Source organism: Pleurodeles waltl, chromosome 10 (genome assembly GCF_031143425.1).
Source record: "Pleurodeles waltl isolate 20211129_DDA chromosome 10, aPleWal1.hap1.20221129, whole genome shotgun sequence".
Lineage (NCBI taxonomy): Eukaryota > Metazoa > Chordata > Amphibia > Caudata > Salamandridae > Pleurodeles > Pleurodeles waltl.
The window spans coordinates 588,700,679-588,989,036 of NC_090449.1; positions in this window are offsets into that span (position 1 = coordinate 588,700,679).

Consider the following 288,358-nt stretch of genomic DNA (forward strand, 5'->3'; position numbering starts at 1 on the left):
ACTCTGACAAATGCTTCCAAGAGAAACAGCTTTCTATTCATAAGGTTGAGAACCTACTGCAGATTTTTTTGGTTAATCCAATATCTTCTTATGAGGCTGAGAGAAGCTTCAGTGGTCTCCACCAACAGTAAATTTGGCTAAGATCAACTGTGTCCTAGAAAAGACTGAATCATGTTGCAATGTGCAAAATATATAAAGAGATGGTGGACTCAGTTGACCTACAGACAATAGAGAAATAATTTGTCCTCCGCATTGAATGGAGCAAGACATTATTTAGCTTTCAAATTAAAGTTCATGATTGGATTAAAGCTGCCTGCAGCAACAGAAAAATCATTTCAATTGCATTTTGAGGGTTAGGAACGTCGCTTACAGTATTTAGTTTATTTTTCCTTTTTTTCCTCCTACCTTTGCTTGGTGAACGAAGATGCAAAATTCATAAACATGTTTTTTTCACATTTGGTCTAATTACTTTGGGAATGTAAATAACAATAAAGCATACTTGCATATTATGACTACCTGCCTGCCTTTCTCAATATTTCACTTTCAGCTATGCGATTGTATTCATTTAACAAAGTGTGCAGTTCTCACACAACAGGTGATTTGTATAGGGTCACTGGAAAGTCCACAAAGTTGTCCCTGTCCCCCCCAGAAATGTATAGTCTCCTACGCCCCTGGACACGTTCCCTGTGCTTTGGACACTCTTTAGTAAATGCCACACTGGCCAAGGCCCTGTCCAGTTTGGCACTACTTTTGCAGAAACCGGTGTAAGACGTGAAAGTGTGGCATCAACTCTCCTTTTCCAAGGTCCTAGAAGCCTCAAAATCTAGATCCACCAAGAAGCATGACATTGCGCTAGGCACGATTCTCAAGGAAATCACGTGGCTTGGTTTCAAACCCTCAGACATTGATGTCTCAATGACTTGCCTGTTTACTGAAATCAAATAACTCTCAGTGCAGGATTAAAGCCTGTAGAAGCCCCTAGGCAGTCAAAAATGTGGGCCTCCCTAAAAAATCATCTCCTAATATGTTTTTAATTTTACCAACCAACAATTCTAATAAACCATTGTTATTACACAAAATTAAACATTACACTTATGTAGTTTGCGTCAATTTTCTTTTTACAAACTGACAGCTGACAGAAGATGAGCTTTTAAGAGACAAACTGTTATGTGAATTTGATGTCTATGGTTTATGTACTTTAGGCCCAGATTTATACTTTTTAACGCAAACCTGCTTTAGTGCAGGTTTGCGTCAAAAAGTATAGCGCCGGCTAGTGCCATTCCAGGACGCCTTCTGGGCACCATATTTAAAGAATGGTGCAAGCCGGCTCTAAGGCCTGGTTACCGTCAAAATAAATGACACTAACTGGGTAGGGAAGGCATAGGGATAACTGGAGGTTGTGCATGAAAGAATGGTGCTAGTAAGGTTAGAGTAAAAAAAAATTGACTCTAACCTGACTAGCTTCATTTCCTTGATGCACAACCCCCATGGACATGACTCCTGTCTTAGCAAAGACAGGAGCCATGCTACCCAGCCCATTGGCCGTGCCCAGTGGACTTATGTCCCCTGGGCATGGCCTTTGGGCACAATGCCATATAGGGGGCCCAAGTTTGGCACCCCCATGGCACTTTAGAAAAAAAACAAAAATACTTACCTGGACTTACCTGGGATGGGTACCCCCTCCTTAGGTGTCCTCCAGGTGTGGGTGGGGGTGTCCCTGGGTGCAGGGAAGGGCACCTGTGGGCTCCTTCCATGGTTGCTGACCATGGAAAATGGCCCACAGGTCCCCTTACACCTGCCCTGACCCAGGCGTTAAATAATGATACTAAGCACCATTATTTAAGGCCCAAGGAGCAAGGGCCTTAGAGTCATTTTGTGCCCGGGAACGCCTACCTTGCATCTCATGGACACAAGGTAGTTTTCTGCAGGCAAAAAATTACATTAACTCAAGTATTTCAGATTTGCCTAAAAGAATTATGCGAATCCGGCGCAAGCAGAGTATAAATATGCCCCTAAGTTGTTAATGGGTACATTGCATTAATACTGTATTTTCTCTATTAAACCTTTAAATTAAAGTTTTCATTTCTTTGACTTGGTTCATTTTTTTCCATCTTCTGGAAACAATTAAAGAAAGCTTGATTGCAATTTTCTTTCAAGATCAAATCAATTTATTTTGATTCTTTGTCACAGGGCCCGTAAACGGTGTGAGGCCTATAGGCCGGTGCCTACTTGCCTGTTTGGTAATCTACACTGATCACTCTGAAGACACTTTTTGACTGTGTACAAATGCCTCGTTGCAGTGGACTGGCAAGTGACCCAACAGTCCGACTGAGGCACAGAACTCTGGTGCCTTCAACAGATTGTCACAGACTTGGAGGACTGCTCACAGCAGAATACCATACATGTACTTGGGGTTTGGGAGTAGGCAGAAAGTAACATGCTAGGTTTCCTACAAACATTGCATCTCCATTTACTAGACATAAAATTCACTATCCTGCTAGAGGTCAAACATGCTCGCAGAATCCGCTCCTGAGGTCCCTGAACCCCTACCCATCCTACGCCACTAATCGCATGCCTCCGTTATCATACTCAGTTGATTCTGCAGGGGGCTAAGAGAAATGAGGGCCTATTCCTCTTGAATTGCCAGTGGATTGATATCACAGCGGACTTTGTTCATGAGACAGTGATAAATCGCAAAAAGTTCATAAGCCTTCTTCCCTACCTTCGTCACCAATGCATCAAATATGTCTTAACCCGGCTGTGATGCCCAATACTTACAAAAATTGCACAGTGGAATTTGCTGAACCAGATACCATGGAAGATTTATTTGATGTGGAAGGCTTCACCCCAATGAAGATGGATTCCTAAAGGCCACAAAGGGACAAGGGGCCCCTGACCTGGGTGGCCAAGAACACTGATCTACATCGTTGAGACACCGAGACAGGCCAGAGCGACACCCTGAAGGGACTCAGACATGGAAGGACTTAGAGTGATTGAGGTGCTAACCATGGACCGTGGCAAATCACGTTCATCACTGAAGGACCGGCCCTCTGAAAGAAGGGGCACCGCAGCTGTATACCCTTAAGCCCCCTCTCACCCATTGGCTGGTGAACCATCAGAATCTTCAGGGTGTGGCCCATTGTCCTACTCTCTGTCACCAACAGGAGTACCAGGCTCCCTCCAATTGTGCAGCAACCTAGCTGACAGGCGCTTGAACACTGCAACATAGAGATCCATTTTGATTGAGAAACCTGTGTGTTGCTGCATCATGCCATAACAAGGAGACTGCCTCCCCCTCTTTTTGCTCTCTCTTAACCCCTTGGACTTCACTCTTCCTATTTATTTTCCTTCTGGTGGTGGAGGTGGGGTTTCCAGAAGTGCCTCAGATGAGACACTCTGCACAGAGAGACATGTGTGTGGCTGGGTGGGGGATGTGCCAAACAGCCCCCCTCCCCATCTTCTGGTACGTCTCTGGCCTGTGGGCCAAGCAGGGCCCTTGGATTGCAGCACCCTGGGTGATGAGCTTGTGCTCTAGTTGGGGATTCCTGAAGGCGATGGGTGGTGGCTAGACTTGCAGACTAAGGAAAAGGTTAAAGGTCTGAGCTTTCCACTTTCCCATCCCTGTTTACAGTCCCCTGACCTGTGGCACTCTTTTGCCTGGGACAGTGCTTCCACATGATCCATCCATCTTCACACACTACTTGCTCCGGGCCATCGGCCTCCTTTCACTGCATACCTCCCAGACTCCTGCATTCGGACTGTCCATGCAGAGTCCTACCCTCTCACAAGTCCCAGTAAACTTGTTATCCCATAATGTCAATGAGCTGTAGAGCTATATCAAACACCAGAGGATCCTGACTTACCTAAACATCAGTGCATAGATATTGCATTACTGAAAGAAACCCACCTCTCCCCAGTGGGGGCAGACACACTGAAAAAGGATTGGGTACAAAGGGTGGTATATAGTTGTCAGATTGGCCTGAGGGACTCCGATGACGCCCTAGCTGTCAACACCACAAATAAATGCAGGGTTCTTATTCTCATCCATAAAACATTTCCTCACACCATACTCTAAGTTGGCTGGACCTGGAGGGCAGATATGTCTTTGCCAAACTCAAACCATTAGGTTACATCTACATAGTGGGCTCATTCTACACACCCACAGCAAGTAAAACCCACTCCTTGATGCACATTTCAAAGCTTCTAACAAAATTTGGGGACACCAGAGTGGTACTTGGGGGAAGATTGGAACAAAACTATTGATCCAGTTCTGGACCACATGGGGCCCCTAGAAATTGACCATGCTGTGGACAGGGCAGTACTGAAAGACTTCCTTGCCAAACACAATCTTACTAATTTGTGGTGTCTCCCCCATTTAACAGAGAAAGATAACTTACTGCTCCAAGATTCATGACGCTTCTTTCATAATAGGCTATTTCCTCATACAGGGGGCCCTGCTACATTATGGGTACTAAGCTGCTATTCTACCCAGGGGGATATCAGACCACTGTCAAGTTCAACTTGCCTTGTCTCTGGGCCACAAACTGCCTCCAGTAACGGGCTGGCAGATGAATGTGGCCAACTATAAGACCCCAGATGACAAACGGCTTCTGGCCTCACAAGTCCAGGTGTACCATTTCGACAATGCCTATTTGGTAGGCTCCTCTCACACTATTTAGGTGGTTGGCAAGGTCACTTTGTGGGGTTGCTACTGCGAAACTCACTCTCAAGCGCAACAAGGCCTGAGTAGAGAGGAGGCAATTGGATGACGCTTGCACCTGATCCACTTCTGCCTATAATGAATCCGCATCTGTTGAGAATTGCCACTGAATGGAAGCAGCAAAGTTGGCTCATAACCAAGACTATACATTGGCTGCTGAAAAAGCATTTCAAAAGCCCAATTGTTGACATTATGAGTGGGGCAGAAAGCTGGATGCCTATTGCTTTCCAGCTTTGACAGTGGGAAGCCCAGCTTGTAATACTGACCATCCGTGAGTTGCAGGGGACCCTTCAGATGAACTCAGAAAAAAATGTGGAGGACTACTTTCTTAGAGAACGTTTGGGAGCAGCGTTCAAGTTTCTCCATTCTCCCATTAGACATGAGCTCGAAACATGGGGCATCCACAGGGGGGGTTTCAGGTCTATATAACTTACTTATAGACCATCAATTCTCCTCACCAACCAAGAGACAGGCGAGGCATAAATGGCAGCTTATGCTAGCCAGGGACTATACTGACGATGATGGGTATACTCTCCTTCACACTCATGACACTCTCCTACGAGGTGCTAAGCTGAAATTTCACTACTGCAAGTACTGTATGGTTGGTATTGAACTCCCCAGCAGCTGCACAGATTTGGCCTCCTCCTGCACGCCTCCTGCTGGTGGTGCGGAGCTGGGGACTGCCAACTTCCACACATTCTCTTTGACTGCCCAGCGCTTCAGCCATCCTGGTCTGTTGTGTGGTCGGCCGTTGCCACTTGGTGACAGGTCGTAAGCTCCTCAATCCACCTGGCCCTTCTCTACGACATGGCAGACTGTGTGAAACCCTCAAAACACTCACAACGTTGGCTAGCAATGACCCTCAAATCAGCAGAGGTGTGCATTTTGTGGGCATTGGAGGCAGACCTCTTGCCCTACCACCTCGGAGTGGCTAGTGGAATGGACAAGGGTGGTGGACTGCAAATGCTTAATTTATAAACTTAATGATCAAATGGGAGAGTAAAAAGCTGACTGGGAACCCTTTTCTATCCTTCCCCAGTGCCTAGTGAAAGCTCTGTCTGATCTCTAGGGGGATATAAGTGCCCAACTCCTCCATCCCCAGCCCCCCTCCTTGGCCCCAACCCACTCCTTCCTCAGTCCTGTGAGCTTAATTTGACAGAGCACATATAGGGGGTCATTCTGACCCTGGAGGCCGGTGACCGCCAGGGTCACCGACCACGGGAGCACCGCCAACAGGCTGGCGGTGCTCCTGAGGGCATTCTGACCGCAGCGGTTCAGCCGCGGTCAGAAAGGGTAAACCGGCGGTCTTCCGCCGGTTTAGCGCTGCCCCATTGAATCCTCCATGGCGGCGGAGCACGCTCCGCCGCCATGGGGATTCAGACACCCCCTACCGCCATCCTGTTCATGGCGGGAAACCCGCCATGAACAGGATGGCGGTAGGGGGTGCCGCGGGGCCCCTGGGGGCCCCTGCAGTGCCCATGCCAATGGCATGGGCACTGCAGGGGCCCCCATAAGAGGCCCCGCAAAGTATTTCAGTGTCTGCTTTGCAGAAACTGAAATACGCGACGGGTGCAACTGCACCCGTCGCACCCCTGCAACTACGCCGGCTCAATTCTGAGCCGGCGTCCTCGTTGCAGGGGCATTTCTGCTGGGCCGGCGGGCGCTCATTCGGAGAGCGCCCGCCCGCCCAGCGGAAATGTTTAAATGGCCGCCGCGGTCATTTCACGGCGGTACCTTGGCGGACGGCCTCCGCCGTCCGCCAAGGTTAAAATCACCCCCATAATCTGGGCAAATGAGCAGCTTGTTCCGGAGTCTACCTGCCCATTTCTGGACACCTGCTTGAGAGAATGGGAGGCTGACACCCCTCCTGGTGCTAATACATAGAGGGATATGTGTGAGACCTTGCGCTTGATGACTGAAGATGAATGAGCCACCAGAGCAATCTCTTTTTCGTGCACAAACGCCTGGACCACTTATGCTGCTGGTCAAGGGCACGATTACTATTATGATTAGTAATATCCAGCTCTGATATCCTTTGCTATTTGATTGTGCTTTATTATGCTGAATATTTCTATTTCTATTGTTTATTTTCTATTGTTTATTATATATTGACTTGATAGGGTTAAAGGCAGACTTCTGAGTCCTTTGTATGCTTGCAATTTTCAGGCCATAACAAAAATGTCAATTTAACTCTGGTGATTAATGTATCTTTTGGAGAGATCTGAGTTTTGCCTAATCCCAGTTTTGACTCATCACAAAGTAGCGCAGAGGGATAATGCACATCTTACAAAGCACAAAGTGTAACATGCAGATCAAAGAATTAATTTGGGAAATAGTAAAAGTTTATTAGTAAGGACAACCCCAACCACTCTGTTTTAAATCCTGAGTTTGTATTTACCCAGGGCAAGCACTCTTAACATATTGTCAGAGCCACTGGAATTACGCAATAGTGCTGTTGTGGCATTTTATACCTAATTATGGATTTGCCACATTTGCCACATAATCGTTCATCTGCTGCACTAATTAAAACTAGTTTCTAGCTCAAATGGCTCAGAAGCATATTGCAACGTGTTGCAAAGACTCTTTGCAAAGGTTTACTGGCCACCTTTCTTTTATATATAGCTATATTTGGCTATTAAACTTGTACAAGTGAGGTGCAACCTATGCCCGGAAACAGTTAACAAATGTAAAAATGAGAAAATAATGTAAAATACCACTACAACATTTGCCGCATTATGCAGCATAATTTCCCCTGTCTTGGTCAACCCTACAGCATAATTTTGCCCTCCCCTGCTGCATAAATCCAGTGGCCCTGTATACAGTGCCTACCAGTATGAATGCATGTGACTTCCACACCTTGCAGCCCTCATTGTCTTAAGTAACATTTCTTATACATTGAATTACACTCTAATATGAGTCATTGTCTCTGAATAATATGTGTGTGAGGTAAAGTGCTCTTGACACATGACACTGGGATGAGCAGCACTATAAAAGAAATGAAAAACACAGAAGAGAGGGTCTATATAGAGATGAGGGGTACCAATGGATGTTAATAGAGATGGACACCACTGGAGGTTGATAGTGAGGGAATCTGTGCAGAAGGTGGTCTTTGGTGCAGTGACATAACGAAAGCCCATGCAGTGCAGGGGAGAATCCTTCAAAGGAACCCCAAACCTTCAGGATACCCCCTTACAGCCCAGGCTAATGTACATTGGTAAGTTATGGGAGACTCAGGACCCCCTCATCCCAATCTGCAGGTGGCCCCTATCATTTTGCGTTACACCACTGCTTTTGTGGGAGGATGCACCAACAAAGCTTATCACACTTAATGCATCACTAAAGCCGCCCTTGCCAGCTATCAATTCTGCAGCCTGTGATGTGCCCCATGCCCTGAGGTAAAATCACTTCAGGAGTTGATTAAAGCACAGACTAGTAGGAAGACATTGCCTATCAATGGAGGGACCTATGAATGGAGGGAATTTATTTTGTTGTAACCTCTGTTCTGTACAGTTTTTATTTCAACATTTCCAGTTAATGGAGAATGAAGAGCACAATTATAAAACATAACCCTTGACAAAACCTCCTGTAGTATCCTGTGCGACCTAAGAAGGCTCTCATTTCAGTCTGGGTCTCAACCATGGAATCTTGTACCCATACTCACACCCGACGCAATCCTCTATGGTATCCTTGTTCAGGGCCATGGATTCACTGCCCCAATCTGACATCCACAATAACAACGGGGCAAATTTCACTAGGTCCTCCACATAATCTAAGCCCACCTCTTCATGAACAAAAAAAGTTGAACTGGAGGGTCCCTCCCCCATTCATTTTCTGCAAAAGGGATTCTCCTCGCATTAGATTGGTCCACAACTGCTAGCCCCCCCCACCTCCCAGATGGCAGCTCTTGCCACGGAGAGGTAACATCTGCTCCATAAGCCCTTTGCGTTCTTTCCTGAGAGTCGGTCACACCTTTCCCCAGGACAGCAGGAGGCTGTCTTGTTGCCAGCAATAGTTACCTGCCACTAGAAAAATTTAGGCAATAGAGTGGAAAATTTCTAAAGTTGCCATTTACTTACAAGTTACATTAAATTTGACATGGGCATCAAGTCGGGTTTAATGCAACAGTTATTTTGATATCCTAAGTACCAACTATAGTAGACCCATTCAGAAGTTAGCACAGCTGGGTGGTCCGGCTGTAGCCCTGTACTCACCAATGGGGCTAATAGCCTTTCTACAGCAAACTCAACAACTTGGAGATTTTATTGTTAGAAAATGTAACAGAACATGTTCCACTTTTTGGGCTCAATAGACCTGCCTTAAGGGTGACATATATATTAAAAAAGAAGGTTTGGACTTTGTCTTTATTCGAAATGGCAATGTCAAGTTAGTAGTTTGGAAACTGCTCTGTCAGCCAGCAATGTCAGACTGGGATTCTTGCTTTGCTCTGTTACACTTGTGGCAAAATAAGTGCTGCAGTTCATGGGGGACACTTTAACTTACAGGCCCTGGGTAACTCTGGTACCATAAACTAGAAATTTGCAAGTAAGTTAACTTATGCCAATTGAAGGTAAGCCTGTCAGACATACGTGTTTTAAAGGTCAGAGCACAGCCACTAAGGACTGGTTGGCAGGACTCAGAGCACTCTCAGAGTCGAAAAACCAGTAGCCTGCCCAGAGCGTTCATGGATCATTCGCCAGTCCCATTGATGATGACCTTGCGCACATGACCGGTTCCCCCATTCACGTGGAGGTTCCCCCCCTACTCGCTGCTGGACTCAGTCTTTCTGGAAGAGTTAACCACTGCCTTTAGGGACTTATTTCAGATTAACAAGGGTTCTGTTGCCAGTGTGTGCACGGTGTGGAAGACATTTAAGGTGTATATAAGAGGTGTCACCATTGCCAAACATGCTGGGGTTCTGCAATCGATTAGGGGTCACTTATGCTCTCTGGAAAGGGAACTCACACAACTAGAGCAGGAACACTTACATAAGGCTGATAGTCGGATCCTGGGTAATATGCACACTAAACTGATTGAATTTCAGGACACAGCACTCACTGAAATTCAGCATCCGGGTAAATATGCCACACCTCGTGTGTATGCGGAAGGTGAGAGTCCGAGGTCAGTATTGGCAAATCTGATTCGTCCTAATAGAGAGAAAATCATGATTGTAGCAGTGCAGGCTGAAGATGGCAGTGAGATCAAGGAGCCATAACTTATAGTGGGCAGATTCCGTGACTACTTCCAGTCCCTCTACACATCCAGGATTGCCCCGGACCCGGAGACACTGACAGATTACCTAGTGCATATCGATATGCTGCGGTTGACGGACACGGACAGGGAGTCTCTTATGGCTCCTGTGACCCTTGAGGAGATTGGCAGGGCGCTGGGGGGCATGGCAAAGGGCAAGGCCCTGGGCCCTGATGGGTTCACTGTGTGGTCCTATAAGGCCTTCAAGGACCTGCTGTTCCCACACCTGAGAGAGGTCTATGAGAGGTCTATGAGGAGATGGTAGAGGGTGGGCTTATGCCTCCGCCGATGCGTGAAGCGATGTTGATCAAGCTGATTAAACCTGGTAAGCCACCGGCGCAATGATCGCCTTACAGACCATTGTCATTACTAAATGTGGATGCTAAAATCTATGCTAAGAAGCTGGCTGATTGCTTGGCTAACCTGTTGCTGAAGATGGTCTAACTGGAGCAATTGGGGTTTGTTCCTAGCCGCAGCCTTACTGTGAACCTCTGTGCGCTGTTTCTGAACAATGCAGAACATAAACCTGGAGCTGAGAGCGGTGGCATTTTGTTTGGACGCCGAAAAGTATTTTGAATCGGTGGAATGGTGCTTTATGAAGGTGATACTACAGCGATTGGGAGTGAGGGATATTTTTCTGCGCTTAGTGTCGACATTGTATGGGGAACCATCAGCTAGGCTCAGCGTTAACGGGATGGTAACTGATGCTTTTCGTATCACTAGAGGCACCAGGCAGGGGTGTCCGTTGTCACCTCTTTTGTATGCACTTGTGGCGGAACCCTTGGCGTGTGAGTTGCGAGAGTACCATGGTCATACTGGCCTTCGATTTCAGAATTACCCCCTTGTGCTCTCGGCTTATGCAGATGACACGTTATTATATATCAAGGACCTGCAGCACAATGTAACACCAGTCACCCCGGGAGATCATAAGGTATGGCTCTTTCTCTGGCTTAAGGGTCAACTAGAGTAAGTCTATTGTGTTCCCCCTGACGGCGGTGACCACACCAGTGGATGTAGGGTTCCCTCTCAGGTGGGAGGTAGGTTTAGTTCGGTACCTGGGTGTCAGGGTCTACACAGATCCTAAGGTAGTGGTGGCAGATAATTATGATGCTGCACTTAAGATGCTGGCAGGTGACGTGGAGAGGTGGATCAGGCTACCGCTGTCTCTGATGGGCTGTATATCCCTCATGAAAATGGTGGTGCTCCCAGGTTTCTGATCCTATTTCAGAATATCCCTCTGTGCAAATCATTAAGTTAGCATGGGGAGACTTAATGCCCCCGATTTGGAGTCATATTGTATGGTCGCCCATGCTGCAATCGCCCATACCTGGATCCACGGGTCACACGAAACTCCTTTCTTAAAAATAGAACGTGAGCTGGTGTCCCTGGTTCCGTTACCGAGTAAAATGTTTCACGTCTCGAATAGGCGCTATGGAGAGTTTGCATCTCTGAACTCTACCACACGGGCCGGGATTGGACTGCTATATAGACAGGGGCTGGCCCTGCTGTACTCCCCCCCAGGTGCCCTTGGCATGGTGTGGGTGGTATGTGTTGTGGTGAGATAAAAGCTTGATACAGGCACTGCGAACTTTGAATATCACCACCATGGGAGATTTGTTTGGTAAGGGTGTTATGAAGACATGAGAAATGATAAAGGAGCGGGCGGATGAGCCGACCCCATTGCTTCAGTACCAGTTTTACAGAGCATGGCATGCTATGGTTTTGCTTTTGGAGGAAGATATGCGGGAGCCCCCAGATATGCAGGCCCTATCCCTGGTAGTTACGGATGACCAGCCCCGGCGATTAGTGTCCCGTCTCTATGCACACTTACAGAGACATATATAAATGAGTTGACAAGGGCTAGACTTGAGTGGCAAGGGGATTTGGGGTTGCAGCTAACAGATGATGAGTGGCGCTATTGCTGTTCTTTGACCCATACAATATCTTTGAATAGCCAGCATCACTTGATACACTTTAAATACATAAACAGGTATATTACACCCCCCTCAAACTCTACAGATATGGACTGCACACTGATGCCAATTGTCCTAGAAGTGGGAGGGCCAAGCAGGCTTCTTTCATATGTCCTGGGCCTGTGCTGGGGTACAGCGCTTCTGGGGGTTAGTGTTCGAGGAACTGGAGGGAATAGGTGGGCATCAGTTAAGTTGCAAGCCGGTATTGGCGCTACCTGGCTGGGATAGAGACTTACCAAAATCAATTCGGTGGTTGGTGGCTATTGGGCTGCTACAAGCTAAACGTCGTATAGCCATCCGCTGGGTTTGGGGTCTGGTGCCAACTGTGGAAGGATGGCTTAGGGATATGGTGTATTGTAACACGCAAACAAATGCTTATAGTGAACTGCTCCCCCCAGCTAGTAGGCCTGCGAATCACTGGGACATTTATAAACAATATTTGATCGGTAAAGAAACTGGTGAACTGGAGGGTATGTCAGCCCATACTTGTGTGGGTGGGAATGATCAGATGTGTGTTGAAATAGACCTGGGATACTAGAAACTGCAGAGCTGTGGAGACCCCTATCGGGGATATCTGGATAACTGATGGAACTGCATAATTATGTAATATGTCAATATTCACTGTATGTTGGTGCAATTGCTTTTTGCATTTGGAAGTGTTGAAAAGCATAAATAAAAAAATAATAAAAAAAAAAAAACAGCAGCATCAGTTCAAACCTTTAGGGTGATTACATTAAAAGAGGCATTTCATTATAGCTCCTCTTTTTTGAGGTGTCTGCAATTGATCAATGGTTTTCATCTACAATTGTCATTGCTATTGATACTTGTCATACTGAATCACAATTAGCAGGGAATGCCACTGTCATGGCCATTTCTAATTTCGATTCTGTATGCTTTGTAAACCCATTTTGTGATCTTGCCATTTTTTGGTTCAACTCTGAAAGGAGTTTACTACTCACAAAAAACTTTTTCTGATACAAAGTGTTTTTTTACATCTTTACTTAGTATGTACCATGCCTCACTTGTGAAGACATTTCTTGCAACACTACTCTAATAACTCAGTGAATCTTTCACTCACAAAGAGCAATTAGCCCATCCATGGAGATGTACTTGGAAATGTACATGGCGTTGAACTTGCAGACATCCTTGCAGGGGTAATCTTCCATCAGTGCCACTGAAATGTGATCCTCATGGTTTACCTGTACTCCTGTGAGTAAAGGGCCCAGCTCTCAAACATAGTGCTCCACTCTATTAAATTTGTAACACTGAAAGGGGTCATATTATCTTGAGTGTCTAGCCTCCCACAGGATAAGCCTATAGAGAGGAACCGATTAATGCTTTAAAATTAATGGCTATTCTTGGGGGTACATTTCTGAACAATCTTTCTAAGAAACCTGGTGACAAGCAGGCCTTCCCCACTGGCTCCTTTGGCTTGGTACATAACCAGACCTAAGTGAAACCAATGGCAGTGTTTTAGGGTTATGCACAGCAACAATTTCCACGATGTTCAACATAACATGATACAATGAAACATTAAATAGACAGTCGTACTGACAGTTTTGCATAAACAAGGATTTAGCAAATTTGATGCTAATTTTATTCATACATTTTTTGTCACTATCTTTTCAGATGTGAAGTATTTGACTAAGCTTGAGGCGAGAACAGGTATCTGCATTTTATAGTATAAGTAGCAAAGTTAGTGCAAATTTGTTGTGGTCTGTTTTTGTTTTTAAAAAAACGGTTTATCCTGACCTATGATGTGTGTAATATAGTTACTAATGGTCCCACGTTAAACTTTCTATATTTTTGCACTATTGCAAACCCTTTCTGTAATTTGGTTTTGGACAAAATGTGTTTGATCTTTTATTTATTACCCAACCTGAAAAAATAGTGCAATGAGTATTTTCCCAGTTTTTGTACCAGTGCAAATGTTCTGTAATATAGCTCTAGATCAATGGCCCTTTTGATGGTGGAAGGCACCCACTTGCGTTTTTTTATCACTTAGCCATATATATTTGACTTTTCTGAGAATATCCTTCCTTCAACTGGCTATAATTCCTCATCAGGTTCCTCTGCTATGCATGTGATTACTACCGACTTGATATGCAATTTGTTTCTAACTGAAAACCCTCCAGTGTTTTGGAGAAAATGCTGAATGTAAAGGAAAAGCTGTTGGCAGAGTTTCCTTCACCGTGGGGATAGTGTTGCGGAAGAACCTTAGTTGCTATATTCTGCTCATACTTATTTTTCCTTCAGATATCAAACAGTTTTCATTTACTAACACGTGATAAATCAGGCCCCATCCTGGAGTTATAATTAGGGTGACCAAAGATAGGGATTTTTCAGACTTTTGTCTTTTTATCACTTTGCATCTTTTTGACAAATGTGCATGAAACCTGACAGAGCTGCTGAAAAAGGTGGTCCCAGAAAGGAGCTTCAAAACAAACGCATTTTCCATAGTCTTTTGTATTTCGCATAGCTCAAAAAATGTCAGCTTGATTTTATGAAATTTGGCAATATTACGTAGTAGGGGGCGCAGATGATTTTGGGCCAGATGTAGCAAAATGCAAAATTGCGACTTGCAATTTGCGAGTCCATCCGACTCGCAAATTGCAAGTCGCAATTTGCTATGCAGTACGGTGTCTCAGACACCGACTGCGACTCGCAATGGGGTCGCAATGACCCACCTCATGAATATTCATGAGGTGGGTCGCAAATTGCGGCCCCATTGCGAGTATAGGCACTCGCTAACATGGAGGCCTGCTGACGTCAGCAGACCTCCATGTTCGCGACCTGCTTTTAAATAAAGCAGTTTTTTTTTTTGAAGTGTAGCCCGTTTTCCTGACAGGAAAACGAGCTGCACTGCAAAAAAAAACGAAACCTTTTGTTTCGGTATTTTTTCAGGGCAGGGAGTGGTCTCTTGGACCACTCCCTGCCCTGAAAAAATATTTTGGGGTCCAGTCACAAACTGGAAGGGGTCCCATGGGGACCCCTTCCAATTTGCGAGTGGGTTACCATCCACTTGAAGTGGATGGTAACTGCGATGCCATTTGTGACCGCGTACGCGGTCGCAAATGGTATTGCATCCCACAGCGACTCGCAAATAGGAAGGGAACACCCCTTCCTAATTGCGAGTCGCAAATGCATATTGCGAGTCGGTAACGACTCGCAATATGCATTTCTGCATGCCAAACCCACGTTTGCGACTCGCAAACGGCGAATTTCGCCGTTTGCGACTCGCAAACGGGTTGCTACATCTGGCCCTTTGTGAGGTACTGCAGATACGTAGCCTAAGAAAATGTTAAGTGCTAAGGTTTTTCCGCTTTACTGCATCAACAACTGAAAGACCCATTTATGATCGCATGCTAATTGTATACAAATACATAATGAATAGAAAACATCTTAATCTACATATGTTTTCTTTGCATGCTCTCTGGCTCACAATAAAACTGGCCAAGCAAGCCAAATAAAAACTATCTTTCTTTTACAACCCAGTGCAACAAAATGAAAAATGTATCTTGCAGTAAGCAACACAAACTACTATTTAGAGGGCATTCTAATTAGCCACTGTAGGAAAGTCCTCCTTTTTTGCCTGATCACCCCCACTCTTTTTGGATAGGAATTGGTGGTTACTGACTCTTGGCTGTGCCCTGGGTACTGCTAACCAGTCCCAGGGCCTGTGCTCTGTGTAAAATGGATATGCAAATTAGGCTAATTATAATTGGCTAAGTTAACCTACCTATAAGTCCCTAGTATATGGTAGGGCATGTAGGTTTAGGGACCACAGCATAGGTGGTGCACACCTAGGTGCACTGCTGAGGTGCCCAGTGTCATTTTAAAAGCAAGCCTGCCTTGCTGGCTGCTTTTAAATTAAAGTTATATGCAAATTCGACTTTGGAATTAAAGGTACTTCCAAAGTCTTAAACTACCTTATTTTTACATATAAGTCACCCCTAAGGTGTGCCCTATGTGCCCCTAGGGCTGGGTGCCATGTAACTATAAGCAGGGACTTTATAAAAATAGATTTATAAGCCCTGGTGAGGTAAAAACAGCCAAATTCGTTTTTCCCTCATTGAAGTAAATGGCCTTCATAGGCTAAAATGGGCAGACTTTATTTTAAATTTTAAAGTCTCCTTAAATGTTACATACCAAGAATTTGGTATCAAATTAATTGTTGTAATAAATCCCACAACTTCCAGTTGTTGGATTTAATATAACTTGTTCAGGTAAAAAGTTTAGACTTTACCTAAAAAGTTGCCAATTTCAGCTCTGCATTGTTTTTGCTGCTGTGCTCTGATTGGCCAGCCTGCAGCAGCTTCTGCCAGGCTGCCTTGATGAGGTGTGAAGTGGCCTGGCTTCACACAAAGGAATGTGCTTGGGGGAGAGAATCTCCCCTCAGCAGATGGTGAGGCAGGAAGGGGGAGGGCTGCCAAACTGGTCTTCAAAGGCAGAGAAGGACATCTGGAGCACCCAGCAACACCCCACATCCTGCAACCCCAGACAATTAGGTGCCCCCTTGATTAGATTAGGAGAGGGCAGGAGAGGGGTGTGTTTATGATTTTTAGCCACACCAGTGGGTGGGCTCAGCCAGATGTAACCTCCAAAAATCAGATTCATCCATGTTGGATTTTTAGAGACTGTTGCCTTCTGGGATGGATTTTTGCCACACTTCCCAGGAAGTGGTCATCACAGGGGGACGACCCTGTCCCTGATTGGAGAACCAGGGCCCCCATGCTTTTCACCCAGGAGCAAGGATAAAACTGGCAGACCTGCCCCCACACCTCAGATCCCCGCCAGATTTCAGGAAGAAAAGAACTAAAGGAGAAGAAGGACTGCCCTGCTGGACCCCTGGCCTGCACCTGGAACCTGCACTCAGAAGGACTGCACCAGCTGCACACTTGGGCTTCACCACAAGATGGACTTTGCCTGGCTTCAACTGGTTCAAGGAGGGACTCCCTGTTTTCTACAGGTGAAAAATTGCTATCCAGAGTCCCCCTGCACCAACTCCTGAAAAGTGACCAGCTGACCACTGTCCAGTGGCCAAAAAGGAGGTTGCGCCAGGTGCATTCTGGGAGTTGAAGTCCGCACCCCCCAAGGACCATCACAGAACTTCTGGACCCTTGGGGTGAGCTGTGGACCCCAAAAGAACCTTAAAAGAACATCTGGGTGAAGCCCCAGAAGTTTGGAAAAGATTTGAGAATTTTTGAAAAAAAGCTCCAGAGAGGGACCGACCCGCCGCGGAAATTCTAGCCGGCTTGCCTCAACCGCGACCCGGCCTGACTTGGTGGTTCGTCCCGGTAAAGAAAAACCTCCAAAAAAGAGACTAAGTCCGAAGGTAAAAAGTTGACCGGGACCTCCCAGCCATCGTATCCGAGAAGGGCTCCACGGACGTCGGATCAAGATCCAGGTTTACCCCGGTCGAAGGATTTTCATCTCGAAAAAATGACTAAGTGCAAAGGTAAAAATCTCCACCGAGGAAACCCACATCGCGTATCCGGACAAGGGCTCCAGGAGGTCGGATTCAACTGGCAGGTTCGTCCCGGTGAAGAAAAACTTCAAAATAAAGACTAAGTCAGAAGGTAACTTTTTAACCGAGGCCTCCCGCGACTTGTAGCCGAGCAGGGCTCCATCGCGGTCGGCCTGAAACTTTGACTTTGCCCCGGTCCTGGTGCAACCAGATGACCCGATTGGCGCTTTTTGTTTCTAAGCGCTAGAAAAGTAATAATTCTTTAAAAATTCATATCTCCGGTTCCCCTGAACCGATTTTAATCGTTTTTGTGTCATTTTAAAGATAAAAATATAAACTATTTTTATAAATTGGTTTTGGATTTTTAAACTGTTTCCTGTGTTTTATTTGATTACTGTTTTGTGATATTTGAATGCTTTACACACTGTCTCCTAAGTTAAGCCTTGACGCTCGTTGCCAAGCTACCAAGGGTTGAGCTGGGATTAATTTACTGAGACCTAACTGTACCTAGGTGGAGGTTAGTGGCTTGTTGCTAGGTGTAGGTACCTACCTGCCCTTACCAATAACCCATTTTCCAACAGCCACAAGTTAAAAATAATAATCTCAATTTTTATAACACTAAAATGATTGCCTTTCATTCACTTTGGCCTTCACATGTAGCACAATCCCACTAAAAGTAGCAAGAAAGCCCATAAAGTAAACTAGACTGCATAGGTAAAATTTCAGATTTACTACATGAACTGAATGACCTACTTATGAACCTATGTTGATGGAAAACCATAAACAAATTTATAACGGATAGAATACATTTTAATCTACAAGTGTTGTGTGCATGCTCTCTGGCTCACAAAATAAAAGTGGTCCAAGAAACCAAACAATACTATGGTGGTCATTACAAACCTGGCGGTTGGTGTTAAAGCGCCGGTAAAACCGGCAACAGGCTGGCGGAAAAAAAATTGAATCACGACCATGGCGTAAACCGCCAACAAAGACAGCCACTTTAACACGCCGACCACCAAGGCAGTACAAACAAACACCACAGCGGTAACCGCCAACAGACAGGCGGAGGACAATGTACCGCCCACAGAATTACAACAGTCCAATCTTCCACCTTTTCTGGGGCGGATTCACCGTGAACAAAAACACGTCGGAAACAGGATTTGGAAGGGAAAACGCTCACCCCTACATACCCCACGAGGAACCAGGACGCCATGGAACCCGAGCTCCAGATTCTTCCACCCTTTATCTTCCTGCTCCTCTACTAGGAGCACGAACGCCGGCGGCGAAGACCACGGTGAGTACTGCACCTGCGACACAGGGGAGGGGGGATGGAAAAGAGAGTGACACTCACATGTAACGCGCAACACCCCCACCCACTAGAACACACACACTAATACATCATGATACATGACAGTTACACCCACCTACCCCCCTGGAAGAATGCAAGGACAAAAGGAAATGAGTCGAATGATTGTAATATATTCAAAGACATGAATAAAAAATGTGTACATCTATAAAGATATTCACACTATAAATAAATATATACACCAAGAATACAAGTCCAACGGATTCCACCATCATAGTCCGTGGACCACTGGTCCCAAAATGCATGGGCGAGGCCCACACAAGATAGCCGAACAAGATGGAGAGAACACTGCTGGGGCATCAGATAGAAATAAAACAGGCACCTCTGGGGGAAGGGAAGGGGGGCCGGATGAGTGCACTACGCCAGATCCACGAGGGGGCTCCATGCCCACTGCTGTATCCTGGGGAGTGCAAAGTCACAGTCTCTCAAGTCTCTCCAGTGGGTGGTTTCCCACTGCTTTATCCTGGGGAGTGCAAAGCCACAGTCTCTCAAGTCTCTCCAGTGGGTGGTTTCCCCACTGTTGCATCCTGGGGAGTGCAAAACCAAAGTCTCTCAACTCTCTCCAGTGGGTGGTTTGCCCACTGCTTTATCCTGGGGAGTGCAAAGCCACAGTCTCTTAAGTCTCTCCAGTGGGTGGTTTGCCCACTGCTGCATCCTGGTAGGTGGATGCCTTTCTCCACTGGTTCTGGAGGGGGCTTTGTGCCCAGAGTGCTTCATCCTGCCAAGGACTGAGGTAGTGGATTTATCTCTCCACTGGTTCTGGAGGGGGCATTGTGCCCAGAGTGCTTCATCCTGCCAAGGAATGAGGTAGTGGATGCCTTTCTCCACTGGTTCTGGAGGGGGCATTGTGCCCAGAGTGCTTCATCCTGCCAAGGACTGAGGTAGTGGATGCCTTTCTCCACTGGTTCTAGAGGGGGCTTTGTGCCCAGAGTGCTTCATCCTGCTCTTGGCGGACTCAGTAGCATCGGAATCTTTGGCGCTCACTGGCCTGCGGTGCTGGTGGCGGCGGTTTCCTGTTCAGCGGTGCTGGTGGCGGCGGTGTCCTGTTCAGCGGTGCTGGCGGTGGCGGTGTCCTGTTCAGTGGTGCTGGTGGTGGCGGTGTCCTTGGCAGCGGTGCTGGTGGTGGCGGTGTCCAACCAGCGGTGCTGGTTGCGGCGGAGTCCTGTTCAGCGGTGCTAGTGGCGGTGGTGTCCTTGGCAGTGGTGCTGGTGGCGGCGGTGTCCTTGGAAGCGGTGCTGGTGGTAGCGGTGTCCTTGGCAGCGGTGCTGGTGGCGGCAGTATCCTTGGTTGCGGTGCTGGTGGTGGCGGTGTCCTTGGCAGCAGTGCTTGTGGCGGTCTTGTCCGCCGTGCAGGTTTTCCCAGACTTGCCAGTTTTAGTGTGCCCTTTCCCCACCTTGGATGGTGGCGCAGCTGGATCCACACTCCCACCTGTACCCCTGGGAGCGGCTTTGTTTGAAGATTTTTTTCCTCTCTCCCTCCGGGCACTGGCCAACTTTTAGTGTTTTTGAGGTGGGGTACTGTCTATGCTCTGGCTCCTTGGCACACTGGCTGCCCTGCAGCCTGGCGCACTCCAGAAGCCGGTCACTACTGGCACCACTGCTCCCGCTGATGTTGTGGCTGAGGCGCTGGGTTGGGACCTGGAGAGGCGGGCCCTAGGAGACTGAAGGGGTGGGGGAGGTGAGGGGACGAGGGCAAGGTTGGACAGGAAAAGTTTTTGGGACACACTGGGACGGGTAGATGGAGGAGGTTTGGGAGTGGAGGAAGAAGTAGTGGTTGTAGGAGGTGTACGTTTGGTGACTTGGAGTGAAGGTGCATGGGCTGGAGGCTGTCGTGAGGTGGATGGCTGTTGTGGGTGTGTGGCTGCGTTTGTGTACCTTGGGAGGTGGGCTCACAGACACACTGGTAGAGGAAACAGGGGATGTGTGAATGTTAGTGGGGGTGGTGACTGCACGTGAGCGGGGTGTGGTGGTGGGTGTGCTGGTGATGGAGTCAGTGGCTGAGGATGTAGTGCATGCAGGTGTGAGTGGAGATGAGACAGGGTGGGAGGAGGGAGACGAGGAGGAGGGGGACACAGTGGAGTCAGTGGCTGTTGGTATATCTGCATGGGTATGATGCTTATGTGAGTGCCTGTGGGATGTGTGGTGCTTATGAATGCCTGAGCTTCCCTTGTGTGTTGATGTGTGTGCATGCTGGTCTGATGGTGTGCTTGGTACAGGCTGAGGTACAGGGGTTTGGGTCTGGGTGGAGGAAGTTGGAGTGGGGAGGCTGGACACAGGGATAATGGCTGCCATCAGTGCTGAGGCCAGAGACTGAAAAGCTCGCTGTTGGGCTGCCTGGCCAGAATGAATGCCCTCCAGGTATGCATTTGTCTGTTGCAACTGCCTCTCTACACTCTGGATGGCATTCAGAATGGTACAATGCCCAACAGTGAAGGATCTGAGGAGGTCAATGGCCTCCTCACTGAGGGCAGCAGGGGTTACAGGGGCAGGGATCTGAGGTGCCTGGGGCGAAGGAGATGCCCACCCTCCTGGGTGAGAGGCCACGGGGCAAACACTAAGGGGCTGCTGGGAGGGCGGTGCTGGTAGGTGGGGTGGCGGCTGTACCTGTAGATGAGTGGGGCACAGAGGAGCTCCCATCAGAGGAGGAGTCTGTGTCGCTGGTCTCATCTCCTGTCCCTGCCATGGAGCTCCCCTCACCCTCTGTCCCACTGGTGGCTTCTGACTTCATTGTCTCACCCGCCAGGGCCATGTGGGATACAGCTCCCTCATGCACCAGTGCCACTGCTCCGCCGCCTGATGATGCTAATGCACAGAAGCATAGGGAGACCAACAAAAGGGGGGGGGAAACAGAAGAAAGACATGTTGAATGCATGCAATACCTCTACCGTTGGCAGACACGACAGACACGGAAGCCCCCTGCACTACGCCGTGCACTTGAAGTTCCTTAATCAATCCCAGGGACAAGGGTTACAAGGCTATGCCCGATTGCTGCCCACATGGATGTCACAGGAGCCTGAGTAGGTGTAGTTGGCTCTGTATACAGGTGGGGTGTGGTGGGGTGCCACAGGACCTGCCTTAAGAAGGTGCCCTGCCTACTAAACTCACCCTGGCCTGGGGGAACCCACAGCCCATCTCCCCCACCCAGACACCTCCACTACATGCTGAATCAGCTGAATGAGAGTGTACTCACCCCCTTGTGGCTGCAGTGATGCCCTCAAGCGCCCATCCAACTCCAGGTACGCCACCGCCAGGATCCAGAACATCAGGGGGGTCATGGTGCGACGGGCACCCCTCCCACGTTGGGAGGCCATCCCCAGTTGGGCCTCCGCTGTCTTCTTGCTCCAGCGGCGAATGTCCTCCCATCTTTTCCGGCAGTGGGTGCTCCGTCTGTGGTAGACCCCCAGGGTCCGGACTTCCTTGGCGATGGCACGCCAAATATCCTTCTTCTGGTGGGCGCTGACCTACACAAATAGTACAGGGGAAAAGGAGAAGATATAAGCGCCCGCACCATCACAGTCATTGGCCCGCATCCTTACCCTAGCCATGTTGCACATGCACTCACCATCGTTTCAAGCATGCCTCATTCCCCCACCCCATATTTTTCATCCACACCACTCCAAACAGCCATTGCCCATACAACATGCTCAGAGTGTACTTACCTGTTTGTCTGGAGGACCGTAGAGTAGCGTGTACTGGGGGAGGACCCCATCCACTAGTTTCTCCAACTCCTCCGTGCTGAAGGCAGGGGCCCTTTCCCCAGACACACGAGCTATTGTCGCTTCCAGACTGAGGTCACAGCAGCACTTGCAGTGTAGGTCCTCTCCTGTCGAAGATCAGGTATCAAGTGATTGAACAGAGAGAAAATGGCGGTCACGTCCGCGGCGGTACATACCGTCACCGCCGGCGTACATCGTCATTGGTTCCTCAGACCCATAGGGTCCAATGTTAACCAATGCAGGTTTGCGCTGTGGTCTTCGACCACCTACCGCGACGGTGTACAACGCCAGCACAATTACCTCACATCCCCTTGTCCCACCTTACAGGTCAGGCAGCCGCCATTTCAGGGGGCCACATGGCATTAATTTTAAATGCGTCACACATATCTAGGCCTTGATTATACACTAAGACAGCCATATGTCGATTTAAAAAAATGCTCATATAAAGTTGTGTTTACGTACCTCAGTGTTGGTTGACTCTCTGCATGATGTTCTCCTCCATAGAGCACGTCCGCTGGGGCAGGTGAGGAGATGGTGGCATCCTCCGGTGTACAGACCGCTGGTGGACCTGTCGACAATGGAGGAGCGACATGTGATCATCACCCACAGACTTGATCGTGCCAAAATCCAGGAACTGTGTGCCCATTTGGAGCCAGACCTGATGTCAGCTATCCACCATCCCACAGGAATCCCCCCTCTAGTGCAGGTGCTGTCAGTACTCAATTTCCTAGCAAGTGGGTCTTTTCAAACAACAGTGGCCATTGCATCAGGGATGTCCCAGCCTATTTTTTCCAACGTGTTGTCCAGAGTGTTGTCTGCCCTGCTGAAACACATGCGGAGCTACATCGTTTTCCCTCAGGTGGAGGATTTGCCTACAGTGAAAGGTAACTTCTATGCCCTGGGACATATCCCCAACATCATAGGTGCCATTGATGGGACACATGTGGCCTTGGTCCCCCCACGCAGGAGTGAACAGGTGTACAGATACCGGAAGAGTTACCATTCTATGAATGTGCGGATGGTGTGTTTGGCCGACCAGTACATCTCACATGTGAATGCCAAATTTCCTGGCTCAGTGCATGACGCTTACATTCTGAGGAATAGCAGCATCCCTTATGTGATGGGACAACTCCAGAGGCACCGAGTGTGGCTATTAGGTGAGGACATAGACCCAATACAGTGTGACTAGGTGTCTGGGTCGGGGGATGTCCCTAAGAGTTAGTGTGTGTCTAACAGTTGTCCCTCAATATTTGCAGGTGACTCTGGTTACCCCAACCTGTCATGGCTACTGACCCCAGTGAGGAATCCCAGGACAAGGGCAGAGGAATGCTACAATGAGGCCCATGGGTGAACTAGGAGGATTATAGAGAGGACCTCCGGCCTCCTGAAGACCAGGTCCCGGTGCCTTCATCAAAGAAGGTGTGCCAGATCATCGTGGCCTGCTGTATGCTTCACAACTTGGCTTTGCGACGACAGGTGCCTTTTCTGCAGGAGGAGAGGACATAGACAACAGGAACAAGGTGATCCAACAATACTTCCAGTGAGACACAACACTGCCTGCTACATCTGTTTAATTCTTCAACCTCTCATCTGTCTGTCATTTTTGCACAGTATATGGGCCCTGAGTTGTCACTTTCCCTTTCGATTTCACAGATGTGGGTCCCACTGTGTGACATCTGCTTTGTTTCCTCATGGACTAGAGCTGTGTGACATAGGTATGTTGACAATACAATGGATATAGCATTTTTCCACAGTTATTGCAAATACACATTTTCGACTGACTCCAGATAGTTGTGTGATTTAAGGGTGTTTATTTAAGTACTAAATAGTGGAGGGGGTTGTAAAATGGTCAGGGGAGATGGTGGAGGAATGTCCATGGCAGAGTCTAGTCTATTAGTCTCACAGGTACATTGTCCAAAGGGGCATAGGAAGTGGAACCGGGGCAGTTTAAGTATGGACAGGGTGACAAAGTGGGACAGAAGGATGACAATCAGGGTGGTCTCATTTCTTGGCGGGGGTCTTGGCATTGTTCTCTGTTTTTGTCCTGGATCTCAGGGACCGCTTGCAGGTGGTTCTCCATCTTCAGGGGGTGGGGTGCTGGTGTCGTAGTCCTGTGGCAGTGCCTCCTGTCCACTAGCACCGGCAGAGGCGGTGGACAGTTCATCATCCAGGCTAGTGTCAGGGGCTCCTTGTTGTCCCACAGTGTCCCTCCTGGTGTTGATGAGTTCCTTCAGCACCCCTATAATGGTGCCCAGGGTGGAATTGATGGATTTTATTTCCTCCCTGAACCCCAAATACTGTTCCTCTTGCAGCAGCTTGGTCTCCTGAAACTTGGCCAGTACCGTTGCCATCGTCTCCTGGGAATGGTGGTAGGCTCCCATGATGTTGGAGAGGGCCTCATGGAGCGTGGGTTCCCTGGGCCTGTCCTCCCCCTGTTGAACAGCAGTCCTCCCAGTTCCCCTATTTTCCTGTTCCTCTGTCCCCTGAACTGTGTGCCCACTGCCCCCAGGTCTCTGATGTTCTTGGGTTTTTGTGTTTGCCTGGGTTCCCTGTAGTGGTGGACAACCTGCTGCTTGACGTGTCCTGGGGACAGAGGTATGGGCCCGCTGGGTGGGTGCTATGCTGGTGTTTCCTGAGGGGGGAGGCTCTGTGGTGGCATGTGCCAGTGTGTGGGGAACCGACTGTGCCGAGGTCCCAGATGGGCAGGGCTAGTCATCTAGATCCAGTTGGACAGAGCTCCTGTCATCACTGTGGGCCTCTTCTGTGGGGGAGGGGTGCACTTGTCTGGAACCTCCTGTCCGGTGACGTTGGGTAGGGGTCCTGCAGGGGTGTAAAGGCATGATTATTGCATCTGTGTGTGCCATCCTGTGCAATTGGTGGGTTACCCTGTACCCCAGTGCTTGCATTCTTGTCTAGGACCTTGTGTGATATTTGGTTTGGGGATCTGTGTGGGTATCTGTAGAGGGCATTTTTTGGTGATGGGTGTCCATGCTTTGGTGTTGTATGCAGGGCTTGGTGTTGGGATGGGTGGTTTGTGATAGTGGGACGTATGTGAGGTGTTGGAGTGATGGTGGTGAGGGTGGGGGTATGTGATAGCATGCAGGTAGGGTGGGGGATACAATAGTTAAGATTTGACTTACCAGAGTCCATTCCTCCTGCTACACCTGTGAGGCCCTCAGGATGCAGTATAGCCAAGACCTGCTCCTCCCATGTTGTTAGTTGTGGGGGAGGAGGTGGGGGTCCGCCGCCAGTCCTCTGTACCACGATGTGGTGTCTTGAGACCACGGAACGCACCTTCCCCCATAGGTTGTTCCACCTCCTTCTGATGTCATCCCGTGTTCTTGGGTGCTGTCCCACTGCGTTGACCCTGTCCACGATTCTTCGCCATAGCTCCATCTTCCTAGCTATGGTGGTGTGGGTGATATGTGGGGTGGTGTGTGTTGTGATGTGTGGGGTGATATTTTGAGGTGTGTTGTGTGAGGTGCTTGGATGTTGTGTGAGTGATGGTGTAGGGTGCCTGTGGATGCTATTGTTCTTTCAGGTGGTGTCTGTCTCTCTGGCCTTCTGTCGCAATTGTTGACGTAAGGGTTTGTGGGTGATGTGGGTGTGTGTTTTATATTGTATTGGGTGTGTGGGAGTGGTGTGTGTATGTGTATCAGGTGTGTGTGTTTCGATTTGTCTAATGTGGCAGTGTTTTGTAAGAGTGTGTGTATTTTGAGCGCAGCAGTGTGTACCGCCAATGGAATACCGCAGTTGAAAGAACGCCGCGTGGATTCGTGGGTCGTGATAGTGTGGGCGTATTCCTGTTGGCGTGACGGTGTCGGTTTTGTTATCGCCAGTATATCACTGACCTTTGGTGTGGCGGACTTGTGTGGGTGTCTGGATTTTGGCGGATTCCGAGCTGTGGGTTACAATGACCGTGGTGGAATTCCGCGGCGGTGTGTTGGTGGTCTTCTGCACAGCGGTAAGCAGCTTTTACCGCCAATGTTGTAATGACCCCACTATGTTTTTTATGTACCCCTGTACAACAAAATGGAAATGTGACTAGTTGTGAGCCACACAAACTATAATATGGAGGACGTGATAATTGGCCATTAGGAAAACCAAGTAATGTTACTTTTTACTTACTGGCTTTCATTCACTGCACAAGTCTACCAAATGTAGCAAATACACCTAAAAAATAAACTAGTTTACATATGGAAAGTTTCAGAATTACTGCATGAAAAACTGAGACATTTATGGTCACACAGTTATGTAAACCAATAAACAAATACATAACAAATACAATAGTTAAAGAGAGAGAACTCACATTAAATCTGATTGCCACTCTGTAGTTATACTTAGTATTCCGAAAGATAGGAATTTCTCTGATATTACCCTCCTAATACCTTTCCACCCATTTGACGAATCACCACAATACCTTCCAGACCTATTATTTTCTACATTTTGTGATAATTAATTTTTTTGTGGTGAATCGTTAAGGGGGTGCAAAGATGAAAGGGGGTCCCAAAAAGTGTTTTGCCACCATCGCATTATCCATAGACTATTGTATTTGATGTATCACGGAAACGACTCAGTGCCATGTACCACGGTATACTGCAAAGTTGTCACAATATACCATGGCCCAAAATATTGCTAAGGCCTAGCTGTATTACATGGTCAATCCAATACATAAGTCAGATTTGCAAGGCTGCCATGCCTGACCCTGCATTGATTGGTAAACCTGGAGAAATGCAAGGCAGCGCAATTCACTGTTTTCCACTACTCTGCACACCATAATCTAACTTTGTGCTAAATTTCACATCCATCCATATTTCACACCATTGTAGCCTCTCTTCTATACACTATTCTACTCTACACCACTCCACTCTATTCTACCCTGCACCACTCTACTGCACTCTATGGTATTCCACCGTACGCCACTCCATTCCACGCTATTACACTGTACGCAACTTCAGTCTTTATCTCTCTACTGTATATGATTCCACTCTGCACCACTCCACTGTACATCACTCCACTGTATGATATTACACTCTACTCCACCCCACAATACATCACTCCAGTGTAAACCACTTCACTGTACACCACTTCATTGTACATTACTACAGTATATGCTATTACACTTCATTTCACACCACTATACACTACTGCACTATATGCTATTACATTCTATGCCACTCCACTGTGTGCCATACCAGTCTATGCTACTCCACTCTGTGCTATTCCACTTTATGTTACTTTACTGGGAACTACTCCACTCTGCATCACTCATGTGTACACTCCTTCATTCTATTTAACTAAACTCTACAACACTCTACTACATTCTATGCCACTCTAATAGTCACTCTTCTTCATTCTATATAATTCCACTCTTTAAAAATCTTCCCACACTTCATGGCACTCCACTACAGTCTACTCCACTCTCTTCTTGTTCACTCCACTGTCCAACGTTATACTCCACTCTGTGCCCGTACATTTCAATGTACAACACTCTACTCCACTAAATGGCATTTTTCTATATGACACAGCATGCCACTATACTGTACGAGATCCAACGCCAATTTATAACATTTTACTACCTATGCTATACCAGTACACTCCACTTTATGCACTCTACTCTACAATACACCAATACACTTTAGTACTTTACTCCACACTACGTTATACCAACCTACTTAACTCTACTCCACTCCGTGAGACTACCTCACTCCATGCTACTATATAATAATCTACTCTATGGAACTCCACTATTTGAAACTCTACTGTACTCTATGCAACTCCACTCAACAGCACTCTACTACATTGTATGTCACTCTAACACTTGGCTCTTGTCTATACCTCTTCACTTAACTGTACAACACTGTACTATACTGAATGCCACTGTACATCACTCTTCTCCACTCTATTATACTTCAGTCCACTATACAACACTGTATGCAATTCTTTATATCCCGCTGCACCCCACTTAACTCCACTCTACTCTGACATAGTACTCCACTCTACTCCACTACTCCACTGTATACCACTGCACTATACCCCACTCTGTGCCATTGTACTCTACAGCACTATATGCCAATTCACTTTACCACACTCTACAACACTGTACTATATTGTACACCTCTTCACTCCACTCAAATCAAGTAGACTTTATATCACTTTACTCTACTGTAGTCTACGTAACGTTCCCCACTACACTCTACTGTACAACCCAGTACTCTTATTTATGACACTTTACTCAACTCTATGTTACGCCACTCCACACCACTATAATCTACGACATGCCAATCCACTGTATGACACTTTATTTTACTCTACACTACTAGTACAGTGTTATCCGCTCTACTATATTCCACTGTACTACACTTTGTCCCACTCTACACTACTGTGCTGTACTCTGCTACAAGCTGCTCCACTATCTAAACCTCCACTTCACTGTATGAAACACCACTCTACAATACTGTAGTATACTCTATGCCACGCTATGACACTCTACTCCAATCTATGCCCATCCACTCGATGCCGCTATACTACACTGTATGATGCTCCACGACATGCCGATCAACGTCTCTTGACTCTATGGCACTCTATTCCACTGTACTCCACGACACTCCACTTGATCATATTCCATTCTATAACACTCTACTTCACCTTCCTCCACTCTAAAACACTCTACTCCAGTCTATGACAGTCTACAACACCCTACACTACTGTCTGATGTGCCAATCCAGTGTTCATCTTGCTGTTCCAGTCTATGATGCTTGCTTCCACTATATAAGACACCATGCACTACACTATATAACACATTTTATTACACTGGATGATAAGCTACTATACTCTACTCTAGTCCACTCGATTCCAATATACCATACTCCAGTCTATGACAGTAGACTTTACAACACTCTTCTCCAATGTACAGTATGACAATCCACAAAACACCTTTCCATTTGTGACACTGGAGTCTACAATTTTAAACATATTCCCATTAAAATGTTTGAAAAAAAACAATTACATTCAATAAAAAAGAAATAAAGGTTAAAGCTTAGATATAGTTAGATAAACATATTTTCCCTCTACAAGCCAAGTTTAAATTACACAAACATTAGAGTTGCCTAATGTATAGTTATAACTTTCATTACAGTTTATTCAGCACATTCTAATTATTATAAGTAGTAGACCTTGTTACACACTCTTTTCAACTCGCTAACCAGAAAACACCAACTAGAAATCGCCATTCTACCATGCACTGTGTTCTCAGAAATAATGATACTCTGCCGTACAAAACTACTCGATACGAGACTCACTGCCACTCTACATCACAACACTATACTTCACAATACTGAAAAATATTCCAGGCCACATGAATTATGCAATTGTGCTGTTGCAGTGACTTTCACATAATTATAGATTTGCTACATAATCCCTCACCTGCCATAAAATCTGCAAATTAAAAAAACAAACATAATTTGTTTCTAGCTCAAACGGTTCAAAGGTTACTAAAATGGTGACATGTGTTGCCACGTAGTGGAATGCCCTTTGTAAAGCTGTACTGCTCACCTTTCTGTTGCTTATTGATATGTGTTGGTGGTAAACTTATACTAAGGAGGTGCAACCAATGCCCAGCGAGTATTACCAAGTTTAACAATGCCAAAAAAATTAAGTAACTCTATTACAAAATGTGCCACATTACGTTGCATAATTTGACTTTCTTTCTGCATAATTTACTCAACCTTGCATTATAATTTGGCCCTCTCCCACTGCATAATTTCAGTGGCCCTGACTATACAACATTCTACTCCACTGAACTCCACTCTATGCCAGTACACTCCACAACACACTGATACACTGTATGCCACTCCACCAAACTCTACTCGATGACGCTCCACTCCACCACACTCCATTTCATAACACTCCAGTCGCCAAAACTCCATTGTACAGCACTCACTTCTACTGTTTGACATGCTGGTACACTGCACACGCTGTCATGCACTCCTACCAGGTAGGAGTGCATGACAGAGCTCTAAATATCTAAAAAAGTATGTGCGGTGCAGTTCAAATACTGTCTATAGGTCGTGAAAGGATTTCAGTGTTCCATCATGCAGGACACCCTATGATACTCCATTCTATGTTAAGAAACATTACACCAATCCACTGCATCCCCTTTACTCCAGTGTGTTCAACACCACTCCACTCTACCAACCTCCACTATAATCCACTCTACATTATTATACTCTATAACACTAGACTCTATGGCACTCTTCTTCACTGTTCTGTACTACACTCCACTTTATGACACGCCAATCAATGAAATAAAAAACATTAATATACAATGAAAATAGCAAAGCTTATTTTATAGTTAGAAATACCTTATGTATACTTTCTATACAAACATATCTTAAAATACACAAATATTAAAAATTGTAAAGTTATAATTATTATTTCAGTTTATAATTTACACACCATCTTCAAAGTACTATAAGTTGCCTACCTCCTATCAGTTGTGTAGCTTACTTACCACACTACATTAACTATAACTCATGCCCTTTCCCCTGCATTCTTTATATCCTTGCATGCTACATCACTTATAGAATGTGAAATTGTAGCATTCATATCTACAATTTGTCACAAAACGGTGCACGGTACAGTGGCGAGTTATAGTTTGTGTTGTCTGGTTAGCAAGCTGAAAAGAGTGTGTAACAAAATCTGCTACTTATAATAATTTGAAGGTAGTAGATACATTGTAAAGGAAAGTTATAACTATAACTTTAAATTTTTTAAATTTTGTGTAGTTAAAAAAAAAAAAAACATGTTATTGACATTGCCAAATCAACAATAGGGTTCAGGCATCACACCCCGCTGTCAGGCACCAGCTCCAACAGTTACGTTGTTATAAAGTCAAGTAATAATGTTAGAATGCAATGAGAAATGGAATACCCATATTCATAGATACAGCTATCCTCCTACCCCTCATACCATGGATGTGTCCCCCGACATCTGGCCTATGAGTGTGTGTGCCCGGGGAGAGCAACCAAGGCCTGTCCAGACATTAAGCCAAGTGCATACCCTGAAGTCCCGCTAAGTCGTTCAATATTTTAGGATGCTGCTGAGGGCTGCCCTTTGCAATATAGACAGGACGCTCCAGACTCATACAATAGTCCATTCCTGTTGACCATGTTTCTACAGGCAGGGCCATCACGTCTTTCTACCTCCTCACAATATCACGCTTCGTCATTATCAATCCCAAACAAAGTAGAGCTTCCAGACACCTATTGCCCCCAGGTCATTAGTAATGTGTAAGGGAATGAGCTTGGAGTCCCTGGGGAAGGGCCAAACATACACCCTTTTCAATCTGCCCAGCACCTCCACAGAAATGAGAGAGAGTAGGACAGCTCCAAAACGTATGGGACAAGTCCCCTTGTGGATCTCCACATCTCATGCAATCCCCTTTGTCTATCAGACCCAGATGGTGCAATTTTGTCCTAGTGAGATAAATGCAGTGGACCAGCTTCAACATTATCATTCTACACTGGGAGGCTATTACCGCCTCTCTGGGCTCCTCCAATGCCTCCTGCCAGACCTCATCCTACATATGGCCCAACGCCTCCTTCCACACCTGTCTCACCGACCACCATGGGATTAGGCAAATTGCACTGTAGTATTTTTTAAACCTCTGACAGTTTGTGTTTTTATATTTGTGAGATGGAGCTTTGCCTCATAGGGGAAAATTCAGGGATAATATCTTCTAGCTGTATACCAGGTAGGAGTGCATGACAGAGCTCTAAATATCTGAAAAAGTATGTGCGGTGCAATTCAAATACTGTCTATAGGTCCTGAAAGGATTTCAGTGTTCCATCATGCACCACATCTCCCAAAGCGAATATTGCTGTAAGATCTCAGGCAGCAAATCCGCATAGGGCTCACACCTGCGGAAATCAAGTTCCCCTCCATAATGAAGTATCCTGTTTCAGCCTATTTATCCACCCAATGGTCTTCAGACTGTCTGACCACACCCCAAACACCACTTGTGTGGCCAGCGGAAGAGTCTCCATCACGGTCCCACCATATATTAGATGTGAGAGATTGTGACAGCCCATCAGCCACCCTTACACCAAGCATGCTGGATCTCCAAACCCCTCAAACAACTAATCGTTTATTATGAGCAGATGTGCCACCCAGGAAGATAGAAGTATATCAGGGGTGGCTATCCCACCCCTATACACGGCTAGCAACATTGCCCTAGGGCAGGGTTCTTCAATGTCGGTCCTGGAGAGCCGGATCCCTGCCAGATTTTAAGATAACTACATTCATCTCAATGTGGATATGCTAAAACCTAACATGGATTTGGCTCTCCAGGATTGACAATGAAGAACCCTGCCCTAGGGCAGTTCAAAGTATAAACCCTCTCCATAGCAGTGATCTAAGTTGTTCATTTACTTTTTCAAAGAATGATTTGTCAACCAGAAATGGATGATTTTGCAGTAGATAAAGAAGACGCAGTGGGGAGACCATTTTGAAAACAGCTGAGCTTTCCAGCAGGGGAAGTGGGAGGGTGGACCAAAACTTGACCTCACGCGCAAGGCCCTATAGCTGAGGCACCAGATTCCTTTCATAGGACCTCCTAGTCCGCACTGTAACGAAAACCCCCAGATAGTCAAATCTTGAGGATACTATAGTTATTCCTGCCGCCCATGGCATATCTGTGGGGCAGGGCACTATGGGGGTGTAAGGAAGATTTGTTGGTATTCATTTGGTGGCCTAAGTATGTTCTGAAAGTCTAGAGAATCTGAAGATCTCTGGGACCTGTCATCTCCGGGTTTCCTAAGAACAATAGGACATCATCCTCAGTGAGCGAGATCATATCGCTCACTTCAGTTGACCATTGAAATCCCTGAAACTATGCGTCCACTCGCACACACGCCACCAATGGTTCAATCACTAGGGCAAAGAGCAGAGATGACAAGGGGCAGGCCTGTTGCCTGCTCTTGCCCGGTGAGAACCAGTGTGAGGTTTCTCCCAACTCGCTCTCTAGCTGTAATATTTGTGTATAGTAGACATACTCTATTTATTAATTTGGGTCCAAAACCCAACCGAGCAATGAGTTCAATCAGGTACTTCCAATCCATGGAGTCGAAAGCTTTCTGTATATCAGTGGACAAGAGGGCTCTGTGGCCTCGGAAGGTCCCAGTCATTGCTATCAAGTTGTGTACATGAGGCAAATTATGGTGAGTGTGTCAGGGAGGCATAATCCCGGACTGATCCAGATGAATTAAATGACTAATGACTCCCGCTAATTTAGTGACCAGCATCTTAGCCCATATTTTTACTTCCACATATAGCAGGGATATCGGTTAAAAGTCCCTGCAATACTTTCCGTCTGTGCTTGGTTTGGGAATCATCAATATCACTGTGGTTCTAAGATATGCTTGTGATTCTCCCTTCTTATGCATTTCTTTGAAGTTTACCTTCTGTGGCCACACCATCCACCAGAACTCTGCCAGGAGCCCATTGGTTCCCGTGCCTGGCCTACCTGCAATAATGCCAATGCTGCTTGTAACTCCTTCCTGGTGACCTCCACCTCCGAGGAGTTGCATTCTTCTGGAGACAGTCGGGCATCAGCAGTTCCTGTAGAAAGGACTGTAAATCCTCCTGAGGGCTTGTGGGGTCTGCTCTGTACAGCTCTTGGTAGTATTTTGCAATGGCTTGCAGAGACGACACATAACGACACTACAAATCAAGACTGTGCTCCTCCAGGTCTATGATCTTCTGTTGGGCTCTTTTCCCCTGACCTTTAGAGTAGCTGATGATATCCCCCCATATAGTAGCCTCCAGACCCTACCAAAAGGTACTCTGGGACCACATTGATCCCTTATTGTGAGTAAAGAATCATTGCCATGCCCATTGGCATATATCCATAAAATCTTTGTTCTTAATGTGCCAATGATCTAAGCACCAGCTCGACCTAGCCTTTCTTGGGCACCAAGTTAAACTTGCTTGCACTCGTGAATGGAAAGAAAGGCCCTGAGCCAGTAGCCTAGTATCAATAACCCTGTGTCTCTTGTACATAAGTACATAGTTAAGTCTAGAAAAGGCTCAATGAGACCGAGAGTAGAAGGTGTATCCACTCTCTTCCAGAGGGTGAGCCCTCCAGACATCGACCAGATTCATATTTTGTATGAAAGTGTAAAGGAGTAACCCACCATGGTTGGAAACACTGGTGGGTGCGGATCGATCAAGAACAGCCTCGCATATTTCATTGAGGTCCCCCCGCCAAGAATTCATGTGGCTCCCGGCAACTCCCAGATTAGGTCCCCCAGCCTCATCAAGAAGTCTTTTGTTAAGGATGGGGATGCATTTGCACAGACTAAAGAGAGCGGAGTCTTGTTCAATGCTCCTGTAATTGCCAAATGTTGACCTTGCTCATCGCGCCATGCCTTGGTCACCACAAAAGGCTTATTCTCCTGATCAGCATGGCCATACCTCTGGAGCTCACATAGAACCCTGAGAGACACTCCTGGTAAAACATCTATAGGCCAAGAATGGGCATTTCTTCCCCCAAAATTGTGTCTCCTGGAACATGACTATATCGGCCTCAGTCTGTGAGGCTGTCTTCCGTACTGCTTCCCGACTGATTTTGTCTAACAACCCATTCACATTCCATGAGAGGATCATGCCTTGGTCTATGTTGTCCCAATAGCGAGCCCTGCAGTGTGATGTGTCAGCCATTTCTGTTCTTCTCCTGTATAGAAAATATAAGGATCCAATGTGGTTTCTCGATGGTCCCACCTGCCTCCACCCTCAAAAAGAATCCCAATAGCAAACTCCCAAAACTCTCCCCCACCACCACCTTACACCCCCCCATACTTTGTGAAATGGAAGTACCTGTTGTGGTGCGAGTAGGGCTGATAGCTAACTTGGCTATCATGTGATAAACATGTTTATCACCCATATCCTTCCAACCTCCCTCCCCAAAATAACCTATCTCCAACAAAGGATAATGTGTAAAACCTGGTTACAGCCAAACTAAATGTCCATGCAGATCTAGAATACATTGATGAGCGTTCACCACCAGGAAAAATCAGCTCTGGTGATGACTGGAAAAACACCTGTCTGGTTTTACGTGCCACCCTGAGGACTGCATCCCTGTCTGTGTAATTAAGCACCTTAACAATAAAGGGACCTGGTGGGGCTCCCACCGAGGGCCTAGCCATCAAAGTTCTGTGGACTGTTTCAACAATGAAGCAGTTAGAGAGTTCCCCCATGGGGACCCAGCTGCTCAACCAGTCATATATGAATTTGGTGGGAGTAGCTCCATCTGACCCTTTGGGGATGCCCACCATGCAAAGAGTATTGCACCTGGATCCTCCACTCTATTCTCCAATTGACCCACTTGGTATTTCAATTGTTCTTCATGAGTTGTCACTGTATCTTCAGTTTCTAACAACCAGCCCTCTCCCTCAGTAACACTATGAGGGGTATTGCAGAGGTCCTGGCAAATGAGTGCCAAAACCACATTGAGTTCCCTCATCTTGCCTTCCATTATTGCTTTGAGGTCTTGAATTGCAAGCAGTATGGGTGAGGTCTGGGCAGTGTCCTCTGGTGATGGGCCTCCCCCACCACCCCAGTCTTTCCAGTGGATGTGGTGTGCTTTGTAAATTAGTTGATTTTCTGCTTTGAGTCTGCTGTAATCGATTATCAGATGTAACTGAGGACCTCTCCCTCTGGTCAGGCTCACAGGAGAACCCCTACAGGCCTCTCTGTGGTCACCCTCCTCCGAGTCCAGATGTAGATTCACCTTGCACACTGCTGAAAGGAGTCACAAATGTCTATGGTCAATCTATAAGGGAGTCCCCTCATGTCAGAACCCCCCATTATCAGGCAGACACTGAAAATATCAGAGGCAATGTGACCACCACCCCTACAATGCATTTCATGGCTTAGATGCTGCTCTCATCTGCCGCATTTCACGTAACAGCACTGCCCAAGTCTGCCTCTGCCTTGAGCACTCACTGGGTGGACAGCCCATGCGTCACCATCCCAGGCAGAGTTGTTTTGCTGAGTCTGTTGGCCATGTCTCACTCCAGTCTCCCCAGTACAGTCTTCTGACAGGAATGGACATTTTCTCCCCATTTGTGGTGTACAGGGTGTGCATGCGGGTAATGTTTGCTACTGTAGGCTATACCTGGGACGGATGAACCCAGGGACTGGTGGTTTCACGCCGATTGCCTGCTTGGTGGAGCAGAGCTCATTACAAAGCGACTGTCATGTTCGCCGGCCAAACCACGCCACAACATGTTTGTGTAGTTCAAACTTGTTTTTTATAGGGAAAATAAGTTCCCCTAACTAGAAACAAGATTTAACCTTTAGCCTTTGGTTTTTTCATTTCATAAAAAATATATATATATATATATATATATACACATATACATACATATATATACAGTATATATATATAGAGAGAGAGAGTGAGAGAGAGAGAGAGAGAGCGAGAGAGAGTGATATATACTGTATATAGATATATATATTTAGATGCTGGTTCTTGTGGTCCATATCCGTTGCCTGTTTTCTAAGTAGTTTCAAAACTAATTTGCCAGTCACTTTAGCTGCTGTCTGAGAAGTTTCAGGGTGATTTGCCAAGCTTGGGCCAAGACAAAATATGGTCCTAAAATTTGTTTTCCCCATGAAATTTCGCAAAGGGAATTTAGACACGACTACTGCGCTGAACCTCTCAGCTGAATTACATCAAAAATCCAAAAAGCTGGATCTTGGTCCAGAAAGAGTGCTTTTTGTAATTTGGTGTAAATCTGCCCTTTTTTGGTTTTGCATATTTTTTAGTCTTTCTAAATTGCACCAGAAAAGCATATGGAGCAAGAAAATCATTCAAATCTGCTAGTATAGGGAAAAGTCTCCTTGCAAAGGGATGAAGAAAAGTGTTATTTATAGAGGGTGTTTCCACCCTGGAAGAGTTTCACACTTCTGAATGGCCATCTCAAAACTGTCATTCAGGCCTGTTAGAAATGGGTGTTCTCCCTGGTCCCCCAAGGCCCCAGTTGAAATAGGAGAAGTGGGGATAGTAGTGGAGGACAGTTTGGCATCACCACACTCTGTTTCATTGCCCCTGAACCACATGGCTACTCCATTGGCAGATCCAGGCTTGAAGAAGGGCTGGTCAGAGTGGCTGAACCTAGATGGAAAGAAGAAGGGGCAGTGTAATGAGGACACTGTCATTTTAAACTTTATTCCTCTCTTTGATGTGGATTTAATTTTGAACAGACACTTACTACTAAAATGGTTTTCTGAGATAGAATCCCTGCAGTAAATCCTAGGCAGTGTTATAAATCTGGTATCTCTTGTGAACCAGGGGTATGGTACTTACGACCCATGAATCAACGCGGCGGTCTTTCAACTGTGGTAACCCATTGGCGGTACACACCGCTGCGCTCAAAATACACACACATTTACAATACACAACTACATTGGACAATTCAAACTACACACACCTGATACACATACACACACCACACCCACACACCCACAACACTATAAAACACGCATCCACATTACCCACAAACCCTTACAACCACAAATTTCGAAGAAGACCAGAGAGAGACATTAGCTAACACAACACCAGCATCCACAGACACACAACACCATCACTTATACAACATCCACGCACCTCAAACAACACACACCAACACTTCCCCCCACACATCACAACAGACAGCACCTCACCCATCACCCACACTATATCATGGCACCTCAAAGACACCCTAGGTTTTCAGAGGAGGAGCTCAGGGTCATGGTGGAGGAAATCATCCGGGTAGAGCCACAGCTATTCAGATTACAGGTGCAGCAGACATCCATTGCAAGGAAGATGGAGCTATGGCAGAGAATCGTCGACAGGGTCAACGCAGTGGGACAGCATCCAAGAACACGGGATGACATCAGGAAGAGGTGGAACGACATACGGGGGAAGGTACGTTCCGTGGTATCAAGACACCAGATTGCTGTACAGAGGACTGGCGGTGGACCCCCGCCTCCTCCCCCGCAACTAACAACATAGGAGGAACAAGTCTTGGCAATAATGCATCCTGAGGGCCTCGCAGGAGTAGCAGGAGGACTGCACTCCGGTAAGTCATATCTTAACTACTTCATCCCCCACCACACCTGCATGCCATCATATACTCCCACTTTTACCCTCACCCCATCACACCATCATCTCCATATGTCCCACTATCACAACCCACACATCTCAATATCAAGGCCCTGCATGCAACACCTATGCATTGACCACCGTCACCAAAGCATGTCCAGTACAGAAAGCCACACAGACCCCAAACCAACTATCACAAAAGGGCTAACACAATGACGCAAGCACAGGAGTAGAGGGTACCTCACCCAATGCACAAGATGGCACACACAGATATTATAACTATGCATTTACACCCCAACAGGACCCATTCCCAACGTCATCGGACAGGAGCTGCCAGACATATCGAGTCCCCCCACAGAAGAGGCCCACAGTGATGACAGCAGCTCTGCACACCTGAATCAAGATGACCAGCCCGGCCCATCAGGAACCTCGGGACAGTCGGTTCCCCTGACACAGTCCCAAACCACCAAAGAGCCTCCCCCCTCAGGAAACACCGCCACAGCACTCACCCAGCGGGCTCATCCCTCTGTCCCCAGGACACGTCAATCAGCAGTGTGTCCACCACTACAGGGACCCCAGGCAAACTCACTAACCCAAGATAATCAGGGACCTGGGGTCAGTGGCAGTGGGCACACTGTTCAGGGGACAGAGGCACAGAGTAACAGGGAAACTGGGAGGACTGCTGTATGACAGGGGAGTATAGGCCCAGGGAACCCACTCTCCACGAGGCCCAACATCATGGGAGCCTACCACCATTCCCAGAAGACGATGGCAACGGTACTGGCCAAGTTTCAGGAGACCCAGCGGCTGTAGGAGGAACACTACCTGGGGATCAGGGAGGACTTGAAGTCCATTAACACCACCCTGGTCACCATTGCAGAGATTCTGGCAGACCTTGTTCACACCATGAGGGACACAGTGGCACACAAATGGGCCCCTGACACTGGCCTGGACGATGAACAGCCCTCCACCTCCGCCGGCACTAGTGGACAGGAGGCACCGCCACAGGACCAACAGGCCACCAGAACCCTACCCCCTGCAGAAGGAGAACCAGCCGGAAAATGGTAACTGAGATCCAGGAACAAGACAGAGAACATTGCCAACAACCCCGCCAGGAAATAAGACCCTCCTGAATGTCACCCTTCTGTCCCACTTTGTCACCCTGTCCACCATAAACTGCCATAGCTCAACTTCCTATGCCCCATTGGACAATGCACCTATGAGACCAAGAGACTGGACTCTTCCATGGACATTCCTCCACCATCACCCCAGCCCATTTCACACACCCCTCCACTTATTTGCAGAAATAAACACCCTTGAAACATAAATCAATCTGGAGTCAGTCTGTGCTTTCACAAATGTGTAATTGCAAAATCTCTGGAATATAGCAATATAGCAATGTCAATGTACTTGTTCACATACCAATGTTACACAGCTGCAGGCCAGGAGTAGACATAGCAGAGGGCACAAATTGGGACCCAGATCTGTGAAATGGAAAGCCAAAGTGACAAGTCAGAGTCCATACACAGAGGCAGACTGAAGCTAGGTCCTACAATAGTATGAGATGTGGGAAGCAGTTCCATCTTCTTACCTGTATCTCACTGGAAGTATTGCATGATGATGTTGTTTCGGTTGTCTACATCTTCTTCTTCTGCCTCCCCATCTTTGCTGTCCACAGGCTCCACAGCTGCCACAAGACCAACATCAGGCCCATCCTCCTGCAGAAAGGCACCTGTCGTCGCAAAGCCAGGTTGTGCAACATACAGCAGGCCAGGATGATCTGGCACACCTTCTTCGGTGAGTAGTATAGGGAGCCACCTGTCAGATGGATGCACCGGAATCAGGCCTTGAGGAGGCCGAAGGTGCGCTCTATTATCCTCCTAGTTCGCCCATGTGCCTCATTGTAGCGTTCCTCTGCCCTTGTCCTGGGATTCCTCACTGGGGTCAGTAGCCATGACAGGTTGGGGTAACCAGAGTCACCTGCAAATATTGAGGGACAACTGTTAGATATCCTCCAAACATTAGGGAATCTCCCATACCCAGACAGCAAATATAACTGTGTGGGGACTTCAGGCTCACCTATTAGCCACACACGGTGCCTCTGGAGTTGGCCCATCACATAAGGGATGCTGCTATTGCTTAAAATGTAAGCGTCATGCACTGAGTCTGGATACTTGGCATTCACATGGGGGATGTACTGGTCTGCCAAACACACCATCTGCACATTCACAGAATGGTAGCTTTTCCGGTTTCTCTACACCTGTTCATTCCTGTGGGGGGGGGGGGGCGACAAATGGCACAATGATGTTGGGGATATGTCCCAGGGCATAAAAGTCAGCATTCACTGTAGGCAAATCCTCCACTTGAGGGAAAACAATGTAGCTGCGCATGTGTTTCAGCATGGCAGACAACACTCTGGACAACACGTTAGGGAACATTGTCTGGGACATCCCTGATGCCATGGCCACTGTTGTTTGAAAAGACCACTGGCCAGAAAATGGGGTACAGACAGGACCTGCACTAGAGGGGGTATTCCTGTGGGATGGCGGATAGCTGAAATCAGGTCTGGCTCCAACTGGGCACACAGTTCCTGGATTGTCACACAATCAAGTCTGTAAGTGATAATTATGTGTCTCTCTTCCATTGTCGACAGGTCCACCAGGGGCAGTTATTTTTCCTGCCATGTTGCCCCCTGAAATGGCGGCTGCCTGACCTGTAAGGTGAGACAATGAGGTAACTGCGCTGGCGTTGGAAAGCGTCGCTGAAGGCGGTCAAAGACCGGGGTGCAATTCAGCATTGGTTAACATTGGGCCCTATGGGTTCCAGGAGCCAATGACGATGTATGCCGGCAGTGACGGTACGCACCGCTGCGGACGTGGCCACCATTTTCTATCTGTTCATTCACTTGATACCTGACCTTCAACAGGAGAGGACCTACACTGCAAGTGCTGCTGTGACCTGTGTCTGGAAGTAACAATGGCTGCAGTGTCTGGGGAAAGGGCCCCTGCCTTCACTTCGGAGGAGTTGGAGAAACTAGTGGATGGGGTCCTCCCCTAGTACACACAACTGTACGGTCCTCCAGACAAACAGGTGAGTACACTGTGAGCATGGTGAATGGCACATGATTGTGTGGAGTGTCGTGGATGGATGAGGGAGGGGAAGGGGACAGGCCAGCATGTGGGGATTGTGTGTGTGTATGTATGTCTGGGCCAGGGTGAGAGGTATTTAGGCAATGCGTGAGAAGAACAGTACGGGATAGTAACATCCATTATACGGAGCACCCACTGCCGGAAAAGATGAGAGGACTTGTGCCACTGGAGCAAGAAGACGGCGGAGGCCCAGCTGTGGATGGCCTCCCAATGTGGAATGGGTGCCCTGCCTTCACTTCGGAGGAGTTGGAGAAACTAGTGGATGGGGTCCTCCCCCAGTAAACGCAACTGTACGGTCCTCCAGACAAACAGGTGAGTACACTGTGAGCATGGTGGATTGCACATGATTGTATGGAGTGTTGTGGATGGATGAGGGAGGGGGACAGGCCAGCATGTGAGGATAGTGAAGAAGGGAATTCGGCGTGCCATCGCCAAGGAAGTGCCGACCCTGGGGGTCTACCATAGACGGAGCACCCACTGCTGGAAAAGATGAGAGGACCTGTGGCGCTGGAGCAAGAATATGGCGGAAGCCCAGCTGTGGATGGCCTCCCAACGTGGAACGGGTGCCCGTCGCACCATGACCCCCCTGATGTACCGGATCCTGGCGGTGGCATATCCGGAGTTGGATGGGCGCTTGAGGGCATCACAGCAGCCACAAGGGGGTGAGTAAACTCTCATTCAGCTGACTCTGCGTGCTTGACGAGGTGTCTGGGTGGGGGTGGTGGCCTGTGGGTTCCCCTAGGCAAGGGCATACGCTCAAAGGTAGATCTATTGTTTTGCAGTCTCAATCCCAGTCCAACCCCAAAGATGGTATTTGTCCTCTACACCTAGTCAGGCTCCCATGGGTGCCAGCTGTGCATGAAATGGGTCTTGACAGAGTCCCCCTTGGGCATGTGCTTTTCCCCTGTACTGTTAGTGCTTGGCTTAGTGCATAGGGCTGCTCCCTGTGTGCTGTGTCCGCCAACGGTAGTGGTGTTGCATGCACTGACCATGTGTACCTTCTGTCTTCCCCCCCTTTTTTATTTTGTCACCCTGTTCTTGCGTGCATTACCATCATCTGGCGGAGGAGCAGTGGCACCGGAGCAGGAGGGAGCTGCATCCCACAAGGCCCTGGAGGGTGAACTAACAGAGTCTGAAGGCCCCAGTGGGACGGAGGGTGAGGGGAGTTCCACGACGGGAACAGGCGCATATATCAGCGACAGCGATTCCTCCTCTGATGGGAGCTCCTTTGCTGTGGCGGGCACCTCTGTGCTCACCGAATGAACAGGTACAGCTGCCACCCCCCCTACCAGCACCACCCTCCCAGCAGCCCCTCAGCATGTGTCCTGTGCTCGCTCACCCAGGAGGGTGGGCATCTCCTTCACCCCAGGCACCTCAGGCCCTGCCCCAGTCAGCCCTGCTGCCCTCAGTGAGGAGGCTATTGACCTCCTGAGATCCCTCACTGTTGGGCTATCTACCATTTTGAATGCCATCCAGGGTGTTGAGAGGCATTTGCAGCAAACAAATGCATACCTGGAGGGCATTCATTCTGAGCAGGCGGCCCAACAGAGAGCATTTCAGGCTCTGGCCTCAGCACTGATGGCAGCCATTGTCCCTGTGTCCAGCCTCCCCCCTCCATCTTCCTCCACCCAGACCCACTCCCCTGTACCTCAGCCTATCCCAAGCACACCATCAGACCAGCATGCACACTCATCAACACACAACAGTGGACATGGCAAACATAAGCACCACACATCCCACAGGCACTCACACAAGCACCATCCCCATGCAGACACAGCAACATCCACTGCCTCCACCGTGGCCCCCTTCTCCACCTCCTCCACGTCCTCCTCCGCCCTCACTGTCTCGTCTCCACTCACACAACTACATCCTCAGCCACTACCTCCATCACCAGCACGTCCATCACAACACACCGCTCACGTGTACTCACCACCCCCACTACCATTCACACATCCCATGTGTCCTCTCCCAGTGTGTCTGTGAGCCCTCCTCCCAAAGTAAACAAACGCAGGCACACACACACCAACAGCCATCCACCTCACAACAGCCTCCGGCACATGCACCTTCACCCAAATTCAGCAAAAGTACACCTCCTACAACCACTACCTCTTCCTCCACTCCCAACCCCCCTCCATCTTCCCGTCCCAGTGTGTCTAACAACCTTTTCGTAGCTAACATTGCCCTCTTCCCTACACCTCCCCCCGTCCTTCCCCTAGGGCCAGGCTGTCCAGGTCCCAGCCCAGCACCTCAGCCACCATATCCCCAAGCACAGTGGTCACAGTAACTCCGGTCTCATCGAGGCCGCAACTCATCAGGGCTGCCAGTGTGCCACCTAGTGAGGCCAAGGAGCAGGCCATTCCACCACCTGCCAAGGTGAAGAAAGTGCACCTACCACCAAGCAAGGGCTCCTCCAAACCAAAAGGGGACAGTGGCAAGACACCAGCAGCAACATCAAACCAGTACACCAACCTGTATGGCGGTGGACACCGCCACCTGCATCGCCACCAGCACCACCACCAGCTCTGCCCCAGTGGGAAGCCATCAGAGGCTGCAGGAGACGTCCTGCTGTGTCCCTCAACAGGTGCAGACACATCCACCACCGCCAGCACCTCCGCCACAGACACCGCCGCAACCACCGCCACCAGCCCCGGATGTGCTCAGACAGGGCAACCACAGCTGACATGGCAATCATCCCCAGTGGGCAGCCGTCCAAGGCTGCAGGAATCGTCCTGGACCCTGCCTAGCGTCCATGAGGCATGACTCTCAGCACTGTTTGTACCTGTAGTTGGCAGGCAAAGTCGCAGCAGGGTGGAATGTGTCTCTGCCTCCATGGCGTATCATGCTACCTGTTGCCAGGCAATCTTGTGGCATACACACCCAGGTGAGGGAATGGGACCTGCCACACTGCATGTGAAGCACTCTGGGAACAAAGCCCCCTCCAGAACCAGTGGAGAGATACATCCACTTCCTCAGTCATTAGCAGGATGAGGCACTCTGGGCACAAAGCTGCCTCCAGAACCAGGGGAGAGATACATCCACTTCCTCACTCCTTGGCAGGATGAAGCACTGTGGGCACAAAGCCCCCTCCAGAACCAGTGGAGAATAGCATCCACTTGAGAAACTGTGGCTTTGTACTACCCAGGATAGAGCAGTGGGCAAACCACCCACTGGAAAGACTTGAGAGACTGTGGCTTTGCACTTCCCAGAATAGAGCAGTGGGCAAACCACCCACTGAAAATACTTGAGATACTGTGGCTTTGCACTCCCCAGGATAGAGCAGTGGGCAAACCACCCACTGGAAAGACTTGAGAGACTGTGGTTTTGCACTCCCCAGGGTACAGCAGTGGGCAAACCACCCACTGAAAAGACTTGAGAGACTGTGGCTTTGCACTCCTCAGGATACAGCAGTGGAAAAACCACCCACTGGAAAGACTTGAGAGACTAAGGCTTTGCACTCCCCAGGACAGAGCAGTGGGCAAACCACCCCCTGGAAAGACTTGAGAGACTGTGGCTTTGCACTCCCCAGGATACAGCATTGGGCATGGAGTCCCCGCCTGTTCATTTTCGATCTGATGCCCCAGCAGTGTTCTCTCCGTTTCAAGTCAGGTATCATGTGTGGGCTTCGCCCATGCATTTTGGGACCACTGTTCCACTGACAATGATTGGTACACTATCCGGACTTGTGTAGTTGCTGTACATATTTGTATATACTGATTTTTTAAATTGCACTATCTGATTTTTATTGATTACAATCGTTACAATAATTTCCTTTTGACCTTGCGTTCTTCTAGGGATGAGGGGGTGTATATTTAATATCACTGCATGTATTTGTGTGTATGGTGTTGTGGGTGAGGGTGGAGGTGGGGGTATTGCGTGTTGCGTGTGTGGGTCAGTCTCTTTTCCCTCCCACCCTCCCTTGTGTTGTAGGTGAAGTACTCACCATGGTCGTCGATGGCGTCTTTGCTGCTCCTGATACAAGAAGAGGAAGACCAGCATGAGCAGGACCTGTAGTTCGGGCTCCATGGCATCCTGGTTCCTCGTTGGGTGTTGAGAGGTGAGTGGTTTCCGTTCCAAGTCCTGTTTCCACTGTGCTTTTGATAGCATTGGTACCACCCCCGAAAAGGTGGTAGATAGGCCTCTTGTAATAGTGTGAGCGGTACTTTGTCCTCCGCAGGTTTGTTGGCGGTTACCACTGCGGTGTTTGTTTTTACCGCCGTGGCGGTCGGAGTATTAAAGTGGCTGTCTATGTTGGGGGTTTCCGCCATGGTCGTGATTCCATTTTTTTTTCCGCCGGGCTATTGGTGGTATTACCGCTGCTTTAACACCGACCGCCAGGGTTGCAAGCCACTAGCAATGAGCTTAAGATAATTTCCTGGAATGTAGCAGGGATAAAGAACAGTAGGGAGAAAACGGACCTCTGGAATTCCTTAAATGTAGATGTGATTGGCCTATAGCAAATATGGTGTGAGGAGGCTCTTTCGATAATTACGATTCTCTATATTACAAAGTGACGCCCTCTAGGAGGGGTCATGCAGAGTTGGAGGTGATCTCCTTGTTGACCAAAAGGCTTAAATGGAAGTATAAATGCTTCAGAGATCATAGTCATTTGTTTATGGCTGTAACCTTTTAAGGTTAACCCCTTTTACTGATAAATGCTTACATACCTCCTGATGTTTCCTATGATGCCCTCCTACTAAAGATATTCTCTTTCATTAATAAATTCTCTGAGCGGGAGCTGGCCCCCAACATAATTCTTGTAGGGGATCTATATTATAAAATTTCCATTTACTCCCTCTATCAATATTGGGATGAGGAAAAAGAGGAAGCTCTGCAAAGTCCCCCGTGTGTCTTTTCCCCCAAAATAAGAGTTGACAAGAGAGGGAAGCTCGTACTGGAGCAATTTAAAATCAGTAACTACATTATAGCTAATAGGAGATTTCCATTGGACTCTCCGGCCCAGTATAGAAACAAATCGCCAATGGAAGCGTCAATATTCGACTATGTGGTGATAGGCTGCAAGGCATTATTTTTGCTGTCTGACCTAAGGGTTTTAGAGACTCCCCTTACTCATCATAGCCTGCTGTTCTTCTCTCTTGATTTGAAAGTGTCTCCCTCCAGTTCCTGGGGTTTCGAAGGGTCTAAATCTAAATTTAATTAAAAAACAGAAAGGACACAGTGGGGCCATAGGATGATTGTGGGGCTGAAAAGTAAATTAGAAGCCACTCTTGGTAACCTTGAAGGCTGGTTGGGAGATGGATTGGGAACATTTACCATGTTTATGCAGCAGTTGCTTGTGGGTTCCAGCTAGCAATTAATTGAGGGCAAGTTTAAAGCAATTGCCCACCCACTACTCCTACAAAATAGGGAGATGAATGCCCTTGTTCAGACTCAATATAAGGTATACTCCCCGAAAAAAAATACTAGGGTGTCCCTACTGAAAAGGAGAAATCTGAAGGCCTGTATAAAGAAAGAAGCTGGTGATAGATTCTGGGTTAGTATAAGAAAAGCTGCAGTAGAGGGTCAGTCAAGGCAATTCGGTTACTAGACGCTGAAGGATGTGGCTCAAGAGTTAGATGCCTGCCAACAGTCATAGCTGAAGTGAGCTGGAATGCCCTTTTTTGAGCCTTTATGCCACTAACGGGGTAGAGGGTGAGCGGCCTGTAGTAGGAGGGGATATATGTCCAGACGAGTCCCCATCTGAGAAGGAGATTGAGGTGGTCATTAGAGGAGTTCGTAGCTCGGCCACAATGGGGCCAGGCGAAGTTCCCATTCCGGTACTAAAGCAAGATGCACTCAACTGGAGTAAAATATTATTCCACGTTTTCAGATGTTGTTACGAAACCAGGAAAGTTCCCCCATACTGGAAGGAGTGCATTATTGTTTATTTCAGCATTTTAGAAGAGAGATCAAAATTGTCCTGGGAATTATCATCAGATTACCCTTTTAGATGCAATGGGCAAACTATTTGCAAAATGGCTATTGTTCCAGATCAGTGAATGGGTACAGGAAAATAAAATGATTACATTGGAGCAAACTGTATTTAGGAAGAAGAGCAGGTGATTAATGAAAAATATTTCTCCGTGAGAAAAGGGGCGACCTATGCGGCTTACATAGATTTGCCACTGCATTTGATAAAGTGGATGGAGTGCTGTTGTGGAGAAAGCTTGACAGATTGGGCATTCCAGGTATTTTATTAGATTTGATCATCTCCCTCCACTCTTGCATCTGGTGCAAGGTGCTTATAGAGGGCGACAGGGGCCTTTCCCAGGTTAAAACAAGGGTGATTGTTAGCTCTTTTAATGTTTTCTATATTAATGGCTGATCTTCCTAGACATGTAGTTCAGAGTGAAAGCTTTACCTCAATAGGTAAGGGGGGGAGACCAATAGTCTGACTTCTTTATGCAGACAACATAATAGTTTTGGCTTTCACCCGAAAGGGTTAAATAGCCATCTCTAAACCTTACAACAGTTCGCAGAGGCCCAATATTTAAAGATAAATATTTCTAAAAGTAAGATCATGTGCTTCCATGGGCAGAAGAAACCTAAATATGGCAATTTCTCATGGTCCCTGGGAACAGAAAAGTTAGACATTGTGAAAACATATGCCTTTTGAGGGAAGATAGTATGTGGGAACCTGAGGGGGAAGGTGTGTTCCCTGGCCGCAGGCAAAACATGGAAGCAAATAAGACTGGCACTGGTGGTGGTCCTCGCAGTGTCCCATTGCAGCTCTTTCCCTTGGAGGAGATGGTCTTGGCCATCTTGCATCCTGAGGGCTTGACAGGACTAGCTAGTTAAGTGGGGTCTGGTAAGTTACAACAAAAAGCTGTCAGAAATCTTCAATGTCCGATATGATCACATCTAACCTTTTGCCATGTGTTGTTCATCTACTTTCCCAATATACAATACCCAGAGCTGCAGAGACGCAAGCTTGTCAATGTGCATTATCATACATAACATCCCATGTATCAATCCGCTTTATATCCCATAAGTTGGAATGCTGTTTGTACGTGTTTCAACATCAAAAGATCACCCCAGGACCCATGATATGTGCCAACATGTGAATGTATGGGTAAACCTAACTGCAGTGTGGCAACATATATGTAAGACTATACATTTTAGCAAGTACAGAGAGTGACATGACTACAACTACCAGGAGGCCCTGTTTCTGTACCTCTAACCAACAGGCCGCCCTGCACTTGTCCAAATACATCTGTGTGCCATCTGTCAAATGATATACCCTCCCTTGAGAGTTTAACATTTTTGTAGTGTGGGGAGTCAGCAAGTGACATGACTACAACTACCAGGGGGTCCGTTTTTGTACCTCTAACCAACAGGCCTACCAGCACTTGCCCAAGTACACCTGTGTGCCATCTATCAAATCATGTATCCTCCTCCGGGAGTTTAGCATTTGTGTAGTGTGGAGAGTCAGCTAGTGAAATTACTACAACTACCAGGAGGCCCTGTTTCTGTACCTCTCACTAACAGGTCTTCCTGCTGAGGTTTAACACCTGTGTGCCATCTCTCAAATGATGTCACTCACATGAGAGTTAGCAATCTACATATTATGCTCAATTCAGAGATGGGTCTGTCTACCTAGCTTTTTCATGTCCTGGTATCTCAAAATGAAACTACTGAGGACGGGAATGACACATTACCAAGTATGTATATCAAGTATTCCTAAGGCATTAAGCTGCTTCATTAGATTGATAGTGATAGTTAACACATTGACTCAGCATATGCTGGCTACAGCTACATATACACAATATTTTGTGTCTTTACCTGATTCTTACACAACTAGGCCTTTGAATGGTTAAATACATGTCTCCTTTCCGCTGTCATGGCTTAGCTGTTTCTAAGTTGTCATGTTCATTCCCTCGTCTAAAGTGCAACTGATCACCACATCTAATGAGCTTCTTGAGTCTAATAGGTTCTGCAAGCTTCACATATATCATGTCAACAACTTCAATACTATGGTAGCATAGCACAGTCAGCAAACCTAAAACTTAAGAGTGTCCAAGATCACTACTTATAGTCACACAAAACCTTTGGATGTACACTTCAGATAATAACATTGTAATCTATTTCTCTACAGGTATAGCTGGCACAGCACCTGGATGAACATCGTCCACCAACCAGACACCCAACCCACCTCTGAAACCCTCAGTGATAACAACACTCCTGGACATGTCAATGTGGATAATGTTCCAGGTCCATCTGGGCAGCCTGGTCAGATGGCATCAGTGAGACTCATTTTGCCCACAACAACACCTCTCACTCACGTTGCTTCAACATTACATAGTTGCTACCATCTTGTGCCTCCCCCGTCCTGGATCCTGAGATGCAAATTAACAATCCTGACACTGAGGATCCAGGACCTAGTTGGAGAGGGTACCCTGTACCAAGGGCAGAGGCTCATAGGGGTAGGGTTCGTGGGAGGGATGCTGTGGGCCGCTAGAGTGAGGCGACTGGGGCCACTCACGACTAGGATACCCTCAGCCAAGTCTTGGGGGTCTATCATGAGTTCAAAGGCATGATGGGACAAGTGCTAATCAAACTGCTGGAAATCAAGCAGCTGCAGAGGGACATGAACCGAGATATGGAAGATCATAACTCCAACATGGTCACCCTAACAGGGGTGCTGAGGGATATCGATGCAACCCGAGCAGGGCTTTCCCCCAACATCTACTCCTTCCTGTGGGCCAGCTAAATCAAGCCCAAGTACATATGTGGCAGACACACGAAGGGTGGCCCTGCCAGAGGACCAACCACCCTCCGACACCCCTGCTTCTGCAGCAACTGAATCCCCCATCCTTGGAAGTGGGGATGTCCATGTAAAAATCCAGGAGGTGCGGATGGTAAGGCACCCACCACTGCCAGTAAGAAACCTCATACTTAATGTTCTCCTTCGTGCATTACACATTCACTCTGTGGACTGACCCTGAACCCCATTCCATTTCTGATAGGAGGAGTACTCTGGACTTTGAACTTCTGATGGTGTGGCATCTACTCCTATGATTCCATTCACCATGGCCTACCCTTTCACTTTTCATTTATGTTACTTTTTGCCACAAGTTTGTTTTCATCCTTAGCACTGTAATAGATTCACAAGTCACAAACTCATTGTCTGCTGTCTTAAATTTCACATTTAGCAATGTAAAAATGTAAGAACATATGACCCATACAATGGAAAAACAAGCTACTTGTGGATGCAGGGATATGCTGCATATACACATTGTCCAGCCCAGGATTAGAACCATTCCACACAAACACATACACACATGTGCGTTGTAAAAGAAGAAAATGTATTACATTGCTCAGGTTATAGGCTGTCAATATGTCTGAAACACAACACATCATACATGATTGCATCATACTGGGTAAATGATCAAATGTGCACGTACATACCTCAATATCATGGAAGGAAGCAATATATCAGACATTGTCCTGTAAAATAGGCAAATATGAAATTGGTTGATGTTATTAGCTGGAGCCACATGGCCTTCCTCACAAAAGGAATCCAACGTCATAGAATGCAAGACTCAGACAGATGGCAGTACAACAGTTTCTGATCACAGGGTCATTACAATCCAGTGTTTCTGCATCTGGCGGTATGACACAAACAAATGTCAGTGATGTGCCACAGGCACTTTGGTCTCCAATGATGAAACGCATCAACAGCTACATACAGTTCGTAAAAAGAGTATATAACCAAAGTGAAGGAACACTAACATGAATTTGGCCTAGGATTACATATTTTCTGACCACCTTATGACACACATGATGCATCGGGCCACCACATGACAAGGAACAAGTCCAATGCAGTCTTCCAAACTTCCACTCTATCACTGGGCAAGCTGTCTTTCCACAGGTATTTTATACCCAAAGTCTGTGACATACATTCCCAGGAACAATCCATGTCCACTTCGTATGTTTGAAAACCATCACATGCCTGACAGTGTCATAACTCGAAAATGTCCCAATGAGGATGTCATGGTGAAGGTACCTGAGTTAATGCAAAAACACGAAGCATAGTTATGAAATCATACATATGACACAATTCACATAGCAAACGTCTGGGGAACGCAGTCTATGTTATAAATCTCACAAAACAGAGCAACTTCCCCTAAATGTTATTGTGTCAAAAGCTTCCTTATAAGAAACACTTTGCCCTTATTGGCCAGAGATTCATCTTCAGAACTGTTTAAAAAAATATACTCATCACATCATCACAAGATTCATTGTATAGTCAAAGTCATGACATCTCATGACATACTCACAGTCATGAGAAGAAGCTGTTGAAGAGATTTTGTCACAAGTCAGCTTCTTCCTCTTGACTACTATCATCTTCATTTGGTATTTCTGGATTTTCACCCGGGGGCAATGCAAGCTCCCCGTCCTCTGGGATGTCAGGGATTTGACACATCTTCCCCGGTGAGTAGAATAGGGCTCCCCCAGGATTGTCTATGCTGTGAAATCTGACTTTCAGGAGTCCAAAAGTCCGCTCAATTGACCACAGTGTTCTTCCATGAGCCTCATTGAAGCAGACTTCTCCTGGCGAAGTTGGATTTGTCAGCTGTGTTAACAACCAAAGACGGTTGGGATGTGCTAAGTCTCCTGTTTTGCAATGAGACATGTGTCACAATGAGTCACACACTTCCACATTGTAACATTTGACATTGCACACATTAGATCATGGCAAATGTAAATTACCAATAAGCCAGGCCCTGGTTTCAGTTGTGACATCAGCTGGGGTATGGTTCTGTTCTGTTGGAAGAATCATAGGCTGAACCTGGAAACCAGACACAGACATTTGGAAATGTATAGGTCTGACAAGAAGATAATTTGCACTCTGATTGAATGGAAGTGTTTTATATTGCAATAGACTTGTTTACTGGCGTGCATTGGCACCAGTGCAAAATGGATGCCATCAAAGCCCCCCTCAACATGTGAAATGTGACCAAATCCATAGAAGTCAACCTTCACATTTGCTAAATCCTCACGTCTGGGGAACTTGATATAGCTGTCAATGTGTTTCATTACTGTTGATAGCACGTCTCTTAAAACACCACTGGACATGCGTTGTGACATACCACCATATATAGCCACTATATATTGAAATTATCCTGTGGCCGGAAAGTGTTATATTGCCATGAGTCTCACAATGGGTGGTATACTTGTTAGATTAGTTTTGAGACATGATATCTGGCTCCAACTGATAATATAGATCTTGGATTGTTTGCCTATTCAGATGGAGGTGCTTTTTTATGTCACGTTCTTCCATGGTATGGAGGTCTGGAAATGGACGGTAGACTGGAAGTTGTCGAATCCTCCCTCTCCCAGGGCACCTATTAGTTGAATGAAATGAGTTGGAGCATTAGTCACTTTGTCCAGACATACATATCTAATTATTTAGGCCAAAGTCAGGTGATAAAACATTACTGACTGGAAATACATTACACCCATCATACATCAAAACTGACTACTATTCATAGTCCAGCTATGATCCCCATTGTTATCTAGACATGTGTCTACCACATATATGTGCACATAACACACCAATCTGCTACTCTTGTGCCCCTTGATATTGTGAATTATGTTCTGACTGCCAAAAATACAGTCACCAGTGGGATACAGTGCACCAGAGTTCCATTGAATCTGTGACCAACAATGCACTACACTGATGACTGTGCAGGAGAATCTACATATCAAGGCAGCTTTAGATCTGTTGAGATGTGACTACACATTAATAGATGCTGAGATGCATTTGAAAGTCAACAAAACTGTAGTTTCAACTGCCAAAATTATGGATGTCTGATCTCAGTCAATGGAGTTAAGGAACCTCCTGCTACTGGCAGAAGCCTTCCACGTGGTAGGTGGTTCCAACCCTGGCAGACACAGCCATTGGCTAACTTTATTGACTGTGATGGTCTCTACCCAATGGTTGTGCCTGTCGATGGTGATGACCACATACGTGGTGTACATGTACGCTGTGGTTTGGAAAATAACTCACTTGCCTACTGACACTGATGCTATCAGCACGTCCACCACATCAGCTGATGTGTGCCACCTCTGGGAGCAATCATGTCAGGCTAAGCAGGTGAAAGGGCACCAGCTTTTTCTCCAGAGGTACTGGAGAAACTTGTTGAAGAGGTCCTTCCACTGAATGGTCAGCTCTATGGCTTACCAGAGAAACAGGTAACTATCTCAAATATATATTTGACTATGTTCAAAACCATCCTTACCATCCTCACAGGCTAAAATGTGCCTCTGAGTCCCAGTGAGTCATTTGGGTGCCTGTTGTCACAATCTGTGGTCCATAAAAGGATGTACACGTTGTGGATTGTAGACCCCTGTACTCTGAGTATTTCAAATGACCATTGTGTTTTGTGATGTGTGATAAGCCCTAGATCCTCCTTCTGTTGCATTCAAACATCAGCTCAGCCCAGATCAGACATTTACTTTCCGGCACTCATCCAGCTAGTAGCATTATTTGTCCACAAAGTACATTATACTTTGTCTCTCTTTGTTGTACAACATATCATGGTTCAAACCTCTTTAACAGTGTATATTATTAAATCACTATTTGCACATTAATTTATCAAAAATTCGTTTCAAATACATTTTATTTGCAGTTTCCTATAGTCCATACACATATCCATATGACAAACACCTTAGTCCTTGTAGTAAATATTTTACAGTCCAATACCAGTTCTTTGGGTGTCCATTAAGATATAGGCCCTCATTATAACCCTGGCGGTCGATGTTAAAGCGGCGGTAATTCCGCCAACAGGCCGGCGGTAAAAGAAATGGGATCATGACCATGGCGGAAACCCGCCAACACAAACAGCCACTTTAACACTCTGACCGCCACAGCGGTAGAAATAAACACCGCAGCGGTAACCGTCAACAGACAGATGAAAGACAATGTACCTCCCACTGTATTACAAGGCACCAATCCTCCAGCTTTTCCGGGGCGGTACCCACTCCATCAAAAGCACAGTGGAAACAGTCTGTGGACCGGAAACCACTCACCTCTCGACACCCAACAAGGAACCAGGATGCCATGGAGTCCGAACTACAGGTGTTACCAATGTTGGTTTACCTACTCTTCTGCAAGGAACATCAAAGACGGTGGCAACGACCACGGTGAGTACTGCACATAGCACACAGGGGAGGGGGGAGGAAAAAGAGAATGACACACACATGCAACACGCAACACCCCCACCCCTACCATCACCCTCAACACCATACACACAAATACATGCATCAACATTACATTTACACCCCGTAACCCCCTGGAAGAAGGCAAGGACCAAATAAAATGATTGTAACAAGTGTAATCATCGAAAATGTAGATCGGGAAACAGGTCTGTTAAAGATCAATATATACAAATATTTACAGCAACTACACAAGTCCGGATCATGTTCCATTCATGGTCCATGGACCAGTGGTCCCAAAATGCATGGCCGAAGCCCACACATGATACCTGCCTCAAAACAGAGAGAACACTGCAGGGGCATCAGGTCGAAAATAAACAGACACCTCAGGGGGAAGCGGAGGGGTGGCACCTCAGCTGGATGATGGGACAACGCCACTGCTCCACAAGGGTGCTCCATTCTCACAGATTGGTCCTGGGGAGTGCAAAGCCACAGTCTCACAAGTATCTCAAGTGGGGGGTTTGCCCACTGCTTTATCCTGGGCAGTGCAAAGCCACAGTCTCACAAGTCTCTCAAGTAGGTGGTTTGCCCACTGATTGGTCCTGGGGAGTGCAAAGCCACAGTCTCACAAGTCTCTCAAGTGGATGGTTTGCCAGCTGATTTATCTTGGGGAGTGCAAAGCCACAGTCTTACAAGTCTCTCAAGTGGGTGGTTTGCCCACTGCTTTATCCTGGGGAGTGCAAAACCACAGTCTTACAAGTCTCTCAAGTGGGTGGTTTGCCCACTGATTGGTCCTGGGGAGTGCAAAGCCACAGTCTCACAAGTCTCTCAAGTGGGTGGTTTGCCGACTGATTGGTCCTGGGGTGTGCAAAGCCACAGTCTCTCTAGTGGATGCTTTTCTCCACTGGTTCCGGAGGGGGCATGATGCCCAGAGTGCTTCATCCTGCCAAGGAATGGCGTAGTGGATGCTTTTCTCCAATGGTTCTGGAGGGGGTATGGTGCCCAGAGTGCTTCATCCTGTCAAGGACTGGGGTAGTAGATGCTTTACTCCACTGTCTTCTGGAGGGGGCTTGGTGCCCAGAATGCTTCATCCTGCCAAAGACTGGGGTAGAGGATGCTTTTCTCCACTGGTTCTGGAGGGGGCTTGGTGCCCAGAGTGCTTCATCCTGCCAAGGACTGGGGATAATGGATGCTTTTCTCCACTGGTTCTGGAGCGGGCTTTGTGTGTGCCAGTTCCCATTCCCTCACCTGGGTGTGTGAGCCACAAGATTTTCTGGGAACAGGTAGCATGATGCTCCATGGAGGCAGAGACACACGCCACCCTGCGGCGACTTTGCCTGCCAACTGCTGGTACTGCCATTGCTGGTTGTGGTGCCTCATGTAGTTTGTGCAGGGTCCAGGAAGTCTCCTGTAGCCTCAGATGGCTGCCTACGAATGATGTTCATGTCGGCTGTGGTGGCACTGTCTGAGCACATCACAGGGCAGGTGGTGATGGTTGCAGCAGTGTCTGTGGCGGAGATGCTGCAGGTGATGCAGGTGCCAGCGCCTGTGGAGGGAGACAGCAGGATGTCTCCTGCAGCCTCGGATGGCTACCCACTGGGGATTATGCTGGGGACTGTTGCAGAGGCAGCAGATGTGCAGATGACGGTGCAGGTGGTGGTGCAGATGGTGCTGCGGCTGGCGGTGTAGTTGGCGGTGGTTGCGGCGTTGGCCACAGCCGTACAGGCAGCTGTTTTGTTTTGCAGAAGGGGTGACACCAGTCACTCACCTGAAGGCTCCGTGTCCTGAGCTGGCTTCCCCTTAGCCTTGTGTCCCTTCCCCACCTCGAAAGCCGCTGCTGGGACCTTGGCACTGTCCTCTTTTGTCTTGGATGAGGCCTTGCTGGGTGGTTGGTGCGGCTTTTCCCTTCGGCATGTGGGCCCCTTCATCATCTTGGCAGGTGGAGGAATAGGGTGATCTTTGGCCTCACTAGGTGGCATACTGGAAGCCCTGATGGCTGCCACTGCAATGTTACTGGACTTCCTGGGACCACAGTGCTTCAGGATTTCGTGGCTGAGGTGCTGGGTTGGGATCTGGACATCCTGGCCCTAGGGGAAGGACGGGGGTGTGTGTAGGGAAGAGGTCAATGTTAGCCAGGAAAAGTTTTTTAGACACACTGGAACAGGAAGATTGAGGTGGTTTGGGAGTGGAGGAAGAGGTAGTGGTTGTAGGAGATGTACGTCTGCTGAGTTTGGGTGAGGTTACATGGGCTTGAGGCTGCTGTGAGGTGGATGGCTGTTGAGTGGGTGTGTGCCTGAATTTGTGTAGTTTGGGAGGAGGGCTCACAGACACACTGGGAGAGGACACAGTGGACGTGTGCATGGTAGTGGGGGTGGTGATTGCACGTGTGTGGTGATGGGCATGCTGGTGATGGAGGTAGTGGCTGAGGATGTAGTACATGCAGGTGTGAGTGGAGACGAGACTGGGAGGGAGGTGGAGGACAAGGAGGTGGGGGACACAGTGGAGACAGTGGATGTTGATGTGTCTGCATGGGGATGGTGCTTGTGAGAGTGCCTGTGGGATGGGTGGAGCTTATGTTTGCCATGTCCACTCTTGTGTGTTGATAAGTGTGCATGCTGGTCTGATGGTGTGCTTGGGATAGGCTGAGGTAGAGGGGATTGGGTTTCGGTAGTGGAAGTTGGAGGGGGGAGGCTGGACACAGGGAGAATGGCTGCCATCAGTGCTGAGGCCAGAGCCTGAAATGCTCTCTGTTGGGCTGCCACGCCAGAATGAATGTCCTCCAGGTATGCATTTGTTTGCTGAAAATGCCTCTCGACACCCTGGATGGCATTCAGAATGGTTGATTGCCCAACAGCGGGGGATCTCAGGAGGTGAATAGCCTCCTCACTGAGGGCAGCAGGGTGACTGGGGCAGGGCCTGAGGTGCCTGGGGCGAAGGAGATGCCCACCCTCCTGGGTGAGCGGGCACGGGAAACACGCTGAGGGGCTGCTGTGAGGGTGGTGCTCGGAGGGGGGTGGCGGCTGTACCTGTTGATGTGGTGGGCACAGAGGTGCCCGCCACTGCAAGGGAGCTCCCATCAGAGGAGGAGTCTCTGTCTCTGGTGTCTCTTCCTGTCCCAGTCGTGGAGCTCCCCTTGCTCTCCGTCTCACTGGTGCCTTCAGGCTCCGCAAATTCACCCTCCTGGGCCATGTGGGTTGCAGCTCCCTCCTGCTCCGGTGCCAATGCTCCTCTGCCAGATGATGCTAATGCACACAATGCAGGGTGACAAAACAAAAAGGGGAGGAAAGACAGAAGAGACACGTTGTCAATGCCTGCAACAACACCACCGTTGGCGGACACAACACACAGGGAGCAGCCCTATGCATTAGCTCATGCGTTAACAGTTCAGGGGAAAATCACATGCCCATGGGGGACTGTGCCTAGACCCATTTGATGCCCACCTGGAACCCACAGGAGCCTGACTAGGTTTAGAGGGCCACTAGCACTTTTGGGTTGGACTGCCACTGAGCCTGCCTCACAATGGATCTACCATGGCGCATTTGCCCTGGCCTTGGGGAACCCACAGCCCACTTCCCGCACCCAGAAACCTCATAAAGGGCGCAGAGTCCATTGAATGAGACTGTACTCACCCCCTTGTGGCTGCTGTGATGCTGTCAAGAGCCCATCCTACTCAGGATATGCCACCGCCAGGATCCGGTACATCAGGGGGGTCATGGTGCGACGGGCACCCAATCCACGTTGGGAGGCCATCCCCAGCTGGGCCTCCGCATTCTTCTTGCTCCAGCGGCGCAGGTCCTCCCATCTTTTGCGGCAGTGGGTGCTCCGTCTATAATAGAACTGCAGGGTCCGCACTTCTTTGGCGACAGCACGCCAAATACCCCTCTTCTGGTGGAAAAGTGAAGTAATAATGGATTTTACTCCCCGCACAGTTCTTCTTACTCATTGGCCACAACCTCCCACCCTGGCCCAGAAACACATACACTGACCGTCCTCGCATGCTGACCACTGCCCCCGTGGCTTCCATCCACACCACTCCATACATTCAGGTCCCATCCATCATGCTCACACTGCACTCACCTGTTTGTCTGGAGGACCGTAGAGTAGTATTTACTGGGGGAGGACCCCAGCCACCAGGTTATCCAACTCCTCCGCAGTGAAGGGAGGGGCCCTTTCCCCAGACACTGTAGCCATTGTCGCTTCCAGACTCAGGTCACAGCAGCACTTACAGTGTAGGTCCTCTCCTGTTGAAGTGTACATGGTCATTGGCTCCTGGAACCTGTAGGGCCCAATGATAACCAATGCTGATTTTCGCTGCGGTCTTTGTCCGCCTACCGTGACTCTGCACAACGCCAGCACAGTTACCTCATTTCCCCTTGTCCCTACTTACAGGTCAGGCAGCCACCATTTCAGGAGGGCACACAGCAGGGCAACTAACTGCGTCAGTACTTTTGGGCAGGACTACAGACAGACAGCGCAACACACCGATTACATCATGATTGTTCTATACACCCTTGTGAAAGCTTTATGGTGTATTACCCTCTGCTCACCCTTCTCCTCCATAGGGCACGTCCGCTGGGGCAGATGATGAGATGATGTCATCCTCTGGTATACAGACCCCTGGTGGACCTGTCGACAATGGAAGACAGACACATCATTATCACCTACAGATTTGATCGTGCCATAATCCATGAACTGTGTGCTCAGTTGGAGCCAGGCCTGATGTCAGCTCTCGGCCATCCCACAGGAATCCCCCCTATAGTGCAGGTCCTGTCAGTACTCCATTTCCTGGCCAGTGGGTCCTTTCAGACAACAGTGGCCATGGCATCAGGGATGTCACAGCCAATGTTCTCTAACATGTTGTCCAGAGTGTTGTCTGCCCTGCTGAAACACATGCGCACCTACATCGTTTTCCCCCAGGTGGAGGATTTGCTCATAGTGAAAGGTGTCTTCTATGTCCTGGGACATATCCCCAACATCACTGGTGCCATTGATGGTACACATGTGGCATTTGTCCCCCCCCCCACAGGAATGAACAGGGTATAGAAACTGCAAAAGCTACCATTCCATGAATGTGCAGATGGCATGTATGGCAGACCAGTACATCTCCCAAGTAAATGTCAAGCATCCTGGCTCAGTGCATGACGCTTACATTTTGAGGAATAGCAGCATCCTTTATGTAATGGGGCAACTCCAGAGGCACCGTGTAAGCCTAAGGTCCTTACACAGTTGACATAGGTGTCTGGGTATGGGAGAGTCACTAAGGGTTGGTGTGTGTCTAACAGTTGTCCCTCGATATTTGCAGGTGACTGTCAAGGCTACTGACCCCAGTGAGGAATCCCAGGACAAGGGCAGAGGAACGCTACAATGAGGCACATGGGTGAACTAGGAGGAGCGGACTTTCGGCCTCCTGAAGGCCAGGTTCCGGTGCCTCCATCTGACAGGTAGCTCCCTGTACTACTCACCCAAGAAAGTGTATCATATCATTGTGGCATGCTATATTTTGCACAACTTGGCTTTGCGACGCCAGGTGCCTTTTCTGTAGGAGGATGGGCCTCATGTTGGTCTTGTGGCAGCTGTGGAGCCCGTGGACAATGAAGAAGAGGAGGCAGAAGAAGAAGATATAGACAGCCGAAACAACATAATCATGCAATACTTCCAGTGAGACACAGGTAAGAGACTGGCACTGCTCCTCTCATATCGTACTACTGCAGGACATTGCATGATTCTGCCTTTTTACCTCTGTGTATGGACCCTGACATTTCACTTTCGCGTTCCATTTCACAGATCTGGGTACCACTTTCTGCCTTCTGCTATGTTTACTGATGCCCAACAACTATTGAACATTGGTATGTGAAAATAAACATTGACTTTACTATTTTTCTGAGAGGTTGCAATTACACATTTGTGAAACTACAGACTGACTCCAGATTGATTTGTGATTCAAGGGTGTTTATGTCTGCGCTAATAAGTGGAGGGGGCTGTGCAATGGGCTTAGGTGATGGTGGAGGAAGGTCCATGGTAGAGTCCAGTCTATTGGTATCACAGGTACATTGTCCAAGGGGGCATAGGAAGTGGAGTTATGGCAGTTCAAGGTTGTCAGGGTGACATAGTAGGACAGAAGGGTGACAACCAGGAGAGTCTTATTTCCTGGCGGGGGTCTTGGCAATGTTCTGTGTCTTGTGCCTGGATCTCAGGGACCATTTGCTTGGCTGGTTCTCCTTCTTCAGGGGGTGGGGTGCTGGTGGCCTGTTGGTCCTGTGGTGTGACCTCCTGTCCACTAGCACCGGCGGAGGTGGAGGGCTGTTCATCGTTCAGGCTAGTGTCAGGGGCCCGTTGGTGTGCCGCTGTGTCCCTCATGGTGTTGGCCATGTCTGCCAGCACCCCTGCAATGGTGACCATAATGGTGTTAATGGACTTCAAGTCCTCCCTGATCCCCAGGCACTGTTCCTCCTGCAGCCGCTGGGTCTCCTGAAACTTGGCCAGTACCGTGCCCATGGTCTCCTGGGAATGATGGTATGCTCCCATGATGTTGGAGAGTGCCTTGTGGAGAGTGGGTTCCCTGGGCCTATACTCTCCCTGTCGCACAGCAGTCCTCCCAGTTTCCCTATTATCCTGTGACTCCCTCCCCTTAACCGTGTGCCAACTGACCCCCAGGTCCCTGATTGTCTTGGGTTGGTGGGTTTGCCTGGGGTCCCTATAGTGGTGGACACACTGCTGATTGACGTGTCCTGGGGACAGAGGTATGGGCCCGCTGGGTGGGTGCTGTGCTGGTGTTTCTTGAGGGGGGAGGTTCAGTGGTGGTTTGTGACTGTGGCAGGGGAACCGCCTGTCCAGAGGTCCCTGATGGGCCAGGCTGGTCATCTTGATCAGGCCTGCAGAGCTGCTGTCATCACTGTGGGCCTCTTCTGTGGGGGGACTGGATATGTCTGGCACCTCCTGTCCGGTGACGTTGGGTATGGGTCCTATTGGAGTGTAAATGCATAGTTATTGTATCTGTGTGTGACATCTTGTGCAATGGATGAGTTACCCTCTTCTCCTGTGATTGGCTGATTGTCTTTGCCCTTGTGTGATTAGTGATTTTGGGGCCTTGGTGAGTACCTGTACTGGACATGCTTTGGTGATGGGTGTCCATGCAATGATGTGATATGCAGGCCTTGGTTTTGGGATGTGTGGATTTTGATAGTGGGGTATCTGTGGGGTGTTGGGGTGATGGGTGTGAGGGTTGGGCTAGGAGTTTGTGATAGCATGCAGGTAGGGTGGGGGGATATAGTAGTAAAGATATGACTTACCAGAGTCCAGTCCTCCTGCTACTCCTGCGAGGCCCTCAGGATGCATGATCGCCAAGACTTGCTCATCCTATAATGTTAGTTGTGGGGGAGGAGGTGGGGGTCCACCGCCAGTCCTCTGTACTTCTACCTGGTATCTGGATAACACGGAACGTACCTTCCCCCTAGGTCGTTTCACCTCTTCCTGATGTCATCCCGTGTTCTTGGATGCTGTCCCACTTTGATGACCCTGTTGACAATTCTCCGCCATAGTGTGTACCGCCAATGGATTACTGTGGTTGAATGACCGCCGCGTTGATTCGTGGGTCGTGATAGTGTGGGCGTAGTTCTGTTGGCGTGACAGTGTAGGTTTTGCTTTCACCAGTTTATCACTGACCTTTGGTGTGGCGGACTTGTGTGGGTGTCTGTATTGTGGCGGATTATGAAATGTGGGTCGTAATACCTGTAGTGGATTTCCACCGCGGCCACAGTATCTTGACGGCCGTCAGCACGGTAGTAAGCGGGATTTACCGCCAGGGTTGCAATGAAGGCCATAATCTCCACGTTACATCAGCCTCTTATTCCTCAAAACAGCCAACACGTGTTTCGTCAGGGAAATCTCCAACTAGACTTCATCAGGGCTTCAATGTTTATAAGATCCGTTGTTTCCAAAATTAAATTTGTATGTGTTCATAATTCTTGTTACATGATTAATTGGCCCCCATATCTAGCCAAAAGTTCTGCTCACTTTATCAGATTACAACCATTATCACACAATTCTCTTATCTGTCAACACCCGATGCGAGTACGCTCTTTTTCAGGCCTTGACCAGACCTCAGCAAACTGTGGTATTAGACCCATGGAAAACTCACTGAGCCCTTCAGAGTGCCAGACAACCTAGAACTCACATATAGGGTGGCTACAGGATATACAGTCATGCATAGCAGTGATGGTAATGTGCTGTTCATGTAGATTCTGCATGCTCGGCCTCCAAAGAGCAAGGCTGGTCAAAGCCTTTTCACAGTATGGGACATATCCCAGACTAGTACACATTAACTGTGGCTATGTAACTGTGGCACTGGTCCCAATCCCTGTAGACCTTCTAATGCTTGGATGTGACCAAAATCAGTCTTGTAAAGCAAGATTTGGCCTGCATGCCTGACTACATTAGGTATGGGGACTGATTAAACCACCTCGCCTGGTACTTATTTCTACCGACCTTTATTGTCAATGTGTGTCATTGCCTAATGACAGGCCCTTTACTGCCACACGTCTGTTGTCACATTTCCAGAAGTCATGTTTGTACAGTACAGGCCTATTGCACAAGTGAAAATCCCACAGCGCAGATAGTTGGTTGATGCAGGGAGATCATGACATGTTAATCACTAGCTTTGTTACATGCAACCAATCAGACCAAGCATACCTTGGTATGTTGAATGTCATCTCTGTAGGAATGTCACATATGGTAATATGTGTTTCCTGTGATACCAGTACATACCACACAAACTTACTCAGGGGGTGAGATTCTATTATGTAGGCCACATTTTCAAGCATCCACATAGAAGAAGCTTCCAGTGACACCCCTGCCTGCCCTTTCGTTGTCACCTAAGTCTTACGATGTTGTCTGCACCATTGTAGTTGCCTGTATGGACCATATGCGGTGAGTCAATGTGCCTGGATGTAAAGGTGTCTGAACAGTCAGTCACAAGTAGATTACCCTTTAGACGGTCACAATGGTGTGTTGTGTTCCTAGTGGTGCATGTCACAATACATGTTGCTTGGCACTGGGCTTCAATATGTCAGTGCGCTTGCTCAGTCAGTGTAGGTCGTGACCAGGTTTGTAGATGGTCAGTAGATGACTTCAAAAGTATGTATTTATGTCCCTGTACTTATCACCATGTGTGCATTACACATCTTGTGTGCTGACAATTACAAAATGATTGTACTAGGTGTTTCAGAAATATGTTAGAAATTAGGTCTTTGGTTGGCAGTCAGGTTACTCCCTGTCCAAGCAAGGACCCTCACTCTAGTCAGGGTAAGTCACACATTATCCAGATTATCTTGTTCCCACCCTCTGGTAGCTTGGCACTGATCAGTCAGGGTTCACTTAGAAGGAAATGTGTAAAGTATTAGTGCAATAAATCATGCAATAACACAGTAGAACACCACAAAATTACACCACACAGTGTTTAGAAAAATATATATTTATCTGATAAAATGAATGTCAAAACAATTCAAATGCAGTAAGTATATGTTGAGATATTACTATAAAAGTGATATAAAGTGTCTGTACCTGGTTTGCATTCAAAATCTCAGCAAAGAACCGCAGAGGAGATGCGTTGAAAACAAGGAGGTGTGCGTCGATTTCTCGGGCCGCATGTGTTGCTTCTATTTTCACACAGGGACGGCTGTGCGTTGATTTCCAGTGCTCAGTCATGGATACTCTTCTGGTTGCGGGGTTTTCGGACTCCCTGGGGACGTTGCGTTGAAGTCACAGGGGCTACTTTGATCCGGTGGGCTTTGCATTGAAATTTCTACCGCACAGCAGGTGCTGCATCGATTCCTCTCTGGAATCCGGGCTGTGTCGTTCTGGCTCGGCTGTGCGTCGATCCAGTGGGTCGTGCGTCGAATTTCCTGTTGCTACGCTGGCGCTGCGTCGATCTCCTCGTTGCAAAGTCAGGCTGCATCGTTACGGTTCGGCATGCAGTGAATTTTTCACCCCGGTGCAGGCTGTGCGTCAATTTTCGTCACACAAGGAGTCCTTCTTGTAGAGAGGAAGTATTTGTATTTTTGGTCTTGAGACTTCAGGGAATAGGAGGCAAGCTCTATCCAAGCCCTTGGAGAGCACTTCTCACCACAGACAGAGAGCAGCAAGGCAGCAGTTCTTCACAGAAAGCAGACAGGTGAGTCTTTTGGGCAGCCAGCCAGTTCTTGGCAGGATGTGGGTTCTGGTTCAGTTTCTCTTCTCCAGGAAGTGTCTGAGTTGGTAGGGGCAGAGGTCCTGTTTAAATACCCAAATGTGCCTTTGAAGTTGGGGAGACTTCAAAGAGTGGCTTAGAAGTGCACAAGGTCCCCTTTCAGTTCAATTCTGTCTGCCCGGGTCCCAGTAGGGGGTGTGGCAGTCCTTTGTGTGAGGGCAGGCTACTGTCCTTTGACATGTAAGTGTCTGGCTCTCCACTATATCAGCCCAGGAAGACCATTTCAAAATGCAGATGTATGCAAGTGAGGATGAGTAGCCTGTGTTTGGGGTGTGTCTGAGTGAATGCACAACGGAGCTGTCGACTGAACCCAGCCAGACGTGGATTGTAAGGCACAGAAGGATTTAAGTGCAAAGAAATGCTCAATTTCTAAAAGTGGCATTTCTAAAATAGTATTATTAAATCCAACTTTACCAGTCAGCAGGCCATACTAAATATCACCTTCCTAATCCTTTCAGATCAGCAGCTACCACTCAAACAGTATATGAGGGTATCCCCAATGTTAGTCTATGAAGGGAGTTGGCCTCACAGCAGTGTAAAAATGGGTTTAGGAGTTTTACACTACCAGGACATGTAAACTACACATGTCCTGCCTTTTCCCTACCCAGCACCCTTCCCTATGGGTTACCTAGGGCATACCCTAGGGGTGACATATGTAGAAAAAGGGGAGTTTTAGGCTTGGCAAGTACTTTTGAATGCCAAGTCGAATTGGCAGTGAAACTGCACACACAGGCCTTGCAATGGCAGGCCTGGGACAAGGAAAAGGAACTACCTAAGTGGGTGGCACAATCAGTGCTGCAGGCCCACTAGTATCATTTAATCTACAGGCCCTGGGCACATATAGTGCACTTTACTAGGGACTTCTAAGTAAATTAAATAATCCTATAGGGCATGATCTAATGTTATCATGTTTAAAAGGAGAGAGCATATGCACTTTAGCACTGGTTAGCAGTGGTAAAACGCGCAGAGTCTTAAAACCAGCAAAAACAGTATATAAAAAGTAGATGGAGGCAGGCAAAAAGTTAGGGGTGACCACCCTAAGGCTGTCAGGTCTGACAGTGTGCTACTAAACCAGTTACCCTAGAAAAGTACAACTGTGACCACTTTATTTGTCTAATACATCCATACAGGTCAATGCCCAAAAGAAGCAAGTGATTTGGAGAGCCATCACCTGGGAGGTGCGGACCCTCGGGCTCTATCGATGGAAGAGCAACCACTATTGAAAAAGGTGGGAGGACCTGAGATGATGGGCCAGGAAAATCTCAGAGGTCCAGCTAGTGCGGTTCCCCCTACGTGGGTGGGGCGCACAATGGACCATGAGCCCCCTGATGGCCCGCATACTGGTGGTGGCCTACCCCAAGCTAGATGGGTGTTTGGGCGGAGCACAGCAGCAGCATGGGGTGAGTCCTGGCAGATAAATACCTTTTACATTTCCAAGTTTGTGTGTTAGATGCAGTCATCTCCCCATGAATATTAGAGATGGCCAATGTGCGATACATAAAATAAGTTATTGTTTGTGTAGGTATGGTCGTTAGTGCCTGGTGATGTCCCTTGACTCTTGCCATAGGGACCAGGTAAACAACAGAGTACAGTTGAATAACAGTACACTCTCTTGAGCAGGAACATGGCTGGGTGCAGTGGTCAATCATCTCATGTTCTTTCATGTTGTGAGTGTCATTTGTACCCAACAGTCCACTGCCTTCAGTGTGTCAGCCCGAACAACAAACAACATGAGGTAATAGATCACTATACTCAGCCATGTGTCTGGTCAAGAGAATATATTGGCATCTATACCCAACAGGCCACTTTTATTCAGTGTGTCAACAGTGCTGGTACCTCACAACTGTCTCTCATTGAGTGGTGGCCATCATACATGTAACATAGCAGACAATGGCCCTCCTTACAACATTAAAAGTAAATCCTGCTTACCGCCGTGCAGAAGACCGCCAACACACCGCTGCGGCCGCGGAATTCCGCCACAACTATTACGACCCACAGCTCGGAATCCGCCAAAATCTAGACACCCACACAAGTCTGACACACCAAAGGTCAGTGATAAACTGGCGATAACCAAACCTCCACCGTCACACCAACAGGAATACGGCCACACTATCACGACCCACGAATCCACGGGGCGGTCTTTCAACTGCGGTATTCCATTGGCGGTACACACCGCCGCGCTCAAAATACACACACATTTACAAAACACAACCACATTGGACATTTCGAAATACACACACCTGATACACATACACACACCACTCCCACACACCCAATACAATATAAAACACACACCCACATTACCCACAAACCCTTCCAACCAAAAATGTTTGAGAAACAGACAGACAGCAAAGCAAAGACCACACCAGCATACAGAGGCACACAACACCATCACTCAAACACCTTCCACGCACAAAACACCTCACACCCCTAAACATCACCCCACACATCACAACACACACCACCTCACACATCACCCACACCACCCCATGGCACTGCAAAGACAGCCCAGGTTTTCTGAGGAAGAGCTCAGGGTCATGGAGGAGGAAATCATCCAGGTAGAGCCACAGCTATTCGGATCACAGGTGCCGCACACCTCCATAGCTAGGAATATGGAGCTATGGCGCAGAATCGTGGACCGGGTCAATGCAGTGGGATAGCACCCAAGAACATGTGATGACATCAGGAAGAGGTAGAACGACCTACGGGGGAAGGTGCGCTCAGAGGACTGGTGGCGGACCCCCACCTCCTCCCCCACAACTGACAACATGGGAGGAGAAGGTCTTGGCTATACTGCATCCTGAGGGCCTTGCAGGAGTAGCTGGAGGAATGGACTCTGGTAAGTCAAAGTTTTAAATACTACATCCCCCACCCTACCTGCATGCTATCACATACCCCCACCCTCGCCCTCACCCCATCACTCCAACTCCTCACATATGTCCCACTATCACAAACCACACATCCCAACACCAAGCCCTGCATACAACAACAAAGCATGGACACCCATCACCAATGCATGTCCACTACACATACCCAAACAGACTCCTAAACAATTATCACACAAGGTCCTACACAATAATGTTAGCACTGGGGTACAGGGTCACCCACCCATTTCACACCATGGCACACACAGATGCGATAATCCTGCTTTTTCACCCCTGCAGGACTCCTACCCAACGTCACCGGACAGGAGGTTCCAGACATGTCCACTCCCCCTACAGAAGAGGCCCACAGTGATGACCACAGCTCTGTCCAACTGGATCTAGATGACCAGCCCGGCCCATCTGGGACCTCAGGACAGTCGGTTCCCCACACACAGTCACAGGCCACCACAGAGCCTCCCCCCTCAGGAAACACCAGCACAGCACCCACCCAGCGGGCCCATACCTCTGTCCCCAGGACACATCAAACAGCAGTGTGTCCACCACTACAGGGAACCCAGGCTAACCCACCACCCCAAGAACAGCTGGGACATGGGGGCAGTGGCAGTGGGCACACGTTTCAGGGGACAGAGGCCCAGGAAAACTGGGTAACTGGGATGTCTGCTGTGCGACAGGGGGAGGACAGGCCCAGGGAACCCACTCTCCATGAGGCCCTTTCCAACATAATGGGAGTGTAACATCATTCCCAGTACTGGCAACGGTACTAGACAAGTTTCAGGATATCCAGCGGCTGCAGGAGGAACAGTATTTGGGGTTCAGGGTGGAACTCAAATCCATCAGCACCACCCTGGGCACCATTGTAGGGGTGCTGAAGGACCTCGTGAACACCAGGAAGGACACTGTGGCACAACAAGGGGCCCCTGACACTAGCCTGGATGATGAACAGCCCACCACCTACGCCGGCGCTAGTGGACAGGAGGCACCACCACAGGACCACAACACCAGCACCCCACCCCTGCAGATGGAGAACCACCCCACAAACGGTCCCTGAGATCCAGGACAAAGACAGAGAACAATGCCAAGACCCCAGCCAAGAAATGAGACCACCCTGAATGAAATCCTACTGTCCCACTTTGTCACCCGGTCCATCCTTGAACTGCCATTGCTCCACTTCCTATGCCCCTTTGGACAATGCACCTGTGAGACAAATAGACTGGACTCTGCCATAGACATTCCTCCACCATCACCCTTGACCATTTTACAAACCAGTCCACTGTTTTGCACTTAAATAAACACCCTTGAATCACAAAACAATCTGGAGTCAGTCTGTGCTTTCACTAAAGTGTGTTTGCAATAACTGAGGGAAATAGCAACGTCCATAGTATTGTCAAAATACCTATGTCACACAGCTCTAGTCCATGAGGTAACATAGCAGAGGTCACACAGTGGGACCCACATCTGTGAAATTGAAAGGGAAAGTGACAAATCAGGGTCCATACACTGGGTGAAAGTGACAGGCAGATGAGAGGTAGAACAATTATATCAGATGTATGAGGCAGTGATGTCTTCTTATCTGTGTCTCACTGGAAGTATTGCTGGATCACAGTGTTTCTGCTGTCTATGTCCTCTTCTTCTGCCTCCTCTTCTTCACTGTCCATAGGCTCCACAGCTGCCACAAGACCTCCTTCTGGACCATCCTCCTGTAGAAGAGGCACCCGTTGTCGCAAAGCCAAGTTGTGCAGCATACAGCAGGCCACGATGATTTGGCACACCTTCTTTGGTGAGTAGTATAGGGAACCACCTGTCATATGGAGGCACCGGAACCTGGCCTTCAGGAGGCCGAAGGTTCTCTCTATAACCCTCCTAGTTCACCCATGTGCCTCATTGTAGCGTTCCTCTGCCCTTGTCCTGAGATTCCTCACTGGGGTCAGTAGCCGTGACAGGTTGGAGTAATCAGAGTCACCTGCAAATGTCGAGGGACAACTGTTAGACACACACTAACCCTTAGGGACAACCCCATACCCAGACAACTATTCACACTGTATAGGGTCCATGTCCTCACCTAATAGCCACACACGGTGCCTCTGGAGTTTCCCCATCACAGAAGGGATGCTGCTATTCCTCAGAATGTAAGCGTCATGCACTGAGCCAGTAAACTTGGCATTCACATGGGAGATGTACTGGTCTGCCAAACACATCATCTGCACGTTCATAGAATGGTAGCTCTTCCGGTTTCTGTATACCTGTTCACTCCTGCGGGGGGTACCAATGCCACATGTGTTCCATCAATGGCACCTATGATGTTGGGGATATGTCCCAGGGCATAGAAGTCACCTTTCACTGTGGCTAATCCTCCACCTGAGGGAAAACGATGTAGCTGCACATGTGTTTCAGCATGGCAGACAACACTCTGGACAACACGTTAGAGAACATAGGCTGGGACATCCCTGATGCTATGGCCACTGTAGTTTGAAAAAACCCACTTGCCAGAAAATGGAGTACTGACAGGACCTGCACTAGAGAGGGGATTCCTGTGGGATGGCGGATTTCTGACATCAGGTCTAGCTCCAACTGGGAACACAGTTCCTGGATTGTGGCACGATCAAGCCTGTGGGTGACTATTACATGTCGCTCTTCCATTGTCGACAGGTCCACCAGCGGTCTGTACACCGGAGGATGCCGCCATCTCCTCACCTGCCCCAGCAGACGTGCACTATGGATGAGAACAGCGATCAGAGGGTCAGTCAACACTGAGGTACGAAAATTACAACTTTCTTGCGCACATTAGTCAATCCGTTATGTGCCTGTCTTAGTGTGTATGCAAGGCCTAGATATGTGTGACGCAGTTAAAATTAATGCCATGTGGCACCCTGAAATGGCGGCTGCCTGACCTGTAATGTGGGACAAGGGGATGTGAGGTAACTGCGCTGGCGTTGTAAACCGTCGCAGTAGGCGGTCGAAGACCGTGGCGCAATCCTGCATTGGTTAACATTGGACCCTATGGGTCGCAGGAGCCAATGGGGATGTACGCCGGCAGTGACGGTACACACCGCCGCGGACGTGACTATCTGTTCACTCACCTGATACCTGATCTTTGACCGGAGAGGACTACACTGCAACTGCTGCTGTGACCTCAGTCTGGAAGCGACAATGGCTCAAGTATCTTGGGAAAGGGCCCCTGCCTTCACTTCGGAGGAGTTGGAGAAACTTGTGGATGGGTCCTCCCCCAGTACACGCTACTCCACGGTCCTCCATACAAACAGGTGAGTACACTGACATCATGCTGTTTGGAGTGGTGTGGAATGGAGATGGGGGATGAGGCGTCCATGATACGACGGTGAGTGTATGTGCGTCAGGGCAAGGGTGGGAAGGTGGGCCAATGACTGTGATGGGCCAGACGGTTAATGTTTGACCTTTTCCCCTGTACTATTGTAGGTCAGCACCCACCAGAAGAAGGATATTTGGCGTGCCATCGCCAAGGACGTCCGGGCCCTGGGGGTCCACCATAGACGGAACACCCACTGCCGTAAAAGATGGGAGGACGTTCGCCACTGCAGCAAGAAGACGGCGGAGGCCCAGCTGGGGATCGCCTCCCAACGTGGGAGGGTTGCCCGTCGCACAATGACCCCCCTGATGTTCCGGATCCTGGCGGTGGCATATACGGAGTTGGATAGGCGCTTGAGGGCATCACAGCAGCCACAAGGGGGTGAGTACAGTCACATACATCTGACTCTGCGTTCATTGGAGGTTTCTGGGTGGGGGAGGGTGGCTGTGGGTTCCCCTATGCTAGGGCGAATCTTGTAGGCAAGGACCCTTTGTGAGGCAGGCCAAGTGGCACCTCAACCCCACCAGTAGCAAGAGCCATCTACACCCAGTCAGGCTCCTGTGACTTCCGTGTGTGCAGCAATAGGGCATAGGCCATGTACCCCATGTCCCTGTGATTAATTAGGGAACTCTAAGTGCATGGCGTAGTGCAGAGGGCTGCTGTGTCTGTAGTGTCCTCCAACGGTAGCGGTAATGCATGCACTCAACATGTCTTTCTACTTTCTTTCCTCCCCTTTTTGTGGTCTCCCTGTTCTTGTGTGCATTAGCATCATCAGGCGGAGGAGCTGTGCCACCGGAGCAGGAGGGAGCTGCATCCCACATGGCCCTGGACGGCGAGACTACAGACTCAGAATTCACCAGTGGGACGGATGGTGAGGGGAGCCCACGGCGGGGACTGGAGCAGAGACCAGCGACACCGACTCCTCCTCTGATGGGAGCTCCCTTGCGGTGGCGTGCCCCTCTGTGCCCCCCGCATCTACAGGTACAGCCACCACCCCCCTACCAGCACTGCCCTCCCAGCAGCCCCTCAGCGTGTGCCCCGAGGCCACTCACCCAGGAGGGTGGGCATCTCCTTCGCCCCAGGCACCTCAGGCCCTGCCCCAGTCAGCCCTGCTGCCCTCAGTGAGGAGGCCATTGACCTCCTCAGATCCCTCACTGTTGGGCAGTCTACCATTCTGAATGCCATCCAGGGTGTAGAGAGGCAGTTGCAACAGACAAATGCATACCTGGAGGGCATTCATTCTGGCCAGGCAGCCCAACAGCGAGCTTCTCAGTCTCTGGCCTCAGCACTGATGGCAGCCATTGTCCCTGTGTCCAGCCTCCCCCCTCCAACTTCCTCCACTCAGACCCAATCCCCTGTACCTCACCCTATCCCAAGCACACCATCAGACCAGCATGCACACACCTCAACACACAATTGGTAGCTCTGGCAATCATAAGCACCACACATCCCACAGGCACTCACACAAGCATAATACCCATGCACACATACCAACATCCACTGCCTTCACTGTGTCCCCCTCCTCCACGTCTCCCTCCTCCCTCCCTGTCATGTCTCCATTCACACCTGCATGCAGTACATCCTCAGACACTACCTCCATCACTAGCACGCCCATCACCACACACCGCTCACGTGCAATCACCACCCAACTACCATTCACACATCCCCTGTGTCCTCTACCAGTGTGTCTGGGAGCCCTCCTCCCAAAGTACACAAACGCAGTCAGACACCCACCCAACATCCATCCACCTCACGACAGCCTCCAGCCCATGCACCTTCATCCAAAGTCAGCAAACGAACACCTCCTACAACCACTACCATTTCCTCCACTCCCAAATCCCCTCCATCTACCCGTCCCAGTGTGTCTAAAAAACTTTTCCTGTCAAACCTTGACCTCTTCCCTTCACCTCCCCCACCCCTTCCGTCCCCTAGGGCCCGCCTTTCCAGGACCCAACCCAGCACGTCAGCCACCACATCACAGGGCACAGTGGTGCCAGCAGTAACCGGCTTCTGGAGTGCACCAAGCAGCAGGGCTGCCAGTGTCCCAAAGGTGAACGCCAAGGACATTCCCTCACCTCCAAAACAGAAGAAGTTGCCCACATCCCAGAGGGAGAATACCAAAACACCTGCCACCAAGGCCTCAGCCAAGACAACTGTTGGGAGTGGCAAGACAGCTGCGCCACCATCCAAGGTGGGGAAGGGCCTGACAAAGAAAGGCAAGTCGCTGCCAACGTGCACGGCGGACAAGACCGCCATCGACCCCGCCACATGCACCGCCGCCACGGGCACCGCTGCCAGCACCCAGGATACTGGGCCCTTGACCTGCACCGAAGACACTGTGCCCTTCAGCAGCAGCAAGCTCAGTGAGGCTGCCACCAGCAGCGCCGCTCAGGACACCACCGCCAGAAGCAAGGTCAGTTGGGCCGCCACCAGAACCGCCGCTCAGGACACCGCCGCCAGCAGCAAGGTCACTAAGCCCCCCACCAGCACCGCCACTCAGGACACCGCTGCCAGCAGCAAGGTCAGTGAGCCCCCCACCAGCACTGCCGCTCAGGACACCGCCACCAGCAGCAAGGTCAGTGAGCCCCCCACCAGTACTGCTACCCAATGAGCGCTGCAAGCATCGCCGCTACTGAGCTCACCGCCAGTGGCCACGCCACTTCCTGAGCCAGTGGCACCACCGCAGACATGGCTGCCATCCCCATTGGTCATTTGTACAAGGCGGGTGGTCAGTGCCAGGGGTCTGGCCAGCTTGCTTGTAGCACCACTGTCAGTGGAGTGTCACATCCACTACCTCTGTCCTTGTCAGGATAAAGCACTCTGGGCACAAAGCCCCCTCCAGAACCAGTGGAGAATCACATCCACTACCTCTGTCCTTGTCAGGATGAAGCACTCTGGACATAAAGCCCCCTCCAGAACCAGTGGAGAATCACATCCACTACCTCTGTCCCTGGCAGGATGAAGCACTCTGGGCACAAAGCCCCCTCCAGAACCATTGGAGACTGTTATCCACTTGAGAGGCTGTGGCTTTGCACTCCCCAGGATGAAGCAGTGGGCAACCACCCACTGGAAAGACTTGTGAGACTGTGGCTTTGCACTCCCCAGGATGCAGCAGTGGGCAAACCACCCACTGAAAAGACTTGTGAGACTATGGCTTTGCACTTCCCAGGATGAAGCAGTAGGCAAACCGCCCACTGGAAAGACTTGTGAGACTGTGGCTTTGCCCTCCCCAGGATGCAGCAGTGGGCAAACCACCCACTGGAAAGACTTGTGAGACTGTGGCTTTGCACTCCCCAGGATAAAGCAGTGGGCAAACCACCCATTGAAAGACTTGTGAGTCTGTGGCTTTGCACTCCCCAGGATGCAGCAGTGGGCAAACCACCCACTGGAAAGACTTGTGAGACTGTGGCTTTGTACTCCCCAGGATACATCAATGGGCATGGAGCCCTCTCATGGAGCTGGTGCCGTGCATGCATCCGGCTGAGGTGCCCCCCCTTCCCTCCCCCCTGAGGTGCCTGTTTTATTTCGATCTGATGCCCCTGCTGTGTTCTCTCCGTTTGGATCGGGTATCTTGTGTGGGCCTCGCCCATGCATTTTGGGCCCAGTGGTCCACAGACTACATGGTGCAGTACATGGACTTGAAATTTTGGTGTACATATTTGCTAATAGTGTATATATATTTTTGAGTAATGAATTTTTCTGGATTACATTCGTTCAAATCATTTCCTTTTGTCCTTGCGCTCTTCCAGGTGGGGCTTGGGGGGGGAAATGTTATGTTTCTGGATATATTGATGTGTGTGTCATTGTGGGTGGGGGTGGGGGTGTTGCGTGTTGCATGTGTGTGTCACTCTCTTTTCCCTCCCCACTCCCCTGTGTTGTAGGTGCAGTACTCACTGTGGTCATCGCCGCCGTTGGTCGTGCTCCTAGTAGAGGAGCAGGAAGACAATCGCAGGGAGTATTTGGAGTTCCGGCTCCATGGCGTCCTGGTTCCTCGTGGGGTGTGTAGAGGTGAGCGTTTTCCCTACCAAGTCCTGTTTCCGCCGTGTTTTTGTACGTGTTGAGTCCACCCCGGAAAAGGTGGCGGATTGGTGTGTCGTAATGGTGTGGGCGGTACATTGTGTTCCGCCTGTCTGTTGGCGGTGACCGCCATGCTGTTTGTTTGTACAGCTGTGGCGGTCGGAGTGTTAAAGTGGCTGTCTATGTTGGCGGTTTCCGCCACGGTCGTGATTCAATTTTTTTTCCCGCCGGCCTGTTGCCGGTCTTACTGTCGCTTTAACACCGACCGCCAGGGTTGTAATGAGGGCCATTATCCTTTGTGTGCAGTCACTGAGCAATACTTTCCCCTGGTAAGTAGGGAATGGAAAGTTAAATGATTTTTGCAGCATCACTGTTGGCCTCAGTGTTTGTGCCTGCGTTTTAGCATGTGTACCTTGCACTTTTGTAGCATCATTTCCACTACTGTTTCATACGTGATCTACCTGTTTTCATGGGATGATGTCTAATTCCATCACATATGTGTGCATGCCAAAATCTTGTGTTAAATAGTTTTATGTTGTACCACATACAGGATTGTGCCAACTTTGTTTGTTGGGTCACACACACCTAACCCAGTACTCCATGTCATTTATCATGAACAATTGGAGAAGCAATGAAGGATATGACAGGTCGAACCACATTACTTACTTACTCATAATGTGCATTTACATGCCATTTTTGTTGAGTCATTTGGCTGAGTGCTTTGCACATGTCAGCTGTTGAAGGTTCATTACCTGACTTTTGACATGCATCAGAGAGTTACATGCAGAAATGTTGGAATCGTGTGTGTGTGTACACTCAGTAAACCAATGGAATCTGTGTTTGAATGGCATAAAAGTACAGAGATTTACCTTCCCATTGAGAAACATGTTAAATGCCCTCTTGGATATTCCCTGAGCCACAACACCATTTAATTCAATGGACTATTGACGTTTAATAATGAAATGTTAAACAGGTGTTCTCAGGAGTACCAATTGAAACAGGTGATTTCCCTAGGCCTAGCTGACTCATTGTGCTCTGGACATTTGTCGACAAATCTCCCAGACATTTTGACCAAATTGACTCAGTGTGTACGTTTCTGTGCAAGATGTGTTATCTATTAAAGCAACATTAGTATAACTCCCATCCCGCTATTTTGACAATGTATAGATTGTCAAATTACCATTGGTGTCTTTTTACAGTGTGACATGGGTGTTTCCATGTCACCTTCTTCGGGCTGCAGTATTGTGTATATGAACATTTGCTGATTGCAGGACCTTGTGTGAAATCTGTGAGAAAATTCTTGGCATTGTCATTATATTTGATACCAACAGGTTAGTGAGGGGTGCTGTAGAGCAAAACCATTCAAGGTGGCAATATCTCCTACTTGATCCATGGGCATAGTGATTGGACAACTTCACTCATGCAACTGATGTTGTCTGTGGTTATGATTTTCCTGTTTGAAAATGTTTATAGTTTGTGAAGCAGTAATGCATGTGGTGTTGCAAATGTTGGAGGCACTTTGGAGGACCTACTGTGTATTATGGTAATGGTTTGTAATCAAAACTGTTTTCAAGTGTGTTCCAGCACATGGACTGACTCTATTTGTCTTTGTCATTTCAGCATCATCACATGCAAGCGGAGGAGACAGTGCCAACATCAGTGGGGAAGCAACTGACTACGGTAAGTCTGGTCACAAGACATCTGACATGGAGGGACCCAGTGGCCTGGTGGATGAGGGTAGTACCATGGAGGACACAGCATCTTTTTCTGAGTAGACCTCCAGTGGACACTCCCTAGTGGTGGTGGAACACTCAGGGCCTGCACCTGCTCCATTCTTGTCCGCCACCACCAGTTCCATCTCCACCCTCCCTGTTACTCCCCACCATGTTAGCCGGGCCCACTTACCCAAGAGGGTAGCCATCTCTTTTGTGCCTGGCACCTCACCCCCTGCCCCTGTTACCCCTGCTGTCCTGAGTGGAGAGGCTATTGACCTCGAGCATCTCTGTGGGTAAGGCTGCCATCCAGGTGCAGGGAACCCAGCTCCAAGAGATAGTTGCATACCTGTAAGGCATTCACTGTGCTGTATCTAGCCTACAGAGATATTTTCAGGCTCTGACCTCCTCCCTCATGCCAGCCTTCCATCCCCCACATTCCTGCCCCACCACCTTCTCCTTCCCCATTCCATTTCCCTATTCCCATACCTGTCCAGAGCACAATCACACATAAGCATGCATACATCTCAGCAGCCACAAGCAGCACACATAAACACAGACACCACAAGACATACTAGCATGCAAGGACTCAACAGTCACTCATCCCACTCACAACCATCCTCACATCCACTATAGCCCCAGACACCACCGCAACACCCATATACAGAACCACAGTATCCAAGATACAGTCAGACACCACCCCAACACCCACAGACTCAGACACCACATCCACCATACCCCCCGGGTACCACCCCAACACCAGCAGACACAGTCACCACATCCAGCATGCACCCAGATGTCACCCCAACACCCACAGACACCACGTCCACCATCCCTCCAGCCACCACTCCAAACCCCACAAACACAATCACCATATTCACCATACCTTCAGATACAACCCCAACATCCACAGGCACCACATCAACCATACCTCCAGACACCACCCCCACCTACATAGACACATCCACCACTCCCACCATACCCATCACCTCCATACCCAGAGTTGCAGTGATGTAAGCTTGCCAATGTGCATTATTGTACATAACATCACATGTATCAATCCCCTTTAAATGCCATATTTTGGAATGGGGTCTGCACGTGTTTCAACATCACAAAATCACCCAGAACCCATGGTATGTATCAACATGTAAATGTAAGGGTCAACCTAACTGCAGTGTGGCAACAGATATGTAAGACTAAACATTTGTCAAGTGTTGGGAAGTACAGACAGTGACATAACTACAACTACTAGGAGGCCCTTTTTCTGTACCACTAACCAACATGCCATCCTGAAGTTGTCCAAATACAACTGTGTGCCATCTCTCAAATGATGTACCCTCCCCTGAGAGTTTAACTTTTTTTAGTGTGGGGAGTCAGCAGGTGACATGACTACAGGTACCAGGAGGCCTGTTTCTGTACCTCTAACCAACGGGCCTACCTGCACATGTCCAAATACACCTGTGTGCCATCTATCAAATGATGTACCCTCCCCTGGGAGTTTAGCATGTGTGTAGTGTGGCGAGTCAGCAAATGACATGACTACAATTACCAGCAGGTCCTGTTTCTGTACCTCTAACCAAAAGGCATCCGTGCCCAGGTCTAAATACACCTGTGTGCCATCTCTCAAATGATGCACCCTCCCCTGGGAATTTAGCATTTGTGTAGTGTGGAGAGTCAGCAAGTGACATGACTACAAATACCAGGCGGTGCTTTTTCTGTATCTCTAACCAACAGGCTTTCTTGACGGGTTCAAATACACCTGTGTGCCATCTCTCAAATGATGCACCCTCCCCTGGTAATTTAGCATTTGTGTAGTGCAGAGAGTCAGAAAGTGACATGACTACAACTAACAGGAGGCCCTGTTTCTGTACCTCTAACCAAAAGGGCTTTCTGCACCTGTCCAAATATGCCTGTGTGCCATCTCTCAAATGATGTTCACTCACATTGGAGTTAGCAATCTACATACCATGCTCAAATCAGAGATGGGTCTGTCTACCTAGCTTTTTCTTGTCCTGGTATCTCAAAATGAAACTATTGAGGACAGGAATGACATCAAGTACGTACATCAAGTATTCCTAAGGCATTAAGCTGCTTCATCAGATTGATAGTGGCAGTTAACACATTGAACCCACTGCTCATATGATGGCTACAGCTACATATACCACAATATTTTGTGTTTTCTCCTGATTCTTACACAACTAGGCCTTGGAATGGGTAAATACACATCTCCTTTCCGCTGTCATGGCTTAGCTGTTTCTAAGTTGTCATGTTCATTACCTCAACTAAAGTGCATCTGATCACCACATCTAATCAGCTGCTTGAGTCTGATAGGTTCTGCGAGCTTCACACGTGTCATGTCAACAACATAAATACCATGGTAACATAGCACAGTCAGCAAACCTACCACTTAAGAGTGTCCAAGGTCTCTACTTACAGTCACACAAAACCTTTGGATGTAGATTCCACACTTCATCCAATAACATTGTACACTATTTCTCAACAGGTATTGCTGGCACACCACCTGGACAGACATCGCCCACCAACCAGACTTCCAACTCACCTCTGCAGCCCTGAGTGATAACAACACTCCTGGACATGTTGATGTGGATAATGGTCCAGGTCCATCTGGGCAGCCTGGTCAGATGACAACAGTGAGACTCATTGTACCCACAACAACACCTCTCACCCAAGTTGCTTCAGCATCATAGACAATGTGCCCCCCAACCTGTGTACCCAGCAGAGGTGCTACCATCTTGTGCCCCCCAGTCGTGGATCCTGAGGTAGAAATTAACAATCCTGACACTGAGGGTCCAAGACCCAGTTGGAGAGAGCACCCTGTGCAAAGGGCAGAGTTTCATAGGGGTAGGGTCTGTGGGCGGGATTCAGTGGGCCTCTAGAGTGAGCCCACTGGGGCCACTCACAACCAGGATACCATCAGCCAAGTCTTGGGGGTCTATCAGGCGTTCCAAGGTGTGATAGGACAAGTGCTAATCAAACTGCTGGAAATCAAGCAGCTGCAGAGTGTAGGAATCTGGCCTGGTTTGTAGTGGGTACCACAGGTACTTACACCTTATACCAGGTCCAGTTATCCTTTGTCAGTGAAATGTAGTCAGTGTCTAGAAGCCAGCTGTCTAGAGATAGCTGTAGGCAGAGCAGCCAAGGCTGAACTAGGAGACATGCAAAGCGCTTGCAATACAACTGCAGTCACACAGTACTCACACACAAGAAAGACAATACTCAGTGTTACCAAAAATAAAGGTACTTTATTTTAGTGACACAAGGCCAAAAACATCTTAGATGATATATTCCCTTGGGAGGTAAGTAACACACATAAAATATACACTAGTAACCAATATCAGGTAAAGGCACAGTCACAAAATAGTGCAAATAGTGAAAATCACCATAGACTAGAATGGGCCTAGGGGCAACACAAACCATATACTAAAATAGTGGAATCTGAAAGTCGGTTCCCCACCAAGGCAAAAGTAGAGTGTAGAGGGGTGCTGGGAGTGTGAGAAAACACCAAAGGTAAGTAAAGTACTCCACCCCGTGCCCAGGAAAACATGAGTAAAGTACAGCAAGTTTCCTCAGAACACACTAGGAATCGTGGTAAAGGATTATGCAAAAACTAAGCAAGACTGTAAGACACCAATGATGGATTCCTGGACCTGAAGACCTGTGGAGAGAGGAGACCAAGCCCAAGAACAGATGATGAGTCCAGGAAGAACAGGAGCCCCTGCTAACCCAGATGAAGGTACAAAAGTGGATTCTCTGGTTGGAAGAAAATGTCAGAAATGCACCAAAGAAGACAGCTGCAGGTTCCTGCTTGAGCCCCCCCCAGTCCTGGATGTAAGAGATGTTCCATGTCAAGTCATTGGATGCAGGCTGGTTTTCATCGTTCGATTCTGCCGACAAGCCTTGGCTCATGCAAATTTTGCGGTTGGTGGGAAAAGGCGCTACCTGGTCCATGAGGAGACATAGGGGGCTCTCAGCACTTTAGAGGGCCCTCAGAAGACCAGGCAGTACCCACACGAGTCCCAGGACATGGGGACAAAGGAGATGCAGAATGCAGTTGTTGAAGCACTATATAAAGGGGTCCCAGGCTGCTGGAGAACAACTCAGGGATCTGAGCATCACAGGATAGAGTGCCGGAGACCTGGGCTACGCTGTGCATGAAAGAGTTCTGGAAGAAGCACACAGAAGCCATAGGAGCTACAAAACACGCAGTGCACAGGAGTACTGTCTGGCTCGGCGAGACAAGCCCTTACCTCCACCAAATTTGGACAGCTGGACCTTTGGACAGTCAGTGTCACTTCAGTCCACCACCTGTGTTTCAGGTATCACACTCGTCGACAGGAGAGGAGTCCCAGAGTACCAGCTGTTGCTGCAGAAAGGTGCCTGCTGAAGCAGAGAAGTGACTCCATCACTCCACAGGAGATTCCTTCGGTCCTTCTGGTGTAGAATGAAGACAGGCAGTCCTCAGAGCGTGCACAACCTGGAAACTGTTGCAGTTGCTGGCAGGAGCTGAAGTTACAGAGTTGCAGTAGCCTTCTTGGATACTTTGTTGCCATTTTAGAGTTCCTGGTGTTGTATTTTAATAGCGATTAGATTAAGCATTAGCAGAAGACATCATGTATTTAGCAACTATTGTGAACATTTGGCGGAATCCATTTTGTATTCATGGCAGTCATTTTCTCTGCCATGTGCTCACCATGTGCTCTGTCCTACTTTTCTGTTAACTACTCTTGAAAATCTGTCTAGTGACAAGTTATATTTAGCATCTCCCACTTTCGCACATGCCCAGTAAGATCTGCAGCTGTTAGTAATCAGTAACAGACAGTAATGTGTCAACTAGTCCTTGAAACTGTTAGTCCCTCCTACCTGTTGACTGTGCATTTCCATATGACCTCACATGTATGTAAGTCTTGATCTATAATTGTACCACCTTCTTTTAGCCCCTGCTTGGGTATAAAAGGACCATGCTCTCTTAGTTCAGTGTGCTACTTCAAACATTACCGAAGGGTGCTGTTTGAACTGTAGTACCACCTCATGAGGTTTAATAAACTTTGTCTTTTATTTCAGTTTCTGTGCCAACTTCTTCCTATATGGTCTGAGGACTTTGTGCAGAGAAGAGCGAACCCCTTGCACTAGTAGGCCTTGCTGAGGCTTACTTCAACAAATTGGCGCCGAACAGGGACTCGTCGGCGACTCGGACGCCCCAACGGATTGGTCGCGACGAAGGATTGGGATCTCGCTGCGGACGATCAATGCATGAGGGGACCCGAGTCTTGGCAACCACGGCGTTTTTCCCTTCTTTCTGATTTGACCATCCATGTGGCGCCGGTCCTCGACTGAGACCCTTTTTGTTAATTCGTCACGCAGTGACCATTTGGTCGATTTTAGAATTTGGCAGTTGGAACCTGGACACCCTGTGATTGGTAAGAGCTGTTTTAGGGCACTTGCTGTGGGTTTTGATGCCTTTGTTTGGTAATGAAGTTTAGCACTACTTACTGTGGCTCTCGTGTTTTGGGTGACTAGTCAATTTGTGTTCTTTGAATTGATATATAAATTGCAATTTATATAGGCAGGTAATGAGGAGAATTTTCTCCAATTTAATTTTGATTTAAACGGCACCTTAAGTGCTACTTTGATTATAATATTGCATATTCTGCACTATTTTTGGCATGCCTGTTTTTAGCGTACTTTGTAGGATGTGTTGCTTTTGTAATGGTACCAATTTGAGACTGGAAGAATCGCAACCGGCACCCCCAAAGGGGACGCCCACTAGAGATATGTATGTTAAACATGGTCTTTCTTTTATAATGTACAGCACATTATGGAATAAATACACTCTTGCGGATCCCGAGTTACGTTGGCCTATGCATGGGTCATTTGATTTCCGAAAGATTGTGTATGTGGAACAATGTATGTGTAAGCGAAGTTCTAGGCAAGATATGTTTGATTGTGTACGAATGTGGGAGAAAGAAGTGCATGGACGAGTGAAGTGTGAGCAAGCCTTGCTTGAGAAAGAGCAGCGGAAGAATGTATATGTGAAAGCATTGGAAATAAGAAATAAATAAATAAATTACTTTAAGGAGCTAGAAGAGAAAGAACGTAAATTACAGGTAACTGGCCAATACACCATTAGGCAACCTCTCTATCCTATCCTTAATAAACCACACAATGATTTTTTGTTACTAGATCGCCCTCCACCTCCATATGTCGTTCCTTCTGCCCCTCATGAGTTAGCTAAGGTCTCCTGTTCGGAGCAACAGAAGATACGAGACAGTCGCTCTATGTTGCCTGCTGACCGTGTGTCTGAGCTTAGATCTATTGCTCGTAAAACAATTCATAGCGTTGTCTCTGCTTCTGAACTTTTAGACAACATGAAAGGGTGGACAGAAAAGGAGCAGCTATATTTTACTGAGGCATTTGGCAGAGAAGTTATTGAACTATATCGGAAATATTCTGATGAGTTAGAGCCCGATGATGTAGGAGCTGATCATAAGCAAATGCGTGATGGTCTTTTTGTTTTCTCCCAGGTGGCTGATGCATTCAGGCGTTTGGTGAAATTATGTGTTGTGGCAGTCCGTTTGCAAGAGGAGAAAAGGGCTGTGGACGTAGTTGTACGGACATCTCAGACCAGCGGGGTGCAAGCTTCCATCTTCGGAATAGATAAGATTATGATTGTTCACGCGAAACCAATGCGGGAGGCTGCACCTTTGTATGTTCCTCCTAAAGGATTGGGTACAAGTGATGATAAAACTTCTGTTGATGCTAAGGGTTATTTTATTTATAATTGGGTGTATACTCCTTGGAATAGGGCAGATGTAATGGCACTTAAAACAGCATTACCAGACCCGCGGAAAAATCCAGCCGCCTTTTATGAGGAAGTTGAGGGAGCAATTAGTTCTTGTACTATGACTTTGGCTGACATTGATTTATTTTTCGGATTGACATTACCGCAAGATATGTGGAGAACTGTTCGTAAAGTTGATGATCGTGTAGTTTTTGGGGCATCATGGAAAGAATTAGAACAGATGGACGGGGATAGGGAACCTTCAAAAAAGCCATATCAGTTGATTCTAGATCTTCCCGCAGCCATATTAGTTAAGTTAAAAATGATTATTCCCCCTAAAAAGATAAATTGGACTGTTTTAGCGTCTTGTACGCAAAAGGCAGATCAATCGGTCTCTCATTTCTTTACACGCTTTGAAGAAGCATTTCATGATTTTAGCGGCCAGTTATTGTCAGATGATACGGGCAGACATTAGTTTGTCGATAAATATGTTGCAAATCTGTTACCAGGAATAGGTAGTCGTCTAAAAGCTAGTGAAAGTTCATGGACTACCTCTACTCCGGTTTCTCTTTTGACTATGGCTCAGTATTATGAACGTCAGGAATTAGAAGCACAAGGTAGCGAGGATAAAAAGATTAAAGAATTAGAGACGAAGGTTATGTTGGCTCAAGCTAATGGTCCGCCTTTTAGAGGTAGTGATAGAGGTGGACGTGGATCTTATGGTTATTCTTACACTCATTCGAATTTGTCTGTTGATCAGTGTGCGTATTGTAAGAAATTTGGGCATTGGGCTGCCGATTGTCCAGCACTACGTGTTCAGCAGTGTTCACGTGGTCGGGGACAAATGAGAAATCACTCAGGATATTTAGGGCCTAGAAGAAGCACGAATGATCATGCTAGGGTTGATGCTAATGTACGAGGGCAGGATGGGTTTAACACTTTTGATAGACAGAACCAATACCAGATGTCTAACTATGTGCAGCCTGATTTCAAAGATTCTGCTTATGCATAGGATTGTCTAGGATGGGTAAGGAATCAGTTGAAGTTCCAGTAGATCAGTGGGGTCCCTATGTTACAGCACATGTTTTGGGTTCTACTGATCAGTTTCTGGTTGATACAGGAGCTACTCGTAGCGCCTTGTCTAAACAATTGATTCCAAGGGCTCCCCTGTCTGGCTTAACCATTACATCAATAGGTTTTGATGGAACACCTTCCCCTAGCCTATTGTCACAACCACTTGCATTCCATGTTGATAAATTTACTGCTCCATGTCCTTTTTTGCTTTCTCCAAATACACCAGACAATATTGTGGGTCTTGATATGCTCAAGTATTTCAGGGCTACAATACGATGCTCTCCTGAAGGGGTGCGTGTTATTTTAAATGATAATCATCCTGTGATGGAAAGAGTTTGTCTTGTTAAAGAGGATATTGCATTAGTTTCACTCCCTAGTACTTTGTGGGCTACTTCAGATACTGATGTGGGACAAATGATTATTCCACTGGTGCATATTAGTGTCAAGGAGGGAGCTGTATTGCCACGTTTGCCTCAATACAAAATTTCACAGGAGGGCGAAGAAGCACTCACACGAATTGTGCATGATCTTATTGCAGTTGGAGTTGTTGAGGAAGTTTCGTATAATGTTTGTAACAGTCCGATTCTTCCTATTCTGGAAAAGGATACTGATACTAGGATTTACCGATTCATTATTGATTTACGAGAAGTCAATAAGATTGTTATACCACAATATCCTGTGGTATCTGACATCACAACACTTCTTACTTTGGTTCCCCCGACAGCAACTACATTCTCTGTGATAGACTTGAAGAATACTTTCTTTTCGATCCCTATTCATTCTGACAGCTGATATTAGTTTGGTTTTACTTTGAATAAACGATCATTTAGATTTTGCAGAGTTCCTCAAGGCTATACTGAGAGTCCTAGTATTTATAGTCAAGCGTTAAAACGACAACTTGATTCTTTTGTTTTGCCTGAAGGTGTGGCTCTCATACAATATGTCGATGATATTTTGTTGGCAGCTGATACCCCTGAGCAATGTGAAAAGTGCACTTTGTCCTTACTTTCTTTTTGCTTCACACCATCATAAAGTGTCATTAAAAAGAAATTGCAATATTGTAGACCAAAGGTAACCTATTTAGGTCACCTTTTGTCTAAGGAGGGCCGTGCACTTACATCAGATCGAAAGATGTTCGTGCATTCCTTGGACTTACTTCTTTTTGTAGGCAATGGATATCAGGGTTTTCACACATTGTCAAACCTTTGCTAGCACTTTTGACTAAAGATACTCCAGTGCCCCTCCCATGGACAGATGAATGTGAGACTGCTTTCCGGCAGCTACGACAAGCCCTTTGTTCAGCACCAGTGTTAGGTACTCCAGATTACATGAAGCCTTTTGCACTTTACGTACATGAGAAAGATGGATGTGCATTGTCAGTTTTAGTACAGACACATGGAGATAAGCAGCGTCCCTCTGCATATTTTTCAGCAGTACTTGATCCTGTCGCTCGAGCGTTGCCTTGGTGTTTTCGTTCAGTTGCCGCAACAGCTGTGTCAATACATCAGAGTGAAGGGATAGTTTTGTCACATAAGCTGTTGGTGTTAGTACCCCATGCGGTTTATGCTCTTTTAAATCAAACAAACACACAACATTTAACTGGCGCTCGCCTGACAGGATATGAATTGCCATTGCTGGCTCCTCACATTACACTGAAGAGATGTGCAACACTAAATCCAGCCACTTTGTTGCCATATCCGGTGACTCAGCCTCAGTCACAAGAAACACATGATTGTATATTCCTTACCGAAGAACAGACAAAGGGTTGTATTGATTTAGAAGATACGCCCCTTCCAAATGTAGACAGGGAATTGTGGGTTGATGGGTCTTGTTTGAAGTTGCCAGACGGTACGACCTCAGCTGCATTTGCAATCACCACAATACACACGGTAGTGAAGACAGCTCGTATACCACAGAAGTCAGCTCAAGCAGCTGAACTAATAGCTTTGACACGAGCATGTGAGCTTAGTACTGACTTATGTGTGAACATTTATACAGACAGCCGCTATGCTTTTGGAGTGGCTCATGATTTTGGTTTGCTTTGGAAGGAGAGAGGTTTCCTCACATCCCACGGGATGCAGATAATGCCCGGAGAATTAGCGCATAACCTCTTGACTGCATTGACATATCCAAAGAAACTAGCTATTGTGAAATGTAGTGCACACAAGAAAGTGACCGATAAGATAGGGCAAGGTAATGCCCTTGCGGACGGCGTGAGACTGCGATGCAGCAAAATACTACTTCTATGTATGTAGTGAAGTCACAAGCTGAACGTTGGCATAATGCTAGACAAGACGTATTAGATATACAGAAATCTGCTTCTGTGAAAGAACGTGAGCAATGGTCTGAAGAAGGAGAATTGGATAATGAGGGCTGTTGGCGGAATAAGCAGATGGATAAATGGAAATTGCCTATAGCTTTTGTACAACCTATGGTTCAGATGGCACATGGGCTGGCACATGTTGGAGCTTCAACCATAACAAAGTTGCTTACGCAAGTTTGGGAGCATCCAGAAATTTCCAGTACAGCTAAGAGAGAAGTACAGTCTTGTTTGATCTGTTTACAATACAATCCTGGAAAAGGGACACGTACTCCTGCAGGAGGGTTTGCTACACCAACTGCACCTTTTGAAGTTCTTCAAATGGATTATATTCAGCTTGAAAGCTGCAACAATTTAAAGTATGTCTTGGTGGTGGTATGTGCCTTCAGTAAATGGATAGAGGCGTACCCCACAAAGGATAATACTGCCATTACCACAGCGAAGGTGCTTTTGAAATAATTTTTCCCTAGGTTGGGTGTTTGCAGACTTTTATGGAATGATAACGGACCTCATTTTGTTGGGGAAGTTATTAAGTATGTCCTGAAAGGATTAGGGATCAAGCAGAAGTTCCATGCGGTTTTCCACCCACAATCAGCAGGGTTGGTGGAAAGGTATAATGCTACTTTGAAGCTGAAGTTAGTGAAGGTACAGGCTTCCACATCCTTAACTTGGCCGGATGCATTACCATTGGCATTATTGTCTATTTGGTCAGTGCCACACTCTCGAATCGGCCTTAATCCTTACGAAATAGTGTTTGGAAGGCCAATGAACATGTGGGGAGTTCCTAAGCCAAATTCTGTATATGATGTACCTTGTGTCCTGATGAATGATTATTTGGCACAGTTAACCGACAATTTGGTTTCTATTCATCAACAGGTTTGAGAAGCCCTTCCTGACAGATCTACAGGTGAAGGCCATGAACTCCGACCTGGTGACCAGGTGATGATTAAGTCCTTTGAAAGACCAAGCAGCTTGGAGCCAAGGTGGTGAAGCCCAGAACAGGTGCTCCTTGCGACAAGGACACAGCAGTTCGGGTGACGAACCGAAAGAATTGGGTCCATAGTACTCACTGCAAGAGAGTGCTACCTACCTTGGTGGAACCTGCTGTGCTGACCGATCATCGAGAGATTTTGACTACAGAGAAAGGCCGTGCTATATCACCTGACGAATCTGCGGAGTTCTTCCCGGACCATACGATTTCTGGAGTGTCGCAATATAATTTGAGACCGAGGAAAGACCTCGTAGTGCTGGAGAAAACTGGTTGAGCTACCGCCCTGGGTTAGTGATACGGAGAGCCAATTTGGCAAGGGGGGAGGATCAGCCATGCATTAAAGTAGTGACACCCGTCTTGGCCCGTGGTGAAGAAATCAGCGGCTGCCCAGGGATAAGAGCTCCAACGATTGTTTTTAATTAATTTCTGAAAGGGTCGATTATCACTGTTGCTAAAATGAATAACAAACTGATCATTAGTACTATGGGGTTTGTTGTTGTTTTGGTGGTTATAGCAATAATCACCTTGTTTGTTGAAAAGAAGGCTCCTGCTCGTGAGTTTTTTGTTGCCACTACTCTAGTGCCAGAGGATCACTATTACTTTACGCTTCCCTATCAGGAGCAGAAGCACCGTCAATCGTACTTCAATAATACTTTCATTCAGATGTTGCATCATACTCATAATGCTACAAATACTACTAACTGTTGGGTATGTGGAATGATGCACATCAAAATTGCACACACGATTCCAAAAAGAAAGGTTCTTCATAGACCAATAGGTTCTACATACCACAGAAAAGAAAAAGTTATTTCTTTTAACACTTCCAGGGAGTGTTGATACCATTAGGTCTTCCCACACGATTCTATCCATATTCAAGGATAGCTTCAAGTTATTACTTTCCCTGATGAGGCCCTACATATAAATTATGAGGGGATAGCTTCAAGTTATTACTTTCCCTGATGAGGCCCTACATATAAATTATGAGGGCTCTGTTCTCCCTAAATAAGGGTTTTCCAAATATCTAAAGGATTAGGTACGTTTATTAAGGTCCTGACGAATCGCACTAAGATCATTTTTGACTACCATTTAGCGAGAAACATGTTGACCTGTGATGTAGAGTAGCACAGGGGACCCTGTGTCTACTTGCTTCATTTATACTACTCCCCAATGTGAGAGTCAGTAATTGCTATTAATAATAATTTCTCTTTTTATGGGGATCGTAGACATTATTTTACCATTTCCCTATTTATTGTTTTTAACCTTGTCAGAGGTATCTACACCTAATTAAAGACGTATTTATTTTCTACCTCTAGACAATTTTAACCACTACTATACCAATCCTCTACACTTCTTTTTGACCGGTTGTGCATTTCTCCTTAAACAAGATCTCCGGCAAAGAGCCCCCTCGTGGGGCCCGTCAGGCATTGCAGCGCCAGCCTGACGAGGAGCACAGCCCTATGATGAAGCATGTCACCGTAAGGTGAGTGAGGGCTTGTGCTTTAAAAGAAATAACTTTTTCTTTTCTGTGGTATGTAGAACCTATTGGTCTATGAAGAACCTTTCTTTTTGGAATCGTGTGTGCAATTTTGATGTGCATTATATTGGGAACTTCACACACGGGACCTGGAGTCTTTTCTCCGAATATCCCTTTCTTTTGCCCCTCCTTTGTTGGTTTTTGATATGTGGAATGATACCTGCGCATCAAAAGAAAGGAGGAACACCTTTCATTCCTCTTCCTTTTTCACACAATGGTTCAGATTTATGTATACGTAGCATTGGGCGAATTCCAGTAGGGATAAGTGATTGTACCTTGATTTTAACTATTGAGGGTGTAAATAACAGTAGTTTTACAGCTTCACATAATACATATTTTGTTTGTGGTAACTATGGATATTACAAACTACCTGTTGGGAGGTCAGGTGTGTGTTATGTATCTTTTCTATTACCCCCTGTGTTTTTGGCCCCTGCATCATATCACCGAGATTTTAAACTGTTCACTGACATCATTAAAAATAGATATAAAAGGACAATAAGTACAAATGAGGTAGACCAAACATATACTAGCCTGCAACAATATGTTGATTTTAATTTAGGGTTGTTCTCCTTTGTGGGTGCTGCGTTAAACAGTAGGAAAGTGAGACGATTGACTAGGGTTGTGGAAGCTGATATCAATCAGGCAGCTCTGGCACTTGGGAATATTACTGAGGAGCTCCAAATTGTGAGGATTGTAGCGCTCCAAAATGGTATGGTACTAGATGTGATATTAGCTGATCGAGGTGGTGCATGTCGCATCATCGGTAGTAGTTGCTGTGTTTTTATTCCAGATCACTCACCTTCAGTATATGATGCAATATCTAAATTGCATAAAATTGCTGCAGAAATCCACACAGAGACTGGTACTTGGACTTTTTCTGGATGGTTTTGGGCTCTTGTTTCCACTTGGGGCTGGAAACTACTGACTATCCTGTGTGTAATTATTGCAATATTTTTCACATGCTGTATAAGTATTCAGTGTGGTCCAGTGATCTGCTCCATGTGTATTACTGCTTGTATGCCTACCAAAAGAAATATTACAGAAATGAAAGCACAACACATGTTAGATAAGGAAATAGCTGAAATGATGAGGATAAATATACAAGATGAATATTTAGATTATCCCAGAAAGACGAATGTCTTCAGCTAATGCTGAAAGGGTCGTCTCGTCTGTTGTATTTTAATAGCGATTAGATTAAGCATTAGCAGAAGACATCTTGTATTTAGCAACTATTGTGAACATTTGGCGGAATCCATTTTGTATTCATGGCAGCCATTTTCTCTGCCATGTGCTCGCCATGTGCTATGTCCTACCTTTCTGTTAACAACTCTTGAAAATCTGTCTAGTGACAAGTTATATTTAGCATCTCCCACTTTCGCACTTCCCAGTAAGATCTGCAGCTGTTAGTAATCAGTAACAGACAGTAATGTGTCAACTAGTCCTTGAAACTGTTAGCCCCTCCTACCTGTCGACTGTGCATTTCCATATGACCTTACATGTATGTAAGTCTTGATCTGTAATTGTACCACCTTCTTTTAGCCCCTGTGTGGGAATAAAAGGACCATACTCTCTTAGTTCAGTGTGCTACTTCAAACATTACCGAAGGGTGCTGTTTGAACTGTAGTACCACCTCATGAGGTTTAATAAACTTTGTCTTTTATTTCAGTTTCTGTGCCCACTTCTTCCTATATGGTCTGAGGACTTTGTGCAGAGAAGGGCGAACCCCTTGCACTAGTAGGCCTTGCTGAGGCTTACTTCAACACTGGAGCAGTTCTGCGGTTGATCCAACTGTAGGAGGAGAAGCAGAGGTTGCAGAGGAGTCCTGCTGGAATCTTGCAATACTGAATCTGAGGAAACACCCAAAGGAGAAACCCTAAATAGCCCTCAGAGGAGGATTGGTCACCTAACCAGGTATGGACCTATCAGGAGGGGTCTCTGATGTCACCTACTGGCACTGGCCACTCAGATGATCCCAGAGTTCCCTGACCATCCTGAAAACAAGATGGAAGAACCCGGGGACACTCTGGAGGAGCTCTGGGCACCACCCCTGGAGTGGTGATGGACAGAGGAGTGGTCACTACCCCTTCCTTTGTCCAGTTTCATGCCAGAGCAGGGTCTGGGGGTCCCTGAACCGGTGTAGACTGGATTGTGTAAGGAGGGCACCATCTCTGCCCTTCAAAGCACTTCCAGAGGCTCTGGGAGGAAACACCGCCCATGCCTGTAACACCTATTTCCAAAGGGAGAGGGTGGAACACCCCTCTTCTAAAGGAAATGCATTGTTTTGACTTCCTGGGATTGAGCTGCTCAAGCCCCAGGAGGGCAGAAGCCTGTCTGTGAGGTGGCAGCAGCTGGGGCTGCAGTGCAAACCTCAGAAGGTTGGTATGGCAGTACTGGGAGTTCATGGTGGAGCCCCCAGGGTGCCTGGAATTGCCCGCCCCAATACCAGAATCAGACTGGGGGTACAATTTCTCAATCCTAGACACCTCACATTGCCATATTTGGAGTTACCATTGTGAAGCTAAATATATGTATTGACCTATATGTAGTGGACACATATAATGGCATCCCCGTACTCACGAAGTCCGGGAAATTGGTCCTGGACAATGTGGGGGCACCTCTGCTAGTGCAGGGGTGCCCTCACAAACAGTACCTTTGCACCTAGCCTTCAGGAACTGAAGGTTAGACATATAGGTGACTTATAAGTTATCTGGTGCAGTGTAAATGGCTATGAAATAGTTCTTGCACTATTTCACTCAGGCTGCAATGGCAGTCCTGAAGAAGTGTTTGTATGAGCTCCTTATCTCCTTATGGGTGACAAAAGAAATGCTGCAGCCCATAAGGATATCCTGGAACCCCAATGCTGGGTACCTATGTACCATATAGTAGGAAATTATAAGGGGGGGTCCAATATGCCAATTTGGAGTGGAATACTGGGTTACCAGTATGCAAGTACAAATTTGGAATCAGAGAGAGCATAAGCACTGGAGTTCTGGTTAGTAGGACTCCAGTGACACAGTCAAGCATGCTGATAAAACAGTAAAACATACTGATATGTAGGCCACAAACTATGAGCACTGGGGTCCAGACTAGCTGGATCCCAGTGAGACAGTAAAAACACACTGACAAACACTGACAAGCAGTCCAATAATGGTGGTAACCATGCTAGAATGAGGCTACTTTCTCACTCAGAGGGATATGAACCAACATATGGAAGCTCATAACTCTAACATGGGCACCCTAACAGGGGTGCTGAAGGACATCCATACAACACGAGCAAGGCTTTCCCCAATATCTACTCCTTTCTGTGGGCCAGCTACACCAAGCCCAAGTACATCTGTGGCAGACACAGGAAGGGAGGCCCTGCCAGAGGACCAACCACCCTCAGGACCCCTGCTTCTGCCGCAACTGAGTCCACCATCCTTGCAAGTGGGGATGTCCATGTAAAAATCCAGGAGGTGCTGATGATAAGACACCCACCACTACCAGTAACAAACCTTATACTTAATGTTCTCCTTTGTGTGTCACACATTCACTCTGTGGACTGACCCTGAACCCCATTCCATTTCTGATGGGAGAAGAACTCTGGACTTTGAACTTCTGTTGGTGTGGCATCCTTTCCTATGATTTCATTCACCATGGCCTACCCTTTCACTTTTCATTTATGTTACTTTTTGCCACAAGTTTGCTTTCATCCTTAGCACTGTAATAAATTCACAAGTCACAAACTCATTGTCTGCTGTCTTAAATTTCATATTTAGCAATGTACCATTGTAAGAACATGTGACCCATACAATGGACCAACAAGATACTTGTGGAACCAGGGATATGTTGCATGTACACATTGTCCAGGATTACAACCATTCCACACAAACATATACACACACATGTCTTGTCAAAGAAGAGCATGTATTACATTTTTCAGGTTATAAGCTGTCAATATGTCTGAAACATACCACATCATACATGATTGCATCATACTGGGCAGATGATCATATGGGCAGGTACAAACCTCAAGATCATGGAAGGAAGGGATATATCAGACATTGTGCTGTAGAATAGGCAAATATGAAATTGTTTGATGTTATTAGCTGGAACCACATGGCCTATCTCACAAAAGGAATCCAATGTCATAGAATGCAAGACTCAGACAGATGGAATTACAACAGTTTCTGATCACAGGGTCATTACAATCCAGTGCTTCTTCATCTGGTGGTATGACACAAACAATTGTCAGTGATGTGCACAGGTACTTTGGCCTCCATTGATGAAACGCATCAGCAGCTACATACAGTACATGAAAAAGAGAGTTTAGCCAAAGCGAAGGGAAACTAACATGAATCCTGCCTAAGGCTACATAGTTTCTGACCACATGAAGACATCCATGATGCATCAGGGCCACCACATGACAAGGAACAAGTCTAATCGAGTATTCCAAACTTCAAGCCTATCACTGTGCAAGCTGTCTTTCCTCAGGTATTTAACACCTAAACTCTGTGACCTACATTCCCAGGACCAATCCATGCCCACATCATATGTTTGAACACCATCATATGCCTGACACCGTCACAACTCGGAAATGTCCCAGTGAGGATGTCATGGTGAGGGTACCTGAGTTCATGCAAAAACATGATGTATAGTTATGAAATCATACATATGACACAATTCATATAGCAAACATAGAGAATGTCTATGTTATAAATCTCTCACAAACAACGCAACTTCCCCTAAATGTTATTGTGTCAAAAGCTTCCTTATCAGATACACTTTGGACATATTGGCAAGAGATTCAGCTTCAGAACTGCTTAAAAAAATATGCTCCTCACATCATCACAAGAGTTCATTTTAAGGTCAGTCATGACATCTCATGACATACTTGCACTCATGAGAAGAAGCAGTTGATGAGATCTTGTCACAAGTCAGCTTCTTCCTCTTTACCACTATCATCTTCATTTGGCACATCTGGATTTTCACCCGGTGGGAATGCAGGCTCCCCCACCTCTGGGATGTAAGTGATGTTCCTTCTCAGGGTGATGTTATGGAGCATGCACACACCACAGTGATTTGACACATCTTCCGCGGTGAGTAGAATAGGGCTCCCCCGAGTCTTGTCTATACTGTGAAATCTGGCCTTCAGGAGCCCAACAGTCCGCTCAACTGACCGCAGTGTTCTTCCATAAGCCTCATTGAAGCGGACTTCTCCTGGTGAAGTTGGATTTGTCAGCTGTGTTAACAATCAAAGACAGTTGGAATATGCTAAGCCTCCTGTTTTGCATTGAGAGATGTGTCACAATGAGTCACACACTTCCTCATTGTAACACATGACATTGCACACATTAGATCATGACAAATGCAACTTACCAACAAGCCAGGCCCTGTCTGGTTGAAGTTGTGACATCAGCTGGGGTATGGTTATTTGGAAATGTACAGATCTGACAAGCAGACAACATGCACGCTGGTTGAATAGAAGTGTTTTATATTGCAATAGACTGGTTTACTGGCATTTACAAAGTGTAAAATTGATGCCATCAAAGCCCCCCATAACATGTGAAATGTGACCAAATACACAGAAGTCAACCTTCACATTTCCTAAATCCTCACATCTAGGGAACCTGATATAGCTGACAATGTGTTTCATCATTGCTTATAGCACGTCTCTTAAAACACCACTGAACATACGTTGTGACATGCCACCAGATATAACCACTGTATATTGAAATTATCCTGTGGCCAGAAAGTGTAATACAGCCATGAGTCTCACAATGAGTGGTATACTTGTTAGGTTGGTTTTGAGACATGAAAACTGGCTCCTATCTACGACATAGATCTTGGATTGTTTGCGTATTCAGATGGAGGTGCTTTTTTATATCACGTTCTTTCATGGTTTGGTGGAGATGGATGGTAGACTGGAAGTTGTCAAATCCTCCCTCTCCCAGGGTACCTATTTGTTGAATTAAATGAGTTGGAGCATTAGTCACTGTGTCCAGACTAACATATCTAATTACTAAGATCAAAGTCATGTGACAAAACATTACTGACTGGAAATACATTACACCCATCATACATCAAAACTGACTCCTACTCAAGGTCCAGCTATGATCCCCATTGTGGTCTAGATATGTGTCTACCACATATATGTGCACATAACCCACCTATCTGCTCCTCTTGTGCCCTTTGATATTGTGAATTATGTTCTGCCTGTCAAAAATACAGTCACCGCTGGGATACAGTGCACCATGGTTCTATGGCATCTGTGACCAACAATGCACTACACTGATGACTGTGCAGTAGAATCTACATATCAAGGGAGCTTTAGATCTGTTGAAATGTTACTACACATTAATAGATGCTGTGATGCATTTGAAAGTCAACAAAACTGTAGTTTCAACTGCCATCTCAGTCAATGGAGTTAAGGGACCTCCTGGCACTGGCGAAAGCCTTCCGCGCAGTGGGTGGTTGCAACCCTGGCAGACACAGCCATAGGCTAACTTTATTGACTGTGATGGTTGCGGCCCAATGACTGTGTCTGTTGATGGTGATGACCACATACGTGGTGTACATGTATGCTGTGGTTTGGAAAATAATTCATTTGTCTCCTAACGCTGATGCCATCAACACATCCACCACATCAGCTGTGTGCCACCTGTGGGAGCAATCATGTCAGGTTAAGCAGGTGAAAAGGCCCCTGCCTTCTCTCCAGAGGTGCTGGAGAAACCTGTTGAAGAAATCCTTCCCCTCTATGGTAAGCTCTATGGCTCACCAGAGGAACGGGTAACTAGCTCACAAACCTATTTGACTATGTTCAAACCCATCCTTACCTTCCTCACAGGCTAAAATGTGCCTCTGAGTCCCATTGAGTCACTTGGGTGTCTGTTGTCACAATCTGTGGTCCATACATAGGATGTACAAGTTGTGGATTGTAGACCCCTGTTCTCTGAGTATTTCAAATGACCATTGAGTTTTGTGATGTGTGATAAGCTCTAGATCCTCCTTCTATTGCATTCAAATATTAACTCAGCACAGATCAGGCCTTGGCGAACTGTGGTATTAGACCCATGGAAAACTCCCTGAGCCCTTCAGAGTGCCATACAACCCTGAACTCAAATATAGGGTGGCTACAGGATGCACAGTCATGCATGGAAGTGAGGGTAATCTGCTGTTCATGTAGGTTCTATATGCTCAGCCTGCAGAGAGCATGGCTGGTCAAAGTCGTTTTACAGTATGGGACATAGCACAGTCTAGTACACAGTAACTGTGGATATCCAACTGTGGCACTGGTTTCAATCCCTGTAGACCTTCTGATCTTTGAAAGCAACCAAACTCAGTCTTATGAAGCAAGATTTGACCTACATCATTTTACATTGACTACATTAGGTATGGGGACTGAGGTAACCACCTGGCCTAGTACTTATTTCTACTGACCCTCATTGTCAATGTGTGTCATTGCCTAATGACAGGCCCCTTACTGCCACACGTCTGTTGTCACCTTTCCAGGAGTCATGTTTGTACAGTACAGTCCTATTGCACAAGTGAAAAACCCACAGTGCAAAGAGTTGGTTGATGCAGGGAGATCATGACATGTTAATCACTAGCTTTGTTACATGCAACCAATCAGACCAAGCATACCTTGGTATGTTGAATGTCATCTCTGTAGGAGTGGCACATATGGTAATTTGTGTTTCCTGTGATACCAGTACATAACACACAAACCTACTCAGAATTGGGATGAGATTCCTTTATGTAGACCACATTTTCACACATCCACAGAGAAGAAGCTTCCAGTGACATCCATGGCAGGCCTTTCATTGTTACCTAAGTCTTGTGGTGTAGTCTGCACCATTGTAGCTGCCTGTATGGACCATATCCAGTGAGTCAATGTACCTGGATGTAAAGGTGTCTGAACAGTCAGTCACAAGTAGTTTACTCTTCAGAAAGTCACAATGGTGTATTGTGTTCCTAGTTGCTCACATCACAAAACATGTTGCTTGGCCCCGGGCTACAGTGGTCCTCATTATGACCTTCCGCACTCCAAGATCGGACTGCCGGGCTGCCGCCAATGCAGCCGCTACCCCGCCGTGGCCATTTGGAGATCCCCGCTGGGCCGGCAGGCGGAAACCTAATTTCCGCCCGCCGGCCCAGCGGGGATCTCGGCCCCAACACAGGAGCCGGCTCCAAATGGAGCCGGCGGTGTTGCGGCCATGCGACGGGTGCAGTTGCACCCGTCGCGCTTTTCACTGTCTGCATAGCAGACAGTGAAAAGCTGCACGGTGTCCTGTCAGGGGGCCCCTGCACTGCCCATGCTGGGAGCCCTGCGACTCCCCGTACCGCCATCCTTTTCCTGGCGGTTCAAACCACCAGGAAAAGGCTGGCGGTAGGGGACTCGTAATCCCCTGGGCAGCGCTGCCCTGGCAGATTAACACCACCGGGGCAATTGTGGCGGGAAACCGCCGGCCCCGGCGGTGCGACCACAGCTCTTTCGCCACGGTCGTAATGCCATGGGAAGCACCGCCAGCCTGTTGGCGGTGCTTCCTCCGAAACAGCCCTGATGGTCTTGGACTGCCAGGGTTGTAATGAGGGCCAATATGTCAGTGCGCTTGCTCAGTCAGTGTAGGTCATGACCAGGTTTGTAGATGGTCAACAGATGACTCTGAAAGTATGTAGTTATGTCCCTATACTTATCACCATGTGTGCATTACACATCTTGTGCGCTGACAATTACAAAATGCTTGTGCTAGGTGTTTCAAAAATTGTGCTACTCAACCACTTACCCTAGAAAAGTGCAATTGTGACCTCTTCAGTTGCCTAATGCATCCACACAGATCAATGCCCATAAGAAGCAAGGGATTTGGAGAGCCATCACCTGGGAGGTGCGGACCCTAGGGGTCTATTGCCAGCGCAGTATCCACTATTGAAAAAGGTGGGAGGACATGAGACGCTGGGCCCAGAAAATCACAGAGGTCCAGCTAGTGCCGTCCCCCCTACGTGGGCAGAGCACATACTGGACTGTGACCCCCCCTGATGGCCCTCATACTGGTGGTGGGCTACTCTATGCTTGATGGGTGTTTGAGGTGAGCACAGCAGCAACACGAGGGAGAGGCCTGGACAGATAAATACCTTTAACATTTCCACGTTTGTGTGTTAGATGCAGCCATCTCCCCATGAATACTCGAGATAGCCAATGTGCGATACATAAGATGAGTTATTGTTTGTGAAGGTATGGTAATCAGTGCATGGTGATGTCCCTTGACTGTTGCCCTAGGGTCCAGGGAAACAACAGAGTACAGTTGAATAACAATATACTCTTTTGAGCAGAACAATGGCTGAGTGCAGTGGTCAATCATCTCATGTTGTTACATGTTGTGCGTGGCATTTGTACCCCACAGTCCACTGTCGTCAGTGCGTCAGCCCCAACAATAAACAACATAAGGTAATTGATCACTGTACTCAGCCATGTGTCTGGTCAAGAGAGTGTATTGGCATCTATGTCCAACAAGCCACTTGCATTCAGTGTGTCAGCAGTGCTGGTGCCTCACTACTGTCTCTCATGTAGTGGTGGCCATCATACATGTAACATAGAAGACATTATCCTTTGTGTACAGTCACTGAGCAATACATTCCCCTGGTAAGTAGGGAATGTAAAGTTAAATGATTTGTGTAACATCACTGTTAGAGTCAGTGTATGTGCCTACTTTTTAGCATGTGTACCTTGCACTTTTGTAGTATCATTTCCACTACTGTTTCCTATGTGATCTACCTGTTTTTATGGGAAAATGTCTAATCCCATCACATGTTTGCGCATGCCAAAATCTTGTGTTAAATAGTTTCATATGATGGGTGTACAGTTCATGTGGTACCACAGACAGGAGTGTGTCAACTTTGTTTGTAGGGTCACATATACCTAACCCATTACCATTACTCCATGTCATTTGTCATGAACAATTGCAGAAGCAATGAAGGACATGACTGGTTTACCCACATTACTTACTTACTCACTTTGTGCATTTCATTGCTATTGATGTTGAGTCATTTGGCTAAGTGTTTTGCACGTGTCAGCTGTTGAAGGTTCATTACCTGACTGTTGACATGCATCAGGGAGTTAGGTGCAGAAATGTCGGAATCATATTTGAGCATGTACACTCAGTAAACCAATGGAATCTGTGTTTGGATGACATAAAAGTACAGAGATGTGCCTTCCCATTAAGAGACATGTTAAATGCCCTCTTCAGATTTTGGATATTCTCTCAGCCACAGCACCATTTAATGCAATGGACTATCGACTTTTAATAATGGAATGTTAAAAGATGTTCTCAGCAGTACCAATTGAAACAGATGATTTCCCTAGGCCTAGCTGACTCATTATGCTGTGGAAATTTGTCGACAAATCTCCCAGACATTTTGACCAGATTATCTCAGTGTGTACTTTTCTGTGCAAGATATGTTACCTAACAAAGCAACATTAGTATAACTCCCATTACACTATTTTGACAATTTACATATTGTCAAATTACCAGTGATGACATTTTACAGTGTGACATTGGTGTTTCTATGTCACCTTCTTCAGGCTATTGTGCTTCTTACTGCAACATGGCTGGAATATTTGGCCATCATGTCAGCATAATGTAGTATTGTGTATATGAACATTTGCTGATTACAGGAGGTTGTGTGGAATCTGTGAGAAACTCCTTAACATTGCCATTATATTTGATGGTAACGGGCTACTGAGGGGCTGTATTGCTACATGCACTACGTGCATGTGGCAGCACTACGTGCAAGGTAAACAGTGGTGCAGGGTGTGGACCATTGGCCTCTGCTTTCATTGGCCTTCGCTTCCATTTTGGTTCACGACTCCATTTTGTCGAGTCTGGTTCGGTGCGTAAGGCACTGTTCTGTGTTTTTCCACAAGCTTCGGCAAGCTGAAGGGTGGGGTGTTTTTCTGCTCAACTTCGCTCCATCTGCCTGGTACGAAGGGCGCTATTTACATTCCACGAGCTATCAGTTAGAACAACAGGGGGATGCGCCTGTACACAAGGAGGAATGCAAGCTTCACCTTGGAGTCCTCTCCTGGGAACTTGGCCCGTTCTGAGGAGACGTCTCGAAGGGTGAACAAGGTACCGCCGATTGCACAATTTGTAAAGGAGGGGGTCTTTTTCTAGAAAAGACTCCTGGGCGTTAGTAAATACTATAAAAGTTGGGGGCCTGGATGGGCTGGTTTAGGAACTCTCTTCTGGGTTGGACGCAACGCCAGGAGGACTGATTGTCCCGAACAGAGGCTCCCTGTGCTAGCTGATTTGGGTTCCCCAGCTTTGTGTACGGCGGAGGGATGCAGACGCTCTTTTCGGTGAAGCTTTTCAATTTATTAAGTGTATTGTGTGTGCGCGCGTAATGTGTACTTATTCTTGCAATCATTTTCATGCTATTGAGCATTGAAGTATATTGTGTGTGCGCGCGTAATATGCACTTATTCTTGCAGTCATTTTCATGCTATTGAGCATTGAGGTATATTGTGTGTGCTTGTATTATATGCACTTACTCTTGCAATTATTCACAGAGTGCTTATATCTTTATCATTATTCTCATGTTATTCTCCTGATGTATATATATATATATATTAGTGTGGTTTAGTTTTGCTAGCTGAGAACTTGCCCCTTAAATAAACTTGATTATTCTACTTACGAAGGTGTTTGAGAGTGATTGCTTTACATTGTGCCTTAAAATATCCTGAAGTGCATAGTTTTGATATTCTGAAGAGTAAAGCAGCACAAATTGGCATAGTCGTTTGCAGGATTCGAAAAAAAAAAAAAAAGGGAAAATGCTTAATAAGATCAAAGCGAGCTCAAAAGCAGGTTCTCATGTAGCAAATCCAGACATAGAAATACCGGGGTGGGAAACTGCCCCGTATAAACGTTTAGCTCAGGAATGGTCACGTTGTGCTGGTTTGTGTGAAAATTGGAATGCGTGTATGTTGAATGTGGAACCTGAAGATCTTCTTATATGCTTACAGAAAGTTTCAATTGACAAGGGAAGGGAGATTTGTGCGTTGGGGAGGCGAGGCTGGATCTTGCTTTCTGCGTACCGAAAGTTGTATGAAAAATGTTTACAGTTACAAAAAGACCACGAGCAGCTGGGGAAGGAGTTAGTAGAAGCCCGAAATTCCTCTACCATGCTAGCTTGTCAAAATAAATTATTAAGTGATAAGTTGGAAATGTACCAACTGGTTGCAGAGAGAACGGCCGTTAGCGTAGCTAAATATAAACACAAGAAACGAAGAGGGAAAGTTAATAAAAAGAAGGTGCATTTAGCTATCTCTCAGGCAGGATTAGCCTTTGACCCTGAATTTTGGGATGGAAACATCTGGGATACATCTGATTTTTCAGATGGGTCCGGGGGCGATGACTGCCAAGATGTTAGACAGGAGAAGACAGAGCGCAGGAATGTTGTCCGTGCGCAGCCCATATATCGGCGAAAGTTACAGCATAGCCCAGCTAATCCTGGAGGGGTGATGTTGGATGCCCTGGAGGATTATACACAGCAAGAACTAAGTGATGTGATAGACAGATTTCGACAGAGGTCTGGGGAAACATTGCTTACGTGGTTGGTGCGGGTGCACGATATGGGGGGCCAGGGGGTCCAATTGGATCACGGCGACGCCCCGAGGCTTTGTATGTTAAGTACAGACCCGGTTATTCAAAATGAGTTTAGAACCTATCCAGGGAATGGTCCCATGACCAATTTGTTAGAGCTAGCTGCGCAAGGGTGTGCTCAGAAGTATCCGACAGAGTCAGACTGGCCGCCTAATGATAAACCTTGGTATACTTTGAGAGATGCAGTACAGAGATTGAAGGAAGAAGGGATGAAAACAGCTATCTTTATGGGTAATGCCCATGATTTGATGAATGGAATTTTAAGTGTGTCTGTGCGAAACCGGCTGATTAGGGCCGCTCCTCCTGCATATAAGCATGTCATCATGACTTTGTTAATTAATCAGACGGGTAACCCATTGTCTCAGGTGGTAGAAGCGGTGCGTGAGTTAAGTGATTTAGGAGAATGGGCTAAGCCAGAGAGGAATTCACGGTCTGAGAATCGTACTGATAACAACAGGGTGACAAGGCGAGACATGTTTCAGGCCTTGCTGCGAGATGGGGTGACCAGGAATGAAATTGATGGGATAAGCACCAAGGACATGTGGGAAATGTACCGCAAACGCGGTTTGGATAAAAGGGAGGGGAGCAGGAAAGGGAACAAGAAGGATAACAAAGTGGTGAACCAGAGAAAGGCAGGAGGGGAGGAGCGTGAGGGTGAAAAGGGAGAGAGAGGGAGAGAACCCCACCGTAGAGAGAGATCCCCAGAGGACGGAAATTGGGAGGAAGAGCACCGAAGCGCAGAGGGAACCCGGAGCAGGGAGAGAGACCGGGAACTGACAGGTTCTGGGAAAACTCGAGGAAGAGAGTGGGAGAGGGAGCTGGTAAGCTCAGAGAGGTTGCGAAGCAGAGACAGGGAGGAGGAGTTCCCTGAGAATTACCGCAAACTGTATCCAGATTTGACTTGGGCAGACTCTGATGTACGCAGAGTGAAAATAGATTAGGAAACAGGCCAAACTCCGGTGCAGGGATGGGCTCGCAAAGATAACAGACCTCATGTCAAAGTAGAAATTTATTGGAAACGTGGAAATGTTCAAAAAGTTCGAGCCCTCGTTGACACCGGAGCGGAGGCCACTTTGATTCATGGCAATCCAAGAAAATTCAGGGGACAGTACTTCACCATTACGGGATTGGGCGGAAAAGAAACCCCGGCAGTGCAGATAGTGGTTCCCATGAAAATAGGGGCACTTCCAAAGAGAGAATACACTGTCCTGATTGTGCCCATTCCGAATACATTATTGGAATTGACATTTTGAAAGGGATGACCCTACATTTGGAAGATGGATGTTATCAATTTGGTTCCAAAAGATTTATATCAATAGCCGCCGCAAGGGTGGGGCTGTTGAAGATTCCTCCGGTAACACTTCCCCAAGCTACTAAGGTGATTCAAATGAAACAGTACAGAATACCGGGAGGACATGAGGAGATTAGCCAGACTATACATGATTTACTAGAGGCCGGGGTAATAGTTCCCATCACCACTGCGTGGAATAATGCCCTCTGGCCTGTTCGTAAAAGTGATAACAGTTGGAGGATTTGCATTGATTATCGCCAATTGAATAAACATACACCTCCTCTGACTGCAGCAGTCCCAGACACCATTACCTTGATTGAGAACATACAGAAACACAGTGGGACTTGGTATGCAACCATTGACATTGCCAATGCCTTCTTTACGATACCAATAGCTACTGAGAGCCAGCCTCAGCTGGCATTCCAGTGGGCGGGGCGTCAGTACACCTTCTGTAGATTACCCATGGGGTATTTACATAGCCCCACTATCTGCCACCGGCTGGTGGCAGAGCATTTGGATGAAGTACCAGTGGTTCCTGGAGTGCAAATTTCTCACTATATAGATAACGTGATGATGCAGGGAGAGACGCAAGAACAGGTGCAAATTCAGCTAGACAGGGTGGTGGAACATTTGCAGAATCAAGGGTGGGAGATTAACCCCGAGAAAGTGCAGGGACCGTCTCAGAGCGTGAAATTTTTGGGCATTCAGTGGAATCAGGGACACAGAGAAGTGTTGCCAAAAGTGAAACAAAAGATTAAGGAATTCGCAGTACCGCGAAATCGGAAGGAAGCCCAGAGTTTTATTGGACTATTCGGGTATTGGAGACAACATATACCCCATTTGTCTCAGATTTTGGCCCCATTGTACAAAGTTACACGAAAGAAAAATGCGTTTGAATGGGGAGAGCAGGAGCAGCGCGCGTTTGAATTGGCGAAAGTCGCCATTCAGCATGCTTTGGATTTGTGGCCGATTCGAGAGGGAGACATTGAGTTGAATGTGACAGTCCAGGGGCAGTATGCCAATTGGAGTTTATGGCAAAAACAAGGAAGAAAGAGGGTGCCCCTGGGATTTTGGACAAAGAAGTTACCTGAGGCAGGAGAGCGGTATACTCCCTTTGAGAAGCAGCTGCTGGCCTGCTCTTGGGCCCTGGTTGATACTGAGCAAATTACACTGGGACACAATGTGATTTTAAGGCCTGAAATTCCCATCATGCAGTGGGTGATGAGTTCCCCAAAAACTCATAGAATTGGACATGCGCAAGAAGCCAGCATTATAAAATGGAAATGGTATGTCCAGGACAGGGCACGAGCGGGTCCAAAAGGGACCGCCGTTTTGCATGAGCAGGTAGCGCAGGCTCCAGTGGAGAATTCCGAAATGTTGCATGATGTACCTTCAGTGTGTGAATCCCCAGTAGGGTGGGGCCAGCCGTTCGCAGACTTGTCTGCAGATGACAAAAAACATGTGTGGTTCACAGATGGTTCAGCAAAATATGTTGGAGCGAAAAGGCACTGGAAGGCAGTGTCCTATAATCCTGTTACCAAGAAGCTTTTGACAACTACAGGACAGGGAAAAAGTAGCCAGTATGCAGAGCTTTATGCCATGTATCAGGCTTTAAAACAGGAGCTACCCGGAAAATGTCACATTTATACAGATTCCTGGTCTACCGCCAATGGGTTAGCTACTTGGCTTCCCACGTGGCATGCACATCAGTACAAAATCCATAACAAAGAGGTATGGGGGAAGGAGTTATGGCAGGAGATCTGGGAAATGTTACCTCAAAGCACCGTGACTGTCTATCATGTGGACGCTCACTGTCCAACTGATTCATTAGACCGATGGTTCAATTGTCTTGCAGACGTTCGAGCCAAGATTCAAGAGGCTGAAGTGGAGGCGCAGAATTCTGATTTGGTGGGAATGGCTAAATGGGCACACCAGAAATGCGGACATCTTGGAGAAAAGGCTACTCACAGGTGGGCTGAGATTAGAGGGATGCATCTTACCCTAGATTTGATTAAAACAGCGATCATTGAATGTCCCATTTGTCAGCATGCACAGCACAGACCGGTCCCACAGGTGGTGAGAGGCCAGCTAGGTAGAGGTAAATTGCCAGGACAGATTTGGCAGATTGATTACATTGGACCAATGCCAGTGAGCAGAGGGTGTCAGTATGCCTGCACTGTGGTAGACACTTACTCTGGTTATCTCATAGCCTTTCCCTGCAAGCGCGCAACTCAGCAGAGCACCCTGAAAACACTAGATCTGTTGATTCTGTACTATGGGGTGCCACTCCAGATTCAAAGTGATAACGCCAGCCACTTCAAGGACAGACTAGTGCAGGACTATTGTGCACAACGCAATATTGAGTGGATTTTTCACATACCTTACTACCCACAAGCAGCGGGACTGATTGAGAGAATGAATGGGTTGCTAAAAGAACAATTGCGTAAACTGAATGATGGGACACTGAAGGGGTGGAGGGATAATTTGTATGATGCTTTGCAAATTTTGAACAACCGACCCCTAACAAATGCCGAGACACCTCTCATGAGAATGCTGACACCTGCTTTACAGATTAATCCGTTTACAACGAGCAATACCATTGTGTATTGGGAAACAGCTCCAGGAGCTTTGGCCCCATATCGAGCTACACCAGAATCTGCAGGACTTGACTTACATGCTTTACACATGCATCGATTGAAACCTAGAGACATCACTCTGATTGAAACTGGGGTGGGAATTCAGATTCCCCCTGAGCATTACGGTCTGATCGCCCCTCGATCTGGGCTTGCCTTGAGGGGCATCCAAGTTTTAGGAGGCGTGATAGATGCAGACTACCAAGGCGAGTTGAAAGTCATTCTTTTGAACAGTGGTGACACAGACCTAGTGGTGCAGCCTGGTGATCGCGTTGCCCAAATTGTCATTATGCCGGTTTATGGAGGTGTTGTTAAGAAGGGGAGCGCCCCAGCTCTTCTCACTGTGAGAGGCAAAGGAGGGTTCGGATCTACTGACAAGAACCCAGGGGCCAAAGTGTGGATTGAATCACCAAATAACCCTCTTCAACCCGCTGATGTCATCACCACTGGACCAGACAATGTCCTGGTAGTTATGCGACCTGGTGAAGACAAATGGGAACATGTTCCCGCTGACAAATGCTATCTGCGAGAATGATAATACGTGTTTTGTCCTTTGTTCTTTTCAGATCATCCTGTGGAGTGCCTGTGCCATGAGTGTGGTGTATGGAGCCTGTTCGGGAGACTCCACCGGGGAGCGGGAGGGGCTCATAGCCCAAAAATTCAACCGTCAGCCGCAGATGCCAACGCTGCTGCATCAACCGAACAATGTTTGGATTCATCTAGCGCAGGAAGTGCTGAATATATCTCACTTCTGTATGAGTAACATGCAAAGCGTTCAAGATTTGATTACCACTTGTCTAGTGGCAGTGCCCACTCCTGCTGCTGTATTATTACACATCTTTAACAATACAAACCAGGATGGAATGGTGGATGTGAGTGACGTTCGCTCCCATCTGTCACTCTATGAGTACTGCCGTCATTGCCCGGAGATGGGCCGGCGGTTGTGGAGGAACATGACATCTATACTCACGTTTAACATCTCAAATCGGGATGTGTGCTATTCATTGACCTGTGATCCTATGAAAATAGGTAAATGTGCTCAGCTCAAATTGGAGAAAAGAGACAAAAACTTAACTGCTGCACAACGGACGTTGTGCCACTCACGGAATGACCTAACCTGTTTGAATGTAAATAATTCAATGTTTTGCCAACATGTGGTGCCTGCTGCCAGCCACATTCAAAATGTTAAGTTGCCTAAAGGTTGGCTCTTTTCTTGTGGTAATCTTTCTTTTACTTATATTCCAGCCAATCTAACCGGAGGGCCTTGTGCCTGGTCACGCTTAGGCTTTCTCATGTTTCCTATGGATACTGCTCTACACCCTCGCTATACCAGAGACACTATTCAATTACCTACGGACTGTGATTCTGAAATTTCATTGCTGTCCAAAACAGAATATGTTAGTTTAGCTGGTTCTATCGTAGGGGTGCCAGGACTTGCAGTATATAATACCAGAGTTATTAATAAACTTGCATGTTTAGTAGTCAAGAATATTAACTATACATCAGCTGCCTTAGCTGAGCTGTTATTAGATGTACAGGGAATTAGAAGAGCTGCTTTGCAGAATCGCGCTGCTATTGATTATTTACTGCTTAAACACAACCATGGCTGCAGTGATTTTGAAGGATTATGTTGCTTCAATTTATCCGACCACTCCATATCAATCAACTCCCACATAGAGGCCCTGCATAAGTTGGTGAAGGGGGTGCAGCAGGATGTTGACAAGGGGTGGTGGGATTGGGCTTTTGGATGGCTGCCTAATTTAGGCCAACTGCGTTATATCTTTGGTGTAATCATTATCATAACAGTTATTTTAATTTCATTATGTTGTTGTATTCAGTGTGTGCCTAACCTTCTATCTCAGTTTCGCCCAAGAGCATTGCCATTTCAGCTTATAGGATATACTTAGTTATAAGTTGGCCAAATGGTCCAAGGGTGGAAATGTATTGCTACATGCACTACGTGCATGTGGCAGCACTACGTGCAAGGTAAACAGTGGTGCAGGGTGTGGACCATTGGCCTCTGCTTTCATTGGCCTTCGCTTCCATTTTGGTTCACGACTCCATTTTGTCGAGTCTGGTTCGGTGCGTAAGGCACTGTTCTGTGTTTTTCCACAAGCTTCGGCAAGCTGAAGGGTGGGGTGTTTTTCTGCTCAACTTCGCTCCATCTGCCTGGTACGAAGGGCGCTATTTACATTCCACGAGCTATCAGTTAGAACAACAGGGGGATGCGCCTGTACACAAGGAGGAATGCAAGCTTCACCTTGGAGTCCTCTCCTGGGAACTTGGCCCGTTCTGAGGAGACGTCTCGAAGGGTGAACAAGGTACCGCCGATTGCACAATTTGTAAAGGAGGGGGTCTTTTTCTAGAAAAGACTCCTGGGCGTTAGTAAATACTATAAAAGTTGGGGGCCTGGATGGGCTGGTTTAGGAACTCTCTTCTGGGTTGGACGCAACGCCAGGAGGACTGATTGTCCCGAACAGAGGCTCCCTGTGCTAGCTGATTTGGGTTCCCCAGCTTTGTGTACGGCGGAGGGATGCAGACGCTCTTTTCGGTGAAGCTTTTCAATTTATTAAGTGTATTGTGTGTGCGCGCGTAATGTGTACTTATTCTTGCAGTCATTTTCATGCTATTGAGCATTGAAGTATATTGTGTGTGCGCGCGTAATATGCACTTATTCTTGCAGTCATTTTCATGCTATTGAGCATTGAGGTATATTGTGTGTGCTTGTATTATATGCACTTACTCTTGCAATTATTCACAGAGTGCTTATAACTTTATCATTATTCTCATGTTATTCTCCTGATGTATATATATATATATTAGTGTGGTTTAGTTTTGCTAGCTGAGAACTTGCCCCTTAAATAAACTTGATTATTCTACTTACGAAGGTGTTTGAGAGTGATTGCTTTACATTGTGCCTTAAAATATCCTGAAGTGCATAGTTTTGATATTCTGAAGAGTAAAGCAGCACAGGGGCGCTATAGAGCCAAACCATTCAAGGTGACAATATCTCCTACTTGATCCATGGGTATAGTGATTGAACAACTTCACTCATGCATCTGAAGTTGTCTGTGATTCTGATTTTCCTTTGTGCAAATGTTTACAGTTTGTGGAGAAGTCATGCATGTGGTGTTGCAAATGTTAAAGGCACTTTGGAGGACCTTGTAGCTGTGGACAACTGTGTATTATGGAAGTGGTTTGTAATCAAAACTGTTGTTCAAGTGTGTTCCAGCATATGGACTGACTCTATTTGTCTTTGTCATTTCCGCATCATCACATGCAAGCAGAGGCGACAATGCCAACATCAGTGGGGAAGCAGCTGACCACAGTAACTCTGGTCACGAGAAATCTGACATGGAGGAACCCAGTGGCCCAGAGGTAATAGGGGAGTGCTATGGAGGAGAAATCATCTTTTTCTGATTTGACCTCCAGTGGACACCCCCTAGTGGTGGTGGAACATTCAGGACCTGCACCTGCCCCATCCTTGTCCGCCACCCCCCAGTTCCATCTCCACCTCCCTGTTACTTCCCACTATGTTAGCTGGTCCCACTTCCCCAAGAAGGTAGCCATCTCTTTCGCGCCTGGCACCTCACCCTCTGCGCATGTTACCCCTGCTCTTCCTGAGTGGAGAGGCTATTGACCTCGAGCATCTCTGTGGGTCAGACTGCCATTCTGGTTGCCATCCAGGTTTAGGGCACCTTGCTCCAACAGATAGATGCGTACCAGTAAGGCATTGTGCTATGTCTGGCCTATAGAGATATTTTCAGGCTCCGACCTCCTCCCTCAGTCAGCCTTTCATCTCCCACATTCCTGCCCCATGACCTTCGCCTTCCCTATCCCGTTTCCCTATTCCCATACCTGTCCAAAGCACAACTACACATATGCATGAATACACCTCAACAGCCACAAAGAGCACACATAAACACAAACACCCCAAGACACACTAGCATGCAAGCACTCAACAGTCACTCACCCCACTCAAAACCATCCCCACATCCACCATAGCCTCAGACACCACCGCAACACCTGCAGACAGAACCACAACATCCACCATACCCCCAGACACCACCCCAACACCCATAGACACAGCCACCACATCCACCGTACCCCCAGATACCACCCTTACATCCACAGACATAGTCAACACATCCCCCATGCCCCTAGATAGCACCCCAACAGCCACAGACATCACGTCCACCATACCTCCAGCCACCATTCCAAAACCCACAAACACAACCACCACTTCCACCATACCCTCAGATACCACCCCACCACCCACAGACACCACATCACCATACCTCCAGACACCACCCCCACCTTCACATAAACATCCACCATACCCATCATTGCGCCACTTTGTAACCCCTTGCACTACATTATTCCTGCGTTAAGAATAATGTTTGCAAGGGAGGCGTTTTCCCATTAGGTGGTCCACAAAATGTTGCAAAGAAACCTACAAGATTTCTTTGCACTGTTTTTTGCAGCACTTTAACACCTACACAGAGGAGGAGTTAAAAGGAGGCACACCATTATTTATAATGGTCCTGAGAGTGCTTTGCAGGACTAGTGTAAAAAGTTTTTACGCTAATCCTGCAAAGCTGCAAATTAGGATAAAACATTTTTGACACTAGTTCCCTAATAACCGCCATGGCGCGCCATATCCTAGATACGGCGCACAAATGGTAGCATTAGGGGGCACTAAGGGGCAAAAGAAAACTGGCACTGATTGGGATGCACCAACACTTTTCTTAAGTCTGCCCCTAAATGTTTCTAATGGGCCTGCAGCACTGATTGTGCCACCCAACCAAGTAGGCCTTTAAACAGGTCTCAGGCTTGCTACGGCAGAGTCTGTGTGTACAGTTTTACACTGACACGTCAAACTGGCAAAATAGACCTTTTGCCATGCCCAAATCTTCCTTTTTAAAACACATCACACTTTAAAACATGTAAGTCACCCCTAAGGTAGGGCCTAGACAGCCCCAGGGGCAGGGTGCAGTGTATATAAACAGCTGGACATGTATGTTTAAGTTTTACATGACCCAGTAGTAAAAAACTCTTACATTTGTTTTTCACTATTTCAAGACCTATCTCTTTCATATGTTAACATTGGGATTATCTTATTACATCTTATAAGTGTAATTCACAATCTGGAAGAGATAACATTTTGGAGTTTGGTGTTTTTGGAATCACAATTTAAACTCACAACTTATGGTGAACTGGATTTTAAATTGTAATTCTGAAAATGCCACTTTTAGAAAGTTGGCATTTTCTTACTTAGCCATTTGTTGCCTGCTGCCTGTCTCTGATCACTTGTCTATGGTGGGTGACAGTTGGATTTTATTCCCCCTAGACAGGCACACACAGTAGGAGCTTAGGTGTGACTTGATGACCCATGATGAGCCATACTGACAGGATGGGAAAGAGGAGCTGACCACTGCCTCACACTTACACCTGAATAGGCTGTGTCCTGTCTCCACACAAAGGGCTGCATACCCCCCTGTTGTGGGTCTTGAGCCAAGGCAGGAAGGGAGGACCTCTGTGCGCTTCAAAGACCTCTTTGAAATCTCCCCCACTTCAAAGCCACCACTGGGTATAAGAACTGGACCTCAGACCCTGCCACTTCAGTACCCTTCTGGACCTATGGATACCCTGCCAGGAAAAAGGACTGCTGTGCTGCTACTAGGTTTGCTACTCTGCTGAACTGTTGCTCTGGAAGACCTGCTGCCTGGCTGTGCTGACCTGCTACCTGCTATCCTCCTTGCCCAAGTGAGAAGAACTGGACCTGCAACTCTCCAATCCAGAACCCAGAGTGACTCCAAGGGCCGGCTGACTGGTACCTTGACCTGAATCACAAGGAGGTAAAAGACTTCTAACCAACCCAACTTTGCAACAGGACTCTACCAGCTATAAGCCTGACCTGCCAAGTGGTGCCACCCCATCTTGGACCCTTGGAAGTTGATCTTCAGGTGTTGCTCCAGCAGAACCATCTCATCTCCATTGGTGCGTGAACAGAAGAGGCGCATCTCTACCATTGCATGGATAAAACTGGTGCCTCTCATTTGGAACAAGCACTAAGGTGTTTCCCTCTGTGCAAGGGCCCTGCATCTCCATCGACAACAAAGTCTACGATGACTTCACTTTGCAGTCACTTCACTCGTCGGAATCAGTGCATCGCCTTGACGTTGTTCGAGCTGGCACCCGCACCTGCAACCGCACCCAAAATCCATCGCATCTCAGCTCTGACGCATCACCACCACGGTGTGGGAAACTTCAACACATTTTTGTCAACAGCATGAACAGATAGTCCCGGTTGGCACTTTTTGTTTCTAAGACGTTTTCTACAGTTTATTCTTTAAAAATTCATAACTTTAGTTCTATCCTATGGATGTTTTTCATTTTGGTCTTGATTCATTTATTAAATTAAGTTCTATTTTTTAAGCAGGTGTGGTATCTTTTTGTGTGTTGTTTTCACTGTTTTAGTGTGTGAAGTGTCACAAAATACTTTACACATTGCCTCTAAGTTAAGCCTGATTGCTCTGTGCCAAGCTACCAGAGGGTGAGCACATGTTAATTTAGGGTTGCCTGAAACTTACCTTGACTGGGAAAGTGGTTCCCGCTTGGACAGGGTTTATGCCTCTGCCAACCAAAACCTAATTTCTAATAGCTCATTAGTCAACAACTTCAATTTGAATGGAGGGCAATTAATTGCTGTACTGAAATTCTGGCAACTAAATGTAGCACAATAATGGCAAAAAACAAAATTTACAAAAGAAAATATGCTAGTCCTCAGTATGCGAAACACCCATTTCTGGTCACATGACAATGACTACTGATAGAAAAAAAACTAAAGAATAACAAGAAGTAAAGCACTGCATAATTGATTAATAACATAAGATGGGCTATAAACAGAACCCAGCACTACTAAGTAACACCAACAACCATGCACAATGTGCTAACTGTTGGAAAGCAATACAGCTGCATTTCTTCTTCAAAGACATCTATAAATTAGAAATTATACATCATCATCACCATCTATATACTTCAACATCAAACAGGTAATTTTTTTTTTTAAATAATGTTACAAAAAATAATACAGGTGAATACATAAAAAATGTAACAGGTCTATTCAAACAAATATTACTCTAAGAGTTACTTTTTTATGTCTTTTCTAAAATAGATTTGGCCACGTTGAACACAAGACCTAAAATTATTACATGGACAAGGAAAAAAGAGACTGTGCAATAGAGAGAGTAGAAAAACATAAGGGAACAAACATAAGGAGGATGACTACAGACTACAGGGAGACTACAGGCCTGCTTAGATTGCAAAAAGGTTCTTCTAATATTTCTACATACTATAATGTTAGTACAAAACATTTCGATAAGAAGCATTCGATTAAAAGAGCACTATTAACAGTTACCAAGCCCAACAAACAAAATGGTGTCTCTTCAAGGAAAATATACACTTTCACAAGTAGAGACAGGATAAGGAATATAACTACAAAGCATTTTAAAAAACTTGTGTCCTCGAAAATCGGGTTCAAACAATTCCCATAGGGAAGAAGATGAAAAATAAAAAAACAATATGGTGAACAAAACTTTCATGAAGATAATTACCATCAACAGAATAATTTCCTACTTTCAGTAACACATGAAGGCCGGTGTTATGAAGTCTGACATGGAAATGTAGTAGAGAAAGACATCAAACGTGAAAGAAAAAGTAATATCTAGTGAAGATTTGCAGGAAAAAACAGAACCCAGTATAAGGAAGGAATTGTACTTCTGTTTGTACTATCAGAGACACATCCATTTTAAAGACATTTCTAAAGACATATAATAGGTCATCACTACATGCTAAAATCACACTTTTCCAAAATGTTGACACGTTCCTATTTCAGTTCAGTACTAACCTCTAAGGACATTCTTTAGGGTGCTTGAAAAATCACATATGACACCACATTCCATGATATCAAATGTTTTCCATACATCATTGAACAATAAGAAAACTTGTGTGGCCATAATAGGTGGTGAAAACTCCATTATTGCAATTAGGGCAACTAAATTATACTCTACTTCACTCTAATCTAGCACACACCAACAATATTACAGACAATATCCAGTCTAAGGCCCTCATTATGACATTGCCGGCAAATCCCACTTACCGCCACGCTGACCGCCGCCAACGTACTGCTTCCATGGCAGATATCCACTAACCATATTATGACACACACATGCCAATCCGTCACTATACAGCCACACACACAAATCTACCAGACCAAAGGTTTGTGATAAACTGGCGGTATCAAAACCCACACCATTACACCAACAGAACAACGCCCACAACATTATGACCCACGAATCACTATGGCGGACATTCAATGGCAGTAAACCATTGGCGGTACATACCGTCGTGCTCAAAATACACACACACATACAAAACAACACCATATTGGACAATTCAAACTACACACACCTGACACCCATACACATACCACACCCACACCACTATAAAACACACACCCACAACCCTTTATGAATACCAATAATTGCCAGCACGGAGAGCCAGCAAGAGCACCCACACATCCAGAGCCACATACCACCATCACCTATATGCCACCCATGCACCTTACATTACACATCCTCACCCACACCACTCACACTACACCCATGGCACCACAACAACACCCCAGATTCTCTGAGGGGAAGCTAAGGGTCATGGTGGAGGAAATCATCCAGGTAGAGACACAGCTATTTGGATCACAGGTGCAGCAGATATCCATTGCTAGGAAGATGGAGCTATGGTGGAGAATCATGGACAGAGTTCAAGCCGTGGCACAGCACCCCAGAACAAGGGATGACATCAGGAAGTGGTGGACCGACCTATGGGGGAAGGTGCGTTCCATTGCAGCAAGACACCAGCTCGCAGTACAGACGACTGGCGGTGGACCCCCACCTTCTCCCCCACAACTAACAACATGGGAGGAGCAAGTCTTGGCAATCATGCATCCTGAGGGCCTGGCAGGAGTAACAGGAGGACTGGATTCTGGTAAGTCAACCTTTTACTACTTTCACCCCCCTACCTGCATGCAATCACATACCCCCACCCTTACCCTCACTCCTATCACTCCACCCCTTCCCACACAACCCACCATCACAACCCACTCATCCCCATGCCAAGCCCTGCATGTTATACCAATACATGGGCCCCACTCACAGCCCTGCATGGACACCTATCACTACAGCATGCACACTAGAGACAGTCAGCTAGCCCACCAAATAACTCACACAAGGCAAAGCTGCCAGGGCAATAACAACCATAGAGGGCAACCCACCCATGCACAATATGTCATACACAGAAACAATAACACTGCATTTACATCCCCATAGGTATCCCAGCCAATGTCACAGGAGAAGAGGTGCCAGCAACATCCAGGCCCCCCACAGAAGAGACCCTCAGTGATGACAGAAGCTCTGGTCGCCTGGATCTGGAGTACCAACCTGGTCCATCAGGGACCTCAGAACAGTCGGTTACCTAGACACAGTCTCACACCACCACAGATTCTCCCCCTCAGGAAACACCAACACAGCACCCACCCAGCGGGCCCATACCTCTGTCCCCAGGACACGTCAATTAGCAGTGTGTCCACCACTACAGGGACCGCAGGGCACCACACAAACCCAGGACGATCAGGGTCCTGGGGTCAGTGGCATTGGGCATACTCTTCAGGGGACAGAGGCACAGGACAACAGGGAAACTGGGAGGACTGCTGTGCGGAGGGGGGAGGACAGGCCCAGGAAACCGACTCTCCAGGAGGCACTCACCACGATCCTGGGAGCATACCAACATTCCCAGGATACACTGGGCCAGATCCTGGACAAAATGCAGGAGAACATTCGGCTTCAGGACGGACATTAACACCACCCTGGTCTCCATTGCAGGGGTGCTGGCAGACATGGCCAACAGTATGAGGGAGGCAGTGGCACACTAGCGGGACTCTGACACTGGCCAGACTACTGAATAGCCCTCCACCTCCGCTGCCGCTAGTGGACAGGAGGCCCCGCCACAGGACCAACAGGCCAACAGGCCACCAGCACCCCTCCCCTGCAGAAGGAGAACCACCCCGCAAATGTTCACTGCGATCCATGCAGAAGCCAGAGACCATTGCCAAGATCCCCATCAGGAAATAAGACTCTCCTGATTGTCACACTTGTGCCCACTCTGTCACCCTGTCCACTTTGAACTGCCATTGCTCCCCTTCCTATGCCCCCTTGGACAATGCACCTGTTCTACAAATAGACTGGACTCTAATCTGGACTTCTCTCCATCATCACCCCAGCCCATAGCACTTCCCCCTTTTCGTCAGAGCACTGCAATAAACACACTTTGAAAAAATACAAGTATGGAGTATGTCAAATGATTTAAGTGTGTGTTCATTTAACAAGCTTTAAACATTGCAATTCAACTGTACAGTAATGTTAACACAGGAAAGACCTGTAGTTGGCTGCAGTGAACACAACAGGAGCAATAGTGGGGCACCAACATCTGCAAAAAGAGATGCCAATGGGTACAGTGAGTGGCCATAGAAGTAGGAATTCACAGCCTGCCAGTGACAATGTCACACATAAAACTGTCAATGAAATGTTAAATAACACTGTCTTACCTGTGTGTCATTGGAAGTATTGACGAATGACTGCACTTCTGTGGTCCTCATCCTCTGCCTCCTCATCTTCACTGTCCACAGGGTCCACTGCTGTCACACGGCCATCTCCAACCTCCTCCTCATGCAGAAAAGGCACATGGCGTCTCTTGGCAAGGTTGTGCAACATGCAGCATGACACGATTATCTGGCAGACCTTCTAGGGTGAGTAGCACAGGGATCCACCTGTTAGATGGAGGCACAGAAACCTGGCCTTTAGGAGGCCAAAGGTACGTTCTATTCTCCTTCTTGTTCACCCATGTGCCTCACTGTAACGTTCCACAGCCCTTGTCCTGGGATTCCTCACAGAGGTCAGTAGCCATGATAGGTTTGGGTAACCTGAGTCACCTGCAAATATCGAGGGACAACAGTTAGCCACACACTAACCCTTATGGCCCACATCATACTCATACACCAACATCCACTGGGTGGGAACCAGGGCTCACCTATTAGCCACACCCTGTGCCTCTGTAGTTGGGCCATCACATTTGGGATGCTGCTATTCCTCAGGATAAAAGCATCATGCACCGAGCGTGGATACTTAGCACTGTCATGGGAGATGTACTGGTCCGCCAAACACACCATCTGCACATTCATTGAGTGATAACTTTTTTGATTTCTGAAGACCTGTTCATTTTGCCTGGGGGACAAATACAATATGTGTCCCATCAGTCGCACCAATGATGTTGGGAATATGTCCCATTGCATAGAAGTCAGCCTTCAATGTGGCCAAATCCTCCACCTGGAGGAAAAAGATGGAGCTGCACATGTGTTTAATCAGGGCAGACAACACTTTGGTCAGCACTATTGAGAACATTGGCTGTGACATTCCTGCTGCCAAGCCAACTGTCACTTGGAAAGAACCTGTTGCCAAAAAATGCACCACTGATAGTACTTGCACAAGAGGGGGGATCCCAGTGGGGTGACGGATATCAGATATCAGGTCAGGCTCCAATTGGGCACACAGCTCTGTGATTGTGGCCCTGTCAAGTCTGTAGGTGAAGATAATGTGCCTGTCCTCCATTGTTGCCAAGCCACAAACGGTCTGTACACGGGGGTATGTCTCCATCTCCTATTCATCCGCAGCGGTTGCAATCTATGGGATAAAAGAGTGAGCAGCTGGTCATTATCTGTACATTGTAACTACTACAGTTTAATGCATATTGTGATTGTCACAATATTTTGGTGGCATATGTCCAGAATGTGAAATCAGTGAACTGTGACGCAGTTAGCAACCTTGGCCTGCACCCCCCCTGAAATGGCGTCCGCCTGTCCAGTATGGAGGGACAGGTGGAAATGAGGTCATTCCACTGACGTTGTACGCCATTGCGGAAGCCGGTCGGGAACTGCCGTGCAAATCCTCATTGGTTATCATTGGACCCTATGGGGTACAGTGGCCAATGGTGATGCACGCTGGCGTTGATGGTATGCACTGCCGCAGACGTCACCGCCATTTTGTATCTGTTCACTCACTTGCTACCTGACCTTCAACAGGAGAGGACCTACACTGCATGTGCTGCTCTGACCTGTGTCTAGAACCTACCATGGCTCGTGTTACTGGGGAAAGGGCCCCCTGCCTTCGCCTCAGTGGATGTGGAGAGACTGGTGGATGGGGTCCTACCCCTGTACCGACTGCTGTATGGGCCTCCAGACCAACAGATGAGCACACTGTGAGTACGATGCATGGGGCATGAATGCATGGAGTGCTGTGTGTGAAGGCCTCGTGTGGGGGGGTTGGTGGATGAGCCCTGGGCAGTGTATAACATGTATGCTGGGGCATGTCTGTGATAATGGGGATGGGAAAGGGCATGGTGGGCCATGAGTGTAACAGGCAGGATGGTCTGACTAATACCTTTCCCTTTGCCTATCATCTTCAGGTCAGCACCCATCAAAAAGAGGGTATATGGCGTGCCATTGCCAAGGACGTGCAGACCCTGGGGCAGGCATGGCACCCACTGTTGCAAATGGTGGGATGTCCTGAGACGCTGGGCACGGAAGATGGTGGAGGCCCAGCTGGGGATTGCCTCCCAACCAGGAAGGGGTGCCCGTCGATCTCTGACCCCCCGGTGGCCTATCCAGTGCTGGATGGGCACTTGGCAGCATCACAGCAGCAACAAAGGGGTGAGTACAGTGCCCTTCATTCCTACTTAGGCCTGGTGGGGTGGTATCCGGGTGGGGGATGTGGGCCTGTGGGTGCCCCTAGGCCAGTCCTGACATTGCAGAGTAGGTCCCATCTTAGGCAGGGTTCTGATGTGAAATTCCCCCAACCTTGCTAGTAGCCATCCACTCCTGGGCAGGGGTGTGTGAGTCCCAGGTATGCTGCAGTTGGTGGTATCTGTCCCTACCCATGGCGTGGTGACTAGAATTGTAGCTGGTAGTGCATTGCATAGTGCGTAGGGCTGTTCCCTGTGTGTGAGTGTTTTGTGTACGCAAATGGTGGTGTTGGTGCCGCCATTGACCAAGTGTATCCTTTGTCTCCCCCCCTTTTTGTTTTGTCTTCCGGTCCTTATGAGCATCAGCATCATCTGGCGGAGTAGCAGAGGCACCGGCGATGGAGGGAGCTTCATCCCACAGAACCCAGGAGGCCGAGTCAACTGACAGTGAGGGCACCAGTGAGACGGAGGGTGAGGGGAGCACCATGGCAGAGACTGGAGGGGACAGTTCAGACACGGATACCTCCTACGTTGGAAGCTGCCTGGTGGTGGTGGACACCTCTGTGCCCACCCCAGCTATAGGTACAGCCGCCACCCCGCACCAGCACCACCTTCCCAGCAGCCCCTCAGCGAGTTTCCTGTGCCCACTCACCCAGGAGGGTGGGCATTTCCTTTGCCCCAGGCACCTCAGGCCCTGCCCCAGTTAGCCCTGCTGCCCTGAGTGAGGAGGCTATTGAGCTCTTGCGATCCATCTCTGTTGGACAGTCAACCATTGTGAATGCCATCCAGGGTCTGGCAGCCCAAATGCAACAGTCCAATGCATTTTTGGAGGGCATTCGAACTGGCTTAGTGGCCCAACAGAGATCAATCCAGGCTCTGGGCTCCTCTCTGATGGCAGCTATCGTCCCGGTTTCCACCCTCCCCCCTCCAACTTCCTCTTCCCAGTCCCATTCCCCTCAACCCCAACCTATCCCAAGCACACAGGCAGACGAACATGCACATGGGACAACACACAAGAGTGGACATGGCAAACACAAGCACCACACTTTATCCCACAGGCACTCACACAAACACCATCCGGATACAGACATACCAACATCCACTGCCTCCACTGTGTCCCCATCCTCCTCGGTCTCCTCCTCCCTCCCAGTTGTGTCTCCACTCACACCTGCGTGCACTACATCCTCATCAACTACCACCATCACCAGTACACTTATCAGAACACACACCTCACTGGCAGTCACCACCCCAACATCCATGCACACATCCCCTGTGTCCTTTGCCACTGTGTCTCTGCCCCCTCCTCCAAAAGTACACAAACTCAAGCACTCAGACACCCAACAGCCATCCACCTCACAACAGCATCCAGCCCATGCACCTGCACCCAAACACAGCAGACTGACACCTCCTACAACCACTCCCTCTTCCTACACTCCCAAACCGTCTCCCTCATCCCACCCCAATGTCCCTAAGAAGCTTTTCCTCTCCACCATTGACCTCTTCCATACCCCTCCTCCCCCGTCCTTCACGTCAGGCCAGGGTGGTCAAAAACAAGGCTGCAGGGGATGGGCTTAAGCCTCCCCCCACAACTAGCATCAGCACATCAGCACCAGTGGGCCATCTGAGGCTGTAGGGGATGAGCTGGAGCCTCCCCCACCACTACCAGCAGCAGGAGCAGCAGCACCACTCCCACTACTGAACAGCCGTCACCACCGGTGGACATTCTGTAGACCTGCCTCCATGGGCTGGTGTGCATCCTGCTCCTTGCAAATCCTGTGGGTATGATGCCCACCAGAGAGACTGTGACCTTGCACTCCCCAAGATCTGAATCACTGGGCACAATGCCCCTCCAGAACCAGTGGAGATGCCATCCACTCACCCCATCCTCCCCAGTATGAAGCTCACAGGACACATTGCAACCACTTGAGAGACTGTGGCCTTGCACTCCCCAGGACCAAGCACAGGGCATGTTGCCCCCTCCAGAGCCTTTGCGCAAGTCACCCACTTGAGAGACTGTGCCCTTGCACTCCCCAGGACAAAGCAATGGTCATTTTGCCCACTACAGGACCAGTGGCATTGTACCATCTGCTGGCTCAGGTGTCCCCCCGTTCCCCGTCCTCCTGAGGTGCCTTCCTGTTTTCGACCTGATGCCCTTGCAGTGTTCTCTCCGTGTTGTTGCAGGAGTGAGGTGGGGCCTTGGACTTTGTAATGTGGCCCTGTGGCCCACAAACATTAAAGACTGGGCAGTGTCCCTTAATTTCCAAATATGTATATACTTTTTGATTTGGGTGCATGTATTGCTACTATTTTATCTTATTACACTCACTTTGATCTATTAGAGCTGTCCTTGCATTATTACTGAGGGGTATGGGGTAAAGATGTTGTGTTACTGCATCTGCTTGTGTGTATGGTGTTGGGGGTGGAGGTGTGTGTGTTGCATGTGTGTGTCATTCTCTTTTTCCTCCTCCCCTCCCCTGTGTGCTAGGCAGCTGTACTCACCGTGGTCGTCTTCGCCATCGTTGGTGTTCATAGTGGAGCAGGGCGTAAATCAACATTGGAAATATGTGCAGCTTGGGCTCCATGGCGTTGTGGATCTTCCCTGAGTCTCCACAGGTGAGTCCTTTGATTTCTGTGCATTGTTTCAGACAGGCTTTTGATGTTGTTGGTATTGCCCCGGAAAAGGTGGGAGTTTCCGATGTCTTAATAAAGTGGGTGGAACATTGGCTTCCGTCTGGCTGTAGGTGGTTACTGCTGTGGTGCTTGTTGATTCCGCCCTGGCGGTCGGTGTGTTAAAGTGGCTGTCTGTCTGAGCTGTTTCACCCATGGTCAAAATTTACTGCCAGCCTGTTGGCAGTATTACTGCCACTTTATCACCAACCGCCAGGGTTGTAATGATTGCCTAAATACTTTAATGCACTCTCTGACAACAATAGCTGTCCACACACACCATTTACTTTAAATGAATCTGAAAATCCATTAATGCACTTGGTCAATCACATATTGGATATTCTAGATTTTCAGGCAACAGTTTTTGAAATCCTAAATCAGATTTGCATTTGTTACAGAAGAAAACGTTATAAAAAGCAGTTACAAATAATTGATCTCTTTGAAAGAAAATGAAAATCCGGATATATTGGCATGGACAAATCTAACTCTATTACTCTTTGCAGAAGAAAGATATGATCTCTGCAAATAACATCTAATCTGCAGTTAATGTCGTGGAAAACTACATGACAAATTTGTGCCTTTACATGGAATTCAAAACAATGTGGACAGGTATGCAATTCCTTCAGAACTAACGCAGCTGCATTTATATGAAAAGCATGTTAATTCAAACAGTGCATCCTTTTAAACCCATATTTCGAATACAAACCAAATCTGAAAAATTTCAGCTGTATGAATTAGTACCTGAAAGGAAAATTTGTTTTTCTCACAGTAGATTTGAACAAAAAACATATTCACTCTTGGAATCGAACACAAACTAGAGGACCCTTTAGTGGTTTTAGCAGTGGCAATTTCTTGATTAGGGCCTCTATCTAATTTGCAACACTGTTGTTAAATAAATGTAACTGTTTGACAGCAAGCATTTGAAACGTATTGATAAAAGCATGGCTGTCTGAGCCTAGTTTGTAGTAAAGGCCTGGCAACCAGGCACTTGTTAAAGTTCAAATGCAGTGCCCCTAGCCTAGAACTATGTAATGACGTCAGGCTTACCGTAGTACAGCCCTTCATTTTCACATCAGTGATTGGTGTGGGCGAGCAAGCTGCAGCACAGCAGAGAGAGGTGTCATTGGACATTTGCAGAGAGAAGCCCTGAGTAAGGCTTCACGTCACTCACAACAACATTTATCTCTCATCACAAGATGGGGTGGGATCAGGAAGCTCAACTATCCCCACCGAACTCTGTGATGACATGGAGAAAGGCAGAGGTCCCAAAGGAGTCCTTACGCCATCATATTTTGCATTGCCAGGCTCCACCTCTGTGGAGAGGAAAATATTAGTGTACTTGAAACACCTGGAATGAAATAAAATGAAAAACAAGTGTTGTGGAGCTGGCATAAAACTCTTGCTGCCTGCTTGGGTAGAGAGAGAACCAAATCAGAGTTGTGTGCAGACTGACTTGACACATCTGCAGCTGCCAGCCTGTGCTAAGGTGTGAAAATAAAATAGCAAAGTTGACTGCTTTAACACTAGAGAGAGGTAACAGTGTTTGCAGCAGTTATCTGCAGCTGTCAGAATTAATCTCAATTGAAAGTGTCTGTTCGGTGTCAGGAATTAATGCTTCTGCGCTCTGATACTTATCTTACATACTTGTACTACTTCTTTTCTATCTTTTTGTCACCAGGTTTTTCAATCTTTACATATTCTGTGAGGTAAGAAATTGAATTTTTCTTTTTTATTCAGGCCTTTGTGCAAGACATTCTGAAAACGAGCAGAACATGTTGAGCAGTGATCCTTGTGTTAGATACTAAAGTGCGAGAAGGGACTGCCTAGTTAACACCTCTCACCAACATAAGAGCACTGACTTTTGCTATAGCTGGAAGTTAATTCTGCCTTTCATTTCAATGTGATAATGGGCTTAACCAAGGCTGTAAAAAGTGAAATGTTTTGAAAAGCCATGTGCCTTCCCATATGCAGAATGAGATACACGAGAATCTGTCTTCAATCAGCGCAGCCTTTCCAAAACATTGTTTTGCAAAAAATTATTTAAACACTGCTAACATGTCTTAGGTAGAACTGGAAGGGTTGTTTCTCAGGCCGTAGGCCTTTTCTACCATGTCCATGATTATTCCATGGACATTTCATTGGGGTGAGTCCAGTGAAGCCTACTGTTTTGTATTAAACCCCTATATGGCCATACCCATTGTACCCCTGATGACAGCTTTTATCACATGTCTTCATTTAAGCATCATTTCTTGCTGTGAAATATCACAGTTCTTAAAATGTCCATGTTAAGTGACCCCCCTGAATTTATCAGCTGCTTTTTATGTCATTACTGAACACCTTTTTTTAATAAATCAACTAATGATACTTTAAAAGTAATCAGTTCAGGGGTGGGCCACAGCCTTATCCAATAGATTAAAGGTCTCAAGGTAATTAAGTCGACTACTCGTTTTAACCCTAAATCTAAAAAAAGAGGAATCAGGGGTGTGCTGCGCAGGCACGCTATCAGAGCCCTGGCAAATGTATTCTCTCCCACTGTTATTTTATTGCAAGTGTTGGATCCCCATATTTATGCACCATATAGAGCTGCTCCCTGTGCCTTAGCTATATAAATTTTAATTGCTGGGAGTACTGCTTTGGTCGTAGAACTTTGGTAGAAGCGAAGTATAGAAGCAGCTCTATGTTGTAGGAGCCCAGAACTCTTCAGAATCTGATCCTCCCAGGATAGTTTACTGGATAGTCTAACAACCAAGTAGACTATGGAGTTAACCTTATTTAACTGGACTCCATTGATATTGATAGAGCAGCTTTTACTAGGGCCAGTATGGAGCACCATTAGTTTAGTTTTGCTTACATTAACCTCCAGTCCATGTTCTCTGCAGAAAAGATTGAATCTATCTACAAGAGTTTGTAGCCCCATTGGGGTTTTTGAGATAAGCAACGAATCGTCTGCAAGGAGAAGAATGGGGATTTTTTGTGCATCCAGAGGGGGGCATCATTTTGGCAAAAGGTCATGTACTTCACTACCTCGTTTATAAATAAGGTAAAAAGTAAAGGAGCTAGCACACAACCTTGGCGAACTCCCCTCTCAGTTGGAATTTGTTCAGTCAGTTCGCCTTGGTTCCCCCATCTCACTTGCGCATAAGTATTTTCATGAAGTCTCTTTATCAAATGCAATAATTCAGCTGGGACCCACAATTTTCCCAACAGTTCCCACAGCTTGGCTCTAGGAACCAAGTCGAAAGCAGATCTCAAATCGATAAATACTACATACAAACGCAGTTTGGCGAGGACTACATATTTCCAGTGCAATACTGCCAACCTAAAGACCTGGTCCACTGTACTGGTTTTTTGTCGAAAGCCTGCCTGAAGTGGGGAAAGAATCTGGTGGTCTTCAACCCAACTAGTTAACCTCTGCAGAAGTTGTTTTGCAAAGATCTTTTGCAAATTATCTATAAGGCTAAGAGGCCTGTAGTTAATCGGAAGATTTACATTGCCCTTTTTGTAGATTGGTATGGTTTCTGCCCCTTCCAAGTTTCAGGAATTGGTCCCCCTGCAGCTATACTGTTTGAAATTGTGTTTATGTACCATGACCATAAGTTTCTTTCTGATCTATAGAGGTCTCCTGGGAGCTTATCCGACCAGGTGCTTTACCTGGTTTTAAAGAATTCACAGCTTCTAGGGTCTCTTCCAAAGAAAAGAAAATATGATTGTTTGTGTCGCAGTCACCCCCACGGAATAAGGGCAGACTTGAACTAGGATCTGACCCCGTCCAGCGGAGATATGGCCCAGCAGCTACCATGGAGTCTGCTGGCAAGGCATAAAGGATTGTAAAATGCTCCACCCAACTTTCTGGTTGGATGTAATTGGCAAGGGAGGTCCTGCCTCCTGTTTGTCTTTTAGTCAGGAGTTTCCAAAAGAGTTTGTTGTTGTTTGCTCTTGAGGATTCTAAAAGTTGCTACCACACATGATCTTCCCATTGTTTTTATGCTTGGATTGTGATTTCTTTGTATTTACGTCTAGCTTGTTGGGAACCACTAATGAGTGCATCTTTTAACCTTGTCTTGGCCCTAGAGCACGATTCACCGAACCACTCACAGCATCCCTTATCCCTTCCAAACGGCCCAGATCTTCTTTTTTTATAAAAAAACTTCTGTTGTTGTTTGATCAGATTAACATGAATGTCAAGAATCGGAATGTTATCTACAGCCTGATCCTCATATGCTGCCAAATTGTCTATGAAAGCTAGATAGATCCCTCTCATCAGATGGGGATTAGTCATCACTTTGGGCCAAGTGACCTTAGTGAAGTTACTGGTCCAACACGGTGAAGGGACCTCAGTGCGTATAATGTTAGATGTTCTCCTAAACATCTCCCCCGACAATGTAAGTAGCAGGGGAAAATGGTCACACTCAATTCTAGCTTCCACTTTCATATCCCTTAGGTGTGGCCACAACCTAAGATCCACCAGGAAATAGTCAATAGTAGTTATAGACATGCCCGAATACTGAATACCTAAAATAGTAGTCAGAGACACCCCGCGTTACGTGAGGAATATGAATGATGAAAGTCACTAGTATAGCATAAACCCCTAAGCGGGTATATCATAAGCACACACCCTCTATGATATGGCAGGATTACATACCTTGCACAAAGTACATAAAGATTAGGCATTCCCATTATCATGTATTAAAATGTCATTCTGTACATGCTGATGTATGGCCCACCACTTCCAAAGTTTACACGCCACCACTGGGTTTTAGTTGATGGAGTACCTACAAAAGACAAATAAAGTTGGCAGCAAAGAATTAGCACTGAAATTGTTCATAAAGCACCACATTACCTTCAGAAAAGCCATATATTTAATATCGATTTTGACGTCGCAAAATACATCATGTCTACACAATTATCATTTAGAAAAATATCATACAGGATGATTTGAATTGATTACCGAAGAACACGCTGAACAAAGATATGAACATTATAATATACACCCACTACACTCAAAATACATGATGAGTGATGCTTTAGAACAATTTCAGATGAAGGAAGTTAAAGGAGAGCCTATTAGGGTTTGGGATAAACTCTAGAAGCAAGATGTTAACCACATTTATTCTACACTAGAAAAAGTGGGTGATATGATGATTGCCCAGTTCAAATTTCTGTCTGTGATTACCAAGCTACAATATTATATTCAGAGGATCCACACTTTCGAAAATGTATTCCTTATATTTTCATACGACTATATGAAAGTTAACTTTCTGTCACTTCTTATGTTGTTGCACATGTTATGTGAACTGGAACATGCATTACTAATATACTAGCACAAAATATATTTAAAAAAGTGCCTGTGAAAGATTAAAATTTAGAATATAACCTATTCGACATTATAGCATGTCAACAAGGGACTTGTGAACAATGATTTCAAAGACACAGATAGTTGAAATATATGCTAAGAAATGTATGTCCACCTACTTTATTTACTATTTTAACTTTTATTTTAAGATATGCTGAGTACAAGTGGGACATATTACAGCAATTCCTTCTCAAAGCTAATGGTAACATTCCACAAATTAATTACAAAACACCCACCTAAATATGTTCTTTGGACCCTGCAAATATTTGTAGCTATTTCAGCCACAAACTTCAAACTATGCTTTACTACTTAACTGACAATAAGGAAATTCCCATTGGAGAAGTACTTGATTACTTTTGGCCAAAAATGTGTCAAGCAAGAGGTGTACCACACATTCATATGTTTCTCAAAGATGAAGCCAAGTTTGGAGACAACTCTAATGAATCAGTTCTAAATTTTATTGAATGGAATATAACTTGTGACATCCCTAAATAAGATCACAACAGCAAATGTTGTGAATAGTTTTCATGCTTATAATCACATAGGTGTTTTAAATACTGTTTAAGAAAATATTTAAGCGGATCTAATTAGTACTACAAATGTTGCATTGGATTCCAAAGACCAATTGTACAGAAAAGAGGAGTCAACAAATTAATGTCATCTGTAAGACATGCGGTTACTGGCAAATCACTGGAAACAATTACAATCTTTGATGACCACAAGCATCACATCAGATCAATGAATACAACTCTTTAATTCTACATATGTGAGATACTAAAAGGGATATACAATTTCTTGAGGATAACTCATCAGCAGTTGCGTGTTATGTTACTCCATACATTACAAAGACAGGGAAACCAGATATGAAGGAAGTATTGTAAGAAATATCTGTTGAGAAATCCATAAGTAAAAGATTACACAGATTTAGACTATAAACAGTATCTCACTGTTAGGTCAGTAGCTATGAAGCATGTGACCACTCAAGATCCTCAAGCTTGATGTTTAAACAGAACATCGGAAACAAAAATATTGTGGGGCAAAATATTGTGTCAATAATATTCAGTGCACAAAATTTGTGAAGGTAAGTTTCTATATGGAAGCAAAGTTTGACCATAGATAACTCCATATATGTGTGCCTTGACGATATATATATCTTCAAAGTACATACTTTCTCTATATTTTGGTCCTCCATATTTTTCACATCATGTTCTGTCCAAAGAATATTTTTATTTCCAATATTCTGCCAGTGATTCTTATGCTTATATGGTAAATCAAAGACAATCATGTGGCTTAGTTTAGGCTTTGTTCTGCCTTCCTGGGCTTGAGCTTTTCAAGCCACAGGAGGGCAGAAACCTGTCTGGGAGATGGCAGCAGCTTGGGCTGCCTGGAAACCCTCAGAAGGCTGTAATGGCAATATGGGGGGTCCTCTAAGGAGCCCCCAGAGTGCATGGAATCATGCAACCAATGGTTGCAAAAGCCTTGGGGTATGATTCCAACATGTTTGATACCAAACATGCCTATGTTCAGAATTACCATTATGTAGCTGGACATAGGAAGTGACCTATGTCCAGTACACTTGTAAAATGGCGTTGCAGTACTCACGAAGTCCAGGAAAATAGGTCTGGAGTTTTTTAGGGCACCTCTACTAGTGCAGGGGTGCCCTCACACACAGGCACTTTTCACGCTGCCCTCTGGGCTGGAAGGCCTGCCATAGGGGTGACATATAAGTGACCTGGTGTAGTGAAAAGTGGCAGGGAAAGGGTGCTTGCACTTTTTTCACACAGGCTGCAATGGCAGTCCTACAGAACCCTTTACTTGAGCTCCCTATGGGTGGCTAAATATATGCTGCAGCCCATAGGGATCCCGTGAAACCCCAATGCCCTGGGTACCGAGGTACCATATACTAGGGCCTTATAATGGGACACCAATGTGCCAATTGTGGGTGAACTACAGTGATAACAGTTACCAACAACTAAATTTAGGGGAGCAAGCATAACTACTGGGGTCCTGGTTAGCAGGATCCCAGTAGACACAGTCAAACAGACTGACAAACAGGCCAAAAGTGGGAGTAACCAAGCTAGAAAGAGGCTACTTTCCTACAGTTTGAATTAGTGATTCTTAGGCCCATATTTATACTTTTTTAGAGTCTCATTTGTGTAATTTTTTGACGCAAAAGCGGCGCAAACTTACAAAATACAATTATATTTTGTATGTTTGTGCCGCTTTTGCATTAAAAAATGCCGCAAATGCGGTGCTAAAAAAGTATAAATATGGGCCTTTGGGGGTTGCAAATTGATCTACCCCATGAATATTAATAAGGTAGGTTGCACCTGGGGATCCACTGGGAATCACAACCATCAGAGGGATGGTGGTCTGCTGAGGTCAGCCGACTACCATGTCCGTGATTGCTTGTTCATAAACCAGTGTTTTTTAAACGCAGCCTATTTTTCTTAAGATAAAATGGGATGTATTTAAAAAGAAAAAAATGGAACATTGAAGATACATTTTTTACACCCCATTCAGATTTGGTATTTAGAAGCAAGGCCCTAAACACAACCCTTCCAAACACGGACTCGCAAACAGTAATTAGGATTTGATCATGTGTTAATGAATCGCAATTTGTGTTTTGTACATACGTAGCAGCATTTTTGTGGTCAGTAACGACTCAATCATGCTGTTTCGAATCTCAAAAAAGGTTTATACATATGGCCCAAACATTTTAAAAACAAATATCTTGGACACATGCTACCCAAAGAGATGTCCATTGTTAGAAAAAATGAAAAGTTGTTCAGTTCTACACATATTGAAACAAGGTGGCTTACATATCAACAATTGAACATTTTGAGTTAAAGGTAACAATGGCTGTGTGTTACACCACAGTAACCTACTCTTATTAATCATGGTAAACTAAATTGTAATATAGGGCCAAATGAAGGATCCTAAAAATTAGCACTTCTACAACTAACTAATTAAAACATGGGCCAAAGAAGAAGAACTTATAGGTTGCTTTCAGTGCTATGAAGTTGCATTTGATGTTGATAAAAATGACATTGTATTGCCTAAATTTCACACATACTTAAAAATGTTGGATAAAAAAATAGAAGAGAACAATATTAATGCAGAATGTTTTGTAATAATGCATCTACTAATACTACTTTCACTTCTAGGACTGGTGATCCACTGGGACAACTAGCTATTGATACTGAAGCTGTGGTTACCATGGACAAGGTTCAACATGCAATGCACTGAGTGAAAAAAGACATAGATGATTTAGATTACTTAGGGGGTCATTTTGACACTGGCGGTACGGGACCGCCAGAGCTAAAACGACGTAAGCAGCGCCAACAGGCTGGCGGTGCTTCCAGGCATATTACGACTGCAGCGGAAGCGGAAGCGCCGCGGTCGCACCGCCGGGGCCGGCGGTATCCCGCCACTTTTGCCCCGGCGGTGATAATCCGCCTGGGCAGCGCTGCTTGCAGCGCTGCCCAGGGGATTACGACTCCCCGACCGCTGGCGGAACGGGGAGTCGTGGGACCCCTGACAGGACCCCATGCAGCTTTTCACTGTCTGCTTTGCAGACAGTGAAAGGTGCGACGGGTGCACCTGCACCCATCGCACGCCCGCAACACCGCCGGCTCCATTTGGAGCTGGCTCCTATGTTGCAGCCGTGATCCCCGCAGGGCTGGAGGGCGGAAACCAGGTTTCCGCCAGCCGGCCCAGCTAGGATCTCGAAATGGCCGCGGCCGCATTGGCAGCCGCATGGCGGTCAGATCTTGGCGGGTGGCTCATGCCACCCGCCAAGGTCGTAATGACACCCTTAGTGTCTTATTTACATTGAATAAAATACTGAGTACTACCATTACAATGTATGAGCAGCCAAGAAGGAACTGGGAAAATCTTTCTTATTAAAGTGATTACTACTTATGTGCATGAAGTTACTAACTCTAATTTATATTGTTAGTTATTGCTCCTACTGACTTAGCAGTACATAAAATCGAAGGAATTACCATACTTCATTTACTGCTTCTACCTGTGAAACATGATAACAAACTGGAATACTTAAACTGAAATATTAATACATGCCCAGAACGTGATGGAGTCCCTAAAAAATGAAAAGTCTTACTCATATACGAAGTGAGTGTGATTTCAAACTTAATGTTGCTGTTTGTTAATTTGCTTATGCAGGAGGTACTCAGAACGTCTCATGCTGCGCTGCTTGGAGGCTTACTACAATTAACACATGTAAAAGGTCAACCGATTTCTACTATTGTTTATGGGACAAAGCTCAGAATTGTTTAGGAAGTACAGGCAATGTCAACATTTGTTTGCATTTCAGATATAAAGAATTGACACTAACTATGAGGCTAGCTAACAGAAAAGAAAATGCCAAGATATTGAAAGAAATTTACAAAGGAAACAAAATACAAGTAGATTACTTCCTAACCCTCATTCACTTGCAGATGTTACGTGCTACACTTGGCATCATTGGCATGGTCTCCCCTAACTTTTTGCCTCTACTTCCCAGGTTGATTCTGTGTGCTGGAGTCTGTTTTTGCTGTTTTGTTTGCTCTGTACACTTTGGCACTGCTGACCAGTGCTGAAGTGGAAGTGTTCCCTTTATAAATTGTATGTGGACAATGGCTTATAAATGATTGGCATATTTGGTTTACTAGTAAGTCCCTAGTAAAGTGCAGCAGAGGTGCCCTGGGCCTGTAAATCAAATACTACTAGTGAGCCTGTAGCACTGGTTGTGCCACCCACATTAGTAGCCTGGTAAACATGGCTTAGACCTGCCACTGCAGTTTCTGTGTGTGCAGTTTTAAACTGCCAATGCGACTTGGTAAGTGTACCCACTTGCAAGGCCTAAATCTTCCCTTTTAATACTTGTAAGGCACCCCTAAGGTAAGTATATGTTAAAGGTAGGACATATACGTATGTGTTTTACATGTCCTGACAGTGAACTACTGCCAAACTCAGTTTTCAAGGCTGCAAGGCCTATCTCTCTAATAGGTTAACATGGGAGCTGCCTTTAAATATTATTAAATTGCAGATTTTCTTTGAGAGCAGATAGAAATATGCAGTTTAGGGTCACTGAACTCACAATTTAAAAATACATCTTTTAGTAAAGTGTGTTTTTGATTGTGTGTTTGAAAATGGCACTTTTAGAAAGTAGGCATTTTCTTGCTCAAACAATTCTGTGATTATGCTTGTTTGTTGATTCCCTGTCTGGTTCAGTTTGACAGTTGGGCTGAAGGGAGGGGAGGAGTGGTCCCTTAAACCAGAAAGGGCTGTGCCTGCCCTCACAAAATGCAGTCTCCAACCCCCTGGTGTGTGTCTGGGGCCTGGCCTGGGCAAGGCAGATCTTGAAAACAACAGAGACTTCTCTTTGAAGTAGGCCGAAAGGGGTAGAAGAAGAGCACCTGAAAACCCTGAAAATCAGATCACTACTGGAATCAAGAGGAACCTCTGCCAAGGAGAAGAGCTGAAGAGCTGAGGAGAAGTGCTGCCCCGCCTGTGACTGTGCTCTTTTGGGCTACCCTGCAGTTGCTGCTTCTGCCTGTGAAAGGGGACAAAGACTTGATTTTGTTGTGCATTCATGCTTGAGAAGAATCTCCAAGGGCTTGAACTGAGCTTGCCTCCTGTTGTTAAAGTCTCAGGGCCATCAAAGACTTCCCCTGCCAGCACCTGGACTCTCTGCTGAGACCCCCACCCTGCCAAGTGGTGCCCTATCCAGTTCCTGGACCCTTGAAAGGTGAAGTTGGCAGACAAGAACTGAAAATCCATGCACAGACCGCCGTGCGGGGAAATTGTTGATGCAACTTCTGTGACACGGCTGATGATGCGCTGCCTGCTTCGCGGCTGCAATCAATGTTCCACCTGCATTGCGGCTGGAAGATTAATGCAACGCGGCTGGGGAAATGATGCAAAACACCTGCTAAAGAAGGCTGATAATGATGCAAACCCAATGCAGTATGGTTTTCTGATACCGTGCAACTGGATTTTCCAAGCATCGTCCCTGGGTGTCCAAGTCAACCCGACTCTGCTCAGATCCGAGGTGTCACATCCAGAAATCAATGCATCGCTCTCAGGCAGAAAAATTACTCATCCTGGACCAGACCGGAGAAGGAAACAATGCACGGCCTCACTTGGAAGTAAGGAATCAATGCATCACTGACTTTTCCGATGCACGCTTGACCATGCAGCTTTATTTTTTAAGCTAACCAGGTACCTTGTGTAACATCAACATCCTCACTGTTTTCTAAGGATTGAGACTTTTATTCTTTTGAAAATTCATAACTTGACTTGTGTATGTTGGAATTTTGTTGTTTGGTCTTGTTTTGTTTAGATAAATATTCCCTAGCTTACTAAACCTGTGCTGTGTATTTTTGTAGTGTTTTCTCTGAGTTACTGTGTGTGTTGGTACAAATACTTTACACATTGCTTCTGAAGTTAAGCCTGCCTGCTTGTGCCAAGCTTCCAAGGGAGATAGCGGGGGTTAACTGAGGGTGATTGTCCTTTACCCTGACTAGAGTGAGGGTCCTTGCTTGAACAGGGGTAACCTGACTGCCAACCAAAGACCCCATTTCTAACATTATGCATTATCTGTCAAAGAATGTGCTCAATTAAACTATAAAATGCTGAATCTGTAAACAAACACAATAGTACATCTTTCTTGTAAGGATAAAGTGTAGACTCGAGGACTAAACATACCTATAAGCAAACCTTTAGCTACTAAATTACAAATGAAGTAAAAGTTAGCTTTATTTACAGTGGGTTTGGAGAAAGATTTATAGCTATGTAAAACGTGATTTCACATCAAAATAGAGATATGGGATTTGTAGACTAGTAAAAAGAGGCATTTGAAGTGTAGTAAACATTGGGACACCTGGAAAAAAATAAACACTTAGAATTCATGGTGGTCAAAGGTGACCACATTAAACAGCAAAAACAGATCTCTTAGTGTTAAGCAAGATTCTAACTTCTGAAAAATGTATATGTTTGTAGAGGACAGTCTTTCCTTTACTTGTTTCATGCAGGGACAATACACAAAGCGCAAGATTAAACTTAGATTGCGCTCTGATAAACATTGGCTCTATAGAATTTAAAGAGGAAATGACATACATTGCTCTATCCCACATTACAAAACTTACAGGACTATATATTACCAATTTCGATGAGACAAGAATTAATGCAGACAGTAGCTGCGTCACATAATAAAATCCATGTGCTCCTCATCATGGTCAAAGTCCCATTTTGTTAAAACCTATGATGTCTTTTAAAAGAAAAATGTAAATAACCTACAATGACAAAGGAGAATTGGCAATACCTAAAAACACAGAAAAACAAACACATAGAATTCACAGAACACCAGTTTCAAAATCAGAATGGCATAAATTGCTACAGCAATGTAATTGTTAATCTTCTGGTGTATCCTGTTTCAGTGAAATAAATGATCTACCAGCATACACACCATGTAGTTCAATGCCTTAATACATGTTCAAGAAAATATTCGTTCACACAACCACATATGCCACTCCACAAGTGTCTTAGTAGATATGGTAGATATGTGTAGAAGTGCTATACACTTTTCTATCAATAAACAGCAGGATGCTTAAGAATTCTATATGGCCTTTCTAGCAATAATAGCTACAAAAACTCATCCAAGTTATGGCCTCTTTGGTATGAACTATTCTTGGGAATTTGAATGCTTACATTGCAGACATTCAAGCCCCAATATTTCACATTTTAAAATATTTGTATATCTACCAATATCTGATTGCAAATTAATTCCATTTAAGAATGTGATATGTAAAGCTGTGCAGACTGTAAATCAGAACTTGTCTTTGCACTTAATTTAATACTGGTAACCAAATATGGCATTTTTAATCAAAGATGTACTCTCAATATCAGAAAAATAAATATGTGTTCTTCTAACTTTACTGCTGCTCAGATTTCTATTTCAGGACACACTTATACTACTAGTGCCATATTTTTTCATCATGGAGTGACTGCAGCATTGTGACACTACACAATCTACTTAAAGAACAACACAGATTGGACAAAATGTAATGATACTACTCTTACTTTTAAGCACTGACTGCCTACAAATTACAAGACAGTTACCTTAGTTTAAATTAAATATTCGAAGTTACAATGTTACCATTGTTAGAAAGCTAAAACAGTACTTGTGAGTTGTACTTATGTAATTCAGTAGATATGTCATTGTGTGGTCAGGCATGGTTGTTGACATTTGTAAACATCTGCTGTTAGTATGTCTGTCGTCTTTGCCTTCACATATATATCATTTTGATTAGTTAGATAGCTCAACATATGGACATGCCTGGTATCTGTGAGGTTTTCACAATCAAACAGATTTTTCGCCATTGTTTCACGATGACTACTACCAGATGATGTTCTTGAACTATAAAAGTTCTAAATGATGACATAGTAATCTAACAGAAATGTTATTTATGCCTGAAGAATACATAACAGGGAAAAAAATTATGGATTGCCTCTGTTTTATGTTTAATAAATACAACCAGATATAGTCCAATATAAGCTTACAATCTTCAGCCTTTGCAGGAGTGGAACCGTTGTAAGTTGTTCTGAGAAATAAAATGAAGTTCCACTCTATACAAACCTTTACTGTTTCCTACAACTGGGAGGGTTGTACGCCAATAAAATGCTGTTTTAAATAATCAAACTACAATTAAATTCAGTTTTCCCAAAACAAAAGTACCTATGCCCATCTACTCCACACCACTGTATTCTACTTTACAACATGTATGACACGCCACTCTAATCCACTGTATGACATCCCACTCAACTGTATAACATGTCACTCCACTCTACCAAATGCCACTTTACTCTACAACCTCCCACTTCACTCTACACCACTCCACTGTATATCCCTCCACCTCAACACAATGTACAATATCCCACTCTAAAACATGCTACTCCACTGCACACTACCCTGCTCTACAACACTCTATTCACTCTATTGCAGTGTGTAACACAAGACTTAATGAATTTTCACACAGCTACACACCACTCGACGACATGTCATTCGACCACACTCCACTCAATGACACTCTAGTTCTTAGGCCAACTCTATGGCAGGTGTTGGCATACATGGGTTTCCCCATTGAAGGTTTGGTCATCATAATAAAGCTTCACAGCAATTAATTTTGCCCAAGTCCACTGTCGACAAATGGGTGAGTTTACAGATCATTTTACTGTGAATAGAGGGGTACTTGGCCCATCTCTTTTCATGCTGTAAGTCAATGATTTGATTCCATTTCTGAATTATTGTGATGGAGATGCCCCTTGTCTGGCTAACATTAAGGCTCCTGCCTTAATGTTTTCCAATTATACTTTTTTAATATTGAAGTCACCTATGGGGCTACAGAAAATCTTATACTGCCTTGAGAATTTTTTCAGCCAGACAGGACTTGAAATAAACGTTGCTAAAACTAAATATGTGTTCTTAAAAACCCTGCCATTCCACAGAACTTAACCCAGAGCTCATAGGTGTCCCCTTGGAATCTGTAGACACTTTTGATTATCTTGGGTTGACACAGAACAGGTAGACTGGTGTTGTCACATAGAAAAGTGTATGCTCAAACTAATGCACTATATTGGTGTTTGACTTAAACACAGCAAAGATTCTACTTCCTCCCAATTACACCAGAGATCCAAATTTACAAACAGTAAGCCCTAGGAGCAGCCCTAAATGGTGCAAAGCTCTTGTGTCACAAGGACATGGCACAATTGCTAGTTGTGGAGAACCATTTCCCACGCCAATTGTTGGGACTTCAAAGGAGTACACGACTTCCTCCGTTATGGCTGTATCTTGGACTTAGGCCAATTTCTGAGGGGTTGTTAGTCAGACCAATCCTTTACTGGAGACGTATTTGGGTCACACCCAAGCTTGGTTCTTATTGTGAGTGGTTGAAGGAAATCTTTTGTATCAGGTGCTCAGAAAACCTACCCTGGGTATAATGGAACATCTGGAAGCCATTTGCTTTGTAAAAACTGATGTTAGACAGTGCTTGGTCTTTGCTGTTTCCTGCTACTTGTTATACATGTGGAGGACTAGACAAAAGGTGTGCCTGTAACAAATGGTTCCATGCATTTTGATGCAATGGCCTCTGGTGTTATGTGCCCTGGAAGCAGCAGTGTTAGATCTGATGAACAAGGTACTTGTGCATCATTCCTGCAATATGGTAGACATTGTTTTATGCACTTTAAATGAACTTTTTCTGTTTTAACTGTTTAAACTTACTATTTATTATTTTTAATGTAAACTGATTTTAGCTTTTTAATGAGATCTGTATTTCATTTTCTTTTTATGCCATGTTGCCGAAATAAATATTAAAGTAAAGTAAAAAAACATTTTTGATCCAATCAGGATTAACAAGTAAAAAGAATGTTATTGCTGGGATTTGAAATTGCTATTTGTAAATGCTGTCTGTGGTATTTAAAATGAAATTGTGCAGTGCCTAATATTAGTGCAATATTTCATGGTACAGGTAATTAAATTGTATTTGGTGCTACTGCAGTAAATAACTGTTGGGAACGACGCTGTCCCCTGCATGGTGAACAGTTAGGTTTCCCTAACCTAAGTGTTCAACAGCGATTATCTGGTATCATGATTTTGAGGATGAGCGTACCAGACAGCACAAGCTGTCTGTTTGTGAAAAGCCTTTTGTGAACTTACAGGGGGCTTACCTCACCCCCTACATACCATTGATCTTCTTTACTGTCACTTTAGTTTGCTTGCTTTTTATTCAGTGGTTTACCTTGATCTTTTTGTGTTTGTTCTTCACCCAGAGAATAGCCTCTTTATTATCTTTTTGACTGGCTGATTGCATCCTTCCACTGCATGTAGTTTCTAGCTCTCTCCTTTGTGTACTGCCTTCCAAACCATCCTCAGTACCCTTGAACCCAGAGTTGCTCCATTCCCCTCCCAGTTTTTCTGAAGTGGGGCACAAAGCGTGCCCTCATTTCTTAAAAAGTGGGGTACCATCCTTGTCATAGTTTAAACAAGTAGAACGGTGGTGACAGCATAGTATTCTACGTGAATTTTGTGTTATTAGCTGCGTGCACAAAGCTCACAACTTTTTGTGCTTCTATTGTGCTATTGAGGGTGCTCAAAACTGAAGATGGCCCTGTGAGGAGTGTCACGCTACACAAAGGCTGTGTCCGCAAGACAACCTTGAAAGGACGCATGACAGAATAATCAATGCAAACCGTTCTGTGATTGCCGACAAAGAATCCACATACACTGTCTGCTTCATTTCTATAACACTGAGAGCTGCTAACTCACTTGTTTTACAAGTTCCAAGTTCTCTTTGACTAAAAAAGGGGGTTGCTCCACATGGAGCATAACCAGAGGACTGCTGTGCCATGAAAGGGAATGTCTGCCTGACGGCCAGCTTCCCAGACATGAGGGGACATCACCTGGAGACTAACCTGGAAAGAAGAGCTGCCTATTGTAATAAAGTGATTGGACACTAACCTGCCTGAGAAGAAGAGAGAAGGAGAGTACCAACCCTGCAGGAAGTGCTGACTGTCAGGGTGATCAGAAGCAGCTGACCCTAGAGCTAAGGATCCATCCAGCAAGAGACACTCGAGAAAGAGCCACTTATGTGCTCCCGGATCACAGCATTGACTGTCTTGCCTGAAGTGACTGCACCATGGCACTGCAAAAGTGGGTGTGAATGGATTGCAGTGCCATGTCACTGAAAATGACCTGCAACGTGGCAGTGTCATCAAGTGTACTTGAAGAAAACTATGTTGCTGTGACTCTGAAACAGCTGCACCATAGAACTAATGAGTTGTACTCAAATTGATTGTGCCACTGTGACCCTGTAAGTTGCCTGTACCAAAACACTGTCCTGAAGTGTGCCTGAGTGGACTGCACTGCTGCGACCCTGAACATCTGTGGCCAAAACAGACCGTACCAGTTCATGTCAGGAAGTGTGGAAGACATAGACTGCAGCACTGTGAAATAGACCAGACATGTTCATACTATGCCACTGTCCTATCGCATTGAGTGGTGTTGAAACTGCACTACTTCTCTGAGAGTGTCTTCAATAGTCCAGTGGCCTCTGACCCTTCCTGAATCACCCAGTGCCCAGAAGACAGCCTGTGAATCATTACAGACTGCATGTGATGCCAGAACCAACATATTAGCCAGACTGAGTGTCGCTGCCTCTGAAACTGCTACTCTCACGGACAGGCCAGAGAACCACCACCCTTCCAGTTGGCATGTCTTCTTCATGGACGAGGGAACCTGACATTTTATTCAGGCTCTGACCATGACCGGTTGGTGAAAATTCCTTGGTTTGGTGATATTTACATACTGCGACTTTAGAGTTTGGTGGACGAGTTAATCTGTCACAAAAATGACAGATATCCCGTCTGCTGTATTACGATTCCCATAGGATATAATGGTTTCATAATGCGGCAGATGGGATATCCGTCACATTTGTGATGTAGTTACCCATCTGCCAAACTCTAAATCAGGCCCTAACACGGTAAAACTGAGAGCATAAACTCTGAACAAGTTTGGTAGAACTTCATCGATACCTCAAACCTGTGATTCCATAGCTCACACATAGTTCAGTAATGGTGAAATGAAGGAGTCCTTCAATCCTGGCTATAGTGTCCTGCACAAATGTATATTCATACCTGCAACCGTAGTGTGCAGAATTTCATTTTTGAGTGTATTAAAGTACTTTCTTTTTCTGTAAAGGACAGGCTCTGGATTAGAGATTCTACTATTGTGGTCCTGGATGATTGTTGAGTTCTGAGCTTGAGGAACCCCACTCAACCTCCCTGGGAAGCCTGTGACTATTTGCCATCACTTCCACTGAGAGACAAATTCAGAAGTGTTTGAACTTGGCCCAGCTTGCCAATGGCAGCTTGTGATCTTTGAAAGTGGTGGGGCATAATATTGTTCAGATGTTCACTCCGTTTTTTCTGAAATGTGTTTCACTCTAACATTTGTCTCCAGATTAACACATATTGTGCACTGGGTTTCCACCACAAAAGTCACACAAACCTGTGCTAAATATTTTTTTTTTACATTCCTGTGCAAAACATGTTTTATGCTGGAAGGTTCTCTGAAAGTTTATGCAAAGCATCACATAGTGCTGCTTTGTGTTACTTTGCATCAAGGGGTCATTTCATCGGCGGTACATGGGCATTCCCATGCAACCACACAGAGTTTTTGATGCAAAACCCTATCAACTAACAATAGTAAACATGGTTTTGTGCTAAAAAAAATGATGGCACTTGAAAGCAAGCATTAAAAAGGAGAAATGCTTTTATTTCTCCTATCTTTTCCCACTTTTCATTTGTGCTGCCCTTTACATCCAACAAAGAACCCTCCGCTCACGACTGGCACCCCGCCTTAGAACACCACCATACAAGAAAAAGACTGTAGGTGGTACATCCTTCTCCATCCAAGCAGCCAAACTATGGAATTCATTACCCCCAACTATAAGAGCCACAGATAACTTTCTTGTTTTCAGAAAACTACTCAAGAGTTGGCTCTTTCCTTCATAACCACCTTTTTCAAACAACTATGAACTGCATATGCCTATGTGGATAAATATTTTTTCAGATTATATGTATATTTCTATTTATTTATAGTTTCTTTGGAAAATATGTATTGCTACTGTCATAACAATAAAATACACACACACTCTTTTAAACCTGTCTGACTAAGTATTTTTTACCCATGATTCTAATTATGTATTGTATGTGCCTATGTGTGTGTATTCATGTGTGTGTGTATAAATATATATATATATATAGATGTGTATGTATGTGTATATGTTGTTTCTGTGCTTGGCATGTTTGTGGATCATTGCATGGCTCCTGGTTTTTTGGGTTGTTATACTAGATATCTATGAAATTCTGCTCTAATTTTTCATCACTCTTATGTCATGTCTCTATCAAACTATCCTCCATTCTCACTCTGACTCATCCCAAATCCCTTCGACCACTTTCATCTCCTAAATATCTCTGCCTAAACTCTTCCCTCCACCTCCACATCTAACTCACCAAACCTCACTCTACCTCTGTGACCTCCCACACAACCCTACTAAATTCTCCTGCATTCATCTCACCCTGCTACTATGCTCTCCCTAACTCTTCCAAATACTCTTCCCCCTCCACCCCCCTTTATTCATCCCAAGCCTTTGGATTGAGTAAATGAAGGATATACTCCCAATTAACACTTCTGGATTTCTTTCCTCCTCCACCCCTCCATTACTCCAGTCAATCTAACTAACAAACTCTCATATCCGCGGCTCAAATTAACTCATAATAATACTAAAACTGTACTCATTATTAAATGATACTAATCCATCACTAATTCTTGTTGGGTTCCGGAGTAGCGTGCTACTCATCGAAAAGCGCTTCGACGCCTCGTCAGGGGTAGTAAGCGCTATATAAATACGATTACAATACAATACAATACAATACAATACAATACATATCCAAAGTAGGAAACATTTTAAAGCTATTTGAACGATTGTACCTTGTACTCGAATGGCAGCCTTCCAGTACAAAACCTATGCTAGACTCAATCAGACTCCTTTGCACTTTTGGACAAAGGTAAGTGTGTGGCTCATGGAAGCCTAATTATGTGCCACAACTTTGGGTACTGCGCTGCATTGTGTGAAAGTTCTGATAAGCTAGGTCTTAGTAGCTCTCCCCTCACTCACTCTAACTCACATTGTCTCACTTGCTTATACTCACTTATATGCACTTCCACTCACTGTTACTCACACACAAGAGTGCTCATGCCCACTGATTCTCATTCTCACTTTATAAGAAAACGCTCTAGTGCACACTCTGCCTAAAGCACTTTTGGCCTGCAAATCCAATGCAAGAGACACATGATACTTAAACATTATCACCCATAATGCAGAAGTTACCCCTTATCTTTGTGGAGAGAATAAACTTGAGGAGTCAACAGACACTTTGGCCCTGATCTCACCACTTATTGCATCCCCTGAGCTATCTGAGGACTCTGTATTAACCACTCTGTTCCCAGCACTCAATGATGTGGCCTCAAATCAGATGTTTCAGAATAACCAGAAAAAAATAGGAAATTACATTTAAAAAAATGGAAAGATTAGAAAGGCATTTAAATTAAAAGAAAATGCTGCACAATTATTTCCAGTTTTAAACTCATGTACAACTGAGCTGGGCTACTCAAAGCTATCTGTCAATGGCCCAGAGTCACTGGCATTGTCACTGTGAGGTCGAACTCTATTAGCTCCAAATTAAAGGTACAAAGAATTCTAAATTAGCCGAGGGCATTCAGTAGAAGAGGTCGACACCTCAGCAACCACGTTTAAGCCACATTCCACACACAAAATAATGTATCCCAGCTTAGGCGATAGAGCAAGCACGGTCAAAAATTAACAACAGGGAGCTCTCATGACTTTATGCTCAATGAGTTGCTTTTAGCATTAAATACTCAACCTATATCACCACCCTGTAGCACAAAAGTCATCCAGCTCTCTCAGAGAATATCCCCTTAGTATGTTTTCCAGAGGCACCACCTCTACCAACCAAATACCAATGAACAAAATGATTTTTTTTTACCCAGACTACTAATCTAGAGGCAATGGGATATACTGAATAGGGGGAACATTCTAAGACCTTTGGCTGCTAATAAATACTTCAACCAACTGACTTTGAACACTTTAGTAGCTGTTTGGTTCAGTCAACTTTTCAGCAGTAAACAGAATAAAGCCATGATTGTGACTTGGTGATTACCTGAGATAGCAGTCCTTGTGCTCTCAAAACGCCAAGTCTTTGTGTACTGGGGCATTGCGGTATCCCAGCCAGAAGAGGATAGATATCCATAAGTGATGTCTGCAAAAGGAAACAGCTCAAGTAACTTGAAGAATAGCACCTTGGGGAACACAGTTTCCCTCAAGAACCCCGCCTCAATTCTTAAATATGAAATGAGAGCAAAACATGAGTTCACCTAAGGAACCAATTTCTATTTCCTAAATCAGGTTGGAAGGGCACCATTGCAAACTGATAATAATGCCAAATAGTCATCCATTTGACTAGGGGTAGGCCTCAACTGTACTTAATTACAATACATTTTCTTGCCTACTCATTGAGGAAGAAAGTTGTGCACCCTTCCCACCAACAGTCAATGGTAAAAGTGCCTCTATCATCTCTTTGAACATGCAGGCATAAAGAAACTACACACTGACCCATAACTACAAATTATTTTAACTTCCTATGAGTTTCTCTGATTCAAGAAACATGAAAGGAGCAGAAACAACCTTTGAATGGCAATGTGGGGTTTTTCACACTGTGAAAAGGTGGTTCTGACCATCTAATGCACCCGGATTTTACACTTTTGTATCACCTAGTTTTAGACCTTTTACTGTGGTGGAGCCTCATAACCTGGGACTCACTCACAGTAAACTCATAGTAAAATAGACTGCACATGTTTACCACCAGTGTCTACCTTTTCAGAGATGGCCACTGCGATGCAGCCAAGGGTAAGAGTCACTTGTCTGGTTACATATGAACATTTGTGCATCCGTGTAAGGGATGTGCATGGAATACTCCTGTTGTGCACAGTCTGGGAACTACGCACAGGTAACCTGGCGCAGAAGGGAATATTCAGGGCTGGGAATTGACCTGGGATAGCCTTATAACATGGGGGTAAACAGACAGGGAATGTCAGTATGGTTTACTGTTTTGACTGCAGTGACACTCTAGTTATGCACTTATGGGGAAGGCTGCCCTAGGGCACAGTTCCGCTCCCTTTTGGTCTACAGACTCCAGAGTCGTACCAATGTACATTTAACCTATCTGGAAAGAACAATTCTGTAAAATCCAAAGGCATAGCTGTACAACATATGGGTCATCCAGGAATGTCATATTTCTCAGGATCAGAGCACAGGCCTTTTGTCCCCTTGCTGGGCTGGGTTAATTACTTTTCTCTCCAGCTGAAAGAATGGAGGCCGCCCCCCACAAAAGGAGCAAATAATAGTGCTTAAGTCAGCTCTGTACAAGGAAAGGATTGGGAGGAACTGCTCTGCATCAACCAGCCAGCTGTCATCCTCTGCCAGGAAAAAGGCCTGCCCCGTGCCAGTAAACAAAGGAGGAAGTCTAAACCTCAGGAGCCAAAGCACGAGTAGGGCTCATTTGAAGATTTTCTGGGGTAGGCCCTGGCAGTGATGTCAGTGAGAGTTGGAGATGAGACCCCCAGGAGCACATCTGGCAATTGAGTCCTGGGTGATGCCTTTTTAAGCTATCCAAGAAGACTGTGCATGGAGTTTGGGACAGAGAGGTGATGTGGCATCTCAGGATAGGTTCGGGGATGTAACCCTGCTGGACACTCCCAACCACACTCAAAAGGTCCTGCACAAGGGAGAGAGCTCTCTCTTGGTTCTGTTGGTTCTGCTATTCAGTGGAACATTGAGACTGGATGCTGACGTCATGGAAAATTGGAAGGAAGAACCCCCTGACTGCCATCTGGACTAAGGACCCCAGAACTAGTGGGGCACTCCTCCGGACTATGAAAGCTGGTCCCCTTACGCTCCCTGAGCACTGGTATGTGGAAAGTCGGGGCTTCAGTGCAAAATGGGAGTGAAGCCAAGAGAGAAAACAAAGTGAAAGGCTGGCACAGGGAACCAGTGAAACAACTCCCTGCAAAGTGAATTCCCTTTGAGGCCAGGAGACCTCAAGACAGTGCTCCAGGTGGCTAGGGCTCACTACCAGGAGCAAAACGAGACCAGAATATTTTAAATTGGCCCAACCGCACCTGAGGTATGTCTGCTTGAAGATGGGTGACCTTTGAATAAACTGCATGAGACTATGCAGCTGTACTCAAGTTTGCATACACGGTGGGCCAGAGCCCTGAGGCTGTCCCAGAGCAGGAAAAATGTGGGGAAGTGGTGGCACGCTTTCTCCATGAGGAAGAGGAGGACAGGGAAGTTTTGTTGCACCAATGGGATACAATGAGAGGCCCAGGGCCCTATACCTGGGCCCCGTGATGAAGAAGAGTGTGGGAAGGTGATGTTGTGCCCTTTGTGATGCAAAGAAGGAGGCACTGGACACCATCCCTGGGCCCCACGATGAGATGCTGGTGAGGGAGCACCATCGCTCCCCCCCAGATGCGTGAAATGGCCTTCGACCCCATCCCTGGGCCCCCGTGCCAAAAAAGAGGAGGGGAGAGTACCACTGCAGTCCCCCACATGACCAGCCTTCTCTGCATCTGTATCTGGGGAAGCAGGAAGGCCAGCCACACTGTGCACATCTGCCTGTAGGATCGGGCAGACAAGAAAAGACTGTCAGCTCCCTCAGCTGCACGTGGAAGAGCAGTCTGCATTGGCAGCCAGCTCGAGGCAGCCCAGGGAGGGCTACCGAGGCTGCTCCCCAATGTGGGATCCAGTGAGAAAAAGGCTGGTGGCATGATGTTGGGCAGCCCCAATGACGAGGAAAGCAAAAGTAAAGTCATATTGTGAAGCAGGATAGCCGTTCCTCAAAAAGTTAATGAAAGTGTGAGCGGAGCTTCCCAGAATGCCCGCAAGGCCTGACAACATCTTTTAAACAAAAAGCGTACATTCTGGCTCTGTGGTGACCCCGAGAGGACAGGGCCACCACCAATGGATAAACAAAGTGTGGAGGGAGCTTCAGGAGCAGCACAGTCTTGCGATCACCAGCATCCTACCGTAAGTTAGGTGGGACTCTGAAATGATAACCACTCAAGGTTTCAGTGGGCTATCCAAGCTCTTCCAAGGCTGGACCTTTTTCTCTACAGCTGAAAGTGCTGTGACCTCTAGGGGTGAAGAATATGGCTGCAGTCTTTGTGACCTGAAGTGGTTCAATGTGAAGTTTCATGTTGTGCTAACACCCTCTAGAGGTGAAAAGTTGTAATTACACTGATGTTGTGAATATAAATGTGATGCTCTTTAGGGACTATGTTTAATTTGTGTTTTTCACTCTAAAATTCATGCTGAGTACACAAGTCACCCAGACAAGGGTATATTTTGGCATGTGATTTGTTGATCTGGCCCCCGGTGGGAGTAGTAAGAGTGATTATGCAATGTCATGAATAGCATTCCTATCAGCTTGTGTATATTTGCAAATTGCTGCATAGTATTGAGCAGTGTGTGTGTAATAAAATGGACGTTTTCCTTTTTCAAAAGAAGAAGCCCAAACTGGACAATCGTTATTTGAGTATTAATAATGCATAGCTGTGAATGGGGATTGCTGGCCCACACCACCACCCTTGTGTACGCCTTGGATTGCTCTTTGCTCTTCTTCACTTCCCTGTGAGAACCTATCGCTACAATGCGGTGTTTGGTTCCAGTGGAGGACAAGTGTGGACCCATTACTTGTGCAAGCCACACAACTGATGATGATCCATTTTCTAACACAATAGCAGAAAATTCAAAGAAAAAGGGTCAACAACAGAAGGCCTGTCCATATAAGTGATCCCCAAGAAGGCACTTGAAATAGAAAAATGGATCTGAAAATCCCTAATGTACTGGGAATAATAATAGAAACTGGTATTTCAGAAACTATGTTGGTGCAGTGTTAGTAATTAATCTCTGCATAATTCCAGGATCCTGTCAGAAAAAACACAGCATCGGTATTTTGGAAGGTAATCTGATAGAGTTAAGCACTAAATCTAATAATATTCCCTGGATAATAACAGGAGATTTCAATTCAAGCTGTACCAACCTCCACAGAAGATATAGCATTATATTGAACATGGTTGCTAAGTGGGGGATTCCAATTAATGCTTCTAAATATACCAACCGTGACAAATTGGACCATCTGATCCTCAGTAGTAGAAGCTTTAGAATTGCGATTGTTGAGCGGGCGTATCACCCCAGATAAACTAATGCATATATACAAATATCACTAAGAAGTCTCAAATGAGGCTGGATACACCTTTGTCTCTCTTTCATTATTTCATGAATTTGAAAGCTTCACGGCGATACCGAGGTGTGAAAGTGGTCGTTATCCTTAGCAAATTTGCACAAGAAATAACAAAAGTCTGTCGATACCAACACAAGCAGTTGGGCGCAAAGCTCCGTGGTACTGCTGGAAAAGAGCCAATTGGAACACGCACTCTTTGCCAAGCTAAAGTAAACGGAAAACCACGAGAACGTATGAAAAATGGAAGGCTGAAAACCCAGTAACTGCTTTGGACAAGTGTTAAGACGACTTTAAGGTTTCCTTCTTGTGAAATAAGTATTCCCCATGCTCAACTCAAAGGAAACTTAACTGGAACTCGAGTTCCCTAAGAGCTCAGTGGCTTACCCTTGACAAAAAATCAAGGAACTTCAATGCCCTCAAGACCAGGCCGCCGTGACTTGCAGGATTAATGTTTAAAGAAAAGCCTATAACAAGTCATTTGGGGAGCAAAACAGGCTCAGGAAGGTCAGGATTGAATCGAGATTCTACAGGTGTGCAGAAGCGAAAATACAATGGCTTTTTTTAGCAATTCATTAACCGTTGGAAAAGAGGCGCTGGCATGGAAAAAAAGCAACAAAATCATCCAAAAGGCAATGAAGGAAAATATAGGTTCCCTATATCGGAGCTCAGGCGTGCAACCTCTCTTGACTTTTCAGCACCTCTATTTTCCTCTCCTGGAGTACCATCGCAAAAAATAGAGGAGGAAATAGGAAAAGTAGAGGATAGGGTGACTTGGTCTGAATGGGCTGCCAGTGGCCACTTTCCATCAAGAGCCAGAGATCTGGAAAGAGCGTTTTTAAAAAAAAACCTTATGTAATAATGGTCTAATCACATAAAACATCCAGCCTCGTGTTCAAGCCCGGACAGCTACCGCTTGATCGCTTTGCTGAATACAGACTATTTTGCCAGTCTACTGCTAAAGGAACTGAGAGAATGTGCTGACAAAATGAAATTATTACCATTCAATCAAAGTGGATTCAAGCTGCGGCAAATACCATGGATAATCTTTAGTTAGAACACAGGAGGGTGGCTGGGAGATATGGCACACACACTCTGAGCAGACAACAATACACTTAGATACAATTAAACAGATGCAGTTTGTAATGGGTACTCGAATGGGAGAAGACCCACCACTGCTACTTCTGTAGGAACAAGTCCAAAGCAAAACCAGAAATGTCAAGCATTCCAAACTCAATCTACAGCAGAGTTCCGTTGTAAATATTTAACCAATATATTATTTGTATATTTGGCACAATGGAACACTATCCAGTGCATATTACAGATATTACTTATATCAATGGGAGGAAGGGCTGTTACGAGTAATATTGTTCTATACTATATTTTTCAGAGATTGGACCAATAGTTTCTTCAGATTGTGGGACACCACATACATATTGCTTGCTGGACTTTAGGTGAGCATATAATATATTTCTTTATTTTGAACGAAGAATGAAAAGAAGGGTTTTCTACTTTAAGTAATACCAGCCCATGTATATTTCAGATTCCAGGTGACTATAGTTGATTTGTTTGGAACAGTGAGGATTGAGTTCTAGGCGAGCAGATGTTTTATTAATTCACTTTTTCTTTGGTGGCATTATTTGGGATACTCTCTTTCATATTTCCTGATCATCTAGGTATTTCTTTTACTTGTTATCTCCTTTTCAGTAGGTAAATAATTGGTGAGTGACAATAGTGGCATCAAAATCTTTATCAGGTATAGGTAAGTTTTGATCCTCCTGGAACCCACCCTGTACATATTTCTTTCACATGAGGTGATCTGGTCGGTGTCACCTTGGTGATGGTTTCAGTCCTTCCCCGAATGAGGTGTAAAATGTAAAGTGTGTATATGTGTATTGTAAGCCTGATTAAATCTGCTGGTGTACTGACTGCGTAGACCAAACACGAGTTGGCCAAGACTTCTAAGATTCTGTATGGAAATAAAGACTATTCATGGAAGATTTACAATGGAACACTGCTGTGGATTAAATTTGGAGTGCTTGAAATTTCTGGTTTTATCATGGATAATCTGCTGGCACATTATATGATAACTGGAAAAACCTTGCATGAAAAACAATAGTTATAACCTGCTTTATTGATTTTGCAAAGGTCTTTGACCACGTTAATAGGAATAATCTTTGGCAAAAACTGGCTGCCTGGAATATCCTGCTAAACTTGTTGCGCACAATTCAATTTTTATATACAGATACATGGGCACAAAATAAAGTAGGAGCAAACCATGCACTCTCTCTGAAGGTTTCAACACAGAGGGGCCCCTAACAAGGGTGCACGCTCACATCAACACATTTGAATCTTTTTATTTCAGACCCAGGGGTGGCTCATTCGCAGTTAAGAAGGAGCGTCACCACCCTGGCAAAGCCAGGAGATGAAAAATAGAATTATATTTAATTATTGTTTTATTTTTCATCTGCTGGCTCAGCCAGCAGTGTCTTCCGGGTGGGGCACAATAAAATAAAATAATTGCTGAATATCACACAATTTGATCAAGTGGTGTGGCAAGGATTGATCCTGGGTTTCCTGGTTGTACATTGTGTAATTCCGCCACTAAAATGATATCTCTTTTTTTGCTCCTGTTTCACATCAATGCTTAACGGTTTCTCCTTCATTCTTGGTGCATGAGGTTAGGACATTCGGTAGCAGGTTCAAGATACAAGAAAGCTCAGCTCATTTTGGACTTGAAGGCTCAAGAGGACATTGAGCTGAACCAGAGTCTAGCATCTGGCTTGAGCCTTCAGTGACTCACCCACCTCTTTACTTTATTTTGGTATTTTGTGCCTGAAATAATCCTAAATGATGCTGCCAGTGTGATACCTGTTTTCTATGTGAGTATATTGTAGCTTGCACTGCTGATGAACATCTTCTGCATGTGTAGGGAACTTGCACTGCTGCCAAATGCTGCACATTGTGTGTGTGTGTTTGCACTCAGACATGGTCTGCTACTGAAGATGCTGTTCATGTTCTGTGCATGCAAGGGAAGCTTGCATTGTTTCTGACGTGATCAGTAGGTGTTCTATGAGCTGAGTGTGAGGTTAACGTATACTCATGCCTGGTGCTGTACCTGTTTTGTGTGTGGAAATGTTGGTATGCCTGTGAGTCAAGCTTGCATTCCCACACCCCAGCGCTGTTCCTTACACTTGTACCAAATCTGATATGCTGGTTGCTTCTTGTATCTAAGGGAGGCATTAAGGGCCATATTTATACTTTTTGACGCAAAACTGCGCTATCGCAGTTTTGCGCCAAAAAGATTAGCGCCGGCTAACGCCATTCTGAAGCGCCATGCGGGCGCCATATTTATTGAATGGCGTTAGCCGGCGCTAGCAGACCGGCGCTGCCTGGTGTGCGTGGAAAAAAAACACGTACACCAGGCAGCGCCGGCGTAGGGAAAAATGGCGTTAGGGCGTCTTAAAATGGGGCAAGTCAGGTTGAGGCAAATAAATCGCCTCCACCCGATTTGCGCCATTTTTAACGACGCCCAGACGCCATTTACATGACTCCTGTCTTAGTAAAGACAGGAGTCATGCCCCCTTGCCCAATGGCCATGCCCAGGGGACTTATGTCCCCTGGGCATGGTCATTGGGCATTGTGGCATGCCAAAAAAAAATATAAAAAAAAAATAAAATGATACTTACCTGAACTTACCTGAATGTCCCTGGGATGGGTCCCTCCATCCTCGGGTGTCCTCCTGGGGTGGGCAAGGGTGGCAGGGGGGGTCCCTGGGGGCATGGGAGGGCAGCTGTGGGCTCATTTTGAGCCCACAGGTCCCTTAACGCCTGCCCTGACCCAGGCGTTAAAAAGAGGCGCAAATGCAGGGTTTTTTGCCCCGCCCACTCCCGGGCGTGATTTTTGCCCGGGAGTATAAATACGACGCATTTGCGTCGCAGTCATTTTTGTAGACGGGAACGCCTACCTTGCATCTCATTAACGCAAGGAAGGCGTTCACGCAAAAAAATGACGCTCATTCCTCAAACGTTGGCGCTAGACGCGTCTAACGCCAAAGTATAAATAAGGTGTTAGTTTTGCGCCGAATTTGCGTCGAAAAAAATGACGCAAATTTGGCGCAAACGGAGTATAAATATGCCCCTAAATGGTGCTGCCCAATGCCACACTTGTTCCATGTCTTCGAACAAAGTTTGCAGTGGCCCTGCAATAGCACACTTTTTATATGTTTTAGAAGCAACCTTACACTGGCTCTGAGTGCCACAGAAGTTTCATGTCTTTGAAGGAAGCTTGCACTGACCCTGCAGTACCACATTAGTTTCATCTCTTTGAAGGATGCTTGACCCGACTGGCCCTGCAGTAGCAAAATTGTTCCATGTCTTTTTGGGAAGCTTGCACTGGTCCTTCAATACCAAACACGTTCCATGTTTTTCAGAGATGCTTTTCACCAATGCTGTATGATTATGCAAGTGAGCCTAGGAGCCTCTGTGATCTCTGTGCTCCATGTGCTCTATCTATTTCTATGTATTTTTGGTCAGACCAGCAACATTTTTTCTAAAAACAAAATACATAATGTTCCTCAGAGAAAATTGCTTTAAGTAAGCACACTTCAGTTATTCTTTAATTCTGCAGCAGAATGGGGACATTTTGTAATTCTGCATTACTCAGAATGGCTGATAAATCCCACCTCTCCACCAGTGGAATTAATTTGCAGTTGTTTTTTTTTAAAATAGGGCTGAAAGAAATAGCAGCCCTTCTATTATTAAAAATCACTGCAGATTAAAGCAGGGACATCTTAAGGATTTTGGGTGCCCTGGCTCTGCTCAGAACAACTCTGAATTTATTATCCATTTTTTGTTCATTCACGCTCTCTGCAACTATGGTTGGATCATTGAAAACCCTGTTCACTGGCCAGTCCATATCAAGCTTGGAACAAACAGTCTCACTCTGTCTCACTGGTACCTGAGAAGCAAATAAACGAGTAGCCTGAACAAGTCTGCTGCATGTGCAGTAGACTGGTGCCTAACATTTAAAATCTGTGCATTCAGAGTTTTTTGTTTGTTTCTTGGACTCCAGGCCTGCTCAGTAGGATCAGGGATTCCCAGTCAGATGTCACAAGACTGTGATCGCACTGGCTTCACATGGACAGTACAATCTTGGAAGGAGCATATAATGCCACTATGCACTGCACATTGACACGTGCTCTATCACTGGCCTCTACCTCAGTGCAAGTTGTCTCCAGTTGGAATGTGCCAAAAAAGCACAAAGACTAGTGATCTGACAAAGTGAGCCTTCTACCTACAATGTCTGGTGTTGCTAGTCTGTCAGCACCATTCGGTGTATGATGCTGATGGGTGCTTTCATTTATTGTACTGCCTGTTCTGCATAGGACTGGTAGTCTGAGTCAGGTGGAAGAAGGTTATTATTGCACCGGTCTGTTTGGAGCTCCACAGGTGAAAATGCAGTCACAGAGGGAGCACACAATTCCAATGCCTACTGCACAGTAGTTTCACATGCAGCATAAAGGCAAAGGCCTGTGTAGGTGGGCAAGTTAAAGTGCTTGTTGGATCTCACCAGAATCTAATGGATAGTGTTCTTTATACCTCAATGTCTCTCAGGTGGAGGGCTTGCTTACTGGGCAGCCTGATCTGGCTAAAAAAATAATAATAAAGTAAGTACACAAATGGATTATTTTAAACCTCTTCATACCTTCTCCCCTGAAAACGTAATGATGGGGTCTCCTGAAAGCTCATTGATGGACTGCTCCCTTTAGCAGCCCTGTTTAGAAACAAAACCACTGTAGTGCAACTGCACACCCCTTGGCACCCTTACATACTCTGCAGTAATCACTGCAGAGTATGAAAGGGCACAGACGGATATGCACTACAGTGCATACCCCTCTGTACCCTTATATTGTCTGCACACAGCACCTCTTCATACCACTACACTCTGCATTGCAGTGTTTTTTTAAGCACAGAGGGACTGCTCCCTCTTTCTGCCTTGTTTAGAGATCACTGCAGTGCATACCCCTCAGTGTCCTTATATACTCTGCAGTTAACATAGGCATTAATAATAGGGCAACAGAACAAACTTATTGAAGGTAAGAAAAATACAACGCAAAATAAAATCTTGTGTTTAAAATGAAATGGTATATAAAGTTTCCTTCCACAAAGAAATATAAAGAAAACAGTGACAGCCCAATGAGGTATTGGTAAAAATGGGACAAAGTGGGAAGAGGCCTTCTATCGATTTTATTTACCCCTACTTAAGTCTGGTTGTTGGTACCAGACTTTATTATGACACAAGCTAAACAACCCAATGGACTACCTAGGAGCCTTCCTTTCTTTAAGATGTTCAAAGTGGGTTATAGGGATTTCGCTATCGTTTCTGCCCTCCTTCTGAGTTGGTTATTTCGAGAGGCTGTGGTTTTTAGAGTGAAAATTTCCAAAAATTGAACCAGCCTAATGTTCAATATTGTATTTCGAGGGTTAAAGGCTTCAATTAATGCTTGTCTGCATGATCTAATTGTTAAACCGTTAAATTCTTTTTTTAGTAGGAGTCTCCTTTCGGCCGCTAGGGCTGGGCAAATGCAGACCACATGCATCAAGTTTTCATCTGCTAGATGACAGAGACGGCACTCCCGGGAGCCTACTTGCCGCTCCTTCTTCCATTTTGGCATGAGGTCTAAAGTAGGGACTTCACCCACCCTAAGTTTGAGAAAGGATTGCTTTATTTTCCGTGAAAGTCCAAAGCCCTCCACAACAAGGGACCGGAATACCTCAACCGACGCCTCAGCTTCTACGTCCCCACCCGCCTCCTCCGTTCCTCTGGTCTCGCACTCGCTGCCGTCCCTCGCATCCGCCGCTCCACGGCGGGTGGGAGATCTTTCTCCTTCCTGGCGGCCAAGACCTGGAACTCCCTCCCCACCAGCCTCAGGACCACCCAGGACCACTCCGCTTTCCAGAGACTCCTAAAAACCTGGCTATTCGAGCAGCAGTAACCCCCCCTTTCCCCTAGCGCCTTGAGACCCGCACGGGTGAGTAGCGCGCTTTATAAATGTTAATGATTTGATTTGAAAGATGAGTAGGAGCCAGCCATCAGTGGTGATTCTTTAAATGTTTTGTAGGAGTTAAGGATCAACCAACTATGCTCCCTTTTGGCCAATGAGATCTTATCTTCTAACAAGCTCTGTACTTTACTTACTTTATTCACTGCTTTATTGAAAGCGGAGATGGGTAGAGACCGGTTCCATACCTCATCTAAGCTCAAAAGATTCTTACTTTTTTCTAGATACCTTATCTAGTTGGGGTTCCCTCTTTCTAGGATGATTTCCTGCCAGACTAGATTGGCTAAAGACCCTTTTGAAGCGCGGCTCAGTTTGTAGCAGCATTTAATGTATGCTGCCGGTCGGGCTAACGACTGTTTGACCAGCATAAATTCCAGTCTGACCTGGGCTGGCGATGCACGTCCGGGCAGCCGAAAAACGCGCTTATATGTTTTTATCAGAAGCTTATCCAGAAGACCTACTTCCATCCCCCTCATTATTTCGGTCCCATAGGTGATAATTGGAAGTAGCTTCGCTCTCATTACTGCTGTTAATGGGTTCAGAGCATGACCACAGATTGAATTTGCTAGCTTGCAAAAGACGTAAGTAAGGGCCTGCGTCTTGTTTTTTATAGCCTCTTTTTGTGGCATGTAATTACCTCTAGCATCCACCACCAATCCTAGGTATCTGTATGATGTTACTTCCTCTAGGGTTTTCCCATTCATATGCCATTTACCTTGGGTGGTTGGCCTGCGGTTTAAGGTAATCATTTTAGATTTGTTATGATTAATTTCTAAATCATTAGAACCTGAGTATTCTTCTAATGCCTTTAACAATTTCTGCATGCCTATTCTGGTATTACTGATCAGTAGTAGGTCATCTGCATATAGTAGGTTGGATACTTGTTGACCGCCCAGTGATGGAGAGTGGGATGAGTGACCATTTAACTTGGCGGGGAGATCTACTATGTACAGGTTGAAGAGTGTTGGAGCCAATACACAGCCTTGCTTCACCCCCACTGTTGTTTTGACTGCCCTGGATAGGTGAGAGCCTTCCCCCAATTTAACCTTTACCCAAGTATCAGAGTATATCATTTTTATGGCATTTAAAATAGAGTGTGGCAGCCCCCACTGTAGTAATTTGGCCCACATTTTGCCGCGGGAGACACAGTCAAAAGCAGCTTTAAAGTCAACAAAACATAAATAAGTTGGAGTCCCCTTTGCTTTTGCTCTGTTTATGATCAAGCCTAGCCCCATAAGATTTGTTAATGTTCCTTGGTGCTTGGTGAACCCGGTTTGATTAAAGGGTAGAATATTGTTCTCTGTAATCCAGGCTTCTAGATGTTTTAGCACACAGCAGGAAAAGTACTTGAGGTCAACGTCTAAAAGAGCGATTAGTCTGTAGTTGCTTGGGGAGAGCGCGCTCCCACCCTTATATATGGGGTGGATTATTGAGCCTTTCCAGGATGCCGGGGCAATGCCTGTTGTGATCACGTCATTAAACATTGCTGCCAGGAAATTGGCCCATCTTTCTGTGTCTTGTTTAAATAGTGCTTGCGGTAAGCCATTGGGGCCAGGGGCACAGTCCATTCGTGACTTTCCAATGATTTTTAATAGTTCTGGTGCCGTAAATTTCAAAGGTTCAGGGATGTTGGGATCCCCACCAATCATATGTGACTGCATTTGGGGGCCTTCTTCGATGGTCAATTCTTTTAGATGTGACTTTAAATGGGATACCCATACTTCCTCTGTTATGTTTGCGTTATTGCCTGCATTTGCACCATTGTCTATTGTATTGATGATTTTCCAGAATCTTTTGGAGTCAGATGTTTTGGTTGCAAAATGTAGTTTGGCCCACAGGGCCTCCTGTTGGCCTTTTTTAAAGGTCCATAGATCCCTTTTATACAATTTCGTTTGCTCTCTAAGGGCGGTCAATATTGATCCATTATCTGGGCATTTACGCAGTGACCTTAATAATTTACCTACTGCTGCTTTCCTTTTGCGCACTGGCAGCAGTAAAAGTGAACTTTGGTGGTGATTCAATTGTGCTCCTTTTCTCGTGTTACTTAAGGAATCTTTTTTTATGAGGTTGAGGGCAAAGTTCTCCCAGACTGTTGTCAACTTTGCCCCACTTGTGATAGTTGATTCTAGCTACCGTAGGGCCTCTTCTGCCTGCCTTTCAATGGTGTCAGAGGACCATTTGAGTCGCTTTAGATTTTCGGTGCCTAGTGTCCTGTTTAGGGCTGCCACTTTCTCCGGTTTTTGTGGTGATGCACAGATCCCAAATACCTGTGGTTTGTGGTCGCTTTCCGTGCGGTCCATGATGGTAAAGGTGTTTACTAATTTATATAGAGCAGGGGACACCAAAGTGTAGTCTAGATAGGAGACCGACTTCCCGGAGAATCTTGTCCATGCCGGTGGAATATCCGGGCACTTCCGTCCGTTTAGTGCGAAGAGGCCCACTAATTCACAGGTGCGTATGAAACTCTCCCCAATTTTGTCTTTCCTAAGTTTTTTTGGGAGGGTTTGGCTGGGCATTCTTACAACTGTTTGGATGTGATCCTCACTGGGGTTGTGGAATAAGCCGAGATTGAAATCGCCGGACATTAACCAGAATGCTGATTTTATTGTACCTTTTATCCTTAATAGTTGAGTTAAAAGTTTGTTTGCTTCAATTTTTTTATTTTTAGGATTGATGTATGTGTTGACCAGAATCAATGGCTCCTGAGGGTTTTTCCCCCAATCGTCTAGCTGGAGAAATTGGAAAGGTTGGTCTTCCTCCTTATACTCAGATATTTTTACCAAAAGGCTGGTGCTAACATAAATGGCAAGGCCTCCCTTTGGCCTTCCAAGCCTATTTATTTTCGTTGCTGGGCTAAGATATTCCATGAATCCGATTATCGGTATTGATTCCATTGCCCAAGATTCCTGTATGAGTAAAATGTCGAAGGAGCTGAAAAAATGTATTACTGCAGGATCCTCCAGTTTTGACCGTAGGCCACCGACGTTCCAGGAGCAAATGGATAAAATGCCGTGTGCGGGTTGATCCTTATCAATTCAATTGTTGCCCATCGGTCTTGGGGGTAAAACCGTCGCTACCCGTTCCCTTTCTGGATACTTTTGTTGCCCCAAGACCACTCTTTCCCTCCCTTCTTCTCTCCATACTTGGACTGTCAGCGGGTGCTTAGGTGGATTCTCCTCACTACACCTTTCTTCAATGGGTCTGCCGGCCTCATGTACTCCTTTCAGAACCGACCATGTGCCTTTGGGAGTTCCCAGGTATTGTGAGGCTAGTAACGGAGTTGGGTAGCGGTCTCCTTTGTAGGTGGTTACCTCAATGCCCCAGGCTTTCAATAGGTCCTTTCTTTTCAAGATCCGCTTTGGGATATCTGGTGCCGAGAAGATGGTGAGTGTTGGATCCGTGTGTTGGTTGCCTCTTGCTTGGATAAATTTTATAGCTGCCAGGTCCTCCGAGGCTACAAACTGAAGATCCGGTAAGGCTTTTATGATTCTTAAGATCGAAGAGCGATTAAGAACATCTGTGGGGGACCTGGAGGTGAATTCTGGAATCCAGAGTAACTGGAGGGTATTCATGTCTGTTATACGTGACTGATTTTGCTCTATGCGCGGGTCTTGCTCCATATAGCCGTCTTCCCTTTGACTAATGGCAGACTTGCTGCCCCTATTGACCAGTGTTAGTTGGGGAGGCAGCGCAGGCGTAATGGGTTTTGGTTTTGTGCTCTGCTGGTCCCTTGTGGGGCTTGGTCTTAAGTTCGTTATAGTGCCAATCGCTTCGGGAGGTCTCAGGGGGGACCTTGTTGAGGGGGTGATGTCTGCTGTGGCGGGGAGTGTTGTCACATCTATTATTGTGTTAGAGCTTGTACTTGTGTGGGTAGTAATGTCTCTATTACACCCTCCATTTGACGTCGCCTGGTCTTTAGATGGATCCTTTGATGAGTTGAGTTGATGGGGTTGGGCGGACTTCCTTCCCTTCCTTGCCCGCTTTCGTTCTCTTTTAGAGAGGGTCCGGGTTCTGGGAAACTCAGGGTTCCCAGGCTTATTGATGGACTGTAGCAGAGGATGATTCATCATGGGTTCCCTATGGGCACTTGCTAGTTGGCGGCTGTCAGCCAATATTCTCTCCTCACTAAAAATCGATGCGGCGGGCGCTAGGGAGGAAAGGGGCTGCTGCTCTTTTTGTTTCTGCTCCCTCAGAGTAGATTTTAGCATGGTGGCGAGTGGTTTAGGCCATGTATGTTCATCCTTCCGGGTGGAGCGGATTTCTTGAAGTATTCCCTCTAAGATTTGCGGCAGTTGAGATATCTTTTCTACTACCTCTTTACAGGAACAAATTGTAAAGTCATTAGAGTGAGTGACTTGTGCCCTTGTTATAAGTGCGTTTAATTTTTCCAACTTACTGTCAATCCCGGAGACAAATACTGCCAGGGTGTTTAGCAAGTCAACTTGAATGTCCATTTTATTTGAATGAAATTGCAACGCCATGACCGTTGCTTGCATTGAATTTAGGATTGCAGCCCACATTTCTTCTGACCTGACTGCCACAGGGGCTTGTGACTTTAAGTCGGGCTCTTGGTTACCACTTGATAGTACTTTGTTTATTGTTGTTTTATGGGGGACTTTATGTGCGGCTGTCACTATTTCTGCTTCTACTGACCCATTTGTGATGACCTGTTCTATACCCCAGAGGTCCTGTTCTTCTTTTTCACAGTTATACATTGGGAATGAGTGAAGTTTCGGACTTTGACAGAATGGGCTACCTTCCTGAGATTCTTGTTCTAAATGTTCTGCGATTGCTACCAGTTCTGAGTCCAGGATGGGTAGTTTCGCTGGACTAGATGTCCATTGGTACTTAGTGGCGTCTAGGGGTTTATTACATAGAGTTAAGTCTTGCCTAGAATTGTATAGGGATCCTGGTGAAGGGGTAGCTGGCATCGCATTGTCCTGAACTATACTTGATGCGTCTACTTTCGTAGGGTGATTTTTCCTGATCACTACTGTTGGCGATAGGGGGGGGAGGAGGAGAATTCATTCTGAGTTTCTTTTCGCTGCTTCCTTGCTGTTGCCGGTCTTGGCTGGGTGAGGTTATTTCCCCAAAACTTGTTTGGGTTGGAGCCAGGGAGTCGATCCTTTTTCTGGTGGCGATGGTACCAGCAGTAGGGAAATAATCAGTTATCCTGTGATGCTTGGGAGAGGCTACGGTCTCTGGAACCCCCTCCGGCGGGGTTGCCGGTTTCCAAAAGCCGGGCTCTCCCCAGATCGTTTCTTCAATGCTGGAATTCTATTGAATCCCGTGGAGTTTTAGTGTAATTCTGTGGAATTCTATGGAGTCAATCTCTGCCAACTCCACCCAACACTAATATTTAGTCTCATTCACATATGAGTGCAGCTCTTCAGAACAGCACACATGCAATTGAACAATGGATATGCCCTCTGCAGCCATTGGCAATCGCTGGCTTTAAGATGTCAGGTAGCCTGAGTAACAGTATTTTGTCTATTGACATTGTGTTACTCTCCACCCAGAGGAGTCCTTCCAAAGGAGCTATTTCCTTGAGTTCGTCATCAGAAGCTCACCTGCAAATGCAGACTAGTGCTAATTGGGTAATGAAAGTACCAGCAGCTGTACTGCCATTGCTACTGGATCGCAACTTTCTTATGCAAGCACCAGCCATCCTTGATAAAAGCTTTGAAACCATGTCACCATCTTCAACCTGCATTCTGCATACTCTGCATACATGTCTTTACTGTTCCAAGATGACAGACCAGTGTAAAGCTTTACCTTTTAATTTTTTTATTGAGGCACATGCCCTCCACATTTACTTACACATTTTTTTCTTGTGTTTTTCTATATTTATTTTATCATATACTTGTATTAGAAAGGAAAGTATCACCTTGCTTTTTAGAAAGCAGGTAGAAGATTTTTTGGATACCATGACTTTTCCAAGCAAAACACCACAAAGATCAGACTTGCATAGTCTGCAGTGCTGGTCCAAGTATAGCTAATGAGAGATTAGATAACCTCAGAGGCCATTTAGGCTTCGGTGTAGCTAACTTCAACTGTTTTGAACTGCATTAGTGGTCCAGTGCACCAAATACTCAAACTGTGCCTCCAATGCTACCATGTGTTCAAACTCTGATCTTTCCTAGTAAGTTGTGTAACTATGTGTGTGTTGCACTTAAGTGAGAGCAGGATAGCCACTATGTTTTGTGAGTGCAATGTGATCATTTCATCAGGGTAAATGCATGATTAACTTGTCTTTTGTGAGTGTGGGGTAAGTAGTCTACAGGTTGAAAAGTTGTACCTGGCTGAATACAGAGTGAGGCATATGCCTCCATGAGTGCAGCATGAGGGGTGTGCCTATGGGAGGGTAGAACTGTGAATGTGAGGACCCTGCATGTTAAGTATTTGTGTGCATGCCCTTTACTAGAGCCAAACATACTGACTTTGTTGATGCTTTTTAGTGTTCAGTCTTTCACTTGCAGTGCACTTGCAGTGCATGGAGTGGAAATACAATAATGTGTAAATGAGAACAGTAGTGAGGAATGATATAGCAGATACAGACTCCTTCAAAGAAGGTAGAGTAGTGTTGAGGCTGCTGACAGACTGAGACATCACTTGAGTGAGGGGGCCAAGTTACTTTGCTTGCACTAGGGCCCATTGCAATCTAGCAACGCTACCGAAAGGTAACTTAGGCCCATATTTATACTTTTTTTTGTGCCACATTTGCGTCATTTATTGGCGCAAAAGCGGCACAAACTTACAAAATATAATTGTATTTTGTAAGTTTGCCCTGTTTTTGCCTCAAAAAGTGACGCAAATACGGCACAAAAAAAGTATTAATATGGGCCTTAATCTTCTCTATTTTGCCAATTGACAATCATACTTAAGTGGTGTTTTAGTCGCAATATTTGCTTTTTAATCATATCCAAAGGTATGCTTTTATGTCGAAGTTTTTAAACGTGAACTTGTTTTAAGTATATAGAAGTGTTTATAGTCATTTTTAACTGAACTACATTCTCCTGCTACTATTGCTAACTCAGGTAGGATGTCCAATCACTGTGTAAAGTTCATTTCACTCAAGTAGCAGAGCTTTCTCTTAATTTGTAATAAAGGCCTGTATATTAAACTGTGGTATTTGTGGATTATCCATCACATTTTTCCAGCTGACTGTTTTGTGTTCTGGTCCTAAAGCCTGGATTAGGAGTCCTTCATAATTGGATTATTATTTATCACTCCTGATAAACAACACTACACTGCAGATTACTATTTATCGTATGCGATAAAAATAGCAATTAAGAGATTGCCATGAAAATGGGGTATACCATGCTGATATTAGTTCTGACTACATTAAAATCCACGTCTCCATGTTTATTGAGTATTTTGAAGCTGATAAATTTCGGCGGGTTCGACCTGTTGAAATTTGTCAGGTGAAAAATCCGACTGTCGTATTTTACCCAAAACATTATTCAAACACCTGTACAAACTGTGGTTTGCGTAGGTGATGGAAGGTTATGATGCACTCGTAATCGAGGCCTGAGTGTGTAAATGTATATTTAGTTTACACGTGGGCGCATACAGAGCCAATGCTGACCAAAACAAGAGTGGGTGTGCTAGGATTATAGAAAGAGGGGACCTCCATTATTTAGTGCATAGATGGTCCTAAACAGGCCTACTTGCTATGCAAAACTAAGGTAGATTGTGCGCAGTAACCTCACATTTCTTTCAGTTGAGAGTGCCTGGTCTACTTTTTCTTTAATAGACACTTTAAACCTCAGAACAATTTTATAGCATGCAATTAACACTAAGGACAAGAATGTGCATTCCGAAGTTAAATCTTTGAACAGCCCTATTTAAAAGCTTTTAAAAGCAGTCCAGCTGCTACTATAACAGACAATAATCACAGGGAGAACTAGAAGGTATAACTTCTTCAAATATTCTAAATGATGCAACAAAAGTCTTGCCCTCTCCATGTATACATACAGTTATTTCTAACACTGGTTTTATTTATTTCCGTTAGGTCTGCATATGGCGCCTTTCTGTTTTGTCTCATGAGAACATTTGAAGCCCAGTCTTAAAAACTTCTTCTACTGTCCTTTTTACGTGCTGCTCAGTGAACATTATCTATCTATCTATCTATCTATCTATCTATCTATCTATCGAGCTATCCTCTTCATATTGTACCTATCTTTCTAAATACACGAGTACAATAAATGAAACAAAATATACGATGACACAATTTATTTTGTTTACATTAAAATTTGAAGGGAAGCCAAACAGCATTATGTGCCTGATGTGCGATGCGATTTTGCGCTAGCAGAAGGCAAATTTCACTTTTTGTTACTACAAAATGGCCTTTTCTTATGTACCATCCCTATTTTGCGAGTCAGCATGCAAATACCGACTCACAAAATAGGGATTGCTACTTGCAATTAGGAAGGGCCATTCCAAGGGCATCATTCCCTAATTGTGAGTTGCAGTGGCATGTATGATTGTTTTGTAACCACAACTGTGGTTACAAAACAGTTGCAGGAACCACCAATTTCAAATGAATGGTAACCCATCCGCAAACAGGAAGGGGTCCCCACGTGACCCCTTCAAATTTGTGAATGGAAGAGAAAATATTTTTTCAGGGCAGGTAGCGTTAGCATGGACCACTGCCTAGTCTGAAAAAATGAAAAGAAAACATTTCATGTTTTTGTTTGAAAGGCATTCTGTTTTACTTTAAGGAAAGGAGTTTTACTGACTCCAGCAGGCCACCATCCTTGTAGGTGTGACCATTTCCAGTGGGGTCTCAAATTGCGGCCTACCTCATGAATATCGATGAGGTAGGTCATTTGCGACCCCATTGGGAATCGCAAACAGTGTGTTTGACACAGTTGTACATTTGGTTTTGCAACTTGCAATTTGCGACTCATTAATGAATTGCAAATTGCGAGTCACAAAACATATTGTCATACATCTGGCCCTGTGTCACTTACATCAATATTCAATAGATGGATTCTACTGATCATTTTGTTCTGCAAAGCATTATTATTTGCTAGGAATGATTCACCCTTACCTCTTTGTTGCAGGGGCTGCATTAAGAACTAAAATGTACTGCACTTGCCATAGGACATATGATGATTAATGTAGCGAACATCACAAAGATAATACTATTTATAATTCAGTTTTATGCTTCTATTTTTTTAATTGCGCCCACTTAAGACCATGAATTGAACGCTTAAAATGATTAACTACCGTACTATTTCTGTTTTATTGTTCCTTTTTAAAGCTTTGTCAGCAGAATATGGCTTACTGTGGAAAGAAACTGTATTCATTTTGTCCCATCAACTGAAACAGAGGAGACTTGGTGGGTACTAAAACTTAAGAGATAAACTTAGATATAAACTGCGGGTAAATACATGTGCCCTCCCAGGCAGAGATGGATGCACACACAATGTAACCAGGGTCAGAATGGGGCAAAAAACAGACCTGGAAACAAAATAAAAATGGCATCCACATTTATGAACCGGATAGGAGGACATTATGGTCCACATTTGTAAATCTGGACTTTTTAAGACAGGTGGTTTAGGTGGCCGCTGTGTGGTGGGAAACCACAGGTAGTTTGTGTTTGCTGGGGCACAGTGAGCGGTAATATTAGAGAAAGGCAGCATTAAAATTTAGAATGTTCTTCCCTGGCAAAAGAAAAAAATGACAGATCAATGCTCCTCTATACACAAAAGGTGACTGGTCCATGCACGCTGCTTGCAATAACTTTATAAATAGTCTGCTGTGTGCTGCTTGCTACTGTAGCATAGTCTTTATTTAAAAATATTTACAACACCAGCTCACACACAACTACAAAACTGAATGACCAAACTACAAGCCGGTGTAATGACGAGGAGGCGACGTAATATTGAACGCTTCTTTATTGTTCTGTGTTCCTCACAGAACGCCCTAACGGCCGAACCCTTGCACTTCCTCCCACAATTCTAAAGTAGCACGTGGCATTCGCCAAGTGCGCACACACACACACACACGGGTGGACGTGAGTGTAAAGGGAAGGTGGAATGCAAGGGCTAATGACACAACAGGGCAAAAACTAGTTTATACAATTAGACATTACGCCAGCCCACACACTGCCAAAAAAACGGTCTATACATTCACCTGTCAGGCTGGTATTGGGCACTTCCAGATTGTCCTATAGGTCAGTCAAAACTGAATGCAACACGTAGTCCCACTAGCCAGAAAATCAAAAAGCAAAAGAACCGAAGTGAAGCTATTCTGCTGCCATTTCTAGGAGCCCTTTTTCATGTTTTTAATAACAGACCAGTTCTCTCGCATAGTCAATTTAGAAGTTTCCTCTTGATAATGGCTAACTAGGCCTTGTAGATCTGAGGGTCTTTTCGATGCTCAGCCTATGTTTGAATTTGGTAATACTTTATCCAGTTGATAGCTTTCGTATGTCGCAAATAATTCATACATTCATATAGATAGATCTTTGTTAGTATTTCACATGACCTTTGTTTGAAAGTTCTAATGGTGGTTTCATGTTTTCCCTTGAGTGTCCAACACATACTTCTATTGCGTTTCTTATCCCACAAGGAAAGAAAATAAAAATCATCACCTTATCACCGTGTACATTTTTCTTCTCACACGAAGCAGACATTTCTACCTATCCAGTAAACATTTGTTTGATGGAAAATGCCACACATTCAATTTACATTCATAACATAGAAGAGGGAATCTCATGTAGTCTACCATGTGTAGTATGGCTCACAAAAATGAGATACTGTGATCTTTTCTGAGTTTCCTTCTTTATCTATGAAAGTCTCTTAAAAAAGCTAATTCCATGTTGCATCCTTCTGAAGAGTTTACATCAAACAAATTATTGGTACAAATAGGCTACCTTTAGCAGTTAACATAGCAATACGTTTGAATCCGGTGAGTTTTTTTTTTTAAATAGCAGCTAACACCAGGTAATCTGTTCTTTAAATATGTTGGGGGCTATTACAAAGCAACATTTCTAAGTGTAGATTTACTAATGTGTAAACCTATTACTGCATCTAGTTGTAACTCCACATTTTTTTGCTATTCACTATACCCAAATGTAAATTTACTGATAGGTGCACACTTACATGTCTCTATCACCTCAAAGCTGGGGTGTAGTCTGCTAGAACAGGATTTATGTGTGTGAAGTTAGTACTAGTAAATTGTCACTCATAGATGGATGTCTCTTCCACAGGGCGGGGATCTCCCTAAGGTAAGGTACAGGGAGAAAAAAACATAAAAAGCAACATGTATAAAAGAAAATGAAAGTTAAAATTGTAAATGAACTTGAAATATCTATTATTAACCAAAACTAACAAATATGATATATTAGAGCACAGTAATGGAGCAAATTATCTGTTTAACTAATATTCAAATAGATGAAATATATTCAATTAATTTCTAATTATTATTTTAATTATTTTGTAAAAAATAAAAATCCCAGCTTCACTATGATTTTTAAATTCAATTATTATTTCATACATTTTATTCAAATGAATTTCGTATTTCCTTAATTAATTGTAATTTATTATTAAATAGTTTCACATTTTGAGCTATAGTGAAACAAAAAGATAAATATTAAACATTATTGATTTAATTTAAAAAAAATAAAAAGTTTAAATTTAATATAACACATACACCCATACAAACATATATATATATATATAAAATTATGTAGAGCACTCTGGTGCCTATTCTGTAGGTTCACGCTGTACAAATGCCATACACATACATTATATAACATATAATATAGTTGATCTAGGTGGTGGGGGCGTGGCTGGGCTGGCCAAGATGGCGGCCGCACAATCAATCGGCTCCGGAGGGGCCTTCAATTATCCGCTAAACTGAGCCCCACCCCCGGGACTATCACTGTGTGTGCCGCGCACGGGACTTGTCGGGGGCTGGAGTCAAGCGGCCGTGCAGTTTTCCGGACCCCGAGGTCGATCCTGGACGCGAACAGCAGGGTGGCTCTGGCGAGGCCCGGTGGTGAGTGGAAGCCGGGGGCTCGAGTGTTGGGCCTGCCCGGTGGCGGCGGGATCGTCCCACGGGACGTTTCGAGGGTGAGGAGCGGCAGCTCCGGCCCTGAGGCCCCCTCTGTTTGGAGCGAGGACAGCCTGCCCGGACCACAGACGAGACGGGCCTGGCCAGCCTCAGTGGAGCCGGAGGGGATCGCGTGGTGCCCTAAGCGGCGGCCTGGCTGAGGCAGAGCTCCTGGCCGGGGCCCGAGTGCATGGACGGCACTGGGCACTGGGGCCCCGGATTCGGCCCTGGCAATGGGGTGGGGGGACCCTGGAACATACTGGTCCCCTCTGGCAGAACCGGGACACTGAGAAAGAGCGGGCGCGACGCTGGAGACACCGCCACAGGATCTAATCTATCACGGGACCCGAGGTGAGGACCCGGCCGCTGCTGGCCGCTGCTGGCCGCACTGGTCGGTGGAGACATTGGGATCGTCGGCGAGGCGCCGGGGAGGGCCTGGGATCTCCGGTGGATGGACCCTGGGGCCCCCGGGGGCAGTGTGGTGCCAACCAAACCTGTGGGAGTTGTGCTCTACGGCGCTGAGTGGGGCCCAGCGTTGATCTTGGAACTGGCCCTGGGGAACTGACATGATATGTCTCAGTGGGCCCCGCAAAGGAATACGCCACTACACAATGACCAGAGGAACGGGCCGTAGGGGGCCAGGACGCTGCTGCTCCAGTAAAATAGTTTGAGCTGGGTGCATCTGGGCCTGGAGTGGCAGGAGCTGACAGAGTCACAACAAAGGGCTCCAGGCCATACTGAGATCCCAGGTACCAAGCCATCCTGCTTCGATGACCTCCAGGAACTGACGTGGGGGTAAAGCAATGGAACACACAACACCCACCAAGCGCAGTGGAGGGGACCTGTGAGACCTCACGCAGACTAAAGTCCAAGACACTCTGGGCAGAATACTGGGTGCAATAGAGGACACAAAGACAACTATACAGCACAATATTAACCAGGTTGCAGTGGAAGTGGGCCTCATATGGGCAGACCACCAAAAGCTGACAGACAGAGTTAAGGAGACGGAGACCACGCTAGCGGACCTCACACCGAGACAAAAGGACCTAGTTGCCACAGTGATGAGTCTCACAGATAGAGTGACACGGCTGGAGCGCAGGGCTGAAGACACAGAGGGAAGAAATCAAAGGAACAATGTAGGGGTGGTAGGTCTCCCGGAAGGTGTGGAAGGCACGAATATGATGGAATTCTTTGATGATTGGCTGCGCACAGTTGTAGCACCGGGACAATTGACACCATTCTTTGCACTGGAGCGAGGGCATCCAGTCCCCTCAAGGCCCCTAACGCCTGGGAGGCCGCCCCGGGCAGTGGTTGCCAGGTTACTCCACTACAAAGACAGAGACACCTTGCTCCAGAGAGCCAGAGAGGTGGGTCCATTTAGAGTGGCGAATGGAGAAGTAACTCTCTTTCCAGACTTTACTATAGACGTCCAAACCAAAAGAGCCTCGTTTCTGGCAATGAAGAGGGCCCTTAGGAACGAAGGGATCCAATACTCACTCCTCTTCCCGGCAAGACTGAGAGTGATAGTGGGGGACAAGACCACATTCTTCCAGAACCCGGAGGAGGTATGGGAGTGGCTGGAGGCCCACGGAGGACAAAGAGGACAACACACGAGATCGGGCGATGCTGAACGTGGATCACGGGGGCACCGGGCGGCGGCGCCGCCGGGCCCACCTCCGGGCCGAGCCATCACGATCCCAGAAGGAGTCGGGGAGGAAAGAGGCCCTGAGGGCGGTGGCCTCCATGAGCAGAGAAGTATCCCCTCCGGAGAGTAATGAGAGAGACTCGGATGGCACAACTGTCTCATCAGTGGATGGTTCCCGCTGCTCCGCGCGGCCCCGAGGGTGACCCACGCAGACGGCGGACGAACTGGGGTAACTGTACACATAAGCTGGTCCTGAGCTGAGGTGCACTGTGTAATCAACAGGCCCCGACGGGTACGGACCCACCCCTCTATCGGCTTCTCGTCCACTCAGTCAGACTTGCGAGAACTATAGTTACTTGGTTGCCAAAGTTGTACTGTTGCACAGTTTGCTTGGGCAGCCTACATTTTGAGAGGTGCCCTGGGGAGGGGGAGTTGGGTTTTTCAATTTTGAGTTTTGATGGCACCTGGGGACTGCGGATTGCTTGTATGCAGCATATGAAAACGGATACAGGGGGGTGGGATGCTGAGGCAGCCGGGAACGCAATCCTTTTGATAGTGCTACATGACAGACTATAGTTTCCTAACGTGGAATATACGGGGGATGGGGTCGCCAGCTAAAAGACACAGAATATTGTCCCATCTAAAGAGGCGAGGCATACATATAGCAATGCTGCAGGAGACCCATTTGATAGCAAGTGAGGTGGAGAAGTTAAGGCGCAGATGGAGAGGGCAGGTGTTTGCCACTAAATATTCCGCTTACGCCAGAGGAGCGTTGGTCTGGGTTCGTGCGGATGTCCCCTTCGAAGTAGTATCGACTGACGTAGATCAGGAAGGTAGGTTAGTGTTAGTGGAGGGGAAACTTCATGGTGTCCCAATAGTGCTAGGAACTATTTATGCTCTTAATCAGGACCAGATCCCCTTCCTACAGCACTTGTCGAGCCGCCTTACTTGCCAGCAACATGGAGAGTTATTACTGGGGGGGGGGGACTTCAATAGAATACTGGACATACATGGACAGCTGTACCCCGCCGTTTCCAGGAGCAGAAGCGCATAAAGTAGCAAAAAAACAGAGAGAATGGGTGCACGCCTGGGGACTAATTGATGCCTGGCGCGAACAGCACCCTGGCGACAAGGAGTACTCATATTACTCAGGACTACACAGAGTATATACTAGGATAGACAGGATGGTATGCTCAGCCAACCTAGCGCGGGGTATGACCGACTCAGAATACTTGGGGCGCACATTATCCTATCACATTCCCCTGTTGCTCACTTGGAGGGTAGCCGAGGACAGACCCCCCATACCACTGTGGAGATTATCTCCAGCTGCACTGGAGAACCAGGCATACAGAGAGGTGCTCCGCACATTCTTGACAGATCACATTAACACTAATAAGGGATCTGCCTCCTCCAGACATATAGAGTGGGAAACGCTTAAAGTAACAACAAGAGGTTACAGTATAGGGCAAACGGTAGGGTTAAAGCGCACTCTGGAATGGGAATTATTCAGTCTAGAGAAAACCATACATGAGGGCGAAAAGAAAGGGAACAATGACACATCGGACCAAGAGGAATATATGCAAGCAAGAAGGTCCCGCTCTCAGGTAGAGGAACAGCTCAGATGCCACTGCACGCAGAGATACTTAGCATCGGTACAAGCTGAGGAGGGTAGGTCTGGTAAGATGTTAGCCTGGTTGGTGAGGTCGGGAGGGGTGGGGTCACCCATTGTGAGTGTACATGATATGAAAGGCGAGCGCAGATTCAGGCCAGGCCCCATAAACAATGCTTTTAGGGATTACTACACCTACCTGTATCGGAGTCCCGATAATGTTGAGGCAGGACGCCTAGATAGTTTTTTACGATTGCTCCCACTGACTACTCTGGCACACGAGGGAAGGGATGAACTGGGGGGGCCGGTTACGGTGGAGGAGGTGCGGGAAGCACTTACGCAGCTAGCCCCAGGGAAGATGCCCGGCACAGACGGTCTCCCAATGGACTTTTACAAGAAGTACATGGTGCTGTTGGCGCCCCAGTTGGTGGACTTGTACGCAGAAGCGTTACACCGTGGCCAATTACCAGACTCGCTTAGAGAGGCCCTGGTGGTACCTCTGCCCAAATTGAAATCGGGTGAAGCATCCGTCACTGATTTCCGCCCGCTATCCATGCTGAACAGCGATTTTAAAATTCTTAGCAAGATCCTAGCCAATCGCTTGCTTCAACATATACCCAATTTGGTCCACACGGACCAGAATGGGTTTGTCCCGAACCGTAGCACATCGCTGAATCTCAGACGCCTCTTTGCCATATTACAGATGCCTAGAACAGAGAAACCCCCAGCTGGAACGCTGCTTGCAATTGATTTCGAGAAAGCCTTTGACTCAGTCCGGTGGGACTACTTGAGGACAGTGATGCTCAGGATGGGACTGGGGGAAGGGTGGGTAAGATGGGTGGACCTATTATGTGCGATCCCACTAGCAGGACTGAGAACATGTAAGACGATTTCAGAGCCCTACCCCATATACAGGGGTACCAGGCAGGGATGCCCGCTTTCACCACTACTATTCGCCCTGGCTATTGAGCCTCTGGCAGCCTAACTACGGATGGAGGGTGTGGGTAGGGGAGAGGAATGGGGACAGACTGATCGCATAATTTCTCTCTATGCTGACGATGTTCTAATCTATCTCAGAGATGGGGAGTCTGGACTGCCTTGGGCCCTACAAACACTGGACTGCTTCGGGGGTCTCTAGGGACTACGCCTCAATAGGAGTAAGACATTCGTCTTCCCAGTGACAGCGGGATATGACCGCCCCTTCTCGTGCCCTGGGGATGTGGTATGGGCACCACATACTTTTAAGTATCTGGGCATACAGGTGTTCCACGACATAAAAGACCTCCGTGATGGGAACATAGACAGGGCACTCTCCTCCCTTCAGACTTCTGTTGGGTTCTGGCGGTCACTGAAGTTATCGATAATGGCCAGAATATCATTATCTAAAATGATTATGTTACCCCGCCTCCTTTATTATTTTGCTAACCTTCCAGTGCTGATCCCCTCGTCGTAGTTTCAGGAGTTAATTACACTGCTCAGAGACCTTGTGTGGGATGGAGGCCGAAGGCGTACAGCGCTTTCGATTCTCTGTAGGCCAATACTCGAGGGAGGATTAGGTGCCCCAGACTTTGAATTCTATTACCTAGCGTGCCAGTTACAGTGGGCCTCAAGGTGGTTTGCGGGAAGAGATCGCCTAGACAGATGCACCACCAGCGGCGAGATGAGTTGCGATGGGATTATAGCACAAATAATAAGCCGGAGGGTGGAACTCCAACAAAAAAGTGCAATGACGAAGGTGGCCTTAGCCTGTTGGAAGAGATGCACGCAGCGGGTGGGTGTAGGACCGGCATACTCTCCTGCATTGCCATTGTTGTTACTAACGTTAGACACAGTGGACGGGAGCTGAACGGGCGCTGGGTTGGGAGCATGGATGAAGGTGGGGTTGGAGACAATTGGAGGCCTCTTCCGCGACGGGGTGCTGATGCTATTCACTGACCTGATGGATGGCGGCGGGGTCCCGCGTGGACAGTTCTTCCTATATCAGAGGCTGATACACAATTTAAAGGAGCATTGGGACACAGTTAATGTAGAGCCCGCCACACGCAAGGTTTTACACCTCCTGTTAACATCGGGGGATGATACTCACCTAATAACTAAACTGTATAGAGCGCAAGTCGAAAGTATATTAGACCCACTACAATCCCAGAGGGAAAGATGGGAAAGGGCACTGGGCAGGGATCTCTCAGACATGGAGGGGCGGGAGGTATTGGCATACCCACGGGGGGTCTCGAGGAACACGCGCTTAAGATATATCCAATACAATTACATACATAGGACGTACCTCACTCCACATCGTTTGACTCTAATATACGGAGGAGTCCCTTAGGTGTGCGCCAAATGTGACGAATTGGATGCTGACTTCGATCACATGGTATGGCACTGTCCCGATATACAGGGGGGCCGTGATGATCAAATTGAAAGATCTGCTTGGGGTGGAAATTACTCCGATTCCGACTGTGTGCCTGCTGGACATGAAAACGGGTTTAACAATTGGGAAGATAAATTACGCTTCCTGGACCTAACACTGGTTCTATTCAGGAGATTAATCATACGGGGATGGAAGTCACCTAGGGGCCCCTCTTTGACTGAATGGAGACGAGACGTGATGAGATGGGCCAGGGCTGAACTACAAGTCCTGAAGAGCGAAGAGGCACGGAGCCTGCGCCAGACACCCATTGCTCCGGTGTGGGAGGAGGTACTGATGAAATGGGAACGTATAGTGAGGGGCGAAATAGACGCTGAGGACGGGACGGTTTGACACACAAGATGAGAAGTGGAGATATCGGGGATTCAGAGCCGTATTGTAGGTCACAAAGAACTGCGAGGAAGGGAACAGGACCGACAATGGACGTGGGGAGGGGTAACTGGAGGCCAGTATGAGACATGGGCCTTCATAGACCTTGAACAGAACGGGACGAGAAAGTACTTAAGCATCAAATGGAGTGGCCCCTGGCACACACAAACAAATCGATGGAGACGGAGCAAGGGACCGGGCCCCTTCTCTGGTGTGGGTACACTGAAGTATTCCCCCAGCAACTAGACCTTGCACGTTCCCAAGCGCGCCATCATGTTATTATGTTGTTCAGAGTTTGATAAAGACTGTTGAGTGGGGAAGTGAATGATAACATGGTATATGACAGACGTGAACACGAAGGTCTGCACCCAGAAGTACATCTCTGAGGACTTACAAAACGAGGCAATGATATAGTAACAATATGTTGAAATATTAGACCCTGAATTGTGTACAGGAGAAGCAAACAATGCTGTCCATTGATGTGATAAGAACCAGTAAATGCCATACCTTTATTTGTATGTACAGAAGAGCAAAATGTTAATAAAAACATTTATAAAAAAATATATATATGTAGTTGATCTAGAAATGGTGCTCTCCTCCCCTCTGCCTAGCCCTGGCACTGATTTCAGCTGCTGTGCACCACACACACACACCTTAGTGCCATAGTGCTAAGTTGTGGGTGTGAGTCTTGCTTAGCTTTTGTACAGGAAGGGTACTCTTCCTGTACACAATACTATGCCTAGACAAGTAGAAATGCTTTTCTTACTTTGTATGTGTGCTGTACATTGCAGCACACATGCAAAGTCAGAAAAGCAGGAAGAAGTAAAAACATTTCTCCTTTTAGCAGCTGCTTTTCAAAGACATTAATTTATGGAGCTAAACCCTTTTTTCTGATGTTTCAGAACAGTGTTCAGCACCACAAAGGGCGGGTGGTATCACGGATACACCCATGTACCACACACACGTAATGCTCTCTTGAAGCAAAGTAATGCAAAGGAGTGTTTTGTGCTACTGTTTGTTACTTTGCAACACAAACCAACGCAAATACCTATTTGTGTTGGTTTTAGAGTGCCAAAAAAAGTTTAGCGATGGTTTAGTGTTATAAAAGCAATGCTAAACTGATACTAAACCGTTGAAATCTGGGCCAGAGTTCATTAAATCCTGGTTTTTAGAGAGTTGCATGGATCTGTACCGATCATGCATCTTGCAGCCAAAGCAATTAGTTAGTTCTGAGATGTGGTGAGACTGTGGTGTGAGATTCTGTTGCAGCAACATTGAGCACACCCTAGCTACAAAGATACAGACCTATCTAGAGAGATAGATAGATAGATAGATAGATAGATAGATAGATAGATAGATAGATAGATAGGTAGATAGATAGATAGATAGATACCTAGTGGCAGTTGGGACATAGGGGGTCATTCTGACCTTGGCGGTCTTTTCGCAAGACCGCCGAGTTACCGCCGCGGTGAAGACCGCCGACCGCGGCGGTATGCCGCTGTGCGCATTCCGACCGCTGGGAGCGTTCCGCCGGAAAACCGCCAGCAGCCACACTGGCGGTCGGCGGGAAAGTGGAGACTGGTCAACCTCCACCGCCACGCCAGCAGAACACCGCCCACAGAATTACGACCCACATTTCTGTGTGGCGGTCTTCTGTTGGCGGTCTTCTTTTGGCGGTCACCTCCCCATGGCTCCTGTCGCCTCCCGGAGGACCAACGCACAAGGTAAGTTGATCGTCCGTGAGGGGAGGGGGTGGGGGGGTGTTGTGTGATGTGTGCGTGCATGGGGGTGTGCGTGTGAGTGTGTAGAGGGGGTGTGTGAGTGCGTGCATGCGGGCGGGGAGTGCTGCTGTGCCTATGGGCAATGTGTGTAGTTTGGCGGGTGCGCATGTCGGCATGTATGTGTGCGGGTATGTGTCCCCGTTGTGTATGTGTGTGTGTAGGGGGTGTGTATATGTGCATGTTGGGGGTGTGTGTATGTCGGGGTGCGTGTATGTGCATGTCGGGGGGGGGTGGGGAGGGGGTTCGTACCACCTCTGGGGGGTGGCAGGGGGGTGGAGGGTGTGGGGGGAGGACTCGGGGGGGCAGTGGGGGGTGGGGGAGACCCCTATCAGTGCCAGGGAAGGAATTCCCTGGCCCCGATAGTGCCTACCGCCATGGTTCGCATGGCGGTTCCCGACCGCCAGAAACCGCGGCGGTAAGCAGGGTCATGATACCGTTGCCGGTCTTGGGTCGACCGCCGGACCGGAGTGCGCAGACTGTGGCTCCGCCGTGGCTGTCGGAGTGGGGAAGTGGCGGTCGATCGCGGCGGTGACCGCCGCGGTCAGAATGCCATTTTTTTGACCGCCGGTCTGTTCGCGGTCCGACCGCCGCCTCTCCGCCGACCGCCAAGGTCAGAATGAGGGCCATAGTTTCTATAGAAAAAGCATTTTTTGTTTTGCTAATAACTTTGGCACCACTTAAATTTTCCAAAACAATTTCATGCTCACATCAGCTGCTGTCTGGAAAGTTTTAGGGTGATCCGTTTGGGGGAGGCGGGAAAAAGGGGGGAACCCAAAACACGTTTTATATATAGTATAGGTATTCTGACCCCATGAGGTTCATCAATGAGTGTCTGAGGGGCTCCATATGAGTTTGAAATGATACATGTTAGAAATGGGGTCTCTGGTTGGCAGTCAGTTTGCACTCTGTCCAAGCAGGAGCCCTCACTCTAATCAGGGTAAGGGAGATGCTAACCTAGGATAACCCCTGCTCACCCCAGTGGTAGCTTGGCACAAGCAGTTAGGCTTATCTCAGAGGCAATGTGTAAAGTATTTGCACAAACACACACAGCAACACAGTCGAAAGAGCACAAAACCACTCAACACCGGTTTAGAAAAATAGCCAATATTTATCGGAGTAAAACAAAACCAAAATTACAAAAACCACCATATACAAGCAAAGTTATGAATTTTCGAAGATTAAACTATATAGTGCTTAGAAAAACACAAATGCTTTAATTTGGTGTCATCTTGGCATCGTGGCAGAGTCGTTCCCAACAATCCGATACCAATAGCGCCGGTCACAGAGGCACAGCACAGTACCGTTGGCAACGAAGAAACAAGCCGGCGCACAGGGTTGGGGAGGTGAGGTGTCGCTGAATCTGGTGTGGCGTCGGTTCCTTACTGCAGACTGGGGAAGGTGATGCTGCGACAGAATGAAGTGTTGGTTCCTCACGCTCTGGCGGATTTGATGAATCCGGTGTGTCAAGACGCAGTGGGCAACCTCTCGGGCCTGCAGTTACTCCACTGGCCTGCAGGTGCCGTGGCGGTACTCAGGACTCACAAAGTCACGCAACATCAGCAGGGCTGCAGTGGTGTCAGGCCTGTGGAGTCAGTCACAGTCGCTACAATCCAGTGGGGACCACTGGTGTCGCAAAATCAGGCAGCTGCATCTGTCCTGAATCTTCCAGAGTCGTTGCAACAGTTTTTTCTTGTTTTTCAACCAGCTTTCACTCCCAGGGGCCAAGAGACTGGAATAGACACCACCTGGCGAGTTAGGGTCCACAGCAAGTAAACCCAGGGGCTGGTAGGCGAAGTCTTTGCGGTCCCTGAGACTTCTTAACAAAAAGCAAGCTCATTTCAAATTCCTAGGACACACCTTACAAGCAGGATTTCAGAAAGCAAAGTCCAGTTCTTTCCCTCTTAGGCAGAAGAAGCAACAGCAGGACAGCACAGCAAAGCAACAGGGAGAGTGGCGGGTCCTCCTCAAACACCAAGCTCGTCTTCTTGACAGAGGCTCCCCTTGATCCAAAAGTAATCTAAAATTCTGGGGTTTTGGCTCCACTACTTCTACTAATTTCTGCCTTTGAAGTAGGCAAACATCAAAGGTAAGTCCCTCTTGTTGACAAGATCCTGCCTTGCCCAGGCCTGACCCCAGACACATGTAGACTGCATTGTGTGAGGATAGGTTTCAGATGCATGTATCAGCTCCTCCCTCCCCACTCTACCCAGGAGACTCATCAGGATATGGAGGAAACTCCCCAGCTCCCTTTGCCACTGTCTAGGGGGAATTTACAAACAGCCCAACTATCAGTGTGACCCAGACGTGGATTCTACAAGCAAGCAGTAGCACAGAGTGGTTAAGCAAGAAAATGCCCTCTTTCTAAAAACCAACTTTACCAAAAGATATATTTTTACATTGCGAGATCAGAGACCCTAAAATCAATTTCTCTATCTGCTACCAATGGGAGACTGCATTTAAAAGATACGTAAAGGTAATCAACATGTTAACCTATGGGAGAGATGGGCTTTGCATTATTGGGCTACTCATGTGGGTGGCACAATCAGTTCTGCAGGTTCACTAGTAGCCTTTGATTTACTGGCCCTGGGCACCTCTAGTGCACATTACTAGGGACTAAATAGTAAATCATATATGCCAATCAGAGATACCCAATCACCAACACAATTTTAGACAGGGAGCACTTGCACTTTAGTACTGGTTAGCAGTGGTAAAGAGCCTAGAGTATCAAAACCAAACAAACCAAGTTACAGCACAGGGTCCAAACACTGGAGGCCAGAAGCAAAACGTACAAGGAAACCATGCCAAGAGCTGCCAGTTCTAACACGTGTCTCCTCCAGCTGAAAGTGGGGAGAACTACTCAACCCCTTGGGGGATCCCTTCACTAAGGCAGAAAAATCTGGAAAAAACGTTGGCGTGGTCTGTTCCAGGGCCGTGTTACACCGTAAAGTCCATTCCTTGAAGGGAAATGGACCACCTCAAGAGTTTAGGATTCTCACCCCTCAACTGCATTAGCCATCTGAGGGGCCTGTGGTCCGTCTGAACCCCAAAGTGAGTCCCAAACAGGTAGGGTCTTAGCTTCTTCAGTGCCCAGACCACAGCAAAAGCTTCCCTTTCTATTGTGCTCCACTTCTGTTCCCAGGGAAGTAACCTCCTCCTGATGAAGGTTACAGGTTGGCCCAGGCCTTCCTCATTCAGCTGTGAGAGCACAGCTCCCACACCGTGCTCTGAAGCATCTGTATGCACCACAAGCTTTTTGGAAAAGTCAGGAGACTTGAGCACAGGTGCTGTGCACATGGCCTCCTTCAGGGTGTCAAAAGCAGTAATTCAGGGTGTCAGAACACCTCTGTCCAGATCACCTGAAATGGCTGCTTCTTGGAAGTCAACTCTGTCAAGGGAGCAACAAAGATGCCATACCCCTTGACAAATCTCCTGTAACATCCGGTGTTAGACTTTTCATCCTTGGCGTGGTCTCCCTTAACTTTTTGCCTCTGTTCCCCAAGTTGTTGATGTGTGCTGGACTCTGATTTTACTGTTTTTGTTACACTGGGCACTTTACCACTGCTAACCAGTGCTTAAGTGAATGTGCTCTTTTACAAAATGTGTATGTAATTGGTTCATCCATGATTGGCATATTTGATTTACTAGGAAGTCCTTAGTAAAGTGCACTAGAGTGGCCTGTAAATCAAATGCTACTAGTGGGCCTGCAGCACTGGTTGTGCCACCCACATGAGTAGCTCTGTAATCATGTCTCAGAGCTGCCACTGCAGTGTCTGTGTGTGCAGTTTTAAATGTAAATTTGAATTGGCAAGTGTACCAACTTGCCAGGCCTAACCCTTCCCTTTTCTTACATGTCAGACACCCCTAAGGTAGGCCCCAGGTAGCCCCAAGGGCAGGGTGCAGTGTATGTTTAAGGTAGGACATATAGGGGGTCATTACAACCCTGGCGGATGGTGTTAAAGGTGCGGCAATACCGCAAACAGGCCGGCGGACAAAAAAAGGGAATTATGACCCTGGCAGAAACCGCCAACAAAGACAGCCACTTTAACACACCGCCCGCCACGGCAGTACAGACAAGCAGCGCGGAGGTCACCGCCAACAGACAGGCGGACGACAATGTACCGCCCATAGTATCACAAACCGCCAATCCGCCACCTTTTCCGGGGCGGAATCACCGTGGATAAAAACACGGCGGAAACAGTTACTGCAATGGGAAAACACTCATCTCAACACATCCCACAAGGAACGATGACTCCATGGAGCCCGAATTACACATTCTTCCGGCCCTTGTATTCCTACTCATCTACGAAGACCAACAGCGGCGCGGCCGAAGACAACGGTGAGTACAGCACCTACGACATGGGGGGGAGGGGAGGCAAAAGTTAGGGGGACACCCACGAAACACTCCCACCCCCACCCTCACATATTACAACATACACACCAATGCATCCCAAAAAATCACAGTAACAACCCACAATCCCCGCGGAAGAATGCAAAGACAAAGCAAAATCTGTTCAAACATTGTAATGTATCAATATACATGTCTGTCAAAAATATACAGATATATAAGAAAATCAGCCAGAAATATATACATTACGAGAAGTAGTGCAGATATGCACATAGCAATGTCCGTGCACCACTAGTCCAAAAATGCATGGGCGAGGCCCACAAAAGATACCTGTCCTCAATCGGAGAGAACACTGCCGGGGCATCATATAGAAATACTACAGGCACCTCAGGGGGAAGGGAAGGGGGGGCACCTCAGCCGGATGACTGCAAAGCCAGATCCACGACGGGGCTCCATGCCCATTGATGTATCCTGGGGAGTGCAAAGCCACAGTCTCTCAAGTCTCTACAGTGGGTGGCTTGCCCACTGATCAATCCTGGGGAGTGCAAAGCCACAGTCTCTCAAGTCTCTACAGTGGGTGGCTTGCCCACTGTACCATCCTGGGGAGTGCAAAGCCACAGTCTCACAAGTCTCTACAGTGGGTGGCTTGCCCACTGTACCATCCTGGGGAGTGCAAAGCCACAGTCTCTCAAGTCTCTACAGTGGGTGGTTTGCCCACTGCCATATCCTGGGGAGTGCAAAGCCACAGTCTCTCAAGTAGATAACATCCGCCAGTGGCTCTGGAGGGGGACTGGTGGCCAGACTGGATCAGTCTCCCCGTGAATGTTCCTGTCCCGTCACTGTCCCAGATGCACATGGGATAAGGATGCTTGATGTGGCGGTCTTTACATTCTTACCCGGTGCATGCCCTGTTCAGCGGTGCTTTGCCATGGCGGTGCTTGCCCTGTTCAGCGGTGCTTTGCCATGGCGGTGCTTGCCCTGTTCAGCGGTGCTTTGCCATGGCGGTGCTTGCCCCTTTCAGCGGTGCTTTGCCATGGCGGTTCAGGACTGTTCAGCGGTGCTTTGCCATGGCGGTTCAGGACTGTTCAGCGGTGCTTTGCCATGGTGGTCTTTGGACTGTTCAGCTGTGCTTTGCCATGGCGGTCTCTGGACTGTTCAGCGGTGCTTTGCCATGGCGGTTCTGGACTGTTCAGCGGTGCTTTGCCATGGCGGTCTCTGGAACGGGCATTGGTGTGTGGCATGACGATCCCTAGACTGGGCATTGGTGTGTGGCATGACGTTCCATGGACTGGGCATTGGTGTGTGGCATGACGATACCCAGAGTGGGCATTGGTGTGTGGCATAACGTTCCCTCATAGCGCACCGTGGCTGTGGCAGACGGGTCCCTCCTGGGCACTGACTCCGGCGGTTGTCTCCTGACCAGAGGCGACACTTGGGCCCTCCTGGGCACTGACTCCGGCGGTGGCGGTGGTCTCCTGACCAGTGACAATACTTGGGCCCTCCTGGGCACTGACTCCGGCGGTGGTCTCCTGACCAGTGACGATACTTGGGCCCTCCTGGGCAATGACTACGGCGGTGGTCTCCTGACCAGTGACGATACTTGGGCCCTCCTGGGCACTGACTCCGGCAGTGGTCTCCTGACCAGTGACGATACTTGGGCCCTCCTGGGCACTGACTCCGGCGGTGGCGGTGGTCTCCTGACCAGTGACGATACTGGGCCCTCCTGGGCACTGACTCCGGCGGTGGTCTCCTGACCAGTAATGATACTTGGGCCCTCCTGGGCACTGACTCTGGCGGTGGCAGTGGTCTCCTGACCAGTGACGATACTTGGGCCCTCCTGGGCACTGACTCCGGCGGTGGTCTCCTGACCAGTGACGATACTTGGGCCCTCCTGGGCAATGACTCCGGCGGTGGCGGTGGTCTCCTGATCAGTGACGATACTTGGGCCCTCCTGGGCAATGACTCCGGCGGTGGCGGTGGTCTCTTAACCAGTGACGATACTTGGGCCCTCCTGGGCACTGACTCCAGCGGTGGCGGTGGTCTCCTGACCAGTGACGACGGTGTTGGCGGTGGCGTCTCGACAGCCGGGAATGATGCCATCCTTCTCCACCGTGAGACTCACAACAGGCAGGGCAGACTTCCTCCGGCCCTTCCCCACCTTTTGTTGAGTCACAGATGACTCTCCAATCCCCTTGGGACCCCTGTGAGTTGTTTTCCCACCAGGAGTCTTCACACGGTCCCGTCGTCCACTTTCCAATTTCAGAGCCTTTACAGGGGGTGGGCTGCAAGTGCCTTGGCTCCGGGTCATACTGCCTGCCCTGGTGGCCGGTGCACTCCACATACCTTGAACAGGCACCACTGGTATTGGAGGCTTTTTGGCTGAGGCGCTATGACAGGACTGATGAATTGGAGGGGGCGTGGGGGCAAAAAGGTCAACTTTACACAGGGACAGTTTCTGACGAACACTGGGATGGGTAGTTGGAGGGGGTCTGGGAGTGGAGGAAGAGGAGGTGGTTGTAGGAGGTGTCACTTTAGGTGTTTTGGGTGCAGGTGCAGGTACTGGAGGCTGTCGTGAGGTGGATGGATGTTGGGTGTGTGGTTGCCGGTGTTTGTGTACTTTGGGAGGGGGCGTCACAGACACACTGGGAGAGGACACAGGGGATGTGTAAATGGCAGTGGAGGTGGTGAGTGCAGGTGAGCGGCTTGTGGTGCTGGGTGTCCTGGTGCGATTCCTGGTGCCTGTAGATGTGGTGCATGCAGGTGTGTGTGTAGACGAGACTGGGAGGGAGGAGGGAGAAGAGGAGGAGGGGGACATAGTGGAGGCAGTGGATGTTGCTGTGTCTGCATGTGGGTGAGGCTTGCGTGAGTACCTGTGGGTTGTGTGGTGCCTATGTTTGCTTGAGCTACTTCTGTGTGCTGACTTGTGTGCATGCAGGTCTGTAGGTGTGCTTGGGATGGGCTGGGGTACAGGGGATTGGGTCTGGGTGGAGGAGGTTGGAGGGGGGAGGCTAGACACAGGGACAATGGCTGCCATCAGTGCTGAGGCCAGAAATTGCAGGGTTCGCTGAAGGACAGCCTGACCAGAATGAATGCCCTCCAGGAATGCATTACCGTGTTGCACCCTGGATGGCATTCACAATGGTAGACTGCCCAACAGTGAGTGACCTGAGGAGGTCAATGGCCTCCTCACTGAGGGCAGCAGGGGTGACTGGGCCAGGGCCTGAGGTGCCTGGGGCGAAGGTGATGCCCACCCTCCTGGGTGAGCGGGCACGGGCGAACGCTGAGGGGCTGCTAGGAGGTCGTGCTGGTAGGGGAGGTGGCAGCTGTACCTGTAGAAGTGGGGCGCACAGATGGTGCCGCCACCACAAGGGAGCCCCCATCGGCGGACGAGTCCGTGTCGCTGGTTGGTGATCCAGTGGCCGACGTGAAGCTCCCCTCGCCCTCCGTCCCACTGGTGCATTCTGAGTCCGTGGTGTGGCCCTCCTTGGCCATGTGGGATGCAGCTCCCTCGTGCTCCGGTGCCACTGTACCTCCGCCTGATGATGCTGATGCACAAAAGAACAGGGAGAGCACAAAAAGGGGGGGAAGACAGAAGAAGAACAGGTTGAGTGCATGGCATACCGCTACCGTTGGCGGACAAGACAGACACAGCAGCCCCCTGCATTACGCCGTGCTCCTGGCCTCTGCATATGCAATTTCTGGGATATGGCCTACATCGCTATGGTGGACATCTGCACACATGGATGACACAGGGGCAACTATACCTGTACTTGGCACTGTACTGAGGTGGGGTAGAGTGCCACATGGGCTGCATTACAGAGGGGCCTAGTCTACGCATTTCTGGCTGGCCTAGGTACACCCACAGCCCTCCTCCCCCACCCAGACCCCTCTACTGCTCGCAAAGTCAGCAGAATGAGGTTGTACTCACCCTCTTGTGTCTGCTGTGATGCCCTCAAACGCCCATCCAACTCCGGGTAGGCCGCCACCAGGATCCGGAACATCAGGGGGGTCATAGTGCGACGGGCACCCCTCCCACACAGCGGCGAATATCCTCCCATCTTTTACGGCAGTGGGTGCCCCGTCTCTGGTGGGCCCCCAGGGTCCGGACGTCCTTGGCGATGGCACGCCAAATGTCCCTCTTCTGGTGGGCGCTGACCTACATGACATGCACAAGGGAAGAAGAGAAGTCATTACCAACTGCACCGTCGATGTGAGTGGCCCCCCTCCCTACTCTAGCCATGTGGCCCATTCATTGACGTACATTAATGTTCCCTGAACTCTGCCCCCTTCCCTCTTCCACCCAGCCCTCTCCACCCAGGCCTAGCCCATACAATGTGCTCCCTGTGTACTAACCTGTTGGTCTGGAGGACCGTAAAGTAGCGTGTACTGGGGAGGACCCCGTCTACCAGTTTCTCCAACTCCTGAGCAGTGAAGGCAGGGGCCCTTTCCCAAGACGCAGCAGCCATCGTCGCTTCCAGACCGAGGTCACAGCAGCACTTGCAGTGTAGGTCCTCTCCTGTCGAAGGTTAGGTATCTAGTGATTGAACAGATAGAAAATGGCGGTGACGTCCGCGGTGGTGCGTATCATCACCGCCGGCGCACCTGTTCATTGGGTCCTATGTGAACCAATGCAGCTTTGCGCCGCTGTCTACGACCGCCTACCGCGACGGTGTGCAACGCCAGCGCAGTTACCCCACAATCCCATTGTCCCAGTGTAGAGGTCAGGCAGCCGACATTTCAGGGGCCCACATGGCTTCATTTAATTCTGCGTCACACATAGCTAGGCCTACACTCAACACACATACAGGAAGGGTTTTGTGAGTGGTGTCGTGTTCTGTGTAACTGTGGGTACATACCTGGATGAAAATTGACTTTATCGTCGCTCTTGTCCTTCGTAGGCGCCGTCAGCTGGGACATGTGAGAAGATGGCGGAATCCTCCGGTGTACCGACCGCTGGTGGACCTGTTGACAATGGAAGAGCGACATGTCATCGTCACCTACAGGTTTGACCGTGCCACAATCCAGGAACTATGTACCCAGTTGGAGCCAGACCTGATGTCACCAATCCGCCATCCCACTGGAATCCCCCCTGACGTGCAGGTGCTGTCAGTGCTCCATTTCCTTGCAAGTGGCTCTTTTCAGACAACAGTGGTCATGGCATCAGGGATGTCTCAGCCTATGTTTTCCAACGTCTTGTCCAGAGTGTTGTCTGCCCTGCTGAAACACGTAAGGAGATACATCATTTTCCCTGAGGTGGAAGATTTGCCTACAGTTAAAGGTGACTTCTATGCCCTTGGACATATCCCCAACGTCATAGGTGCCATTGATGGGACCCATGTAGCTCTGGTCCCCCCCCCACAGGAGTGAACAGGTGTACAGAAACAGGAAGAGTTATCATTCTATGAATGTACAGATGGTTTGTTTGGCAGACCAGTACATCTCCCAGGTTAATGCTATGTTCCCTGGCTCTGTGCATGACGCCTACATCCTGCGGAATAGCAGCATCCCTGATATGATGGGTCAACTCCAGAGGCACTGTGTACGGCTATTAGGGGACTCTGGTTACCCCAACCTTTCCTGGCTACTGACCCCAGTGATGAATCCCAGGACCAGGGCAGAGGAATGCTACAATGAGGCCCATGGGCAGACTAGGAGGGCGATCGAACCCACCTTCGGCCTCCTTAAGGCCAGGTTCAGGTGCCTCCATATGACAGGTGGTTCCCTATTCTACTCACCGAAGGTGGTGTGCCAGATCATCATCGCCTGCTTGATGCTTCATAATTTGGCTTTGCAACACCAGGTGCCTTTTCTGCAGGAGGATGGTCTAGATGACGGTGTTGCGGCAGCTGTGGAGCCTGTGGAGCCTGGGGACAGTGATAGGAGGAAGCTGAAGAAGAAGACAACGACAACAGGGAGTCAGTCATACAGCAATATTTCCAGTGACACACAGGTGAGAACATTTTCAGATTTTACATTACATTCACTGTCACTTGTCTTCCTCTATCCTGTGTGTAATTACTTGGGATTATTTGGTAATTGAGTTGTTTCTTTCCATTACGGTTTCACAGGTGTGGTTACCAACGTGTGTCATCTACTTGCATCCTTCAAGGACTTTTGATGTGTGACATTGGTATATTGCTTTTACATCTCACAACACATTTTCACACTGTCATTGATATTACATTTTAACAAATCATAGACTGACTTCAGATTGTTTTGTGTTTCAAGGGTGTTTATTGCAGTGCTCAGAATTGGGAGGGGGTTGTTAAATGGTGATGGGTGATGGCGGAGGAATGTCCATGGCAGAGTCCAGTCTATTAGTCTCACAGGTGCACTGCCCATCTGGGCATAGGAAGAGGAGCTGGGGCAGTTCAAGTATGGACAGGGTAACAAAGTGGGGCAGTGGGGGGACAATCAGGGTGGTCTCATTTCCTGGCAGGGGTATTGCCATCTTGCTCTGTCCTGTTCCTGGATCTCAGGGACCGCTTGTGGGGTGGTTGTCCATCTGCAGGGGGTGGGGTGCTGGTGTGGTGGTCCTGTGGTGGGGCATCCTGTCCACTAGCGCCGGCGGAGGTGGTGGGCAGCTCATCGTCCTGGCTAGTGTCAGGGGGCCCTTGGAGTGCCACAGTGTCCCTCAAGGTCTGCTGTATGTTCTTCAGCACCCCTACGATGGTGCCCAGGGTGGACCTGATGATCCTGAGCTCCTCCCTGAACCCCAAAACTGGTCCTCCTGCAGGCGCTGGGGCTCCTGAAACTTGACCAGGACAGTGGCCATCATCTCCTGGGAGTGGTGGTATCCTCCCATGATGGAGGTGAGGGCCTCGTGGAGAGTGGGTTGCCTTGGCCTGTCCGCCCCCTGCCGCACAGCAGCCCTCCCAGTTCCCCTGTGTTCCTGTGCCTCCGTCCCCTGGACCGTGTGCCCACTACCACTGCCCCCAGGTCCCTGTTGTTGTTGGGGTGGTGAGTTATCCTGGGTTCCCTGTAGTGGTGGACACACCGCTGATTGACCTGTCCTGGGTAGGGAGGTTTGGGCCCGCTGGGTGGGTGCTGTGCTGGTGTTACCAGAGGGTGGAAGGTCAGTGTTGGGCTGTGCCTGTACGAGGGGAACCGACTGTCCTGATGCCCACGATGGTTCGGGCTGGTCATCAGGCTCCAGTAGGGCAGAGCTGCTATCAACACTGTGGGCCTCTTCTGGGGGTGGAGTGGTGTTGTCTGGACGCTCTGGTGTGGTGATGGTCCTTCGTGTTCCTGCAGGGGCATAAGAGCATGATTATTGCGTGTGTGTGTGTCATGGTGTGCAATGGATGGGTGACCGTGTACTCCAGTGCTAGCATTCCTGTGTGGGGGCTTGTGTGATGATGGTTAGGGGGTTGTTCTGGGTATGTGCAGTGGGCATGCTTAGGTGATAGGTGTCCATGCTTCGTTGTGTCATGCAGGGCTTGGTGTTGGGATGTGTAGTTTGTGGTATTAGTACATGTAGGGAGTTGGCTCTGTATGTGCTATTTCAAAGTAAGGAATAGCATGCACAGAGTCCAAGGGTTCCCCTTAGAGGTAAAATAGTGGTAAAAATAGATAATACTAATGCTCTATTTTGTGGTAGTGTGGTCGAGCAGTAGGCTTATCCAAGGAGTAGTGTTAAGCATTTGTTGTACATACACATAGACAATAAATGAGGTACACACACTCAGAGACAAATCCAGCCAATAGGTTTTGTATAGGAAAATATATTTTCTTAGTTTATTTTAAGAACCACAGGTTCAAATTCTACATGTAATATCTCATTCGAAAGGTATTGCAGGTAAGTACTTTAGGAACTTTAAATCATAAAAATTGCATGTATACTTTTCAAGTTATTGACAAATAGCTGTTTTAAAAGTGGACACAGTGCAATTTTCACAGTTCCTAGGGGAGGTAAGTTTTTGTTAGTTTTACCAGGTAAGTAAGACACTTACAGGGTTCAGTTCTTGGTCCAAGGTAGCCCACCGTTGGGGGTTCAGAGCAACCCCAAAGTTACCACACCAGCAGCTCAGGGCCGGTCAGGTGCAGAGTTCAAAGTGGTGCCCAAAACACATAGGCTAGAATGGAGAGAAGGGGGTGCCCCGGTTCCGGTCTGCTTGCAGGTAAGTACCCACGTCTTCGGAGGGCAGACCAGGGGGGTTTTGTAGGGCACCGGGGGGGACACAAGCCCACACAGAAATTTCACCCTCAGCAGCGCGGGGGCGGCCGGGTGCAGTGTAGAAACAGGCGTCGGGTTCGCAATGTTAGTCTATGAGAGATCTCGGGATCTCTTCAGCGCTGCAGGCAGGCAAGGGGGGGATTCCTCGGGGAAACCTCCACTTGGGCAAGGGAGAGGGACTCCTGGGGGTCACCTCTCCAGTAAAAGTCCGGTCCTTCAGGTCCTGGGGGCTGCGGGTGCAGGGTCTCTCCCAGGCGTCGGGACTTTGGATTCAAAGAGTCGCGGTCAGGGGAAGCCTCGGGATTCCCTCTGCAGGCGGCGCTGTGGGGGCTCAGGGGGGACAGGTTTTGGTACTCACAGTATCAGAGTAGTCCTGGGGTCCCTCCTGAGGTGTTGGATCTCCACCAGCCGATTCGGGGTCGCCGGGTGCAGTGTTGCAAGTCTCACGCTTCTTGCGGGGAGCTTGCAGGGTTCTTTCAAGGCTGCTGGAAACAAAGTTGCAGCCTTTCTTGGAGCAGGTCCGCTGTCCTCGGGAGTTTCTTGTCTTCTCGAAGCAGGGGCAGTCCTCAGAGGATGTCGAGGTCGCTGGTCCCTTTGGAAGGCGTCGCTGGAGCAGGATCTTTGGAAGGCAGGAGACAGGCCGGTGAGTTTCTGGAGCCAAGGCAGTTGTCGTCTTCTGGTCTTCCTCTGCAGGGGTTTTCAGCTAGGCAGTCCTTCTTCTTGTAGTTGCAGGAATCTAATTTTCTAGGGTTCAGGGTAGCCCTTAAATACTAAATTTAAGGGCGTGTTTAGGTCTGGGGGGTTAGTAGCCAATGGCTACTAGCCCTGAGGGTGGGTACACCCTCTTTGTGCCTCCTCCCAAGGGGAGGGGGACACAATCCTAACCCTATTGGGGGAATCCTCCATCTGCAAGATGGAGGATTTCTAAAAGTCAGAGTCACCTTAGCTCAGGACACCTTAGGGGCTGTCCTGACTGGCCAGTGACTCCTCCTTGTGGCTTTCTTTGTTCCCTCCAGCCTTGCCGCCAAAAGTGGGGGCCGTGGCCGGAGGGGGCGGGCAACTCCACTAAGCTGGAGTGCCCTGCTGGGCTGTGACAAAGGGGTGAGCCTTTGAGGCTCACCGCCAGGTGTCACAGCTCCTGCCTGGGGGAGGTGTTAGCATCTCCACCCAGTGCAGGCTTTGTTACTGGCCTCAGAGTGACAAAGGCACTCTCCCCATGGGGCCAGCAACATGTCTCTCGTGTGGCAGGCTGCTGGAACTAGTCAGCCTACACAGACAGTCGGTTAAGTTTCAGGGGGCACCTCTAAGGTGCCCTCTGGGGTGTATTTTGCAATCAAATGTACACTGGCATCAGTGTGCATTTATTGTGCTGAGAAGTTTGATACCAAACTTCCCAGTTTTCAGTGTAGCCATTATGGTGCTGTGGAGTTCGTGTTTGACAGACTCCCAGACCATATACTCTTATGGCTACCCTGCACTTACAATGTCTAAGGTTTTGTTTAGACACTGTAGGGGTATCATGCTCATGCACTGGTACCCTCACCTATGGTATAGTGCACCCTGCCTTAGGGCTGTAAGGCCTGCTAGAGGGGTGTCTTACCTATACTGCATAGGCAGTGAGAGGCTGGCATGGCACCCTGAGGGGAGTGCCATGTCGACTTACTCGTTTTGTCCTCACTAGCACACACAAGCTGGCAAGCAGTGTGTCTGTGCTGAGTGAGAGGTCTCCAGGGTGGCATAAGACATGCTGCAGCCCTTAGAGACCTTCCTTGGCATCAGGGCCCTTGGTACCAGAAGTACCAGTTACAAGGGACTTATCTGGATGCCAGGGTCTGCCAATTGTGGATACAAAAGTACAGGTTAGGGAAAGAACACTGGTGCTGGGGCCTGGTTAGCAGGCCTCAGCACACTTTCAATTGTAAACATAGCATCAGCAAAGGCAAAAAGTCAGGGGGCAACCATGCCAAGGAGGCATTTCCTTACACAACCCCCCCCCAAACGAAAGAGGATGAGACTAACCTTTCCCAAGAGAGTCTTCATTTTCTAAGTGGAAGAACCTGGAAAGGCCATCTGCATTGGCATGGGCAGTCCCAGGTCTGTGTTCCACTATAAAGTCCATTCCCTGTAGGGAGATGGACCACCTCAACAGTTTAGGATTTTCACCTTTCATTTGCATCAGCCATTTGAGAGGTCTGTGGTCAGTTTGAACTAGGAAGTGAGTCCCAAAGAGGTATGGTCTCAGCTTCTTCAGGGACCAAACCACAGCAAAGGCCTCCCTCTCAATGGCACTCCAACGCTGCTCCCTGGGGAGTAACCTCCTGCTAATGAAAGCAACAGGCTGGTCAAGGCCATCATCATTTGTTTGGGACAAAACTGCCCCTATCCCATGTTCAGAGGCATCAGTCTGCACAATGAACTGCTTAGAATAATCTGGAGCTTTTAGAACTGGTGCTGAGCACATTGCTTGTTTCAGGGTGTCAAATGCCTGTTGGCATTCCACAGTCCAGTTCACTTTCTTGGGCATTTTCTTGGAGGTGAGTTCAGTGAGGGCTGTCACAATGGATCCATATCCCTTCACAAACCTCCTGTAATACCCAGTCAAGCCAAGGAATGCCCTGACTTGAGTCTGGGTTTTTGGAGCTACCCAGTCCAGAATAGTCTGGATCTTGGGTTGGAGTGGCTGAACTTGGCCTCCACCTACAAGGTGGCCCAAGTAAACCACAGTTCCCTGCCCTATCTGGCATTTGGATGCCTTGATAGAGAGGCCTGCAGATTGCAGAGCCTTCAAAACCTTCTTCAGGTGGACCAGGTGATCCTGCCAGGTGGAGCTAAAGACAGCAATATCATCAAGATAAGCTGTGCTAAAGGACTCCAAGCCAGCAAGGACTTGATTCACCAACCTTTGGAAGGTGGCAGGGGCATTCTTTAAACCAAAGGGCATAACAGTAAACTGATAATGCCCATCAGGTGTGGAGAATGCTGTTTTCTCTTTTGCTCCAGGTGCCATTTTTATTTGCCAGTACCCTGCTGTCAAGTCAAAGGTACTTAAGAATTTGGCAGCACCTAATTTGTCTATGAGCTCATCAGCTCTTGGAATTGGATGAGCATCTGTCTTGGTGACAGAATTGAGCCCTCTGTAGTCCACACAAAACCTCATCTCTTTCTTTCCATCTTTGGTGTGAGGTTTGGGGACTAAGACCACTGGGCTAGCCCAGGGGCTGTCAGAGCGCTCAATTACTCCCAATTCCAGCATCTTGTGGACTTCCACCTTGATGCTTTCCTTAACATGGTCAGACTGTCTAAAGATTTTGTTTTTGACAGGCATGCTGTCTCCTGTGTCCACATCATGGGTACACAGGTGTGTCTGACCAGGGGTTAAGGAGAAGAGTTCAGGAAACTGTTGTAGGACTCTCCTACAATCAGCTTGCTGTTGGCCAGAGAGGGTGTCTGAGTAGATCACTCCATCTATTGTGCCATCTTTTGGGTCTGATGACAGAAGATCAGGGAGAGGTTCACTCTCTGCCTCCTGATCCTCATCTGTTACCATCAACAGATTCACATCAGCCCTGTCATGGAAGAGCTTAAGGCGGTTCACATGGATCACCCTCTTGGGGCTCCTGCTTGTGCCCAGGTCCACCAGGTAGGTGACCTGACTCTTCCTTTCTAGCACTGGGTAAGGGCCACTCCATTTGTCCTGGAGTGCCCTGGGAGCCACAGGCTCCAGAACCCAGACTTTCTGCCCTGGTTGGAACTCAACCAGTGCAGCCTTTTGGTCATACCAAAACTTCTGGAGCTGTTGGCTGGCCTCAAGGTTTTTGGTTGCCTTTTCCATGTACTCTGCCATTCTAGAGCGAAGGCCAAGTACATAGTCCACTATGTCCTGTTTAGGCTCATGGAGAGGTCTCTCCCAGCCTTCTTTAACAAGAGCAAGTGGTCCCCTTACAGGGTGGCCAAACAGAAGTTCAAAGGGTGAGAATCCTACTCCCTTCTGTGGCACCTCTCTGTAAGCGAAAAGCAGACATGGCAAGAGGACATCCCATCTCCTTTTGAGCTTTTCTGGGAGCCCCATGATCATGCCCTTTAATGTCTTGTTGAATCTCTCAACCAAGCCATTAGTTTGTGGATGGTAAGGTGTAGTGAATTTATAAGTCACTCCACACTCATTCCACATATGTTTCAGGTATGCTGACATGAAGTTGGTACCTCTGTCAGACACCACCTCCTTAGGAAAACCCACTCTGGTAAAGATACCAATGAGGGCCTTGGCTACTGCAGGGGCAGTAGTCGACCTAAGGGGAATAGCTTCAGGATACCTGGTAGCATGATCCACTACTACCAGGATATACATATTTCCTGAGGCTGTGGGAGGTTCTAGTGGACCAACTATGTCCACACCCACTCTTTCAAAGGGAACCCCCACCACTGGAAGTGGAATGAGGGGGGCCTTTGGATGCCCACCTGTCTTACCACTGGCTTGACAGGTGGGGCAGGAGAGGCAAAACTCCTTAACCATGTTGGACATATTGGGCCAGTAGAAGTGGTTGACTAGCCTCTCCCACGTCTTGGTTTGTCCCAAATGTCCAGCAAGGGGAATGTCATGGGCCAATGTTAGGATGAACTCTCTGAACAGCTGAGGCACTACCACTCTCCTAGTGGCACCAGGTTTGGGGTCTCTGTCCTCAGTGTACAGGAGTCCATCTTCCCAATAGACCCTATGTGTTCCATTTTTCTTGCCCTTGGACTCTTCAGCAGCTTGCTGCCTAAGGCCTTCAAGAGAGGGACAGGTTTCTTGTCCCTTACACAGCTCCTCCCTTGAGGGTCCCCCTGGGCCTAAGAGCTCAACCTGATAAGGTTCAAGCTCCAAAGGCTCAGTTCCCTCAGAGGGCAGAACTTCTTCCTGAGAAGAGAGGTTCCCTTTCTTTTGCTGTGTTGCAGTTGGTTTCCCAACTGACTTTCCTTTCCTCTTGGTAGGCTGGGCCATTCTTCCAGACTCCAGCTCTACTTGTTCACCCTGTGCCTTGCACTGTGCTCTTGTTTTCACACACACCAGTTCAGGGATACCCAGCATTGCTGCATGGGTTTTTAGTTCTACCCCAGCCCATGCTGAGGACTCCAGGTCATTTCCAAGCAGACAGTCCACTGGGATATTTGAGGAGACCACCACCTGTTTCAGGCCATTGACCCCTCCCCATTCTAAAGTAACCATTGCCATGGGATGTACTTTTCTCTGATTGTCAGCGTTGGTGACTGTGTAAGTTTTTCCAGTCAGGTATTGGCCAGGGGAAACCAGTTTCTCTGTCACCATGGTGACACTGGCACCTGTATCCCTCAGGCCCTCTATTCTAGTCCCATTAATTAAGAGTTGCTGTCTGTATTTTTGCATGTTAGGCGGCCAGACAGCTAGTGTGGCTAAATCCACCCCACCCTCAGAAACTAGAGTAGCTTCAGTGTGGACCCTGATTTGCTCTGGGCACACTGTTGATCCCACTTGGAGACTAGCCATACCAGTGTTACCTGGATGGGAGTTTGGAGTGGAACCTTTCTTGGGACAGGCCTTGTCTCCAGTTTGGTGTCCATGCTGTTTACAGCTATGACACCAGGCCTTTTTGGGATCAAAGTTTTTACCCTTGTACCCATTGTTTTGTGAAGAGGCTCTGGGCCCACCCTCCTGTGCAGGTTTTTGGGGGCCTGTAGAAGACTCTTTACTATTTTTAGTTTTGGTTGTCTCATCACCCTTCCCCTGGGGAGTCTTTGTGACCCCTTTCTTTTGGTCACCCCCTGTTGAAGTCTTGGACACCCTTGTCTTGACCCAATGGTCCGCCTTCTTTCCCAAATCTTGGGGAGAAATTGGTCCTAGGTCGACCAGATGCTGATGCAGTTTATCATTGAAACAATTACTTAACAGGTGTTCTTTCACAAATAAATTGTACAGCCCATCATAATTACTTACACCACTGCCTTGAATCCAACCATCTAGTGTTTTCACTGAGTAGTCTACAAAGTCAACCCAGGTCTGGCTCGAGGATTTTTGAGCCCCCCTGAATCTAATCCTATACTCCTCAGTGGAGAATCCAAAGCCCTCAATCAGGGTACCCTTCATGAGGTCATAAGATTCTGCATCTTGTCCAGAGAGTGTGAGGAGTCTATCCCTACACTTTCCTGTGAACATTTCCCAAAGGAGAGCACCCCAGTGAGATCTGTTCACTTTTCTGGTTACACAAGCCCTCTCAAAAGCTGTGAACCATTTGGTGATGTCATCACCATCTTCATATTTAGTTACAATCCCTTTAGGGATTTTCAACATGTCAGGAGAATCTCTGACCCTATTTATGTTGCTGCCACCATTGATGGGTCCTAGGCCCATCTCTTGTCTTTCCCTCTCTATGGCTAGGATCTGTCTTTCCAAAGCCAATCTTTTGGCCATCCTGGCTAACTGGATGTCCTCTTCACTGGGGTTATCCTCAGTGATTTCAGAGGTGTTGGTCTCTCCTGTGAGGGAACCAGCATCTCTGACTATTATTTTTGGAGTCAGGGTTTGAGGGACCCTGTTCTCCCTAGATAGGACTGGTAGGGGGGAATTTTCCTCCAAGTCACTATCCTCTTCCTCTGAGTTGCCACCCTCAGAGGGGTTGGCCTTTTCAAACTCTGCCAAAAGCTCCTGGAGCTGTATTTTGGTAGGTTTGGGGCCCATTGTTATTTTCTTTATTTTACAGAGTGACCTTAGCTCCCTCATCTTAAGATGGAGGTAAGGTGTGGTGTCGAGTTCCACCACAGTCACATCTGTGCTAGACATTTTGCTTCTAAAAGTTGGAATACTTTTTAAGAATCTACAACTGGTTCTAGAATCTAATTCAAACTTTTACAAACTTTTAAACTCTAAAAGAAATGCTAAACAGGATCTAACACAAGGCCCTAGCAGGTCTTTTAAGAATTTAGAAAACTTTTCAAATTGCAAAAATCAATTTCTAATGACAATTTTGGAATTTGTCGTGTGATCAGGTATTGGCTGAGTAGTCCAGCAAATGCAAAGTCTTGTACCCCACCGCTGATCCACCAATGTAGGAAGTTGGCTCTGTATGTGCTATTTCAAAGTAAGGAATAGCATGCACAGAGTCCAAGGGTTCCCCTTAGAGGTAAAATAGTGGTAAAAATAGATAATACTAATGCTCTATTTTGTGGTAGTGTGGTCGAGCAGTAGGCTTATCCAAGGAGTAGTGTTAAGCATTTGTTGTACATACACATAGACAATAAATGAGGTACACACACTCAGAGACAAATCCAGCCAATAGGTTTTGTATAGGAAAATATCTTTTCTTAGTTTATTTTAAGAACCACAGGTTCAAATTCTACATGTAATATCTCATTCGAAAGGTATTGCAGGTAAGTACTTTAGGAACTTTAAATCATAAAAATTGCATGTATACTTTTCAAGTTATTGACAAATAGCTGTTTTAAAAGTGGACACTTAGTGCAATTTTCACAGTTCCTAGGGGAGGTAAGTTTTTGTTAGTTTTACCAGGTAAGTAAGACACTTACAGGGTTCAGTTCTTGGTCCAAGGTAGCCCACCGTTGGGGGTTCAGAGCAACCCCAAAGTTACCACACCAGCAGCTCAGGGCCGGTCAGGTGCAGAGTTCAAAGTGGTGTCCAAATGGCTCAGACCAACGGTCTTGGAGAGCATTGGCTCTACTGGGACCATCAGCCACACTTTCCGGCCAGGCTTAAACTCAACCACAGTGGTATTCTGGTCATACCAGCGTTTCATGTCTTCCTGGCTAGCTTCCAGATTATCTTGGGTGAGTTTCTAGAAGCAGACTGTCTTGTTCCTGAAGGCCAGCATGTACCTGAATACATCCTGGCGGGGCTTCATGGGAGCTTGCTCCGGGCCCTCCTTCATCAAACTGAGAGGACCTCTCTCAGGGTGCCCATACAGAAGTTCAAAGGGGCTGAAGCCAAACCCCTTCTCTGGTACGTCCTGTAGGCAAACAATAAGCATGGTAACAGGACATCCCACTCACGCCTCAGGGGTTCAGAGAGAACCATAATCATGCCCTTTAGGATACAGTTGAATTTCTCAACCAACCCATTGCTTTGGGGGTGGTAAGGTTTGGTGAACTTATACGATACCCCACACACCTTCCACATAGCCTTCATGTACAGCAACATGAAATTGGTACCCCTGTCAGATACCACCTCTGTGGGCAAACCCACATGGGTAAAGATCCCCATCAGTGCTTTGGCCACTGGGGACACAGTCACAGTCCACAGGGGGATAGCTTCCGTGTACCGGGTGGCATGGTCCACCAAGACCAGGATAAACCTGTTGCTCATGGCTGTCTTGGGATACAGCACACCCACAATGTCAATGCCCACCCACTCAAAAGGGGTGCTCATGACAGGAAAGGGTTGAAGATGAGCCTTGCACCTCTTCCCAGATTTGCCACATGCCTGGCAGACCTCACAAGTCCTGCAGAACGCATCTGAGTGCTTTTGCATTTGAGGCCAATTAAAGTGGGTGACAAGCCTGTCAAAGGTCTTGCCCTGCCCTAAATGACCTGCCAGTGGCACATCATGAGCCAGACCCAGTAGGAAGGCTCTGAAACACTGGGGTACCACCAGTTCAAGGGCTGCCTCAGGCACAGCAACCTTAGCCTCACTATACTGTAGAGGCTAGTGAAAGTAGATGAGATCCAGAGGTGCTATCAGCTGCCTTGGCCTGTTTCTGAAGATCCTCAAGGGTGGGGCATGTTTTCTGTGCAGCACAGAACTCTTCCCTGATGTGTCCTCCTTCCTGCTGCCAATGGGTCCACTCAGGCAGGTCCCCCAGTTCAGCCATCTCTTCTTCTGTAGGTTCCGTAGCGTCCTCCTTAGGTTCAGCCTCCTCCCGGATAGTGGGAATTTCAGGAGTGGGTTTCCTGCGCCCCTTGCCCCTTCCTTCCTTAGCAGGCACCTGGGCCACTGTTTCAAGGTCCAGGCCCTCCTGTCTACTCTCTCTGGCTGCCATGGACCATGCAGTGAAGGCCCATTCTGGCAATCCAAACATTTCCAAATGGGACCTGAGCTCGAGCTCCTTCCAGGTGGTATACTCTAGGTCATTCCCTAGCAGACAGTCAACAGGCATAGAAGGACTCACAGCTACCCTCAAGGAACCTGAGACCCCCCCCATTCAAAGGCAACCTGAGCTACCAAGCATTGGCCCTCACTGATGTCTACTGCTACAATTTGGTGGACCACATTAGGGACTACCTGCTCTTGGGACACCAGATGACAACAGACTGTTGTCATACTGGCTCCTGTGTCTCTAAGAGCCTCCACCTGCCTCCCATTGATGGTCACCCACTGTAATTCTTTGTATTATCAGGCATGAGTGTTCTCTGGACCACCTCACCCTCACCCAGGGAGTGTAGGGTTAACTCAGCTGACTCCCCACCACTAACTGGGGCCAACTCTATTCTCCAAGTGCCACACTGGCCACCACATGTGTCTGCCTACCGGTGAGGAGCTGTGCCCGCTTAGGACACTTGGGACTCCTCCTGACACACCCTTCCTGACTACAGGCAAAGCATTTGATGGGCCACTTCCCTGCAGGCTTAACAGAAGGGAACCAACTCTTCTTCTCAACAGGAGGGCTAGGAATATTTACCCTGGGAACTAGTTTGGGGCACTTTAAGGAACCTACTTGTATCCTTGTCCCCCCCTCCTTCTTTTGTTGGGTACCCTGAGTCTCCCCCATACAACTTCTTGTGGACCATGGTACTCACCCAATGGTCCGTCACTCAAGTACTGGTGCATTTCCAGAAAACACAAACTAGACAAGTGCTCCCATACAAACAAATTGTGAAGCCCCTGGTAATCTGTTACATCACTACCCTTCACCCAACCATCCAGTGCTCTACAAAATTAATCCACACACTCAAGCTAGGTCTGGGAATCACGTTTCCTACTTTCCCTGAACCTCTTTCTGTCTATTTCTGGTGTTAGACCATACCTAGTGATGAGTGCATCCTTCATGTTAGAATAGGAGAGCTCCCTAACTACCCCTAGTGCCAACAAGGTGTCCCTCCCCTCTGCAGTGAAGTAGTTCCATAGGCCCTTCCCCCATTCTCTCTCAGAGAAGCTGTGCATGTGGAGAGCTGCCTCACAACTGCCTCATAGCCCTGAAACCACCTGTGGACGTCATCGTCCTTAGTGTACTCCTTCCCTACACTCTTGGGAAGGTGCCCTCTCCTCTCAGATTGCACTGAAGAAACACTGCCACCATCTGTGCTGGACCTGTTCCTGCAATCCAGCTCCTTCAAGCTCAGCTCCTGAGCTAAGTGCATTTTCTCCTTCTCCATGGCAATTCTCTCTCTTTTTCCATAGAAACTCATTCTTCTCCTCCCTTCTCATCCTAACCAGCTCTAGCGCCCTTTCATTCTGCAGCTTGAGCTTTTCCATTTCCAATTGATACCTCCTGGTTTCCCGCCTGTCCTCCAGCTCCTCCTAGGTCAGTCCTTTGACAGAAACAGAGCCGCTTGCCCTGGAGGCCTTCTCTCCAGGCAGGCCTTGGTTGTCCAACAAAATATCATGGATACACTGCACCTCCACATACACAGTGTCATTCTCCTTCTCCTATGCCAGCCAGGCCCTCAACACCTTTTGCAGCTCCTCCTTTTCAATAAGGCTTTTAATAGGACACTTAAACTCTCTGCAGAACTTTTTTAGCTGATGCCCCGTATAGGTCTCCAGCCTCTCCTGCTCAAACACTACTTCTACAGCACCAACTGATGGCTCGCCAGACTGAGACACAGTACAAATTTCAGAAGGCAGGGGAAATCCAAAAAAAGGAAAAATCCAAAAAATGTAAAGGAAAAAAAAAGTATGTGATTGTGTAATGGTCTGCAATAAAACAGTAGCGTACACCAATCACTGTATGTCAAAGCACAAATACAACTCCTATCCTCACCCCGGATCACCAAATGTTTGAAATGGGGTCTCTGGTTGGCAGTCAGTTTGCACACTGTACAAGCAGGGACCCTGATTTCAGTCAGGGTAAGGGAGATATACACCTAGGATAACCCCTGCTCACCCCTTTGGCTTATCTCAGAGGCAATGTATAAAGTATTTGTACAAATAAACACAGCAACACAGTAAAAACACCACAAAATCACACAACACTAGTTTAGAAAAATAGCCACTATTTATCTGAGTGAAATAAGACCCAAAAGCAAAAATCCAACATACACAAGCAAAGTTATGAATTTTCGGAGATTAAACCTCAATATAGCGCTTAGAAACCCAAATGTCTCAATTTGGTGTTATCCCGGCCTCATGATAGAGTTGTTCCCACAAATTATGGCACTCATAACATCTTTGTTAGTATCTTTGATATTATCAATGTAATATTTGCAGTAAAGTTTTTGATGAAAAAATGTGCATGGCGAGGGCTCGAGTTATAGTTACCTTAGGGCACGGGTTATAGTTAATTAAGGTAACTCTAACAGGTGAATTTCTATGGTTTTGTACGTTTAAAATGTGAGCCTTACTGTAACGTCCCTGTAACCTTTGTTTTTTTCAGTGAATTTCTATGTGTTTTTAAATTCTATTTCCTAACTATAACATCCCTGTAACATTTGTTTTTTTCAGTGAATTTCTTATATATATATATATATATATATATATATACAAATATATATATAAATATATATATAAAATATATATATATATATATAGAGAGAGAGAGAGAGAAAGAGAATACAATGCACAATTAATTTCATGTGTACTGTGCACATACTACATTTTTATATAAATGTCATATAGATGGGTTCAAATATGATTTCATGTTACAGTTAGAACACATGGACACTTTTACTATTACATGAGCTGATACGATGTTGGAAAATGCATTTCAACATTAAACTATCATACATTAATCCACACATCACCTGCCTGTTGGCGGTCTTACCGCTGGTTCTCCGCCTTCCGCCAGGGTCGTAATGACCCCCTTAATTATTACATTTAATTTAGTAAGGTTAATGCACACTTAATGCAGTTTTCCTAACACTACAGTGAATGCACTTCATTTCTGAATTCCAGTGCTCCATTTTTCATTAGCATAACATTAAAACACACATTATTGATGTGTTATGAATACCTATGGATCATAATTATGGCCTCAGGGGTTGCAGCAAAAACTACCTGCTGAACTGCACATTGCTCAAAAACTTCAACATTAGTACTTCAGTTTGAACAATGACGAGTTTGTGCAAATCACTCCTGCTCTGATTGGAAATATTGATGTTTTCAGCTTTATCTGAGAGAGCTCTTAAGGTATGTCGCAAACAATTTTTTGGATAACAAAATCAAATGTGGTACTTTTCTTCTCACAAAGTAAAACTCGTTATTTTGTGGGAAAGGGATTCTCTGAAAGCTGTGGAGATATAGAACGAGATGGGAACGGCAACCTATTGTAGAACTCACTGCAGACTATTTTCATTTTCTTGCTATGAATTTTGTTCTGTCTCAGGTGCAAGATCGTGATGGCAATCTCAATTTTGCCACACAGAAACCACGTCAGTGAAAATAGGTCAGCTGTAAAACGAAAATTATGTAATGCCTCTTTGGAACACAATGCAAAATCGCGGGAAGTATTGGACAGACACAGTAACAGAATCGTCGTGAACTAGATTTCTCCTTTTCGCCTTTGCAACTGGCTTTGTCAGGGCACAGAACTCAGACTGTGTAGACAATAAGCAGGAGGTAAATAGTGCCTGGTTCCCCAAAATGACTTGTGACTCATTTGTTTTGTTACCCTAGAAGGACTAACATATTTGTGTTATCCAACCGCAATTCAACAAACCATTTTGTCATTGTGACAGTTTCTATGACACATTTTCTTTTCAGAGCAAAAATATTTCAAGTGAACGTTTTTTAATATCGAGAGGTGAATAAAGACTCTGAGGCCATCATTAAATCTGGCCCGTTACACTTTCTTCTTCCGGGAGTTATCAATACCAGAGGTACAAGGGGAGAGTGTGTGTGTGTGGGAGGGGGGTTGGGGGGGGTGCAGAGCTAATAGGGATTACAGGTGGAAGACTCGATTCTGCTGAGAAATGAGAGCCACTGACTGATAATTCGAATTGGAAATGGATTCCCCCGGTACTGTCTCCTCTTCGCCTAGAGTTTACCAGGTATATTTAGCTGCTTTCAGCAGCCAAAATCCACAGGTGAAACTAAACAGACCTGTGGTTCTTATAATTGCGATTGGAACCCAATCAGTATTAAAAACAAGGACTAATTTACAGAAAGTGGTCAATTTGAATATTTTACATTTTTAATCAGAATTAGTTATTTATGCTACTTTTTATCAGATGTGTTTGTATTTCAGCAGATTTGTACGAACCTGTTATAAGCTTCAATGGAGTTGGTGCACTGGCTAGGCCATGTGACAGAATGAGCATCATGAATACCAGCAACACAAATTGGTGGTTGCTGCTTAGGCCAAATACTGCCCATTATAAAAGGATAAAATATGAGAATTGATGGACTGGAGATTGCCTAGCATGTCTTGAACTCTTATTGGCATTCAAGGCTTTCTGTAATGCTCCACTAGTGGTACATTCCCATGCTACATATGAGCCCGTTTCTTGTATGCCTTCTATGAGGAGCCACAACCTCAGAGTAGAAAGCAGAGATGAATGCTTGGCAGGGTCACTGGGAACCATTAATGCAATAGAACTGAATATTCCAGAATGAATCAACACCATTTATCTTTTTCACATCGCAGGGTTGTAATTCAGGGTCAGGTAGAAACAGCCTAAGCAGTCTGTAGGCAATAGCTATTGCTTGCACTACGCAGGCATATACTTCACGAGGGCTTGGCTGCAGCCCTTTGCTCATCATTGGATGTCTTTATTGTCTATTTTGCATTTCTTCTTTTGAATCAGTGACTTTCTTCTTTATTCTTGTTTTGTGACTCCCAAGAACACCTTGGTCTCATAATGTTCTGATTGAATGAGTTGTACAGGTCCACTGCTGACTTAATGATACTCTTTTTTTATTCAGCATTTATCACTTCAGTGGAGTGCACGCAGTGGCGTAGCGTGGGTTGTCAGCACCCGGGGCAAGGCAAGTAATTTGCGCCCCCTAACCCGTGGATTTTAGCACTCGCGAGCGCGCCCCCCCCCAGATGTTGCGCCCGGTGCGGCCGGCCCCCCCTGCACCCCCCACGCTACGCCACTGAGTGCACGTGCATCTTTGCTCATTCACCCGCATACTCGTGTATTCACACATACTCAATATTTTTACTCCCCTCTCCATTCAACTCTGTCAAATGCAACCTGCCGAGCTCCTCATCTCACTTCTTGCACATTTATGGTTTATTTTTTATGAGGATCTGCTGGCTGGAAACTGCTGACAGGCAGCTCACTTCCTCTTTATGTGCTTACACACATTGTTTTTTACTTTTAATTGACAATTTGAAGTAGGCTGCCTACCGCATTTGATCAGTAAATTAAAAATGCCCACCGTGTGTCACTTCATATGCGCCTGTGTGCATCATCACACATTCATGTACATATGTCACGATTCAGGCATGCACCTAAATCAGCAGATATGTGCATGCAATATGGGCCACTTTGAAAAAAGTAATTTCCAGTCATGAATGTGCATGCTTCAAGGCACTTTGGCTAATATAGAAGAATTAGTAAAGCCAGTGGTAAAGCCTTTTATAAACAATATTTTCTGGCATATCAAATGCTTATTTTTGTGTTCTTCTTTAAGTATCCTAGAGACTGAGGTGTCTGTGACTATTGTTTCTTATGGTGATAATGACAATGCAGCAATAACGGTATAATTACAGCCCACTGCAGTATTCGAAATCTAACACAAAGAATATTATTCTCTATGTAGCATTCCTTTCTCTCCTGAATAAAAGACTGGGCTTTTCAAACACAATGAAAAAACAAAAAAGTATTATTCTCGCCACATTCATCTATTAATCTGTTGAAGGGCATTTCCCGAATGAAGACAGACTGTAAATGTTATCTGTCATAGGCATTTTTAGCTTTAGTAAAGAAACTGTAATTGCAAGCGGAATAATTGACAAATTTACACATGGAAAATGTATGTCCGTTTCTAAGTCTCCCTCTGTCTAGTGAAGAGGTTTTAAAGAGCAGTAAAAGTAATGTGAAAAGCTGCAATCATAAAGAAGGGTATACGTCATGAGTCAGGACAGCACTATGGCAAAGAGCTTTCAGAATGTACATGTGTTTTGTAATGTTAATATAACAAACTGCAACGCCTCAAAGTGCATGACAGAGTGGCTCAACAAACTATGCAGCCCTAGTTGTTGCATCGTGGCACCTCCCCTCATTAAAGGGAGTCAGGACTACAACGAAAAACTTGTTTTTTGCAAAGTCAGCATGAAAACTCTAGAGTAACTATATCTTACCTTTACACATTTTGTTGGAGGATTTCTTAAAGAAAATGTAAATGTATACATATCAGAGTGTTTAACTTTGTTGAAAATATGTATAAAGAGTATTTTTAGAAATGCTTTTCTCTTTTTAGTCATGGTTTTATTGCTTGTACACAAGACGGGAATATTGAGAGTCAATGTGAAATGTTACTATTTTAAAAAGGGGAATGCTACTATTTCATGTATTATGCATCTGCAAAGTGTTAACATTGAGATAGTATAACGTTGATGCAAAGATTTTGGTAATAGTGCTAGTGTTGATTTGTGAAATAAAACAGAATGTTGTCTAGTTTCCTGGATTCCCATTTGCAATTGGGTTGACAATCATCAAGCGAAATATCTGGACATCTTTGCAACCTCAACCAGATCTTTGCCCTCAAACCTGAGTTTCCGATAGAGAAAACACTATTTTAATGTAGGTAAATGTTCTTGTATTGAATAGTGAAAGTGAAAGAGAGTACGCAGATTCAAAGAAGCTCACATATTGATGAAAAGTCAACAAACCTGGCACCCAAGAGATGAGGAGTGTTAGCTCCGGTTAATTAAAGGCCACAGGAAAGCAGTTAAACAATCGACTTTTGCATCTATAATATTGTATTGTAATGTGCTGTAGTATATTGTATTGTTTTATATTGTACTATATTGCACCATATTGCACTGCGCTGTATTGTTTATTACTTGTAAAGTGCAAATAAATCTCAGGAGCCCAGTTTATATTTTAAACAAACAATATTATAAATCATGCACTTAACATCACAGTAACAATAGAAGGAAATATAAAGTAAAATCAATAAGCAGTACAATATGGATACAAGACTAAAAAGCAATAGCAAAGTTGTGCACACCATGCTGTATTCCTGGGGTGACACAACCGTGATGGAAATTTCTGTAATAGAAGTCTTTTGTTTTAGCCTCATTACCAATGTTGTGGTTTTGCAATACATTTGTTTGATGTGGTTGTCACATGATATTGTTGTATGGACGTGTGACCTTGATACTTGATACATGTTTGCTGTTGGGTTTGTTGGGTTGTTGGGTTTGTAGGTTTGGAAGTTAATTCTGTAATATTTGTTCAACAATTAATTTTTAATTAATTAATAATTATTGAATTGATTATTCATTATGCAATACATTTTTTTAGCTTACATTTAGGTGCAGGATGCTGGGTATTAAGGGGTATAGTGTGGGAAGTTAAGTAGGTAATAATAAATTAACAAACAATTTTAATTTATTAATCATTTTTAATTAATTACTATTTATGTAAATTATTTAATGATTTTTTTTGTTATATTTTAGGTGCAGGTTATTGCCCTGGTAGAGGCATCAGGTAGAAAGTTAAGTAAGTCATATTTAATCAATAATAATTATATCTGTATGAATAAATATTTAATTGATTAATAATTATGTCACAGTTGTAATAATTATATATTAGTTATACTTTAGGGGCTGCTAGTTTGTGGGGGTAGTTGGGTGGGAACTCAAGTAAGTAATTATTAATTAATAATTAATTAACAATTGTTAATTAGCAATGAATTGTGTAATACCTATTTACTTTAGTTATAGGTTGCAAGGCTTGCAGAGCGACCTCTGACCCTGCATCCTTGCAGGCAGGTCGCTTCCTCCTCACCACTGCTCCGGTAAGTGCTGCCAATGTTTTGGGCTTGTCTGTGCTTGTTTGGGCTTGTTTGGGCTTCTTGGCTTCTCCTCTCCCAGAAGGCTCGTGCCGCTACTTCCCCGCGGCCCCGCCGCCCTCCTTCCTCCTCGGAGCTCTTCCTGCTCCTGACTCCTGCTGCCCCTGCCCCCGCACTCCCATTGGAGGTTTCCCTCCCTCCTCCCAGCTGCCACTCCCTCCCACCTCCCCTCTTATGCCGGCCGCAGCATGAGGTCAGAAGCGACCTCTGACCCTGCATCCTTGCAGGCAGGTCGCTTCCTCCTCACCACTGCTCCGGTAAGTGCTGCCATTGTTTTGGGCTTGTCTGGGCTTGTTTGGGCTTGTTTGGGCTTCTTGGCTCCTCCTCTCTCAGAAAACTTGCGCCGCTGCTTCCCTGAGCCCGCCCCCTCAGAGCTCTTCCCGCTCCTGACTCCTGCTACCCCCCGCCCCACTGCACTCCCATTGGAGGTTTCCGTCCCTCCTCCCAGCTGCCACTCCCTCCCACCTCCCCTCTTATGCCGGCTGCAGCGCAGATGCACGCAGCTGGCGCGCCCTGGCGCACCAAAGGCAAGCCCGTCTGTGCCCATCTGCACCCGTCCGCCCCAAGACCGCGCCCAGCGCCAGACCGCCTGACCAACACGCCTCCCACGCCACCGAACACCTTTACACTGCCAACAAACTCCACGCCCTTAATCCAGGGCGCTCCTCCATCTGCTTCAAGTCCACACCGACACGCACCAAAAGACCCTTCTCCTGCAAAGCCTGCAATTTCACCTGCAACCTAACCTAATCAACATCCTCGCCAACTTTGGCCTCAAGCAACTCGTCACTTCACCCACCCACTCCGCAGGCCACACACTCGACCTCATCTTCTCAGCCAGCAACCACGTCCCTTTCAGCCACACCACCAAACTCAGCTGGACAGACCACCGCTGCATCCACTTCTCCTACCAGAAACCAGTCACTCACCACCACCGCACACAACCCCCACGCAACTGGAGCAAAATATCAATGAATCAACTGATCTCCACTCTCGCCCAGGCCACACCCCCTGGGACCTCAGACCCCAACACAGCCACCACCAACCTGCATCGCTGGATAGAAGATTGCACCAACGCCCTTGCTCTGCTCAAAAAAAACCCAAGCACCTATTGCAGAATCAAGGCCAGCTGGTTCACCACAGAACTACAGGAATCCAAACGGCTATGTCGCAGAATTGAAAAAACCTGGCACCTTGACCCTACCAACTCCAACCACATCGCTTTCAAGGATGCCCTACGCAAATATCACCAAATGATCTGCACCACCAAAAGGACCCACTTCAAAAACCGCATCGACGCCAACGCTCACAACAGTAAAGAGCTCTTCGGCATCATCAATGAGCTCTCCACCCCCAGGACCTACTCCAATGAACCCCCACCATCACAGGAGTTCTGCAACTCACTGGCAACCCACTTCCGTCGAAAGATAGAAGAAATCCACAATAGCTTCAAACCCCAGATCCACCAGCTGACTACAAACACCCAAGAACCCAATGCTCCAAGCAACACCCACCTCCTTCACACCTGGACCCCCGTCAACATAGAGGACACTGCCACCACCATGGCCTCCATCCACTCCGGATCACCATCGGACCCCTGCCCACACCATATCTTCAATAAGGCAAACATCATCATCGCCCCCCACCTCTGCAAAACCATATACAGCTCCTTCGAGTCAGCCACCTTCCCAGAAAGATGGAAGCATGCAGAAATCAATGCCCTGCTGAAGAAACCAAAGGCAGACCCAGAAGACCCCAAGAACTACCGGCCGATCTCCCTCCTCCGCTTCCCAGCCAAGGTCATCGAAAAAATCGTAAATAGCCAACTATCCCGGTTCCTGGAAGACAGCAAGGTACTCGACACCTCCCAATCCGGATTCCGCAGAAACCACAGCACCGAGACTGCACTCATTGCTGCCACAGATGACATTAGGACCATGCTCGACGAAGGAGAAACAGCAGCACTCATCCTCCTGGAGCTCTCCGCAGCTTTCGACAATGTATGTCATCACACTCTCCGCACACGCCTTCACAACGCTGGAATCCGCGACAAAGCACTCGACTGGATCTCGTCATTTCTCTCAGGCAGAACCTAGAGAGTCCGCCTCCCACCGTTCCTGTCAGAAGCCTCCAGAATCATCTGTGGCATTCCCCAAGGATCCTCGCTCAGCCCCACACTCTTCAACGTTTATATGGCCCCCCTTGCCAACATCGCACAAACCCACCACATCAACATAGTTTCCTACGCAGATGACACTCAGCTCATCCTCTCCCTCACGAAAGACCCTACAACTGCCAAGAACACCCTCCACAACAGACTTCACGCCATCGCCAACTGGATGGAATCAAGCCACCTCAAGTTAAACACAGACAAGACAGAAATCCTCATCTTTGGCACCAACCCCTCATCTTGGAATGACTCCTGGTGGCCCACCTCCCTAGGAACCGCGCCCTCACCCACCATCCACGTGCACAACCTAGGCTTTATCTTGGACTCCACACTCAGCATGACTCAGCAGGTCAATGCCATCTCCTCTTTCTGCTACAACACTCTCTGCATGCTCTGCAAAATCTTCAAGTGGATTCCCGTCGAAACCAGGAAAACTGTCACCCACGCCCTGGTCTGCAGTCGATTGGACTACGGAAACGCCTTATATGCAGGAATAACAACCAAACTCCTAACAAAGCTGCAAAGAATCCAGAACGCATCCGTCTCGCCTCATTCTGGACATCCCACGCCGCGACCACATTTCCTCCCACCTCAGAGACCTTCACTGGCTACCAGTATCAAAGAGGAGCACCTGCAAACTCCTCATCCACGCACACAAGGCCCTCCACGACACAGGCCCAGCCTACCTCAATGACAGACTCACCTTCCACACCCCCACCCACAATCTTCGCTCCACCAGCCTCACCCTCGCCTCCATCCCCGGCATCCGCCACACCGACGCCAGAGGAAGATCCTTCTCTCACCTAGCCGCCAAGACCTGGAACTCCCTACCGCTCCACCTTCGCCAGACCCAAGACCTCTTGACATTCAGGAAACGCCCCAAGACATGGCTCTACGACCAATAGCTCTCCCCCCAGAGTGCCTTGAGACCCTAACGGGTGATTAGTGCGCTCTATAAATCCTTGATTGATTGATTGTATAGGTATAGGGGCAAGTTCATTAAGTAATAATTAAATAACCATTATTTTTAAATTAAAAATGAATTATTACATTGTTTATTAATTCTGTAGCTCAGGTATTTGTATATAAATATATCTCAATACCACAATTTAGTCTGGAGTTCCGGGGCTTGCTTTGAGGTGGTCTGTGGTGGGTTCTGGGTTCCCAATATATAAATGATAAAAATTCTTCACCGTACAGGGAAAACCCAGACTCTCCTGGAGTTAAAGAGTACAAACACAGTTTAATCCAACACGCACCTCCTCGCCCAATGCATTTGGGCTGTACCCTTGAATACGGTAGGGGTCGAAAACTGACAAAGGCTCTATAAAAAATCTCTCAATGAAAACATAAACAAAGGACAAGAAAAAGAATCTCCAAACAATACTAAGGTCCGACATGACCGCCATATTGTAAAAGCACAGAGTATCATGAAAATACAAGTATTAAATGGACTGCAAATTCCATTTTACACATTTCTATCTACATGTGCCTGAAAGAAAAATCATAAATATTAATTATTTGAGTAGAAATCATTACAGCACATCCAGAATATGGAAATAAACAAAGTTACAGTCCTTAATCGGTGGAGTGTGTGCTTTGGTTGAAAACTGTAATTGAGATATTAACAAAACAACACCCCAGAAATGAAAAAATAATGAATAATATGCCAAAGGGCACATGCAGTATCCAATGAAAGAGGGGACAAAATTAAAGTTAACATGTCAGGGCACTAGCCAGACAATAACATGGGGACACCCATGTGTACAAATTCATATCACATGCTTCTGCATACTGTAATCGGCTAGGTGAGTAATTAGACACTGAATCCAAAAGAGAAAAATCCATATCAATATATCATTATCCCAGAACGCTAATACCACATATTGTCCCAATGGGCCAAGACCATAACATTGCCATGGCGATGCCTCATAAAAGATGTAACCATAAAAATTGAAAATAAATTGGGTGCTTAAAAGAACTCAGGCACAGAGTGAAGCGAAAACATCATGCAGTGCTTGATAGGTGGCCATCAACCCGACTCAACCAGTGTCTTCAGTTGTGAGAGTTTTTCTTGTTTTTATGTTATTCATTATCTATCTATCTATCTATCTATCTATCTATCTATCTATCTATCTATCTATCTATCTATCTATGTGTCCTTTTATAGTGGTAAATACAAATAATTAAACAAACAAAATAATATAAAATATATATTTTTAGTAATGGAGTTTTATTATTATATATATAAATATATATATATGTCTATGCATAAACATATATAGTCCATACTGCAAACTCCGTTAAAGAGGGCCTCCAACTCTGCAGGGCGGCTCCACAACACGGGAACGGAGAATCCCGTGAAATTGATCCAAAAAACAAACAAAGTGCAGGAGCCCCGATTCCATGTAAGCCACACGTTTATTTCTCAATAATACTGGCAGCAGAGATCACTTTCCTGACGCGTTTCGGCATTGTTGCCTTGTTCACAGGTGATTGCAAGTTACCATAGGTGCTTAAATATCATTCAGTCACGTGCCAATTAGCGTATAATACTTCAATGTCCATAATGCATCCTTATAGTCTTTAAAACAATGGTGTAGTCTTCAGTATTGCTACATGGAATCGGGGCTCCTGCACTTTGTTTGTTTTTTGGATCAATTTCACGGGATTCTCCGTTCCCGTGTTGTGGAGCCGCCCTGCAGAGTTGGAGGCCCTCTTTAACGGAGTTTGCAGTATGGACTATTTACTTAGGGGGCATGACTCGCTCGCCTCTGTTAAAGAAAGAAAAGGATTTAACCTATTATAATGTTTACAGAGGTGAGAAAGGGCGAAGTAAGAGGGATTCACCTCGTTTTCACGTTCCTGTTCTCCACTTGTTAAAGAGACTATTCATGGCAGTGAGTATAAAGAAATGCGAGTTGCTAAAAATCATATATAATGGAGTGCACGTGGCCACTTTATGAACAGGAATATTTGGCACCTTTCAATATGCAATTAGAAACTGTGGTGAAATAACGCTATTAAGCAATACTGAAGACTACACCATTGTTTTAAAGACTATAAGGATGCATTATGGACATTGAAGTATTATACGCTAATTGGCACGTGACTGAATGATATTTAAGCACCTATGGTAACTTGCAATCACCTGTGAACAAGGCAACAATGCCGAAACGCGTCAGGAAAGTGATCTCTGCTGCCAGTATTATTGAGAAATAAACGTGTGGCTTACATGGAATCGGGGCTCCTGCACTTTGTTTGTTTTTTGGATCAATTTCACGGGATTCTCCGTTCCCGTGTTGTGGAGCCGCCCTGCAGAGTTGGAGGCCCTCTTTAACGGAGTTTGCAGTATGGACTATTTACTTAGGGGGCATGACTCGCTCGCCTCTGTTAAAGAAAGAAAAGGATTTAACCTATTATAATGTTTACAGAGGTGAGAAAGGGCGAAGTAAGAGGGATTCACCTCGTTTTCACGTTCCTGTTCTCCACTTGTTAAAGAGACTATTCATGGCAGTGAGTATAAAGAAATGCGAGTTGCTAAAAATCATATATAATGGAGTGCACGTGGCCACTTTATGAACAGGAATATTTGGCACCTTTCAATATGCAATTAGAAACTGTGGTGAAATAACGCTATTTAGCAATACTGAAGACTACACCATTGTTTTAAAGACTATAAGGATGCATTATGGACATTGAAGTATTATACGCTAATTGGCACGTGACTGAATGATATTTAAGCACCTATGGTAACTTGCAATCACCTGTGAACAAGGCAACAATGCCGAAACGCGTCAGGAAAGTGATCTCTGCTGCCAGTATTATTGAGAAATAAACGTGTGGCTTACATGGAATCGGGGCTCCTGCACTTTGTTTGTTTTTTGGATCAATTTCACGGGATTCTCCGTTCCCGTGTTGTGGAGCCGCCCTGCAGAGTTGGAGGCCCTCTTTAACGGAGTTTGCAGTATGGACTATTTACTTAGAGGGCATGACTCGCTCGCCTCTGTTAAAGAAAGAAAAGGATTTAACCTATTATAATGTTTACAGAGGTGAGAAAGGGCGAAGTAAGAGGGATTCACCTCGTTTTCACGTTCCTGTTCTCCACTTGTTAAAGAGACTATTCATGGCAGTGAGTATAAAGAAATGCGAGTTGCTAAAAATCATATATAATGGAGTGCACGTGGCCACTTTATGAACAGGAATATTTGGCACCTTTCAATATGCAATTAGAAACTGTGGTGAAATAACGCTATTAAGCAATACTGAAGACTACACCATTGTTTTAAAGACTATAAGGATGCATTATGGACATTGAAGTATTATACGCTAATTGGCACGTGACTGAATGATATTTAAGCACCTATGGTAACTTGCAATCACCTGTGAACAAGGCAACAATGCCGAAACGCGTCAGGAAAGTGATCTCTGCTGCCAGTATTATTGAGAAATAAACGTGTGGCTTACATGGAATCGGGGCTCCTGCACTTTGTTTGTTTTTTGCATAAACATATATATACATGTGTGTGCGTGTTCATATAAGTATATCTTTTTTATATAGTATTACATTTTAATGAGATTTATTTATCTGACATTATATTTATGGTGTATATTAAAATATTTATGATTTACTACTGTAAACTAAATATATGAAGTAGCAATATTTCTGTATGCTTTAATTATATTAGTATGAATTATATTTTTTGATATTTTTGTACTTAGCATTAGATGAATAGGAAAACTATATTTTTATCAATGCTTTTGTTGCACATTATTGTTGGTTCAGATAATATGTCAGTGATCCGATGGCATGACTTCAGTGGGTGATAGTGCCCAAGGGGTACCTCTGAGGGTTATAGGCTAAACTCTCTAAAGGCCATATCATATACACAAAAAAGTTTAAGTCCTGTAACAAACTATGGGCAACACGTATTACGTATTTGCTCCAACGTGAGGGTAACGATGAATAAAATGTTTTTTTTCTACAAACTAATACCACTTTTTGAATCTGACATGTTTCTCCAACTTCGAAGTTGTGTTCCTGGAAAGTTACCAATTCGATATCTAGAAGGGGTATGTTGTAGGCATCCTTTCAAATACAGAATCAGTGTTGTTAGATCCAATTTCTAACAAGTGTTGAATGTATCAGTGTTTTGAGAGTAAAATCTGATCACACAACATCCGCATTTTACCAACAACTCAAATGAGGTGGGAATGCATGCACAAAAGGGGAAGGGCATCCCCAGAGACCCCTTCCCCCTTTGTGAGTATAAATAAAAACATTTGTTGAAAAGTAGGCAGTGGTCCAAGAAATGTTTTTTTATGTGCAGTCCTGCTTTTTTCATAAGAACAATGGGCTGTGTTTAAAAACATTTGCTTTGTTGAAAAGCAATCACAGACAGAGTGGACCAAACATTGTGAAACTGAATTTGTGACCTATGTCATTATTATTATTATGGAGTAGGTCAGATTGAACACACAACTTTTCGGACTTTTAATAACCCTCCTTTTAGTACTGTTCTTAAAATTATTTTCTGGTCACAAAAGTAGTGGTCACAAATTTCAATCAGTATTTTGTGACCAGTAAATAGTACAGATGGCACTATATGATGGAATAACAAGAATTGTGCCCTTTATGATGAAATTAATATTGTCCTGCTGTTCTTGGTATAGGTATATAAAGAACACAAACCCTCAGTCTTATAAGGTGACATGTTTCACCTTTGGATTGACCCTCACCTAGAGCACAAACATTTCAGGTTCCAAATCAAGTAGATCAGTTCAATTATGTTGATCATTCCAGTAATGATGACAATAGGAGCAATACACTTTGTACTAATATTGTGATAGAGATACGCTCAAGCAATCACAGTATGCCATATCTTTGATACCTCCAAATTATTTATTCTAATGGTAGTTGCATTTAGTGATGGGCTTTCAAAAAAATAACCTGCAAATTAGTGTAATAAAATACACCATACTCTTTAGTCACTTATGCTTAGATCAGTAACCTTTTCTTGTTATGCCATATCAACTAGTTTACACTAGGATGTTATGCACACTTCATCACATGGATGTGAACATACAACCAGATTAGGAGCCTCATTTTGAGTCTGATGGACTGGCTAATCCATACAGTCATGATGGATATCCAGTCTGCTGTATTACAATTGTGATACTCGATAATGCACTTGTAAAATGTCGGACTGGGTATCTGCTACATTTATGATGGAGTATCCCATCCGCCTGACTCTAACTAAGACACTAAGGGCCTCATTAGGAGTTTGGTGGTCAGACCTCCAGACCTCCATAGTGGCAGCTGCCAAAAGACCATCTTGTTGGCAGTCTTACAGACCACCGTATTACAAGTTAGACACACAGACCTGCCAAAAGCCAGACAAAAAACCCGACCCTGCCAGGGCTCTGGAGGGCAGGAAATATGGGTCCGACCAATGGCACCGCCAGCCCGTCAACCAACTACCATACCTATTACAAGTCAAAAATCGCAATGGCGGTCTTCCAATGGCAATTAGAACACCGGCGGTCGGTGGTCACCACAGTAATACACTACACCACATTGGATGCATCTGAAAACGACACAGCTGACACACATATCCTACACTCGACACACCTGCAAAGTATACTAAAAAACACCCACCTGCACACACTACAGTCCTTTGCAACTCCCACGCAAAATTCACCATCCAGAGCGCTCACCAGTGCAAATGTTCCAATTAAATAGTCACCCCCATCTGTCACACAGCACACATCCCACACCCTCAACACACCTACATCACACACATTTGCATAACTCCACTGTGCATATTCCCCGTCCCCTGTTTAGCACCCAGCACCCAGCTTTTTTCTTCATGTCACCCCAAAAAATCCATGTCACCCCAAAAAATCCTCCTATTCACAGATGACGAGTTAAGAGTCATGCTGGATGAAATAATCAGAGCAGAGGCACAACTATTTGGAGCCCAAGCCCAGCAAACTAATATCGCGAGGAAAATGGAAATGTTGCAAAGGAAGTCAACAGAGTGAAGTCTGTAGGCACCTCCCCGTGCACATGGGGTGACATCAGGAAGAGGTGGAATGACATCAGAGGAAGGCCTGTTCCATGGCATCCAGGCACCAGCTTGCAGTCATGAAGACTGGGGATGGTCCTCCACCTCTTCCCCTACAACTCACATCATGGGATTAAAAGGTTTTGGCCATCCTGCATCCTGCGGGATTGACAGGAATACCTGGGGGAGTGAAGTTGGGTAAGTCACAACCACAAAAAGGGCATAAAAATGCATTGTCATGCATGCTCACTAATCATTTTTGGCCATCTTTACTGTCATCCCACCCACCATGCACAGTCACCACCTGCCCAAAGACCACTTTCTGCCACCTCACATGGGAACTAGACCCACCTACATTTACCAGGGAACACACACATGACGTGCACACACCTGGAAGAGTCAAACCGAAAAATCTGAATGTAGTACTGCTGAGGCTAGGAGGCTCTGTCTACCCAATGCAATTACCCAGTCCACTCTGCATATGTTCACATATCCCTGTTGGTATGCTTGTTATGAAAGGCCACTCACCTCAGAGGATGGACAATGAGAACTGTGGGTTGTGGTATGAGTAATGTCTGAATAAATTCAAGGAGGACCAGGCCATAGAACCCCAAACGCCGGGCCACTGTCCATATGACATTGTGCCACAGTCTCTGAACCCACTAATGAACATGACATACCTGGGAGAGAGAGGGATCCAGGTCATGGTACACCCTACGATGTGGCTAAACATCCAGATCCAGCTAGAGCTGATATGCCAGATGAAAATAGTGTAGACAGGGAGGACAACTCAAACTGTCTGGAAAGAACTTCCTACACAGTTCAAAGGCCCCAAATTGTGTCTGCTGTATGGCATTGGCAGCAATCACATCCACAATGCACTGACCACAGGACGACAACTAACACGTATCATCCAAAGTTCTGAAAATGCCTGCATGACAAACAAATAGCTTTCAAGATGACTCAACCAACATTCTGCCCAGCCAATGTCCTACATGCACTGCTGGCAAGATATGAGTCTATTACCATCCCTCCAAAATCTAATGATTCCAGACAGTCTGAGGTTAGGTCACTGAACAGGAATTGGTATATGGCCATAATGTCAGCTCATTACAAATGACAAAATGTGTACCGGTCACATGAGGGAAATCTGCCAAAACAATGTGATCATGGCCCTAACCCAATGTTACTGTTCACTCTTGGAGGTAGACGTCACAATACAACCAATAACATTGTCTCTCAACATCAACAGGTTGTGCTGCCACTGCAACTGGTACTACCGACACCAAAAAGGAGACTGCTACTACCCCCATGGATGAAGCCCTCAGTGAGGAGAACACCCCTGGACTGCTGGACTTTGAAGATGGTTCTGGATCATTCGGGAAACCTGGCCAGACGACACAGGTCAGCCTCAGACTGACCACATTGACTCCTCCCAGCGCCTGTGACGGTACTCAGGACTTCAAGTAGCTACAGATTGATTTCCATTGCAAGATGCAGGAACAGTGGGAGGCCCACAATTCCAACAGGATTTTCCTAACAGGGGTGCTGAGGGACCTTAACAGTACCCTGAGCAGGGATGGGCAACACCACACCACCTCTTCCTTTTGCACATCCACACCAGGCCCTTTATTAGTGCCCTCCACTGGAGGTGAGGCCCTGACAAGGGAAGGACCCTCCACAGGCACCCCTGCCTCTGTAGTTTCTGACCGCCCCCATAGTGGGGATTTCCAGCCAAGTAACCCAGGAGGTGTGAAAGGCAAGACACCAACCACTGCCAGGAAGTGACTATTTTCTGATGTCACTTCTTTGTGTGCCACAGACTCACTCTATTGACTGTTCCTAAACCACTTTCATTCTCCATGGTAGTAGGACACTGGAGTCAGAACCTCAAATGTTGTGGCTTCTACTCTATTGATTCCATCTACCAGGACTGATCCCCTCACCTTATCAGTTTTTGTTTATTTCCACTATCACTATTGAGTTCTGTAGTAATGTAAATAAACACACCCAGCATTAAAACAATACCTACCACCTCTCTTTTTTAACTGTCTGGAATGCTGAATGTTAATCACATGTAATGTACTTGATTAAGACATAAGAAGGCAATGGATGGAGGGAGATGTCTCAGGTAGTGTCATGCTCAGGATGACTAGCAACACAAAGGGGGTCATTCTGACCCTGGCGGTAAAAACCGCCAGGGCCAACGACCGCGGGAGCACCGCCAACAGGCTGGCGGTGCTCCCATGGGCATTCTGACCGCGGCGGTACAGCCGCGGTCAGAAACGGAAAACCAGCGGTGTACCGCCAGTTTCCCGCTGCCCTGGGGAATCCTCCATGGCGGCGCAGCTTGCTGCGCCGCCATGGGGATTCCGAGCCCCATACCGCCATCCTGTTCCTGGCGGTTTTGGCCGCCAGGAAGAGAATGGCAGTATGGGGTGTCGTGGGGCCCCTGGGGGCCACTGCAGTGCCCATGCCAACGGAGACATGCCCATGCAGACACTGAAAATCGCGACGGGTGCAACTGCACCCGTCGCACCCCTTTCACTCCGCCGGCTCCATTCGGAGCCGGCATCCTCATGGAAGGGTGTTTCCCGCTGGGCTGGCGGGCGGCCTTCTGGCGGTCGCCCGCCAGCCCAGCGGGAAACGCAGAATACCAGCGGCGGTCTTTTGACCGCGCAGCGGTATTCTGGCGGGCCCCGCCGCCGGCCAGGGTCGGAATGAGGCCCAAAGTCACAAGTGTCTGGTCACAGCAACTGTTTTTTTGTACTGTATTGCACATAAGGTGGTAAGAATGTCTACACAGTCATAGCCAAGGACATCCTAGCCATATGGAGTCAGGCCAGATATCCTATTACTACCGTGCCCCAGACCACACCAGAAAGGTCTTGTAAGACATTTTCCCGTAGATTAGGCTAATAGTGTATTGGGTATTGTCCCCAGTTTGACCCTTATCACAAACCAAAATCAAGCCTGCCAACTTAACGTACTCCGTGGCAAAGAGAGAGTGCAGCACAACAGAGCCTGAGCCCAAGTCCTTCCCATAACAATGAGATGGGCATCAGGTGGAATATCATGAACCTTGTCAGTGTTGTAGCACAGGCACGAGGGCCTGCAATGAAGAAACACATTGACAGCCACACACAGGTCATAAAGGATCAATGTCAACACAATGTGAAGGTAGAAGGAATGGATTGCACAGGATGACATGTTACAAGGCCATATGATCACACACCTGAGACCATTGGACCAACACACCTCAGCAAACAGGTCTATTGTGTAGCTCAGATTCCTGCCCTCCCACTGTCCAGGCAGCCAGGACATTGAACTCATACACCTCAAATCTGCAACCAACATTACCTGAATCACTCCGTGTCCACTTCACATGCCAGAGCAGCAACAGCCACCTGCCAATGCCACAACTTTGAAATACCCACATGAGGTTGGCATGGTGAATGCACCTGGAAGGAAAAAGTCACATACAAGGTGTTTAGGAGGGTAAAGACATACAGAAGACAGAAACCTCATTTTGAACTTCAGTTGTTTCACTGACAGTTCATTGTGACTGCCCAAACCAAAGAAGATCATCAAGAGAGTCACATCTTCAAGTCTGATGTAGCCAATAAACCTTGGCTGTATGATGCATTGCATGAGTTGCCCTGTCTCATGGTGACAGAGATACCCTTCTCAACAAATCCTGACCCCTGCAGTACCCACTGCAGTCAAAGTAATCACAGAACATCACATATTTATACTCAAGTGAAGTAGTGATGGATGAGATCTGCCCGCATGTCTCCACCTTCATCCTCATCACTTGTCATCCTCACTTGTCATTTCCAGATGCTCCCCCTCATCAGGGATGTATGGGATGTTTCTCCTAAGGGCAAGGTTATGTCACCAGGCCACAATGATCTTACACACTTTTTCTGGTGAGTAGAGGAGGGCTCCACTCCAAGACAAGCTGTGTCCTCATTGAAGTGGACTTGCCCTGGTGTAGTTCCTCACCAGTTTCAACAACCATGTACAGTTTGGGTATGCAGAGTCCCCTTAAGGGAATGTGACGTGTGCAACCATGAGTCCCAAGTATCATCTTGTAAAGAAATGGCTCCCTGTTGCAGTTACCCCCCACTTTTTGCCTGATACTGATGCTGACTTGACTGAGAAGAGTGCTGGGACCCTGCTAACCAGGCCCCAGCACCAGTGTTCCTTCACCTAAAATGTACCATTGTATCCACAATTGGCACACCCTGGCATTCAGATAAGTCCCTTGTAACTGGTACTTCTAGTACCAAGGGCCCTGATGCCAAGGAAGGTCTCTAAGGGCTGCAGCATGTCTTATGCCACCCTAGAGACCCCTCACTCAGCACAGACACACTGCTTACAAGCCTGTGTGTGCTAGTGAGAACAAAATGAGTAAGTCGACATGGCACTCCCCTCAGGGTGCCATGCCAGCCTCTCACTGCCTATGCAGTATAGGTAAGACACCCCTCTAGCAGGCCTTACAGCCCTAAGGCAGGGTGCACTATACCATAGGTGAGGGTACCAGTGCATGAGCATGGTACCCCTACAGTGTCTAAACAAAACCTTAGACATTGTAAGTGCAGGGTAGCCATAAGAGTATATGGTCTGGGAGTCTGTCAAACACGAACTCCACAGCACCATAATGGCTACACTGAAAACTGGGAAGTTTGGTATCAAACTTCTCAGCACAATAAATGCACACTGATGCCAGTGTACATTTTATCGTAAAATACACCCCAAAGGGCACCTTAGAGGTGCCCCCTGAAACTTAACCGACTGTCTGTGTAGGCTGACTAGTTCCAGCAGCCTGCCACACCAGAGACATGTTGCTGGCCCCATGGGGAGAGTGCCTTTGTCACTCTGAGGCCAGTAACAAAGCCTGCACTGGGTGGAGATGCTAACACCTCCCCCAGGCAGGAACTGTGACACCTGGCGGTGAGCCTCAAAGGCTCCCCCCTTTGTCACAGCCCAGCAGGGCACTCCAGCTTAGTGGAGTTGCCCGCCCCCTCCGGCCACGGCCCCCACTTTTGGCGGCAAGGCTGGAGGGAACAAAGAAAGCAACAAGGAGGAGTCACTGGCCAGTCAGGACAGCCCCTAAGGTGTCCTGAGCTGAAGTGACTCTAACTTTTAGAAATCCTCCATCTTGCAGATGGAGGATTCCCCCAATAGGGTTAGGATTGTGTCCCCCTCCCCTTGGGAGGAGGCACAAAGAGGGTGTACCCACCCTCAGGGCTAGTAGCCATTGGCTACTAATCCCCCAGACCTAAACACGCCCTTAAATTTAGTATTTAAGGGCTACCCTGAACCCTAGAAAATTAGATTCCTGCAACTACAAGAAGAAGGACTGCCTAGCTGAAAACCCCTGCAGAGGAAGACCAGAAGACGACAACTGCCTTGGCTCCAGAAACTCACCGGCCTGCCTCCTGCCTTCCAAAGATCCTGCTCCAGCGACGCCTTCCAAAGGGACCAGCGACCTCGACATCCTCTGAGGACTGCCCCTGCTTCGAAAAGACAAGAAACTCCCGAGGACAGCGGACCTGCTCCAAGAAAAGCTGCAACTTTGTTTCCAGCAGCTTTAAAGAACCCTGCAAGCTCCCCGCAAGAAGCGTGAGACTTGCAACACTGCACCCGGCGACCCCGACTCGACTGGTGGCGATCCAACACCTCAGGAGGGACCCCAGGACTACTCTAAGACTGTGAGTACAAAAACCTGTCCCCCCTGAGCCCCCACAGCGCCGCCTGCAGAGGGAATCCCGAGGCTTCCCCTGACCGCGACTCTTTGAATCCTAAGTCCCGACACCTGGGAGAGACCCTGCACCCGCAGCCCCCAGGACCTGAAGGACCGGACTTTCACTGGAGGAGTGACCCCCAGGAGTCCCTCTCCCTTGACCAAGTGGAGGTTTCCCCGAGGACCCCCCCCCCTTTGCCTGCCTGCAGCGCTGAAGAGATCCCTAGATCTCCCATTGACTTCCATTACAAACCCGACGCTTGTTTCTACACTGCACCCGGCCGCCCCCGCGCTGCTGAGGGAGAAATTTCTGTGTGGGCTTGTGTCCCCCCCGGTGCCCTACAAAACCCCCCTGGTCTGCCCTCCGAAGACGCGGGTACTTACCTGCAAGCAGACCGGAACCGGGGCACCCCCTTCTCTCCATTCTAGCCTATGTGTTTTGGGCACCACTTTGAACTCTGCACCTGACCGGCCCTGAGCTGCTGGTGTGGTGACTTTGGGGTTGCTCTGAACCCCCAACGGCGGGCTACCTTGGACCAAGAACTAAGCCCTGTAAGTGTCTTACTTACCTGGTTAACCTAACAAATACTTACCTCCCCTAGGAACTGTGAAAATTGCACTGTGTCCACTTTTAAAACAGCTATTTGTGAATAACTTGAAAAGTATACATGCAATTTTGATGATTTGAAGTTCCTAAAGTACTTACCTGCAATACCTTTCGAATGAGATATTACATGTAGAATTTGAACCTGTGGTTCTTAAAATAAACTAAGAAAAGATATTTTTCTATATAAAAACCTATTGGCTGGATTTGTCTCTGAGTGTGTGTACCTCATTTATTGTCTATGTGTATGTACAACAAATGCTTAACACTACTCCTTGGATAAGCCTACTGCTCGACCACACTACCACAAAATAGAGCATTAGTATTATCTATTTTTACCACTATTTTACCTCTAAGGGGAACCCTTGGACTCTGTGCATGCTATTCCTTACTTTGAAATAGCACATACAGAGCCAACTTCCTACATTGGTGGATCAGCGGTGGGGTACAAGACTTTGCATTTGCTGGACTACTCAGCCAATACCTGATCACACGACAAATTCCAAAATTGTCATTAGAAATTGATTTTTGCAATTTGAAAAGTTTTCTAAATTCTTAAAAGACCTGCTAGGGCCTTGTGTTAGATCCTGTTTAGCATTTCTTTTAGAGTTTAAAAGTTTGTAAAAGTTTGAATTAGATTCTAGAACCAGTTGTAGATTCTTAAAAAGTATTCCAACTTTTAGAAGCAAAATGTCTAGCACAGATGTGACTGTGGTGGAACTCGACACCACACCTTACCTCCATCTTAAGATGAGGGAGCTAAGGTCACTCTGTAAAATAAAGAAAATAACAATGGGCCCCAAACATACCAAAATACAGCTCCAGGAGCTTTTGGCAGAGTTTGAAAAGGCCAACCCCTCTGAGGGTGGCAACTCAGAGGAAGAGGATAGTGACTTGGAGGAAAATTCCCCCCTACCAGTCCTATCTAGGGAGAACAGGGTCCCTCAAACCCTGACTCCAAAAATAATAGTCAGAGATGCTGGTTCCCTCACAGGAGAGACCAACACCTCTGAAATCACTGAGGATAACTCCAGTGAAGATGACCCCCTGTTAGCCAGGATGGTCAAAAGATTGGCTTTGGAAAAGCAGCTCCTAGCCATAGAAAGGGAAAGAAAAGAGATGGGCCTAGGTCCCATCGATGGTGGCAGCAACTTAAATAGGGTCAGAGATTCTCCTGACATCCTAAAAATCCCCAAAGGGATTGTAACAAAATATGAAGATGGTGATGACATCACCAAATGGTTCACAGCTTTTGAGAGGGCTTGTGTAACCAGAAAAGTAAACAGATCTCACTGGGGTGCTCTCCTTTGGGAAATGTTCACTGGAAAGTGTAGGGATAGACTCCTCACACTCTCTGGAAAAGATGCAGAATCTTATGACCTCATGAAGGGTACCCTGATTGAGGGCTTTGGATTCTCCACTGAGGAGTATAGAATTAGATTCAGGGGGGCTCAAAAATCCTCGAGCCAGACCTGGGTTGATTTTGTAGACTACTCAGTAAAAACACTAGATGGTTGGTTAACTGGAAATGAAGTGTGTGACTATGTTGGGCTTTATAATTTGTTTATGAAAGAACACATTTTAAGTAACTGCTTCAATGAAAAGTTGCATCAGTATCTGGTAGACCTAGGTCCAATTTCTCCCCAAGAATTGGGAAAGAAGGCAGACCACTGGGTCAAGACTAGGGTAACCAAAACTTCCACTGGGGGTGACCAAAAGAAAGGGGTTACAAAAACTCCCCAGGAGAAAGTGGGTGACACTAGAAACAAAGAAAAAGAGTCCTCTGTAGGCCCCCAAAAACCAGAACAGGTGGGTGGGCCCCAAGACACAACCCAAAACAAAGGTGGGTACCAGGGTAAGAACTGGGATGCCACTAAGGCATGGTGCCACAACTGTAAACAGTCTGGGCACCACACCAAGGACACTTCTTGTCCCAAAAACAAACCCCAGAACAAAATTCCAGGGGTAACCAGTGTAGCCATGGGAGATGACTCCTCAGATGAGGAGGTCTTCATAGCCTTCAACTGGAAACAGGGCCCAACAGGTGAGTTGGAGATTCCAGAGGGAAGTAGACACTTCCACCACCTACTGGTGAATGGAATCCCAACCACTGCCCTGAGAGACACTTGTGCCAGTCACACTATTGTGCATGACAGGCTGGTGCTCTCAAACCAGTACATCCCAGGTGAGACTGCCAGGGTAAGAGTTAGCCTAGACAGGGTCACTAAGAGGCCTGTGGCTTTAGTACCCATAGAAGTGGGTGGCACTCTTAGCTGGAGAAGGGTAGTAGTCAGTACAGACCTCCCCCTTGATTGTCTCCTTGGAAATGACTACCCAGAGGTTAGTCAGAGCTCAAGAGAGGAACTGGTCCAGTGCCAGTCCTCTCCCAAGGATTCTGGAAGTCCTGCCTCTGCAGTAAATGCAAGCAGGCCCCAGAAGAAGAAGAAAAGAAAACAGAGTAGGAAGGGTGGACAACCTTTAGCCAAGGTTACAGCAAGCCAAGGAGATTCTGCTCCAGTAGGGGAGAACTCCAAAAATGGCCCTGATAAAGTCCAACCTGACCCACAAGAAGTCCTGGCTAGTCAGGCAACTGTTAAACCTGAGTGGGTGGCTCCTCAGCTAACAGAAGAAAGAGTGGAAGAAGGGTGTTTACTACAAGATGTGGTAACCCCCCACTCCAATACAGCAGACAGGCAACCTGAACCCAAAGAAGCCTGTAACTTAGCCCCTTCCCTTTTAGGTGAAGAGCTAAAGGTGTGGTTCTGGGCACTGACAGCTGTCAGTGGCCTCTGCTGGGTGTTAGCCTTTATGGCTGCACTATCCTTAGCATGGTGGTCTGACCCCATGCCAAATAGCAAGTTAGGCCCCCTGACCCTATTGGTCATGGTGGGGTTACTCCAGCTCTGGGTAACCTCTCTGGGTAAGCTAGGGGTAACCCTGGCCAAGATAAGGTTAGCAGAGGTGGATACCTCTAAGACCAAAATAGAAAGAATGGGTGGAGACATTGAAGAGGCAGACAAGAGGCAATTCAGACTAGGTCCTATCACTGTGGAAGTAGGTCAGTTCCCCAAAGGGAATGACCTGAACAGAAGGATGTAAGGCAGAGTAGGCCCTGCAACTAACCAGCCTATTTCTCCTACTCTTCCTCGCCTGACAGACTAGGAAGACTCTCCCAGCTTGGGCTGAGTCTCCTGGCCTGTGGGCTGGGGGGGGCTTGTGTAAAGAAATGGCTCCCTGTTGCAGTTACCCCCCACTTTTTGCCTGATACTGATGCTGACTTGACTGAGAAGAGTGCTGGGACCCTGCTAACCAGGCCCCAGCACCAGTGTTCCTTCACCTAAAATGTACCATTGTATCCACAATTGGCACACCCTGGCATTCAGATAAGTCCCTTGTAACTGGTACTTCTAGTACCAAGGGCCCTGATGCCAAGGAAGGTCTCTAAGGGCTGCAGCATGTCTTATGCCACCCTAGAGACCCCTCACTCAGCACAGACACACTGCTTACAAGCCTGTGTGTGCTAGTGAGAACAAAATGAGTAAGTCGACATGGCACTCCCCTCAGGGTGCCATGCCAGCCTCTCACTGCCTATGCAGTATAGGTAAGACACCCCTCTAGCAGGCCTTACAGCCCTAAGGCAGGGTGCACTATACCATAGGTGAGGGTACCAGTGCATGAGCATGGTACCCCTACAGTGTCTAAACAAAACCTTAGACATTGTAAGTGCAGGGTAGCCATAAGAGTATATGGTCTGGGAGTCTGTCAAACACGAACTCCACAGCACCATAATGGCTACACTGAAAACTGGGAAGTTTGGTATCAAACTTCTCAGCACAATAAATGCACACTGATGCCAGTGTACATTTTATCGTAAAATACACCCCAGAGGGCACCTTAGAGGTGCCCCCTGAAACTTAACCGACTGTCTGTGTAGGCTGACTAGTTCCAGCAGCCTGCCACACCAGAGACATGTTGCTGGCCCCATGGGGAGAGTGCCTTTGTCACTCTGAGGCCAGTAACAAAGCCTGCACTGGGTGGAGATGCTAACACCTCCCCCAGGCAGGAACTGTGACACCTGGCGGTGAGCCTCAAAGGCTCCCCCCTTTGTCACAGCCCAGCAGGGCACTCCAGCTTAGTGGAGTTGCCCGCCCCCTCCGGCCACGGCCCCCACTTTTGGCGGCAAGGCTGGAGGGAACAAAGAAAGCAACAAGGAGGAGTCACTGGCCAGTCAGGACAGCCCCTAAGGTGTCCTGAGCTGAAGTGACTCTAACTTTTAGAAATCCTCCATCTTGCAGATGGAGGATTCCCCCAATAGGGTTAGGATTGTGTCCCCCTCCCCTTGGGAGGAGGCACAAAGAGGGTGTACCCACCCTCAGGGCTAGTAGCCATTGGCTACTAACCCCCCAGACCTAAACACGCCCTTAAATTTAGTATTTAAGGGCTACCCTGAACCCTAGAAAATTAGATTCCTGCAACTACAAGAAGAAGGACTGCCTAGCTGAAAACCCCTGCAGAGGAAGACCAGAAGACGACAACTGCCTTGGCTCCAGAAACTCACCGGCCTGCCTCCTGCCTTCCAAAGATCCTGCTCCAGCGACGCCTTCCAAAGGGACCAGCGACCTCGACATCCTCTGAGGACTGCCCCTGCTTCGAAAAGACAAGAAACTCCCGAGGACAGCGGACCTGCTCCAAGAAAAGCTGCAACTTTGTTTCCAGCAGCTTTAAAGAACCCTGCAAGCTCCCCGCAAGAAGCGTGAGACTTGCAACACTGCACCCGGCGACCCCGACTCGACTGGTGGCGATCCAACACCTCAGGAGGGACCCCAGGACTACTCTAAGACTGTGAGTACAAAAACCTGTCCCCCCTGAGCCCCCACAGCGCCGCCTGCAGAGGGAATCCCGAGGCTTCCCCTGACCGCGACTCTTTGAATCCTAAGTCCCGACACCTGGGAGAGACCCTGCACCCGCAGCCCCCAGGACCTGAAGGACCGGACTTTCACTAGAGGAGTGACCCCCAGGAGTCCCTCTCCCTTGACCAAGTGGAGGTTTCCCCGAGGAACCCCCCCCTTTGCCTGCCTGCAGCGCTGAAGAGATCCCTAGATCTCACATTGACTTCCATTACAAACCCGACGCTTGTTTCTACACTGCACCCGGCCGCCCCCGCGCTGCTGAGGGTGAAATTTCTGTGTGGGCTTGTGTCCCCCCCGGTGCCCTACAAAACCCCCCTGGTCTGCCCTCCGAAGACGCGGGTACTTACCTGCAAGCAGACCGGAACCGGGGCACCCCCTTCTCTCCATTCTAGCCTATGTGTTTTGGGCACCACTTTGAACTCTGCACCTGACCGGCCCTGAGCTGCTGGTGTGGTGACTTTGGGGTTGCTCTGAACCCCCAACGGCGGGCTACCTTGGACCAAGAACTAAGCCCTGTAAGTGTCTTACTTACCTGGTTAACCTAACAAATACTTACCTCCCCTAGGAACTGTGAAAATTGCACTGTGTCCACTTTTAAAACAGCTATTTGTGAATAACTTGAAAAGTATACATGCAATTTTGATGATTTGAAGTTCCTAAAGTACTTACCTGCAATACCTTTCGAATGAGATATTACATGTAGAATTTGAACCTGTGGTTCTTAAAATAAACTAAGAAAAGATATTTTTCTATATAAAAACCTATTGGCTGGATTTGTCTCTGAGTGTGTGTACCTCATTTATTGTCTATGTGTATGTACAACAAATGCTTAACACTACTCCTTGGATAAGCCTACTGCTCGACCACACTACCACAAAATAGAGCATTAGTATTATCTATTTTTACCACTATTTTACCTCTAAGGGGAACCCTTGGACTCTGTGCATGCTATTCCTTACTTTGAAATAGCACATACAGAGCCAACTTCCTACACATCTCATTAGCAGCAGACATAGCATACAAACACACATGACATATGTTACTTAACAACTAACCAGGTGATATCTGGATAGAGATGTGATATCAGCTGTGGAATGGCACTGTTTCTCATGATAAAGGCAACATGGACTGAACCCAGGTAACTGGCACATATTTGGGAAATGTAGAGGTCTTCCAAACAAACTACTTGGATATTGATAGAATAGAAGTTTTTCCCATTCTGATAGACCTATTTATTGCTATGGAGTAGAACCAAGGCTACATGGTTACCATCAATGACTCCGATCCCCATGTGGGAAGTGTGCAAACCACAGGACTCAGCATTCACATGGGCCAACTCTACATGTTGAGGAAACCGGATGTAGCTGTCCAGATGTTTCAACATTGCTCAGAGGACATTCTTCAAGATCAGACTGAACATAGGCTGTGACATCCCAGCAGTTAGAGCCACTCTATTTTGAAAGGACCCTGTAGCCAGGAAGTGCAACACTGACATGTCATGTTCAATGGGTGGTATGCTATTTGGATGACTGATGGCTGGCATCAGATCTGGATCAAACTAACTGCAAAGATCCATGATTGTCTGCTTATCTAGTTGGTATATCTGGATTACATGTCTGTCCCCCATGGCCTACAGATCTGCCAGTGGAAGGTACACAGGAGGTTGTCTGATCTTTCTCCTTCCAGGGTAACTATGTGGCCAAAAGGAGAATATGGCCGTCATTCATTATGCCCCTTGAAAATTACATAATACATGTCATATACGAATTGTGACATATTATGTGATTCACTGAGGACATGATACACAGCATACATCACCACGAACAATTCCACATTAGTAATACGCTACCCTCTTGCTTTTCCACATGTGTACACATCATCTATCTGGCCAGCATCAATATGTGCATTTAGTTGCCACTCGGGGTGTGATTCAGTGCCCCTAATCCTGAAGTACCCGTGGGGAAGGGGGGGGTGGTTGTTCCCCCAATTATGTTGTCATATGTGCTGGATCGCATACCAAGATGATTACTAAAACAATTGACCTACATGACAGGACAAGGTCAGCACTCAAGAATTGCCAGGACAATATTTTCCAAATTGTGATGCATTAAAAATTGTGTTTAATTGGTTTGAATGCCTCTAAAATGGAGGTTGCCTGACCTACTCCACTGCACATTAGGAACCACCTATGACCGCCGGCGGAAGTCATCATGGCCGTAGCAGATGCTGCCACTGAGGATACTGCCATAGGATAACATTGCTGCCTGTGACTGTCTTGGGCCAGTGGCAGTGTACAACAGTGGTGACAGTCACGTATGTGGTGGGGGTGACCTCCATCTTCTGATGAATCCCTCACTTGACTTCTGACACTGTTGCCGGCAAAACCTTCGCTACCTGAGCTGCTCTGTACAACCTCTGGGAGCAATTATGCCACATCCTACAGGTGAAAGGGCCACTGCCTTCTTGCCAGAAGAGCTGGAGAAGCTGGTGGAGGAGGTCTTACTGCTGTACGAACAGCTCTATGTTGCACCAGAGGAGTAGGTAAGTCCCCCATGTGCACAATTTTCTCAGTATTTCTATTTATTTTTGCCTTAGTTAGCCGAGGTTTAGGCCGAGTTTGTCAGATTGTGGATTCAAAGCCCTGTAGGTGCTATCAGTGTGCATTAATGGGTAAGTCAATGGGCATGTTTCTGTGTCAAGTGACAGATTTGGAGTCCTGAGACAATGTGGTGAGTGTGTATTAAGTGTTCCCTGACCCAACTTGTGTTGGATACACAGGTGAGGTGTCATGACAACCATCCACAGGCAACTCTTGCCAGAAAATGTTATCAATGTGTTGTCACATGTGAATGATGACAGCAGGAGCGGTGACTGCATGTTGTATGTGTCAGTTGATCGCTATTTGAGCTCTGTCTAACTTGGCACAATAATCTCAGGCCACATCTGGCCTTGTTGGACTGTTGTTCAGAAGTCAGGTAATGACTCACTATGCCTCTCAGCTATGGACATAGACACCCAATGGCAATTGTCTGTAGGCTACATGATGTACTGTGAGGCATGTGATTGTAGGATATGGTGTTTTGTGTAGATCTGTCTGCTGAGAGACTAGGGCCTGTCTATTGTTACTCACAGTATCAATCAGAAATTGGCCTGGTATTGATTTCCTTTTGCAATGCAAGTGTGACACTGGTTCCACACCCTGTATCCCTGCACAGCATGTGATGGTGCCAAATCATGCCTCAATGCCAATATGCAGCTTCTTGAGCCTCTATCAACTGATTAGTATGGGAATTGTATTGGGGCACAGTGGTGATCTGTGACTGATGGGCTCTTATTATTTTGACAATGTGTGATAAATAGCCCTGAAAGGTTCCTTAATCCCACAGCCCTGTTGCCTCTTTTATCCAGCTCTAATGTGTCCTGTGCAGGGTCCTTGCATTTTGCTCACTGGGCATCTGCAGACAGTGTGCTGTTTGGGCACATAGCAGGACATGTACAATGCATGGCCAGGTGTCTCTTAAGGTACTCTAGGTTTAGGGAACACACATGTGTGGAGGTATGTGTTGCAATGTTGATGTGACACACACACACCCACGCCCTGAAGTAGCAGGTGCCTGCATCTGTATCTGCACATGTCCACACATGGGCTGGCTTGACTCTTTTTGTCCCCAACATGTCACTCGCCTCATCGCGGTCCTAGTACGATGGGTCAGTCTGTAGGCTGGCTGTGACCTGTGGGGACTGTATGCAGCAGGTGACATTCAGAGGTAGTGGATGTTTGTGTGCATTTTTTGCTGGGTGGTTTACCTGTCACTTGCCACTTTGTGTGATGTGTTCCGTAGTGTTCCTGGTCAATGTCATTTTACTAGCTCATGTCCCACAAAAGTCACAGTTGGCCTACCTAGTCAGTGCAGGCCTGAGAGTGGGGGTCCAGGGCACCCTATTGGTGAGTGTTTGTAGTCATGTCCCTGTGTCCAATGACTGCTATGTGCCACAGGTGGAAAGGATGGTCAAGACAGGATATTATGAGGTTAGGTGCACTGACATGTATGTGACTCAGCCATTTTTTATAGGACTTGTGGACATGATATCCTGTCTTTTCTTTTGCATCCATACATGTCAACATCAGTCAGAAGAAGGGGATCTGGAAAGCCATCACCCAGAAAGGGCAGACCCTGGAGGTCCACAACTGGAAGCGTGTCCACTGTCAGAAGAGGTGGGAGGACCTGAGAAGCTGGGCACAGAAGATTGCAGAGGCCCAGCTGGGGCTGACTTGCAATGAGGACGGGGTGCCTGTCAGACAATGAAACCCCCACCCCCCACGGCCTGTATTTTGGCAGTGGCCTACCCGGACTTGGATGGCCATTTGAGGGAAGCATAGAAGTCACAAGGGAGTGAATACAAGGCAAATTCAAGCTTGATCCTTTGCCAGGTGATTGAGTGAGGGACTGCCTGCTTCCCCTGACAATGTTGGATGTGTTGTGTGTCACAGATCATTTGGGATCAAACTGGTGTAGACTGGCCATGTGTTTCCAAGTGGTGTGCTCATCCTTTTGGAGCTGGGACCTAGGACTAAAGTGTGGGGAACCCTCAGTCCATTTGCACAGCAGGGAGCACATATGGCTGTGTTTAGTGTACAAATATTCTGCTTTACCTACTCTGGTGGGTGTTAGTTTTCACCAACAGATCACTCCTTCCAAATGACACAGTAGAAAGGTAGGTAGGATGTGGCTCACTGTCCTCTGCTATGTGTCTGGATATATGTGTAGGCAAACATCTGCCACCCAGAGAGCACATTTTCTCCATTGAAGGTTGAGTGCTGGTGCCTCACAGCAGTCTGTGTTGCATGGGTATCCATCATACATGTGACATGACCTACATGGCTAAATCTTGGCAGCTGTAGCAAATTACTTTCCCTTGGTAAGAGGGAAATTTGCATTGTGATGGGTGACATGTCATCACTGTAGCCAACATTCCTTATGCCTACTTGTCTGCATGTGCTCCATTCCCACTAGGATACATATCTATGCATTAGACGTAGGCATGTGGAAGGGATGATATAAGGAATCTCTCACATATATGTGCATGGGGTCGTGTTGTTGTAATGGTACATCTGCAATGGTTGTCCATTTACTGTGATACCCCAGACAGGACGGTGTCACCATCATATGTTGTCTGGCAGTTACATTCATGTCTCATAGTATGTCATTAGTGATGTGAAACTGCAGTAGTTATGAGGGACATGACAGGTAGGGCCAGGGTGTGGATCCACTTCATGATTATTTATACATTGATGTAGAATGATGGTTGTAGGTTCACAGCACCTGTGTGATGATTGGGGATTGTGCCCTGGCTGTTGGGATGCATTGTGGATTGACTTGCAGTGATGTTTGCATCACATGCATTTGGGATCAGTGATTCATGCATAGACAGATTCCATGCTTGCCTTGTCTGAGATGGAGGTAGTGATGTTGCTTCTCATTGGAGAAGAAGATGGAGTCCTTCTGTTAATGATTGCAAGGTCAATGTCACTCCTTCTAACACAGTACAGTTGTCTACTACAAACACACTGAGATGTAAAATGGAAATTGGTGAGTGACGTTGGTGGGGGCTATCCTGGGCCTTACAGGATGATTCTTGTGTGTATTCTGGAGAAATCTCTCCATGAGGTTTAGGACCTGACTTCATTGCTGCTCCTTGCAGCACCACATGTGGGGCACATCTGAGTGACCTTGCTACTTCCTCCTTGACTCATTTTGGGCAGGTGTCACTTGTGGAGCTGTACATTGTTGGTATGTGTCCATAGTGACATGGATGGTTCTATGTCACCTAATCCAGGTATGGCACATTTGTGCCAGTGTTGTCAGCATTTCCTTAGTAACATCTGTTTTTGTTGATACATTACATCAGTGCATTTCACATGCGTGCATAGGCTTGTGTCTGTGTAATTGGTAGGGTACCTTTCAATCGGATCCATTTGTTGGCTTTTGGTTCACTGGGGTGTGCTGCATGTGGCACAGGTTTGGGGTGGAGTGGTCACCTAGTTGTGGTATGGTTAGTGTGGTAGCTAGACTTCATCTTTGCTATTGTAGCTGTCTGAGACCAAGATTTGCTCATTTTTAGGTCGAGTCTAGGCAGCGCACATACGCTGTCTCTTGGACTGTTGTATTTGCTCTGTGGGCTCTATGTCCACCTACTGGCTTCCTATTGGCTGTGTTCTTGTTATAATTGTATTCTTTGTTTGCTATTGGTTTCTGGCATGAATTTGTCATGCCTCCTTTCGAGTTTACCCCTCCCAAAGCACAGCAACCAAGTACAATCTTCTTACACAGGTTTCCTTTCCTTTATTACATGTTTGTGTAACTTTTTTTTTAGTATTTGTAGTTGCTCTGTAGCGATCAGTATGTTTAGCACCGGTTTAAAGTTGTTTTTTTTTGTGCTCTGTGCGTTTTGCCTTTAACTTTTGTTTGCACAGCTTTGGTTAGTAATTTTTTTAATGTGTTTAATGATAGCAGTGCGCACGTCGCTTTATTGTTATTTAATGTTTGCACAGTTTCGGTTATTAATTATTTTTATTTAAAGTTTGCACAGTTTTGGTTATTAATTACTTTGCAGCAATATCATGCAACGTTTCTGTGCTGTTACAGTGGCCCTCGTAACACATACATGCTTTATCACACATACACGCCCTCATGCACATACACACATCTTTTCTCCTGCACACAAGTGCTCTGTCTTACACAAACGCACTCTGTCTCACACACATGACTGACAGAGACATTTCGATCGATTTTATTTTAAGTTTACACCATGTCAGGTCAACATCGCAGTGCGCACTTTGATTTTCATCTTGTGTTTGCAGTTTTTTCATTTAGTAATTTAAAAAACTTACTTAAATATAGCACTGCAGGCATTTGTTTTGATCTGGTGTTTGTATTGTTACTTTGGTTAGTAATTTTCAAAACATGCTTAAATGTAGCAGAGCGCACATTTGTTTTCATCATGTTTGCACAGTTTTTATTATTAATTAGCTCAGAGTTATAGTATTCAAAGTTTCAGTGCAGTTACATTGGTTCTCATAACACACACACGCTCTCTCTTTTTCACACATATGGTCTTTCTCTCTCTCTTACTAACACACTCTCTTTCTTTCTTTCTCTCTGTCTCTCTTCAACTCTCTCATTCACACAGCACTCTCTCTCTTTCTTTCTCTCGCTCTCGCCCTCCCTCCCTTACTCACACAACTATTTCTCTCACACAAACACTGTCTCTTTTTTCATCTTATCCTCACTCTTACTTTAAATGATACACACACACTCTCTCACACATACAAGCTTTCATGCACATACACAAGCGCTCTCTTTTACACACACGTACGTCTCACAAACATCACTCACAGAGACATTCAGATAGTTTTTATTCTAAATTTACACCATGTGAAGTCAACATTGCAGTGCACGCTTTGCTTTTCATCTCATGCTTGCAGTTTTTTCTTTTAGTAAATTTTAAAACGTACTTAAATATAGCACTGGGCGTATTAGCTTTCATTTGGTGTTTGCAGTGTTACTTCGGTTAGTAATTTTCAAAACGTGCTTAAATATAGCAGTGCGCACATTTGTTTTCATCGAGTTTGCACAGTTTTGATTATTAATTAGCTTGCAGATATATTATTCAAAGTTTTTGTTGCCGTTACATTGGTTCTCATAACACACACACTCTTTCACATATACACGCTCTCACGGACATACACTCATCCTCTCTCCCACACAATAATTTCTTCTCTCTCTCACACACACAAACTCTTTTTTCTTTTTTTGTCTCTTTCCCGCTTTCTCATTCACACAGCACTCTCTCTCTTTCTTTCTCTCTCTTTCCTTTTCTCACACACTGCAATGACTTTTTCACATACAGTCTCTCTCTCTCTCTCTCTCACTTTATCCTCCCTCTTCCTTTCACACACACACTTACGGTCTCTTACCTATACAGGCTCTCACGCGCACACATACATCCTTTCTCCCACACCCACACACTCTGTCTTACACACACGTACTCTGTCTCACCCATATCACTTACAGAGACATTCATATGGATTTTATTCTAAGTTTTGACCATGTCAGGTTAATACCACAGCGCGCGCTTTGTCTTTCATCTTGTGTTTGCACAGTTTTGGTTATTAATTACCTCGCTGCCATATTATGCAGATTTCTGTGCTGTTAATTGACAAATCTCTACAGTGTCAGTACAGTTTTAATTATACACTGCCACAATTTTAAACCCTACCAGTACAGGCTTAGTTGTGCTTGCTTAATATTTTAGTATGTATTGGCATTTTTAAAAGCCCACAAGTACTATCGTAAACTTTTACTTTACTTCCGCACAGCTTAAAATAACACCAGTTATGGTTTATCTGTGCCTGTTTAAACTTTATTATTTATTAACATCAATTTAAAGCCCATCAGAGACAACTTTGTATTTTGTTTAGCGTTTGCACAGCTTAAAATACTCCTATGTACAACTCAGCCTTCCATTATACAGAGGCATATTTTTTACTAAGTATTATTAATGCTGGCTCAGTTATTTCTAAGGCACTAGTATTGCACAGTTTTTGTTAAACTTTTATCATTACCAAAAAAAGTGTAAAAGCAAGTCTATTGACGTGCATGAAGATAGTCTGAAGCCTTTGAAGGTTACTTTTGATCCCTAAAGGCATCTGCCACTACTTTTTTCAAAGGAACAAAAGCAATTTAGCCACAAAGAGTCTGCAGTGGCCAGATAGGGTTCAGTAGTTTGTTGGTGTGTTGAGAAAGATATTGCCTGGCTTCATTAGGAAGAGAATTAGCATAGCTTTAAAGATCGTTATAATGAACCTAACCAGCATATGTGGATGTTGATGGTGATGCTTACAAGTATGCTAATTCTCTCTTCACTGAAAGAGTGGTATCTTTGATGAATACAGCCTAGTTTTTCAAATTTGCACACCACTCCAGACTTTTTGGCGTACCATTCTTATTAACAACAAGGTGTGCGTGCATTACACCTAAGTGCTAAAAGCAGGCTAAACCTCTTTTACCTTTAGAGCCAATTACAACTTTGTATTCTTTTTTAGCCAACAAGAATTCATTTTTCCAACATTACTTCATTTTTATTCGCTACTTTACTTAGCTTTTGTTAACCTTTATTATCCTTGTTGATATTTAAACACTGTATATAGCTAAAACTAAGCAGTCTCCTTTTTTTCGTTGAGAATCTTACAAAGCTGAATATCACGCAAAGCAGATTGGTTGTTACTTTTAAACTTCAGTATGTATAATTACTACTGTGGGACAAATTTATATTGATTTATGTATGTAGTTTTAGAACTGCAGGCCAATTTAACCTGTATGTTTTTTTATATGTCAGCTGTGCAAAAATGTTAAAGTTAATGTTATATTGTGATTTGCTTTGCTAATGCCAGCTCACTGTTTATTATGCAGTTACATAGTTAAAAATTTTATTAGTGCACGTTTAGTTTTTTTAATCACATGTTGGCATAGCTTCATATTCCACCAACTCCAGCTGAGCTGTGCCCGTTTACACTTTCATTATGCATGGGCACTGCTTTAAATTTTACTAGTGCACACTCAGACTTTTTTCACATGTGTCTAACCTTTAAATTCCACTAAAGTCAGCTTAACTTTCTATGTTTCGTTAGAGTCAAAATTAGGACTGTATCTATTGTTAAGCAGTAATTGTTTTGCACAGTTTGAACAACTACTACTGCTGGCTCAATTGTACATCGCATAGCTATATAGTTTATTATATCCTATTAGTGCCCACTTTTGTTTTATCATGCATGTGTACTGCTTTAACATAGCAGTGTGCGCGATGTCTTTTATCTACTGTTTGTACAACTTCAGTTAGTAATTTTCTAAATGTGTTTACATATAACAGTGCACATGTTACCTTTTATCTTCTGTTTGCACACTTAGGGCCTGATTACGACTTCAGCGGGGAGGATTACTCCATCCCATATGTGACAGATATCCCACCCGCCGTGTTATGAGTTCCATAGGATATAATGGAGTCATAATTCGGTGGGCGGGACATCTGTCACATTTGGGACGGAGTAATCCCCTCAGCCGAAGTCATAGTCAGGCCCTTAGTTCTGTTAATAAATTTAGACGTGTTTAAATATAGCAGTGTGCGTTTTATGTCATCCCGTTTTAGCACTGTTACTTCGATTAGTAATTTTCAAAATATGCTTCAAAATAGCTGTGTGCCCATTTGTTTGCATCTCATGTTTGCAGAGTTTTGATTAATAATTACCTAGCAGCTATGTTATGCAAAGTCTCCATGCCGGTACATTGGTCATCATAACACGCGCACTCTCTCTCACATATACACGCTCTCACGGACATACACACATCCTCTCTCCCACACAGTCGTTTTTTCTTTCTCTCTCTCTCACACACAGAAACTCTCTGGGCCTCATTCCGACCCTGGCGGTACAAGACCGCCAGGGCTGGGGGCAACGGAAGCACCGCCAACAGGCTGGCGGTGCTTCATTGCCCATTCTGACCGCGGCGTTAAAGCCGCGGTCAGAAAAGGGAATCCGGCGGTTTTCCGCCGGATTTCCCCTGCTTGGGCAGAACCTCCATGGCGGCGCTGCAAGCAGCGCTGCCATGGAGATTCCGACCCCCTTCCCGCCATCCTGTTCCTGGCGATTTTTACCGCCAGGGACAGGATGGTGGGAACGGGCGTCGTGGGGCCCCTGGGGGCCCCTGCACTGCCCATGCCATGGGCAGTGCAGGGGCCCCCTAACAGGGCCCCAGGGAGATTTTCACTGTCTGCATTGCAGACAGTGAAAATCGCGACGGGTGCAACTGCACCCGTAGCACCCCTGCAACACCGCCGGCTCCTTTCGGAGCCGGCCTCTGTGTTGCAGGGCCTTTCCCGCTGGGCCGGCGGGCGATCCCTTGGCGGGCGCCTGCCGGCCCAGCGGGAAAGTCAGAATGGCCTCCGCGGTCTTCTGACCGCGGAGCGGCCATTTGGCGGTTCCCGCCAGGCGGGCGGCGTCCGCCGCCAGCCAGGGTCAGAGTGACCCTCTCTGTCTCTCTCCCGCTCTCTCATTCACACAGCACTGTCTCTCTTTCTCTTTCTCTCCATCCCTCTCTCACACACAACAATATATCTCTCACACAGACCCTGTCTCTCTTTCTCACCTTTTCCACTCTCTCTATTTTACACATACACACACTCTCTCTTATACATACAAGCTCTCATGCACATACAAACATCCTCTCTCTAATACACACACACTTTTTCGCTCTCTGTCATACACACTCTCCTTTTTCTCAATGTCTCTCTCCTGCTCTCATTCACAAAGCACACTCTCTTTCTCTCTCTCTCTCTCCCTCCCTCCTACACTATTTTTCACAAAGCTGTGTCTCTTTAAGCGTTCATTATCCATGGGCACTGCTTTACATTCTAATGGTGCACACTCAGCCTTTTAACACGCATATCTAACCTTTGAATTCCACCAAAGTCAGCTTAACTTTGTATATTTTGCTATAGTCAAAATTAGGACTACATCTATTGTTAAGCAGTAATCGTTATGCACAGTTTGAACACCTACTATTGCCGGCTCGATTTTACATCACATAGCTATATATTTTATTATATCATATTAGTGCCACTTTTGTTTTGTCACGCATGTGCACTGCTTTAACATATTAGTGTTTGCATTGTTTTTTATCTACTATTTGCACAGCTTCAGTTGGTAATTTTCTAAACGTCCTTACATATAGCAGTGCACGTGTTACCTTTTATCTTCTGTTTGCACACTTAGGCCCTCCTAACGACCCTGGTGGTCAGCGGTAATTTGGGGAAAGGTACTGCCAACAGGCTGACAGTACCTTTTCTGAAATTGTGAAATTGGTGGTTTGGCTCAAGCCAAACCGCCAATGTACCACTCCGTCCACCAGGGTGGTAATAGCCACTGTGCTGGAGACTTCGGTCTCCAGTCAGGCGGCAGTCACAATCCCACCCTCGGGATTATGACCCTGCCTACCACCATGGTTTTCATGGCAAGCGTTCCTTCCCTGGCACTGATAGGAGTCTCCCATGCCCCCCTCCCCTCCCCATAGTCCTCCCCCACCCTCCCCCTCCCTCTCCTGCCCCCCACATTTCCACACTCACACACACATACACACACGCATACCCACATCCACCCACACATGCACACATACAGACTCACACACCTCAACACACACCAACATACTTTGCCACACACATGCATTCACAACACACAACATACATGTAAACTCACATTCAGGCATTCACGCACTCAGTAAACGTGACTCACACCTGCATGCACGCATTCATAAACAGGCACCCCCCCACTCACACAACACCCCCACACATGCACACAACACCCCCACCCCCTCTCCAGTCGGAGAACCCGCTTACCTGCTTGCAGGGGGTCCTCAGGCTGGAGACGGGACACAGCACTGTTGTCAGCAGCAGTGCCTGCCAGCAAAACAACGCCAGGCCGTGTCATTGCTCATGCTATGTTAGGTGGTGTTCTGCTGGCGTGGGGCTGCTGCTGACAGCAGCGCCACCTTACCGTCGTCCACCGCCATGACCGTCGCGGTATTCCGCCAGCCTTCTGGCGGATTTCCGTCGAGGGTCCTAATGTGGGTGTGCGGCTGGTAGCCATAGCGGCGGTATGTCGACGACCGTCACCGTGGCGGCAGTTACCCCCAATGTTGTGATGAGGGTCTTAGTTTGATTACTAATTTTATAAACGTTAGTTAGTAATTTTTAAAACATGCTTGTATACAGCAGTGGATGTTTGCACTGTTACAGCACGCTCTCTCTCTCTCTCTTTCCCTCTCCCACACACAGCAGTAACTCTCTCACACACATACTGTCTCTCTTCAGTTATTTCACTTAGTAATTTTCTAAGCATGCTTAAATATAGAAGTGCGCGCATTGACTTTGATCTCGTTTTTGCATGGCTTTAGTTACTAATTTTCTAAACGTGATTAAATCTAGCAGTGCGTGCATCGGCTTTCATCTCGAGTTTGCACACTTTGGAATATAAATTACCTTGCAGCGATATCATGAAAATTTTTCGTGTTGTTACATTGGTCCTTATAACACACACACTCTCTTTCACACACACATGCTCTCACAAACATACACACATCCTCTCTCCCACACATTCGCTTTTTCTCTCTTTCTCACACACACACACACTCTCTGTCTTTCTTTCTCTCTGTCGCTCTCCCGCTCTCAATCACACAGCACTTTTTCTTTTTCTCTCTCTCACCCTTCCTCCCTCCCACACAGCACTACTTCTCTCACACACACACTGTCTCTTTCTCACCTTATCCTCCCTTTCTCTTTCACACATATACATGCTCATTCACACATACAAGCTCTCACACACATACACACATCCTTTCTCGCACACATAAGCGCTCTCTCTTACACACATGTACTACATCTCACATACATAGTTCACAGAGACATTCACATTAAGTTTATTCTAAGGTTACATCACGTTAGGTCAACACCACAGTGCACATGTTGCCTTTTATCTGGTGTTAGCACAGTTTCGGGTATTAATTTAATAAATATGCCCAAATCTAGCAGTGCGCGAGTTGTCTTTTACCTAGTGATTGCACAGCTTCAGTTAGTAATATTCAAAACATGCTTAAATATAGCAGTGACTGCATCGGGTTTCATCTTGTGTTTGCACACTTACAATTATGAATTACCTTGCAGAGATATCATACAAAGTGCTGTCTGTTACATTTGTTCTCAGAACACACACATGCTTTCTCACACATACCCGCTCTCTTGCACACACTCATCCACTCTCCCACACACATGCTTTTTTCTCTCTCTCACACACTCTCTTTCTCTTTTTTCTGTCTCTCTCCTGCTCTCATTCACCCAACACTCTCTCTCTTTCTCTCTCTCTCCTTCCCTCCCTCACACACAGCATTATCTCTCTCACACAAACACTGTCTTTTTTTCTCATCTTATCCTCCCTCTCTTTCACACACACACATATTTTCTCACAAATACACACCCTGACGTACATACACACATCCTTTCTCCCACACATCCGCTCTCTCTTACGCACACATACTCTATCTCACACACATCGCTCAGAGAGACATTCACATAGATTTTATTCATCTTAGGTCAACACTCCAGCGCGCGCTTTGCCTTTCATATCCTATTTGCACAGTTATTTTGGTTAATAATTTTCTAAACATGTTTAAATATAGCAGTGTGTGCATTAGCTTTCATCTCGTGTTTCCACAGTTTCAATTATTAATTACCTCAAAGCAATGTCATGCAAGGTTTCCATGCAGTTACATTTGTCCTAATAACACACACACACTCTCTTACACATACATGCTCTCACGGGCATACACACATCCTAAATCACACACATAGGCTTTTTCTCCCTCTCTTACACACACACTCATCAACACAACTTTAAATTTCACTATTGCACACTCAGCTTTATATCATATGTCTATATATTTCAAATCTCACCAAAGACGGCTTAACTTTTAATGTTCAGTTAGTGTTGAAATAAGCATTCTCTCTCACACACATTCTCTCTCTGTTTCTTTCTCTCTTTCTTTCTGTTTCTCTCTCTCAATCACTCACAGAGCACTCTTTCAGTATTCTTCTCTCTCTCCCTCCTTCACACACAGCACCCTCTTTCTCACGCATACACTGTCCCTATTTTTCACCTTATCCTCCTTCTTTCTTTCACACACACACACAGACACAGATACTATGTTTCACACACACATGCGCTCGCTCATGGATACATACTCTCACGCACATACATACATTATTACACCTTCATTTTCTTTTTAGCCAATAAGAATACATTTTTCTACAATTATTTCATTCATATTCATTACTTTACCTTAGCCTTTGCTAACTTTCATTATCCTTGATAATATTTCTACACTGTACATACCTAAAACAAAGCAGTCTTCTTTTTTTTAGAATACTACAAAGCCAAATATCGAGCAAAGCGCATTGGTTGTTACTTAAAAACTTAGGTAAGTTTCTTATATATGTCTCTTCTAAACTAATTAGTTACTACTGCTGGACAGATTTATATTGATTTATTTATGTAGTTTAGCTATCTACATTATTCTGTATGTTTTAAGGTATTGCATTTTATCTCCTGTTCGCAGAGCTTTGGTTACTAATTTCATAAACATGCCTATTTCTATCAGTGCATGTGTTGCTTTTTATTTGTGTTTGCAGAGCTTTAGTTACTAATTTGATAAACATGTCTAAATATCACCAAGGGCAAGTTGTGTGTTCAGCATTGTTTTGTTTTATTTTTACCTGCCATGTTTCAATTAATTCCTAAAGCGGCTCCTTGTTTGATGGTACATTAAGAAACCAATACTGTGGCTTGTAATTGCTTGCTCAGCCTCGTAGACATTATGTTTTTTTTTTACTGTATGTAAGTTGAAAAATTAATCTATTTATTTCTTTATTTAAAAAACGACTCCATGTTTCAAATGTAATTTACAAATCTCAACAGTGCAGCACAGTCTTTAATTATACACTGGCATAACTTTAAACCCCATCAGTACCGGCTTGGTTGTGACTGCTTAATATTTCATCATGCATTTGCGCTCGAACCTAAAAAACTATTCATACCCAATCCACCTAACTACAATATGGTACACTTCAATCCACCCCAACTAATCCAATCAAATTCACATTAATTCATCAAACTCCAATCAAATCAACCCCACTATAAACTAGCTAAATCTACATCCCTTCAATAAAATAAAATAATCTCCACAAACCAGCCAATTCCAAATAATTTTGCCACTCCAGTTCAATCCAGCACAATCTACTCCACTCTAATACACACCATAACAATTAAAGCTAACCCCATCCTGACCGTATTTTACACACTCCAATCCAATACACAACACTCAGTGCAATTCACAACACCACAAAAAAATGTAACACACTACAATACACTCCACTGTATAACAATACACCCAGTATAATTACAAAACACTCTATCACACACAATACAATCTGGTACAATTCACCCCAAACCAATGTACCCCTTTCCAAACAAATACATCTTGCCATGATCCACCACATACCAATACAAAACACTACACTCTACCCTGTCCCAATCTAATCCAAAGCACAACACTGCAGTATAATGCACCCTACTCCAATATAACCCACCCCAGCCCACTCCAACACAACCCACTCCACTCCAGTCATCCCACTCCCACTCTAATCATCTAAAACCACTCCAAACAAACCTACTCTACTGTTGTCGCGTGGGCTCTCATTATTCTAAATGAGACTACTGGATTTCTAGGTAGCAGGATCGTTCCGGGTGTGGGAGACTGAGTCTGACCCACTTTGGAAGGACCTCTGTCACTCTCAATCCGGTTTTGCTCCGGCTAACTAGCAGTGCCTCATCTCTCCCAAGAGGGAGGGATGATTGGGCAGCCGAGCGCATGACATCTTTAGAACTTCTCAGGGAAGTCGTGGTCACTCAGATCCCAACCAACTCTCTCATTTACAAAATGATCTCATATACAAATGACATAGGCAGTTTAAGTTTTATATCTTGTTTTTAATAAAAACGACTGCATTTTAGATAATAAGGCGTGATCCGCAATAACCAGAACCATACAACACAGTAGGATTGAAATTGTCACGATGAGAGTGAAACATAAAAACAACGCTATCATGGTGTTAACGTATTCTATTATCTCTCAGCTATTTATATTTTGAGCACAGCATGTTAAGCTATTAACTTGCCTTTCAGATTCCCTGGGAAGCCATCAACCCTCATACCTGCGCAAAGGCCTGTGATCTGGTTCAGCATCTGCAACGAGGCAGTCAGCGTTTAGTTGTGGTTCCCTGGTCGGAATCTCCCTCTTGCATGTATTAGGACAACGAAGTGTTTTTATAACTAACATGTCAGTGTGATCACAAAATGTCCCTACGCAAGTAATCCAAAGACTAAACTCCTACCACGTCTATCAGCAATGTACCAGACTGTATCCTTGACTTGAAGCACAGAGTGAACAAGAATGTGTTATTGAGAACTCCAGTGTTGAAGTAGGCTAAACAGTGATATGAAAAATAAAACAAGACCATAGAACTGGCTATTTGTAAAAATACAGTACGAAGCTAAATAAAATGCATTTAGAGCAAAGTGCACAGAGGCTGTATGCTGCAAGCAAAGGAATAAATACATCCAGGGCAAAGTGCACAAAGGCCTAACGCCTGAAGCAAACGTGCAAAGTATACATAAAAGTGACCACACTACACTGTAATCCAACACACTACCATCAAATATAATCTACCACCCACAAAACAACTCCGGTGCTACCCATCCCTCCTCACTCTAATATAATATACTACAATCCATTCCACACACTCCTATCTACTCCACATTAATGCACAATAACTCCAATCAAATCCACTGCACTCCAAACTAAGTTTATCTGTACCACTTCAATACAATACAACACTTTTATCACCCATCCCACTTCAATCCTTTCCATTCCACTCCTAATTTATCTCATGTCAATTCAATTCACCCAATCACAATCCATCCTACTCTAATCAACCCAACACCAAATCAAACCACAACCTACAATCCTCCACAATCCACAACTACATTTAAATACATTACACATTAATCCAAATCTACAACACTCCTATCCACCTCTAAACTCTAATCTACCACACTCTAACATAGTCCAAACCACTCTATCCCACTTTAGTGCACCACATTACAATACAATTCCATTCAACACACCCCACTTAAATCTACACCATTTCAATGCAATCTACTACAATCCACCACACTACAATTCACAGCACTCCAAATACATCCATACTATCCCATTCCAATTCACCCCAAGCAATTAAAATACAAACCACACCCCAATACACCCAACTACAATACAAAACAATATATTTACATCTATTTATTTTCAAATATATATATGTATAATTCTTTTCATGTTTTGCAGGAAAAAAGAAGTCAATATAGTAAGTAACACAATTATTAAAATTTTAATAGCTACAACAGTATACAGGATAGTAACAGTAGAGTAAGTAACTTTAAACAATTTAACAAAAACACACAGCATACATGCAAAATAATAAATTACAATACGTTCGACTGTTCCTTTTCAACCATTCCACAATTACCACAATAATATACAATATACCTAAAAAACATTGCAAACCCAGTAACTCTTTATAATTAACACATACACACAAAATAATTAACATTTATATATTAAAAAAAATATCTACAAAAAGATAATATGAATACAATTCTAAAAGCTATTTATCATCAAGGCCATGAAAAATGTAATATCAGTTCAAGGGGAAAACAATGCCTACCAAATAGTACTTTTGCAATATTACATAACTACTATAAACATGCACAAAACTGTGATCAAAATGATTTACACAATATTGTGGCTCTAGGAGATAATTTATATACTCAAATGAATTCTATGAATCATGAAATGCATATGCATCCACATGATTTACCAAATTATATACAACATAATAATACAATATATTCCCTTAAACTAGGGATACCTTATTATGGTGACATACTGCATTGTATCGATCCTTTATATCCTGATTTAAAAACTGCAATAAATATAACAATAAATTTGCATTCAGGAATAATACTGTGCATGAATGCATATACAATTTCAATTTTCACAAGTACTTATTTCATTTTTGATTCACATAGCTGAGATAGCAAGGGAATGACTCATCCAAATGAAGCATGTAACACTATTGAAATAATGAGCTTCGAAGATCTAATTCAATATATCTCTGAACTTGGAAACAGTATTAAAGTTCCAAATGAGAATTCTGTTGCTTTTGAACTAACTCTCTTAAATATAAATACAATTTTAAAAAACACTTCAAGATGCACACAGAAGATACAAAAAAAGCCTAGAAAATAAATACTACTACCAAAACAGTATTTGCACATCAGACACATATATATATATATATATATATATATATATATATATATATATATATATATATATATACATGTGTTAATGCACTTAATACTAATACAAAAATATTTGGGGAACATCAGACATGCATAGATGCACATAACAATGGAGCTATTGCTCAAACACACACAGAACATGCTTTGTATACCAATATTGGCTTTAATAAGTTTACTGACTTAAACATAGCAACAACACCAACCTCTGTATCACAGACAAATCTACAGACAATTCCATTTAGTATTAAAAAAACACATTTGCACAGTCATTTAAAAGAAAACAAAATATGTTACCATTGGATAAATGAAATCCCTCTGAAAAATACATATGCACAAAAACAGCATGTACAACTTAACAAATAGTGAGTTAAACATTGAAAAAACATGGGAACAACCAATAATATAATTAGAATTTCCATAAGGAATTTGTTTATGGTCCAGAATACATTTGTACTATTTGTAATCAATTATGGCATCAACAATCATTAAAAAAAATCAACAACATTATCACAAATCCCACATTCGCACAATGTAACACAACAGCAAATCCAACAAGCAATATATGCAGCACTTGTTATGCACATGTTAACAGCAATACAATACCATCCTGTTCATTTGTTAATGGGATGAAGTTTCCAAATATTCCAATACAATTACATTTGCATAATTTAGAAGAAAGATTAGTTTCTCCAAGAATTCCCTTCCTCCAAATAAGAACTTTGCCTCATGGCTTTCAGAAATCATTATCAGGTGCTGTAGTTAATGTACCTACTGATGTTATGACTACAGTTACAATATTATCAAGGCAATTTTAATTTGACATGACAATTCCTATAAAATGAAAAAGAAAATTAGCTTATAAATCGTATACACATTTTGAAAATGTCAGACCAAATAGAGTGGAACAAGCAGCATTATGGTTAGCATTAAACAGTAACATGTTCAAACAATATGGAATCACTGTTAATCCAAATTGGAAGTATATACCACAAGAAATAAATGATTACAGTGAAATATCAGAAACAAATGATTATTCAGATACTTCAGATAATGCAGCAGGTGGAAATCTAGAGACTATGTTAACAAATTAAACTATTACGACTGACAGTATTAATGTATTAAGATTAGCACCTGCAGAAAAAAATACACTAGAGGTTTTTATGGAGACAAAGATTCCGAATTTTTAGCTTTTCCAACAATTTTTTGTAGAGAACGAAGGCCCAATAATAAAAATAGGCTTCTACCTGTACATTACAGTACAATATTTCAATGGGAATTAAGAAGCTGTGATAGAAGAGGGCAAAATCAATTACTATTATTTTCTTTAAACTAAAAAAAATACAAGGTAAAATTAACATATCAGTAAAAAAACATTTTAACAATGGAAAATGTATTACTGCAAAAGACATAAAATACAATTTACAAAATATATTACAATACAATGAAGGATGTAAAATACAAAAAACTATTCGCAGTTCTCCACCATATTGGGAAATTGCAAAACATGTCTTTTTGCTATGATATGACAACTAGGAATAACAACATTTTTCCTCACTTTATCTGCAGCAGAAACAAAATGGCACCATTTAATTAATGTACTGCTAAGAGTACAAAAATTAAATGAATACACAGAAGAAGAGTTTGAAAATATGCCTTGGGAAACAAAGGGCTCATTAATACAACAAGATCCAATTACAAGTGCAAGACATTTTGACTTTCAAGTTCGGAAATTATTCAATTGCATTTTAATGCATGAAAGTAACCCTATTGGTAAAATAATAGACTACTTTTACAGGGTAGAGTTTCAACAATGAGGTTCACCACATGTACATGCTTTATTATAGATAGAAAATGCTCCACAGTATGGCGAAACAAACCTAGAAGAAGTAATTAAATTTATTGATAAATATATCACATGTGGTAAATCACAAGATCCACAAATCATCCAGGTAGAGCCACAGCTATTTGGATCACAGGTACAGCAGACATCCATTGCTAGGAAGATAGAGCTATGGTGGAGAATCGTGGACAGGGTCAATGCTGTGGGACAGCACCCCAGAACAAGGGGTCTGACATCAGGAAGAGGTGGAACGACCTTCGGGGGAAGGTGCGTTCCATGGTTGCGAGACACCAGATAGTTGTACAGAGGACTGGCAGTGGACCCCCACCTCCTCCCCCACAACTAACAACATGGGAGGAGCAAGTATTGGCAATACTGCATCCTGAGGGCGTGGCAGGAATAGCAGGAGGACTGGACTCCGGTAAGTCAAATCTCTATTACTGTCACCCCCCTACCTGCATGCCATCACATACCCCCACCCTCACTCCCATCACTCCATGACCTCTCACACACCCCATCATCACAACCCACCCATCCCAATACCCAGCAAAGCATGCAACAACAATGCATGGATACCACTCACAGCCCTGCATGGACACCCATCACCACAGCATGCATACTAGAGAGAATCACCTAGCCCACAAAATAACTACTCACACAAGGCAAAGCTGCCAGGGCACTCACAACCATAGAGGCCAACACACCCATGCACAAGATGTCACACCCAGAAACAATAACACTGCATTTACATCCCCACAAGTCCCACACCCTACGTCACCGGAGAGGAGGTGCCATCAACAACCAGTTCCCCCCCCCCAGAAGAGGCCCACAGTGACGACAGCAGCTCTACTGGCCTGGATCTGGATGACCAACCTGGCCCATCAGGGATCTCCGGACAGTCGGTTACCCAGGCACAGTCCCATACCACCAGAGAGCCTCCCTCCTGAGGAAACACCACCACAGCACCCACCCAGTGGGCCAATGCCTCTATCCCCAGGACACGTCAATCAGTATTGTGTCCACCACTACAGGACCCCAGGGCACACCACAAACACAGGACAATCAGGGCCTGGGGTCAGTGGCAGTGGGCACACGGTTCAGGGGACAGAGGCACCGGGCAACAGGGAAACTGGGAGGACTGCTGTGTGACAGGGGGAGGACAGGCCCAGGTAACCGACTTTCCACGAGGCAATCACCAACATCCTGGGGGCATACCACCATTTCCAGGAGACGATGGGCCAGATACTGGCTAAGTTGCAGAAGACCCAGCGGCTGCAGGAGGGAAAGTACTTGAGGGTCAGGGAGGACCTGAGGGACATCCACACCACCCTGGTCACCTTTGCAGGGGTGCTAGCAGACATGGCCAACACCATAAGGGAGGCAGTGGCACACCAACGGGCCCCTGACACTAGCCACACCTATGTACAGCCTCCACCTCTGCTGCCGCTAGTGGACAGGAGGCCCCACCACAGGAACAACAGGCCACCAGCACCCCTCCCCCTGCAGAAGGAGAACCACTCCGCAAACTGTCCCTGCGATCCAGGCAGAAGCCAGAGAACATTGCCAAGACCCCCACCAGGAAATAAGACTCTCCTGAATGTCACCCTAGTGTCCCACCCTATCACCCTGTCCACCTTGAACTGCCATTGCTCCCCTTCCAGTGCCCCCTTAGACAATGCACCTGTGATCCACCTAGACTGGACTCTATCCTGGACTTTCCTCCACCATCACCCAAGCCCATTGCACATCCCCATTTACTTCTCAGCACTTAAATAAACACCCTTTGAAAAAATACAAGTATGGAGTATGTATTTGTTTAACAATCTGTAGACATTGCAATTAGACTGTACAGTAATAGGTATGACCTGTAGTTTGCTCCAGTCAATACACCAGGAGCCAGAGTGGGGCACAGATATCTGTGAATAGACATGTCAAAGGGTACAGTAAGTGGCCATAGTAGTGGGAACAGCAGCCTGCCAGTGAAAATTTACAACACAAAACTGCAATGGAAGGTGAAGTTACAGTGTCTTACCTGTGTGTCACTGGAAGTACTGTTGAATGATTGCTGTTCTGTTGTCCACATCCTCATCCTCTGCCTCCTCTTCGTCACTATCCATAGTGTCCACCGCTGCCACACGCCCATCTCCAGCCTCATCCTCCTGCAGAAAAGGCACCTGGCGACGTAAGGCAAGGTTGTGCAACGTGCAACATGCCACGATGATCTGGCAGATCTTCTTGGGTGAGTAGCACAGGGAACCACCTGTGAGATGGAGGCACCGAAACCTGGCTTTCAGGAGGCCAAAGGTTCACTCTATAATTCTTCTTGTTCGCCCATGTGCCTCATTGTAACATTCCTCTGTCCTTGCCCTGGGATTCCTCACTGGGGTCAGTAGCCATGAGAGGTTGGGGTAACCAGAGTCATCTGCAAACATCGAGAGATACCTGTTAGCCAGACACTAACTCTTAGGGCCAACCCCACACCCATATGCCAACATACACAGGGTAGGGACCATGGGCTCACCTATTAGCCACACCTGGTGCCTCTGGAGTTGAGCCATCACATATGGGATGCTGCTATTCCTCAGGATAAAGAATCATGCACAGACTCAGGATACTTTGCATTGGCATGGGAGATGTATTGGACTGCCAGGTACACTATCTGCACATTCATAGAGTAAACGCTCTTTCAATTTATGAACACCTGTTAATTTCTCCGGGGGGGGAACAAAGGCAATATGTGTACCATCCATTGCCCCAATAATGTTGGGGATATGCCCCATTGCATAGAAATCAGCTTTCACTGTGGTCAAATCCTCCACTTGGGGGAAAACGATGTAGCTGCGCATGTGTTTCACCAGGGCACACAACACTCTGGTCAGCACTGTTAAGAACATTGGCTGTGACATTCCTGCTTCCAAGCTTCCTGCTGCTTCCATAGGAGCCAGTTGCCAAGAAATGGAGCACAGATAGGACTTGTACAAGAGGAGGGATCCCAGTGGGCTGACAGATAGCTGAGATCAGGTATGGCTCCAACTGGGCACACAGCTCTTGGATTGTGGCCCTAACAAGTCTGTAGGTGAGGATAATGTGCCTTGTCCTCCATTGTTGCCAAGTCTACCAGGGGCCTGTACACAGGGGGATGTCTCCATCTCCTATTCATCCTCAGCTGTTGTAATCTAGGGGGCAAAACAATGAGCATCTGGTCAGTTTCCCACATTTCCTAAATGTACAATGCATTGCATGTTGTGACAGAAACAGTATGTTGATTTTTAGCCCCAAAATGTGCCTATGTCTTCTGTGACGCAGTTAGGTGCATTGGCCTGCCTCACCTGAAATGGCGGACGCCTGTCCTGTGAGGATGGACAGGTGGAAATGAGGTAATGCTGCTGACGTTGTGCGCCATTGCGGGAGGTGGTCGAGTACCGCCATGCAACTCCTCATTGGTTAACATTGGGCCCCATGAGTTACAGTAGCCAATGGTGATGTACGCCAGCGGTGACGGTACACACCGCCATGGACGTGACATCCATTTTCTATCTGTTCACACCTGCTACCTGACATTCAACAGGAGAGGACCTACACTTTAAGTGCTGCTGTCACCTGTCTCTGGAACCGACCATGGCTCGAGTCACTGGTGAAAAGGCCCCTGCCTTCACCGCCGCAGAGTTGGAGAGACTAGTGGATGGAGTTCTACTCCAGTACCGAATGCTGTATGGGCCTCTAGACCAACAGATGGGTACACTGTGTGCATGTTGCATGGGGCATGAATGCATGGAGTACTGTATGTGAGGGCCTCGTGTAAGAAGGTATGGTTGAGGGATCCTGGGCAGCGTGCTGCGTGTATGGTGGGCAATGTCTGTGCGTAAGGAGATGGGAGGGATATGGTGGGCCATGAACGTAATAGGCCGGACGGTATGATTGATACCTTTTTCTCTGTTTATGTTTCTGCAGGTCGGCACCCATCAGAAAAAGGGTATATGGCGTGCCATCGCCAAGGACGTGCAGACCCTGGGGGTCTACAGCAGGTTGAACACCCACTGTCACAAACAGTGGGAGGACCTGAGATGCTGGGGAAGGAAGAAGGCGGAGGCCCAGCTGGGGATGGCCTCCCAACAAGGAAGGGATGCCCGTCAAACACTGACACCCCTTGAAGTTCCGCATACTGGCAGTGGCCTAACTGGAGCTGGATGGGCGCTTGAGGGCATCACAGCAGCCACAAGGGAGTGAGTACAGTTCTCAATATACTACTTGCGCGTGGTGGGGTAGTCTCTGGGTGGGGGATGTGCGCCTGTTGGTGCCGCTAGGCCAGGCCGAACATTGCAGGGTAGTTTCCATGTTGGACAGGGGCTGATGAATTCCACCTCAAACAAGCTAGCGGGCATCCACTACTAGGCAGGGCTCCGTGGGTCTCAGGTATGCTGCAACTTGTGTTAGGTATTACTGTCCATGGCCTGGTGACTAGCATTGTGATTAGTAGTGCATCGCCTAGTGCGTAGGTCTGTCCCGTGTGTGTTGTGTACGCCAACAGTGGTGTTGTTGCTGGTATTGAACAAGTGTATCCTCTGTCTCTTCCCCCCCCCTTTTTGTTTTGTCACCCTGTACTTCTGTGCATTAGCATCATCTGGCGGAGGAGCAGAGGCACCAGTGACAGAGGGAGCTGCATCCCACAGGGCCCCTGAGGCCAAATTCACTGACGGTGAGGGCACCAGTGGGACGGAGGGGGAGGGGAGCACCACGGCAGAGACAGGACGGGACAGTTCTGAAAGTGATGCAGCCTCCGATGGAAGCTCCCTAGTGGTGGTAGACAGCTCTGTGGCCACCCCAACTACAGGAACAGCCGCAACCCCCCCTACCAGCACCGCCTTCCCAGCAGACCCTCAGCGAGTTTCCCATGCTCACTCACCCAGGAGGGTGGGCATCTCCTTCGCCCCAGGCACCTCAGTCCCTGCCCCAGTTAGCCCTGCTGCCCTGAGTGAGGAGGCTATTGACCTCTCTGTTGGGCAGTCAACCATTGATAATGCCCTCCATGGCTTGGCAGGGCATTTGCAACATACAAATGCATTCCTAGAGGGCATTCACTCTGGCGTGGCGGCACAACAGAGATCATTCCAGGCTCTGGCCTCCTCCATGATGGCATCCATTGTTCCTGTCTCTAGCCTCCCCCCTCCAACTTCCTCTGCCCAGTCCCATTCCCCTGAATCCCAACCTATCCCAAGCACACATTCAGACAAGCATGCACCCAAGACAACACACAGGAGTGGCTCAGGCAAACACAAGCACCACACATCATCCCACAGGCACTCACACATACACCATCCTGATGCAAACACACCAACATCCACTTCCTCCACTGTGTCCCAGTCCTCCTCGGCGTCCACCTCCCTCCCAGTATTGTCTACACTCACACCTGCATGCACTACATCCTCATCCACTACCACCATCACGCCCATCAGTACACACCCCTCACTGGCAGTCACCACCTCCACATCCATGCACACATCCCCTGTGTCCTCTCCCACTGTGTCTGTGCCCCTCCAAAGTACACAAACGCAAGCACTCAGACACCCAACATCCATCCACCTCACAACAGCATCCAGCCCATGCACCTGCACCCAAACACAGCAGACAGACACCTCCTACAACCACTCCCTCTTCCTCCACTCCCAAACCTTCACCCTCTTCCCACCCCAGTGTCCCTAAGAAGCTTTTCCTTTCCACCCTTGACCACCTTCCTACCCCTCCCCCTGTCCTTCACATCAGGACAGGGTGGTCAAAACCAAGGTCAGCACCTCAGCCACCCAGTCCACGGCCACTGTAGTTTCGGCAGCTAATGCAAGTGTGAGACGCTCAAAGGAGACACCCATCAGCACTGGCAGTGTGCCTGCACCAGCTACCAAGGGGAAGGGCAAGGATGTACCATCAGCTGCTAAGGGCAAGGAGGTACCACCACACGGCAAGGGGGCACCACCACACAGCAAGGGCAGGGAGGCACCATCACATGGCAAGGGCAAAGGGCCTGCCCCTGCAAGCAGGAGGGACAGGAGGCCTTGTGCTGTGACAGAATCAGAGCCCCCAACACCAACCATAGCTTTTCAGCCATCCGAGGCTGCAGGGGAAGGGCTGGAGTCTCCCCCAACCACTGGCAGCACCGCCACCTGCCAACGGCACTGCCACCACTGTGCAGCCGTCGCCGGCAGCGGATGGACTGTAGTCCTGCCTCCATGTAGTATTATACATCTTGCCCACTGCAAATCCTGTGGGTCTGACACCTAGGTGAGACACTGTGACCTTGCACTCCCAAAGATCTGCATCACAGGGCACAATGCCCGCTCCAGAACCAGGGGAAGATGACATCCACTCACCCCCTCCTTGCCAGGATGAAGCACATTGGGAACAAAGCCCTCTCCAGAACCAGTGGATGATGGCATCCACTCACCCCCCTGATGGCATCCACTCACCCCCTCCTTGCCAGGATGAAGCACACTGGGCACAAAGCCCCCTCCAGAACCAGTGGAGAAGCCATCCACTAGAGAGACTGTGGCCTTGCACTCCCCAGGACTAAGCAGTGGGCAAACCACCCACTTGAGAGACTGTGGACTTGCACTTCCTAGGACCAAGCAGTGGGCAAACTGCCCACTTGCGAGACTGTGGCCTTGCACTCCACAGGACCAAGCAGTGGGTAAACCACCCACTTGCGAGACTGTGGCTTTGCACTCCCAGGACCAAGCAGTGGGCAAACCACCCACTTAAGAGACTGTGGCCTTGCACTCCCCAGGACTTCACACAGGGCATGCAGCCCCCTCCAGGACCAGTGGCATTGTACCATCTTCCGGCTGAGGTGCTCCCCCATTCCCTGTCCCCCTGAGGTGCCTGTGCATTTTCGACCTGATGCCCCAGCAGTGTTCTCTCCGTGTTGTTGCAGGAGTAAGATGGGGCCTTGGCCTATGTGATGTGGCCCTGTGGCCCACAGACATTATGGACTGGGCAGTGTCCCTCCATTTGTATATCTGTAAATACTGTTTTGAATTTTTAGGACATTTTTCTGGATTTTAATCTTATTACACTCACTTTAATAACTTCCTTTTGTCCTTGCATTATTCCTAACAGGCATGGGGTGGATATGTAATGTTGTTGCATCTGTTTGTGTGTATGCTGTTGGGGGTGGGGGTGTTGCGTGTGTGTGTCACTCTCTTTTTCCTCCCCCCTCCCCTGTGTGCTAGGCGGCAGTACTCACCGTGATCGTCATCGCCGGCATTGGTATTCCTGGTGTGGGAAGAGGTAGACCAGCATGAGGAAGATTTGCAGTTTGTGCTCCATGGTGTTGTGGTAGTTCCCTGAGTCTACAGAGGTGAGTCCTTTAGCTTCTGAGATCTGTTTCTGCCGTACTTTTGTTGTCATTGGTACCGTCCCGGAAAAGGTGGCAGATAGGCCTGTTGTAATACAGTGGGTGGAACCTTGTCTTCCGCCTGGCTGTTGGCAGTTACCACCGCAATGCTTGTTGCTACCGCCATTGCGGTCGGTGTGTTGAAGTGGCTGTCTGTGTTGGCAGTTTCTGCCATGGTCATAATTCCATTTTTTTAACCGTCGGCTTGTTGGCGGTATTACCGCCACTTTATCCCTGACCACCAGGGTTGTAATGAGGGCCTATATGTATAAGATCAATGTTAGAAAAATAAAATAAAAATTAAAGCGAACACCAGCGGAATGCTATATAAATAATTATAATTCCATTCCTTTTCAATTATGGAAAGCAAACATAGACTTACAGTTTGTATTAGATGCTTATGCTTGTGCTGTCTACATAATTTCATATATCAGTAAATCACACAGAGGAATGAGCAAAATAATAGCACAAGCAGCCAAAGAAGTATATTACAATACCAATATAAAAGAACAATTGAAGCACATAGGCAACAAATTCCTAAACTGTACAGAAATAAGTGCTCAAGAAGCTGCTTACCTTATTCTACAAATTCTATTGCGTAAAAGTTCTCGGTCATTTGTATTAATTAATACTAACACTCCAGAAAAAAGAACATATTTAATGCGAGACATAGATACTATAAATTCTTTACCAGATGCATCAATTAACATACAATTTGACAATATTATAGCAAAATATAGCAAGCAACCAAAAGCATTAGAAAATTGTACATTAGCAGATTATGCTTCATTGTATAATCATAAAAGCGCATGTAAGCAAACAAAAACACAAAATGACAATGAACATTTATTCACAGAAACAAATTTCTACAGCTCAGATGAAGATGAAATTTAAATAGACAACTTAAAGCACATAAAACACAATATAAACATGGAAACAACCAATACACTAATTACACACAAATCTAAAAAAATTATACGCTACTGCAGATTTAACAAAAACAATGACTCCGAAAATTATTATAGAGATATATTCAAGTTAAAGACATTGTAAATAAACATCATGACAAGTATAACAAATACAATGAACTAATACCTCAATTAAATTTTAACATAAACAATGAAACAACATTAACACCTCTATTATCACTAATAACTAATACCACTAACAACATAATACCATCTGATGCAATATCTAATGATCAACGATATCGTGAACATCAGATTTTATATGACTTATCATTAGATTGTGGTGTTAGAGGCACTATTGATGAAGATACACTAGCTAATTCTGTTTTTATCAAATAACAAATACGATAATCTCATGCATAATTTACCAGATGAACAACTGAACTTTGTTTACCATCATTTACATTGGATCAAAATTAAAGAAACACCATTCTATGCATTATGTACTGGTGTGGCAGGTGTTGGAAAAAGTTTGCTTATCACAGCACTTTATCAAACATTATGACGTTATTGCAATATTAAAGCTGGTGAAAATCCATACAACATTCATATATTGCTTACAGCACCAACAGGAAAAGCAGCACATAATACCAATGGAAAAACACTACATAGCACAATCAAAATACCTGTGTCACAAACGTATACATTTTAGCCCATAACGCATGAAAAGAGGACTGTTCTTCAAACTCAATTAACACATCTCAAAGTACTAATAATTCATGACATTTCAATGGTTGGGACAAATATATTCAATTTTATAAATAATAGATTACAAGAAATAAAAGCATCAAAACAGCCATTTGGGGGTATCTACAATATGGCTATTGGAACCTTTTATAAATTAAAACCAGTTTTTGACACCTACTTTTTTGAAAATGCAAAACATTCCTATGGACCACAAAGTACTCATTTATGGGTACCACATTTTAAACTATATGAACTTACAAAAATAATGAGAAAACTAAATGACTTACCATTTGCAGATTTGCTAAACCAATTAAGAGAAGGAAATCATACAGAAACAGACAATTTACACATTAAACAATGCGAAAAACTATCAGATAAAAGTATTATCAAAAATATACCATATATTGTGTCAACAAACAAAGAAGTAAATAACATTAATAATAAAGTTTTGCAAGACCATATACAATAATATCCAGTATTCACAATAATAGCAAATGATACAGTTACTTCTGATCTAACTGAAGCAGTAAAACAAACAATATTAAAGAAATTAACAACAGATCCAACAAAAACTATGGGACTTGCACACACCTTACACATTGCTCTAAAATTACGTTATGATCTAACTTGTAATGTTGCTATTAATGATGGTTTAACTAATGGAGCAACTGGAATAGTAGAATTAGTAGAAACTATCAACAATAAACCATATATAGTTTGGATAGCATTTGATAATAAAACAATTGGCAAAATAACAAGGGCAGAAAAGAAATGCTTATAACACACTCACATTTCATCTAATTGGACACCAATATAGCCAATAAGAAGGCAATTTCAATACACCAAAAAGTGTATAATTATTATACGCAAACAATTTCCATTGCGCCAAGCATCAGCACGAACAATACATAGGACACAATGTGAAACTATTGAGCCACTTAATATACACTTTAACAATAGCAGAATACATCACTTGCATTATGTAGCTTTAAGCAGAGCAAAATCAATATCAAATATATGTATTTAAAATTTTGATAAAAAAATAATTGTACACTACAGAGTAAAAGAAGAAATGCATCGATTACGAGCAGAAATGCCATTACATATATCTATACTACAATTAGCCACATATACAAACAACTTAAATATTATGGTACAAAATATACATTCACTTCAAATGCATTTCAAATCAATAATATCCGATACAAATATCATGAATGCAGACATTATTATTCCAACAGAAATAAACTCTACTAGAAATGCACCAAACAAAGCTTATTCAACACCGCAGTATCATCATATGATCTTTGATAAATACCACAATCAACAAACTAAACATGGCATTGCAATATACTACAAAATGACCTCTTCATACTACCAATATATGAAGTACAGCAAGGAATTTACATTATATATTTCACACTACATATACATGAAAAAATGTACTTAATTATCATATTGTACTAACCACCACAGGTACCAATGCAAACACTGTCACAATCAATAACAAACATGATTAACTTCTATCCCAAACTGAAATATATCATTATGGGCGATTTTAACTTAGATTTTATATCTGAAAACCAACAGTTACTTACTACTAGAATTTATTCACACAAAGTGTCAATGCAATCAAATTATTATTACTTACACTACTAATTACCAAACAATATTAGCTCACATATACACTAATGAACATATAAACAACTATGGAACTTTAGAATCCTATTACACTGACCACAAATCTCTATGGATAGCGCTGTAAAGAAAAATGCTCTACTTAATTAAAAAATGTTCTCTCATTTCAAACTATTTCTATTCAAGACATTAATGGAAAAACAACTGAAGATAACAAACCTTACCAAAAAGGTTTGAAAGCAATTATTGTCAAATGTACAGGAAAGACATACTATAAAACAAAACAAGAAAATAAAGTTCTTTATCATATATCTTTAGCAGACACAGATGGGTACATCAAAGCTATTAGCTACAAGGAAGATTTTCTACCATTAACAAAAGAAAATAATAGCATTTTAATACGTAATTTTATGGTAAAAAAACAATTCAATTTTAATAACAAAACAAACAAGAATAACTAGAATACCTCCATTTAAAATTCCGGAAGCTATTGTACAAGAAGCTACATTTTTATTGCAACCGCCAGCTCCACCAGCATCACAAATAAAAGCAACAAGAGAAGCAAAACTTAAAACAATGATGACAGTTTGTGGAACAATCACAGAGACAAAACTAGTACAACAATCTACCTTCAACTTCATTTATCTTTATTTAAAGAAAAAAGAAATTAATACATTTTCTATTTCTCTGTTTTTTTATTTCTCACATTACTTTTATTTCCATTCTCATAATTTCTATGTATTTGCATCTCTCTTTCTAAATATTTATTTCATAAATAACGACATCTTTTTACTAAGATTTTTATTCTTTACTTTAATGTAATTTTATATATCACCCTTTATACCTATCTTTCTTTCATTCCCTGTAGCTTTTTCATTCACATTTATTACTATTCTTAACATTTAGTCAAATTTGCTACTCAAACTTACTAGCTACCACATCTTCATCAATCCTCAATTCTATACTATCTATCATAAATGTCTTACATTCCATTTTTTTATCCTCTCCTTATTTTTATTGCAAATGTATTTTTTGTATTCAAAATTCATGTTTAACACATTGCTACATTTCTTCCTTTCTCGTTTATTTTCTTTTTCCTTCCATCTAAACAACACTAATTCAATTCTTTACAATTATAAATGTAACTTCCATTATATCATTATAAAAAAAACAGTATTGTCAAAAACACTTTCAGTGACTATTCCTAAACTTACTTCTTCATTTACTTTCTTTCACATCACTATTGCATTCCTTATTCTATTTCTTTTAACATTAAATACTTAAATCCTTCACATATATTAAACCTCATTCCTTATTAACTTTTTCCCTTTTATCATTTAAAAAAAAATCTTCTATTTCACTATTTATGTGCTTTCTTTATCCCTTTTTTCTTATCCTTTCTTTATTCATTTATTTACCATTACTCACTCTTTCTATATTTTCTACCTTCCTCCATAACTCCCTTATTTCTTATTCCCTCTCCTTTATTCATTCACATTGCTTTTACTCACATTCTTAGTTTAAAAATTACTACATAACAAAATATAACTCTTTCTTCTTACAAATAAAATTAAAAACCCTACAATATACAGCTTTTGCTCCAAATGGTTTCATTTAATTTAAATAAGCTATCACTACTTCTATTTTATTTTTTATAGGAGGAACCTATAAAAAACATTTTCATTGGAGGACAAGATACAGAACTAAAATCAATTACAATTAAAGACTCAACCGACTACATCAAAATGACTTTATGGAGGGAGGCAACGAAATTCTCAATGAAAATTGGAGAATACATTAAAATTACACATGTAATGGTCCATAAATTCAATGAAGAGAAGATCTTAAATACAACAAGGCACAACAAACTTTAAGTAAGTTCAAAAGCCACACACCCATACAACATTAAACACACTAACCATACCAAAATGTAAAAAACAATGCAGTTAATAGCCTTCTAATAATTTGAAATACTTGCACACAAAAAAAGCACAAGTAAACCTCCAGTACTAAAACCATCTATAACAGAGGTCTTCACACTAGAAGATAGGCACACCTAGGGGGGGCGCCTTAAATAAAACCTGTCGGGAGGCACAAATCTCTAGTGAAAAGCATAATTCTGGTAATAAAAAAACATTGAATTACACTGACAAAAACATCAGTAAACCACTCTATAATAGCCATTAAATAACATAGTTTAACATCTAGATCTAATCTGAAAATATGTCTAAAGGGAAGGAACTCCAAAACATCTTCAAAACACTATTTGCACTTCTAATAATCACACTATGGGTACTTTTACATATTGACATACTTACTAAAAAATGTAAGAATAATACCAAAATACCTTCAGTTTTATATAAACACTTAAAAATATACATTGGCAACTTTAAAAAACAGGCAATTTAAGTATTTATATATGGATGTAATAGTAATATTTTCATATATTTTATTCACAGACTACATAAGCACCACCAAAAAAAATAACAATTCACATATATGGAACTGAAAAAACAACTCAAGAAATAACAACACTAACAACACAAGTTCGAGGAAATGAAAACTTACAATTGATGGATATTAAAAATGAAAAATTAATGGAATGGTTTATTATCACTCCACAAGTAGAAGACTTGACAGATGAACTAATGAAACACTTACCAGTCATATATGAAATAATTAATAATAAAAGGCATTCTTCAAGAAATGTTCTCAATATAAATTAATAAATGAACATGCTTTGAATTTATACCAATGTTTTTACTGCTATTCAAATAACATAAACAACACCAATCACTCTAATGCTCACAAACGCAAGACCTATTGCATTGCAAATGCTTGTTTACTTTTGTCATTCCAGAAGTAATGCATGGTTTTGTATTGGCACATGATGGTGACACTTTACTGCCACTGCATGCAGGGGGCACTTGACAAGATGGTGTGTTTTGTCTCTCAGAGTTGTGAATGAAGTGTTTTATGTCAATGTTATGACCCTACTTTATTTTCTTTTAGCAACATCAGCACCGACAGGCAAAGGAGATGGGGCCAAGCCGTGTAGGGAAACATCTGACTACGGGAACTCGGATCAAGACATCATTAACAAAGAGGGACCCTGTGGCTCGGACGGTGAGGGGAGTGCCACGGGGAAGACCGGATCTGCATCATCATCTTCAGATTCCTCTTCCAGTGCCAACTCCCTAGTGGCGGCAGCCCCAGTGGATCCCCCTTGTACCATCCTTGTCAGCCACCCCTGTTCAACCAAGGTTATCCCTTCCACCTCCAAGGCCTCCCCTGCCCCCCTGCAAGCACTCATGCCCCTCCACTCACTAAGAGGAAGCCCACCTCTCCCAAGAAGGATCCCCCTCCCAAGCCAAAACCCAAACCCCACCCAAACACCCATCCCCATGCCTCTATCTGTGGAGTTTATATGGCAGTCAGGAATCAAGAAGGGGCCCAACACTAAACCCTTTGGGCAACATGCTTGGCTGGCCGCAAGGCCCTGGACTTTATTTCAAAAAGTACATTTCAATATATCCAACCAGTTGTTGGTTAGTGTCAGAGTCACCAGATCCTCTGGGTCTGTGCACGTTCCCAACACGTCCACCACTGAACAGCTCCAAGACTCTGATAGATAAATCACAGAGACTGAGAGAGTTCAAGAGGGGAAGAGGGGATTAGGAAGGGAACAGCTGGGAAGGAGACCTGTAGTAAGAAAAAGGTTAGAACACACAATATGAAAATTATATCTCCTGAAATCAATACTAAACTATGATTCTAAGCCTAGTCACTCTGAAAACATGAACAATCTAAGAGTTAAGTTTAAAATGACTAAGTTTCAAGATGGCCGGATACCTGTAGGGGAATCAAGATGAACTAAATGAAAACTTTCTTATTCAAGTACTTTCCTTTACATGAGAATCAGAAAAAACATTCTGAATAAATTTTAAACCAGTCATATAAATCCTGTTTTGAGAATGTATACTAGGACCATACAATATTGCATCTAGAAACTCTGGCCTTCTGTGTACTCTTAAAATGTTTCAACACAAATTGCGCATATTGCAGATATATATATATATATATATATATATATATATAGTAAACACCATAAAAGGATTGTGCACCATGAATAACACAATATGGATTCAGGAAACAAATCACATAACTTGTCAACTCGAATATTACATAATAAATATCTTAGAATAGTAGCATACAATAAACAAGATGAATTAAACTTGAGGAGAGAATCATGCGTCTTGCCAATTCAAGTGTTACCATGTAAAATACCAAGAAATGGTAGCACGCAATGAATATCAAAGTCAAATTATCAATAATCGAATCGCGCGTCTTGTCGATTCGTAAAACACAATGTAAATGTCAAGGAATAACAGCTCACAATAAATAACAAGATCAAAGTACAATGAAACGAATCACGCTTCTTTTGCCGATTCTTAAGCCACCATGTAAAATGTCAAGAAATGGTAGCGCGCGATGAACAACAAACTTAAATGCTCATGAAACGAGTTGTGAGTCTTGCCAATTAGTAAAACATCATGTAAATGTCAAGAAATAGTAGCGCGTAATGGACAACAATGTTTAAACACCATAAAACGAATCACGCATCTTGCCGATTCTTAAGCTACCATGTAAATGTCAAGAAATAGTAGCGCGCAATGGACAACAATGTTTAAACACCATAAAACTAATTGCGCGTCTTGCCGATTCTTAAGCCACCATGTAAATGTCAAGAAATGGTAGCGCGCAATGAATAACAAAGTCAAACCTTTATGAAATAAATCGCGCGTCTTGCCTATTTGTAAACTACCATATAAATGTTAAGAAATGGTAGCGCACAAGTAATCTATTACTCATTTAAGAATTTAAACCAAGAATATGAAAATTCTAAATAACGGTGTCGGGACAGTCCAACCACCGTCTTACCGCCTGGAACAATGATCACCCATGAAGGATTAGGGCGGAATACTGGAAGGTCCAAATAGGCCGCCGGGACAGGAGCTCAGGAAGAAACTGCTGCTCTGCACCGGGACCTCTGAATAGTGAGCACTGGGAGTTGGGCTGGCTCACTTTTATAGAGTCTTGGACCAGCCCAGAACCACGCCCAGGCATGTTGCAGGGAAAGTCTCTGGAAGGCCCTGGAAAGGGGCCACACCCTAACACACTCTGAAAACCTGCAGCAATACATTGCAAAGGAACAGTATTTGTAAGCATGTTAAAAATAAGTTTTCAGGATTGAACTCTACAATGCAAAAAATTACTTTGTTTTGAGAGTGCTGGGTTTTTGCATTTTTGTCGCCAATAGAGCGCGTACTGCTCTAGTGTTGACAGTTAGTTGTGTACACGTTTGTCCTGCATTTCTTTGCCTAACTTTCTCTTGTTCCTGGCTGACATTGATTGCGTGCCTGTAGTTGTGTGTGTTTGGCCCGCTTGCTGCTGCATGTGGTGCTTTTTGCAGTATGTGAGTTTGTTTACAGTGCTGTTTTCCCCCAAAGGAAGGGTGTCTGTTGTGAGATGGGTATGCGTGTCTAGAGGCAATGTTGCTGTCATGGCATTGTGTTGTGTTGTGTTTGTGTGGTATGTGTTTCTTTTTGAGTTGTACTGTGTGGGCATGTATGATGTAGGACCTTTCCCCCTGAAATGGCAGATGTCTAGATGTGGTGTGTGTGTGTTATTGAGTTTTATAAGTGCAGACATGGAGTGTGTTGAGTTGTGATAGTTTGCATTTGTGTGCATATGTCTATTTACCATGCAGATGGTTGGTGTAGGAGTATGTCCCATGGAGTTTGAGTTGTATGTGCTTTGTTGACTAGCCCTTCAACATTGTCTATCAGTGCATGACAATTGGTTTTGGTATTGCTTGTCCCTGAAATCCAATTAGGGCCAATTCCTGTATGCATGTTGTTTGAGGCCCTGTTCAACATGATTTGTGTCCCATTGCAGCCTCCTTCCAAGTATGGTCCTGATGCTCCCATCCCAGTTGTGCATGTTTTGTTGTTGTGGTGCGCTTTGTCTCTTTTGTCTGTTTGCCTCTGTATATTGTGCATGGCATTGTACGTCCAATGCACTATGAGTGTGTGTGATGTATGTGTCCATTGCAAGGTTGTTTGATGGTGGTGTTGTGTGTGTGGAATGGCTCATGGATGTGTTCGTGTGTTGTATTTGTGGACAGTCTCCGGCCAGTGTTTGGTGTGAGTGTGTGGAATGTATTTGTATGTGTGCAGTAATTGTGTGAATGTTGTGTAGCATTCAGTGTCCCTGAGCCTGTGCTGTGAAGCATGCCTTAATGTGTAGTATTGCTGTGCATAGTGTGTGTGTGCTGGCCAAAGTGTGCGTATTGTGAGTGTGTAGGTGTAGCTGCTGCCTGTGGCGCCCCCCACCATGATGTGTTTGCCGATGGATGATGTTACAGCTAGGTGTTTGTCGTTACGGTTGCTGTCGTCCACATCAGCATTAATTTTGTTGTCTTTCTGCAAGCAGGAGCAGCGCATGACGTTTGCAAATGGATCCATGACTGCTCTGGATTGTATGGCTGTCTGCAGGTGTGTGTCTCTCTTTATACTCTCTGTTTCCGCAAGCTTGTAGGTGGTGGTTGGACTGCCACGGTCACATTAGCAGTGTGCAACCTTGTAATTGGTCCAGCAGAAATATGGCCTGTTTGTGCTTCAAGGGGACAGCAGATGTCTGTGCTGCCAGGCGGTGGAGACCTATGCTTCTGTTTTTCGACCGTGAGACTCATAATACAGCAGTCCTCTCTGACAGCCCATTGGTGGTTGGACCACCACCGCCAACATGGTGGTCCTCGGACCGCCAAACTCGTAATCAGACTCTACGTTTTCAAAGGCATAGCCAAGTAGTATGTTCATCACCTTGACTCTGATGTTCAAAGCCACATGTACACAATCACACATCACATGACCTATTTGTTGCACTCCAGGGTTCACAGTTATAAATACTTTGTGTCGGAATCGCATCACTTTTGTGATACAAACTGAGTGCAGAGTGTTATGGTAGGATTTACTATCCAACACTGGTAGACCTGGCATCCTTGAGGTGGTCTCCCCTGTCTTTCTTGCCTATGCTTCCCATGCTTTGATTGTGTGCTGGACTCTGTTATTGCTGTTTTTGGTACTCTGGGCACTTCACCAGTTCTGACCAGTGCTAAAGTGTAAGTGCTCCTGTGTAGATTGTATGTGTAATTGGCTTTTCCATGATTGGCATCTTTGATTTACTAGTAAGGCCTTAGTAAAGTGCACTAGAGGTGACCAGGGACTCAAAATCCAATGCTACTAGTGGGTCTGCAGCACTGGTTGTGCCACCAATAAAGGTAGCCCTGCAAACATGGCTCAGACCTGGCACTGCAGTGTCTGTGTGTGCAGTCAGTTTTAAACTGACAATTTGACCTGGCAAGTGTACCCACTTGGCAGGCCCTAATCCTCCCTTTTTATACATGTAAGGCACCCCTATGGTAGGCCTAGGTAGCCTCGTGGACAGGGTGCAGTGTATGTTAATGGTACAAGATGTACTGATGTGTTTTACATGTCCTAACAGTGAAATACTGCCAAATTTGTTTTTCATTGTTGCAAGGCCTATCTCTCTCATAGGTTAACATGGGGACTGTCTTTAAATAACCTTTAGGTGTAGTTTCCCTTTGGGAGCAGATGGAAATGTGGAGTTTGGTGTCTCTGAACTCCCAATTTAAAAATACATCTTTTGGTAAAGTTGGTGTTTAGATTGTCAGTTTGAAAATGCCACTTTTAGAAAGTGTTATGACAAATGAGGCAAACCCAGATAACCCGTAGAGCCGGGTAATTACTACGATGCCGCGGTCCCACACTCAACCACCAACTGGGATGACCCACCAATGATTAAATGATGATATAAATTGTTATTGAGAGTATGATACATTTATTTGGGATCAATTTTAACTGTAAGAATATTATATATGCCATGGGAGTTTAGGCACATGCTTCCCCTGAGTAGACCAAATTTGTCTTCTTATACTTTTAGAAAGTGGGCATTTTCTTGTTTAAACCATTTTGTTTGTGGATTCCCTGTCTGGGTCAAACTGACAGTTGGGCTGTTTGTGAATCTTCTCTAGACAGTGACAGAAAGGAAGTTGGGGTGTAGCCTGCATATCCTGATGAGCCATCTGGGCTAGATTGGAGGAAGGAGTGCTCACTTACACTGGAATGGGCTGTGCCTGCCCTCACACAATGCAGTCTCCAACCCCCTGGTGTGTGTCTGGGGCCAGGCCTGGACAAGGTAGCATCCTGTAAACAACAGAGACTTTCCTTTGAAGTTTGCCTACTTCAAAGTCAGAAAGATGTATAAGTAGTGGACCCAAAACCCCATACTTTAGATTTATTCAAGATTATTTCTGGAATTAAGAGGAACCTCTGCCAAGGAGAAGAGCTGTAGAGCTGGAGGAGGAGTTCTGCCCCTTTGCCTGTGGCTGTGCTTTGCTGGGTCGGCCTGCAGTTGCTGCTTCTACCTGAAAGAGGACAAAGACTGGACTTTGTTGTGCATTCCTGCGTAAGAAGAATCTTCAAGAGGTTGAACTGAGCTTGCCTCCTGCTTTGAAGTCTCAGGGCCATCAAAGACTTCCTTTGCCAGCACCTGGACTCTCTGATGCGACTCCTGCCTTGCCACGTGATGCCCTGTCCAGTCTCTGAGCCTTTGAGAGGTAAAGTTGGCAGAACATGGACTGAAATCCACACACAGAACACTGTGTGGGGAAATTTTTGACGCACCACCTGCAAAGCGGCTGAAAAACAACACTTCACTCGTTGCACGGCTAAAATCGGTGCTCCACCTGCATCGCTGCAGGGAGACCGACTGATCCGGGCTGAAGAAACAATGCAAAACCGGCTTGCAGCTGCTGATAACAATTCAAACCCCATGCAGTGTGGTTTTCTAACACAGTGCTACCGAATCTCTCACGCTTTGTCGTCGGGTGTCAAAGTCATTGTGAACCGGCGCAGATCTGAGGTGTCCCATACTGGATTTCTTTTTGTTTTGGTCTTGTTTGATTTAGATAAACATTATCTATTTTTCTAAACTGGTGTGTTGTCCATTTTGTAGGGTTTTCACTGTATTTCTGTGTGTTGGTACAACTACTTTACACATTGCCTTTGAGATAAGCCTGACTGCTTGTGCCAAGTTACCAAAGGGATGAGGAAGAGTTTTCTTGAGTGCGTACTTTCATTGCCCTGACTAGAGCAAGATCACTGCTTGGACAGAGTGCAAACTGACTGACAATCAGAGACCCCATTTCTAACAAACACAAGTCAGGATTTGTCCTGGATAATATCCCAAGTAACTTAAAGTTACTCAACGTAACTCAAAATAGTGATATGCAGTGTGTTACATTACTTTACTTCAAAGGAGCATTCAATGGGTGGTGCACTGGTATTCCCATGCAACTACCCAAGGGCTTTGATGCAAATTTCTATCTAAACACGTTGATAGACCAGAATATGCACCAAAATCTCACACCTCATTGAAATAGGCATAAAGAGGAAAAGTGTTTTTCTCATTTGTTCCAACTTTACATGTGTGCTATATTGTACAACACACCTACAAAGTGGGGACAGCCTTAAAGAATATTTTTGTACTTGATGGGACCCCTTCCACAATCAAGCCCGTGCTTCGGAGAATGCACACCACACCCTTGTACTGTGTTACCATGGTGTGTGAGTTGGTGCATAGTTGCTAAAAGTGTGTCATCACTAATGTTAAGAAGAATGCACAACATCTTAGTTGCTATGACGCAATTTTTTCTCTCTTTCTTTGATGCTGAGCAACGTAGCAACTTTGGTAGAGCGTTGCTTTGCGACAAAGCATAGTAAATCTGGGCCCATATGCGGAGTCAAATCAGATAAAGGAGTCCACACTCTTTTTCACCCTTACATTCTATCTTGAGTAATGAGTGATGGAGAGGATGAGGTATACTCTCAGACAAACAGCGCCTAAAAAGTAGGATTAGAAACAGTGAAATTACTGCTAACATTTAAGCTGAAACTCACACTCCACCTTCACTCACATCCACATGCATAACCCCTATGCAGTTTACATTTCAACTCCTCTCCTACCAGGATAATGAGTCTTCATGATGAACTACTATGAACTACTGCTTTTTACTATTACTCTTTTCCCCAATTAATTTCAGATTAGAAGGTTGTATGGTTGTGCCACCAATTGGCAGGCGTGGTTTGATGTGCAGTGTCACTTGGTGGTGACTAGACTAAGAGAACAGATGTTAGTACTGGGTCATCTACTAGAGGGTCTCAACAAGGACCTGACATGAAACATGAGAAGTACTATGATAATCTTACCCTTGGAGCACTTCAACATATTATAAAGAATTACTCTTATTATGTGACTCCTATTTGGTCTTCTACATAGATTCCCCCATTTTATGCCATGAATACTTGGGCAGCTTCTATCTAATGAAGGGCCTAACTTAGCAGATAGGTTTATCCATCACAAACATGAAGGACACCTTTTGCCAAAACTATAGTTCCCCCGCTAACTTTGATATCAGAAAAAGTATTCGGATAACCAGATGGAAGAAGAGCATCAGAAAACCCTCCTTATTTAGAGTGGATGGTCTGATGTCTTTTTTCTGTCCTTCACTGGCAGGAAAAACATGGTGGTCACAAACAAAAAACTAAAAAGGTACTCATACCTTCCTTTGGGAGTTTCATTTGAAAAAACAAAAAAAAGATTGGTGGACAGCTGCCCAAAACAAGGTGGCAGTGTACCAAAATTCAATTTCCTGAGAAGGCACAGAGTTCACCCAGGACCAGTAGGTATCTCTTAATTCGGCAGGCAGTAGTCCATCTGGTGTGGCAGAGGAGATGACCTCCACCATCCTAATAGACCTAATCATAATAATCCTACTGTTGTTAGGATCTCTATGTGGTATAACCCGGTCACTAGCATTAACCTGTAGACCATCAAGGACAGTTTAAGAATGAAGGAAAGTGGCAAAATATTGTGGGAAAAATATGTTTAATAAAAAACTCTGAAGAGAGATGAGCGTCAAGAGCTCCTTGATAATTCCATGGAAAATCAACACGAAGACGTTTTGGGTAAAGAAAGCATTGTACAAAAGGAGGGATTTACTAAGAGAAATAACAGAGGGAGCAAAGGCGAGCATTACTTCTTATTGTTTAACTCAAACATGTCCTGTGGAGCACATACTTTTAGGCTGATTCTTCTGTACTTCTGAACAGAACCTTTTGGTGATGTTGAGAATGGGTATCTTACACTATATGTTAATTTTCCCCAATAGCTAGGCCTTTTCCAAGACTCTTACTTTATATCCCTATAATGGCAAATCTGCGAAGATGCTATGCATATTTTTTGCCATCGTTTTGAAATTTTCAATTTCAAGTTTCTTGTTTTTAAAAGTGCAAGAATGAGCCACTGCAGCTTTTCTCTTCTTTTTCTGGTTAGACCCCTAGGAAGGAATTCCCTGGCACTGATAGTGCCTACCGCCATGGTCTTTGTGGCTGTAAGATTGCCACGAAAACCATGGCGGTAGGCGGGGTCATAATCCCTGCAGCTGTTACCACCCTTGCAGACGGAGTGGTACATTGGCGGTTTGGCTTGAGCCAAACCGCCAATGTCATATTTTGGGGAAATGTACCGCCTGCCTGTTGGCAGTACCTTTCTCCAAAATACTGCCGTCCGCCAGGGCCATAATGAGGGCCTGTGTGCTTTAACCCTCACTGAATGACATAGATGGAGTTGTTTCCATTGTCCTGATTAAAACTTTAATGACAATGTATTGGCATCTAATAGGCAGAAACATGTGGACAACAGTGGCAGCTGCCACAAATGTCAAAGGGGGTGGGTGAGGGGGATGACCTGAGAAACAGGGAAGAAAATAAAAATAAAGTAGTTTGGTTTTGTCACCGCCGCCTGCTGTCTCCTGCCGCCTTGCTCCTCTTCTGGTGTCTCAGTATTCAATTTTGGAACACCACAACAGGCTCCCCAGAAATCTTGGCGCTGCTCTCATGCTAAACCTAGCATGAAAGCAGTGTCAGTGATTGCAGCTCAGACATAGCCCTAGGATCTGGCCAGTTTTTCCAGCCTGGCTGTTAAACACAGAGAAACATAAGTGCACATGTGTGTTTGGCCGGCCTGAGACGGCCAGCCAAACACACATGCGCTCTTAGGTGCACTCTCCCCACCTCCCGTGGCCCAGACCCACCCCTCCCTGTACTTCTGGCTGAGCCTGCAGATAAAAAATAAAACAATATTAAAATATCATAATATTTTTCATCTCCTGGCTCTTGACCGGGGCAATGCTCCTCCACCATTGCAGAGGAGCCACCCCTGGTGGACTGTCTGTTCAGATACATTTGGTTACAATAGTTATACTAGCTTTTAGTCTTGTGGGAGTGTAGCTAACAGTAAAAATGCACATACATCACTACACAGTTTTTGAGGTTATAGTAATTCAAGTCTAGGATTACAGTGATAGACCCACTCTCAAATTAACTCATCTAGGCAAGGTACAAGAAAAACATAAAGGAGGATATCTTCAACATGCACTCTAAAAGAGAAGCAAGCCTATGATGATGCTTGCCACTTTGTGTTGTTGTGTAGCCATTTTAGCTATAGTTTTAGACACTTTAGCTCAGTTATATTATTTTAATAATAGCCACATTTGCAGTCTCGTTTTATCTTCTCTAGCTGTCCTTCGCCTAGGTCAGCACTACGTTCTTAAACAAGACATTTCTTTCACTCTGTACTTTTCTCAAGTCTGTAGTAAGATAGGTTGCCGGCAAAAGTGGTACGCTTTGTCTCCAATGTTCACAGAAACACACACACTCTTACTTGGGTATCCTTTCTTGGAACATCAGCTGTTTGATTATAAAAACATTACTTTGACTCATGTACATTAGAGGGAGATTCCAGCCAGATGACCATGACTGTATGCTGATTGCTGACTGCTTCACTGCAGCTGCTTATGTAGACTACAGGCCTCTTGCTCAGGTATGAGGGATGATGTCTTCCCAGGGGAACCTGAAGGACAGAATTAGAGCTTAACATGCTGTGCGCTAACATAGCCCATGTAGGAACTATCCTTAATGATCTTAGTGACAATATGGTAGCGTTATTTTTCTGTTTCACTCTCCGTGCCACAATTTTAATCCTATTGTGCTTCATCATTCTAGTTATTGCAATACATGTCTTATTATCTAAGATGCAGTTACTTCAATAAAATCTTATTGACCTATACTCTTCCTCTGATTGTCCTTGCATATGTGAGACTAATGTAACTGAGAGAAACAGATGAGATCAGAGTGACCATGATTTCCCTGAGGAGTCATTTGTGTCTTGCGCCCGGTTGCCCAATCACCCTTGCTCTTGGGTGGAGGTGAGGCACTACTAGTTAGCCGGAAGAAAGCCAGGACTGAACTCATTCCAGCACACGCAAAAGTGAAGATGTACTTTTTCTATTGAGGATGCGTGGACTCTGGTTGATGCAGCGTTTAATACCCACTTCCAAGGCCCCAGGACTGGGATGGCATCACTTGGCAGAGCAAGACTTGCAGCAAGCAAAGTCTAGGTGCTTTAGGATGGTGAGTTGAAGTTGTTCATGTCCCTGAGACTTCAGAAAACATGAGACCAGTCAGTTGATCCTTGGAGTCACTTTGGGTTTTGGGGTGTAGGGATGCAGGTCCAGTCATTCTCACTCCTAGGCAAGTGGGTAGCAGGCAGCAGGTCACCACGGAAAAGCAGCAGCAAGTTAGGGTGGCAGTCTTCACGTCAGCACATCAGTCCTTTTTCTGGCATAGTATCCGCAAGTCCAGAAGTGTTCTGAGTTGGAGGTGTTAGTGGTACAGTACTTATTCCCACTTGGGCCTTTGAAGTGGGGGAGACTTCAAAGACATGTATTTAAAGTGCTAAGAGGTCCCATCTTCCTGCTCTGGTTCCAGTCTCACTCCAGGGGTTATGGAGCCACTTGTGTGGGGACAGAATATTGCCTATTATGGTGTAAGTGTCAGCCCCTCTCTTTCATTCTGCCAGGATGGCTCATCAGCCTGTGGTTGGGTCATCAGTCACGCCTAACCCCCTTTGTGTGTGGCTTTCTAGAGGGAATGCACAAGCCCAACTGTCACCCCAACCCGGCGTGTACTGGAGACAGGCAGTAGGCACCACATGGCTTAAGATAAAAAATGCTAACTTTCTAAAACTGACATTTTCAGGGCTCCAATTTAAAATCCGACTTCACCATAAGTTGTGATTTTAAAGTGTGAGTCCAGAAACACCAAACTTGACAAACATATCTCATTTAGATTGTGAATTACAGTTATAAAATGTAATAAGGAAACCCAATGTTATTCTATGGAAGAGATAGACCGTACTGTAGTGAAAAATAACCTTGGGGTTTTTTCACTACTGGGACATGTAAAACCTAAAAGACCTCTGGGTTGTCCAGGACCTACCTTAGGAGTGTCATAAAAAGGGAAGGTTTGGGGCTGGCAAAAAGGGTAATTTTGCTAGGTGGACATGGCAGTGTAAAGCTGCACACACAGGCTCTGCAATGGCAGGCCTGAGAGATGATTAGAGGGCTAATTAAGTGGGTGGTGCAATCAGTGTTGTAGGCTTACATGCAGAATTCAATATACATGTCCTGGACATATGTAGTGCGCTTTAATGGGGACTTATACGTAAACTAAATATGCCAATTGGGGTTAAGCCAATGTTACCAGGATTTAGGGGAGGTGGAAGGCAAAATTTGAGGCAAGGACCACCCTAAAGCTGTCAAGTCTAACATTCAGTTGCACAGCAGAATTCAAAAAGCTTAGTGCAGCAGAACACATCTCCAAATCAGGCAACACTTGGAGGAAACAAACTGCAGTTCTATTGGAGAAAATATTTTGTTTTTTGTTTTTCTGTAACGAAATTAAAAGTATTGTGGAAAAACAAAAATCAAAAGAACATGCAATTTAACGAAAGGACAAACACACTCCATACTGAATTAGCATAGTGAGAAAGAAGGTAATTTTCATATGGTCACAAGTCTAAATTTCGAAAGAAGACCTCTTTCCCAAACTGCGTAATCCATGATGAGATAAAGTTCAACAGTCATCTGGCTCTTGGATATCGCTGCTAATGGAATTTTTTTTAAATTCTGTTTTTTCAGGCAGCACTCGTCTTCTAAGCATTGTGACCCTTGAATAGAGATAATGATAAACCTTCTTCAGTATCTTGCCTTTAACCAATATTGTGCAAGGCATTATTGTTTTGTGTACCCAGGACATCACTTGCAAGTTAGAAACTTTGTTCCAAGGTAAAGATCACCCCTAAAATTCACAAACACATCAACCAATACTTTTAACTCATTGGGAGTGTGGGCCAGCAAAACAGTGTCATCTGTGTAAAGGGGAGTAGAGATTTACCTCAAGCCAACCTCTATCACTTCTTGCCCAAATGTATTAAAAAAAGCTGTAACATTGTATAAAATAAATGAGGTAGGTGGCAAAATTCATCCCTGACTAACTCCCCATTCTATTTGAAAGGTTCTGAGCTTTCATTGCCATTTCCAGATATAATCGTGGCTAAGAGGCTGGAGTGAAGTGAGGGTAAAAATATATTAGAGCTTTTTCCAGAACAGAGATCTCCAAACCTCTCCACAGTAAGAGCTACTTATGTTCCTTCAAAATAATTGTGAGCTATTAAAATAAATTATCTGTTTAAACAATAGGGACAACTTCAGACAAGATTCCATTAGTTGCCAATGCATGCAGGATTGCCAGTAGTGACCACCACAGAGCACCAGGTAAGGTCACTAGAAATAATGTAAAAAAAAGCTTTATTAATTTTTATTTTGAATGCCTCTATTTGTCAGTGAACAATAGTAATAAGACCACCTATATAGCATGAATTACCATTTAAATGTCAGCCTCAAATTATATTTTATATATTTATATTATACAACTAAACAAATGCTTTACAGTTTTTAATGGCCGTAATGGTCCCACCATCAACTGTAACCCTGCCCGTGATGGTCCGCCCGGCCGCCCGCTATATTTAAATGTTAGCAGTCTCACAGATGAGAGACCGCATTCGACCCACCATCTCTGGCAAGAAACATTGGCCACATTGACAGCACGAAAGAGAAAAGGAGATGCCAGCAGGACTGCAGCCAGCCTTCCCACCGTGCAGATTTAGATGTGTCTTACCACCAAGGAAAAAGTGGCGGTCGACAGTTGGCTAATTGGTAGGAAAAGGGTGTGAAAACGCACCTTTTTACCACTGGGCCCCCCATCTTTGACTGGACATGATTGGACAACACCTGCCATCACTGCTGCCACCGACCCACAGCAAACACACAACCCCCGTCAATGGACTACAAGGTAGGGTTGGAGCATTGCCAGGGTATGCTGGGTGGGCACTGCGCGGTAAGGGTGGACCACTGTAGACATATATGTCACAGTATTTTTTTTAGTTACTGTGACATGCATATGTCGGGGACACAAGTGGGGCAGACCAGGGTGGGGGCACACTGGTACACAACACATATCACACACATACACAACTGTCATTGACAAATGAATGCTGACCACACAATAATAGTACATTCACACTTGTCAACTGTGTACATGTGTGTACATTGCCAGGGGTCCGGTACCAGTCATGTTTGCTGTGAGTTGTCTGTGTGAGTCAGTACATGTTTGTGTGTATGCAATCCGGTTGGCTGGGGGAGGTGCAGGTGTGTGAGTGTGTTTGTATAGCTGACTGTGTATTGGTGTTGTTTGTTGTGTTTGTGTGCTGTGTGGGTGCAGTGTCAATGGTGTGTGTATGTTGTGTCAGATGTGTGTCAATGTGTGTTTTCAGCATATAGGGGTTGTGGTTTGTCGACCTGGCAATGACTTATTGAGTGTATGTGTGGTGTAATGTGTAGAGCAGGGTGCACCTATGGCTAAGGGACAGTGTGTGTATGTGTCACCTACCTCCCTTCCATAGCCATTTCCATTGTAGACCCTCCGCCGTCTCCCCCTGTCAGCAAACCGCTGCCAGTACACCTCCTGCGGGACTGTTACATCTAAATACAGTGGTCAGACCACTGCTGACTTGATGGTCTTCTCAGGCCTGCCGCCAATGCGGCTTGGTGGTAACACTGCCAAGATCTAAGTCAGGCCCTAAGTTGGGCTACAAGTAGGGGAGATACTCAAAGGTAGCTCGAGAGCTGCCACTAGCTTCTGAGCTTCTTGTTGGAGAATCCTGATCCAGACCAATCTTTCTGAGGAGTAATCATAATTTGCAACTGTAAGCAACATCAAAAGCACTGGATATGTCCTTGAATGTTAGGTGCAATGGGCGTCGCACAGTGAGGTTGTATTTACTAATTATTCATTGTAAATTAAGACATTGCTCCATTGTACCCAGACCCTCACAGAATTCATACTGTGATTCACAAAGTATGTTATTAGTCATAGTCCAATCAACAATCTTTTTATGGGTGGCCTACTCATTATCTTTACCTTAGAGTTTAAGAAAGATATTGGCCAGTAGGGTTCAATCTATTGCCTTTTTTAAGGATGGGGATTAAGAGGAATACAGCCCACAAATTGGGCACTGTTGAACAGCTTGCCTGATTCAATTAATCAGTGATGATTGGTGCCCAAATTTCACAATTGGATTTAAAACGGTCAACAGGTACAAGTCTGGGTTCCCTGTCTGGCAGACTTTGAAGTATGGCACTCTCAATTTCATGAAAAGAAAAAAACATAGGATCGCTATTCAATGAAGCATATTGTTGGGGTAATACATCTTTCTCAATAAGAATTGACTCTAAACAATGAATACTAGTAAAATGCTTAACCTAATGTCTATGGTTACATGAGAGACCAAATGATTAGGCCAGTGGACATTTTAATATTATTTACTGTTTGCCAAAATACTTTTGAATCTTTAGTTGTGGATATCCTCTAGAAGAGACTCATATTTGTTCCTTTTCAATTTGATTTTCCTAGTTTTTATCATCACTTTATAATAAGTTCTGAAAGGAGCGACTTCTGTTTTATGTCTAGGTTTCTTGGCCAGGGCAATACAGAGCAAGCTCTGCCAAAATACCTAAGTTCACAGGTAACATACTGCACAAAGGGCTTTAATAATAGATCCTTTATTGCATTACTTAATCCAACAAAATAACCAATGACAGTTAAGTGTGTAGTTTCTGAAACAAGATAAGCTAAAATTAAAGAAAGATGTTTTTGACCAAATTTGCTGTGAACGAACTGGACAGAGCCTCTTCCACATCAGTCTTTGGTCATTATTCTTAACTGAGAAACAAAAAGTATCAGTGGGGGTTGCACTAGTTGAAGTTAAGGGTTATAAAAGTGAGACAGTCAAAGGACTAGGATCACCGATATTTTCTCAAGTACCTCCCCAACCAGAAGATTATTGACCAAAGTAAGAGGCAAGAATATATGCTCTACAACTGTATTGCAAACCTGGTCAAAAAAGTCTATGCATACCTCAGACTGCAGACATTCACCAAATCACTCTTGAGAATATATCTTGAGAGATTACACCAACGAGGAACAGACCCTACTACAAATTTGGTATGGAGGCTGAAATTATAAAAAAAGGAGAGTGTTTTGTGGAATCTAGCATTAAAATCCCCGAACAGTAACAGATAAGTGACCAATAAATTTGTCTTGTCTAATGGTTGCAGGCCATCTACCAAAAGTAAATAAGGACAGTTAGAAATTGGGTTTTTGATTGAGGGAGGTGGAGACTTCTCAGACAACAACCACAATCCTTGTCAGGGTAAACCACAAAAGTCACTTTGCGCTACAACAATGGTCTGTAATAGGAGTGAGGGGTCATAAAAGTACCAGCCTCCTAGGTAAACTAATGTTTTAATATCTGCTTTAGTGTGACCACAGATAAGAGGAAGGCAGGTCCATTGAACACCCCCCCCTTCCAATCACCCCATTGTTAACCATACCGCCACTAGGGCAGATATTAAAACATTACTTTACCTAGGAGACATGTATTTTTAATCTGTTTTATGATACCCTCCACTCTTAGTACACACCATCATAGAGGTTCACATATAAAGTGTTCCTACATAGTTTGTTGGTTGTAGCGTGCCCCATTCCATAGTGGAACAGGAAGGACCCAATGATGAAGCATGCCACGAAGGGGTAACTCTGGTGGGTGAGGGTTTTCTAAGGAAACCAATCAGTTTCCCAGGGTTTCTTTCTGGGTGATTAACCTTGTAGATAAGGGCTGCTCTTTTCTTTGGCTTGAGGTACATAATTGTGCAGGTGGGTAAGCCCCTCCCCTAAAACATTCCTCCTTCTCCCCCTGTAGTCCATTGTTGGTCAAAATTAACCATGTTCAGATTCATTGATAGTCAATGAACTATTGTATTTTAACTATTGTTTTACCTGTTTTAGATCCTCAGACATCTCTAGATGCCATACTGGCACAGTAGTTATAATAACCACAAAGGGACCAGTAGCTAATAGTAAGCATAAAGTTCTAGAAATGCTTCCATGTAAATTTGTTAAAGTCACAATAGATGTCTTGATGTTGCAGGCACACTTGTTAGCTTTCCTTGTGAGGATTAATTGAAGTACAGTGTGCTTCAGTAACTAAAGAGGCATTTGATATTGAGCTGGGTAGAAGTGTAATATTATTAGACAAACCATAGAACGAGTCTTTGGACCTAGAGAATGAATCACATGTAACGCTTCATGAGACCCATATAATAATAATAAAAGTGATGTGTTAGCACACTGGACAAAAGGTGCATGATCAGAGAACAAATTTACAAGAGACACCACAGAGTTGTTAGTTAAAGCTGCTTGCGCTTACAGGACTTAAGATTTTGTTGAAGAAGGACTCCATGCTATTTAGCCACTCTACAATGTGTTGTAACAATTTCTTCATCATCTCACATGAATTTAAGAGAAAATCATTAGTACTGGCCAAAAGTGGGGAATTATTAATAGCAGAAGATGAGGACAAGTAAATACCAAATAGCATTAACAGCTCTTCTGCAAAGTAGAAGGGCTCATTGACATGCAATTGAACTCAGGGAGTCAACACATGTTAGCATAGATGCCACATGATCCTTTACACTCTGATCTATGAGCAGTATCCCATCATTATTGTGTAAATGCATGTTGTAATCTATAGATAGACAACAATCCGCCAATCCTCCTCTTAGATATCATCCAACAGATCTGTATAAGAAAACAATCAATAGTAGAGCTCTTGACTGTAGAATTAGAGTGACCAGTCATTTTTGCCCATTTTGGAGCACTTAACAAAAAGTGACTGAGTCCAGGCTCTTTTGGACTTTGGAGGGCACAGATGGGATCACCCTCCGCCTGGTCTTCAATCTGCACAGTCAGAGGCGTCCAAACCATGTCACGCACTGCAGGGAGTGAAAATCTGTGATAAGCACTCTGGCTGTAGCTCCACCTTCTGGTCAAAGGGGAATTATGACCTTTGCTGGCAAACCCCAAACGAACACAACAGCACAGGAGCAATGTGCCCCACTGTGGAGAGTGACAATGTGAGATAAGTGCTCTGGACCTTTGAACTATATGTAAATCTGCAGTAACAAGATGGACTTATCGTCTTCATATTTTGGTCTTCTATATTTTGGAAGCACAGTATGTCTGTGGTGGTTATTTATATATACAATCAAACACATTGTGGTCCTTTATAAAACATAAGATGGAAGGGATTAAAGGGTGTATGAAAGTAATCCTTATTACCCTGCGCACTCCATTTTTTTACTGATACCAGTGGTTACTGGTTCTGTTAACCAGGCCCAGGACAAGTGGTCTGTCCTTAAAAGTAAATGGTGTTTGGTATAATTCTAATTGGCAAAGACAGTCCTTAGTATAAGGTAGGGCATGTGGGTTTAGAGACATCAGTCGACTTAATGCACTTACTTGTGCACCGCTGCGGTATCTGGTATCATTTTAAAGCCAGGCCTGCCTTGCAGGCTATTGAATATGAAAAGGAGGGTGACGTAGTGAGTGAATGGCGTTCCTATTCCCAATTCAGACTATGTGTATATACATATACACGGTGCCCAAAACCAAGGTTTCAACCCCCAAAAACCCTATACGATAACCCTAACGGTTATCCAACAAAATAATAAGTAATGGCACACGTGTAACACTATAGTGTCCATGAACTAGTACACAGATGTATCAAACAACATAGTAAACCATTGATTATAATGATATCATATATATAAAGTCCTTCCTTGCGTTTCAAATAGCGTTTATTCAAAATTAATTTCAACAGTCCAAACTCAATAGTTCGTCCAGAGTTTCACAAAAACACTTGTAAATCTTCACATTCCAATGGCTTATCCAACATTCAATCTACATATCCAAAAAAACAAAACATTCAACTTGCTTGTCCGTTAGCACGTGTTTCATCCGGGGAGTGCCCCTAGGATTTCTTCAGGACCTCCTAAAATAATATTTCCATACATAACAGATTATTTTTCAACATCTATTTTACTCCCTTGGTCTTATTGTTAATAGTGTACCTACATACCCCAATCATGTAGTGGGAACCATGCAAGTTATTAATCTATAGTGGTACATAATGTCCCTTTATGACACAATCTCATTAATTATGAAGCAGAGTAAGAAGATTAAATTGCTTAATTAAAGTATAAAATATTAGGTGAAATTAGATCCAATGCATATTACAGTAAGATAATATTATTATTGAGGTGTCCCTCGTGTAAAGCATGCTCATAAAAGTTTAGAAAAGCCACCCCAAAGGTGCTCTATATCCAAAATTAAACCCCTCGTGTCCATTAAACTTTGAACCATAATGTGCATTCAGATCAGATATATTCTATATACCTTTATATTTTCAATATTGCTTGCTTCTTCATTATCTTGAAAACTCGTTCTTTTTTTTTGTGAAAATTACAATATATCTATATATGTGGCGAAAGAAAGAAATTGGGAATATGTAATTATTTAATATACCTCACATTCTTCCACAGATTTATATTATAGTGTTATTTTGATTTCCCAAAATGCTCACCTATTTCAACATGATTATTTCATATATCCCATATATCTTGTATCCACAACTTTGCCTCCTGTGGTATCTGCCATGAGATAAACTCCAAATAAGTTATCTCCCAAGTCTCAAAAAGTCCAAAATACTAAATAGCTAATACTGGGTTTTATCTTACCTGTGTGAAGTTATGACCTCTCAGCGAGTACACCACCATGCTACAATCTAAACCGAGTCGCTCTCTTCGCGTCCTATTTAAAAGCCCTGATTAAATAGTAGAAATAGAAAACTGACTAATTTTTTTTGTAGAAATAGAAAACGGACTACAGAATTTTGTGCGTCCATGTCAAGGAAATAGAAAACGCACTTAACTTCTTGTACAAATACCTGTTTTCAGTGGTAGCATTAAAGATAGAAAGCGGACTATAAAATTATTATGTACGTCCCTGTAAAAAAATTAATGGAAGAAATAAAAGAAATAAAACGACTAATGCGTTCAATGCAATTTATGCAAATGGTCAGATATGTATTCTTACTAGGACCTTATTGTGGCAAAATGTATATTAAATCAATCTACGTCAAAACTATGTTTTATCCATATGCTAACTATAAACAAATTATTCTTACATAACTTTTCGCCACAAAATTCTAACCTAACTTATGCTACACCTTATTTGAATGACCAAAATTCTCATTATATTATCTTGCACTACTAAACAGAGCACGCCCTACACCTAAAATAAATTATTATCATCTCTTTCGGTGTAGTTTTTTAATTATGTTCTAAAGAGAGTGAAAATAAACCAAAATATAGATCCAATATTCCAACAATCAATGTGTCCAAATTCGAGACTAATAATCCAAAACTAAAATGTATGTTTAAAATAGAAACAATTCCCATTCTAAAAGTCTAAATTAAACCATTGTATTATGTCTCCCTATTTCTATTCTCCATATTTAATTGCCAATTTACTTACACCCTCCACCAGTATCTCTCCTTATACTTTTCTTATTATGACTCTTCTCCTATATTTAATTTACTTATCGCCAAGAAAGTGCTCTGGAACTTTGAACTATGTGTAAATCTGCAGTAACAAGATGGACTTATCGTCTTCATATTTTGGTCTTCTATATTTTGGAAGCAGAGTATGTCTGTGGTGGTTATTAATATATACAATCAAACACATTGTGGTCCTTTATAAAACATAAGATGGAAGGGATTAAAGGGTGTAGGAAAGTAATCCTCATTACCCTGCGCACTCCCTTTTTTTACTGATACCAGTGGTTACTGGTTCTGTTAACCAGGCCCAGGGCAAGTGGTCTGTCCTTAAAAGTAAATGGTGTTTGGTATAATTCTAATTGGCAAAGACAGCCTACCTTTAAGTCCTTAGTATAAGGTAGGGCATGTGGGTTTAGAGACATCAGTCGACTTAATGCACTTACTTGTGCACCGCTGCGGTGTCTGGTATCATTTTAAAGCCAGGCCTGCCTTGCAGGCTATTGAATATGAAAAGGAGGGTGACGTAGTGAGTGAGTGGCGGTCCTATTCCCAATTCAGACTATGTGTATATACATATACACGGTGCCCAAAACCAAGGTTTCAAGGTTTCAACCCCCAAAAACCTTCAACGTCTATATGGCCCCCCTCGCTCAACTGGCCCGCCAACACCACCTCAGCATCATCTCCTACGCCGACGATACCCAGCTCGTCCTCTCCCTGACCAAAGACCCGCTCACCGCCAAAACAAACCTCCACGAGGGACTAAAATCCATCACCGATTGGATGAACAACAGTCGCCTGAAACTCAACTCCGACAAGACAGAAGTCCTCATCCTCGGACGCACCCCCTCGGCCTGGAACGACTCATGGTGGCCCTCCGTCCTCGGACTCCCACCCACCCCTGCCAGCCACGCAAGAAACCTCGGCTTCATCCTGGACTCCGCCCTCACCATGTCCAAACAGGTCAGCGCCGTCTCCTCCTCCTGTTTCAACACCCTTCGAATGCTCCGCAGAATCTTCAAGTGGATTCCAACAGAAACCAGAAAGACGGTGACCCAGGCCCTCGTCAGCAGCAGACTTGACTACGGCAACGCACTCTACACAGGCATACCAACCAAAGACATCAAACGCCTCCAACGTATCCAAAATGCCTCCGCCCGACTGATCCTCAACATACCTCGCCGAAGTCACATCTCCCCTCACCTAAAGGAACTCCACTGGCTCCCGGTAGACAAGAGGATAACCTTCAAACTCCTGACCCACGCTCACAAGGCACTTCACAACACCGGACCCTCCTACCTCAACACCAGACTCAACTTCTACACTCCACACGTCAACTCCGATCCGCCAACCTCGCCCTCGCCATCGTACCCCGAATCCAGCGCAAGACATCCGGCGGCAGATCCTTCTCCTTCCTCGCCGCCAAGACCTGGAACTCTCTCCCCACATCTCTTCGCCAGACCCAGGACCTCCTCACATTCAGAAGGCTCCTCAAGACCTGGCTCTTCGACCGCTAATCCAGCAGCGCTCCCCCCCCCCCCCTCAGCGCCTCGAAACCCTGACGGGTACATAGCGCGCTTTATAAATACCATGATTGATTGATTGATTGATTATACGATAACCCTAACGGTTATCCAACAAAATAATAAGTAATGGCACACGTGTAACATTATAGTGTCCATGAACTAGTACATAGATGTATCAAACAACATAGTAAACCATTGATTATAATGATATCATATATATAAAGTCCTTCCTTGCGTTTCAAATAGCGTTTATTCAAAATTAATTTCAACAGTCCAAACTCAATAGTTCGTCCAGAGTTTCACAAAAACACTTGTAAATCTTCACATTCCAATGGCTTATCCAACATTCAATCTACATATCCAAAAAACCAAAACCTTCAACTTGCTTGTCCGTTAACACGTGTTTCATCCGGGGAGTGCCCCTAGGATTTCTTCAGGACCTTCTAAAATAATATTTCCATACATAACAGATCATTTTTCAACATCTATTTTACTCCCTTGGCCTTATTGTTAATAGTGTACCTACATACCCCAATCATGTAGTGGGAACCATGCAAGTTATTAATCTATAGTGGTACATAATGTCCCTTTATGACACAATCTCATAAATTATGAAGCAGAGTAAGAAGATTAAATTGCTTAATTAAAGTATAAAATATTAGGTGAAATTAGATCCAATACATATTACAGTAAAATAATATTATTATCGAGGTGTCCCTCGTGTAAAGCATGCTCATAAAAGTTTAGAAAAGCCACCCAAAGGTGCTGTATATCCAAAATTAAACACCTCATGTCCATTAAACTTTGAACCATAATGTGCATTCAGATCAGATATATGCTATATACCTTTATATTTTCAATATTGCTCGCTTCTTCATTATCTTGAAAACTCGTTCTTTTTTTGTTGAAAATTACAATATATCTACATATGTGGCGAAAGAAAAAAATGGGGAATATGTAATTATTTAATATACCTCACATTCATCCACAAATGTATATTATAGTGTTATTTGGATTTCCCAAAATGCTCACCTATTTCAACATGATTATTTCATATATCACATATATCTTGTATCCACGACTTTGCCTCCTGTGGTATCTGCCATGAGATAAACTCCAAATAAGTTATCTCCCAAGTCTCAAAAAGTCCAATATACTAAATAGCTAATACTGGGTCTTGTATCTTACCTGTGTGAAGTTATGACCTCTCAGCGAGTACGCCACCATGCCACAATCTAAACCGAGTCCCTCTCTTCGCGTCCTATTTAAAAGCCCCGATTAAATAGTAGAAATAGAAAACGGACGACAATTTTGTTTTTGTAGAAATAGAAAACGGACTACTGAATTTTGTGCGTCCGTGTCAAGGAAATAGAAAACGCACTTAACTTCTTGTACAAATACCTGTTTTCAGTGGTAGCATTAAAGATAGAAAGCGGACTATAAAATTATTATGCACGTCCGTGTAAAAAAATTAATAGAAGAAATAAAAGAAATAAAACGACTAATACGTTCAATGCAATTTATGCTAATGGTCAGATATGTATTCTTACTAGGACCTTATTGTGTCAAAATGTATATTAAATCAATCTACGTCAAAACTATGTTTTATCCATATGCTAACTATAAACAAATTATTCTTACATAACTTTTCGCCACAAAATTCTAACCTAACTTATGCTGCACCTTATTTGAATGACCAAAATTCTCATTATATTATCTTGCACTACTAAACAGAGCACGCCCTACACCTTAAATAAATTATTATCATCTCTTTCGGTGTAGTTTTTAAATTATGCTCTAAAGAGAGTGAAAATAAACCAAAATATAGATCCCATATTCCTACAATCAATGTGTCCAAATTCGAGACTAATAATCCAAAACTGAAATGTATGTTTAGAATAGAAACAATTCCCATTCTAAAAGTCTAAATGAAACCATTGTATTATGTCTCCCTATTTCTATTCTCCATATTTAATTGCCAATTTACTTACACCTTCCACCAGTATCTCTCCTTATACTTATCTTATTATGACTCTTCTCCTATATTTAATTTAATTTACTTATCGCCAAGAAAGTATTCCATCTCATAATCTGTATTTAGTCCTCTCTCCACAGCCCCTAATCTCATGATCCAGATCGATTCCCTTCTCCGTAGGGTCAGTTCTCTAGTTCCACCCCGTGGGTTTAATTCACAGTACTCAAAACCATAAATTTTAAATTCTTTATGAATCCCTTGTGCTTCTAATGCTTTCATATGAAAAGCTATCGGATATCGTTCATCTTCTTGCCTGATTGCTCTCCAGTGTTCCGAGATTCTCACTTTAAGCGGGCGTATCGTACTACCTACATAGATTTTTTCACACTTACAAATGAGCATATAGACCACATATTTGGTGTTACAATCTATATGTGACTTTATGTCTACTATGCAACCACTTCTGTCATAAAATTCTTTTTTAGCTTGCCACACCCATTTGCACATTGCACATGAACCGCATTTATAAAAACGTCGATTACGTGCACTAAGCCAGTCTGATTTGGTCACATCAGATAAATAACTAGGACTCAAAATGCTATTGAGGGTATTCCCTCTCCTGAACGAAACCTCTGGTTTATTACCAATATATTTCTTAAGTGTCTCATCCCGAGTAAGTATTGGCCAATGTTTCTTCATAACTTAGCAACTTTTGAGAGATCTCCGTATAATCTAGAACAATCCTCATCCTTTGAGTACTATTTTTCTTAATCTCATTATCTTTCCGTGTCACTGGCAGCAATTTCTGTGGGCGGGAGATCTTAAAAACCTTATTTTGAGATTTACGTATAACCATCTCCGAATAGCCTCTAACTTTAAATCTATGTCCCATATCCTCAATGGCCTTACGGAAATCACAGTTTCTGCTACAATTTCTTCTTGCTCTGACCATTTCTCCTAGCGGTATGGCCTCTATCTGATGCTCAGGATGCACACTCGTTGCATGTAATAGAGTGTTGCAAGAGGTCGGCTTTCGATATAATCTACTCTCTATTCTGTTGTTCTCTACAAAGAGCTCTACGTCCAAAAATTCTATACGGATCTCACTATATTTATGTGTAAATTTAATATTTACATCGTTCCCATTAAGATAACTGCAAAAACTTTCTAATGCTGCCACATCTCCTGTCCATAACATGAGACAATCATCGATGTATCGCCCCCAATAAGGGATATGTGAATGCCATTCCGCTGCTTTTGAGCCCCACACCCTATTTTCTTCAAACCACCCCATAAACAAATTAGCATATGAGGGTGAAAATTTAGAACCCATTGCCACACCCTGTTTTTGTTTATACCAATCTTTTTTCACCAAGAAGTAATTATTGTTGAGTATGAGATCAATCATGCTCAACAACATATGTGTGTGATCCAATAGACTCGCTGATCTTCTATTCAAGATATGTTCTATTGCTCTCCTTCGACAATCATGCTGTATGCTAGTATAAAGTGCTACCACGTCCAAGGTTATCATAATCATACCTGGTTCCCACTGAATATCTGATAACAGCCTCAATATATGTTTGGTATCTTTGATGTGTGAAGGTAAATTAGAGACAAATGGTTGTAGAAATATATCAACAAATTCTGAAAGTCTCTCAGTGGGGCCCCCTATACCCGAGACTATGGGTCTCCCTGGTGGAAATTTAGACTGTTTATGTATCTTTGGCAACGTATAAAGACATGGAAATTTGGGACAGTACACCTGTAGATAAAGAAATTCGTCCTCATCCAGTAAATTCTTATCCCTCCAGCTTTTTAACATTCTATTTATTTTCCCTGTCATTGCTGATATCGGATTATGTAAAAGCTTTTCATAGCAATTAGTATCACTCAATTGTGCATAAATTTCCTGTTCATAATCAATGTGATTCATGATAACTATATTCCCCCCCTTGTCCGCTCTCTTGATAATTAAATCATCATCAGATTTCAAAGTCTTTATTGCAGTGTATTCCTCTTGCTTCAAATTGGGTTTCCTCCATTGTTTCTTCTTCATCTCCTCTTTATCCAGATCATTCCATACTAGTTTAAAGAAAGTCTCAATATTACTGTCCACTGAAGATTTTGGTATCCAAGTAGATCTTCGTCTTAAACCACTAGTCACATGTGTGTCCGAAGGTACATTTAAATCTTGTAAAATCGTAGATGTCGTTACTGGGTACTCCTCATAATCAGTAATCGTCATCAGTGCTACAGTATCATAAATATCTTGAATGGATAATTTGCTGTGTACCGCTTTGACTTGTGGGGCTATTTCTATATCTGTTGTACGTAAATCAAAATATCTCTTTAATTTCAACTTTCTAATAAACTTAAATAAATCAATTTTAGATTTACAAATATTCCCCATGGAAAATGGACAAAATCACAATCCTTTGTTCAAAAGTAGTACCATATCAGAGAATTATTGCTTATTAGACAAGTTAACCACATTGTTTTCAATATCAGTGTTTACATTTATGTCTTTTTGTCCCGTGATCTTGTCTTCATACCCAAATAGGTATCGCCTATAGCATGTAGCATATATCTGATCTGAATGCACATTATGGTTCAAAGTTTAATGGACATGAGGGGTTTAATTTTGGATATACAGCAACTTTGGGGTGGCTTTTCTAAACTTTTATGAGCATGCTTTACACGAGGGACACCTCAATAATAATATTATCTTACTGTGATACGTATTGGATCTAATTTCACCTAATATTTTATACTTTAATTAAGCAATTTAATCTTCTTACTCTGCTTCATAATTAATGAGATTGTGTCATAAAGGGACATTATGTACCATTATAGATTAATAACTTGCATGGTTCCCACTACATGATTGGGGTATGTAGATACACTATTAACAATAAGACCAAGGGAGTAAAATAGATGTTGAAAAATGATCTGTTATGTATGGAAATATTATTTTAGGAGGTCCTGAAGAAATCCTAGGGGCACTCCCCGGATGAAACACGTGTTGACGGACAAGCAAGTTGAAGGTTTTGTTTTTTTGGATATGTAGATTGAATGTTGGATAAGCCATTGGAATGAGAAGATTTACAAGTGTTTTTGTGAAACTCTGGACAAACTATTGAGTTTGGACTGTTGAAATTAATTTTGAATAAACGCTATTTGAAACGCAAGGAAGGACTTTATATATATGATATCATTATAATCAATGGTTTACTATGTTGTTTGATACATCTATGTACTAGTTCATGGATACTATAATGTTACACATGTGCCATTACTTATTATTCTGCCTTGAAGGCTAGTTTTAAAATAAAAATGTGCCCAAATTTGGCTTTGGAATTAACTTCCAAAGCCCAAAACTACTGTTTTATTACATACAGCTAACCCCCGAGGTCTGCCCTAGGTGCACCAAGGGTAGAGAGCTTTGTTATAAAATGCAGGGACAATATATGTTATTATATGTTTTATATGTCCTGGTGGGAAAAGCAGCCAAAGTTGTTTTTCCCCCATTGCAGTGCCTGCTAACCCCATAGGCCAACATAGCAAGGCTTTATTAAACTTTAATAACTGTTGATTGGAGTTAGCTAGCAACATGATTCAAGGTGTCAAAATAATAGTAACAATAAGTCCAACAACTTGCCAAGACCATATATTATAACTATTACAGAAAAGTTGTTTTAGAACTGACTATCCTGAAGTTACCTAACGCAGCCCTGTAGCAGTCTATCATGATTGGTCAGCCTTTTTACAGTCTGAGCCAAGCTGCTCCATGAGTAGGTGTGAAGAGGCCTGGGGCTGAACCAATATAGTCCTTGGGTGGGAGGGGATATGTTTCCAGGACAGAAAGGGGGTGGATATATTAACTGGACTTCAAAGGTAGAAGCAAAAATGTCAAAGGAACCAGGCCAGCCCCAATCCTTTGATCCCCAACCAGATGGGAGCCCCTCAATCCCATTAGTAGAGGAGATGGAAGGGGAATGTAGAGAAAAGTTAGCCACACCTGTGGGTTGCCAGACCTACACTCCAAGGAAAGAATTTCTCTATTTTGATTTTTGGAAAACTGGGCATTCTGGGGCAAAAATATGCCACATTTCCCAGGTAGTAGTCATAACAGAGAGAGGCAACTTGAACTCCATTGGTTGGGGGTGTCCCCACCTCTTACCAGCCCAGAATGGGAAATAAATATGGAGGATCTGCAGGGGCCCTCTGATCCCTGCCTGAAACATCTAAAGAGAAAGGACTGCACAACAGTGGACTGCACTCAGAAGGACTGAACCTGCCACACTTCCAGAAGAACTTTGCCTGTCTTTGAGGATAAGGAGTGGACTCCCTAAGCAGCAACATGTAGAAAAGTGCCAGAGGATGCCACCTGCAGCATCCACTAAGAGGACAACTCCAGGTGACCATCTTCACCGAGATTTTCCTAAACTGAAACCAGGTGCATTGGGGAAGTTTGAGTCCCAGACCCCGAAGAGGCACACCAATGCTTCTGAACCCTTGTCTGGTGCTGTGTACCCTTTCTGACTCTCAAGGAAACTTTCAGAAAAGGATCTAAAAGTTTGGGAACTATTGACAACTTGGTGTGAAAAAGCTCATGTAGAACGCTGGGTTACACATTGAGAGTCAAGCCGCTGCTGTTGAAATGCGAGTTGGCCTGACTGCGCTTGTTTACTCTATAGCTCCCCATCATTGAAGCCAAGGACAAAGACCTCCGGAGACCCACTGAGGCACTGTGCTAAACCAGACCACCATTGGTGAAGCGAACTCTGGATTCAAGGACTGGATCACTCGACCCCAAGAAGAAAATCTCCAAAAAGTGACGAATTGCAAAGGCAAAATCTTGACAGGGATCTACTGCTTAACTTATCAAACCTGCGCTCCATCACGGTTGTCCTAAAACTTTGACTTTGCCCTAGTCCCACATGACCAGATAGCTGCGGTTGATGATTTATTCTTTTTGGCAATAGATTTTTGTTATTTAATCTTTAAAAATACATTTCTCCAGTTCCCTACATTGGATTTTTGTTGTTTTGGTGTCATTTTAAAGATATAAATATACTCTATTTTATAAATTGGTGTTAAGTTTTTATTGTGTTGTTTACTAATTTACTGTTTTGGTGTTATTAAATGCTGTACAATTACCTGTCTCCTCAGTTAAGCCTGACTGCTCATTGCCAAGCTACCAAGGGTGAAGCAAAGATTAATGTATTTAGACTTGACTGGACCTTATTAGTGAATGTGGTACTATTGCTAGGTAAAGTTGCATACCCCCACCTACTAATAACCCACTTTGATGCCTACTCCCAGCTAATACATGTGACAAAAGATGTTTTTATGACCCATTACATAGAGAATCACTGTCACTCTGTTTTCTTTCACTTTAACACATCTCTGTTTTCAAGATGGTGTTAGTCTCTGCAATTGGGTGCATAAAAATGTTCCTCTTGACCCCAGCCTTATGTACCTGCTAGATGATTTAAGGCACTCCAGGAAGGGGTGCCTCACAGTTTGAAGACCCCTAGTATAGGGTATTTTTGTGTACACTAATGTCATCAGTGGGATGTTTTTCTAATCTGACACTTGCCTTTCTGGTCCCTAGTATATGGCTACATAGACAACTCCAGTGTTACTATGAGACTGCTCATTATACTCTGTTAATTGTGGTGTTGGCTGTCCTCCACTGAATCAATTAGATGTATACACCTTGTACCAGTTCCTTTTATTTTGAAAGTCCAAAACTTGTACATGTTCTGTGATGGAATGAGGCTTCTCAAGGTGGCATTGTTTATGTCTAGGCTGGTTAAATGTAATTGTTTCTGATAACTGTCAGAATGTGT